Source organism: Puma concolor, chromosome C1 (genome assembly GCF_028749965.1).
Source record: "Puma concolor isolate L17-30 chromosome C1, mPumCon1.1.hap2, whole genome shotgun sequence".
NCBI lineage: Eukaryota > Metazoa > Chordata > Mammalia > Carnivora > Felidae > Puma > Puma concolor.
Genome location: NC_141674.1, coordinates 37114121 through 37392841, shown reverse-complemented (window position 1 = coordinate 37392841; position 278721 = coordinate 37114121). Strand labels below are relative to the sequence as shown.

General features: G+C 43.8%; 9 protein-coding genes across 27 annotated transcripts; 6 read left to right on the top strand and 3 right to left on the bottom strand.

Moving 5' to 3' along the window:
* Positions 1-20256: 20256 nt before the first annotated feature.
* Positions 20257-51624, bottom strand: LOC112872103 (cytochrome P450 4X1-like). The gene is made up of 12 exons (XM_025935248.2): positions 51291-51624; positions 42661-42802; positions 41184-41228; positions 39671-39798; positions 37592-37719; positions 37354-37508; positions 30338-30444; positions 29566-29756; positions 26234-26367; positions 24874-24938; positions 22521-22603; positions 20257-21703 (listed from the first exon to the last, which is right to left on the bottom strand). Exons 1-12 carry the CDS (start codon positions 51465-51467, stop codon positions 21535-21537), a joined length of 1524 nt encoding a protein of 507 aa, XP_025791033.1. The 5' UTR covers positions 51468-51624; the 3' UTR covers positions 20257-21534.
* Positions 51625-75767: 24143 nt separating this feature from the next.
* Positions 75768-86664, top strand: LOC112872102 (cytochrome P450 4A11-like). 2 transcript variants are annotated; one of them, XM_086716873.1, is made up of 12 exons: positions 75771-76064; positions 78643-78784; positions 79616-79660; positions 80414-80541; positions 81693-81817; positions 82174-82328; positions 82765-82871; positions 82958-83148; positions 83245-83378; positions 84676-84740; positions 84889-84965; positions 86368-86664. In XM_086716873.1, the coding sequence occupies exons 1-12, from the start codon at positions 75870-75872 to the stop codon at positions 86534-86536; spliced, it is 1533 nt and encodes a 510-aa protein (XP_086572999.1). In that variant the 5' UTR covers positions 75771-75869; the 3' UTR covers positions 86537-86664. The 2 variants fall into 2 exon arrangements, with proteins under 2 accessions (XP_086573000.1, XP_086572999.1); XM_086716874.1 differs by lacking the exon at positions 84889-84965 and having other exon boundaries at positions 75768-76064; positions 86368-86580.
* A 2087-nt stretch (positions 86665-88751) lies between these two features.
* On the top strand, positions 88752-100271 carry LOC112863581 (cytochrome P450 4A11-like). Of its 4 annotated transcripts, none has more exons than XM_086716875.1 (12): positions 88758-89031; positions 91683-91824; positions 92570-92614; positions 93298-93425; positions 94343-94467; positions 94837-94991; positions 95438-95544; positions 95630-95820; positions 95917-96050; positions 97348-97412; positions 97562-97638; positions 99970-100271. In XM_086716875.1, the coding sequence occupies exons 1-12, from the start codon at positions 88837-88839 to the stop codon at positions 100136-100138; spliced, it is 1533 nt and encodes a 510-aa protein (XP_086573001.1). In that variant the 5' UTR covers positions 88758-88836; the 3' UTR covers positions 100139-100271. The 4 variants fall into 4 exon arrangements, with proteins under 4 accessions (XP_086573004.1, XP_086573001.1, XP_086573002.1 ...); XM_086716877.1 differs by lacking the exon at positions 88758-89031 and adding an exon at positions 89070-89620; XM_086716876.1 differs by lacking the exon at positions 97562-97638 and having other exon boundaries at positions 88759-89031; positions 99970-100187.
* A 5486-nt stretch (positions 100272-105757) lies between these two features.
* On the top strand, positions 105758-113559 carry LOC112872104 (cytochrome P450 4A11-like). The gene is given in 8 exon segments (XM_086716883.1): positions 105758-107481; positions 108346-108556; positions 108643-108832; positions 108922-109056; positions 109920-109984; positions 110134-110210; positions 112574-112736; positions 112738-113559. Coding segments are annotated over 8 exon segments (936 nt in total). The 5' UTR covers positions 105758-107419; the 3' UTR covers positions 112771-113559.
* A 2560-nt stretch (positions 113560-116119) lies between these two features.
* Positions 116120-179312, bottom strand: CYP4B1 (cytochrome P450 family 4 subfamily B member 1). 6 transcript variants are annotated; one of them, XM_086716870.1, is made up of 12 exons: positions 179027-179312; positions 123773-123914; positions 123545-123589; positions 122874-123001; positions 121947-122071; positions 121479-121630; positions 121219-121325; positions 120326-120516; positions 117989-118122; positions 117126-117190; positions 116943-117025; positions 116120-116514 (listed from the first exon to the last, which is right to left on the bottom strand). In XM_086716870.1, the coding sequence occupies exons 1-12, from the start codon at positions 179048-179050 to the stop codon at positions 116331-116333; spliced, it is 1380 nt and encodes a 459-aa protein (XP_086572996.1). In that variant the 5' UTR covers positions 179051-179312; the 3' UTR covers positions 116120-116330. The 6 variants fall into 6 exon arrangements, with proteins under 6 accessions (XP_086572996.1, XP_025787274.2, XP_086572998.1 ...); XM_025931489.2 differs by lacking the exon at positions 179027-179312 and adding an exon at positions 135750-135972; XM_086716872.1 differs by lacking the exon at positions 179027-179312 and adding an exon at positions 135728-135736.
* Positions 179313-179390: 78 nt separating this feature from the next.
* On the top strand, positions 179391-218094 carry EFCAB14 (EF-hand calcium binding domain 14). Of its 3 annotated transcripts, XR_015254677.1 has the most exons (12): positions 179391-180543; positions 181976-182124; positions 187843-187988; positions 197529-197627; positions 201812-201922; positions 203922-204026; positions 204994-205185; positions 206854-206940; positions 209741-209852; positions 210855-210980; positions 213733-214039; positions 214271-214321. XR_015254677.1 is itself a non-coding variant. In XM_025931483.2 (11 exons), the coding sequence occupies exons 1-11, from the start codon at positions 180362-180364 to the stop codon at positions 214785-214787; spliced, it is 1485 nt and encodes a 494-aa protein (XP_025787268.1). In that variant the 5' UTR covers positions 179391-180361; the 3' UTR covers positions 214788-218094. The 3 variants fall into 3 exon arrangements, 2 of the variants coding, with proteins under 2 accessions (XP_025787268.1, XP_086573005.1); XM_025931483.2 differs by lacking the exons at positions 213733-214039; positions 214271-214321 and adding an exon at positions 214612-218094; XM_086716879.1 differs by lacking the exons at positions 204994-205185; positions 213733-214039; positions 214271-214321 and adding an exon at positions 214612-218094.
* Positions 218095-220010: 1916 nt separating this feature from the next.
* On the bottom strand, positions 220011-221500 carry TEX38 (testis expressed 38). Of its 3 annotated transcripts, none has more exons than XM_025912606.2 (2): positions 221390-221500; positions 220011-220758 (listed from the first exon to the last, which is right to left on the bottom strand). In XM_025912606.2, exons 1-2 carry the CDS (start codon positions 221424-221426, stop codon positions 220151-220153), a joined length of 645 nt encoding a protein of 214 aa, XP_025768391.1. In that variant the 5' UTR covers positions 221427-221500; the 3' UTR covers positions 220011-220150. The 3 variants fall into 3 exon arrangements, with proteins under 3 accessions (XP_025768391.1, XP_086573008.1, XP_086573007.1); XM_086716882.1 differs by having other exon boundaries at positions 220011-220679; positions 221390-221471; XM_086716881.1 differs by lacking the exon at positions 221390-221500 and adding an exon at positions 221163-221311.
* Positions 221501-225350: 3850 nt separating this feature from the next.
* On the top strand, positions 225351-253746 carry ATPAF1 (ATP synthase mitochondrial F1 complex assembly factor 1). Of its 2 annotated transcripts, XM_025912821.2 has the most exons (10): positions 225366-225750; positions 228611-228719; positions 232788-232838; positions 233472-233534; positions 236859-236909; positions 238087-238134; positions 242178-242273; positions 244180-244287; positions 250653-252275; positions 252525-253746. In XM_025912821.2, exons 1-9 carry the CDS (start codon positions 225428-225430, stop codon positions 250845-250847), a joined length of 1044 nt encoding a protein of 347 aa, XP_025768606.1. In that variant the 5' UTR covers positions 225366-225427; the 3' UTR covers positions 250848-252275; positions 252525-253746. The 2 variants fall into 2 exon arrangements, with proteins under 2 accessions (XP_086573006.1, XP_025768606.1); XM_086716880.1 differs by lacking the exon at positions 242178-242273 and having other exon boundaries at positions 225351-225750.
* A 15158-nt stretch (positions 253747-268904) lies between these two features.
* Positions 268905-277497, top strand: MOB3C (MOB kinase activator 3C). Of its 5 annotated transcripts, none has more exons than XM_086716866.1 (5): positions 268959-269097; positions 271951-272078; positions 272380-272848; positions 274959-275161; positions 275483-277497. In XM_086716866.1, the coding sequence occupies exons 3-5, from the start codon at positions 272431-272433 to the stop codon at positions 275510-275512; spliced, it is 651 nt and encodes a 216-aa protein (XP_086572992.1). In that variant the 5' UTR covers positions 268959-269097; positions 271951-272078; positions 272380-272430; the 3' UTR covers positions 275513-277497. The 5 variants fall into 5 exon arrangements, with proteins under 5 accessions (XP_086572993.1, XP_086572992.1, XP_086572991.1 ...); XM_086716863.1 differs by lacking the exon at positions 268959-269097 and adding an exon at positions 269204-269343; XM_086716867.1 differs by lacking the exon at positions 271951-272078 and having other exon boundaries at positions 268905-269097.
* Positions 277498-278721: the final 1224 nt, after the last annotated feature.

The following is a 278721-nucleotide window of genomic DNA, read 5'->3' as shown; positions in this document are numbered from 1 at the left end:
GTATTATAAAGCAAAGCAACCCACAAACACTGAAAGGAAATGTTGTGTCCAAATTGTCTACTTCTCACTAACTGCATCATGAGGTTGCCAATATACTATTTGACTTCCAAAAGACAATTAACTTTTTAGTGAACCAACCAGAGCCTCTACAATTCATTTCACACAATGTTCATTTAATAAACACTCAGTAGAAATGCCAAGAAACAGTCTAATTGATCAAAAAGCAAAGGAGAATAACCTCAGACAACAGAAATAGTCCCATGAATGATCCAGATGTTGAGTGGCCAGAGAGAGATATTGAAATAACTATGATTAATGAGTTTTAGAATATAGAAGAAAAAATGGAATCAAATCATTTAATCTATAAAAAAGAGTGAAATGAAAAAAAGAGAGTGAAATGGAAATTCTAGAATTATTTAGCGCACTTTTGTAGTTTGGGTCTATGTTAGAAAAGCAATTCTACTCAACATTACAGTTTATTGCAGTGAAAGGACATGCATTAAAATCAGCAAAGGAAAAGGCAGGTAGAGACTAGAAGTGAGATTCATGCTCTCTTCTTCCAGTGGAATCAATGAACAGAACTTGATTCTCCCAGCAATAACATGTGACAACACGTACAAAGAATGGCCCACCAAAGGAGCTCACCTAAGCCTTGGTGTCCAGGATTTATTTCTTGGGAGTCAGTAATGTAAGAATGGAGAATGTGAATGACCATAGTTACTCAATCTTTCCAGTCTCTCCAGAGGTGGAAATGATACAGCGTGGCCTAAGGTCTCTACCATAAATCTTTTTTTTAAATGTTTATTTATTTTTGAGAGAGAGAGAGAGAGAGAGAGAGAGAACGTGAGTGGGGAAGGGGCAGAGATAGAGGGAGACACAGAATCCAAAGCAGGCTCCAGGCTCTGGGCTGTCAGCACAGAACCCGATGTGGGGCACAAACTCACAACCTGTGAGATCATGACCTGAGCCGAAGCTGGATGCTTAACCAACTGAGCCACCCAGGTGCCCCATCTACCATAAATTACTTTATTAGCAGAAACTCTCTTGTGTGGCCCAAGGCCCCAGGTGTACAAGGACATGTGGTGATGTAGGTTCTACTTACATAAATGGGTTAGAAAAAAGTTTAGGGTGGAAAGCTGTCACCATGGGGCAAAAGCACCTGAGGTTAGTTAGTGAGATATTGTAATGGGATCATGAGAAACTTGTTTTATCACCTGCAAGAAATTACTTTCCATCTGACACCAATATACTATTGTACTTCGATCACAAACTCCACTTGCCCCCCAGATCTTTTGCTTCTGACACACACAAGTTAATGATTACTGTTTGATTGTTTCCTCCAGGACCACGTGTGTAAGATCTTGTTTTCTTCATGTTCACCACGTGGGTAATATTTTGTGAGCTCAATAAATGCAGAGACAAAACCCTTGTTTGGGGCTCTTGTCCCCTCCTGGACATTAGCCTCTCTTGTATTCAATTCTGTACTGCTCTCTTTCTGGACAAGAGAGTACTCCAGACTGATAGTCTTCAACAAAGACACTCATCAGGCAAGAGATTCTAAGAACTTAGAGCCTATTTCCCCAGAGTCTGTCAAAAGCCAGTTTGTTTTCTGGCATGTGTAGGGTTTGAACATCTCAAGCCTGATGAATTAATTCTTTAGCGTGCAACCTTCTATTTTGCAAACTTCCCAACTTAGTTACTAGTTTGGTAGTTTGTTTTTTTTTTTTTATAGATACCCTAGGATTTTTTAATTGACTTTATTTTTAGAGCAGTTTTATAATTATAGAGAAATTGACAAGATAATACAGAATTCCCATATACTACCCCACACCCAGTTTCTCCTATTACTGGCATGTTACATAAATGTGATACATTTGTTACAATTAATGAACCAATATTGATAGATTATTATTAACTATTGTCAATAGTTTATATTCATATTTTCTTGGTTTTTGTCTAATGTCCTTTTTCTGTTCCAAGATCCTATTCAGGATACCGTGTTGAATTTAGTTGTCACATCTCCTTTGGCTTCTCTTGGCTGTGGGAGTTTCATGGACTTTCCTTATTTCTGATGCATTTGATAGTTTGGGTGAGTATGGGTCAGGTATTTTTTAAGATGCCTCATTATTGGAATTTGATATTTCTCTTGTGATAAGACTAGATCACAGGTTATTGAGAAAAAGACTAAAGACATTTTCACCACATCAGAGGTACTATTAAGCCACTCCAACTTATAAAGTACTATTCTAGAGTGAATTTTAAAATACTCACAAGACAGGGTGACTGGGTGGCTCAGTCATTTGAGCATCTGACTCTTGATTTTGTCTTGGGTTATGATCTCACAGTTCATGGGTTCAAGCCCCACATCGGGCTCCATGCTGGCAGCATGGAGTCTGCTTGGGATTCTCTCTGTCTGTCTCTGCTTTTCCCCCAGTCACATGTGCATGTGCTTTCTCTTTCTCTCTCTCTCTCAAAATAAATGAATAAACTTAAAAAAATACTCACAAGCTAATATGGTGATCAAGGATGACTTAAGAGCACTTCTTAGCTTAACCAGAACATAGGGGATCCAGGAAATTCTGGTCATGGAGTCATGCCTAGCAAACCACCAAACCCAAGTCCCCACTGGACAAGTTTTTCCTTTGTAGATTGGAACAATAACACTATTTTATTTTATTTTATTTTATTTTATTATTGATTAATTAATTTACTTATAAAATTTTTATTTATTTTGAGAGAGAGAAATAGAAAGTGTATGGTGGGGGGCAGAGAGAAGGAGACAGAATCCCAAGCAGTCTCCGTGATGTCAGTGCAGAACCCGATACAGGGCTCGAACTGTGAGAGCATGACCTGAGCTGAAATCAAGAGTCGGATGCTTAACCAACTGAGCCACCCATGGGCCTCTACAATAACACCATTAAAAAGAATTTTTTCTTTTGAATGTTTATTTATTTTTGAAGGAGAGAGAGAGAGCACAAGAAAGGGAGGAGCAGAGGAAAAAGGAGACACAGAATCCAAAGTGGGCTCCAGGCTCCAGGTTCTGGGACAGGGCTAAACTCACAAACCATGAGATCATGACCTGAGCTGAAGTCAGATGCTTAACCAACTGAGCCACCCAGGCGCCCATACAATAACACCATTTTAAAAGTGAAACATGATACTTTGAGCCAACAAACTAAAAAATAAAAATAATTCCCTATGAATTAAAATGTTATTCAACTGTGAACACAACTTTGAAGCACAAGTCAAAATATTTAAAGAAAATGAAGTGCTTTGAGCCAATTTATTTCATAGAGAAAAATTGTGATACCTTGATTCAGGAGATGGAAGGCTTCTGTTGGGTCTCACCCAGTAAGTTCATTTGCTTCATAACCAAGTAAGGTTTTGGCTCTGTCATTATCTTTTGGTGAAATAGTTAAGAACAGGCAAGATGAGACAAGATGTTTTTAGTGGGAGGAAGGGATTTCATTCCTTTAAAAGAAGCTTACTCAGCACATAGGAAGTTACCCAAGGCTTGTAAAGCACACCGGAAAATCTTAGAAGGAACAAAGCTGAAGGCTCATAATCTGGGGATATTTTGTGTTTCCATCAGCAAGAGTGAAAAACCTCAGAATTCATAAGCCATCAAGTAATGAAGGCATTTTTGTCACAGTAGTAGGGCAAAATGAGACTTAGACTTAATGCTGCTTTGGAATGACAGAGCATGAAAGCAAGACTTTAAAGGATCAAACTGTCTCTGAGTAATTTAACTGCACTTTAGAATAAAGCCTTAGTGGCCAACAGTGGAATCAGATTATAGATTTGGAAGTAGATCAAATTAGGCATAACCAACATTAACAGAAGATGTAGGCAGAGTTATGCTATATATTCCCAAAGGCACCTGGTCAAAACCAATCAGATCAATGGAGAATCTTTATCAGTGCTTGTGTTAGTACTTGATGATCATGAAGAAGAAACCGTCTTCCTCGTGTTAAGAAGTCATTCTTCATATATCAGCATTCACACAAGAGTGAGCAATGGGAGAGATGTGTGTAGGAACAGAAAAGGCCAACACTAGCAGATGAGAGAATGACCCTGGGATAGGGAAATCTGAAAGGTTGCCAGCTTCAGAGAGATTCCCGGAGGAAGATGCTAGAGCAGCCAAGGGAGACATTGGCAGCATCTCCTTGATCCAGAGTCTTTTGTTTGACCATTTCTTGAGACTTGTATTGAAGGGTAGGAAGCATTAAACAGGTTATGTAAGTATGCTCAGAATTTCTTGATTATGATCACATAAGTGAAGGAGGAGTCATAGCAGAAGGACTTACTTCCTGTTGAAAGACAGATGCCTGAAAAGCCTCAGCTTTGTCTTTTCAGGAACTCCTGACCCTGACTACAACTTTAGTCTGACTCTGTAGGGTCTTGGTTACCTTGGCAGTTAAAGCTGAGAGAAAATGGTAGACAGACAATTTGGTTAGTCTTTGGTTAAACTGAACAATTAGACAAATGAAAACTCAGATTTGAAGTTCTAATCCAGTGTATTTTTCAGGGTTCTCCAGAGAAACGGAACCAACACGATATAGATAATATAGATATAGATATAGATTTGGATATAGATATCTCACTATATATATAATATTCTATAACATTTTTTGTGTGCTTATATATCCATATCTATGTCTATACATAGGAATTAGTTCTTGCGATTATGGAGGCTGAGAAGTCTTTTTTTTTTCAATATATGAAGTTTATTGTCAAATTGGTTTCCATATAACACTCAGTGCTCATCCCAAAAGGTGCCCTCCTCAATACCCATCACCCACCCTCCCCTCCCTCCCACCCCCCATCAACCCTCAGTTTTTAAGAGTCTCTTATGCTTTGGCTCTCTCCCACTCTAACCTTTTTTTTTTTTTTCCCTTCCCCTCCCCCATGGGTTTCTGTTAAGTTTCTCAGGATCCACGTAAGAGTGAAAACATATGGTATCTGTCTTTCTCTGGATGGCTTATTTCACTTAGCATAACACTCTCCAGTTCCATTCATGTTGCTACAAAGGGCCATATTTCATTCTTTCTCATTGCCACGTAGTACTCCGTTGTGTACATAAACCACAATTTCTTTATCCATTCGTCAGTTGATGGACATTTAGGCTCTTTCCATAATTTGGCTATTGTTGAGAGTGCTGCTATAAACATTGAGGTACAAGTGCCCCTATGCATCAGTACTCCTGTATCTCTTGAGTAAATTCCTAGCAGTGCTATTGCTGGGTCATAGGGTAGGTCTATTTTTAATTTTTTGAGGAACCTCCTCACTGTTTTCCAGAGTGGCTGCACCAGTTTGCATTCCCACCAACCGTGCAAGAGGGTTCCCGTTTCTCCACATCCTCTCCAGCATCTATAGTCTCCTGATTTGTTCATTTTGGCCACTCTGACTGGCGTGAGGTGATATCTGAATGTGGTTTTGATTTGTATTTCCCTGATGAGGAGAGATGTTGAGCATCTTTTCATGTGCCTGTTGGCCATCCGGATGTCTTCTTTAGAGAAGTGTCTATTCATGTTTTCTGCCCATTTCTTCACTGGGTTGTTTTTCGGGTGTGGAGTTTGGTGAGTTCTTTATAGATTTTGGATACTAGTCCTTTGTCCGATATGTCATTTGCAAATATCTTTTCCCATTCCGTTGGTTGCCTTTTAGTTTTGTTGGTTGTTTCCTTTGCTGTACAGAAGTTTTTATCTTCATAAGGTCCCAGTAGTTCATTTTTGCTTTTAATTCCCTTGCCTTTGGGGATGTGTCAAGTAAGAAATTGCTACGGCTGAGGTCACAGAGGTCTTTTCCTGCTTTCTCCTCTAGGGTTTTGATGGTTTCCTGTCTCACATTCAGGTCCTTTATCCATTTTGAGTTTATTTTTGTGAATGGTGTGAGAAAGTGGTCTAGTTTCAATCTTCTGCATGTAGCTGCCCAGTTCTCCCAGCACCATTTGTTAAACAGACTGTCTTTTTTCCATTGGATGTTCTTTCCTGCTTTGTCAAAGATTAGTTGGCCATACGTTTGCGGGTCTAGTTCTGGGGTTTCTATTCTATTCCACTGGTCTGTGTGTCTGTTTTTGTGCCAATACCATGATATCTTGATGATGACAGCTTTGTAGTAGAGGCTAAAGTCTGGGATTGTGATGCCTCCTGCTTTGGTCATCTTCTTCAAAATGACTTTGGCTATTCGGGGCCTTTTGTGGTTCCATATGAATTTTAGGATTGCTTGTTCTAGTTTCGAGAAAAATGCTGGTGCAATTTTGATTGGGATTGCATTGAATGTGTAGATAGCTTTGGATAGTATTGACATTTTGACAATATTTATTCTTCCAACCCATGAGCACGCAATGTTTTTCCATTTCTTTATATCTTCTTCAATTTCCTTCATAAGCTTTCTATAGTTTTCAGCATACAGATCTTGTACATCTTTGGTTAGATGTATTCCTAGGTATTTTATGCTTCTTGGTGCAATTGTGAATGGGATCAGTTTCTTTATTTGTCTTTCTGTTGCTTCATTATTAGTGTATAAGAATGCAACTGATTTCTGTACATTGATTTTGTATCCTGAAACTTTGCTAAATTCATATATCAGTTCTAGCAGACTTTTGGTGAAGTCTATCAGATTTTCCATATATAATATCATGTCATCTGCAAAAAGTGAAAGCTTGACTACATCTTTGCCGATTTTGATGCCTGTGATTTCCTTTTGTCTGATTGCTGATGCTAGCACTTCCAACACTATGTTAAACAACAGCGGTGAGAATGGACATCCCTGTCGTGTTCCTGATCTCAGGGGAAAAGCTCTCAGTTTTTCCCCATTGAGGATGATGTTAGCTGTGGGCTTTTCATAAATGGCTTTTTATGATCTTTAAGTATATTCCTTCTATCCCGACTTTCTCAAGGGTTTTTATTAAAGAAGGATGCTGAATTTTGTCAAATGCCTTTTCTGCCTCGATTGACAGGATCATATGGTTCTTTTCTTTTATTAATGTGATGTATCACGTTGATTGATTTGCGAATGTTGAACCAGCCCTGCATCCCAGGAATGAATCCCACTCGATCATGGTGAATAATTCTTTTTATATGCCATTGAATTCGATTTGCTAGTATCTTATTGAGAATTTTTGCATCCATACTCATCAGGGATATTGGCCTGTAGTTCTCTTTTTTTACTGGGTCTCTGTCTGGTTTAGGAATCAAAGTAATACTGGCTTCATAGAATGAGTCTGGAAGTTTTCCTTCCCCTCCTATTTCTTGGAATAGCTTGAGAAGGATAGGTATTATCTCTGCTTTAAACGTCTGGTAGAACTCCCCTGGGAAGCCATCTGGTCCTGGACTCTTATTTATTGGGAGATTTTTGATGACTGATTCAATTTCTTCACTGGTTATGGGTCTGTTCAAGCTTTCTATTTCCTCCCGATTGAGTTTTGGAAGCATGTGGGTGTTTAGGAATTTGTCCATTTCTTCCAGGTTGTCCAGTTTGTTGGCATATAATTTTTCATAGTATTCCCTGATAATTGCTTGTATCTCTGAGGGATTGGTTGTAATAATTCCATTTTCATTCATGATTTTATCTATGTGGGTCATCTCCCTTTTCTTTTTGAGAAGCCTGGCTAGAGGTTTATCAATTTTGTTTATTTTTTCAAAAAACCACCTCTTGGTTTCGTTGATCTGCTCTACAGTTTTTTTAGATTCTATATTGTTTATTTCTGCTCTGATCTTTATTATTTCTTTTCTTCTGCTGGGTTTGGGGTGTCTTTGCTGTTCTGCTTCTATTTCCTTTAGGTGTGCTGTTAGATTTTGTATTTGGGATTTTTCTTGTTTCTGGAGATAGGCCTGGATTGCAATGTATTTTCCTCTCAGGACTGCCTTAGCTGCATCCCAAAGCATTTGGATTGTTGTATTTTCATTTTCGTTTGTTTCCATATATTTTTTAATTTCTTCTCTAATTGCCTGGTTGACCCATTCATTCTTTTTTTTTTTTAATTTTTTTTAACATTTATTTATTTTTGAGACAGAGAGAGACAGAGCATGAATGGGGGAGGGTCAGAGAGAGGGAGACACAGCCTCCGAAACAGGATCCAGGCTCTGAGCTGTCTGCACAGAGCCCGACGCGGGGCTCAAACTCATGGACCGTGAGATCATGACCTGATCTCGACTGAAGTCGGCCACTTAACCGACTGAGCCATCCAGGCGCCCTGACCCATTCATCCTTTAGTAGGGTGTTCTTTAACCTCCATGCTTTTGGAGGTTTTCCAGACTTTTTCCTGTGGTTGATTTCAAGCTTCATAGCATTGTGGTCTGAAAGTATGCATAGTATGATCTCAATTCTTGTATACTTATGAAGGGCTGTTTTGTGACCCAGTATGTGATCTATCTTGGAGAATGTTCCATGTGCACTCGAGAAGAAAGTATATTCTGTTGCTTTGGGATGCAGAGTTCTAAATATATCTGTCAAGTCCATCTGATCCAATGTATCATTCAGGGCCCTTGTTTCTTTATTGACCGTGTGTCATACTCTGGTTTCTCTTCAGATCGTATAAATCTTTCGCCTTTTATTGACCGTGTGTCTAGATGATCTCTCCATTTCTGTAAGTGGAGTGTTAAAGTCCCCTGCAATTACCACATTCTTATCAATAAGATTGCTTATGTTTGTGAGTAATTGTTTTATATATTTGGGGGCTCCTGTATTTGGCGCATAGACTTTTATAATTGTTAGCTCTTCCTGATGGATAGACCCTGTGATTATTATCTAATGCCCTTCTTCATCTCTTGTTACAGCCTTTAATTTAAAGTCTAGTTTGTCTGATATAAGTATGGCTACTCCAGCTTTCTTTTGACTTCCAGTGGCATGGTAAATAGTTCTCCATCCCCTCACTCTCAATCTGAAGGTGTCCTCAGGTCTAAAATGAGTCTCTTGTAGACAGCAAATAGATGGGTCTTTTTTTTTTTTTATCCATTCTGATACCCTATGTCTTTTGGTTGGCGCATTTAGTCCATTTACATTCAGTGTTATTATAGAAAGTTATGGGTTTAGAGTCATTGTGATGTCTGTAGGTTTCATGCTTGTAGCGATGTCTCTGGTACTTGTCTCACAGGATCCCCCTTAGGATCTCTTGTAGGGCTGGTTTAGTGGTGATGAATTCCTTCAGTTTTTGTCTGTTTGGGAAGACATTTATCTCTCCTTCTATTCTAAATGACAGACTTGCTGGATAAAGGATTCTCGGCTGCATATTTTTTTCTGTTCATCACATTGAAGATCTCCTGCCTTTCCTTTCTGGCCTGCCAAGTTTCAGTAGGGAGATTGGTCACGAGTCTTATCGGTCTCCTTTTATATGTTAGAGCACGTTTATCTCTAGCTGCTTTCAGAATTTTCTTTTATCCTTATATTGTGCCATTTTCACTATGATATGTCGTGCAGAAGATCGATTCAAGTTATGTGTGAAGGGAGTTCTCTGTGCCTCTTGGATTTCAATGCCTTTTTCCTTCCCCAGATCAGGGAAGTTCTCAGCTATGATTTCTTCAAGTACACCTTCAGCACCTTTCCCTCTCTCTTCCTCCTCTGGAATACCAATCATGCATAGATTATTTCTCTTTAGTGCATCACTTAGTTCTCTAATTTTCCCCTCATACTCCTGGATTTTTTTTTATCTCTCTTTTTCTCAGCTTCCTCTTTTTCCATAATTTTATCTTCTAGTTCACATATTCTCTCCTCTGCCTCTTCAATCCGAGCCGTGGTTGTCTCCATTTTATTTTGCAGCTCATTGATAGCATTTTTTAGCTCCTCCTGGCTGTTCCTTAGTTTCTTGATCTCTGTAGCAATAGATTCTCTGCTGTCCTTTATACTGTTCTCAAGCCCAGTGATTAATTTTATGACTATTATTCTAAATTCACTTTCTGTTATATTGTTTAAATTGTTTTTGATCAGTTCGTTAGCTGTTGTTATTTCCTGGACTTTCTTTGAGGGGAATTCTTCCGTTTCATCATTTTGGATAGTCCCTGGAGTTGTGTGGAACTGCAGGGCACTTCCCCTGTGATGTCTTGAATAACTTGTGTTGGTGGGCAGGGCCACAGTCAGACCTGATGTTTGCCCCCAGCACACCGCTGGGGCCACAGTCAGACTGGTTTGTGCCTTCTCTTCCCCTCTCCTAGGGGCGGGATTCACTAGGAGGCCACTAGGCGTGGCCCGTCTGGGCTACTTGCACACTGCCAGGCTTGTGGTGCTGGGGATCTGGCGTATTAGGTGGGGTGGATCGGCAAGGTGCACAGGGGTGGGAGGGGCAGGCTCAGCTCCTTTTCCTTCAGAGATCCGCTTCGGGAGGGGCCCTGCGGCACCAGGAGGGAGTCAGACCCGCCAGAGGGATGGATCCGCAGAAGCACAGCATTGGGTGTTTGAGCGGTGCAAGCAAGTTCCCTGGCAGGAACTGGTTCCCTTTGGGATTTTTTTTTAAATTTTTTTTTTTTCAACGTTTATTTATTTTTGGGACAGAGAGAGACAGAGCATGAACGGGGGAGGGGCAGAGAGAGAGGGAGACACAGAATCGGAAACAGGCTCCAGGCTCTGAGCCATCAGCCCAGAGCCTGACGCGGGGCTCGAACTCCCGGACCGCGAGATCGTGACCTGGCTGAAGTCGGACGCTTAACCGACTGCGCCACCCAGGCGCCCCTCCCTTTGGGATTTTGGCTGGGGGATGGGCAAGGGAGATGCCGCTGGCAAGCGCCTTTGTTCCCCACCAAGCTGAGCTCTGTCGTCCGGGGCTCAACAACTCTCCCTCCCATTGTCCTCCAGCCCTCCCATTCTCCGAGCAGAGCTGTTAGCTTATAAACTTCCAGATGTCAAGTCCTGCTTGCTGTCAGAACACACTCCGTCCAGCCCCTCCGCTTTTGCAAGCCAGACTCGGGGGCTCTGCTTGGCCGGTGGGCCGCCCCTCCGCCCAGCTCCCTCCCACCAGCTGTGTAGCGCGCACTGCCTCGCCGCCCTTCCTACCCTCTTCCATGGGCCTCTCGTCTGCGCTTGGCTCTGGAGACTCCGTTCTGCTAGTCTTCTGGTGGTTTTCTGGGTTATTTAGGCAGGTGTGTGTGGAATCTAAGTGATCAGCAGGACGGGCGGTGAGCCCTGTGTCGTCTTACGCCGCCATCTACCCAGGATCTCCGAGGCTGAAAAGTCTTAAGATATGCTGTCAGCAACTTGGAGACCCAGGAGAGGCAAGGTGTAGTTCCAGCTTGAATCTGAAGGCCTGAGAACAAAGGAGCTGATGGTATACTTCTGGTCCAAAAGCCAGCAGGCTTAGGAGTCAAGAAGAACCAATGTTTCAGTCCAAGTGTGAAGGCTGGAAATGACTAATTTCCCAGGCCAGCAGTCAGGCAGGAAGTGCTTGCTCTCATTCAGCTTCTTTGTTCTATTCAGGTTTCCAGCTGATTGAATGAAGCCCACCTACATTGGGGAGGGCAATCTGTTTTAATCAGTCTACTGATTCAGGCATTAAGCTCATTCAGAAGCATCGTCACAAATGCACTCAGAATAATGCCTGGGCAAATGTCTGGGACCCTGAGGCTTAGTTAAGTTGACATATAAAATTAACCATCACATTCAGCAACCAATATGCAATAAACTTGGGGAAAGAATGTGCCAAGAATATGTGACTATAGTCAAAAGTCTGTTGGAGGAAATTATCTTCCTGGTAGTGTGACTTAGTAGAAAAGAATCTTAATTCAGTCTTCAAACAGATAAAACCAACTCTTGAAGGAAAGCAGTTGAAGAGAGAGGGCACAGATGGAAGAAGGAAAGGAGAAGGAAGCCAGATGCAAGGAAGGAGATGGCAGGAAATAGAGAAAAGAAAGCAAAAGCTGTAGAACAATAGAGAGAAAGGCTAACGGACCAAAAGCTACAGGTTTCATTTAATGAGCTTTTGGGGGGATCAAGTAATATATTAATTGTAAATGTTGGGACTTCTAAAATTGTTGCCCTCATGGAAAGTTTCCAGTCATTTACAGTGTTCCTCTACACTCTCCAATATATTAGGAAGGAAAACAATTCTAAAGATTTTTAATGATCTTTGGTTAATGTTTGTGAGCTCCCTGAGGTCTGCACAAGCACTAGAAGTGTCAGCTGAGAAACTAGACGGCATAATCAAAACCCAATTTATGGTACATAGCGGTGGCTGGATACTACAAGAACTTTACAGACAGTACTCAAACTCCATATTAGAATTTTATAGGTCCTTTTCCATTCTATCCCAAGAAGCCTATGGCTGAAAAATTTTCTTGGTCTCTTCCTAGATCATTCTTTTGGTAATTTTGCTTCTGTCCATATTGTGTTCATTATACAACAGCTGTCTTCATTGTCATCTCATTAGTATATTTGAAGGGAGTCGTTTCCATGGTGATGCTAAAACTTATCTTTAGAGATGTTACTAGCACTTAACTACTTAGAGTGTCCCTTAAGGGCATTTGATGGAGGATTGTTCTCTGGCCATTTTGGAGTCAGTGTTAATGGCAATTCTCCCTCTTGCATCCTTTATGTACGAGTTTTTTCAGTAATGTTGGATTAGTTGAGATGATCACTTAGCAACATGAGGTCTCACAGAAAATTATTTCCTTAATTCTAATATTGCTGCTTGACATGTTCATGAAAGAGCCCAGCCTGATAGTATGGGTCTACAAAAATAGGCATCACATCCTTTGAGAAGCATGTACTACTTGACTTACCCTCACCATCACCACATGGCTGATTAGCAACCACTTCCCAATGCTTCCATTGCACCCTGGGCAAATCTGAGGAACAGGGATTTTCACAGTGTATTATAAGCATCGTTTTATTTACCTTTTTCCTCACTATACTGAAAACTCTTCTCTGTCAAAAACCATGCCTAATTATCTTTGATATCTTCAGTTTTCTAGATTCCTAGCCCACAGTAGAGTCAACAAATGAATCAGTGAATGAATGTGTTGATAATAAAAATGGAGAAAAGTGGTTGAATTTGAGAGAAAATTAGGAAGTAGACTTTGTGAATGAGTGTGATGAATGAGGACAGGAGGAAAGTAGATGGCTCTCTGGCTTTAGTAATTGGGTGGTTGTTAGAATCATTAATACAGTTAATGTAAGTTTGTTTTGTTTTGGGGGAGGATAAAGAAGAACATAGAACTATGGTAGTGTTAAAAATAAACTCAAAATGGATGAAAGACCTAAATGTGAGACAGGAAACCACCAAAACCCTAGAGAAGAAAACAGGCAACAACCTTTTTGGCCTCAGTCACATCAATTTCTTGCTTGACACATCCCCAAAGGCAAGGGAATTAAAAGCAAAAATGAACTATTGGGACCTTATCAAGATAAAAAAAACTTCTGCACTGCAAAGGAAATAATCAACAAAACTAAAAGGCAACAGATGGAATGGGAAAAGATATTTGCAAACGACATATTGGATAAAGGGTTAGTATCCAAAATTTATAAAGAACTTACCAAACTCAACACCTGAAAAGCAATAATCCAGTGAAGAAATGGGCAGAAGACATGAATAGACACTTTTCCAAAGAAGACGTCCAGATGGCCAACAGACACATGAAAAGATGCTCAACATCATTCATCATCATGGAAATACAAATCGAAACCACACTGAGATACCACCTCATAGCAGTCAGAGTGGCTAAAATTAACAACTCAGGAAACAACAGATGCTGGTGAGGATGTGGAGTAATGGGAACCCTCTTGCACTGTTGGTGGGAATGCAAACTGGTGCAGCCACTCTGGAAAACAGTGTGGAGGTTCCTCAAAAAATTAAAATTAGACCTACCCTATGACCCAGCAATAGCACTACTAGGAATTTATCCAAAGGATACAGGAGTGCTGATTCATAGGGGCACATAGACCCCATTGTTTATAGCAGTGCTTTCAACAATAGCCAAATTATGGAAAGAGCCTAAATGTCCATCAACTGATGAATGGAGAAAGAAGATGTGGTTTATATATATAATGGAATACTACTTGGCAATGAGAAAGAATGAAATCATGCCATTTGCAGGAACATGGATGAAACTGGAGGGTATTATGCTGAGTGAAATAAGTCAGTCAGAGAAAGACAGATATCATACATTTTCACTCATATGTGGAACCTGAGAAACTTAACAGAAGACCATGGGGAAAGGGAAGGGGAAAAAATAGTTACAGAGAGGGAGGGAGGCAAACCATAAGAGACTTTTAAATACAGAGAACAAACTGAGGGTTGATGAGGGGGTGGAGGAGAGGGGAAAATGGGTGATGGGCATTGAGGAGGGCACTTGTTGGGCTGAGCTCTGGGTGTTGTATGTAAGTGATGAATCACGGGAATCTACCCCCCAAACCAAGAGCACACTGTACACACTGAATGTTAGCCAATTTGACAATAAATTATATTAAAAAAAAGAAATATCATAGTGTTTTATTGTTTTAGTAGTTTGTTAACTCTTTGTAAAGTAAGCTTTACACCAACATGGGACTTGAATTTACAATCCTGAGATCAAGAGTCTACTGATTGAGCCAGCCAGGTGCCCCAGAAGTATGGGAGTGTTTTGTGCTGGTCTCAGCCTATCAATAACCGATGTTGTGGCTGGACCAGCCCTTGTGGTTCTTATGATTGCAAAATAGTCTTCTGCAACAACTATCATGGGACTTTAAAAAAATAAAGGTTTATTACTTACAAGACCTGTAAATTACACAGCATAGCTCAGGCCACATAGCAAGGTTGCAGGTAAAGAGAAAGAGCACTAGTGGGCCTAGTATTCTGCTTTTATTGGGGTTGAGGGTATGTGCCTAGGGTTTCTTAGGCTCACTCTCTTTTTTGTGTGAATTCCACTTTACATAGGAGTCAAATTTAAAGGGTAGAATTTAAAGTATGGGAGCAGAAAAAAACAAGTGGCCCAAACGGTCAGTTATCAAAATCAACCCAAATCCTTCCAACCCTTGGGAAGGGGAGAAGAGATCTAGGGCAAGCAGCTTGGTTTTACAATATGGCATGATGCGAGAGTTGCACACATCAATTTTGCTCATATCCCACTGGCCTAAACTAAGTCACACAACCACACCTAATAGCAAGAACATCCAGGAAATATAGTCTTATTGGGATAGGGTTGGGAGTTGACCGTTTTCCTGTCTCTGCTCCACCATTAAGTAAAGAGAACTTATCTTTTAGTTCATAGACCCCAGGAACACAACAAGTCCCATCCAGGCCTAATGAAGAGAAATGAACATCACTCAGAGATTTTGAATATCCAGCAAGATAGGACTTTTGTTGTCATCCTCACAGAGGGAGTAAATGTACTCTGTATTTGAGAATAAAATAAACCAGATATTTGGTGGCCAAAGGGATAGACTGGAACAGAGAGGGACAATGTTTGTGTTTCTTCTTCCGTAATGTAGAGTTGTCCAATCAGGGGCCACATTTCCAATTCTCTCATCCTTGTGACGTGTCCTCAGTAATACAACATACTCAGAAGTGATGTGTATCACATCTGAGACAAGGCAAGGAAGAAACAGGTGTACTTTCTCCACACTCTGTTTCTCTGTCTGCTGGATGGATACAGAGAACTCCAAAACTCAAGGGGATAGCAGATCCATGGATGAAAAGAGACAGGCCCCCCAAATCTCAGTGTGAAAGCCTGCCAGCCCATGAGGAACACCTATATTGATCCATTATGTAAGTGAAAAATAAACTTCCTTTATTGTGTTGTGGTAAGCCACTTCAGTTTGGGGGTTTGAGGATTTTTACAAACTAGACTAAACCTAACAAATGTATTGATTTATTTATCTATTTTCTAGTTCTCTGTGCCCTCTCTAGAATATAAGTGTCAAGAGTTCAGTCTTTGTCTGTTTATTCATTACAATGTCTCTAGTGGCTAGAACAGCGCCTGGCACACAGGGTGTTCAATAAATATTCATGAGCGAAGAGTAAGGGCAGACTGAAGCATGTGCCTGCAGTGGGAAGGAACCACACAAAGCCACATAGTATCTCTCCAAACTGCGGCTGAGGCTGATGGCATAATTGAATCAGAGCTGCAACATTTATTTTCCCAGAACATAAATAACTTTCGTTGGCTAGCCAGTCAGTATGATGGCCGGGGAGAGAGATCACCTTGTGGTCATAGTTCATTTGTTCATTCATCTATCCATGAATTCATTCATTCGTTAAACAAATACGTCTTGGGTATCTACCATGTAGTAGGGTATCCAGAGTTATGAAGGCTACAGCTGGGGCCAATCCATAGTTAGATTTAGTTAGGCAGCTATAGCTCTGTATTCCATAAACAAATGTCACTAGTCTCAGGTGAGAAAAAGAAAGGGAGTGTGGGTGGTTCAGCACAGCCTGTTTCTAGCCTAGAAAGTGCATCTGAGAGCATTCTTTAGGGATGGAGGCCTTTATGGGTGGCTAGCAAAGTAGTTCATACAACAATGGGTTGTTGTGGGGAGAAGGAAGAGATCAGTGTTCTTGTTGTATATTTTAGAGATTGCCAGGGAAGCTGTACTGATCCATTCAGGGGAGATACTCACATTTTATTCTAAATGGATTTACAGTGGTGAGGCCTCAATTTTTGCAGGCTCTCCAGAGAGCTGTGGACCCTTTTCTTCAGCTTTTACAGTTGTTCTCAAGAAGACTCTGGTTCCTGGAGTGTTGACTAAACATGCATTCTGGTTTCACCAAATATCACTGGTGTCCCCACGTGAGGCAGTCTTGGATGTCAGGAGAAAGAAACTTATAACATCTTGGATTATTTTGTTCATGTACGGGCATCATGCTTTAAGAAGGATGTAGTCAAACTAGTTTGAGTTAAGAAGAGACAAACCAGGAAAGTGTTGGATATGAGGATGATGTTGCGTGAAGAAAAGTAGACAGAGTTAGAGGTCTGAATCCTCATTCATGGGGGGATAAGATGGGCCTGCTTGAAGCACTAGCCAGCACCTAGCTGGGTCATTGAATGGTTAATGAGACCTGAGGGAAAGTGTAGTTCAAGCCTCCTCTTTGAGAAGAAAAGGAGAGTCAGGAGTTGGAGAGATAATCCAAAATGCAAATGTCAAATCAAAATAGCAGAAGTGGAATTGTAAATGAGAGAGAAAACAGAGGATGCCAGAGCCTAAATGGGTGCCAGATTAGAGTAGGTACAGAAGAAAGTTCCAGGATGATTGCCATGAATACTATCAGTTCTATGCATCTTGACTTCATGGCGGTGGATGCTAGTGCAAGCCCACATCTGATTTGCTAAAACTATAGAGCTGAAACACATGAGGGCTTGGAAAGTCATGAGAACTATCTCTAAATACCTAAAGAATTGCCAAGGCTCCAGAGTTCTAGGTCTGCTATTCAGTGACCAAGAGACATTGGGTATGTTACCTGATCTTGCTGGACTTCCTTTTCTTCATTGGGAAAATGAATATGATAATAACACATGTGTACATCACAATGGGGGGGGGGGGATAAAGATCTAATTATGTAATGGTGGTAAAAGGCCTCTGAAAACTACATATTGATAAAGAAATTATGAGCTGTATCAATGGGTGAAAGTTACAAGAAGGAAGGTTTTTGTTCAAAATCCTGAAACAGTAATAGCTGCCTAGGGATGAAGTGACTTGCTTCCTGAACTAATGGGTGCCTCCATTACTAGATACAGCCATCTGATAAGGTTCTTAAGGATGTGAAGATAGAGGAAGGGCTATCAACTGGGTCCAGGCCTGGGCTCAAGGAGTCCACCAATGTCTTGAAATCACAAACTCTGTTGGTGCTTGAAGTACATACATATTTCTGGAGAAGATCCACAATTTTATTTAGATTTGTAAAAAGGCCAATGAGTCACAAAAGGTAAAGAATAAAAACATGATACTTGATATTACTTACAACTCTGTTGAGTGTATTATCCTTTGTAGACTTTAATATAAGTGTTGAAGAAACTGAGCATATGTTTTTGTGTGTGTGCTGTCTTTCAGTTGAGGGGACAAGAAGAGAGAATCCGAGTATTTTTTCCAGGCCTCTGTGACTTCTTCAGGATGCTTGCCCACCCCATCCATTCCTGGCTTGGGACTGAGTGTTTATACATTTACCTGTATGGCCCGCTGAGTGCTGGCTCTTGATAACTAAACCCTAAATGCTATGACACCTTCATGGTCAGCACTATCCTTGATATTGTTCCTATTTTCAAGGATTTGCTCCAGTCCGTGCTTAAATGATAGGCTGTTTGTGGCTTGGTGTTCTTTCTGCATCCTTTCTCCAATCTCACAGAAATAGAAGATTTAGCTGAGTATGTGGTTGCCAGCTAAAGACCACATTTTCCAGTTTCCCTTTCAGCTTTGGGAGGGACTGGGTTTTTGGCAGAGCCGTGAACAGAGTGATAAGTACAACTTCCAGCTAATATCTTTTTTTCTTTTAGGTTTATTTATTTATTTTGACATAGAGAGAGAGAGATAGAGAGAGAGAGACCATGATCAGGGGAGGAACAGAGAGACAGAGAGGGAGAGAGAGAGAGAATCCCAGGCAGGCTCCACACTGTCAGCATGGAGACCAACGCAGGGCTCGAACCCACAAACTGTGAGATCATGACCTGAGCCGAAACCAAGAGCTGGACGCTTAACTGACTGAGCCACCCAGGTGCCCCTCCAGCTAATATCTTAAAGAGGAAAGGTGACTGCCTTCCCATTCCCTTTTACCTCCTCCCACTTGAAGGCAGGTGTGGTGGCAGGAGCTAGCAGCCATCTTAGGTCATTTATTGAAAACCATGTGTTGAAGATGGAGAACAAGATACACAGAGCCTGGATACCTGGTGACCTTGTACAGCGAACTACCCTACTATTTCTGGACCACCTATTTCCTCAATTTCATGTGAGAGAAAAAGGAATTTTTATCTTGTTTAAGCTCCTCTATTTGGGCATACTTCTGTTGTAGTGAGCTGTTATTGGATGTGACCAGTACTTTATTTTCATTTCTTATCCGTCCGGATAGTCAAAGTCAGTTTGCTTTCACTTGGCGAGGACAATATACTTCTACTGTTTGTTTCAGGGCTATTAAAAACATTTTTTTTTTAGTATAGTTGACACACAATGTTACATTAGTTTCAGGTGTACAACATAGTGATCCAACTTCTCTATATGTTTTGCTATGCTATGCTCCCCACAAGTGTAGCTACCACCTGCCACCATACAACAGTATTACAGTATCATTTACTATATTCCCTATACTCTGCCTTTTCTTCCCATGATTTATTCATTTTGTGACTGGAAGTGTTTCAGGGCTAAATTGTCCAGTTCATTGCCCATAATTTTGCTGCTGGGGGACATCTGAGAAAGGGCAGAAGCAGTTTCCACCCCTCTGAGGCCTCAATTTATATGTCCCTTTCTTAAGGAGGGCTTTCTAAACAACCCAATCTAAAGTAAGTGCCCCTTCATTACTGTCTTGCTCGGCTCACTTATTTCCTTCATGGCACTTAGTGAAATTCATAATGATTTGTTACCCAACTTGCACTTTAGGAAACAATCTCCTACCTGGCTCAGTAGGTCGAGTGTCTGATTTCAGCTCAGGTCATAACCTCATGGTTCATGAGTTTGAGTCCCACATTAGGCTCTCTGTTGTGGGCACAAAGCCTGCTTCAGATCCTCTGTCCCCTACGCTCTCTGTCCCTCCCTGCTCATTCTCTCTTTCTCTCTCAAAATAAATTTTAAAAAATTTAAAAAAGGATACAAGTTCCATGAGGGCAGGGATCATAACTGTGCATTCACTGAATGCTTATCATAATATCTGACATGCAGTGGACACATAAACATCAAATGAGCGATGAATCTGGAAATTATTATTATTATGGTTATTATTTGGAAATTATTAAAAATTCCTGCTCAGGTTTCACAAGCATTGTTACCACCAGGGAAATCTGTAGACTATCTTTTAAAAAATTATTAATATTAATTTATTAAAAAATTTTTTTTTAAATATGAAACTTATTGTCAAATTGGTTTCCATACAACACCCAGTGCTCATCCCAAAAGGTGCCCTCCTCAGTGCCCATCACCCACTTTCCCCTCCCTCCTTCCCCCCATCAACCCTCAGTTTGTTCTCAGTTTTTAAGAGTCTCTTATGGTTTGCCTCCCTCCCTAACTTTTTTTTTCCTTTCCCTCCCCCTCCCCCATGGTCTTCTGTTAAGTTTCTCAGGATCTACATTAGAATGAAAACCACATATGGTATCTGTCATTCTCTGTAGACTATCTTGATAATATTCCAAATGAAGGTTTTCTTATCTAAGATTCAAATCCCAGAAACCAAAAAGAAAAGTTTATTTATCTTAATTCATGAAAATTTTGAATTTCTGTATGATAAAAGACACCATAAATGTATTCCTATAAAAATGCAAGAATGGGGAAAGTTATAAAGAAAAGTTACAATCAAGGGCTATTATCCACAATATTAAAGAACTCATACGAATCAGTAAGAAAAAGACAAACAACTCCATTGGAAAATAAGCATAGATGATGTATGAATCACAGACAACAAAACAAAGATAATCACAAATGGCCAATAAGCATGTTTTTAAAACTACAAATAGTGTAAAAATCCAATAATAAGAAAATAGTTCAATAAGTTATAGTATATCCATGTTATAAAATATTATGAATCCATTGATTAGGAATAAGATGTATTTTTTATTAAGTGAAAAAAACAAGAATAATATGGATATGATTCCATCTATAAGAATGCATACTTACATATGTGTGAAATGTATACATACATACATGAAATGTATAGGAAAAACTCTGAAAGAATGCACACCAAACTATTCTGTTTTTAGGAAAACGCGTAGGAGATGTGTCAGGGCGTGGGTCAGGGCAGAGACGTGTAGCGTATGTGAAGTGGGATTTTTACTTTTTACTTTACATGCTTTTCTAGTGTTGGAAATCTTTTACTGTGAACATTTATTCACTTATTACTTGTGCAATTCCAAAAACTATTTCTAAAAAGCAGAAAACATATGGAAGTCACTTAGCAAAATTCTTGGTATACAGCATTAATAGAAGACAGAATCAAACAGTAATGATTGGAAAATCTCCCCAAATCATACCGAAACAGATCTAAGTGACACAGGGTATCACCTGTGCACCTTTGGATAATGTGCAGTTATACAGAGACCCCCATCACACCTACCCCTAACCCTCCCACTGTACCTTGATTCTTTACCATTTTTTGGCCCATTAGCTGTAATTTAACTTTATTTTTTTAAATGTTTATTTATTTTGAGAGAGACAGAGAGAGAGAGAGAGAGGCAGAGAGAGAGAGAGAGAGAGAGAGAGAGAGAGAGAGGAAGAAGCTCCACACTGTTAGCATGGAAGTGGAGCCCGACCCGGGACTCAAACTCATAAATGGTGAGATCAAGCCCTGAGACAAAATCAAGAGTTGGATGCTCAACTGACTGAGCACCCAGGTGGCCCTGTAATTTAACTTCAAAATTATACACACACACACACACATATATATATATATATATATATATATATATATATATATATATAATTGTTGTACCCTAGGCTGTAACATTAGGGGAGTTTCTTCAGGTGCAAGTAGACCCCATTCTTGGGTTTGAGGACAATCTGGGGCAAGAAGACAAGAGGTCTGGTGGGATCTGGAGACACCTTGAAGCGGAGCAGGATCAAGGCAATGGCCACCTTTAACTCAATCATGGCAAACTGCTGCCCGATACAGTTCCTGCAGACACAGAGGGAAAGAGATACTTGAAGAAATGGTAGTTTTTTCTGACTCTTGCATAAGATGCTAGCATAATGAATCTGATAGTCACAGTAAAGCTGCATTTACACACCATATGCCACAGAAACTTTTGAATATCTATTGTTCCCTGTAAGAATGTGAAACGGGAGGCTGCAATGTGATGCCTGCCCTAAACAAGGTGGCACTTGGAATTGCTTATAGAATTGTTTCTCCTGTGAGGATATAAATGTCAAACTGGGTGACTATAGTGGGTAACAGAGTATTGTGTCATTGACATTTGCTAATAAAGCAGAATTTAAATGTCCTCACGTGCGCGTGCGCGTGCACACACACACACACACACACAAAGAGATAAATTTGTGAGATGGAGGATGTGGTAATAACTAGATGGGGAAGAGTCCTTTCATGATCTGTACAGATATCAAATCACCATGATACACATTTTAAATATCTTACAATTTCACATGTCAGCTATACCTCAATAAATTTGAAATTAAGAAAAAAGAAGAATTGTTTCTCCTGTGTCAGGGGTGGGCTGCATGGCTGATGAGCAAGTTTGCATTGTGGGAGAGCTTTCTGAGGCATGGCTGTATAAGATGTGATAGAGAAGGGCTTTGTCTTTTGTGAAACTAACTGGTCTTTTCAGGGGCTCAAATAGGTACCAATATCTACCTCATAATCTGGTGAGAAGATGGGGTTCCATGGAAGAATATATACACCTGAGATACCAAAGGAAGAATGCTGTTTCCAAATAAAACACTTCTGTCCATTTTCAACAACTTCAAATTGTCCTCACCTTGGTCCGGCTGAGAATGGTAAGAAGGAGTGGGGGTGTCTCTGATCAGAATTTTCCTGAGAGAATCGTGAGGGGTCAAAGACCTGAAATGACAAGGCAACCTCACCACCATCCCCAAAACACCATTAGCACATTTTTTAAGCTACTGCTTAGCACTGATCAACAGAAATCTATAATGAGCTACATATGTAATTTCTTTTCTTCTTCTTTTTTTAAGCAGTCTTCACACCCAGCATGGAGCCCAATGCAGGGCTCGAACTCATGACCCTGAGATCAAGACCTGAGCCAAGATCAAGAGTCAGACGCTTAACTGACTGAGCCACCTAGGCACCCCCACATATGTAATTTCAAACATTCTGGTAGTCACTTTTTTAAAAGGTGAAAGTAATTTTAACAATAGAATTTATTTTGCAGAAAATATTATCATTCCAACATGTACTCAATATAAATAATTATTAAGGAAATATTTCACATTTTTGTACTATGTCTTCAAAATCCAGTGATACACACTGGGTACACATTTCCAGCACATCTCATTTCCCATTAGCTACATTTCAAATGCCCAGTAACCACATGTGACTAGTAGCTACCACACTGGACAGTGCAACTCAAGAGGTGCAGCCCTTGTCTGGCCTCTTCATTGACAAATCTGCTACCCAGACACATAAGGAGAAAGCAGAAACACTAGGGTGTAATATTATTTTCATTCTGGAAGTAAGAATGTCCCAACCTAATTTACCCAAAGAAAATGAAAACACTAATTTGAAAAGATATATGCACCTGCTATGTGCAATATGGCAGCATTATTTACAATAGTTAAGATATGGAAGCAGCCTAAGTGTCCATCCACAAATGAATGTATAAAGAGGATGTGGTGGATGGGATGGAATATTACATGGCCATAAAAAGGATGAGATCATGCCATCTGAGACAACATGGATGTACCTAGAGGGCAGTACGCTAAGTAAAATAAGTCAGACTGAGAAAGATAAATACTATATTATTCCATTCGTGGGTGGAATCTAAAAAAAAAAACAACGAAAAACAAGTGCATAAACAAACAAAAAGCAGAATTAGACCAAAAATACAGAGAACAAACTGATGGTTGTGGGGGAAGTTTGGACAAAATGGGTGAAGAGGAGAGGGGAGATACAGGCTTCCAGTTACAAAATGAGTAAGTCACAGGAATAAAAGACATAGCATAAGGAACATGTTCAATAATACTGTAATAGCGATGTAATGGGACAGATGGTAGCTACACTTGTGGGGAACACAGCATAATGTATAAACTTGTCAAGTCACTAAGTTGTGCACCTGAAACTAATGTAACATTGTATGTCAACTACACTCAAATAAAATTGATTGGAACATAAAAAAAAAGAATGCGCCCACTTAGAAGTCAAGCCAAAGTGCTTATGTGATCAATGATTACTGAGACATGTAGTCCACCTCCCATTACACATAAGAGATCTTAAATCCTAGCCACTTATGTGAAAGTATCTGTAGGTGTTGTGAGTGTTGAGAGTTTAAGAATGTTGAATCAAGCGCTCAGGTAAGCTATATGTCTTCTTTTTGCCTCTGCGTGCAGTCTCTCCTCCCTTTCCTGCCCTGCTCTGGGCTCCAAGAAGCTGACCCACATGGTTTCTTTTGAGGTTGGCTGATAAAAGACATTGATTGGCGATCTGGAGGGTGGGCAGAGAGAGCTTTTGGGTTATTTATTCCCTGGGCCCCACCCTACCAGGCTGCCTCTGGCTGGCTGCACACTCCACTGAAGGTCCAACTCCTGCCCAGGACACTTCCCAGCACAGTAATCTCTCTCCAGGCTTTGTAACCCTCTTTCCTGCCTGGCCCAGACGTGGTAAGCACTTCAGCAGTTATTTGCTCCATTCTGTTTTTCTAAAGCCTACCCATACTTTTGTAAATAGTTGCTTTATAAAACTCTCCTCCAAGTGCCCAAGTTGAGTGTGCCATTGGGTTTCTGCCAGAATCCTGATTGTTACATCCAGGCAAAAAGAGTCTGAGTTGCCTGCATGACTGCATGAGTAGTCTATACTCCTGCAGGCATCTAGGTGAGTTCTTGATAGAGCTTGCTAAGTAAACAGCTGTGGTATAGACTGTGGGCAATTTCAAACAGATTGTGTGGCATTATATCCATATGTTCATGCAAAGCGAACATAAAGTAGGAATAGGGGAAGGGGACAGATAGCTTTCCTTTGGGGGAAAGGTTGAACATTTTCGGTCTTTAAGTTTAGTTTGTTTGCCTTGAGTCATTTGCCACTTCCATGCATAGCTAACAAAAAGTGAGCTACACAGCATTAGTTCTTTGAATGATTTATGTGCAAGACAGCCGTACCTTTGGGTTTTCCCAGATGGCAGGGTTATGATGAAGGCCCCAAATACTGAGAACCACGGTTATTCCTGTGAAAAGAAAGAAATAAAAAAGATTGCAGAAGATACAGCAAGTTGTGGGCTACTGTTACACCATTCTTCAATAAGACTTTTCTTCTTGAAGGGAAAGAGCTAGCTCTTGGCAGAGTTCTGTGCACTGTAGCTGATGCCAGCAGTCAAGGACCCATGGGAAGATGAGGCCTGGGTGACACCTTAGATTTCAAAGCAATGACTTATTTAATACATGCTTCTATCTTAAGGAGCTATTGGTATCATGTCAAAATGATATCTGTTAGTGGACTATACAGCACCCACCAGAGACAGTTTGGGTAGAAAAGAACAGAATCACAATTCCATCATGCAGGTCCAGTGACAAGTTTCTGCTAGTTCTGTTCATAAGTGGAAGGGAGGAAATTTTAGCAAATATCCATGTGGTTTGGGGCTTAAAAAAAAACACAGGGGAGAGAGATTTTGAGGATTATTTGATTACCATAAAAATTCTGGTAAATTAATTCTGGATCTGTCCACAAAGTCACAGTAAGTGACAGGCTGTTGGTGTTTGCTACAAGCAGTCTTATCAGCTTGTATCTAAGGGCAAGAATTCACAGAACACTGAAGCAGATAAGTGAAGGGTGTCTCACATGACACCCCTCTGCCTCTCACCTGCCATGCTTGGAAACCTGTGCTCTGAAGAGCACAGGGCTCCAGGCGTTGGGACTCTGTGTGAGTTTTAGTTCTGCTCATCTGCACTTTGGGGTCTCTGGTGGGTTTTTGGCTACACCAAAAGTATTTGAAAGTGCTTTGTAAACTGAGAAGCACCATATAAATGTCTGCTAAGATCATTTCCAAGGGGAAAAATGAGATAATGTGTTTGAAGGCTCTATGTAAACTATTAAGTGCTGTACACTTACAAGAGTGACATTATTATGATGATGAAGCCAAAGACCCACGGGGTCATCTAGATAAAGATGATGATGCTCATTTCCCACGAAGTCTCACCTGGGTCTCAAACTAAGCCAAATAAGGATAATCTTAGGAATGATGTCCTCCAATGAAAGAAACCCTGGGTTGGGATTCTGGTAATCCAGGTTCTGGGCACAGAGCTTTGCTTCAAATGGTTATATACCTTTGAGAAAGTCTGGAAGCCACATTTGATCAAGGAATTTCCCACTGAATTCTTAATAGGCACCCAACCCTAAGGTAGACGTCCTTACGATTGTATTTTGACTCTAACAGTTGAGAAACAAGCCAGTCTTTGTCATTGTCACTTTGTCACCCAGGATCCCATGGTCTCTAAGAACTGCTTAGAAAAAGAATACAAAGACCTGCAGGCAAGGAGCGTCCATCTGGGAAGGTAATGGGCTTGCTGAGCTCTCTGGAAATGGATGGGACTGGAGGGGCCAGTCGGAGTGACTCCTTGATGCACATTGTAGTGTATGACATCTCACCCAGCTGGTCCCTGTGAGGACAAGGAAGGAGGGTAGGGAACTCAGACTCCATATCCAGTTTATAAATATTGATGTTCTTTTCCTCTTTGGTGTTTATTCTTGGTAAATACCATCTCTAGGTCAAAGTTATTTTGCAGTTGGTTTATGTAACAGAATGTTGAGACTCTTTCTGCCTCAGGATCAGCTGAGGTTCCAGAGAAAGAGGGACCAAAAAAGTGCCAGATATCTTCATGATAAAGCAAGATGCTAATCTACCAGTAAAGGATTTGCTAGGGGAGTTTCTGAAACCAGTTTTGCAACACTTAGCTCAAGAATGTGTAAGGAATGACTAAGGACTAAAAAGAAGAGGCTGAAGAGTTTTGATAGGAAAAAAAAAAAAAAAAAACCTTTAAGGAGAATTGTTGGAATGCCAGAGTACTGTGGAGAATGGAGGAGTGCCCCCAAACCATGTTAGGCAAAGAAGCCCTCTGGGGTCACTGAGATGACCTGAAATGTGCTCCCTGGAGTTTGGGAAACAGGGCTGATAGGAAAGGCTGTGACTCAGAACAGGCAAGGGAGTGAGGGGAGGGCAACAGGGACAAGTTAGGAGTGGTCCATTGTGTTCTATGGGCCAATGAACTGGCAAGAGGGAGAGCTCTAGAACCAGCTTGAAAGGAGCTCTGAGGACAAGAATTTCCTTGCCCCATGAATCACCATGGCAAAGCTACAGTGAGGGAATCTCCAAAAAACCCAGAGATGCACCCACTGAGAATAAAAGGAAGCACTGATTAGCTACTAAGCTTAGAGGGCAAGATCACCATATTACCACCCCTTTCTCCTTATCCTCACTTCCTCCTGGGACCAGTTATGGAAAGGCCAGAAGCAGCAGCTACTGGGTAGGGGAGGAACTAGTCAGTAAGAAGTCAACCACAACCCCCTCAGTCACCACTGGCTTCCAGACCCAAAGAAATGCTGATCTGGGATGGAGGGAGATGGTCCCAGTGGATGCAAATTTACACTTTGTATTATTCCACTGGACCAGACAGCTTAATTACTGAATGAGACTGCTCTTGTGAATTAAATGGATGGGAACTCTCTGAGATCCGGGTAAGATTTCACTCTGGAGATGAAAAGAACTTGCCCTATACAAGTATCAGAGGGAGAAGAATAAAGTTTTTTACTTGCATCCTAGATAGTCAGCTAGTCATAAAATGACTGCATATATTCAGTCTATTTGTTTTATTGTATTTCTGTTTGCTTTTCTGATTACTTATTTTCAATGCAGGCTTTGGCCATTCGGTGGTGTGAAATTTTAATTTTTTTGTTAAAAGTTTTTTCAATGTTTACTTATTTTTGAGAGACAGAGAGAGACAGAGTGTGAGTAAGGAAGGGGCAGAGAGAGAGGGGGACACAGAATTCAAAGCAGGCTCCAGGCTCTGAGCTGTCAGCACAGAGCCTGAAGTGGGGCTCGAAGCCACAAAACCATGAGATTATGACCTGGCCCGAAGTCGGATGCCCAACCGACTGAGCCACCCAGGTGCCCCGTGAAATTTTACTTTTGAACTCTTTCCTCCTCAAGCCCAGAATAAAAAGAGTAATTCTGCTTAGTCTGGCACTTTGCATATTTAAGAAACACAATGATATCCATCTTAGCCCTGGTGCAAGAAGAAGAGAGGAATTTTAACCCAATGCAGAAATGGCTGATGAGGAGCCAAATGGAGACATTGAATAACTTCCCAGCTTTTTTGGAAATTGCTCTTTGCAGTGTGGTTTTACTATCTGTCTAAAAGAACTATGAATTTCCAAAATGCTATGGAAAAATTTCACTAAATGTAAGTATAAGGTCATACTATGGAATAAAAACATATCTTATTGTTTATAAAATTATTTTCATTTCTCTCATTAAAATGAAAGTTAACAGATCCTTTGGACTTTTTCTTCTCACCTGGCAAAAATTTCTTTACTGTTTTCACATTTCACATAGGCCAAACAAGAATAAGGAAGGTGAATATTTGGGTTGGATATATATATACATATATATCCACCCTAAACAGGTTATCTGATTAATGTTAATGCATGAGTAAAAAATGATTAATCAATACTATATTTTGTGCTATACAAATTAAACCTTTAATTTATGGTAGGAAATATTATTTCCTTATAAAAAGTAAGACCTCTACTACATCTATATAAATTCAAATTGTCCCTTACAAATGTTCTGAGCTGTCCCTTGCATTTGAAATACGGTGTTTTCCCCGTAGTCATGAGGTCAGGTGGCCCTTAGTATTTCTATCTTTCTGTCCCTTTGACCAGCAAAACAAGGATAAGTGAAATATCTAACTAGGGTAAAGAATGTGGTTTATATTGGAGACATGTGTTTGTTTTTCTATCAGAGATTATGTCTGAGGGGCAAATCCATAACATGGGCATCATTAACAGCAAGATAAGCTCAAAGTCTTGCACAACGGTGTTGAAGTTTTCTACCTGGCTGATTCCTACCCATCCTAAAAGAGGCAGCTAGCATGTCAGATCTCCCAGGAAGTCCTCTGGAGTCCCCTATACCAGGTTAGGTGCCTGTCTTCTAAGTCTCTGTAGTAACCCGCACATCTCTCTCTCTCGCTACCCTTACCAGGTTATATGGCAATTATTTGTATGGAGGTCTGTCTCCTGTACCAGGTGTGAGCCCAATCAAACCTTGGACATTTTTTAAGTACCTCAGTATTTAAAATGTCGTAAGTCCATAATCCGCAGACTCAACTAAAGTGTGTATCATTTGGTACTATGTTCAAAGTCCAAAGCCAGTCCTGAGGAGTGAACAAAGAAATGGGAGACAATGACTACAATGAGGCTGAAATGATATGGATATGCACTCAGGTATCGGAAGAGGAACCCCACTTAAGCCCTACCATTTAAGCTCTAAATGCAAGTCTAGGGATCAAGCCCCATTTTCAGTGCACTGGAACCTAGGTGAAAGAAAGAAATGAGACATTACACACCACTGATTAGAAAAACAACAAAACAGATAAGTTGTGGATGAGTGAACTTCTTTAGCAGAAGATAAAGGGATAATTTTGGTTCCTTTAGAAAAAGAGCAGAATAGTAGCATGCTTATTCTGTTTCTACAGGCACATATCTTAAAGCAACAACAGTCACCAAGATACCACAGGTAAAAATAAAGCAAAACCCAAGGAGGGGAACCAGGATGAAATGTTTAGGAATGCAGATCTTACCAGGTGATAGAAGACCCGTCCCCCAGGATGCCTCTGATCTCCTCCCGACATCTCTCCTGGTGCTCCGGGTTCAGAGCCAGGTGGTAGAGGAGCCAGGAAATGCCCCCTGCCATGGTGTCTTGCCCTGCCAACATGAATGTGTTCACCTCGGACTGTAGGTCAGTATCTGAGAAGTTGTTGTCATTTTCAGCCTGAAAGGTAAAACAGAACTGTTTTTATGCAACGGGTAAAATAGAGAAATTTTTATGCAATGTCAATTTACAGATCTTTGGAGCCCCAATCAAGATAATGGTTTTAGGGAAATAAATTAGAGTTTCAAATGAGAGTTTCAATTTTAATTTAGTTCATCAAATACATAATAGAGGCCATACTTTGACCAGAGCATAAAGGAGAACCAATGTTAGACAAGGAAAGCAGACTTTGCAAAGAGTTCTTCCAATCATCCTACCAGATTTATTCAGACTTCCCAGCACCTCATCATCATCATTTTACCAGCTTACGCTGTGACTCTTTCCCCATGTTTCCCTAAACTATCATGTATCTTTGCAGTAATCACCAAAACCTGTCAAATTAGTAAAAAATTTGGCCTTACCTAATTCCTTCTAGTGACAGAATTATAGATTTCTGTCTTGATCTCAAACTGTATGGAGCCAACCATCAAAAGTGTTGTTAAATTTAGTTGATCAATGTTGCTTTTGTCTATCCTCCTCCTCAATCATCCAGCTACCCACACAATTAACTATATGAGCAGCCTCAGACATTTGAGACTTACCTGGGCAGAAAGGATAATATCCAGAAAATCCTGGTACTTCCGCTTCTGAGTGTTACCATACTTCTTCTCATTCTTGAGCAATTTTTTTCTATCCTGGATTATCTTTTCTGGGATAGAATAACAATTTCTTATTACCAAAGTGATAGCAAATATATATATATACACACACACACACATATATATATATATATACACACACACACATATATAACAACATATATATGTATATATGTGTACATATATATATACATATATATGTATATATATATATACATATATATGTATATATATATATATATATATGTATATATATATATATAAAACAAACTCATGGGCAACATCTAAAAAAAGGTAAAAACAGGTATAATTTATATGCTAAGAGAGGAGAAAAATGGAATCATATAAAATGCTCAATTAAAACCAGAGAAAGCAGAAAAAGAGTGAAAGACAAAAAAAGGCAATGAACAGTAAGAAGTAACAAATATGGTCGCTATTAATCCAAATATATCAATAATCACATTAAGCATCGATGGTATAAATACAACAACTAAAAGACAGAGACTTCTGAATGGATGAAAAAAACCCAAGCTATATGTCATCTACAAGAAACCCACTTTAAATACATAAAGATATGTATAGATTAAAAGCAAAGGAGTAGAGAAAGATATGCCATGCTAACTAACAAAGAGAAAGTTGGAGTAACTATATTAATTTCAGCAGAACAGATTTCCAAGCAAGTAAAATTAGTAGGGAAAAAATTAATAGGGATTAAAATGGTATTATATAATGATAAGGGGGTCAATTCTCCAATAATAAAACAATCTTTTGTGTGAATGCACCTAACAACAGAGTGTCAAAACATATAAGGCAAAAAACAACAGGACTCCAAGGAGAAATAGATGAATCTACTCTTATAGTTGGAGACTTCAACACTTCCCTGTCAGTAATGGACAGATCCAGCAGGCAGAAAACCAGCAAGGATGTAGTTGAACTGAACAATATCATCAATCAACTGGATCTATTTGACCCCTATAGAATACATCATCCAACAACAGCAGAATACACCTCCTTTTCAAGCTCACAGAGAACATTCACTAAAATAGACCACATTTGGGCCATAAAGCACAAACTTTAAAAGAACATAAATCATACAAAGTATGCTCTCAGACCACAATGGAATAGAAATCAATAACAGAAAGATAGTTTGAAAACTCCAAAATAGTTGGAGAGTAAACCACACTTTTCTAAATAACACATGGGCCAAAGAAATCTCAAGGGAAATTTTAAAAATATTTTGAACTAAATGAAAATTAAAAATACAGCTAATAAAATTTGTGGAACACAGTGAAAGCAATACTTAGAGGGAAATTTGTAGCATTGAGTGGATATATTAGAAAAGAAGAAAAATCTAAAATCCTAATCTAATCTTTGACCTCAGGAAACTGTAAAGAGAACCCATTAAATCCATAGTGGAAGAAGTGAAATAATAAAAATTAGAGCAGAAAGCAGTGAAATTGAAAATAAGAAACCAAGGGAAAAAAAAATCAATGAACCCAAAAGTTGATTCTTTGAAAAGATCTGTAAAATTGATAAATCTCTAGCCAGGTTAATTAAGAAAAAAACAGAGAAGATAAAAATTACTAATATCAGGAATAAAAAGGGAACATCACTATTGATTCTATGAGCATTAAAAAGATAATAAAGGAATATTATGAACAAATATATGCCCATAAATCTGATAACCTAGGTGAAATGGACCAAATTCTTGAAAGACATGGCCTATCAACATTCATCCAGAGAAACAGATCATCTGAATAGACCTATATATATTAAATAAATTAAATCAATAATAATGACCTTCCAAAAACAGGTCTAGATGATTTCAGTGGTTTATTCTTTCAAACATTTGAGAAAGAAATCACATCAATTCTTTACAATATATTCCAGAAAATAGCAGAGGGAATATTCCCTAATCTATTTTATGAGGCCAGACATTATCCTAATACCCAAACCAGACAAAGACATTACAAGAAAGGACAACCACAAACCAAATATCTCTCATGAAATCAATGCTAAAATCCTCAATAAAATATTAGCAAAAAGAATCCAACAATGCACAAAAGGAATTATACACCATTACCAAGTAGGATTTATTCCAGATATGCAAATCTGGTTCAACATCAAAAAATCAATTAATGTAATCTATCGCATCAATAAGTTAAAGAAGAAAAATCATATGGCCATATTAAAAGACACAGAAAAAAGATCTAACACAATCTAACACCCATTCACAATTAAGAAAAAAAATCCCTCAGGAAACTAGGAATAGAGGGGGATACATATCATAACACATGTGTCAAAACCCATAGAGTGTACAATATAAATAATGAATCCTAAAGTAAACTATGGACTTTAGTTAATAATGTGTCAATATTGGCTCAATTGTAACAAATGTACCTCACTAAAGCAAGATGTGATGAGGAGAAACTGCGTAAGAAGGTGGAGGTGAGAAAGTATATGGGAACTGTCTACACTTTCTACTTAATTTTTCTGTATACTTAAAACTGTCTAAAAATAGTTTGTTAATTAAAAAAAAATACTACAAAATCTCTTTAAAAGAATCAGTGTGATTCCAGTACATGAATAAATAGACAGATGAATGGAACAGAAAAGAAAGTCCAGAAATAGGTTCAAGTACATATGTCAATTTAGTATATAAAAATGGTTATCTCAATTACTGGAACAGAGGAACTTTTAAATTAAATTAAATTAAATTTTTAATTGAAGTATAATTAACATACAGCATTATATTCGTTTCAGGTGTACAGTGTAATGATTCAACAATTCTATATATTACTCTATGTTCATCATGTTAAGTATACTCTTAATCCTCTTTATTTCACTCATCCCCCTACCCACCTGCCCTCTGCACCACCAATTTGTTTTTGTTTGTTTCTTTTTTCTTTCTTCATTTTGTTTCTTAAATGAAAAAATATGAGTGAGATTGAATGGTATTTGTCTTTCTCTATCTGACTTATTTCACTTAGCATAATATAATACCCTCTAGGTCATTCCATGTTGTTGCAAATGGCAAGATCGCATTCTTTTTTATGGCTGAGTAACATACCATTGCATAGATATACCACCTTTTTAATAAATGGTGATGAGACAACTGGATAACCATTTGGAAAAGTTAGGTCAACACTTTGCACCATGCATAAGAATAAACCCTAAATGAATCAGAGATCTAACTGCAAGAACAAAACCACACAAGCACTAGAAGAAAAACATGGATGAATGTCTCTACAATTTGGGTATAGGGCAGTGGTTCTCAGATGGAGATAATTTTGACCCCAGGGGACATTCATCAATATGTGTAGACATTTTCAGTTGCCACAACTGTCAGAGTCCTACTGGCATTGAGTGGATAGATGTCAGGGATGGAACTAAACATCCTACAATGCACAGGACACCTCCCCACATAACAAAGACTTATCCAAACCAAAATGTCATTAGAGCAAGGGTTGAAATACCCTAGAATAGGGGATGGCTACTGTCTACTACTTAAAATCCAGATGTAATAAAAATAATTGATATATCATCTGCAAATATCTTCTCCTATTCTGTCAGTTGCCTTTTAGTTTTGTTGATTGTTCCCTTTGCTGTGCAGAAGCTTTTTATCTTGACAAGGCACCAATGGTTTATTTTTGCTTTTATTTCCCTTGCCTCTGGAGACATGTTAAGTAAGAAGTTGCTGCGGCCTAGGTCAAAGAGGTCATTACCTGTTTTCTCTCGTAGAATTTTGATGGTTTCCTGTCTCACATTTAGGTCTTTCATTCATTTTGAATATATTTTTGTGTATGATGTAAGGAAGTGGTCCAGGTTCACTCTTCTGCATGTTGCTGTCCAGTTCTCCTAGCACAAATTGCTAAAGAGACTGTCTTTATTCCATTAGATACTCTTTCCTGCTTTGTCAAAGATTAGCTGGCTATATAGTTGTGGGTCCATTTCTAGGTTCTCTATTCTATTCCATTGATCTATGTGTTTTTGCACCAATACCATACTATCTTGATGATTACAGCTTTGTAATACAGGTTAAAGTCTGGGATTGTGATGCCTCCAGCTTTGGGTTTTTTCCAATGGATAAAGCATTAATATCCAAAATCTATAAAGAACTTACCAAACTCAACACCCAAATGACAAATAATCCAGTGGAGAAATGGACAGAAGACATAAACAGACACTTTTCCAAAGAAGACATCCATGTGGGAAACAGACACATCAAAAGATGCTCAACATCACTCAAACACAAATCTAAACCATAATGAAATACCACCTTACACTGGTCAGATGGCTAAAATTAACAACACAGGAAACAACAGATGTTGGTGGGGATGTGGAGAAAGAGGAACCCTTTTGCATTGTTGGTGGGAATGCAAACTGGTACAGCCACTCTGGAAAACAGTATGGAGTTTCCTCAAAAAATTAAAAATAGAATTACTCTACTCTATGACCCAGCAATCGCACTACTAGGAATTTCTGCAAAGGTTACAAAAATGCTGATTTAAAGGGGCACATGCACCCCAATGCTTATAGCAGTGCTATCAACAACAGCCAAATTATGGAAAGAGCTCAAACGTCCATTAACTGATAAATGGATAAAGAAGATGTGGTATATATACAATAGAATATTACTTGGTAATGAAAAAGAAATGAAATCATGCCATTTGCAACAGCATGGATGGAACTGAAGGGTGTTGTGCTAAGCAAAATAAGACAGACGCCATAAGATTTACTCATATGTGGAATTTGAGAAATTCAACAGATGAACATAGAGGAAGGGAAGGAAAAAATAAGATAAAAACGAGGAGGAAGGCAAACCATAAGAGACTCTTAAATACAGAGAACAAACTGAGGATTGCTAGAGGGGGGTGGGGGGGCTGGGTTAAATGGGTGATAGGCATTAAGAAGGGCACTTTTTGGGATGAGCAGTGGGTGTCATATGTAAGAGATGAATCACTGGGTTCTAATCCTGAAGCTAAGACTATACTGTATGTTAACTAACTTGAAAATACATTTTAAAAAATAATAAAAAATAAAAAGGAACAAATAATATTGGTAAATTTGACTAAATAAATATAAAATTTTTGAAAAGGTTTTATTTTGAATAAATTTAGCATTTATTTTTCCCTAATATTTGCATTTTGTTTTCTCATCATAATTATGTAATATAAAGAAATAGTAAAGAGTTCTTTCAATAACCCTTTGTAGACGCCCCAGATTCACTCTAGTGAGCCATACAAATATTAGCATTTTCTGTGTGGGCCATGATGTGAACCGGTTTGGAACTACTGCTATAAATGCCCATCTTTTTTTTTTTCCAATATATGAAATTTATTGTCAAATTGGTTTCCATACAACACCCAGTGCTCATCCCAAAAGGTACCCTCCTCAGTACCCATCACCCACCCTCCCCTCCCTCCAACCCCCCCATCAACCCTCAGTTTGCTCTCAGTTTTTCAGTCTCTTATGCTTTGGCTCTCTCCCACTCTGACCTCTTTTTTTTTTCCTTCCTTTCCCCCATGGGTTTCTGTTAAGTTTCTCAGGATCCACATAAGAGTGAAAACATATGGTATCTGTCTTTCTCTGTATGGCTTATTTCACTTAGCATCACACTCTCCAGTTCCATCCACGTTGCTACAAAGGGCCATATTTCGTTCTTTCTCATTGCCCTGTAGTACTCCATTGTGTATATAAACCACAATTTCTTTATCCATTCATCAGTTGACGGACATTTAGGCTCTTTCCATAATTTGCATAATGCCCATCTGTATCTTAAATCGTTAACCTAACCTGCTTCTGACTGTCCTCCTTATACACTACATTCATGTGTGTTTATGGGTGCCTGACTGCGCCTGTGCCTGTGTGGGTGTGTCTTGCAAATTTCCTTGAGGCAAATATATTTGCTAAAGTAACTGTATTTTATGATTAACATTTATTTAGTACCAGGCACTTGTACCAGGCACTTTCCCAAGCGCTTTTACAGCTGACATTGAGACAAAGCAGTGAGTAACTTGCCTGAAGTCATAGCTGAGGAAGGATTCATTAACTGCTTTATAAATATTCTCTATTCGGGTGTTGATGAAAAGTAATGTTGAATTGCTTAAAGAGCTTAATCTATTTCAACTTTTATGTTTATGTTTTGCCAAAACTATTTTTGAACTGAGCTTCTTTTATTTTTTTATTGTGGTAAGAACACTTAACCGGAGATCTACCCACTTAACAAGTTTTTACATGCCCAGTACAGCACTGTTAACTGTAGGCAGATCTCTAGAACTTGTTCATTTTGTGTAACTGAAACTTTCTACCTACTGAACAACTCCCCGACCCCCCTCCTTTTGAATGCGTGTCTGTGTGCTCTCTGTTCTCATATTCATTCCCATGTTGCATGAATGTTTTTAGTTTGTTGTTATTCCTTCGCAACTACTGCAAACACTGTGTAAAAAGCCATATGCCCTTGTGTGCTTTGAGATATTAAATGACCCTTGTTATATTTGTATTAATAACAATTGGAAATATTTTTTTAATTTATTTTTAGAGACAGAGAGAGACAGAGAACAAGTTGGGGGAGGGGCAGAGAGAGAAGGAGACACAGAATCTGAAGCAGGCTCCAGGTTCTGAGCCATTAGCACAGAGCCCGATGTGGGGCTCGAACTCACAAACCATGAGATCAGGACCTGAGCTGAAGTCGGATGCTTAACCAACTGAGCCACCCAGGCACCCCAACAATTGGAAATAATAATAAACATGATATAATACATAGAAAACTTCTGAAGTAGTAGAGAACTACTACTATGGATCTAGCACACTCTTCTAAAGGAGCACTGTCCATATAAAAGCTCTGTTAAGAACAAGAATTTTTTTTTTTTTTTTTCACACCGAGGCCTATTCTTCTAGACAGGCACAGTACAATGATGACGGTGTATGGACTTAGGCAATCCAAATACAAGCAATACCTGTGTATTGATGTAGAATTTTGACCATTTCCTGTAAGCGGTGGCCCTGAGGGCTGAATTTGAAAATTATGTCAAGGTGATGTAAGAAATTGTATAAGCGGTGAAAGATGATTTTGCTGGCTTCAAATGTCGCTTTAACATAAAGATCATGGGTGCTAGAAGAGAAAGTGGGGACAATATGTCAATGCATGACTTAGATAATGACGAACAAGTGTCTTTTTGCTTTTCTGTCACTGACCTGCTTGTCTGGCAGTTGGTCTCCTGGCTCAAAACACACTTCATAAGTATGTCCAGGGTCATCAAGGTGATATGCTCAAAGACCTCCACAATTGTGTCCTGGGGGCCACAGATCTTCTCCCACTTACCCTGGCACAGGAGGTCAAGACCAACAGCATCATCAAACTGCCTTTACCTGAAAGCTCCTCCCTGACCCTGCCCTTAGGCTGTAAGGTAGACAATCCAGACCTAGGAGGAGCCATAGGTTGTATATGTAAATAAGCCAAGTGCTTACTTGGCATGAGGAAGGGAAAGCCGCACCTAGCTGAGTGAGAAAGAGCACGGAGCAAGCCGGGTATCTTGTAAATGGCTGAGTTAAGTATTTTTGGCCTTTCAGTCACTACCATAACTCTGCTTTACAACAGATCAGAGTTCCAGTAAAACAGACAATCTCTGATACAAGACCTCTAATTACAAGGGGTCTCCCCAGGGCTTCCTCCATCTTCAGCCCCCAAATTGCTAGACACCCTACCCCATCACTACTGCCAACCACCTTAGCCACACTTAAAATAAACTTGGAACATTGTAAGAAGCCTTTTCAATTCAGAAGTGGGGGACAGAGAGAAGCCATGGGTAGGAGCAGCTTCCAGCTGACCCCCTGCCAAGCGCTGTTTGTGCCCAATTTACTTCTCCCCTCCAGGTGACCTGCTCACACTACATGAAATGTTCCCTGTTGAAAATGAATATGTCATGATAAGCATTCTTTGTGTTAAACACAAAGAAATCTAAATGTTTAAAGTCAGATCAACCTATTGAGCACCTAATGCCATAGGTAGGGGCTGGTACACATTTGGAGGCAGATATTTTTTTTAAAGCTTTTATCCCAATGTCCATTGTTTATTCAATTGCTTTCATCTTGAATAATGTAAGTTTTACTGTGTAAAAAAAGTAAATTTAGGAGAAATGGCAGCGAAGGGGAAGCTCAAGCTGGAAGCACTAGGGCACAGTTCAGCAGAGGGGAAAGCTATGAGTGGAGTCTCAGGCTCAGGTGGGGCTGAGAAACGAGGAAGACACAAGTGGTTTACTGAAACAGAGATAAACTCAGTACCACCACTGGCTAATTTGTCATTGTGTACAAAGCAGCATGGCACCAGAATGGAAGGAGACTGCTCCTTCTCTCTCCAGCCTGTACGTGAAGCTTTCTGCCAAGAGTGGGCCATGGGTATTTTCACCTTAACTCAGGTTAAATCCACTTCTGTGAGAACTCAGCCAATTGGTTGGTAACAGTGGTTCTCTCCTGGGCAAAGGGATGGGTTTGCAAATGAAAGTGGAGGGAAACTTTGGCTTCATTGGTGGAGTTTGAAGTGTTTATCATGAAACTTGTATTAATGAATTACTTGTCTCATTTTTAAACAATCACAATTTAAAAATTAAAAATATACCACAAACCAGTGGAGTTTTAGAATGGAACTCATTTATAAATCAAGGACCACCCTTAGGAATATTCCTCTGCCAACATCCTCCTGCCCCTTTGAAAAGGCACAAGTCAGCTCCAAATGATCCACTACTATCTACAAGAGGAAACTCACACCCTGTGGCTTTAACGTAGACATTTATCTTTTGCTAGGTTCTTTGTGACCATCAGGCAAATTCGCTCTAACTTCCATACCTTTGCTTCTGCTAACTCACTCTGCCTAGAATTCACTCATCTGTATTATCCACATAAGCAAGTCCGGCTCATATTTGCTGGTAAAAATGAGTCTCCTCTGAATCTGAAGCTACTATAGTTATTCCTCATTTCCTCACCTGTCAGTTACAGCACTGACCATCTGAATCTCACTACTTGGTACTTGGTTTACTGCCATAGGGTCTCAAAATATACCTGAGTTAGATGACCAGAACTTCATCATTTTTTGTCACCCAAACAAAGAGTGATAGCAAAGGCTTACATGGATACCTATTGCTCAGTTGGTAAATGTACACTGGTTAATTTCTAAGAGCCATCCCCCTTTGAATTTTACTACCCATCACACATGTCTAATTCATTCCCTGTTGGAAATATTCTGCAACACACCAGAGAACTTTTTGTCCCTTCACTTACCAGCATTGTGTTCACTGAATGGGCCATCACCTCAACATATGATTTCAAGATGTTAAAATTGAACCCAGGAGTTAGTAGGTGACGGTGCTGGAACCATTTGGGTCCTTCTAGACTCACTAGTCCTTTTCCTTGAGAAAGAAAGGGGACAAAACCTCATGCCATTTTATTAGATGAGATGAGGAAGGAGAGGTGAGGAACAGAGACATCAGGGAGTGAGCATGACACACATGTAGTCATAATAGAGTGGAAATCAGAGTAGTGTTTATATATTTTGATGGAAGTGAGATTTGTTGCTTAATCTGGGATGGATGTATTTAACATTGTGAGGAAGACCCTAGGGTTTGAAACCTGATGAGAATGCTGATCCTGAAGTCACCAGTCACTACCTATGTCAAAACTGAGTAAGTTACCTAATCTTCCTGAGGCTTGGTTTACTCAATGATAAAGTGTGATAATAAACATCTACCTCACTGTGTTGCTGTGAAGATTAAATGAAAGCACATACATGAAGCACCTAGCCTGGTCTCTAGCTCACAGTAGAAACATAACAAATATTCATCTCCTTTTGACTCCAAACCAATCCATAAACTACACTGCGAACACAAAATTTATAAGGAACTAGACGTAAGTGTCCACTCTGTCCCCAGATATCTCCTCCTTGGGCCTTAGTTGGTGATTCACACTTATAAATGATATGGAGTTCAAACACTCATCAAGATCAGTGCTTTACAGTCTTTGGTTGCAAGAAAGGTCATTAAAGATTTGGCTTTAAAATGACTTTAACATTTATTAATAAGTAACTTCCATCATTCATTGGGTGCTTACAACATGTCAGGCTTGAGATGTATGGTCTGGTGCTGGTACCATGCCAGCCACTACAGTAAGTGCTGAAAATATGTGTTTCATTTAATCCCCACAATGGCCTAGAGATGTAACCCTCATCAGAAGATTTCCCCAGAATCACATGCAACTAGCTAGTGGGAGGCAGTATTCAAATCCAAGTAGCTCTGAACCCCAAATCAACAGTTTTTTCATGTAATTCCTTCTTTGTCTAACATGAATACCAATTACATGACCAGAAGGCCTAATTCATCTGCTCATGGAATACTACCAAACTATACTTCAGAGCAAAACTGTACTGGTTTGCATATGGAAATATATGGACTCCAAAAAGAAAGTGGAAGATCCAAGAAAACAAGAGAAAAGAAAGGACAAAATAAAGAATACAGATGTGTGGCTGCAGTTTTAAAGACAGAGATGGGACAGATTCACACACATGCTGCCTTGAGAATGAGACTTTGGAGAGAGAAATGGATAAGGAGGGTTCTTAGGAAGTTGTGCTGGGTTGATCTTAGCACTCCCTCTTGATTTTTCCCCTAGATAACTTGCAGCATAGATCGTCCATCCTCTTAATTGTTTTGAGCATTCTGACTTGTTTCTTTGGAATGCTTTACTATACCAAGGGGACCTCAAGCGAGAGAGTGAATCACCTGTCTCTCTGGCACATACATACCAAGACATGGAATCAAGAACTTGTACAGGTACTTGGACTTGGGATCTGTAGAGTCAAGCAGAGGAAACAAACAACAGCATTAGAAGAAAATTACCAAAGTCGGTGAAGGTTCTCTTCATTTGCCTGTGCTAACCACAAATAGCAAGAAGGAGCCCAGGCATGGCATGGCAAACCATAAGTTTGGTTAAGGAGCCAGAGAACAATAAACCCCAGGAGGCAGACAGGTACACAAACCCAGATTCTTCCCTTGCTTATACTTTCTCCTATAGAAACAGATTGCCCAAGGGTGACCAAGTTTCCAGAACAGGATTTGGGACAATATATTATATCCTTCTTGGAAAGTAGATTAGTGTTTACAGCAGGAGCTGGCAGACCACAGAGAGTGGGGATCAAATGCCTCTGGGGGTTCTCATGACCTCTAATGTGGAAGTGTTTTACAGCTCTTGTCCTTTAAGAAGTGAGCAGGAAACAAATCAGGGCTAAGGGATTGGGAAAAATGGAGACTTTCAGGGAAAGGCTGTTTTCTTTTATTAGGTTTTACTAAAAGTAATGGAGACAATGGACAGAGAAGAAAGATTAGAATGTAAGATCTTAGTTTTACAAAGATGATGGAGCAAAACCTGGACATTTCTTTTTAAAGTAGGCTTCACGCCCACTGTGGAGACCAGCGTGGGGGCTTCGTCGGACACTTAACCGACTGAGCCACCCATGTGCTCCCAAACTGGACGTTTTAATTTTGTGCGATGAGATAATCTGCCACAGACGTCTTTGAAAAGGCTTGGATGGGGGAGTTAGATGACTCGCGTTCCAAAAGGGAACATAGTTGAGAAATATGAAGAAAACAAAAATATCTGGACTGCAGCCAAGAGGTTATACTGGTAAATTAATGATCTAGCACCCAGGTTCAGGTACAAAACCAGCAGAGGCAGAGCTACTTCTGAATTCCCCTGAAGACTCATGTGCAAGTAAGGGGCTGGGGGATGGGGAGTATTACTGACATCACAAAACCGAGACGTAAAGGAAGCCCTTGGTGATCTGGTGGTGCCAGCGGGGCTTTATGTTACACCCTAAAGGGTTCATGGGAGTCTTAGCCTGACAAGGGACTTGGCGGACATGGGAATCCCTTTCAGCATTGCTCAGAAACTCTCTTGGCTTTCTCCAGGCCAGGCCTCTGTTGCTTTGTTTTAACCCCAGTATAGTTAACATACAGTGTTATATTAGTTTCAGGTGTAAATGTAGTGATTCAACACTTCCATACATCACTCAGTACTTATCACAAGTGCGCTCCTTAATCCCCATCACATATTTCACCCTCCGCCCCCTGCCGCCTGACTCTGGTAACCGTCAGTTTGTCTCCAGGTCTCTTAATAAAGGCCTGATATTAATCTTTGCTTCAGGATTCCTTTAGAATCCTGCCTGTGAGTTGTGCATATCCCTCCTAGGAGGATAGGTTCTCGAGATTCATCCCTTTTCTTACCTGTTCTGCTCAGAAATGCCTTTGCGTAGTCTGGGTCATAGATATAGAAGAATACCTGAAAGGGCCCAACCCAGCAAGGAAAGGCACAAGGGTATTTTCCAACAAGCTCCTCAAGTTTCTCCATTTCACCATCCTGAAGTAGCTGCAGTGAAAAATGAGTGAAGGAAGTTAAAGAAGCCAGCCAATCTGGACTCATCCCCTCCTACAGATGTGATCCGAATCTAGGGCCCGGATAAGGTAGCACAGACATGCTCTCCTCAGCATTTCTTTTTTTTTTTTTTAAATTTTTAAAATTTTTTTTTTCAACGTTTATTTATTTTGGGGACAGAGAGAGACAGAGCATGAACAGGGGAGGGGCAGAGAGAGAGGGAGACACAGAATCGGAAACAGGCTCCAGGCTCCAAGCCATCAGCCCAGAGCCCGACGCGGGGCTCGAACTCACAGACCGTGAGATCGTGACCTGGCTGAAGTCGGACGCTTAACCGACTGCGCCACCCAGGCGCCCCATCTCCTCAGCATTTCTAAGCTTGGAGTATAATTTTCTAACGAATATCAGTGTATTTAACTTCCCCATCTAAATGCATGTTGAATCCCCAGAATAAATCTCTGTCAATTGACATCTACCATGAGCCATTTTCCCAACTGAGAGGGTGAAGCGAGCTGAGTCTGCCTCACCTGCTAAAGTCACACACTTTTTAGGAGTGGACTCTGGAAGCTGAAAGTTTGTTTCCTATGTGGGAAGCTAACTGGTAGTAGATTGAACATGACCCACAATCTAGCTCACCATTCCCTCTTCCTTTTCTCCTCTCTGATTATTACTAATTGAGGAATGATCCTTTTTGGGAATTCATAGTTAAAGCTTCTCCCCAAAAACCTGCCCACTCCATCTACAAAGAAAACCCTGTTCTTTTCCCTTACTACCATCAGAGATGAACTTTTGCCTTGATAAGCAGGTTACTAATGGCTCATTTATTATTATTATTTTCTATTTATTTAAATCCAAGTTAGTTAACATATAGTGTAGTATTGGTTTCAGGGGTAGAATTCAGTGGTTCATCACTTACATGTAACACCCAGAACTCATCCCAACAAGTGTCCTTCTTAATGCCCATCACCCATTTAGCCCACACTCCCCACCTGCCTCCCCTCCAGTAACCCTCAGTTTGTTCTCTATATTTAAGAATCTCTTATGGTTTGCCTCCCTCCTTGTTTTTATGTTATTTTTTCTTCCCTTCCCCTATGTTCATCTGTTGTATTTCTTAAACTCCACATATGAGTAAAGTCATATGATATTTGTCTTTCTCTGACTGACTTAGCATAATACACTCTAGTTCCATCCATGTTGTTGCATATGGCAAGATTTCATTCTTTTTGGTGGCCGAGTAATATTCCATTGTGTATATACACCACATCTCCTTTATCCATTCATCAATCAATGGACATTTGGGCTTTTTCCATAATTTAGCTATTGTTGATAGTGCTGCTATAAACATTGGGGTACATTTTCCCTTTAAATCAGCATCTTTGTATCCTTTGGATAGATTCCTAGTATAGCAATTACTGGGTCATAGGGTAGTTCTATTTTAAATTTTTTGAGGAATCTACATACTGCTTTCCAGAGTGGCTGCACCTATTTGCATCTGCACCAACAGCGCAAAAGGGTTCTTTCTCCACATCCTCACCAACATCTGTTTTTTCCCTGTGCTGTTAATTTTAGCCATTGTGACAGGTGTGAGGTGATATCTTATTGTGGTTTTTATTTGTATTTCCCTAATGATGAGTGGTGTTGAACATCTTTTCATGTGTCTGTTAGTCATCTGGATGTCTACTTTGGAAAATTGTCTGTTCATGTCTTCTACCACTAATGGCTCATTTAAATAGTTCCTCTAAATCACTGACAAGAAGATTCATTAACTTCTTGTATAAAGTGGGAGTGTGGCGGGCACCTGTATATGTGTGTCTGGGGGTGCCCAGTGATACATGATTGTGGGGGTCCTGACTTGCAAGGAAACCAAGGTTGGCAAGTTCTCCCTTATGTGACCAGTCATACAGAATTTGCTATCCTCAGAAAAGTTGGCAAACTTTGGCTCCCAATATCCTCTGTTACAAGCTAGCACCTTTTATCCCATGAAGTGTTCCCTGGAAAGTGTAGGGCCCCTAACAGATTGAGATTCTTGAACTCTACCTCCTGAAATGGTGCAGACTCATTTTTCCTAACACTTCCACAACCAAGTCAGTGACAAGTACCCACTGACAATGCCAATGATGTTCCCTAACAAAACAAATGTTCCTTCCTTCATCCATTTGCAAATAATAAACAAATGAGAATTTATTAAGTGCCTACTATATATTCCAGGCAATAGAGATGCAGAGAAATATAAGACAGACAAAGTCTTTGTCCTCATGGAAATTATAGCCTAGTATGAGGATTATTTTTTTAAGTTAAAAATTGTCATGGACACCTTCAGCCAAAAGCATTTGGTCATACTTTTAGTAACTCCTTTCTGGACAAAAAGGATAGAAAGCCATTGTGACTCCTGTAATATATGAATTTACATTTCTTCATCCATAGCAGTATCTTAATACATTTGAAAATATGTCTTACACATATTTAGGAAACACTGTTCAGAAATAATCAGAAAATGCTTAGTTCTCAAAGAAATAGTAATAGCTAACATTTACAAAGCACTACTATGAGCTAGATGTTGCCAAGTTACTTTCCATGTTTTATATATATTTTTAAACTTTTTTTAAATGTTTATTCATTTTTGAGACACAGAGACAAAACGTGAGTGGGGGAGGGGCAGATGGAGAAGGAGACACAGAATCTGAAGCAGACTCCAGGTTCTGAGCTGTCAGCACAGAGCCCAACATGGGGCTTGAACCACGAGCCATGAGGTCATGACCTGAGCTGAAGACGGATGCTTAAGCAATTGAGCCACCCAAGCTCCCCTCCATGATGTATATTGTTTAATCTCTATACCAAGAACCCTATGAAGCAGATATGATTCGAACCTACATTTTACAGATGAGGAAACTGAGCCTTAGGAAGGTTAAGTATAATAGTTCTAGCTCTTCCTGGTGACTATCTGAGTGATGAATTGTCAAAAGAAACATAAAGGGCAAAAAAAAAAAGGTAAATAGGTAGAGTTGGTAATATTAGCCAGCTTGATATATCAGCCATCTCTCATCTGCAAAACTCTGATAGAGGCCTCTCTAAAACACACAAAAAAATAATTTAGTGGCAGTCAAGAGAGATATGGACTTTAAAACATGATTGCAATAAACAATCTGACTGAAAATAAAACCATCCTTTGACAACAGTATCAGAAAGAATAAAACATTCAGAAACAAATTTAATAGGATAAATGTAAAGGTTACTGAAAACTATAAAACATTGTTGAAAGAAATTTAAAAAGACTTATATAAATGTAAAGACATTTCATGTTCATGGAGCAGAAAACTTCATATTGTTAAAATGGCAGTATTTGCCAAACTGATCTACAGATTCAGTGCAATCCCCATCAGAATCACAGCTGGCTTCTTTGTAGGCATTGATAAGCTGATTCTAAAACTTATATGGAAACCAGAGGTATCCAAAATAGCCCAAGTAATCTTGAAAAAGAACAAAGCAGGAGGACTCATGTTTCCTAATTTCAAAACTTACTACAAAGCAAAAATAATTAAGACAGTGTGGTATCAGCATAAGTATAGACAATAAGAATAATTCTATTCTATAAGAATAGAATTGAGAATCCATAAATAAACTTCATGTTTACAGTCAACTGATAGCAATGTCTTTTGTTCCAATGAGGTGACTCTTGGTGGGCTCTCGGATGGGGGCTGGTCACCAGATAGACCAAGCTATAATTAGAAGTTTGGAATCTTCAGTCTCACTTCTCATTCTCCAGAGAAGGAGATGAACTGGAAATGGAGTTAATGTTCAATCGTATCTACGTGATGAAGCCTCCATAATAATTCCAAAAGTACAGGGTTTGGAGACCTGGTTTGGTGAACACATGGAGGTGCTGGTAGAGTGATGCATCTGGAGAGGGCTCTGTGGAAGCTCTGTGCCCCTTCCCACATACTTGTCCTTTGCATCACTTCCAACTGCATGTTCATCTGTATCCTTTATCATATCCTTTTATAACAAACTGGTAAACAGTAAGTCAACTGTTTCCTGAGTTCTGTGAGCTGTTCTAGCATATTAATCAAACCTGAGGAGAAGGTCATGGGAGCCTCCAACTTATAGCTGATTGGTCAGAAGCACAGTAACAACCTGGACTTGCAATTGGCATCTGAAATGGAGTTGGGGTAATCTTGTGGGGCTGAACCCTTAATCTGTGGGGTCTCCACAGGGAGAGAACTTGGTTTTTCCTACTCAGGTGTCAAAACAATTTAATGGGGGCAAAGTATCGTCTTTTCAACAAATGGTGCTGGGATAACTGGATATTCACAAAAAAATAGGATAAAGTTGGACCCCCACCTTATGCAATATACAAAAATTAACTTAATGGATCAAAGTTCTAAATGAAAGAGCTAAAACTATAAAACTCTTAGAAGAAAAGATAAGGAATTAACCTTAGATTTGGCAAAGCTAGCTATATTTCTACATTAAAATGTAGAAAATCTACATTTTCTACACAAAAACCAGTTTCATTTCTGTACACTAACAATAAACAATCTGAAAAGAAAATGACAAAAACAAACCCATTTACAATAGCATCAAAAAGAATAAAATATTTAGGAGGTGAAATCAAGTATTGGAAAACCAAATATTTCCAACCAACAAGGTGAAAGACTTGTACAGTGAAAACTAAACAACATTGCTGAAGAAACAATATTTATGTATTTAAAAAAACATAAATAAATGGAAACACATCCCATGTTCACGAATTGGAAGACATTATTATTAAGATTCCAGTACTACCCAAAGAGTTTTACAAATTCAATGTAATGCCTAACAAAATCCCGATGATGTTTTCTGTAGAAATAGAAAAGTCTATCCTAAAATTTATATGAAATCTCAGGGGACCTTGAATAGCCAAAAAAATCTTTAATAAGAAGAACAAAGCTGAAGGACTCATTTTCCTGATTTCAAAACTTACTACAAAGCTACAGTAATCAAAACAGCATGGTTCTGGCACAGAGACAGACATATAGGCAAATGGAATAAAATAGAAAGCCTGAAAATAACCCTCAAATATATGGTCAAATGATTTTTGACAAAGGGGATAGAATCATTCCATGGGAAAAGGACATGTAAACAGGGTCTGTATCTTCAGTAAGTTTCTGAACCTTTGGCTGTAATTACCAAGTGCTTGGGACTGGGTGGCTGGAAATGCATATTGAGCTTTTCTGTGTATGTGAAAAACTTTGTCCAAATAAACTAGCTTTGTACCCTGAAGAAAAAAAAAAAAAAAGGGAAAAGGGCAGTTTTTTCAACAAATGTTGTTGGGAAAACCGAATATCCACATGCAACAGAATAAAGTTGGGTCCTTCCTTATCTAACACCATATACAAAAATTAACCAAAAATGGCTCAAAGACCTAAAAGTAACAACTAAAACTATAAAACTCTTAGCAGAAAACACAGGGTAAATTCTTCACAACATTGGATCTGGCAATGATTTCTTGATTATGACACCAAAGGCACAGGAAAAAAGAAAAAAATATATATAAATTGGACTTTACAAAAATTAAAAAAATGTGTATGAAAACACAGTGTAACAGGAAAAGTAAAAAACCCACAGAATTGGAGAAATATTTACAAATAATATATCTGATAAGGGATTAATATCCAAAATACATAGAGAAATATTAAAACTCAACATCAAAAAACAAACAACCTGATCCAAATATGGGTAAAGGACTTAACTGGCCATTCCTCCAAAGAAGATATACAAATGGCATTGAGCACATGAAAAGATGCTCAACATCACTAATCATTAGGGAAATTCAAATCAAAAGTATAAGATACTACCTCACACTCATTAGGATGACTACTATCAGAAAAAAGCAAAAGCCAGAAAACAACAAGTGTTGGTAAGAATGTGGAGAAATTGGAACCCCTGTGCACTTCTGGTGGAAGTGTAAAATGGTGCAGCCATTGCAGAAAACAGTATGGTTGCTCCTCAAAAAATTAAAAATAGAATTACCATATGATATAGTAATTCCACTTCTGGGTATATATCCAGTCGAAAGCTGGGTGTCAAACAGATTTTTACACTCATGTTCACAAGAGCTAAAATGTAGAATACAACCCAAGTGTCCACTGACAGGATGAACAGATAAACAAAATGTGGTACAGATGCACAGTGAAATATTATTCAGTTTTAAAAAGGAAGGGAATTCTGACACATGCTACAATATGGAAGAACCCTAAGGACATTATGCTAAGTGAAATAATCTAGTCACAAAAAGATACTACATGATTCCACTTATAGGAGATATGTAGAGTAGCTAAAACTGTAGAAACAGAAAATAGAATGGTGGTTGCCAGGGGCTGAGGAGAGACAAAAATGGGGAACTGTTGTTGAATGGGTATACAGTTTCAGTTTTACAAGATGCAAAGTGTTATGGAGGTGGATAGTGCTGGTGGTTGCACAGCATTATGAATGTATTTAATGTCACTGAACTGTACACTTTTAAAAATGGTGAAGATGGCAAATTTTATGTTTGGGGCATTTTACCACAGTAAAGATTTTGGGGAAAAAGTCAGAAAGGTATCAGAATTTTCAACAGTTATCCCGAAAGCTAGAAGACAATGGCATGATGTCTTCAAAATTCCGAGAGAAAATTATTTCCAAAGTATAATTCTATACCCAGCCAAATTATCAGTCATGAATTTTAATGAATTAAAATTCATTAATGAATTTTTTTTTAATTTTTTTTTCAACATTTATTTATTTTTGCGACAGAGAGAGACAGAGCATGAACGGGGGAGGGGCAGAGAGAGAGGGAGACACAGAATCGGAAACAGGCTCCAGGCTCTGAGCCATCAGCCCAGAGCCCGACGCGGGGCTCGAACTCCCGGACCGCGAGATCTGACCTGGCTGAAGTCGGACGCTTAACCGACTGCGCCACCCAGGCGCCCCTCATTAATGAATTTTAATAGACATTTTCAGCTATTCAAGAGCTCAAAAAATTCACCTGACATTCCTTTCACTCAATCTCAAGGAGCTACCCATAAAAATGATTAAATAAATCAAGAAAAATAGAAGACATAGTATCCAGGAAATGGAAGATATGACACAGGATGGCACAATATCTATGTATCAGACCTAGAGAAGAACCAACCAGTCCAACTTAGAAGAGGAGGAGAGGTCTTTGGGAGAAATGCCTCCAGAAAAGCATAAAAACTGACAGGTTGTTTGATATGTTTTAATACTTGGAAAGATTCTTGAGATGTGTTTGACAGATCTATCTATTAAAACATTTGGGGGAAAAAAACAGTGACAGATTTTGAAAAACTAAGCATATGAGAAACACTGTGGAAGAAAAAATGTTCCATAAGAAAAGAAACAAAATCAACCATTAGATCAGCGGTAAGTAAACATTTACATAATAAAAATAATATAAATACTAATTTTTCTATTTAACCAAAAAATACAATATAACTATATTGGGACAGCAAAAGATGAGGTATAAGTGGTTACTCATCATAAAGTAGCTAGTAAATGGATATCTAAAATGATTGAATTAAGAAATGCAACATAGTAATATTAATTTAGCAGTAAGGATGAAAATAAACAGGTAAAACAGTTGAGAGTGGTTGCTTTAGGGAAGGACCAGGAGTGGGGGAGCCAAAGAATTCCGCAGTAGCTCTGCCGGAGACACCCTTCCCAACCCACCCACCCTTTAGAATTCTGCCCAGCCTTTCAGAGACTTTCCTTCCTCCCCTAGGTACAGACACCTATTTCCAAGATGCCTTGTTCCTGGGCCTCTATCAAATCACTCACTACTGTATTTGCATTATCTCTTTGTGGTCTAAATATGCATCTGGTTTGGCCCTCTGAGGGCAGGTACGGGGGTCTGCTCTTTGTAATGCTAGCACCCATCACACAATTCCACTCAAAGCTGGCTGAATGAATAAAACAAGGTAATCAGGAGTGAGAGAGGATTTGGAGAACAAGCGAGACCAAAAGGTAAATTCGCCAACCGTTTTTGAGCGATTGGCTGGGGCTGCTCTCTACTTCAAAAGAATCTTGGGAAAAGAAAGTTCATTTTCTCTGGTTGTAACGGACTGAGGGTGGCAATTAATTGTGCTCAATTTTGCATATTTTCTGCAGTTAATTTGCATTATTTAGAATAACATAACTATTTTTTAGCGATCCATGTAGGATTTTTAAAATGCAGTACATAAATGCAAGAGATTGGTGAAGCAATTAGAGCCCGCCCTGAACTACAGCACGTTCTTTTTCTGTACTCAGTCTCTACATGGCCCTCCCAGCCCTCCCGGAGCTTCCACCCTAGTGGCTCCAGGCTCTTTTCCTTTCCCTGCAGTGCTGTGAGCCACAGGGTGGGCCAGCTGTGCAGGACGCAGCGATGGGAGGAAGGGGCGCAAGCAGCCTCCTCTCCGCTCGCCGGGTTCCCTTGGCAGCATCCTTCTCCGCCCCTCCCTTCCATTACCTTCTGGTGCCCGTAGAACCAGTGGGTGGGGGGCGCGGGGAAAGGGCACAGGTCTCGCAGCAGCCGCTGCCTCCGCAGGTAGAGCTTGATGGCCTGCAGCAGCCCCAGGGCCAGGCAGAACACGAAGGCCAGGTACAAGGGCCGCGCCCAGCGCGTCTCCAGCCAGGAGGGCTCCATCGCTGTGCGGGTCGCAGACAAATCTGTGGGGCTCCGGAGGCGGGTGGGCTTTCTCCGCCCCGCGCCTGGAGAGGGTCGCCCAGCCTACCGCGTCTTCGTACACTCTGGCGAGCTCCCGGCTTCCCCGCGGAGGAGGAAGAGCGCTGGGAGCGACAGCTAAGGCTTGGCCAGAGGAGGCAGGCGCGAGTTCTCGGATTTCTAACCTTTCACCAATTGATGCGAACCTTCTTCATTCAGGGAGACTTCTTACCGCCCTTCTGGAGTGTCACACTTCATCTGTGACAGTTTGCAATCATGGGATATCTGAATTTAGGTTTTGAAATAACACCAAGGCTGAGGCCACTGTTTTTCTTCTCTGCCACAAATAAATGGTAAAGTGCTATGTTTAAAACAAAAAACAAAAACAAAAACAAAAAACCCAAAAACCTTCTTTCCTACTTGAAATTCTATCAAAACCCATGGGGGTTGGGGGTGGGCATGTGTAACCATTATACTTATATAGTGTGGCTTGTCTGGTGGTACACATTTTACAATTGGTTCTCACTTGGATTTCCGGCGTTTGCCAATGTCCACCCCGTGCTATCAAGCTGCAGAAGACACTACAGATACAATCAGGTCCCAGATTACTTAAGGAATTTGTGGATCCCAGCGCAATATGAAAATGTGGGGCCCCTCATTAAAAAGTTGTTAACAATTTCAAGATGATGACAGGAAAGCAGTAAACCAAGCTTGCCACCTTCTGAGTACGGGGCCCTGTTCCATGCCCATGGAGCCAGCCCTGGATACTGGAGGCATAAATAATCTGGAGAGCATAGATAAGAGGAAAATGTAGTGAAATAATCAGAAAGTAATGTGTTTTGGTATTTATTACCTATTAGTTGGTAAACTAGGATCCAACAGACCTGGCCGCCCAAGCTGCTGTCCCCCACTCCCAACCTTCTTTATAGGCATTGCCCAAAATTCATTTATTCATTCATTTATTTATGCTAAGAAAGGCACATTTTAGGTGTTGGGTTTACAGCGTTGAACAATAAACTCAATCTCTGCTACAGCTTCCTATTCTTCTCCCTGTCACTGCCTCCACTCCTCAAGCCCTTACCCCAGTCTCCATTGCCAGGTTTTATTTGGTAGGTTAATAGTTAAGACAGAGTCTAGTGGTGATACCTTCATCTGGACCAAGTACCAGCCCCTGGAATGTTCTATTATGTATCACACATTAAATGTTTCAGCTCCTTCTTCTCAAGGCCTTCCCACCTCCTGACTATCTCCATTCCTCATCTAGAAGTTGTTATTTGGCCATGTCTCAGAATCTTCCAGTTTATAAACTTTCCTCTGGGTAACTCATGGTGTTTTAGTTTTCCAGATTCTTCCTCTGTACCTTGATAAGTGTATGGTAGCCTTCATATGAACACATTGTGGTGATCGGGCTGAGGACCTCATTTCCATGCTCTGCCTTCAGGATCCAGGCTAGTCTCAGCTTCATGAGTCTGGTCCTGGGGTCCTCTGGGCTGACTGACAAATTGCCGAGCGTGGTTGGTGAACTTCTAGTTAGTTCTTTTAGCAGGGTCAGGGCCTGGGGACTCCTTAACTGACTCACTCTTACTCATGTTCTTGCTGGAGATGTTAACCCCTTCTGAGACCTGGCCAGTCCTTCAGCTGCATTCCATATCTTTCCTTGGAAAGCAAAGAACTTTGGGACTTTTTGCACTATACCCAGGAGCCTCAGAGAGTCTTGAGGCTGCTAACTCAAACCATTTATCTGCTTCACTGCCATTTTCACTTTGTCTCCTCTCCAAAAGGGAGCAAGGCAAAATCTATCTAAATCCTGACTTTTGGAATTTTAGCCTAGAGGGGAAAAATCAAATGCTCTCCTGACCCCTGGCCTCGCCACCTCTGCTATTATTTTTTTAAATGCTTATTATTCTTTTTACATATATTGTTTATTTATGTTTATTTATGTTTTTTTTTATTCTTTTCTGTTCTGTGTCACTAAAATCATTAGAAAGCATGCTAATTCTTACCCTAGTCTGCCAGGCTGGAAGAGGTGGTTTTTTTCACAACCTTCATTTAATGTAGTAGAAACTTTCCTTATGATGCAGCCTGTGTCCTCTCTACTCCTGATTGAGACTGGAAATCTACAGCCTACTCCAACAGGACATGCTAATGGGAGATAAAGGAAGTTAGAAAATTATTTATTCTGGCCAGATACAACTCAAAATTCCCATTTTGGAGACCAAAAGCACAGCATTTGGTCTTTCTCTTTCTTTTTCCTTCTCTTGGTATTCCTTTGCAAATGTCCACTGAATTGAATTTCCTTGGCTGTAGTATGGGGGATAGGACACTGAAAAAGCTCCAGCAGCATAATGATGCCTGATCAGCCCAGGTAAGGATTTCAGACTTTACAAAAGGCCATGGGAATCCACCCAAGGGATATTTTTTAAATTAAATTAAATTAAAAAAATTTACATCCAAATTAGTTAGCATATAGTGCAACAATGATTTCAGGAGTAGATTCCTTAGTGCCCCTTACCCATTTAGCTCATCCCCCCTCCCACAACCCCTCCAGTAACCCTCTGTTTGTTCTCCATATTTATGAGTTTCTTCTGTTTTGTCCCCCTCTCTAATTTATATTATTTTTGTTTCCCTTCCCTTATGTTCATCTGTTTTGTCTCTTAAAGTCCTCATAGGAGTGAAGTCATATGATTTTTGTCTTTCTCTGACTGACTAATTTCACTTAGCATAATACCTTCCAGTTCCATTCATGTAGTTGCAAATGGCAAGATTTCATTCTTTTTGATTGCCGAGTCATACTCCATTTTATATATATATATATATATATATATATATATATATATATATAATCTTTATCCATTCATCCATTGATGGACATTTGGGCTCTTTCCACACTTTGGCTATTGTTGATAGTGCTGCTATAAACATGGGGGTCCATGTGTCCCTTCGAAACAGCACACCTGTATCCCGTGGATAAATGCCTAATAGTGCAATTGCTGGGTCATAGGATAGTTCTATTTTTAGTTTTTTGAGGAACCTCTATACTGTTTTCCAGAGTGGCTGCACCGGCTTGCATTCACACCAACGATGCAAAAGAGATCCTCTTTCTCCGCATCCTCGTCAACATCTATTGTTGCCTGAGTTGTCAATGTTAGCCATTCTGACAGGTGTGAGGTGGTATCTCATGGTGGTTTTGATTTGTATTTCCATGATGATGAGTGATGTTGAACATTTTTTCATGTGTCAGTTGGCCATCTGGATGTCTTCTTTGGAGAAGTGTCTATTCATGTCTTTTGCCCATTTCTTCACTGGATTATTTGGTTTTTGGGTGTTGAGTTTGATAAGTTCTTTATAGATTTTGGATGCTAACCTTTTATCTGATATGTCATTTGCAAATATCTTCTCCCATTCTGTTGGTTGCCTTTTAGTTTTGCTGATTGTTTCCTTCACTGTGCAGAGGCTTTTTATTTTGATGAGGTCCCAGTAGTTCATTTTTGCTTTTGTTTCCCTTGCCTCCAGAGATGTGTTGAGTAAGAAGTTGCTGCGGCCAAGGTCAAAGAGGTCTTGCCTGCTTTCTCCTTGAGGATTTTGATGGCTTCCTGTCTTACATTTAGGTCTTTCATCCATTTTGAGTTTATTTTTGTGTATGGTGTAAGAAAGTGGTCCAGGTTCATTCTTCTGCATGTTGCTGTCCAATTTTCCCAGCACCACTTGCTGAAGAGACTGTCTTTATTCCATTGGATATTCTTTCCTGCTTTGTCAAAGATTAGTTGGCCATACATTTGTGGGTCCATTTCTGGTTTCTCTATTCTGGTCCATTGATCTGAGTGTCTGTTCTTGTGCCAATACCATACTGTCTTGATTATTATAGCTTTGTAGTATAGCTTGAAGTCTGGGATTGTGATGCCTCCTGCTTTGGTTTTCTTTTTCAAGATCGCTTTGGCTATTCAGGGTCTTTTCTGGTTCCATACAAATTCTAGAATTATGTGTTCTAGCTCTGTGAAGAATGCTGGTGTTACTTTGATAGGGATTGCATTGAATATGCAGATTGCTTTGGGTAATATCGACATTTTAACAATATTTGTTCTTCCTATCCAGGAGCATGGAATCTTTTTCCATTTCTTTGTGTCTTCTTCAATTTATTTCATAAGCTTTCTCTAGTTTTCAGTGTATAGATTTTTCACCTCTTTGGTTAGATTTATTCCCAGGTATTTTATGTTTTTTTTTTTTTTTTTTTTTTTTTTTTGTGCAGCTGTAAATGGGATCAATTCCTTGATTTCTCTTTCTCTTGCTTCATTGTTGGTGTATAGAGATGCAACTGATTTCTGTGTGTTGATTTTATATCCTGCAACTTTGCTGAATTCGTGAATCAATCCTAGCAGTTTTTTGTTGGAACCTTCTGGGTTTTCCATATAGAGTATCATGTCATCTGCAAAGAGTGAAAGTTTGACCTCCTTCTGGCTGATTTGGATGCCTTTTATTTCTTTGTGTTGTCTGATTGCAGAGGTGAAGACTTCCAATACTATGTTGAATAACAGTGGTGAGAGTGGACATCCCTGTCTTGTTCCTGACCTTAGGGGGAAAGCTCTCAGTTTTTCCCCATTGTGGATGATATTAGCATTGGGTCGTTCATATATGGCTTTTATGATCTCGAGGTATGCTCCTTCTATCCCTACTTTATTGAGGGTTTTTATCAAGAAAGGATGCTGTATTTTGTCAAATGCTTTCTCTGCATCTATTGAGAGGATCATATGGTTCTTGTCCTTTCTTTTATTGATGTGATGAATCACCTTAATTGTTTTGTGGATATTGAACCAGCCCTGCATCCCAGGTATAAATCCCACTTGGTCGTGGTGAAAAAAATTTTTAATGTATTGTTGGATCCGGTTGGCTAATATCTTGTTGAGGATTTTTGCATCCATGTTCATCAGGGAAATTGGTCTATAGTTCTCCTTTTTAGTGGGGTCTCTGTCTGGTTTTGGAATCAAGGTAATGCTGGCTTCATAGAAAGACTTTGGAAGTTTTCTTTCCATTTCTATTTTTTTGGAACAGCTTAAAGAGAATAGGTGTTAACTCTTCCTTAAATGTTTGGTAGAATTCCCCTGGAAAGCCATCTGGCCCTGGACTCTTGTTTTTGGCAGATTTTTGATTACTAATTCGACTTCCTTACTGGTTATGGATCTATTCAAATTTTCTATTTCTTCCTGTTTCAGTTTTGGTAGTGTATATGTTTCTAGGAATTTGTCCATTTCTTCCAGATTGCCCACTTTATTGGCATATAATTGTTCATAATATTCTCTTATTATTGTTTTTATTTCTGTTGTGTTGGTTGTGATCTCTCCTCTTTCATTTTTGATTTTATTTATTTGGGTCCTTTCCTTTTTCTTTTTGATCAAATTGGCTAGTGGTTTATTAATTTTGTTAATTCTTTCAAAGAACCAGCTTCTGGTTTCATTGATCTGTTCTATTGTTTTTTTATGGTTTTGATAGCATTAATTTCTGCTCTAATCTTTATTATTTCCTGTCTTCTTCTGGTTTTGGGTTTTATTTGCTGTTCTTTTTCCAGCTCCTTAAGGCATAAAGTTAAGTTGTGTATCTGAGATCTTTCTTCCTTCTTTAGGAAGGCCTGGATTGCTATATACTTTCCTCTTATGACTGCCTTTGCTGTGTCCCAGAGGTTTGGGGTTGTGGTGTTATCATTTTCATTGACTTCCATATACTTTTTAATTTCCTCTTTAACTTCTTGGTTAGCCCATTCATTCTTTAGTAGGATGTTCTTCAGTTTCTAAGTATTTGTTAGCTTTCCAAATTTTTTCTTGTGGTTGATTTCGAGTTTCATAGCGTTGTGGTCTGAAAATATGCACGGTATGATCTCGATCTTTTTGTACTTACTTAGGGCTGATTTGTGTCCCAGTATGTGGTCTATTCTGGAGAACGTTCCATGTGCACTGGAGAAGAATGTATATTCTGCTGCTTTAGGATGAAATGCTCTGATTATATCTGTTAAGTCCATCTGGTCCAATGTGTCATTCAAAGCCATTGTTTCCTTGTTGACTTTTTGATTAGATGATCCGTCCATCGCTGTGAGTGGGGTGTTGAAGTCTCCTACTATTATGGTAATACTATCAATGAGTTTTCTTGTTTGTGATTAATTGATTTATATACTTGGGTGTTCCACATTTGGTGCATAAATATTTACAATTGTTAGGTCTTCTTGGTGGATAGACCCCTTGATTTTTTTTTTTTTTAATTTTTTTTTTCAACGTTTATTTATTTTTGGGACAGAGAGAGACAGAGCATGAACGGGGGAGGGGCAGAGAGAGAGGGAGACACAGAATCGGAAACAGGCTCCAGGCTCTGAGCCATCAGCCCAGAGCCTGACGCGGGGCTCGAACTCACGGACCGCGAGATCGTGACCTGGCTGAAGTCGGACGCTTAACCGACTGCGCCACCCAGGCGCCCCTGGACCCCTTGATTATGATATAATGCCTTTCTGAATCTCTTGATACAGTCTTTATTTTAAAGTCTAGATTGGGGCGCCTGGGTGACTCAGTTGGTTGAGCATCTGACTTCGGCTCAGGTCATGATCTCATGGTCTGTCAGTCTGAGCCCGACATCCGGCTCTGTGCTGACAGCTCAGAGCCTGGAGCCTGCTTTAGATTCTGTGTCTCCCTCTCTCTCTGACCCTCCCCCATTCATTCTCTGTCTCTCTCTGTCTCAAAAATAAATAAACATTAAAAAAAAAAATAAAGTGTAGATTGTCTGATGTAAGTATGGCTACTCCAGCTTTCTTTTGTTGACCATTAGCATGATACATGGTTCTCCATCCCCTTACTTTCAATCTGAAGGTGTCTTTAGGTCTAAAGTGGGTCTCTTGTAAACAGCATATAGATGGATATTGTTTTTTTATCCATTATGTTACCCTATGTCTTTTGATTGGAGCACTGAGTCCATTGACGTTTAGAGTGAGAACTGAAAGATATGAATTTATTGCCATTATGATGCTTGTAGAGTTGGAGTTTCTGGTGGTGTTCTTTGGTCCTTTTTAATCTTTGTTGCTTTTGGTATTTATTTATTTATTTATTTCTCTCTCTTTCTCTCTCTCTCTCTCTCTGTATATATATTTTTTCATCTTTTCTCCCCTCAGAGAGTCCTCCTTAAAATTTCTTGCAGGGCTGGTTTAGTGGTCACAAACTCCTTTAGTTGTTGTTTACCTGGGAAACTTTTTATCTCTTCTTCTATTTTGAATCACAGCCTTGCTGGATAAAGAATTCTTGTTGAAAATTTTTCTGATTGAGCACATTAAATATATCCTGCCACTCCTTTCTGGCCTGCCAAGTTTCTGTGGATAGGTCTGCTGCAAACCTGATCTGTATTCCCTTGTAGGTTAGGGACTTTTTTCCCTTGCTGCTTTCATGATTCTCTCTTTGCCTGAGTATTTTGTGAATTTGACTATGATATGCCTTGTTGATGGTCAGTTTTTGTTGAATCTAATGGGGGTCCTCTGTGCTTCCTGGATTTGGATGTCTGTGTTTTTCCCCAGGTTAGGAACATTTTCTGCTATGATGTGCTCCCATAACACTTCTACCCCTATTTCTCTCTCTTCCTTTTCTGGGACCCTTATGATTCTGATGTTGTTCCTTTTTAATGAGTCACTGATTTCTCTAATTTATTATTTTTTAATGTTTATTTATTTTTGAGACAGAGAGAGACAGAGCATGAATGGGGGAGGGTCAGAGAGAGAGGGAGACACAGAATCTGAAGCAGGCTCCAGGCTCTGAGCTGTCAGCACAGAGCCCGATGTGGGGCTCAAACTCACAGACCGTGAGATCATGACCTGAGCCGAAGTTGGAAGCTCAACCGACAAAACCACCCAGGCACCTCTGATTTCTCTAATTCTTAAGTCGTGCTCTTTTGCCTTAATCTCCCTCTTTTTTTCTGCTTCATTATTCTCTGTAAGTTTGTCCTCTATATTTCTGATGGTTTGTTCTGCCTCATCCATCCTTGCCGCCATGGCATCCATCCGTGATTGCAGCTCAGTTATAGAATTTTAAATTTCATTCTGACTACTTTTTACTTCTTTTATCTTTGCAGAAAGGCATTCAGATCTATTTTCAACTCCAGCTAGTATTCTTATTATATGATTCTAAATTCTGGTTCAGACATCTTGCTTGTATCTGTGTTGGGTAAATCCCTGGCTGTCGTTTTTTCATGCTCTTTCTTTTGAGGTGAATTCCTTCATTTTGTCATTTTGAAGGGAGAAAAGGAATTAATGAAGTAGAAAAATTAAAATTAAAAAAATATTCAAAATTAAAAATACACACACAAAATAATCGAATAAATGATGCTAGATCCTAAGTGTGTTTTGATCTGGGTGTTAAAAGTGGTTTGATAGAAACCCTTTTTTAAAAAAAAAAAAAAGGGAGGAAAAAAAGGAAATCGTTTGAGAATTTGAAAAAATGAATACACTGAAGTAGACTAAAATGAGATGATGGGAGTAAAATAGAATTTGAAAACAATTACACAGAAGTGAAGAATATAGTAGAAAAAATTAAAGAAAAATATTTTCAATAAAAATTAAAAATAAAAATGGATTTTTTCTTTCGCTGTATTCAAGAAAAAGAAAAGAAACAAAAAGAAAACAGGGGGGGAAAAAAGAAGGAAATCATTTGAAAATTTAAAAAAGTGAATACACTGTAGTAGACTAAAATGAAGTGATGGAAGTAAAATAGAATTTGAAAAAAAATTACATAAAAGCAAAAAAATATATAGTAAAAAAATTAAAGAAAAATATTTTTAATAGAAATTTCAAGTAAAAATGAAGTTTTTCTCTTTTTGCATTCAAGAAAAAGAAAAGAAACAAAAAAGAAAAAAGAAAAGGAAATTGTTTGAAAATTTCAAAAAGTTAATACACTGAAGTAGACTAAAATAAGATGATGGAAGTAAAATAGAATTTTAAAAAATGTACACAAAAGTAAAAAATATAGTAAAAAATTTGAAGAAAATATTTTTAATAAAAATTGAAAATAAAAATGAATTTTTTCTCTTTCTGTATTCAAGAAAAAGAAAACAAGTGTAAAAAAAAGAAAGAAAGAAAATTGAATAGATGGACCTGCTAACAGATTGAAATAGGACTGAAATTACTCTGTTTTCCCCTAGAAGTCAGACTATGTAGTGCTTTATAGTCCATAAACTAGGCAGGCAGTGAGACTTGTGTTCTTGAAGAGCGAAGTTGGCCCAGTTGGGTGGGGCTCAGTGTAATGGCTCCGTTCCCCACTAGATGGCACTGCTAGCCCCACTGGGGTGGCTTGTTAGGCGCTCCTAGGTGCATATGCACATGCGTGGGAGTGGTGAAAGGGCATCACCCAGCTACCCAGTCTCCAGTATCGGAACTCTGTTCTCCTGGAATAGCAATCATACATCCATCCTCTGTCTTCAGCTTTCATCCACTCCCCGTTTTTTCACTGCCCGTGACCAGGCCCCAGGCAGTACCTCTCTCCCGAGTTTGATCTTAGATGTGGCTGTTTTCCCCAGCCCCTTACTTCTGAAGGACTGCGGCTTTGACCCATTTTGCCCCTGCGGAGGGTCTCACTGAGCAATGGCCAGGTGCTGGCCGCACCCAGGAACGTTCATGAGACCCTGCTGCTGCTGGTGCCCTGAGACTGCGGCCAGGCACCAGCCCACCCCAGAAAAAGTTCATGAGATAGTGTAGCAGCAGCTTTTCAGGGATTATGGGAAATCACAACACACATCTGGCACCAGGCTTCACCCTTAATGACCTTGTTCCAGCACCAGCGAATGTGGCCATTTTCTGGGGTCTGCTGGGACAAGGTGGCCTCAACAATCTCTACCAAATGTCCTTCCAGCAGTGGAACTGCTTTTCCCCGTGTGGTCCAAGAACCTCTCAGACCCCATTCTGTTCCTGGGGATTTGCCCTTCCCACCAGAGCACCGCCAGGTATTGAGGTGCAGAGTTGCAGACTTTGTGCTCCCCTTGTTTACAGTCTTAATGGAATTTAAACCCTCTCCTTTCTCCTTTCTCCCTTTTTAGTTTAGTCCCTGTGGCTGTTTCCAAATTTTCCACTTTCTCTCCAGCTACTTTTGGGGAGGGGTGCTTTTCCCATATTCTCCCCCCCATCTCTGTTCTCTCTCTGCACACGAAAGCACCTCCCTTCCCATGGCTTCTTGCTCCCCAAGTTCACCTCTCTGCGCTGTATACCTGCTGAATTCTATAGTTCAGGTTGTGCAGATTGTTGTGTTAATCCTCCAATCAGTTTTCTAGGTGTGCAGGATGGTTTAGTGTTGGTCTGGCTGTATTTCATGGATGCGAAACACACAAAAAACTTCCATGCTGTTCTGCCATCTTGGCTCCTCCCCCACCCAAGGGATTTAAAATGGAAAGTGACCTGGTTAGATAGTAGATTACTCTGACAGCTATTTGGGAGATAATAATAGGTAAATGTTTGTTGTGTGCTTCCTAAGTGTCAAGTACTATATTAAAGTGATTTACATATAGTAACTCCTTTAATCTTCATAATAAAAATTTGAGGTAGACATTACCATTTTCCCCATGGTATATATAGACGAACTAATGCAGGTTTCCCAGGACATCAAAGGGTGAGAAGGGGGATCGGGATTTGAATCCAGTCTGCCTCAAGAATCCAGGTCTTAGATTCTTAGATGATGTATATGTGTGTGTATGGGTGGGGGTGGTTGAAAGACTGGCTCTAGAAGACCATTTCTCTTGCCGTTGCAATATTCAGATAAGATGTGATGGTGGCCTGGCAAGGGGGAGTGCCATGGGACAGAGAGGCAGAATGAGTGGGAGAAATATTGGACAATGTTTTTTTTTTTAATTTTATTTTTTTGAAAGAAAGAGAGAGTGCATGTATGCATGCAGAGAAGGGCAGAGAGAGAAAGAGAGAATCCCAACCAGGCTCTGTACTGTCAGTGGGGAGCCCCACATGGGGTTTGAACTCACGAACTGTAAGATCATGACCTGAGCCAAAATCAAGAGTTCGATGCTTACCCTGCAAAGCTACTCAGGTGTTGTGCCCTGTAGAGTGTTTTTGATGGGGTTGATAGCTGACTGGATGTGAACGCAGTAAGGAAGACATATAGGATGATCCCTATGTTTCTCTTCATTGAGAAAAACAGAGCAAGAAGAATCACCTTTCCCCCTTGTCCCCAACATGCCCCATCCCAAGTGTCTTCTGTTCTTCTTGAGCCCACCGTCAAGAATTACCTCCCCTACGAATGCTTCTCTAACCACCCAGCCTGTGAACAATTAAAGTACTCATTTTCATACCTCTCATTTGATACTTCATTTGTTTATGTTTTCATTTATGACTCATTCCATAGTCAGCAGTCCTATGCAGCCTCATTATGTATCTCTTTTTATGTTCAACTTATCTTCCTCATTAGGTCTGGAAACTCCATGGTGATGAAGGATTTATTTTTTTTAATCTTGGATTTTCTTGAGCCCAGCCAGGCTGGGTGCATAGCAGTTGCTTTAGAAATAGTTGTTTACGGGCGCCTGGGTGGCTCAGTCAGTTAAGTCTCTGACTCTTGACTCATGGTTATGAGATCAAGCCCCGCCTCTGGCTCTGAGCTGGGTGTGAAGCCTGCTTAATATTGTCTCTCTCCTGGGACACCTGGGTGGCTCAGTCAGTTAAATGTCTGACTCTTGATTTCAACTCAGGTCATGATCTCACTGTTCCTGAGTTTGAGCCCTCAGGCTCTGCACTGACAATGCGGACCCTGCATGGGATTCTCTCTCTCCCTCTCCTTCTGCCCCTTCCCCGCTTGTGTGCACTGCTCTTGCTCTCTCTCTCTCAAAAAATAGTTATTTAAAGGGCGCCTGGGTGGCGCAGTCGGTTAAGCGTCTGACTTCGGCCAGGTCACGATCTCGCGGTCCGTGAGTTTGAGCCCCGCGTCAGGCTCTGGGCTGATGGCTCAGAGCCTGGAGCCTGTTTCCGATTCTGTGTCTCCCTCTCTCTCTGCCCCTCCCCCGTTCATGCTCTGTCTCTCTCTGTCCCAAAAATAAATAAATGTTGAAAAAAAAATAAAAAAAAAATAGTTATTTAATTGACTTGAACTAGGGAAACATACTGGGGGCTTTTACGAAAGAGCAGGATGAGGAATATAAGATGTAGATGTACGATCTAGAAAGCAAGAGAATAACAAAGGAATGGAGGCATCCCAGGTCAATGGGCTTGTCTACTAAGAGAATAAACTTAAGGTAAGAGGTGGGAAGGGAGGTGAGGAGAGAAAGAATAAAGTAGAGTGACAGCTGTTTTCACAATGGGGAACTTGGTGCTTGTTCTGAAGGGAGACGGTGCTGATAGAAAGGAAGAATGGAAGGTGCTGAGAGATGGGCTATTAGAGAAAAAATAGGGCAGAGATCTCAACCCCTGCTGTTCAAGTAGCCCTCATAGAATAGTGAAGAAAGTCAGTTTGTTCTGCTCTCCTGCATCTTCTTGGAACAAGGGCTGGGATTCAAAAACCCAAGTCTTAAAGGAGCTGTCGTGGTGCAGATCCACTCCCCTCCTCCAGAGTAGAGCCTCTCCACCCTGCTGATGAAAGACCTTTGGCTGGAAGCTACCAGGTCTTTTGTTCTTGGGGAGGCAATAAGCCCTCTTCCCAAAGTATTCCAAGAAGAGGTTTATTCTCTCCCAGTGCACCCTGGAGATGACTACACCATGCTATGCACTCCAGGGCCAGCTCCCTCCTTCCCAGGAGCACTTGCAGAGAAAGTCATGCACTTCCAAATCATGAGAGTTTGAGTTGCAAAAACAAAACAAAACATCAAAAAAAAAAATAACCTAGACTCAGTACTTCTCACTCCAGAGATGTTTTCCTCTTGTGCTAATTTGATGCCACGTTATTGCAACCCCTCTCTCTTTCTTTCCCTTTTGTCTCTCTATGGAAGGGGTTCCCTCCCCCTCTGTAGCATGGCTATTTTTCTCTCTCCCAACTCACATCCATGCACCTGCCAAACTGTTTCCCTCCAAGTGTGGAGATCCTTCTGCCACTCTACAGATTAATTTCCTGGGTATTGTAAGTGATCTGACCCCAATACAGCTATGTTTGAGGGATAAGAAAAGCCTAGTGTCCCCCTACTTCTCCATAATCTTAACTCCTATCTTCAAAAAATTTTTTATTAAAGATAATACTTTTACCTAATCTCTACACCCAACATGGCTGATTCTATCCTATCTTTGCCACATATTTCAAATACCTGCTCTATGCCTCTCTTCATCTGTAAAATGGGGATAATGATGATGATTACAGTCTCATGTTAGTTCTTCTAATCTCTGAATGTTGCCTGGCACAGAGCAAGGAGACAATTATACTCTAATTGATAAAAATTGAAAATAATGTTAATAACTATGAAGGACATGCATGTTGTGGGTAAGCCAACTTGCTGCACTACCTAGGGGTGAAATCCACAAGGAACCATGAAAGGGGAACTTCACTGTGGGAAATACATGACCCAACGGCTCATTATTTCCCCAGGGCCTCCCACCTGTCTCAGGCTGACTGCTAGCCAGCAGAGCCCACAACACCTGACCATTGTCTGTGCTGCCCCTTTAGTTTCTGTCCACCTTCTGTCCTTGTGCCTCCCTTGGGGGACATTTTTTGGTGGTCACAGTTTTAGTAGAGCATGGCCTGCACTGAGTGGCCGCATCCTGAAGGCCAGTGGATGCTGGGTGCTCATGACAGGGTACCTGCCACTGCCACCATGGGTACCATCTCCTCTACGAGAGTCTCACCTGGCCCTGGCCAGACCTGCTCAGGGACAGATGGCAGCTCCTTAGTACTTATCCAGGCAGCTGACAGACCAGTGGCCCTCAGAATGGCCCAGAGAGGGGAATAGCCAGGCATGGCACCATTTGGTTCCTTGGGGTCTCCTAGAGGAGGAGAGCATGTGATCAAAAAGGAGGCATGTCTCTAGGAAGAAACAGGACACAGAGCCCCTGCTGCGCAGGTATGAGGGGATCCTGGAGGACAAAGTAACATAGCTTTGTGGGAAGAGCTCCCACTGGGCAGTCCCTACACTGAATCTAAGGAGAATGGCAACCCAATGATGGCCATGACCTGGGAGCACAGAGCAGGCTCCTTAACTAATTGAAGGATACTTCAGATTCTAAGCCCGATTGTCTTCCCCACCTCCACTCCCACACTAGAACATAAGTTCACTGAATCTGGAATCTGGATCAGAGTCTGGCACATCAGAAACAGTTTGAAACTCCTAATCACTGATGATATCTAGAACTATTGCCCTGTGGCCATTCTACTCTCTACCACCATTCCAAGCAGTGAACCTAAAGAGGAAGGTTTTATTGATTTGTCTATCCCTGTTCCAAAAGGTCCAGGAACTACAAAATCTTCAGAAAATGGCAGAGAACCTGTGTGCCAGTCCTCGCTGGCTATGCGGGAGCCAAGTTACCCTTGCAGTCTATGACCCAGACTACATGAAGGTGATCCTGGGGCAATTAGGTGAGAGCTAACCCACATCTGCTGGTGTGCCTCTTCCTTCTTGGGTACATTCCTTGGGGACTGTGAAATTCCATAAGAGACTGGTGGCTCAGCCTTTAATACCCTCCAGCAACCACCTTCCTAGCCCACAAGCAAGCATAAGGCCAAATATAGATACTTAGATGCTTCAATAGTTGTGAGGCATTACATCTTCCTTCCTTCCTTCCTTCCTTCCTTCCTTCCTTCCTTCCTTCCTTCCTTCCTTCCTATCTTTCTGTCTTTCTATCTTTCCTGTCTTTCTCTCTTTCTTTCCACAACCTAGAGGTGTGGCCAAACCCAAAGGTGTGATGGTCTGGGAAGGAGGGGATGGGATGATCTCTCCAGACAAACCCATTCTCCTGTCCCACCTCTGGGTGTTCTGTCTGGTGGTTGGCTGGAGGAAGGAGGGGCTTGACCACACCTGTCCTGAACCTTGTGCTCCCTCTGCAGGTGTTTGACCCTTCACAGTTTGCACTGGGTTCTGTTCGACACAGTCATGCTTTCTTGCCCTTCTCAGGAGGAGTCAGGTGAGTTACGTGTACCAGGATGGGAGTGGGGGACTGTTTACCTGGAACATATCCAATGTTTGTGACCTCTTATGTTTACATGGGTGTCTACAGATATGCTCTTGCATGTCTGTGTGCTGGGAAAGAGGTGTGTGTCTCTACGTACAAGAGAAAGTTGGTAAGCACAGCACGACAGAGAGACTTAGACCCATTGCTCTTCCCCAATCTCCAGCCACACTTCAGTGTTGGTGGCTGTTCCAAAGCTCAATGCATTCTAGCGTTTGATTCAGTGTATGAGTATGACTTTGCACAATCGATTTTCTCACATGTTAATTTCAAGTGTTGTCAATTTTTGAGTCTGGATGGAATCTGATAGATTTCTTTTGTACACATTTTCAAGCCAGTCTTTTCTACTCAACTCGCCATTCTGTCCCCGCACTGCATCACTTTGCATTGTTTCCATTCTCAGCTGCCTTTTATGTCTCAAATAGTTAAGTCATATACAGAAATAGTTACTGTAGCCTCTTAAGGGGTTCACGAAGTATTCCACTAATCTGTGTCGCCATTATGTTTGCATCTATCCAAAATATTTGTAATGGTAATGTTCACATACACTTGACAGTTTTCCCAGGTGTCAAATCAGTACACATGATCTGGGCTCCACACACTTAAAAAAATTTTTTTTTAATGTTTATTTATTTTGAGAGAGAGAGATAGAGCACAAGTAGGAGAGGGAGAGAGGGAGACACAGAATCTGAAACAGGCTCCAGGCTCTGAGCTGTCAGCACAGAGCCAACGCGGGGCTCAAATCCACAAGCCACAAGATCATTACCTGAGCCAAAGTTGGACACACAACTGAGCGGGCCACTCAGGCACCCTTGTACACACCTTAATATCATACTTAGAATCCAATTGCACCAGTGGGCAAATATATGCAAATGAGGACATTAAACTGTTTTTGAGAGAAAAGCCACTGTTTTATACATGACACATGGTATTTGAAAGTTTCCTGGGGTATAAAACATAAAGCAGACTTGAAGTTGCTGTGGAGCTGGATGACTGTTCTCCAGAGTGGCTGCTGTGAAATCCTCCAGTGCTGCTGAAATTGTCCTCTAAATAGTAACTTCAGGAAATTCCCCAAGAGTTACTAGAAACAAGTTTTTTTTGGAATGCATAAATCTATCAATTCTTCAAATAGTGAATCCACTTTCAAGAATGGGCTTTAAGCCAATTATTCTTGCAGATGCTGGCCTAGGATTTGATTTCACCATGGGATTAAATTCCTCCTCCTAGACATCGGCAGAAGACACGTGGCTGCCAGAAGAGACAGGAGAGGGCTAGACAGCTCTATTCCTAGCTCAGACCTAATGGTTACTCATATTTTATTCCGTTCAGGATTTTGTTTTCAGTGCAATAAACATCATTCAATTCTAAGACTACTTATCAAGCCTGTCTCTGTGTGTCAAATCCTCTGCTAGGAGTTGGTAATGCAGAGGAAAGATATTGATCTTGCATCCAAGAGATCACAGTGAAGAGATAAATGCCACCACTCAAAAGAGACAGTATTCATTCATTCTTCCACTCACTCATTTACTAATTGAATACACTATAGGAAGTTCCATGTACCTCACATTGTCCTGTACATGTAACATGTCCTTTAGTAAAAAAATAACTATAGTGACTTCAGAGTCAAGGTATGATGTACAGGCAACAGAGAGGGGGAGGGTGTCATTGCCCTTAGGCTTGAGCATGTGGCAGGTGGAAGGAAGGTATTCTCAGGAATCACATCAGCAGGAGCTGAGCTGAGGGGTGGAGCTGGACAGGTGACAGGTGAGTGAGGGAACAAGCCAGAGAGGACTTTGATGCCAGCTGAGGCATGTGGACATGACCTAGCTGTGATGGAGGGCCTGGGAGAGTCAGAGCTGGGCAGGGCTTCAGGAGAGGGAGGGGAGGCAGGAGACAGAGAAGCCTGGGTGAGGAGACTGAGGGATGGCAGGCAGGGACATTTCTGCAGTAGAAATGGAGTCTATAGCAGCTGGTTGACTGAAGGGTTGAAGGGAAGCCTGGAGTCTGGACCCAAACTGGGAGGGAGATGGTGCAGCACGTTGAGCATCGTTAAGGCCTTGACCCACCACAATATTTCCCTGTGTTCATTCTGACTTCCTTACACAATTCCACCTTGTCCTTTCTCTGAGGATCTGAGTCCCTTTAGCCCCCCAGACGGTTAGGGCCTGACATGTGACCCAGCCTGCTCCCTATGGTACTTATTCTGGCTTTCCCTATGTGAAACCAGAAATGGCTTATGGAGAGAGCAAACAACCTAAGGATTAACTGTTGTAGTGATCACTTGACTTGGCTGTGTGCCTCAGGAGCTGACTCTCTTGTAAGAGGATTTCAGGCCTGCTGACAGCAGAGGTAGGAGCAGCAGTTAGTCCTGGAAGACTGTGGGTTTTGTCAAGGGTCAGGGGCAGAGTGTGAAGCAAGGCTTGGGTCGAGATGTGTGTGTATCCTATAAGGAAAGGGATGGGGGCTGGCGCATGCAGGAGGGTCCTGAATGTGCTGGTCCCAGTGAGGGGTTCAGGCCACTTCTCATTTCCTTTTCCCTCCCTGACCCAGGAACTGCATCGGGAAGCAGTTTGCCATGAGCGAGATGAAGGTGGCGGTGGCCCTGACCCTGCTCCGCTTTGAGCTGGCACCAGATCCTTCCAGGGTCCCTGTTCCCTGGCCAAGAATTGTGTTGAGGTCCAAGAATGGGATCCACCTGCATCTCAGGAAGCTCCTCTAAAACCTGTGCAGACAAGTGTGAACCCTGAGGCCCTCCTGCCTGCTATCCTGTCTTCCTGTCCGTCTCTCATCTCCTGTTTTCTGCCCCACTCATGCCAGCCTCTGTGATCTCCTCCTCTTGCCCGTCAGACTGTCTGCCTTTCTCTGTCTCATTCTTTTCCAGGATTCCTACTAGTTTTCTGTTACCCTTCTCTTACCCAGCTTTAGTTCTGACTGTGTGTGTAACTCTTGATTCTGCACCTGTCTCCAGCCTGTCTGGCTTCTCCTGTTGTTTTCCATTCCTGTCTGATGTTCTTTCCCTGTACTCTTTTCTCTTACCATTCTACCAAATGACAAAAACTTAGTCCCTTAAAAGAGCACAAATTGATCATCTTGTAGTTCAGGAGACCAGAAATCTGAAAAGGGTCTCACTGGGCCACAACCAAGGTGTTGAAGAAGCTCTAAGGGAGAATCTCTTCTGCATTTTCCACCTTCTTAAAGTCTGCTCTTAAGGCCATTCAATGAGGGTATTGGGCCTCCCTGTGAATCAAGGAACTATCCCTTTCTTAAATTCAATTGACTACAGATCTGAACCATATCTATAAATCTTTCAGTGAAACACCAAGACTTTTATTTAATTGAATAACTGGTACTACATCCAGTCCAAGTCGACCCACAAAACTAGTCTTCACAGTCCAACTGTAGTCCACTTGGCATTCATACATCTCTTTAAACCATACTTGATCTGCCCATTAACTAGAATACAGTCACCCTTCCACCAAGTGTCCTTAATATAATTGAAAGTATGTTGACCCTTGTCCCTAGCCACAAAACAAAGTCATTGGAGCATATTTTTTCTTCTCCCTGAAATCCTATATCTTCAGGACTATAATATATATTTAACATAATTACATCTTACCTTTTATCTGGAGGATGTAAGACAAGGAAGAAAACTCTGACACACAGGTGCACACATATATAACCAAATTCACAACAAATAAAGAAAAGTGCTAGAAACAATATACTCCTTATTTCTACAACCTGTGGCATGACCAAAGCTAGCATTTATAAATACCTTCTCCCACTACCCATTCCATATTTGCTTTACCCTTAGTAAGCACCATACCTGCTGTGGTTTTTGGCCTGGTGGGGTGACCCAAACCTTATTTCTTGAAGTACCTGGGCCATAACCAGTCCTGCCTCAACTGGGCAGTGGCATTTTTCAGTTTACTTTAATGACAGGGCATGGTAATTCTAAGAGATGCCCCATGTACTTCCTCTATTCCAAGCATAATTCTTCTCACCTTCATTGGTAAGGAAACTACTAATTTCCCCTTTGCAATCAGGATAAATCCAGTACAGTAATTGCTTTTGATTCAGACCCATGAGGAGCCCAAAGTGGCCAGGAGATATGTTCACATGCAGTTCAACGTAATCATCCTGTGTGTCCTGGTGGAAGCACTCCTGCCTTTGGAACTAAGATCACTAGGCCAACAGAGCACATGTTACAGGAATAAGCACCAATAATGTGGCTAATTGGGTCACTAGGGGTAACAATGTGTGGTGCCTGTCCCATTTCCATCTCTTGAGTCCTGGATGGGTGAACCCTGACTGTAGAGTAAGAGAACCATATGTTGGACATTGATTTATAGCATATTCAGCCCCTTGAAGAGCCTTCCTTTAACCCTGCAAGTTATTGCCTCCTAGCTAGTGCTGTATACCCTAACTTATCCTGAGGTTATTTCTCTGCCTCTGGAATACATAACTGGAATGGATGTATTCCCCAAATGAAAGAAGACTCAGTAGATTATAGGGGTTTGATGTCTCCAGCTTCATGGGGATATCCCATATGTCCCCATTCCAATTTTCAGGTTCCCATTGCTCAGTGTTCTCACTATAATTTGACACCTACAAGATATGGAATTTAATTTGCTTATAATTGTGACACAGAGAGAATGATGCTCTGGGTTTAGTTCTCCGAAATCTGAGCCCTGGTGAAGGCCTGGGGCTTTAGGGCACAGTGGTGCTGACATAGGGCACAATGCTGACATAGAAGCTTTCAAGTCATTTATTTCTTTTGTGGTCTGAGAATTTGAATGCTTCACATCATTATTTCCCTACTTTTCCAGTACAGCATGGAACAACTAGTCAATCTTATGCTCCTTAGGGTAACTAAAATGCAATATGTCATCAAATACATGGTCACCAAACCTTGCCTATTACAAGTATTTGATTAGCATTATCTAATAGTGATGTTTTGCATTTTGCAACATCAGGCCCTGGGCTAGCAGTGTCCTCTTTACCATTGGCAATAGGGTCATCAGTGTCTTTCCAATGAATCCTAATGGAAAAATCATTCATGAAATCCAGAATGAATTTAAAAAACTCATTAAGATTCTGTTCCTCTAGGGGCGCCTGGGTGGCGCAGTCGGTTAAGCGTCCGACTTCAGCCAGGTCACGATCTCGCGGTCCGTGAGTTCGAGCCCCGCGTCAGGCTCTGGGCTGATGGCTCGGAGCCTGGAGCCTGTTTCCGATTCCGTGTCTCCCTCTCTCTCTGCCCCTCCCCCATTCATGCTCTATCTCTCTCTGTCCCAAAAATAAATAAAAAACGTTGAAAAAAAATTAAAAAAAAAAAAAGATTCTGTTCCTCTAGAAAATTCTTGCTACCAAAATTTGTATTAGTCAGAGTTCCACCGGAGAAACAAAAACCAGCCAAGTAGTTGCCTGTCTAGAAAGAAAACAACAGACCCAGAAGTATAATGTGTCTGAGCCCATTTTTTGGACAGACAGTAGCTTGCTTGTGTTCTCTTCTGTCTTCCTAAGGAGCAGCTTAAGTAAGAAAGGGCACTAGAGGGCCAGGTTGTCCAGTTGGTGGGATGCCTGAGTGAGTGGTGACAGAACAGGAAGGACGCAGAGGGAAGGATCATGGTCTTGGAGGGGAAAGGCAGGGAAGGCAGGTGCCCACTCCTCAATCCAGTGGAAGAAGAAATTAAACACATCTGTGATCATGGGATCTGTAGGAGAAAGATGATCAGGTCAAGCACAGACTGGAAGATTCCTAGATATTTATTTGTGGATAAACAGGACATGTGGATAAATAGGACCCCAGTTCCCTAAAAGTGAGATGCAGGTTCCAGGACTCCTCCCCACCTGGTACCTGAGCCTTTGTTCTCTGGAACCTCACCCTCTCCTGAGAACACTAACCCCCTCAGGTCTACAAACCTTTAGGGAAGTCAGGCTCATAGATGTTCAGGAAGCCAAGGAACTGTTCAAGCCAGGGTGGGCAGGCTGAGGAGAATGGGTGGGCTCAGGTTACAACTTTGTCCAGGTTCTGTCCTTCACTCCTAGCCCCTCCTAGGCAGTCACAGTCTTAATATCTTTGAGCTCACCTGCTCTCCAGTCCCAGAGCCACCACTGTAAGCCCAAGTCACCCTCTCTCTTAATGTTCCTGGGTTAGCTCAACAGCCCCAAACTGGCCATTCTGCTTGCAAATGCTGCCTGTCATCAACCTTCTATCTATACTACTCCCAGAAAGAAATTTAGTTCAGCATTAAAGTTTTTCATAAGAAAGATAAAACCAGCTTGCTGTGCAATGCAGAAGTCAGCTCAGTTCTGTTCCTTATGTCATTTGACACATTTTCGTTGAGGACCTGCTATGTGCAAGGCATTGTCAAGATACTCCATGTGATGGGACGGACATGGTCCTGCCCTTTCATTCTTGGGGAAGACTGATAATATTCAACCAAGCAAGTAAGTAGAATGAATACAGAGAGCAGTCCATCTAAAACAGGAAACAAATACAGTGCTATGAGAGAGACTAACAGGGAGAGTCTACTTAGGGAGATCCAGGATGGCCTCTTGTTGGAGAGGGCATTCAAAGTGAAACTCGAAGGATGACAAGGTGCTGGCAGTGTGAAGGGTAAGAGAGGAGCATTCCGGTAGAACCAACAGCAAGCACACATGCTCTGGGGCAGGAAGAAGTGTGGTGTCTTCCAGAAGCTGCCGCTTGGTAGGACAGTGGTCTGAGATAAGTTTGGAGACATCATCCAGAGGCTGGTATCTGTTCTAAGATAGGGTGTTTTAAAAATGTAGGTAGATAATATATGAAAACATTGGCATCATGTCAACAAATGTAACTATTACACAAAATAAGTGACACTCGGGTATTAGCAAAACTAGAGTTCGACATTTATGGTCATTGTTCTAAGTTTGACACTTACTTGCTTTGTGACTTTGAGACAGTCAACCAGCTCCCTGGGCCTTAGTTTACTTGTCTGTAATTTAGTATTGATAAATTGAGCAGTAGTTGTGATTGTGCTTTGGAAACCACTATGCCAATATTGAGGACATATTTTGGAAGCTTACCCATGCCAGCACCATGCATGGTACTGGGTAAGGAGCGCTCACATTCTCAGAATCACCCTAGATCTCATTCTAGGTAGAAAGGGGTGCTGCATAATGCCCCAGCCAAAAATAAACAAATAAATGATGGCTTCAAGCCTTCTCTTAGATGGGAAAAGCATGCCAATATTTAGGAATATACATCAGCCCCAGAAACAGCAAGTGCTTGGTATTATGAGTAATCACTTGAGTAATGACTTCAAGCTTCCATCTTGGGGAATGACTGCACCCATTCACCTGCCTTTCTGCGGCCTATTCACAGAGCCAGGAAATACTCATTTCGCTTTAAAATGTGGCAACCAACACTAAACCTAGTCTCTTCAAGACAGTGATCTAACTGGTGCAATGTTATCCTGATTTCCAGCTTCATTCGTTCGTCACATCAGTAAGTATTCCCTGGGTATCATCAGCAGGCACAGCCCTCAGTCCCACGCGATAGGAAGCATAAGACATGGGTTGCCCCATTACAACCTTCAAAGAACCCTTGCTTGTGGTGTCTGGATAGCAAATGAACGGGACAGATATTGACTCTTTAATAATGTTGACGATGCCAGCACAACTTAGTAAGACTTAAATTCTCTACAGAGAGCTCTACATTCTTTTGACCAGTTTATCATCAGCTTTAGTCACATCGTGAAAATTGTGAGCATCGTCTTCAACGACGGCTACATCTACGGACATGGTGTGGCCTACACTTGCTCACAAAAACAGCCCTGCATAGTGAGGCTTGCATTTATGCCAAAATGTGGGATTGATACCCGAAACACACTGCTGCCCCCAGGAAACACTGGATCAAACAAAGCAAGCATGAAATGTCCCCTGCAGCGTTTGGCCGTTGCCCCCTGCGGGCTGGAGCCTGGTTTTCAACAAACGGTTCACAGCAAAGTCTCTGGGGCAGGACTTCCTGGACTGAATGCCGGCTCTCCCTCTTACCAGGAGGGTGACTCTGGACAGACAACTAAGCTCTTTATGCCATGGTTTTCTCACTTCGACTTGGGGATTTTTGTTAAAAAGTCTATCCCGTAGGGTTGTTGTGGAGAAAACCTCTAAGGTTTCTTTCTCAGTGCCTAGAACATAGTAAGTGCTCACTAAATGTTAGCTACACCAAGCATCATGTGCTCACCGTATAGAGGAAACCGAGGACTCTGGGAGGTAAAGACAGAGTGACCCCCAGAATTGCACCCAGGCTGTCCTACTTCCAGGCTCTCTCCACAACTGCTCCTGGTATGCTAGGTGCAAAGCTGGTGCTGGGCCAAGTAAGGGAAATTGTCCGGCTCCAAAGTCTCTGACCAGGGGCCACAGAGGGATGGAAGGTAACCATATTAAGTTGAGGGGAATGGATAATGTGATTATGTCCCCTAGGGTTTGGACAGGAGCCCAGGATTTAGGGGAAGCAGGAAAGAACTCTGGTCCAAGGGTTGTGTGATGAATCTTCTGTCATGAAGTCGAGAAAGGAGGACTTTGGAGGAAGGAACTTGGGGGTAATTTGGGAAAGGGACGATTACCCCACCTTCCAGAAGGAGAAACCGAGGTTCAAGTAGTCTACATTGCTGGCTTCCTATGTCATGAGCATGCCCTGGGGCTGGGGATCTGAGTCTAGGGCCAGTGCTCTGTCTGCCAGCACAGTCTGCTCCAGGCACAACTGGTGGGTGGACAGTGACAAGCATGGGGAACATTGCTGAAGCACCTGAGGCAGGTGGTCGGGAGAACCCCTGATTCTAATCCCAGCTGGCACTCTCAATGGCAGTTCTCCTGTGGCCACATCACACTAGCTCCCTGTAAGACTTCTGCTCTCTGATAAGGGAGAATAAGCCAGCCAACCACACATTCTGAACTCGGTAACTGGACTGTGGTCTTCTTGCTGTCAGGGCTCATGTCTGTTTGTAGGCAGCTGTGTTGTGGCATTCAGTACACCTGGCACTTAGGGGTGCTCCTGAAATATTGGATGAATAATAGGGAGAAGGGCAAGTGGGAGTTTGCCAGCCACTGTTGCTGTCTGCTGGGAAAGCTTTCCTCCCACTGGTTCCCAAGGTGGATCCTCTCAGTTAATGAACTCTGGAGGCCCAGTCTAACCTCTGCCCCCTCCTATTTCCCTCCCTCTCTGTGGGCAGGGCAATCTTCCTTGGACTGACAAGGCTGCGGTGCTCAGGGGAGGTCAGCCACAGTCAGGAATAGTCAACGGATCCAGCTGTCCCTGCACCATGAGTGTCTCTGTGCTGAGCTTCACCAGACCCCTGGACGGTGTCTCTGGGCTCCTGCAAGTGGCCTCCCTGCTAGGCTTCACTCTGCTGTTGCTCAAGGCAGCACAGCTCTACCTGCGCAGGCAGTGGTTGCTCAAAGCGGTCCAGCACTTCCCGTCCCCTCCTTCCCACTGGCTCTTTGGGCACATCCAGGAGGTAGGAAGGGGCTGGTTGGGGAATGGGGGGACAGAGTGGGCCTGAATTCTCAGAGTATCCTCCTGGTCAGCAGATGCATCCCACAGGCTTCTTGTGTGACAGCACGTGGGTCTAGCTTACCTCTCAGACCTTGGTGCCCCACGCCAGCCCTGGAGCTCAGCCCCTCCAAGGAAGCCTGTGCTGGTGCCCTCTTTCTTTAGGCAGATCTGCAGGCTGTGGTGCAGCTTTGCTCTTTGAGGACAATGGCTGCTCCTTCCTGAGTCTTCCCCTTCAGGCTGAGCAGCCCTGCCTCTTCTCTCAGAACAGGCTTCCTGATGCTTCCCTGCCCAGCCACTCAACCCCATCCTCTCAGCCTGGCCCTGAGATGCCTGGGACTCAGACATTAGCAGTTTCCCAACCTATGCAGACCATAGACAGGAATCCCAGAAGGTGTCAGATTACAGGAAAATAGGGTCAACCGCTGGACCGGGGATCACGTCAGGTGTAGGGAACAACCAGGTTGGGTGCCTGAGACTGTGGATGTTCCAGACTGGTGGTGTCAGTGCTACAACCCTGAAAAGTCACTGGCACACAGGAGAAGGTTCCCAGGATGGGGCAGGTAAAGAGCATTCACACTGAGCTCCACCATTAACAGAATCTGTTTCCACATCAGCTCTCATTCCCCAAACCCGGCACCATGTAATCCATGGGCTGAGGATGTCACCTCCTTCCAGTACCCCGGTGGCCAGCGCAGAGCTGACCCCAAGGGATGCTTGACTCAGGTTGTGCAGTGACAGAGGAAGGAGCAGCTTGGGGTGACTGGGTGGGAGACAGCACCTACCCAGCCAGTTCTGTCAGCACTGGTCCCCGAGGGAGGGTTACAGGAAGGGGGGCACTTGGAGAGGGGCTCACTAGTGGGGTGTGGATTGAACAAGCCTAGGAGGTGGGGTGTTGCAGAGAGCGGAGACCGGTCTCTTCTCAGAGAAAGAGGCAGAGCGATTTCAACCGAGTGGCTCCAGAGATGGAAACTTCATGTCAGCCACAGGGAGACAGCCAGAGCCCAGTTCCTTCCTGCACATTGTTGCACTAATGACTTCCAGATTATTTGTCCAGTTGGAGAAATTGGGACCTTTTGTTAGATGCAGTTGTCACCTTCCCGAGCTGGGATTTGACATAAGGAACGAAAAAACTTCCTCCAGTGACTTTCCCATTAACTGACTGTATGTAGACTCCGTAAGCAGACAGGTTCTGTTACATAACGAATATTACTCCCGGTGCCCAATCATCATCTCTCATCGGCTGCTGACCTATCAGATATTGTAGCCAAATATTTCTTGTTTTTATAATTCTATCTGAAACCTTCCTTTATTCAATTCCTCTGTTATTGGCTAAGTCAGGAGTTAGAATGCCACCTGAGGTGAGTTAAAGCTAACCTTCAGGCAAGGTGACAAGTCACAATGGGGACAGGGAAGCATGTGGTCTCTGAGCCAAGCTCCGTAGATTTTATCCTAGCTCTGCCACATACTCTATGCCTCTGTTTCCTCCTCTGTAAAGTGGGGATGATGCTGCTGATGATTAAGTCTCAAGCAAGTCATTCTAATCTGCATAATTGATAAAAATTGAAAATAATGTAATGCCTACGAAGGACAAGCATGCTGTGGGTCCACAAACTCGCTGCACTACCTAGGGGTGAAATCCACCAGGAACTATGAAAGGGGAACTGCAGGGTGGGAAAGAGGTGAGTCAACAGCCCCATCTTTCCTCCCCTGTCTCAGCATGACTGCTAGTAGCAGAGCTCACAACACCTGACCATTGTCTGTGCTGTCCCTTTAGTTTCTGTCCTCCTTCTGTCCTTGTGCCTCCTTTGGGGGATATTTTTTGTGGCTGCAGCTTTAGTGGAGCATAGCCTGCATTGAGTGGTCGCAGGCTGAAGGCCAGTGGACATTGGGTATTTACCGACAGAGTAACTGCCACTGCCACCTTAGGCAATGTCTCTTCTACAAGATTGTCACCTGGCCCTGGCCAGACCTGCTCAGGGACAGATCGCAGCCCCACGTGTTTGTCCAGACAGCTGACAGATCAGTGGCCCTCAGAATGGCCCAGAGAGGGGAATAGCTGGGCTATTTGGCTCCTTGGGTCCCCTGGAGGAGGAGAGCATGTGATCAGAATAGAGGCATTACACTGGGCTGAAACAGGACCTAAGGCCCCTGCTGTGCAGGTTGAGGGCATCGTGGTGGACAAAGTAACATAGCTTTGTGGTAAGAGGTTCCCACTGGATGGTCACTGCACTGGATCTAAGGACAAGGGTAACCCATGATGGCCATGACCTGGGAGCACAGAGCAGGCCCCTTAAGTAATTGAAGGACACTTCAGACTCTAAGGCCTGATTCTCTTCCCCGACTCCACTCCCACACTAGAACATAAGTTCACTGAATGTGGAATCTAGGTCAGAACCTGTCTCATCAGAAACAGTTCCAAATTCTTAAGCACTGTGGATAGCTAGAACTATCACCCTGTGGCCATCCTACCTTCCACCACCACTCTAAGCAGTGCACCTAACGAGGAAGGTTTTATTGACTTGTCTTTCCCTCGGTTACAGTTCCAAGATGGCCAAGAGCTACAAAACCTTCAGAAAAGGGCAGAGAAATACCCATGCGCCAGTCCTCGCTGGCTGTGGGGGAGCAAAGTTACCCTCATAGTCTATGACCCGGACTACATGAAGGTGATCCTGGGGCGATCAGGTGAGAACTATCCCACATGTCTTCTGCTATGGCTCTTCCCTCTTGGGTGCATTCTTTGGGGACTATGAAATTCTGGAAGAGAGTCATGGCTCAGCCTTCAGTACCCTCCAGCAACCATCCTTCTAGTGCATAAGCCAGCATAAGGCCAAATATAGATACTTAGATGGAATGCTTAAACAGCTGTGAGGGATTGCATTTTTCATTTTCTTTCTTTCTTTCTTTCTTCCTTTCATTCTTTCTTTGCTTCTTTCTTTCTTTCTTCTTTCTTTTCTTTTCTTTTTTCTTTGTCTCCCTTATTTCTGTTCTTGCCTTCCTTCCCTTCCTTCCCTCTACCTTTCTTTCTTTTCTTTTCTCTTTTCTTTTCCTTCCTTCCTTTTTTTCCTTCCTTCCTTCCTTCCTTCCTTCCTTCCTTCCTTCCTTCCTTCCTTCACCAAACTTATATGATCCCAGATCTTGAAGACAATTTGCTATCCATGATGGCTGGGATTTGGAACCCTATCTGTTGCCCATGCTATGTCATGGAAATCCTGGGTCATCCTTAAAAAATACACACCAGCTACTGTCTTTTCAGTGGCACTGAGGACAGCAGTTATATTTCTTGCTGATTCAAAATCCTCGTTGGGGCTATGCTATAGACACTGAGTCTGTCATCATGAGCCTACAGTGACTATCAGGAAAGAAACAAGATTCATGGTTGGGAGGCAAGTGGGAAGTGGATGGAAACAAACTGCCAGCTTACAGTCCTCAGGAAGGGATGGAGGCCAATGGCCTGGACCACAGCTGCCTCCTCAGTTCCCTCCAGTTTCCTCTAATGCCCCTTGTACTTTTCAGACCCAAAGCGTCATGACTCCTCCAGATTCCTGGCTCCCTGGATAGGTAAGTACATGGAATCAGGACCACAGTCCACCTTCTGGTTAGGCTTGCCAAAAACTATCCATTCGGCCCAGATTAAACAAGAGGTGACCAGAACCACAGTCACACCCTCATCGCTGAATGGAGCTCCATCCTCTCCATTCTCTTCTTTTTATCTTTCTTTTTTAAGGGCTTTTTATTTAATATATTTTTTAATTTAAATCTATGTTTGTTAGCATATAGTGCAACAATGATTTCAGGTAGAATCCTTAATGCCCCTTACCATTTAGCCCATCCCTCCTCCCACAACCCCTCCAGTAACCCTCTGTTTGTTCTCCATATTTAAGAGTCTCTTAGGCTTTTGTCCCCCTCCCTGTTTTTATATTATTTTTGCTTCCCTTCCCTTATGTTCATCTGTTTTGTATCTTAAACTCCTCATATGTCCATTCTCTCCTTTGATGAAACACTTCCTAATGGTGGGGAGAGCCCTCCTGCAGCTCAGCCTCTTCCACAACACTTCACAGTCCTCGGAAATGATGTCAACCTCACTTTTCACCAAAGTCCTTCTAAGACTCGCACCCCACTCAGTTTCCATCTTGATCTCTCAGCTGTCATGACCACTTGCTGTGAACCAGCTCTTGGAAATTTACTTTCCCGACATGCACTGGCCTTCCCTGCCTCACCCAGGATGCCCTTCATCTCACACTCTGGGTTCCTGCCAAATACCCTGGACAACTCTTGGGAGATCCCTTCCAACACAGCCCCATTGTGGCCCAGGGTATGGTTTGCTCCTGTTGAATGGGCAGAGGTGGTTCCGGCACCGGCGGATGCTGACCCCAGCCTTCCACTATGACATCCTGAAGCCCTACATGCGGCTCATGGCCGACTCTGTCCATGTGATGCTGGTAAGTCCGTCCTACGTTCACCTGCACACTCACACCCACAGCATAGTTCACAGAGCCCACTCTCAGGCAGATGTGTCCTGGAGACATCAATCAGGCACCGCCCTAAAAATCATGCACTTATACCTTACTATGAGACCGGGTACCCCAACAAGGGAGGGAAAAGAAAGTACCCAGGCTTGCCTCCACTCTGTGCTCATTGCCCACAGAAGAGACAGTCATGGTGGATCCAGGGTCCCTTCTCCTCCCACTTTATGTCTTCGGCTTGGATAGGAAGAGCAGTCAATCCCTGTGGACAACAGGACAAGTGGCCCTGGCTGGCCTGGGCAGTAGCAGCTTCATTTACAGGTGAACACCCCAGGATGTCACTGAGGTGGGCACTAGCCTTGGGGCAAAAGCTTCTGCATAGATTTTCACCACTTCATGAAGGGAAGTGGAGACCGGATCTCAAAACCCAGGGCTGGATCATGCCCTCGTATCACTTCTGAGCAGGACCCTGTCTCACTAACTGTGATGAGCTGACATTTGCTGAACAGTCCCTGATACCTTTACTTAGGAATCCTGGTACTGGCCCATTACTTTTCTTTTGCCTTGACACTTGCTACCTAATGTGGGACTGCACCTTTTTTTTCTCGTGTCTAGATCAATCACAGGAGAGAGAAGATTCACCCCTTGTCCCCTTGGAAACATTGTTTTCCGGTCTGCTATGGTTATTAGCACCATAAATTGCTCCTAACTTGTAGGAGATAGTGATTATTTATGTAACAAAAGTTTTTGAGAAAAAACTCATCACACTTCGAACACATATTTGCTGTATGTTCCCAAATTGTTAAAACACATCTGGGGTATCTGCGAGGCTCAGTCGGTTAAACGTCTGACTTCAGCTCAGGTCATGATCTCACAGTTTGTGAGATCAAGCCCCATGTCGGGCTTTGTGCTGACAGCTTGGAGCCTGGACCAGCTTCTGACTCTGTCTCCCTCTCTCTCTGCACCTCCACTGTTCACACTCTGTCTCTATCTGTCTCAATAATAAACATTAAAAAAAATGTTAAAACACATCCCCTTTAGAAGGTGAGGACATCTCATCAGAATATTTACAGAGAGCGCATGGGCCTTCTGGAGGAGTAGAGGATTAATGTGTCCCTCCAACACAGGACAAGTGGGAGGACCTCATCAGACAGAACTCATATCTGGAGATTTTTGAGCATGTCTCCTTGATGACCTTGGACACCATTATGAAGTGTGCCTTCAGCTACCAGGGCAGACAGCAAGCAGACAGGTCAGTGAAATCCTCAGTTTCTGGGTCCTATCTCCTATCATGCTGAGAGGTAAGTAGAGCAGTTGGGGTGTTTCCCAGCACAGACAGCCACATTCTGCAGAGCGTCCCAGACCACAGTCAAATTCAGCCCACAGCACACCTTCATTAGGCACAGATCCCAGGTCCCTGCCATATGGAAAAGCCTGGCTGCAATGTCCCTCACAAAGGGCTGAGGGTCTTGAGGGTATTAAGACAGAAAGTGCGAATGCCTCAAGTTGCCTGACCCACTGACTGAGGAACACTCACTCACAGCCCCAAATCCACTTCAGGGCAGAAGTCTCCTTCCATCAAGGCCTTTCTGCATCCTCCCGATTTAGGATCTCCCAGTCCTACATCCAGGCCATTCAAGACCTGAGCAACCTGTTTTTTTCCCGAGTGAGGAATGCTTTCCACCAGAATGACATCATCTACAAGCTGACCCCTGAAGGCCGCTGGAACCACCGGGCCTGCCAGCTAGCCCATCAACACACAGGTTGGACTCTAACCCCTGGGTGGCTCCCTCCTTCACTGGACGCATCTCAAAGGGACAGGCACTGAACACTCAAGCAGAGCCCTATCCCCCCTTGAGCCACTTCAGGGGCTGGGACACACCTACCCTGGGTACCCCCCTGGTGCAGGTGTTAGGATGCCAGTGCTGTGCAGGAGCTGACATGTGTCAGCACATGGGTGAAGGTTGAATGAGACCCCCTGCCAGCAGCATTCAAGCAGAGCCTCCCTGGGCTGTCCTGTTGAGGGGTGAACCAACACACAAGCACATGGTGCCACAGCTCTCACCCTGACATTACCACTTTCCTTCTGATCCAGCTGGCACCCAGGCCAGGATACAGGCAGCAGGTGGGCTAAGGTGGGTGGCTGTGTCTGGGCACCCAGAGCTCTCAGCTCTGCCTGGGAACACTGTTTTGGGACAGACCGAGTGATCAAGCTGAGGAAGGCTCAGCTGCAGGAGGAGGGAGAGCTGGAGAAGGTCAGGAGCAAGAGGCACTTGGACTTCCTGGACATCCTTCTCTTTGCCAGAGTGAGTGTGAGCAGGGGAGGCATGAGGCTTTGCCCACAAGCTTGGAGGAGGGAGACAAATCCTGCTGTGTCACCATGTCTTCCCAGATGGAGGACGGCAGCAGCTTGTGTGACAAGGACCTCCGCGCCGAAGTGGACACGTTCATGTTTGAGGGCCATGACACCACAGCCAGTGGCATCTCCTGGATCCTCTATGCCCTGGCCACACACCCTGAGCATCAGCAAATGTGCCGGCAGGAGATCCAGATCCTGCTGGGGGATGGTGCCTCCATCACCTGGTGAGTGCTCACGAGATAGGAGAGCCCAGTCCACCCAACTGGAGAATTCCCTGCTTGCCAGCATCTCGCCTGTCCTTCAGGAAAGCTTTGTTTCAGGGACCACCTAGACAAGATGCCTTACACCACCATGTGCATTAAAGAGGCACTGCGACTCTACTCACCAGTTCCAGGCATTGGCAGAGAGCTCAACAAGCCCATCACTTTCCCTGATGGACGTTCCTTACCCAAAGGTATGAAGGTCACCACACTCACACAGCAACACTCTGCAGGAACACATGGGACGTCAGTGGTCCACATGTCATGTGGCAGTTCTCAATCACTCTGGTCATCTTTCATCCATAAATGGACACTTACTCTCTGGTTTGGATGAGGAGAGAAAATGCCTGACACAGAGCCAGAGCACTGCCAAAGTGTCATAAAGGTTACTTCCCCTTCCTATCTATGGAGAATATATTCTATTTCGGTTCATTCTCCCAAATAACCTGTAAGGTGCATCTCAATTCTAAGATCTCAAAAGAACAGAATCCTAAGTTTCCAAACTTATCCAACAAAAACATTCTATTACCATGAGATCCCATTGTTTTGTGACGCTACAGCATTCCCACTGAAGGCACTGACATTCTCTGATTTAAAACTGCATACTCCAGTTCCTGACTCCAAGTCTAAACTCATGGACCAATTCTGTCTTCACTGTCGTATCTATTTGAATATGCTGAAGATTTGACATAACATTTGGATAACCCCTTTGTGACAAATGCAAACAGCTATATACATATCAGTTAAAATAAAAACGACTCAATACATTGCATCTTCTCTAAAAGGAGGTGTTGACTTCAGCAAGGGGCTTCAAAATTAGCATAAACTTCTAATATCCAGAGATTTGATGGCTGGAGAGAAAATCCCTCTGGGCCACACAGAGCTGTTTTTCATTCCCTGTGGGGTCGAGTCATTGAAGCAGATCAGGGAATCCACTGTCATTATTTTGACAGTCCAGTCAGTGGGGGGCCCTCAGATTGGTGGCAGAGACTACCTGATGACCAGATCTGAGAATCCAGCCATGGTTGGAGGCCACCGTTGGCTCACCTCTGATCTGAACTCCAGGCCTGCCACATCCTAGCTGTGTGGATATAGGCAAGGAGCTTAGCCTCTCTGAGGCTCTAGGTGCCTGATATGGACAATGGGGACATGAGTGCCTTCACTGGAGGGTTGTTGTGAGGATTGAATGAGTTCATGCATATTACCCAAGGGCCTATGGATGCTACTTGATAGATGTGAATTGAGTTGTCACTTGAGTTGCCCCAAAGAGTAAGTAAGCCTCCAGTTCTTTCCTGCTTCTCAGCCTGAGCAGGGTTATCTAGTATTTTCTGCCTGTATGCTTTGCCTTGTCTGCCCCACCTCTCTTGCAACACGATCATTCCACTCAGTGTTGATGAGACATGGCTCTTATTGTGGTTAGCAAACTGTTTGTGTGTGCACATGGCCCCTCGTGGCATGGGTATGATCAGTCTTCTCTCCTCTGTCCCACAGGATTCCCAGTGTTGCTCTCCATTTATGCCCTTCACCACAACCCGAATGTGTGGCCAAACCCAGAGGTATGATGGCCTTGGGAGGAGGGGCTGGGATGAGCTCTCCAGACCAACCCATCCTCCTGTCCCACCTCTGGGTGGTCCATCTGGTGGCTGGTTGATAGGAAGGAGGGGCTTGACCACACCTGTCCTAGTCCTGGTGCTTCCTCTGCAGGAGTTTGACCCTTCACGGTTTGCACCGGGTTCTGCCCGACACAGCCATGCTTTCTTGCCCTTCTCAGGAGGAGCAAGGTGAGTTACTTGTACCAAGATGGGATTGGGGCTGTTTTCTGGGTATATACCTGATGTTTGTGACTTCCTATGTTAATATGGGTGCCTACAGATATGCCGTTGCGTGTCTCTGTGCTAGGAAAAAGGTGTATCCCTGTCTATTTACAAAAGAAAGTTGGTAAGCACCACATGACCTGGAGACTTTGACCCGTCGCTCATACCTAACCTGTAGCTACAATTCAGTGTCAGTGGCTGATCCAAAGCTCACTGCATTCTGGTATTTGATTCACTGTATGAGTACGACTTTGCGCAATAGATTTTCTCACATGTTAATTTTCAACTGCTGTTGATTTCAAAGTCTGGATGGAATCAATAGACTTCTTTTGTGCACATTCTCAAACCAGCCTTTCCTACTCAACTCGCCATCCTGTCCCCGCACTGAACCACTGACTTCTTTGCATGTGTGTCCATTCTCAGCTGCCTTGCATATCTCAAATATTTAAGTCATACGTGGGGATGGTTACTGTAGCCTCTTAAGGGTTTCATGAAGTATTCGACTAATCTGTGTGGCTGTTATGTTTGCATCTATCCAAAAGAATTCTTGAATACATGGTAATGGTCATGTACTTGACAATTTTCCCAGTTGTCAAATCAGTATATATGGTCTGGGCTCTACACACATTAACATTACACTCAGTCCAACGCTGAGTGGGCAAATGTATGCAAATGAAGACATTAAACTGCTTTTGAGAGAAAAGCCTCTGTTTCATACATGACACATGGTATTTGAAAGTTTCCTGGAGTATAAAACATAAAGCAGACTTGAAGGGGCCGTGGAGCTGGGTGACTGTTCTCCAGAGTGGCTGCTGTGAAATCCTCCGATGCTGCTGAAGTTGTCCTCTAAATAGTAACTTCAGGAAACTTTCCAAGAGTTACTAGAAACAAGTTTTTTTCTGAATACATAAATCTATCAATTCTTCAAATAGTGAATCCACTTTCACAGAACGGGCTTAGAGCCGATTATGTTTGCAGGTATTGGCTCTAGGATTTGGTTTCTCCCTGGGAATGAGTCCTTCCTCTTAGATATTGGTGGAAGATGTGTGGCTGCCAGTGGAGACAGAAGAGGGCCAGACAACACTGCCAGAAATCACATTACTTGCCTGTGCGGCTCAGGGAGGTGACCCTCTTGTAAAAGGATCTTAGGCCTGCTGACAGCAGAGGTAGGAGTAGGAGTTAGTCCTGGAAGACTGTCGGCTTTGTCAAAGGTCAGGGGCAGAGCGTGAAGCAAGGCTTGGGTCGAGATGTGTGTGTGTCCGGGAAGGAAAGGGATGGGGGCCGGACCCATGCAGGAGGGCCCTGCATGTGCTGTTCCCAGCAAGGGGATTGAGGCCACTTCTCATTTCCTTTTCCCTCCCTGACCCAGGAACTGCATCGGGAAGCAGTTTGCCATGAGCGAGATGAAGGTGGCGGTGGCCCTGACCCTGCTCCGCTTTGAGCTGGCGCCAGATCCTTCCAGGGTCCCTGTTCCCTGGCCAAGAATTGTGTTGAGGTCCAAGAATGGGATCCACCTGCATCTCAGGAAGCTCCTCTAAAATCTGTGCAGACAAGCATGAGCCCGAGAACCTCCTGCCTGCCATCCTGTCTTCCTGTCTGTGTCTCCCGTCCCCTGTCTTCTGCCTCCCTCACAACCTCCATGATCTCCCCCTCTTTCCCATCAGACTGTCTTTTCCAAGACTCCTACTAGTTTTCTGTTACCCTCCTCCTACTTGGCTGTAGCCCTGACTGGGCGTGTAACTCTCGATTACGCACCTGTCCTCTAGCCTGTCTGGCCTCTCCTGTCGTTATTCTTCCTGTGCGCTGGTCTGTCCTGTACTGTTTTGTCTTGCTGGTTTCCCAAATGACACAAACTTAGTCCCTTAAGGGACTGGGGCCAGACTGCCTGGCTTTGAACACTGGCTCTCCCTCTTACCAGTATATTGACCCTGGAAAGGCAACTAAGCTCTGGGTGCCTTGGTTTTCTCGTTCAGATTTTGAGATTTATTTGAAAAAATCTGTTTCGGGTTGGAGCACCTGGGTTGCTCAGTTGGTTAAGCATCCGACTTCGGCTCAGGTCATGATCTCATGGTTCATGAGCTGGAAGTCCACATTGGGCTCTCTACTGTCAGAGCAGATCACACTTCCAATTCTGTCTCCCACTCTCTCTGCCTTTCTCCCAATTGGCTTTCTCTCTCTCTCTCTCTCAAAAATAAATAAACATTTAAAAAAAATCTGTGTTAGAATGGTTGTGGATAAAATATATAATATTTTTTGCTCAGTGCCTAGAACATAGTAAGCAGTCAGTAAATGTTAGCTATTTACAAGTATATGCGCCCAACTATATAGAGGAAATCGAGGATTCAGGGAGGAAAAGACAGACTGACACACAGCATTCCACTCCAAGTACCCACTTCCAACCTCCCTCCACAACTGCTCCTGGTATGCTAGGTGCAAAACTGGTGCTGGGCCAAGTAAGGGAAGGAGTAGGGTCCAAATTCAGTGGGCCGGGATCAGAGAGAGATGGGAAGTAAACAGAGAACTGGGGCAAGGTTGAGAGGAATGAGTAAAGTGGTTACGTACCCCTGGGTTTGGACAGAAGCCCCGATTTAGGGGGAGAGGAATTCCAGTGCTGTGGGTTGTGTAATGAATCTCCTAGCATGAAGTTGGGCAAAAGAGAAGGACTTTGGAGTTACAGTGAGATGGGTGAGGAACAGGGCAGAAGGAAAAGGGGACTCATGGAAGGTGCCTTCTAAAGAAATCCTCATGAAGATATTTTGTTTGTATTTTTCCGAATTTTGGGCCTAAAACTGACTTTGGAGAAGAGAAGCAGGAACAAGTAAGAGATTAAATTGTCCTCATCAGAAATGCTTTCTTGCATAGGCTCTCCATGAGCCCTTAGCGCCCATCCTCTTCTCTAGCACTCCACCTGGTGAACTCCTATTCACCCTTGAAGGTCCCATCCTCCTGTTTTGTTTTCTCTTTCCCTGGTAGGGCCCGGCCCACACTTCACTCTTTCAGTACAGGCTTTATTGTGTTTTCCTGTAAGGTTAGTTCTCTGCCTTTGCCTAGCAGATAGTGAGCTCAAGAACATTGGCCAAGTGCATGAGTGACTGCATGAATATGCATTCCTGGGAGGAACTTGGGAAAGGGATGATTACCCAACCTTACAGAAAGAGAAACTGAGGTTCAGGAAGTCAATGTCATTGGCTTCCTAAGTCATGAGTGTGCCCTGGGGCTGGAGATCTGAGTCTCTGGCAGGTGCTCTGTCTGCTGGCCCATTCAGCCCCAGGCAAAACTAGTGAGTGGATAGTGACAAGCATGGGGAACATTGCTGAGGCAGCTGAGGCAGGTGGTCGGGAGAACCCCTGATTCTAATCCCAGCTGGCACTCTCAGTGGCAGTTCTCCTGTGGCCACATCACACAAGCTCCCTGTAAGACTTTTGCTTTCTGAAAAGGGATAATATTCCCAGCAAGCACATGTTCTCAACTTTATAACTGAACGGTGGTCTTCTATCAGTTTGTTTGCAGGGCTCTTGTCTGTTTGCAGCCAGCCATGTTGTGGCACTAAGTACAGCTGGCACTTAGCAGGTGCTCCTGAAATATTGAATGAATAATAGGGAGAAGGCCAAGTGGGAGTTCTCTGACTGCTGTCTGCAGAGAAAGCTTTCCTGCCACTGGTTCCCAAGAGGGATCCTCACAGTTAATGAACACTGGAGGCCCAGTCTAACCTCTGCCCCCTCCGTTTACCCTCCCTCCAGGTGGGCAGGGCAATCCTACTTGGACTGACAAGGCTGGGGTGCTCAGGGGAGGTCAGTCACAGTCAGGGACAGTCAGAGGATTCAGCTGTCCCTGCACCATGAGTGTCTCTGTACTGAGCCTCACCAGACCCTTGGGCAGTGTCTCCGGACTCCTGCAAGTGGCCTCTCTGCTAGGCCTGGCTCTGCTGTTGCTCAAGGCAGCACAGCTCTACCTGCACAGGCAGTGGCTGCTCAAAGCAGTCCAGCACTTCCCGTCCCCTCCTTCCCACTGGCTCTTCGGGGACATCCAGGAGGTAGGAAGCGGCTGGACGGGGGTTGGGAGGACAGAGCAGGCCTGGATTCTCAGAGCATCCGCTTGGTCAGCAGATATATCCCACACAGGCTTCTTGGGTGACAGCACGTGGGTCTAGCTTACCTCTCAGACCTCAGTGCCCCAAGCCAGCCCTGGAGCTCAGCCCCTCCAAGGAAGCCTGTGCTAGTGCCCTCAGGCCAGTCTGACCCTCTTTCCTTAGGCAGATCCGCAGGCTGTTTTGTAGCTTAGCCCTTTGAGGACAATGGCTGCTCCTTCCTGAGTCTTCCCCTTCAGGCTGAGCAACCCTGCCTCTTCTCTCACAACAGGCTTCCTGATGCTTCCCTGCCCAGCCACTCAACCCCATCCTCTCAGCTTGGCCCTGAGATGCCTGGGACTCAGACCATAGACAGGAATCTCAGAAGGTGCAGATTACAGGAAAACAGGGTCAACTGCTGGACTGGGGATCACGTCAGGTGTAGGGAACAACCAGGTTGGGTGCCTGAGACTGTGGATGTTCCAGACTGGTGGTGTCAGTGCTACAACCCTGAAAAGTCACTGGCACACAGGAGAAGGTTCCCAGGATGGGGCAGGTAAAGAGCATTCACACTGAGCTCCACCATTAACAGAATCTGTTTCCACATCAGCTCTCATTCCCCAAACCCGGCACCATGTAATCCATGGGCTGAGGATGTCACCTCCTTCCAGTACCCCGGTGGCCAGCGCAGAGCTGACCCCAAGGGATGCTTGACTCAGGTTGTGCAGTGACAGAGGAAGGAGCAGCTTGGGGTGACTGGGTGGGAGACAGCACCTACCCAGCCAGTTCTGTCAGCACTGGTCCCCGAGGGAGGGTTACAGGAAGGGGGGCACTTGGAGAGGGGCTCACTAGTGGGGTGTGAATTGAACAAGCCTAGGAGGTGGGGTGTTGCAGAGAGCAGAGACCGGTCTCTTCTCAGAGAAAGAGGCAGAGCGATTTCAACCGAGTGGCTCCAGAGATGGAAACTTCATGTCAGCCACAGGGAGACAGCCAGAGCCCAGTTCCTTCCTGCACATTGTTGCACTAATGACTTCCAGATTATTTGTCCAGTTGGAGAAATTGGGACCTTTTGTTAGATGCAGTTGTCACCTTCCCGAGCTGGGATTTGACATAAGGAATGAAAAAACTTCCTCCAGTGACTTTCCCATTAACTGACTGTATGTAGACTCCGTAAGCAGACAGGTTCTGTTACATAACGAATATTACTCCCGGTGCCCAATCATCATCTCTCATCGGCTGCTGACCTATCAGATATTGTAGCCAAATATTTCTTGTTTTTATAATTCTATCTGAAACCTTCATTTATTCAATTCCTCTGTAATTGGCTAAGTCAGGAGTTAGAATGCCACCTGAGGTGAGTTAAAGCTAACCTTCAGGCAAGGTGACAAGTCACAATGGGGACAGGGAAGCATGTGGTCTCTGAGCCAAGCTCCGTAGATTTTATCCTAGCTCTGCCACATACTCTATGCCTCTGTTTCCTCCTCTGTAAAATGGGGAGGCTGCTGCTGATGATTAGAGTGTCAAGCAAGTCATTCTAATCTGCAAATGTTGCCTGGCACAGACCAAAGGTGACAGTAACACTCTAATTGATAAAAATGAAAATGATGTAATGCCTATGAAGGACAAGCATGCTGTTGGTCTGCAAACTCACTGTACTACCTAGGGGTGAAATCCACCAGGAACTATGAAAGGGGAACTGCAGGGTGGGTAATAGGTGAGTCAACAGCCCTATCTTTCCTCTCTCCTGTCTCAGGTGGACTGCTAGCCAGTAGAGCCCACAATACCTGACCATTGTCTGTGCTGCTCTTTTGTTTCTATCCACCTTCTATCCTTGTGTCTCCCTTGCAGGACATTTTTCATGGCTGTAGCATTAGTGGAGCATGGCCTGCAGTGGGTGGCTGCAGCCTGAAGGCTAGTGGAGGCTGGAGGTGTTTGCCAACAGGGTACCCGCCACTGCCACCAGGGGCACCGTCTCCTCCTATGGGCACCTATCTCCACCATGGGCACCTATGAGAGTCTCACCTGGCCTCTGCCAGACCTGCTCAGGGACAGATGGCAGCCCCAAGTGTTTCTCCAGACAACTGAGGGACCAGTGGCCCTCAGAATGGCCCAGAGAGAGGAATAGCCGGGCATGGCACCATGTGGCTCCTTGGGGTCCCCTAGAGGAGGAGAGCATGTGATCAGAAAGGAGGCATGTCACTGGGCAGAAACAGGACCCAGGGCCCCTGCTGTGCAGGTTTGAGGGGATCTTGGAGGACAAAATAACATAGCTTTGTGGTAAGAGGCTCCCACTGGATGGTCACTGCACTGGATCTAAGGACAAGGGTAACCCATGATGGCCATGACCTGGGAGCACAGAGCAGGCCCCTTAAGTAATTGAAGGACACTTCAGACTCTAAGGCCTGATTCTCTTCCCCGACTCCACTCCCACACTAGAACATAAGTTCACTGAATGTGGAATCTAGATCAGAACCTGTCTCATCAGAAACAGTTCCAAACTCCTAAGCACTGTGGATATCTAGAACTATCACCCTGTGGCCATCCTACCTTCCACCACCACTCTAAGCAGTGCACCTAACGAGGAAGGTTTTATTGACTTGTCTTTCCCTCGGTTACAGTTCCAAGATGGCCAAGAGCTACAAAACCTTCAGAAAAGGGCAGAGAAATACCCGTGCGCCAGTCCTCGCTGGCTGTGGGGGAGCAAAGTTACCCTCATAGTCTATGACCCGGACTACATGAAGGTGATCCTGGGGCGATCAGGTGAGAACTATCCCGCATGTCTTCTGCTATGGCTCTTCTCTCTTGGGTATATTCCTTGGGGACTATGAAATTCTGGAAGAGAGTCATGGCTCAGCCTTCAGTACCCTCCAGCAACCATCCTTCTAGCCCACAACCCAGTATAAGGCCAAATATAGATACTTAGATGGAATGCTTAAACAGCTGTGAGGGATTACATTTTCCTTTTTCTTTCTTTTTCTTTCTTTCTTTCTTTCTTTCTTTCTTTCTTTCTTTCTTTCTTTCCTTTCTTTCATCCCGCCTTTCTTTCTTTCTTTCTTTCTTTCTTTCTTTCTTTCTTTCTTCTTTCTTTCATCCCGCCTTTCTTTCTTTCTTTCTTTCTTTCTTCCTTTCTTTCTTTCTTTCTTCTTTCTTTCACCACACTGATATGATCCCAGATCTCAAAGTCAATTTGCTGTCCATGATGGCTGGTATTCAGAATCCCTGTCTGTGGTGGGTCATAGAATGCCTGATTTCTATATTTCTTTGCTGATCACAGTCTCATTGGGGCTGTGCTATGGACCACTGAATCTGCCCTCCTAAGCCCAAGTTACCATCAGGAAAGGAAGTGAGTCAGGGCTTGGAGGCAACTGGGGAGTGGCTTATCACAAACTGCCAGCTTACAATCCTCAGGAAGGAATGAGGGCCACTGGCCTGGACCACAGCACCTCCTGGGGGCAGCCTGCCTTCCATGTTCCCCTCAGTCCTGTAATGCCCTCTTAACTTTCAGACCCAAAGTCTCATGGCCTCTACAGATTCCTGGCTCCCTGGATAGGTAAGTACATTTAACCAGGACTATAGTCCACCTTCCTGTTTGCCAACAACTATCCATTTGGCCCAGATAAAACAAGACTGTAGTGACCGGCACCAAAGTCACACCCTCAACTCTGAAGTGAGCCTCGTTTCTCTTCTTCTGAAAAAACTCTCACCTCTGGATGTCTGGGAGGCTCAGTAGGTTGAGGATGTCTCTTCATTTTGGTTCAGGTCATGATACCAGGGTCATGGAATTGAGCCCCACATGGGCTCCACACCTAGCTTGGAACCTGATTAAGATTCTCTCTTTCTGCCTCTTTCTGCCCCTCTCCCTGGCTCACCATCTCTCCCTCTCCCTTTTCTCCTTCTCTCTCTCAAAAAAATACCTTCACCCCTTCCTAATGGTGGGGAGAGCTCTCCTGCAGCTCAGCTTCTTTCACATCACTTCACAGTCCTCGAGAATGATCTCAGCCTGACTTTTCACTGAAGTCCTTCTATGACCTGCGACCTGCTCGGTTTCAGCCTTGATCTCTCAGCTGTCATGACCACTTGCTGTGACCCAATACTTGCGTGGTCACCTTCCTGACATGCACTGGCCTTCCCAGACTTGCCCAGGATGCCCTTCTTCTCACACCCTGGGTTCCTCCCAAATTCCTAGACGACTCTTGGGAGTACCTCTCCCCACACACCCCCATTGTGGCCCAGGGTATGGTTTGCTCCTGTTGAATGGTCAGATGTGGTTCCAACACCGGCGGATGCTGACCCCAGCCTTCCACTATGGCATCCTGAAACCCTACGTGGGGCTCATGGATGACTCTGTCCGCGTGATGCTGGTAAGTCCGTCCCGCGCTCACCTGCACACTCACACCCATAGCACAGTTCTCAGAGCCCACTCTCAGGCATGTGTGTCCCACAGACATCCATCAGGCACAGCACTTATATCTTACTAGGAGACAGGGCTCCCCAGGGTGGATGGGACAGGAAAGTTCCAGGCACAAGCTTGCCTCCACTCTGTGCTCATTGCCAACAAAAGAGAGAGTCATGGTGGATCCAGGGTCCATTCTCCTCCCCACTTAATGTCTTTGGCTTGGATAGGAAGAGCAGTCAATCCCCCTGGACAACAGGACAAGTGACCCTGGCTGGCCTGGCAGTAGCAGCTTCAGGATGTCACTGACATGGGCTCTGGGCTGGGGCTGAAGGTTTCTGCATGGATTTTAGCCACTCCACGGAGGGAAATGGAGACCAGGTCTCAACCCCCAGGCCTGGGTTGCACCATCATACCACCTCTGGGCAGAACCTTATTTCTCACTAACTGTGCTCAGCTGACATTTGATGAACAAAAGGAAATGTGGTCCCTGATATCCCTTCCTTAGGAATCCTGGTACTGATCCCTTAGCCTTTCTCCTGCCTTGACGCTTGCTCCCTAACGTGGGACTTGACTTGTTTCTTTTGTCTAGATCAAATGGCAGAAAACGTCCACCTTTTGGCCCTCAGAAACATTTTGTGTTCTTCTAAAAGGTGGTTAGTGCCATAACTTGCTCCTAAGTTAAGAGAGATCATGATTAATTACATAGCAAAAGTTTCTGTGAAAATACTCATCACATTACAAACACTTAGTTGCTATATTTCCTAAAATGCTAAAAACACAGCCACTTTAGAAAGAGAGGACATCCCATCAGAAGAGAGAGCCTAGCCTTGTCAGCATGGGCCTTCTGGAGGAGTAGAGGATTAATGTGTCCCTACACCACAGGACAAATGGGAGGACCTCATCAGACAGAACTCATATGTGGAGATCTTTGAGCATGTCTCCTTGATGACCTTAGACACCATTATGAAGTGCGCCTTCAGCTACCAAGGCAGCCACCAAGCAGACAGGTCAGTGAAATTCTCAGGCACCAGGCCCTATTTCCCACCAACTGGCGTGGACTTATCCTGGGAGGTAGGTAAGGTAGCTTGGGTGTTTCCCATCAACAACAGCAACATTGTGCAGAGAGCTCCAGGCCACAGTCAAATTCAGCCCACACCACACCTTCATTAGGCACAGATCCCTGATCCTTGCCACAGGGAAAAACTTGGCTGTCTATGTCCCTTGCAAAGGGCTGAGGGTCTCAAGAGCATAAGAAAGAAATGGTGAATGCTTCGGGTACCTGTCCCACTGACTGAGAAACCCTCACCCACAGCCCCAATCCACTCCAGGGCAGATGCCTGCCACCATTTAGGCCCTTTTGCATCCTTCCCATTCAGGATCTCCCAGTCCTACATCCAGGCCATTCAAGACCTGAGCAACCTGTTTTTTTCCCGAGTGAGGAATGTTTTCCACCAGGATGACATCATTTATAGGCTGACCCCTGAAGGCCGCTGGAACCACCGGGCCTGCCAGATTGCCCATCAACATACAGGTTGGACTCTGGCCCCTAGGCAGCTCGCCTCCTTCTTCAGAGACATCCCAAAGGGATTGGCCCCAAACACTCAGGCAGAGCTCTGTCCCTCCAAGGCCCCTCCAGAGGTTGGGACACACCCACACTGGGTACCCCCCTGGTGCAGGTTTTAGGATGCCAGTGCTGTGCCTGAGCTGATATTTGTCATCACGTGGGGGAAGGTTGAATGAGACTCCCTGCCAATGGCATTCAAACAGTGTCTCTCTGGGATGTGCTGTTGAGTGGCGACCCAACCCGCAAGCACATGGTGCTACAGCTCTCACCCTGACACGTACACCTATTACCACTCTCCTCCTGATCCAAATGGCACCCAGGCTGGGACAGCTGGGGGTAGGTGGGCCAAGGGGGTAGCTGTATCTGGGCACCCAGAGCTCTCAGCTCTGCCTGGGAACACTGTTCTGGGACAGACCAAGTGATCAAGCTGAGGAAGGCTCAGCTGCAGGAGGAGGGAGCTCTGGAGAAGGTCAGGAGCAAGAGGCACTTGGACTTCCTGGACATCCTCCTCTTTGCCAGAGTGAGTGTGAGCAGGGGAGGCATGAGGCTTTGCCCACAAGCTTGGAGGGAGGGGCAAACTCTGACATGTCACCATTTCCTCTCAGACGGAGGACGGCAGCAGATTGACTGACAAGGACCTCCGCGCCGAAGTGGACACGTTCATGTTTGAGGGCCATGACACCACAGCCAGTGGCATCTCCTGGATCCTCTATGCCCTGGCCACACACCCTGAGCATCAGCAGAGGTGCCGGGAGGAGGTCCAGAGTCTCCTGGGGGATGGTACCCACATCACCTGGTGAGTGCTCACGAGATGGGATTGCCCAGCCCACTCAACTGGAGAATTTCCTGCTTGGCAGCATCTCGCCTGTCCTTCAGGAAAGCTTTGTTTCAGGGACCACCTAGACAAGATGCCTTACACCACCATGTGCATTAAAGAGGCACTGCGACTCTACCCACCAGTTCCAGGCATTGGCAGAGAGCTCAACAAGCCCATCACTTTCCCTGATGGACGTTCCTTACCCAAAGGTATGAAGGTCACCACACTCACACAGCAACACTCTGCAGGAACACATGGGACGTCAGTGGTCCACATGTCATGTGGCAGTTCTCAATCACTCTGGTCATCTTTCATCCATAAATGGACACTTACTCTCTGGTTTGGATGAGGAGAGAAAATGCCTGACACAGAGCCAGAGCACTGCCAAAGTGTCATAAAGGTTACTTCCCCTTCCTATCTATGGAGAATATATTCTATTTCGGTTCATTCTCCCAAATAACCTGTAAGGTGCATCTCAATTCTAAGATCTCAAAAGAACAGAATCCTAAGTTTCCAAACTTATCCAACAAAAACATTCTATTACCATGAGATCCCATTGTTTTGTGACGCTACAGCATTCCCACTGAAGGCACTGACATTCTCTGATTTAAAACTGCATACTCCAGTTCCTGACTCCAAGTCTAAACTCATGGACCAATTCTGTCTTCACTGTCGTATCTATTTGAATATGCTGAAGATTTGACATAACATTTGGATAACCCCTTTGTGACAAATGCAAACAGCTATATACATATCAGTTAAAATAAAAACGACTCAATACATTGCATCTTCTCTAAAAGGAGGTGTTGACTTCAGCAAGGGGCTTCAAAATTAGCATAAACTTCTAATATCCAGAGATTTGATGGCTGGAGAGAAAATCCCTCTGGGCCACACAGAGCTGTTTTTCATTCCCTGTGGGGTCGAGTCATTGAAGCAGATCAGGGAATCCACTGTCATTATTTTGACAGTCCAGTCAGTGGGGGGCCCTCAGATTGGTGGCAGAGACTACCTGATGACCAGATCTGAGAATCCAGCCATGGTTGGAGGCCACCGTTGGCTCACCTCTGATCTGAACTCCAGGCCTGCCACATCCTAGCTGTGTGGATATAGGCAAGGAGCTTAGCCTCTCTGAGGCTCTAGGTGCCTGATATGGACAATGGGGACATGAGTGCCTTCACTGGAGGGTTGTTGTGAGGATTGAATGAGTTCATGCATATTACCCAAGGGCCTATGGATGCTACTTGATAGATGTGAATTGAGTTGTCACTTGAGTTGCCCCAAAGAGTAAGTAAGCCTCCAGTTCTTTCCTGCTTCTCAGCCTGAGCAGGGTTATCTAGTATTTTCTGCCTGTATGCTTTGCCTTGTCTGCCCCACCTCTCTTGCAACACGATCATTCCACTCAGTGTTGATGAGACATGGCTCTTATTGTGGTTAGCAAACTGTTTGTGTGTGCACATGGCCCCTCGTGGCATGGGTATGATCAGTCTTCTCTCCTCTGTCCCACAGGATTCCCAGTGTTGCTCTCCATTTATGCCCTTCACCACAACCCGAATGTGTGGCCAAACCCAGAGGTATGATGGCCTTGGGAGGAGGGGCTGGGATGAGCTCTCCAGACCAACCCATTCTCCTGTCCTACCTCTGGGTAGTCTGTCTGGTGGTTGGTTAAATAGGACGGAGGGGCTTGATTATACCTGTCCTGGCCCTGGTGCTCCCTCTGCAGGTGTTTGACCCTTCACGGTTTTCACCGGGTTCTGCCCGACATAGCCATGCTTTCTTGCCCTTCTCAGGAGGAGCAAGGTGAGTTATTTGTAACAGGATGGGAGTGGGTGACTTCTTGCTGGGTACATATCCAATACTTGTGACTTCCTATTGTATACGGGTGTCTGTAGATATGCCTTTGCTTGTCTCTGTGCTGGGAAAGAGGTATGTGCCTTTCTGTACAAAAGAAAGCTGGGAAGCATGGCCCGACCTGGAGACATTGACCCATTTCTCTTTCCCAATCTCCAGCCACACTTCAGTGTTGGTGGCTGCTCCAAAATTCAGTGCATTCTAGTATTTGATTCACTGTATGAGTATGACTTTGCACAAGAGATTTTCTCATATGTTAATTTTCAAGTATTGTCGATTTCAAAATCTGGATGGAATCTGATAGATTCTTTCATACACATTCTCAAACCAGCCATTCTTTCCCCGAACTGCACCACTGAATTCTTTGCATGTGTTTCCATTCTCAGCTGCCTTGCATATCTCAAACATTTATGTCATACATGAGGATGGTTACTGTGGCCTCTTAAGGGATTAATGAAGTATTCAACTAATTTGTGTCACTATTATGTTTGCATCTATCCAAAAGAATTTTTGAGTCCATGGTAATGGTCACATGTACTTGACATTTTTCCCAGTTGTCAAATCAGTCCATATGATCTGGGCTCTATACAAATTAATATTATACTTAGAGTCCAATTGCATAAGTGGGCAAATAGATGCAAGAAAGACATTAAACTGTTTTTGAGAGAAAAGCCACTGTTTTATACATGACACATGGTATTTGAAAGTTTCCTGGAGTATAAAACATAAAGCAGACTTGAAGTGACTGTGGAGCTGGATGACTATTCTCCAGAGTGGCTGCTGTGAAATCCTCCAGTGCTGCTGAAATGGTCCTTTAATTAGTAAATTCCTTAAATCTTTTAAGTAGTTACTAGAAACGAGTTCTTTTCTTCAAACACTAAATCCACTTTCACAGAATAGGCTTTAAGCAAACTATTCTTCCAGATACTGGCTGTAGGATTTGAGCCTTAGACACTGGTGCGTGTCGTGTGGCTGCCAGTGAGGACAGGAGAGGGCCAGAGAGATCCATTTCTAGCTCAGACATAATGGCTACCATATTTCATTCCATTCAGGGTTTTTTTTTTTTAGTTCAATAAACTTCATGCAATTCTAAGACTACTCTTTAAGCCTGTCTCTGTGTGCTACGTCTTATGTTAGGAGGTGGAACGCAGAAGAAAAATACTGCCCTTGCCGCCAAGAGTTCACAGCCATAAATGCTCCCACTCAAAGAGACATCATCATTCATTCATTCATTCACTCCATCATTTACTAATTGAACACACTGTAGGACATTCCACGTTCCTGGCACTGTCCTGTTCTGGAAAGTGATGTGTCCCTGAGTAAAAAATACTAGTGTGACTTCAGGATCCGGGCATGAAGAGGTACAGCCAGCAGAGAGGGTGAGCGTGGGCTGTCATTAGCCTTGAGCACGAGGCAAGCAGAGGTGGAGGGAGCGTATTCTCAGGGATCACATCAGCAGGAGCTCAGTGGGGAGGCAGAGCTGGACAGGTGATAGGTGAGTGAGGGAACAAGCCAAAGAGGGCTTTAATGCCAGCTGAGGCATGTGGACATGCCCCTAGCTGTGATGGAGGGCCTGGGAGAGTCTGAGCTGGGCGGGGCTTCAGGGGAGGAAGGGGAGGCAGGAGACAGAGAAGCCTGGGTGAGGAGATTGAGGGATGGCCAACAGGGACATTTCTGCAGTAGACTTGGAATCTACAGAAACTGGTTGACAGAGGGGTTGAGGGGAGCACAGGAGTCTGGACCCAAACTGGGAAGGAGATGGTGTAGCAGATTGAGCATCGTTACAGCCTTGCCCATTTGGATGTCTCTCTGATTCCATTCTGTTTTCCTTACACAATTCCACCTTGTCCTTTCTCTGAGGATCTGGGTCCTTTTGTCCCCCCATATGGTTAGGGCCTAAAGTGGCCCAGCTGGCCCCTATAGTACCCTGTACTGGCTTCTCATTTTTGAAATCAGTAATGGCTTATAGAGACAGCAAACACCCTGATGATTAACTGTTGTAGTGATCACTTGACTTGGCTGTGTGCCTCTCGAGCTGACCCTCTTATAAGAGGACTTCAGGCCTGCCGACAGAAGAGGTAGAAGGAACTAGCCCTGGAAGATTGTAGGCTTTGTCAAAGGTCAGGGGCAGAGTGTGAAGCAAGGCTTGGGTCGAGATGTGTGTGGGTGTCCTGGAAGGAAAGGGATCGGGGCCGGACCCATGCAGGAAGGCCCTGCATGTGCTGTTCCCAGCAAGGGGATTGAGGCCACTTCTCATTTCCTTTTCCCTCCCTGACCCAGGAACTGCATCGGGAAGCAGTTTGCCATGAGCGAGATGAAGGTGGCGGTGGCCCTGACCCTGCTCCGCTTTGAGCTGGCGCCAGATCCTTCCAGGGTCCCTGTTCCCTGGCCAAGAATTGTGTTGAGGTCCAAGAATGGGATCCACCTGCATCTCAGGAAGCTCCTCTAAAATCTGTGCAGACAAGCATGAGCCCGAGAACCTCCTGCCTGCCATCCTGTCTTCCTGTCTGTATCTCCTGTCCCCTGTCTTCTGCCTCCCTCACAACCTCCATGATCTCCCCCTCTTTCCCATCAGACTGTCTTTTCCAAGACTCCTACTAGTTTTCTGTTACCCTCCTCCTACTTGGCTGTAGCCCTGACTGGGCGTGTAACTCTCGATTACGCACCTGTCCTCTAGCCTGTCTGGCCTCTCCTGTCGTTATTCTTCCTGTGTGCTGGTCTGTCCTGTACTGTTTTGTCTTGCTGGTTTCCCAAATGACACAAACTTAGTCCCTTAAGGGACTGGGGCCAGACTGCCTGGCTTTGAACACTGGCTCTCCCTCTTACCAGTATATTGACGCTGGAAAGGCAACTAAGCTCTGGGTGCCTTGGTTTTCTCGTTCAGATTTTGAGATTTATTTGAAAAAATCTGTTGCGGGTTGGGGCACCTGGCTTGCTCAGCTGGTTAAGCATCCAACTTTGGCTCAGGTCATGATCTCATGTTTCATGAATTTGAAGCCCACATTGGGCTCTCTACTGTCAGAGCGGATCACACTTCCAATCCTGTCTCCCACTCTCTCTGCCTTTCTCCCACTTGGCTCTCTCTCTCTCTCTCTCTCTCTCTCTCTCTCTCTCTCTCTCTGTCTCTGTCTCTCTCTGTCTCTGTCTCTCTCTTTCTCTCTCTCTCTCTCAAAAATAAATAAACATTAAAAAAAAACTGTGTTAGAGTAGTTGTGGGTTAAAATATATAACGTTCTTTGCTCAGTGCCTAGAACATGGTAAGCACTCACTAAATGTTAGCTATTTACAAGTATATGCACCCTACTGTATAGAGGAAATCGAGGATTCGGGGAGGAAAGACAGAGTGATGCCCAGAATTCCACCCCAAGTATCCCACTTCCAACCTCCCTCCACAACTGCTCCTGGTGTGCTAGGTGCAAAGCTGGTGCAGGGCCAAGTAAGGGAAGGAGTAGGGTCCAAATTCAGTGGGCCGGGATCAGAGAGAGATGGGAAGTAAACAGAGAACTGGGGCAAGGTTGAGAGGAATGGGTAAAGTGGTTACCTCTCCCTGGGTTTGGACAGGAGCCCAGATTTAGGGGAGAGAGCTAAGAACTCCGGTGCTGTGGGTTGTGTAATGAATCCCCTGTCACGAGGTTGGGCAAAAGAGAAGGACTTTGGAGTTACAGGTGAGATGGGTGAGGAACAGGGCAGAAGGAAAGGGGGACTCATGGAAGATGCCTTCTAAAGAAATCCTCATGAAGATATTTTGTTTGTATTTTTCTGAATTTTGGGCCTAGAGTTGACTTTGGAGAAGAGAAGCAGGAACAAGTAAGAGATTAAATTGTCCTCATCAGAAATGCTTTCTTGCATAGGCTCTCCATGAGCCCTTAGCGCCCATCCTCTTCTCTAGCACTCCACCTGGTGAACTCCTATTCACCCTTGAAGGTCCCATCCTCCTGTTTTGTTTTCTCTTTCCCTGGTAGGGCCTGGCCCACACTTCACTCTTTCAGTACAGGCTTTATTGTGTTTTCCTATAATGTTAGTTCTCTGCTTTTACCCTTTAGACTGTGAGCTCAAGAACATTGGCTGAGTGCATGAGTGACTGCATGAATGTGCATTCCTGGGAGCAACTTGGGAAAGGGACGATTATGCCACATTACAGAAGGAGAAACTGAAGTTCAGGGAGTCTAAGTCACTGGCTTCCTAGATCGTGAGTGTGCCCTAGGGTTGGGCATCTGAGTCTAAGGCCGGTGCTCTGTCTGCCAGCACAGTCAGCCCCAGGCAAAACTGGTGGGTAGACAGTGACAAGCATGGGGAACATTGCTGAGGCAGATGAGGCAAGTGGTCGGGAGAACCCCTGATTCCAATCTCAGCTGACGCTCTCGAGAGTGGTTCTCCTGTGGCCATCTCACATTAGCCTCCTGTAAGACTTGCTCTCTGAAAAGGGATAATAATCCAACCAAGGCACACATTCTCACTTGGTAACTGGACTGTGTTCTTATTGCCATCAGGGCTCATGTCTGTTTACAAGCAGCTGTGTTGTGGCACTTAGTACACCTGACACTTAGGAGGTGCTCCTGAAATACTGGATGACTAATTGGGAGAAGGGCAAGGGGGAGTTTACCAGCCACTGTCATTGTCTGCTGAGAAAGCTTTCCTCCCACTGTTTCCCAAGGTGGATCCTCACAGTTAATGAACTCTGAAAGCTCTGTCAAAGCTCTGCCCTCTCCCTTTGCCCTCCCTCCAGGTGGGCAGGGCAATCCTCCCTGCAGTGATGGGGCTGGGGTGCTCAGGGGAAGTCAGACATAGTCAGGGACAGACAGGAACAGCCAGCAATCCAGCAGTCCCTGCACCATGAGTGTCTCTATGCTGAGTCTCACCAGACCCCTGGGCAGTGTCTCTGGGCTCCTGCAAGTGGTCTCTCTGCTAGGCCTGGCTCTGCTGTTGCTCAAGGCAGCACAGCTCTACCTGCACAGTCAGTGGCTGCTCAAAGTGGTCCAGTGCTTCCTGTCCCCTCCTTCTCACTGGCTCTTTGGGCACATCCAGGAGGTAGGAAGGGGCTGGACCAGGGATGGGAGGGCAGGCTGGGCCAGCAAGAGCAGCAATACCCACCCAGCACTGACAGCACTAGCTGGTGGTGAAGGGTGCCCAGAGCAAAGGAACGACCCACATGGTGAGGGTCTCAACAAGGTTTTGTGGGTTGTTCAATGGTAGGAGTCGATCAGGATTTGCCTTCTGATGTCTGCCTTTCCTTAGAGAAGGAGTCACCTTCATTCTAGTGGCTTGACCATAAAGTGGAGAACTGGAAACAGCTCCTATGCCATATTGGTGCCCCAACACTGCCCTCTCCCTTCTCCTTTCTAACCTCCTCCTGTACCCTAGTCATTCATTGTCTCCCCCTGCCTGTGCATTCCCCTTCAATGGCGCTGCTGATACTTTCCCTTCTCCCTGGATAAATCTTGTCCCTCATATGGCCATCTACCGAAGTCCATCCCCAAGCCGCCTCCAAGATGTTTTTCTGGGCATCTCAGGAGTGGAGAGGACAACTCTTTTTCCCCTGGACTGTCCTTCTAATAAAGCAGGGCTGACCTGACTCCACTATTTTTGTCTGCAGTGTCAGAGTTGTGAGCTCCTTGTAGGAGAGACCACCTCTAATTCATCTTTGTAACCCAATAGGGTGTTGGTCAATGACTTGATGAATGAGCAAATGCATGAGGAAGGGCTTTCTAATGTCCAATTCTGAGTGCCCAAAGCTTCCCCAGACACTTGGGTTTCCCTTTATCACATTAATAATCTACTGTCATGGCCACTTACTCTGTCTGTCTCCTCAAGTACAGCAGAAGCTTCAAACAGGTAAGATCTATGGCTATATCCTAATTCAGTGTTTAAACCAGTGCCGTACACATAGTAAATGCTCCGGTAACATGTGCTGAGTGAAGGAACCTGCCCTACAGTAGCACAGGTCACCTCAGCACTAGGAAATCCTGATTGTCAGGGGGGAGCAGGCAGAAATTAGATGCCAATGTAGCAGAGAGTTGCTTGAGTTACATAGATGTGGTAGAAATAAGGGGAGTTGCCTACGGGAACACGTCCAGGAACAATTGCCTATGTGAATTCCAGAAGTGGAGAGCAAAGCAGAGTGTTGAGAGCTGAGGAGTGGCAGTTGCTCTGTGGCAAAGTAGAAGGGCCCTCCAGGTAGAGGAAAAAGTGTGTACAAAGGACAGGAAATGTAAGCAGGTGTTGCAGGGCAGGTGTGAGGAGCAACAGTAACAGCATCTTCAGGGAAGGAGCAACAGGGCTGCTGGAATGGTCAGTGTGGCAGGAGGCAAAGTAGAGAAAGCGAAGTCAGAAAGCATTTTGTAATCCCCACTGAGGAGATGAAGGATACTACTGCAGACGGTGGAAGCTCACACAAGTTTCTTTTTATTACAAGGTGAAAATGAGATAAAACCCTCAAATATCAAAACCATAGATCAGTATCATTTTTATCTCTATATATCCAGACTTAACAACTGTGTACATATTCAATATGTAAAACTACATCATGCACACAATTTTGTATTTATTTAGTTTTCACTTAGCTATATACCTCCCAAACACTATGCAATGTTAACAAACATTTACATGTATTTACATGTATGCTTTCAATTACTATTGAAAGTAATATGGCAAACTAAAGTTAATACATAAATTTAATTTTAAAATATAAACCATTTCATGCTCCAAATAATATAATGAGTTGGCAAGCTGCTTACCAAGTAATAGAAGTTGTCTTAAATTTTTTATGCCAATGTTATACCAATGACTTCCAAAAGTTTTGTACACCATGGAGTCAATCCCTGACATGTTTCTGTAGGCAGCTCGTTGTCAGGGCTCCTAACTCTACTCGACAATAGGACAGAACCTGGCCTTAGGGCAATCCTTGGACGGCCACCAGAGTCTGGATCAGAGGCCAGGTCATAAGACACAGTTCTGAACACTTTGTTCTGCTGATAGTTCCAGAACTCTTTCCCTGTGCCCATCCTGCCCTTAACGCCAACACTAACCCTGGAGCCAGAGGAAAGGGTTTACTGATTTACTTTTCCTGTGGTGATAGTTCCAAAAAAGAAGAGGATCTGCAATGCTTACAGAAATGCGTAGAGAAATTCCCATGTGCTTGTCCTCACTGGCTGTGGGGAACAGAGGTGGAGCTTGTGGTCTATGACCCTGACTACATGAAAGTTATCCCGGGACGATCTGGTGAGGGGACACCTTCATAACTGTTGAAGCAGCTCTTGCCCCTTGGGTACATGCCCACAGGTCTGTGAAATTGTAGAAGAGACTAGAGGCTCAGAAATCAATACCTGACCCTCTCTCTAGCATCCTCCCTGCTCACAACCAGCATGAGGCTGAATATTTATTGAAACCGAACTCTGTTTCCTTTCCTTTCCTTCCCTTCCCTTCCCTCCTCTCCTCTCCTCTCCTCTCCTCTCCTCTCCTCTCCTCTCCTCTCCTCTCCTCTCCTCTCCTCTCCTCTCTCCTCCTCTCCTCTCCTTAATCCTCCTTTCTTCCACTCCTTCCTTCCTTCCTTCCTTCCTTCCTTCCTTCTTTCCTTCCTACATTCTACCCTTCCTTCCTTCCTTCCTTCCTTCCTTCCTCCCTGCTCACCTTCTGGCCTTCTTTCTTTCCTTTTTTAATCAAACTGAGATAATTCTAGAGTGAAAGACAATTTTCTACAGAAGATGATCTGACTTTGGCACCTCTAACTGTTCCATATGGTGAGTAATGGGATGGCTGAGCCACTACAACTTACAGAAAAAACAGATTCTGTTTTTTCTTTGGCAATGAAACGGAACTTTTGTTTCTGCCCAATCCACCTACCTGGACTGGTAGGGCAGTACTGTGGACACTGAGTCTACCCTCCTGAGCCCACAGTGATTATCTGGAAAGAAAGGGAGTCAGGGCTGGGAGGCAAGTGGGAGGTGGCTTGACCAGCTGACAATCCTCAGGAAGGGATAGGGACCCATGGCCTGGACCACTGCACCTCCTGGGGGCAGCCTGCCTTCCTTATTCCCCTCAGTTTCCTGCAATGCCCTCTTACTTTTCAGACCCAAAGTCTCATGGCTTCTACAGACTCCTGGCTCCCTGGATAGTTAAGTACATTGAACCAGGACTAAAGTCCACCTTCTGGTTAGGTTTGCCAACAACTATCCATTCAGCCCAGATTAAACAAGAGGTGACTGGCACCATAGTCACACCCCTCAAGTCTGAATGGAGCCCCATTTCTCTCCTGATAAAACCCTCACCCCTTCCTAATGGTGGGGAGAGCCCTCCTGAAGCTCAGCTTCTTCCACATCACTTTGCAGTCCTCGCCAATGATGTTCTGCCTGACTTTTCACCAAAGTCCTTCTATGACAAACACCCTACAACAGACTATAAGAGATCTCAGCTGTCATGACCATTTGTTGTGAAGTCACCCTCCTCATATGCATTGGCCTTCCTGACTTGCCCAGGATGCCCTTCTCATACACTGGTTACTCCCAAATTCTCGGGACATGTCTGGGAATACCCCTCCCCACACACCCCCATTATGACCCAGGGTATGGTTTGCTCCTGTTGAATGGACAGTGCTTCATGGTTGAAGCACTGGAGAAGGCTGACCCCAGCCTTCCACTATGACATCCTGAAGCCCTACATGGGTCTCATGGCTGACTCTGTCCGTGTGATGCTTATAAGTCCATCCCACCCTCACCTGCACACTCATACCCACAGCACAGTTCACAGAATAGACTATCAGGCAGGTGTTTCCCTCAGATATTCATCAGGCATGCCCCCCAAAATCATGCACTTGTACCTTACCATGAGACAGGGCTCCCCAAGAGTCGATGGGACAGGAAAGTACCCAGGCACCAGCTTTTCGCCACTCTGTGCTCATTGCCCACAGAAGAGAGAGTCATGGTGGATAGAGGGTCCTTCTCCTCCCCACTTCATGTCTTTGGCTTGGATAGGAAAAGTAGCCTATCCCCCTGAAAGCTGCTAGGACAAGCTGCCACGGGCTGACCTGGGCAGTAGCAGCTTCAGTGGCAGGGTAAGATCCCAAGGATGTCACTGAAATGGGCTCTTGGCTTGGGCTAAAGGCTTCTACATAGATTTTAGCCACTCCATGGAGGGAAATGGAGACCAGGTCTCTACCCCCGGGGCTTGGTCCTGGAATAATATCATCTCTGAACAGGACCCTTATTTCTCACTGTGCTCGGCTGACTTTTGTTGAACAAAAGGAATTGAGATCCCTGATATCCCTTCCTTAGGAACCCTGGTACCGGCCCTTTAGCCTTTCTCCTACTTTGACACTTGCCCCTTAATGTGGAACTTCACCTTTTTCTCGTGTTAGATCAACTACAGGACAGAAAGATTCCCCCTTTGTGCCCTGGGGAACAATGTTTCCTGGTCTGCTAAAAGATGGTTAGTGCCATAGCTTACTCCTACATCAGACTATAAGAGATCATGATTAATTATGTAACAAATATGTCTGAGAAATAATCATTTTAGAAATACTTACTTGCCATATGGCTCCAAATAGCCCCAAACACATCCACTTTAGAAAGTGAGGACATCTCATCAGAATATTTGCAGAGACAGAAAGAGAGTCTAGCCTTGTCAACATGGGCCTTCTGGAGGAGTAGAGGATTAATATGTCCCACCACCACAGGACAAATGGGAGGACTTCATCAGACAGAACTCATACGTGGAGATCTTTGAGCATGTCTCCTTAATGACCTTGGACACCATTATGAAGTGTGCCTTCAGCTACCAAGGCAGCCACCAAGCAGACAGGTCAGTGTAATCTTCAGCTACCAGGTCCTATTTCCTACCAACTGGCATGGACTTATCCTGAGAGGTAGGTAGGGCAGCTTAGGTGTTTTCTAGAACAAACAGCCACATTATGCAGAGAGCACCAGGCCACAATCAAATTCGGCCCACACCAAAGTTAATTAGGCACAGATCCCTGATCCTTGCCATAGGGAAAAACCTGGCTACCATCACACAAATGGGCTGATGGTTTTGAGTGCATAAGACAGAAAAGGAAAATGCCTCGGGTTGCCTGTCCCACTGATTGAGGAACCCTCCACCCATAGCCCAATCCACTCTAGGGCAGATGTCTCCCTCACACAGGCCCTTCTGCATTCTCCCCATTCAGGATCTCCCAGTCCTACATTCAGGCCATTCAAGACCTGAGCAATCTGTTTTTTTTTCCCTGAGTGTGGAATGCTCTCTACCAGAATGACATCATTTACAGGCTGACCCCTGAAGGCCGCTGGAACCACCAGGCCTGCCAGCTTGCCCATCAACACTCAGGTTGGACTCTGACCCCTGGGCAGCTCCACTCCTTCACTGGACACATCCCAAAGGAACTGGCCCCAAACACTCAGGCAGACCCCTGTCTCCTCTCTGCTACTCCAGGGGCTGGGACAGACCTACACTGGGTACCCCCCTGGTGCAGGTGTTAGGATGCCAGTGCTGTGTAGGAGCTGACACATGTCAGCACATGGGTGAAGGTTGGGTGAGACCCCCTGCCAGCAGCATTCAAGCAGAGTCTCTACAGGCTGTGCTGTTGAGAGGCAACCCAACCCACAAGCACATGGTGCCACAGCTCTCACCCTGACATGCACACCCATTACCACTTTCCTCCTGATCCAGCTGGAACCCAGGCTGGGATACAAGCAGCAAGTGGGCCAAGGGAGGTGGCTGTGTCTGGGAACTTAGAGCTCTCAGCTCTGCCTGGGAACACTGTTCTGGGACAGACGGAGTGATCAAGCTGAAGAAGGCTCAGCTGCAGGAGGAGGGAGAGCTGGAGAAGGTCAGGAGCAAGAGGCACTTGGACTTCCTGGACATCCTCCGATTTGCCAAAGTGAGTGTGAGCAGGGGAGGCATGAGGCTTTGCACACAAGCTTGGAGGAGGGAGGCAAACCCTGCTGTGTCACCATGTCTTCCCAGATGGAGGACGGGAGCAGCATACCTGACAAGGACCTCTGTGCTGAAGTTGACACGTTCATGTTTGAGGGCCATGACACCACAGCCAGTGGCATCTCCTGGATCCTCTATGCCCTGGCCACACACCCTGAGCATCAACAGCAGTGCCGGGAAGAGGTCCAGAGCCTTCTGGGAGATGAGCACACTGGTGAGTGCTCATGAGATGGGAGACCCCTGCTTACTCATTTAGAGAATTCCCTGCTTGCCAGCATCTTGCCTGTCCTTCAGGATAGCTTTGTTTCAGGGACCACCTAGACCAGATGCCCTACACCACCATGTGCATCAAGGAGGCACTGCGACTCTATCCACCAGTTCCAGGCATTGGAAGAGAGCTCAGCAAGCCCATCAGCTTCCCTGATGGACGGTCCTTGCCCAAAGGTATGAGCATCACCACACTCACTAAATAAGAACACATGGGAAGTCAGAAATCTATACACCCCAAGGCAGTTCCTGAAAGTCTTTGAGACTAGTTTCCACCTCAGAATCAATGCTTCCTTTGCAGTTTGGGTGAGGTATATGATGTGCTTTGCACAGAGTTTAAATCCAGCAGAAACTCAACAAACAAATGGCAGCCTCTGAATGTGGCTTTGGGTTTTGCCCTAATATTCTAATTCCCTGAGATGTGAATGCTTGAAAGACAATCAGGTGGAGTAGGGGGAGATGTTATCTTTCCTTTTGGGGTCTAGGTTACTGAGAGACATTAAAAAATTCACTGTCATGGCTCAGATGGTCCAAGATCTGGAGAGCCCTCAGGCTGGTGGCAGAGAGAAGCTGAAGATCATACCTGAGATCCCAGCCATGGTTGGAGGCCAACATTCGGCTCACCACTGATCTGAATCCCAGCCCTGCCACATTCTAACTGTGTGGTCATAAGCAAGTAGCTTAGCTTCTTGAGGCTCAGGTGCCTCATGTGAACAATGGAGATATGAGCACCTTCATTGGACGGTTGTTGTGAGGATGGATAAGTTCATGCATATTCCCCAAAGGCTCATAGATTGTACTTGACAAATGTGAGTTGTCTGTCACTTTAGTTCCTCCAGAACATAAGCCTCCAGTTCTTTCCTGCTTCTCAACCTGTTCTGGTTATCTAGTAATATGTTCACATATGCTTTGCCATGTAAGCCCCACCTCCCTTGCCACACAATCAATCCACTTGGAGTGATGAGAAGTGGCTCTCATTGTACACGCACATGGCTCCTCATGGCATGAGTATGATCAGTCTTTTGTCTTCTGTCCCACAGGATTCTTACTCATGCTCTCTTTTTATTGCCTTCACCACAACCCAAAGGTGTGGCCAAACCCAGAGGTATGATGGCCTGGGTAGGAGGGGATGGGATGATCTCTCCAGACACATCCATCTTCCCCATCCCACCTCTGGGTAGTCTGTGTGGTGGTTGGTTGATAGGAAGGAGAGACTTGACTACACCTGTCCTGTCCCTGGTGTTCCCTCTGCAGGTGTTTGACCCTTCACAGTATGCACCAGGTTCTGCTCGACACAGTCATGCTTTCCTGCCCTTCTCAGGAGGATCAAGGTGAGGTGCTTGAACATGGATGGGGGTGTTCTAGGCATATATTTGATGTTTATGACCTGTTCTGTTCATCTGTGATGTCTGCAGTTACTGGTCTTTTATGATTGTGTGTTGGGAAAAGGTGTGTGTCTCTGTGTTCAAAGGAAAGGTGGCAATCACAACCTGCCATGATGTCTTTGACCCATGTTCTTACCCAATAGCCAACTATAATTCAGTATCATGGTGTTCCAAAGTTTAGTGTATTCCCGTGCTTTCCTCACTTTAGGAGGATGATTTCTCATAATCAGAATATTTCAGATGTTTGATTTTCTCAATTATTACTAATTTCTAAAGATGATTTTCTCTCATCCTATATTGTGAGTCCAGCCCACTGCTTTTTGTACCTAATTCACTGATCTGTCACTCACTGTATCAATGCTATTTGCCTGGGTTTGGATTTCCCATGGATTCCTGTTACAAATGGTCAAGTCATATACATGATTGGTTTGAGTAGTCATTTGAACAACGTCTCACATCAATACCTGTCTTCTCTATTTTTGCAATCTAATCCAACAAAATGTTTACTTTGCATTAATATTCACATAACCATGACAACTTTTCCAGCTAGCAAAATTCCTTATGCGAATGGGATTTATATATCTTAGTCCCAGAATCTATATAGTCAACATTGGCCAAAAGCACAAAAATGAGGACAATCAACTGATTTTGAGAGAAAACCCACTAATTTGTAGATGACACTTTGTATATGGCATTTGCAAAGTTCCTGGTGTGTAAAACATAAAGCAGACTTGAAGTGGCTGTGGAGCTGGATGACTATTCTCCAGAGTGGCTGCTCTGAAATCCTCCAGTGCTATTGAAATGGTCCTCTAAACAGTAACCTCCATAAACCTTGTAAATATTTACTAGAAACAAGTTATTTTCTGAATACATAAATCTGTGAGTTCTTCAAATAGTGAATCCACTTTCACAGAATAGGCTTTAAGCAAACTACTCTTCCAGATACTCGCTGTAGGATTTGAGCCTAGACATTGGTGCAAGTCATATGGCTGCCAGTAGAGACAGGAGAGGGATAGACAGCTCCAGCCTAGCTCACACCTAATAGTTACTCATATTTCATTTCATTCCATTCAGGGTTTTTTTTCAGTTCAATAAACATCATTCAGTTATAAGACTACTAATTAAGCCTATCTATGTATGCCAAGTCCTCTTCTAGGAGTTGGAAACACAGAGAAAGATACTGCCCTTGCCTCTAAGAGTTCACAGTCAATAGATAAATGTCTCCACTCAAAGAGACATCATTCATTCATTCATTATTCTTTCACTCCATCATTTACTAACTGAACACACAGTAGGACATTCCATGTACCTGGAACTGTCCTATTATGGAAGGTGATGTGTCCCTGAGTAAAAAACACTAGTGTGACTTCACGGTCTGTGAATACAGATGTGCTGCCAGCAGCAGAGGTGAGGGTGAACTTTCATTGCCCTTAACCTTGAGCATGTGGCAGGTAGAGGTAGAGGGAGGGTATTCTCAGGGATCTCATCAGCAGGAGCTGAGCTGGAAGGTGGAGCTGGATAGATGACAGGTGAGTGAGGCAACAAGCAGGAGAGGGTTTTCATGCCAGCTGAGGCACAGGGACATGTCTTAGCTGTGATGGAGGGCCTGGGAGGGTCTGAACTGGGCTGAGGCTTCAGGACAGGAAGGGAAGGCAGGAGACAGGAAAGCTTGGGTGAGGAGCCTGAGGGATGGCAGGCTTTATCAAGTACAATTAATATCTACAGCAGCTGGTTGAAGGAGGGGTCAAGGGGATGACAGGAGTCTAGACCCAAACTGGGTGGCAGATGGTGTAGCAGGTTGAGCATCGCTAAGGCCTTGCCCCTCCAGGATGTTTCCCTGTTTCCATTCTGACTTCCTTACACAATTCCACCTTGTCCTTTCTCTGAGGATCTGGGTCCCTATTGCTCCCCAGATGGTTAAGGCCTGAAGTGTGTCCCAGCCTATCCCCTATGGTACCCTATCCTGGCTTTCCCTTTATGAAATCAGAAATGGCTTATGGAGAGGGCAAATAATTTGATTAACTGTTGTAGTGATCACTTGACTTGCCTGGGTGGCTCAGGGGGCTGACCCCCTTGTAAGAGATTTCAGGCCTGTTGACAGCAGAGGTAGGAGAAGGAGCTAGCCCTGGAAGACTGTAGGCTTTGTCAAAGGTCAGAGATAGAGTGTGAAGCAAGGCTTGGGTCAAGATGTGTGTGTATCCTATAAGGAAAGGGATCGGGGCCAGGTCCATGCATGAGGTCCCTGCATGTGCTGTTCCCAGCAAGGGGATTGAGGCCACTTTGCATTCCCTTTTCCCTCCCTGACCCAGGAACTGCATTGGGAAGCAGTTTGCCATGAACGAGATGAAGGTGGCGGTGGCCCTGACCCTGCTCCGCTTTGAGCTGGCGCCAGATCCTTCCAGGGTCCCTGTTCCCTGGCCAAGAATTGTGTTGAGGTCCAAGAATGGGATCCACCTGCATCTCAGGAAGCTGCTCTAACCCCTGTGCAGACAAGGATGAGTCCTGAGGCCCTCCTGCCTGCCATCCTGTCTTCCTGTCCGTCTCCCCTGTCTCCTGTCTTCTGTCCCCCTCCAGCCTCCCTGATAGCCTCCTCTTGCCATCAGAGTGTCTGACCTTCTCTGTCTCACCTTTTGCCAGGTTTCCTATTTACTCATCTTTTACCTTTTTCCTATCTATGTGAATCCCTGCCTGTCCACTTAACCCAATGCCTGCTTGTCCCCCACCTTGCTTTCCTCTGCATGTCTTTCTCCTTTTGTACCTGTTTGGTTGTCCCTATATTATTTTTTTCTGGCTGCCAAAATAATTTACCATAGCCTTAGTGACTTATAATAATATCAATTTGTTCTCTTACAGTTCTGGAGTTGAAATTCTTAAATTGATTTTGCTGGAAAACAGCCAAGAAGTTGGTACAGTCACACTACCTCCAGGCTTTAAGAGAGAATCACCCTCTGCCTGTTCCAGCCTCTAGCTGCATTCCTTGTGATCTTTGGCTTCTGGAGCCTCCTCTATATTCAAATTCAGCAGTATCTTTCAATGTTTTTCTGCTTCTGTATTCATATCACCTTCTCTTCCATAAAGGTTTTTGTGATTGTATAGCCCTGCTCGGATAAAACAGACCTATCTCAGGTTCCAGGACATGGACTTGGGGAACCATCATTCACCCTGCTTAGTTTCTGTGTGATTGCTATTGGTCCATGCTCCCAGCTCTTTCCTGTGTGTTACCTGCATTCTTGTTTGTCATTATTCATATACCCTCTTCTTTTTTCCTCCCTGGAATAAAGTTCTTAATGTTGTATGGAGTGTGTGTCTTCTCTTGGAAGTAGATGAAGAAAAGAGAGAGAAGGGGGAGAAAGACAGAGGAGACAAGGAAGTGGGGTCATATCTGCTCTGTGATGCCAGAACCCCAGGAGGGCCGGATGTGTCCCATTGCATCAGGCCATGGAGTGGTTGGCTATCTAGGCAGTACTGGTAGGAGCCCATGTGGGCCAATGGATTGGCCAGTGGCAAAGGATGTGACACCGACCCAAGCAGCAAATTGAAGGTGGCATCTCTCCCATAGGACAACCCCCTTGGCAGTCCCTTGCATCTCTGGTCTGCCACCCTGAGTGGGAGGGACTTTTTCAACCCTGCCCCATTATGTGACTGCTTGGGGGTTTGTCCTCCTGACCCTGGGTCCTGTTCCCAGGTCCTCCTTTGCCCTCCTCCACCTCTCTCAAACCAGCCCCCATTCTTTCCTTGGTTCTAAACACAGATCTCCCTCCTATTCCACCCCCTGCCATTCCTAGCCAGACCCCTGGATGCCATAGACAGACTTCCTTGCAGGCCTCTGCCTATGGTGTGATGCTACATTCTGCCTCCCTGAAGGGCCTTCTTCCCCAGTTGGTGCTTATAGCTAGGACCTCCCTTTCTGTCCCCTGGCTTCCTAGATCACTGGGCTAGTTCAGCCCTGCTTTGAGAAGGGACAGAGTGGATGCTTGGTGTTTGACTAGGGGTTGGGGAAGTAAGCTGGGAAGGCACTGGACAGGAAGTCTGGAAGGTTCCCTGGCATCAGGTGGTGCAGAAGGGGAGGGGCTGAGGCTCAGAGAGTACAAGATAATGGGAGCTTGGAATTCTGGGTGGCCAGCCATGGACACATGCTCTGACCACAGGAATATACTGATGTTAATGATTGTGACCAAGAAGTAAGCCTGCTGCCTCTAGGCAAAAGAAGAAATCCAGGCTGAGTTCACACTCATATGCACAATCCCCATGCCACATACCTGTATAGCCACACCTGTGTGCACTCCTCACACACTCTATACTCTACCCCATACACGTGCATACAAATGCCAGGGGTCATAGGAAGCCACTGGGTGTTTGGAGTTCATCTTTGGTGCCCGCTGTTCTGCAGCCTCGGTCCTCTCTTGCCACGTGGAGCTTTCCCCTTCTGTCAAGCTTGGAGCTCTCAGCTCTGTTTCCCACAGACATACACTCTCAGAACAAGAGAATCAATACACCTATGGAGTCTTGGTCACGAGGGTCCAAAGTCAGAAGGCCTCATCTCAAGATTTTTTCTGATGGGCATCTTGGCAGTTTCCTTCTCTTAACATTGAAGTAGGATAAGGGCCGCCTCCAGTCCTTCCTCATAGGTTTCCTGACAAACCAAACAGATAAGGGAAGCAGACAAGTCTTAGACTTGGGTGCCACCCATGGGCCAGAGGTGATTATGACCTCTGAGTTCTGCTCTCTGGTGATGGCTACCTCTACTTGCATAGAGAAAGGTCTGTCCACAAGCAGGACAGAGAGGGAAGTTGGTGGCATGGATGACACCCTAGCTGAGGTCTCAGCTCAGGTGGGTAAGGAGGTCTGGGTCTTGACAAGGCTTTGCAGGAGTGAGCAGGTGGCCCATAGCCAAACTTCCAGGGCTGTGGCCTTCTTTTAAGAAGGGGAAGCATCAATAGCAGGAAGGTTGTGTCTCCATATGGTACATCCTCAGGGCAACATGGAGACATCCCCAAGTCCCAGGGCTAGAATTCCCCTCTCTTATCCATCCCCTCCATCTCCAGTGTCCTCCCTTCCACTGTTGTCTAATTCCTGGATTGGAACTCAATAGTGGCCTTAGAACTTGAACCCTGGTGATATATGTGACCCCACCCATCAGGCAGCTGCCGCAGGGAATACTGAAGAATTTCTAATTCATCATGGGGCCCCCCAGTCTGAGGCCCTCCCCTAAAGCCATTCTTTGTACCTTTGTACCTCACCTGCCTCAAGGTTTGATTTAAGCACTGTCTCTTCCAGGAAGCCCCCCTCTTTAATGCCACTCTACCTCTTTCTCCAGCAAAAGCCTGAACACTCAGAGTACTGGGTGACTGTGACACAGATGCTGACAATGGCTGGAGTGCTACAGAAACCTGTCTCAGGAGGGGCAGAAGATACACTTGGGAAACCATGTTCCATATTCCTTGATTTCAGTGGTAGTTGCCTGGGAATTTCCTTTAGAAATTCATTGCCTTGTACAGTTTTTGTTTAGGTAATTTTTCCTTATGTCTGTTATATTACACACACACACACACACACAGATGCACACACACGCACACACACACACACACACACACACACACACAGTTAAGCAGAGAAATACATCTCAGTGAGGGGGAAAGTCCTCAAAGCCATCCTTCTTTCATGTGGAGTAGGTGAGTGCTGGATCAGAATCATGAATCCCAAGACAAAGCTTCCATTGCATTCACTGCATCATCAGGGCTGGCATGTAAGTTTCTGCTACATTCTAGAAAGATTGTCAATTATAGGAGATAAAGGGAGATCCTAGAAGCAAGTATGTGCTCATCATATGTTTGTTGAATGAATGAGGTTTAGAATACACACATAATAAACATTTATTGACACACATGCTTACATGTCACTGCCCTCCAGGTGACTGTTTATGTGGGTGCCTGCTCCCCTTCTAAACTGTAAGCCTCCCAAAGACAGGGAGCCATAGCTATTCTATGATCCAGCTTGGGAGATTCTATGATCCAGCCCAAGGAGAGGCCACAGTCTGGGCTGTCTGGGGCCCTACCCTAGGCAGAGCTACTTCCCAGAGCCCAGGTGCAGAGGCTTCAGGCGGAGGTGGATTCCATTCTTGGAGCGCAGGATTAGCTGGGGCATCTTGATGGGGGGCTGCAAGGGGTCCAGGGCGAACTCAAAGCGGAGCAAGCAGAGGGCCGTGACCACCTTCATCTCATTCATGGCAAACTGCTGCCCGATGCAGTTCCTACCATGAGCAGCACAAGGTGGCATCAGACTATGGTGTGTCAAGAGTGAGAAAGTCCAAAACTCTTAGTGGCCAACAAAAGCCAATAACTATTTGTGGATGGATAACTGGCTGATCAATTGATTGACTTGGACACAGGCAACAGATCTTGGGAGCACAGTGAGGGTCCCAGACCGAGTAGATTCACATTGGGAGTTCTGGTTTGGGGGCTTCTCTTGGAATGACTCAGCCAGCCCACCACCTGCCAGGAACATGAATATGCTAATGGAAAGAAGAAAGTCCCTGGAACTTACTCTGCTTTAGGATCACCCAAAACCCAGTGGCAGCTCCCTTATCACAGAATTCCCCAAAATGATGCTTTACCCACAACATCTTCCATTCTCCCCTCCCCAGTCCTGAGGGCCTGGGGACATTGGTCCTCTCCTTACCTGGGCCCAGCAGAGAAGGGCATGAAAGCAAAGGGGTGGCGTGTGGCCACATTCTCAGGAGTAAAGCGCAGAGGGTCAAAGACCTAAGAGGACAAGCCTTGTTTAAATATCTGCCAGGTGCTGGAGAGGGTGACCTCCATAGCCTCCCACCCCATCTGACCTCCAGGCCCAGGGATGGGGTACCTCAGAGTCAGGCCACACTGAGCTGTTCCTGTGGAGGGCATAGATGTGCAGAGAGATCAGGCTGCCTGTGGGCAGAGCAGAGGCTTGGTAGCTAGATGGTCCTCAGAGAGCCATGCCCACCTCCTCACAGGGCCAGAATCCCCTAGTATTCTTCTAACTGGGCACGAGCCCCCGCCTGAGCACTGCCAGTGATGGAGGGTTCATCACCACGTTCAAGACATAAAAGTGCTTTTGATGATCATATCTACTTCCTCCAGTCCCAGCACTGGACACAAGCACCTGACACAGACATTGTGGAATGGAGAGAGGAAAAAGGAGGACTGAACCCACCTTACCATGAGATAGGACAGGCAAGGACTATTACAACACTTTCTACTTTCAAATAATTGATGCTTGAGGGAAGTTACTATTCATAACCTTATGCTATCAATAATAACACCTACCATTCATCAGGTGCATGTTGTGTGCCGGATACAGAGTTAAACACTCCTTACGAAGCTACTACATACAGCTGCACAGGTTGTGGAATGCACATCATCATTGTCTATGTGAATGGTGCTTCCTGAAGTTGTTCAGGACACAACCTACATAGTGGTACATGACATCCCTGATGAATACTGTCTCTTTAACCTTGACAACAACCTTGTAAGGCAAATACTCTTCTTGCCCCTGCTCTACAGAAGAGGAAACAGAGGCTCGAGGTAGAGATTTATCCATACATTATAGAACCAGGATTTGGACCAAGGCCAAACACAAAGCTTGAGCTCTTCCCCATTGGTGCAAAGATTTGACCAAAGTGACAGAGAGTATCAGAGAAGCATCCACAAGGACTCCAGTTCCATCCTCAATCCATTCCACCTCACCTGCAGGTAGAGAGCGGCCATCCACAAAGTTGACAGGCTTGCTGAGCTGGCGGTACACCTGGGGCACAGGTGGGTAGAGGCGAAGGCTCTCCTTGATGCACATGGTCAAGTAGGTCATCTTCCCCAGATCATCCCTACCAGCAATACAACCAAGCTTTCTGGGGATGGGAAGGAATGGGGTTCCACAGGAAGGCAGCCTCCAGCCCCACCCTTCCACCTTAACCACCATCGCACATCCAACAGGGAGAGGGACATAAATGCTTCAAGTGTCTACACCAGACTGGAATGGGGTAGCCACTTGGACCCAGGAGTTCTGGCTCCACTTTTCCTTTTTTTCTTTTCTTTTTTTTCTGATTCCACTTTTCTCCATCCCTCCCTCATTGCTGCTAGAAAAGGAAGGCACAGAACCCTAGAGTTGTATGTGTATCCAGCCATCAAAGACAGTCACTCCTGTGTCTCTCAAGGCCCCGCAAAAGCCCCATAAAGGACAATTCTTTAGGTTCCACTTGGTTTCCCCTGTGGAGCTGAGGTGGAAGAAAACAAGGGCTGATATACATTGGTTGAATGAAGAAATAAATGCATAAACTATGACAAGCTCAGTTCAAAAACAAAAATTGTATTTCTCTTTTCCTCTTTTCTACCAGGAAGCTCACACATAAATGTGGTCCAACCATGATCACTATGCAGCACTTTATTAGAGAGCCCCAAACCCTAAGGATTTTTTTTTGGCCAGGTCCTCATTTTTTTTAGATATACTTGACTTTGTTAAAACCAGGAACTTGTATTCATCAAGAGATACCTTAGAGGAGATGAAATGGCAGGTTACACACCGGGATAAGATATTTTCAATTAACATTAACAAAGTATTATATACCAGTAATAATTTTTTCATTTGTGTTTTATTACTTGTATTGAATAAGTGTCCTGTAAGTTGCTTCAAGTTCTAACTGAAATGAAGTGAAAATAAAATAAATAAATATTTTAACTCCCTGCCTCCAAGCTGTGTTCATGTTGTTATACCACCTAAATGCCTGTTTCTTTCTTCCTTTGCCTGAGTGTCACCCCTCCTTAGAAAGCCAACTCAAGTGGCATCTGGGTGGCTCAATCAGTTAAGCCTCTGACTCTTGATTTTGGCTCAGGTCATGATCTCACAGTTCATGGGTTTGAGCCCTGCATTGGATTCTCTCTTTCCTTCTCTCTCTGCCCCTCCCCTACTTGTTCTTGTTCTCTCTCTCTCTCTCCCTCTCTCTCTGTCTCTCTCTGTCTCCCTCTCCCTCTCTCTCCCTCTCTCAATAAATAAATTAATTAAAAAAAAAAAGAAAGTCAGTCCAAGCCCCACTCCTTCTGATTCCTCTGCTCTCAACATGGGCCACTCAATCTTACTCCATTCTGTGTTTTCTCTCTAGCTTTTGGTTATTTGGTTCAACTTTCTAAAAACCTCCTAATGGCAACAACTTGGCTCCTTTTCCTTCTCTTCCCAGCCGCACCCCCAGAAGCACCTGGCACATGGCTGGACACCCTGGGAGGTTTCCAACATCTGGCTGGTAAAAGTATATAGTGGAGACATCAAATCTCAGATCCTGAAATATAGGTCAGTCTCCTTCCGGTGAATCTAAAGTCTCTCCCACTGACGGAGCATTTGCTGTGCTATGCTGTGTGCCTAACCCCATGTTGGAGGTAGCCCAGGAGCCAGAGAGAAAGTTAAGGTGGCTGACAGAAGGCCAAGGCCTGAGGGGGAGGAGGGAGGGAGAGAGGGGCCTGTGGGAGAATCCCAGAGATGACCAGCAAAGAGGTCAGCATCTGTCAGTGTCATGTCAACGAGTTCAAATTTGAATCAAGAAACAGAGAACAATTGAAAGATTTTAAGTGGTGGGGTTTGGGAAACAGGCTTTTCTCTTTCACCAGAGGAGTCTAGAGGCTGCACATAACCATCCAAAGGCAGGTGGGAGGGATGTGGTCAGCTCCCCAGGGTTTGGCTGTATCTATCCTCAGTTCCCTCCTATCTCCCGGCATCTGGCCCCCACTGTTCCATCCAGCACCCCAGAAGGGTAGTCAGGTTTTGCCAGCAAAGGCAGTCAGTACCCCAAAAATCGGCCTCCTGGTGGCAACTCAACCTGAAAAAGGCTGCACTATGGGAGAAGGAGCTGAGGGATGCGTCTGCAGAGGTCCCCCCCTGAAAGCCACAGCACTGGAAGGAACAGGACAATGGCCACCACCTTCACCTAGTTTCCAGGATGGCCCCCCTGCATCATCTGAAGATGACACCAGACAGCATAGGCTCAACTTATTGCTGGGACAGGGAAGCAAGACACTGTGCTCAGCCACAGCCTCACTCACCACTGGAAGGAGTCCCGGTCCCCAAGGATCTCGCAGACCTCCTCCCGGCAACGACTCTGGTGCTCCGGGTACAGGGCCATGCAATAGAGAAACCAGGAGATGCCACTGGTGGTGGTGTCATGGCCTTCAAACATGAATGTGTCCACTTCAGCCCGCAGATCTGCATCGGATAACTTGATCCCACTTTCATCCTAGGTTAGGGAAGGCATGATGGGACAGCTCAATGTATTTGAGATAGGTATCAAGAAGACATCATAACAGCTGTCAAATGAAGGTCCAAGGGAGAGAAGGAAAACTCCTTTTCAGACTGGGAGTTGAGACCTTCCCCCAGATTCCTATCCCAGGCATGGTTTGGATGCCTCCTACTCCAGGAAACCTTCCCTGATCCCTCTGCCCAAGTGACCTTACCCAGCCCTGACAGTCAATTCTGCTCAGAATGCCACCTGGCAGAGGAAGAGATCTTTGTCACTGTCCACCTCCTGTCTCCTCCACTAGACTATAAGTGTCTGGATGCAAGGCCAGGTCTTTCTCATCTTCCGCACAAGAACTAACCCAGGGTAGGGGTTAGTGAGTTTGTAGAGTGGATGAATAAAGGAAGGAAGAAAGGAAGGAAAGGAAGGAAGGAAAGACTCTTCAGAGTCTTAGAAGGCTAGAATTGGTCTTTAGGACTTCTAACATATGACCCAGGCTTCCTGCTACTACATCTCTCCCCACTGCCACAGCTTCCCATCTATGAGTTTTTTCTGATGTGTGTCATAAGACAAGGAGCAGGTCATATTTGCTGGGGAAAGAGAAGGAAAGTGCTTACCAGCCCCTGCTGCTGTCCAAGGGAGGGGCTTGACCCCTCTGGTACAAGTTCTCGGGTTGGGGTGGCCCACTGCACACTCACTCACCCGAGCCCCCAGAAGAATATCTAGGAAGTCCAGGTGCCTCCGGTTCTGGATCTTCTCCTGCTCTTTCTCATCCTGCAGGGCTGCCTTTCGTTCCCTGATGACCTGGTCTGGGCCAGGAGCAGAGAGTGTCACTGCCTGGGGACCCATTCTCTGCCTGAAGGGGGGCTGAAATTCTGCAATGGCAGAGGTCCCAGATGGGCCTAGAGGAGCTAGACTGGACCCTTGGCTTCCTGTGGTTGGGCCCTGTGGGAAATGCCCACCTGTGTGGTCGTGGGCTTCCTGGCAGGCCCGTAGGAAGCGTCGGCCGTGTGGGGTGAGCCAGTAGATGAAGTCATTATGGTACTGGAAGGACTCGATGCGCTGCTGCATCAGCAGAGTGAGGTCGCTGACCGCCAGGTAGTAGCTATTGTCCCTACACAGTAGAAGAGTGGGCAGGAGTGCTCAGACTATGACCCACAGAGTTGCCTGGGGCAATTCCATTCCAGAATCCAGCCCCAACCACATGCTTCTCACCCTTCCTCTCCCTGCCATTAAGCCTCTCCACCAAAGGAAGAATCTGTCTTCTAACTTTGGGCAAGGCCCAGTTGCCTCCACCTATGCCCAAGCTGGGGCTTCCTAGGGCAGGACCCTATGTCCTCTCAAACCAGGGCCCTAGAGTCCTGCCAACACTCCCCACTGAGCTGGCCTGGGTAGATAGAGACTGTGGTCAGCCCCAAGTACCCCCGGACCTGTGACTGAGACCGCTGTTTCCTTTGCCAAAGGTGCACTTCATGAGTGAGTCCAGCGCCATGTGGCCCACATCACAGAAGATGTCAAAGCTCTTATCCTCACGAGCCTTTTCTTCCCACTTGTCCTGGAGCCCAGAAATGGAAGGTAATGTCAGGGGGTCAGCTGGGCACCCCCACCCCTGTCCTCCAGGACGCACAGCCTATCCTCTCTCCCATGAACCAAGTCCCTGGCCTGGCCTCCATCCTGCTGGAGTGTAGGGGTGCAGGGCAGGTAGGGGCTTCAGGCTAGGGTAGGACCAGGAGGCAGCACATACAGACACTGAGCCAGAGAGCCTACATAAAGGGAAAAGGAGGGCTGAGAGGTGGGGAGCTCCTCAGCACAGCCTGTGTATAAGTCAGGCCTGCAGTGATGCTAGCGAGGAGTTTCCTACGAGGGGAAAGACTAGCCCGGGTAACTTCTAGGGATTACCCATCCCTGAGAGTCAGAGCCTGATCCCTGATCTTTGGCATCCCTTTCAGAGATGAGTTGCTAATGACATTTTAGATAGTTGTGGTAGGCAGAGAATGAGAAGGAAGCACTTTCCAGATATGAAAGACCTTCCTAATATTCTCAGATATAGGTATCCCTCCAGTCTGCTACAGGAGGATCCCTACTGGGGACTCACAGAAGCCTTTTGTTCTAGGAAGAGGGATGCCTGGATTTCCCAGTGGAGACAGGGCCAGAGCTGCCCAACTACTTGGAGCCTCAGCACTTGATCAGAACCCAGCACACAGCAGGTATCAGGCACAGCAGGGCTTGGCACTGCTATTATAAGCAGTACAGGCCTTTGGGGTCTTAGCAATTCTCCTCATGGCCCTGCCCCAGGGAAGCTTGGGGGTGGGGAGGAGGCAACCATAGCCTCCAGGAGCCTGGCACTGGGACCTCACCAGCATGGCGTGCGTGGAGTTGTTGAACACAGCCACGTAGGGTTTCAGCACATCATAGTGGAAGCCAGGTGTGAGCAGCTTGCGGTGCTCATACCACTTGGGCCCATGGAGGACCAGCAGGCCTTTCCCTGGGTAAAAGATGGCAGAGGGGAAGCTGGTCATCTACAAGATCCTGTCCCACACCTGGCAGCTTGGGGCTCCCACCCCAGTCCTCCTTACCCAGACTCCTGTCCCAACAACTCTGCCTTCTAGCCACCCAGTGTTTGCAGCCTCTGATGAAACCAGCCTGGCCCTACCATCACTCCCTCCTCAGGCTTTTGCCCGGCCAGCACCACCAATAAAATCTCCTAGGATCCCACTCCAGGGCCACCTATTCCAGGAAGCTGTTTCTCAGACTCATGTATTTTCCAAAGCCCTTGCTATGCCTGTCCATGGAAGAGGACATACCCAGCAGGAGAAGATGCCTGAGCCCCACTTCCCCAGCCAGCTAGGAGCTATCCTGCCTCTTCCCCTGTGTCCCCACTGAGCAGCTGAGCTTGGGAGGGGCACTTGGGAGCCAGGTGTTCCCATGGATGAGATAAGACTGAGTGGGCACAGGACAGAGAGGGATGGGACAGGGAAGGATCCTGGTAACCCAGCACTAAGGTCAGAGAAAGCAAGTGCCCACTCACCAATCCACTGGAGGAAGAAATCATACACGTCCGCAGCCTTGGGATCTGAAGGAGAAAGAGAAGATCGGGTCATGCAAAAACTAGGAGATACCCAAAAGAGGCTTATTAATCAATAGGATGTGGACCTCAGCTGCCCAGATGTAAGGTGCATACCCCAGGATTCCTCCCCACTTGGAGCTCTGAGCCTTTTGCTCTCAGGAAACCCCACCCTCTCCTGGGAGGCCTCACCTCCTCGGCTATACACAGCCTTGACATAATCAGGCTCATAGATGTTCAGGAAGCCAAGGAACTGTCCAAGCCAGAGTGGGTGGGCATAAGGGAACTGGTGGGCCCAGGACACCACCTTGTCCAGGCTCCCTGTCTTCTGGATCTGAAATAGTTAAAGAAGAGCAAAACATTCAGGGAACACTATCACCAGCCAGGCCTTAAGTCCCTGGGCAGGAAGAGAGGAGGCTGCCCAGAGAGACCCTTGGGGCATCCTCCCCTCCTCCTGCATTCCTCTGCCAGCCAGTCACAGTCCTATATATCTCTGGGCTCAGTCCCCTCTCCAGTCCCAGAGCCACTGCTGTAAGTCTAAGCACACTCTTACTATACGTGGTTTAGCTTAACAATCCCAAACTAGCCAACCTGCTTCCATCTGGTACCTGTCACCAACACTCTGTCTATACTGCTCACAAAAAGCAAATGCTTTTGAGCATTAAACTTTTTCATAGTTTAGAAAGATAGTTTAGAAAGATAATACCAGCTTGCTGTACAATGCAGAAGTCTGCTCGATTCTGCCCCTGCTATGTCATTCAACACATTTGTACTGAGGTCCTACTATAGGCAGGGCACTGTCTAGACGTCCCAGGGGATGGGACAGACATGGTTCTACCCTTTCATTCTATGGGGAACACTGATAATATTCAAGTAAACAACAAGTAGAATGAATACAGACAGTAGTAAGTGTAACAAGGGAACAAACACAGTCTTATGAGAAAGACTAACAGTGCTATGAGAACAGACTAATCTGCTTAGACAGGTAGATCCAGGATGGCCTCTTGTTGGAGAGGACACTCAAGGTGAAAACCAAAGGATAACAAGGAGCCAGCAGTGCAAAGAGTAAGGAAGGAACACTCCCAGTAGAGCAAACAGCAAGCACAAATGCTCTGGGGCAGGGGAAATGTGGTGTCTTCCAGGAGCTGCCCCTCGGTGGGACAGTGGCCTGAGATGAGGTTGGAGAGGTTATCTAGAGGGTGGTGTGTGCTCTTTGGGGGATTTTCTAGCTACATCTACTCAACCAGATGTGCTTTATATAAATGTACTTTTCTGAAACCTGCCTTTTTCATTTAACATATTTTGTCCTTCTTTTCAAACTCATGCATTTAACTGTCCCTCAATATTTTTAGCTATTTCAATTATATGGTATTCCACTATAGTGATGTACCATTATGTACTTATCCATTTTCCCCTATTCAGAGGCAGTCTTTCAGAGATATGCTTAAAACCCTTCAGTGGCCTGCCCATGGGTCTCAGAATAAAGTTTGAGCCCCAGAGTTTGTGACGAGGTATAGTTATAGCTAATTGGGGAGCTGGGATGTGAACTAAGGAAAGCTGACTTCACAGCCTGCAATCTTTGGAGCTTGGAAGATCTGGGCTTGATATTGATTTCCCCTATTTTTAGATGTGTGAATGTGGGCAACATCTTTAGGCTTTCTGAATCTTACTCTTCTCATCTGTAAAATGGGAATGATAACTTACCTTATAGGATTTTTTTGGTATTAATTAAATCATGCAGGGCATGTGTTATTTGTTGAGGTCATGTGGCATTTAAAGCCCTTAACTGATATATTATATGGAAGGACCCGGCACTGGATCCTGCACAAGGTAAGCCCTTGACTTGTAGTTACCTCCCCTTCAAGCCTATCTTTCCCCAATTTCTTCCTCCTCCCTGCATCTCCTGCCATATCCTACTCCCAAATGCCCCCAAACTACACTAAAGAATTCATTCTGAACATGCCCTACGATACTTCCACCCATGGATAAAGGATTAATCCTTGTCCCGAGTCACATGGGAAGTTGAGCTTGAGTTACACCCTCCATCTCCATTCCCTTGGAAACCTGGTAACTGCCTGTGGCGTTCTCTGTTAGTGTCCACTCTAGTATCTGGGGCCACAGGCTCCCACTGCCCAGGAACATCCTGGGATTGGAAAGTGGGGGCCAGATTCCCCAGACCGGCTCCTCTCTAGGGTGGACATCCTTAGGGGTCCATGGGTGCTCTAGTCTCAGTCCTCCCCCACCCCACCTCTTGGTCACTACCTCTCCCCACAAGACTGGGCAGCACTAAGCATGTGCATAAACCCTAACCAGTATCAAGGACACCAAAACTGTATATTCAAAGCTAAAAGATTAGAAATATCTACCAAGAAGAACTAACAACAATTGAGATGAGGCAGCATCTATGAAATAACCATAAAAAATCAGTTTAAGAAAATGGATTAGATTTACACAAACTCCATGGAGCTAAGCACAGAGTCATCAGGAGATAGGAGGGGTATGTAATGGTCCACGGGGTAGAGAGACAATTTCCCCCCCACCCTAGTGACAAATAGGTGACTTCATTCTCTATCCTCCTTTTCAGAGACAAGCGTACTACCACAAATGTGAATGTGAACACATGTGAATGGCTGTGAACACACAACTCAGAAGAGACCCTTGGCTCAACAGAAGGAGCAGAGGGACTTTGGGTGAGATTCACATGGGTCACCATGACTCTCCCAGCCACCACATATTGGCTAAGAAGTGATGGTGAGCCTTGCCCAAAGTCACACAATCCTCAAGTCCAGGTCTTTCAGTTCCAAAGCCTGTGCTATGCCTCCAATACCTCCCTGTCTTCAGCACCGAGGATGAGCTCCAGCCCCAGGAATGACCAGGTTGGAAGGGGAACACAGGGAAGCATCCAAACACCTAAGAAGACAGGAGGACAGGGGCCCAAGAAGTGCCCAAGTCATGGGGATGCAGACATTGGCCCCCACCCTATACGAGCAGTTTTGCTGCCCCAAATTGGGTCCCCCAGGGATTCATTCACACATTCAACAAGTGGGCATGGAGTACCCACTCTCTCTCTTTTTAAAAAAAATGTTTAATGTTTATTTATTTTCGAGAGACAGAGTGCGAGTGGGGGGGGGGGCAGAGAGAGAGGGAGACACAGAATCTGAAGCAGGCTCCAGGCTCTGAGCTATCAGCACAGAGTCTGACACAGGGCTCAAACCCACGAACTATGAGATCATGACCTGAGTTGAAGTCTGGCACTTAACCGACTAAGCCACCCAGGCACCCCGAGTACCCACTCTCAATGCTAGACAACAGGGCTAGTTCCTGGGGGAACAGTAGTGAGCAAGGCAAAGCTCTGACTTCTCCAAACTCACATGCCAAGTGGGGAGAAAGGAAATAAACAGGAATCAAATGCATTAGCAATATAATTTCAGATAGCAGTAACTCCAGGAAGAAAAATAAAGCAAGCTAAGGAGCAAGGCTCCTACTGTAGACAGCGGCTTAGGATGGTCAGGGAAGTCCTCTCTTAGGGGACATTTGAGCAGAGATCAGCAGAAGCACCTTCTAGAAAGCTCCATAGCATTGGGCCACTATCTACTTCTCAAAAGCTGCTTTCCTCAGTTGTCCCCTTCATCCCTCTGCTCCTTGCTCCCAGAAAATTAGCTTTGCTCTACTTCATAAAGGAAACAGAAGCCATCAGATAAGAGGGCCCTAAAACCACAAGATCTGAAGAACTATCTGCTTTGCACCAGCTTCCCTCCTGTTCCAGTAGAGGAGGTGCCCAGGGCCTCCAACCCTCCCTTTGGGCACCTCACCCATCAATCACCCCCTCACTCTCCCACATCACAGACCCCATCCTCTATTGGCTCCTCCCACCTGCATTTAAAACATGCTCAAGTCTCTCTCACTTACAAAACAAAACAAAACCTCCATGGATTCTGCTTCCTCCTCTAGCTAACACCCCCATTTTCCTTCTCCTTTCATAACTTCTCAAAAGAGTTTTCTGGATGTTTCCACTTCCTCCCTCTTCAGCCCTCATCTCTCCAACACTGCTGTTGCTAATGTGACCAACACCCTTCTTGTGGGTGAGCCCAGTGGATTTCCAGCTGCTGTGACACAGTCGATTCCCTCCTCTTTCTTGAACTCTGTCCTGGATGTCTTCCCACCTCTCCCGATGCACCCTCTTGGTAGCTCCTCATCCATTATTTATCAATCAAAGAGTGAGGCTCCCCCTAGATCCAGTCCTGGGCCTCTTCCCATGCTACACCTTCTCCCTGGAGGCTCTCACCTACTCCCATGACTTCCTTTGCCATCTATCTGAGACTACAAAATTGACAGCTCATCCCAGCTTATCTTTCTCCTAATCTCCAGAAACATGACCAGCCATCCCCTGGAAATGTCATGTCTCTGCATGACACCCCCTAGGCCCTCAGACCCAGCATTTTCAAACATCAACACAATATCTGCCCTCTTCACATACCTAGGAATGGAATCACCATCTGCCCTGATACCAGCCAGAAACATGGAATGAAGTCCTCCCCCCTAATTCATAGTAATACAAAAGGGGATGCCCTATGGAGGTTGCCTTTCTCCCCTGCAGGACCCCCAAGTGATTTTTTTCCCTGGAATCAATAAACCAGAACTAAGAGAGCCAGATATAGCAGTTCCTGGGAAACTCTCCAAATCTGGACCCCAAGGCTCCTGTGCCCAGACACTGGAAGGTGCTGTCAGCCTTAAGCCTTTTTGTCTTGGGTCTCAAATCCCCACATTTTTACACTTAGACACAGAAATTCATTCCTCCTGGTTACAGTCCAGTCTTGTGGCTCAAGGAGACCTTTTCTCTCTTTAGGTGACTTTTCTAAATTCGGTTCTTATCCAGCTGTATTAATGCCACAGTTTAACAAAGCTCCCCTTTTCCTAGTGCATACAGGGGACCTCACTGACACCATTACATCTGGCTGTGGAGGAGGTCTTACTGCCAGCTTCTGCCATGCCCTCAATGCCAGGACAGCCTGCTCTACCTCATACTCCTCCCCATGTCACTAATATGTCATTCCACTAACATCTGCTTGGATGGGAGCCTCAGCCCTGTCCTGCTCTTCCTGCCTCCTTTTTGGTCTCTGCCAATCTAGCCACCATCCCAAAGCCAGTGTTCACACAAATCTGAGCTCATCACTTCCTGACTTGAATCCCTTCAATGGTTCCCCATTGCACTCAGAACAAAGCCTTTTGATGTGGCCTACAAGGTCCTATGTGATCTGCACCTGCCCTCTTCCGGCTTCATCCTCTTCCTTCTGTCCTCCCCCTTCAGAACTCCAGAAGTGAACAGCCATGAACATACTAGATCTAGAGAAAGAAGTATTTGTTGAACAAATTAATTTCCTACACACTCGATGCTCTTTCCAGCCGCTGTGCCCCTACACAGGTAGTGTCTTCCACCCTTCCTTCCTCACTTCCATAGGCTGCTGCATCTAGATCTTTTGGGACTCACTTCAGCATCCCCTGCCCAGGCTGGGCACTGTGTTGTGTTATCTGTCTCTCTTACAGACCAGGTCACTCTAAGGCTGGCTCTAATCTCATTGCTTTATCCTCTGCCCTCAGCAGAGGGCAAGGCCCAGAGTTGTTGATCAGATAACACAAGCTGTTTGAGAAAAGAAGAACCTTATCTGACTCCCAAAGACTGGGTTGATTTTGGAGAAAGGAAGAGGATGAAAGAAACCAATGCCTCAGTGTGTTTTGCAGCAAGAATCTCTCCACAGGGGTTTAACAGCTGACATCTGCCCAGCACTTTGCAAAGTATCTATCTATATTTTATCTTTTCTGATCCTCTACTAACCCAACAATGTAAAAATGCTTATCTCCATATTGTTGACGAGGAAAGGGAAGCACAGACAAGAAGCACAGTGAAGGCCCATCAACTGAATAAAAATGAGCCAGGGCCCCAGACTCCAGCCAGGGCCCTTCACTTCACAATACAAGGTCAGGGGCACTGCCCCAGTAATGAGCAAGGCCAGGGAGGAGGACTATGCAGTCCCAGGGGATCACTGTTCCTGGGCTTGGAGCTGGCATTCTCCCCTCTTCCCCCTCACAACAGTCCAGATTCTCCAGCCCCTCCCAACCTCAGACCAACAACATGACATGGCACCTACTATGTGCAAGATCCTCTCTGGGCCCCAGAGTAGAAGAAGGGGGACCCTGGAAGAATAAGACATGATCCCACTTCAAGGGGACACACTGTGAGAATTGAATAGGATGATAGGCAGATGTGTCCAGGGCCTCTAGACTGTAATCAGAGATAAAAAAGGAAAAATGAAGGGGTGCCTGGGTGGCTCAGTTGGTTGGGCATCCGACTTTGGCTCAGGTCATTATGTCATGGTTTGTGAGTTCAAGCCCCACGTTGGACTCTGTGCTGACAGTTCAGACCCTAGAGCCTGCTTCAGATTCTGTATCTCCCTCTGTCTCTGCCCTACCCCCACTTGTGCTCTGTGTCTCTCAAAAATGAATAAATGTTAAAAAAAAATCTTAGGAGCACGTGGGTGGCTCAGTCAGTTAAGCGTCCAACTTCAGCTCAGGTCATGATTTCACAGCTTATGAGTTTGAGCCACGAATCGTATTTTTTAAAAACTTAAAAAAAAAAACTTAAAAAATAAAATAAAGGGAGAAGTTAATCCTGATGGACAGTTCTGCCCCCACCTCCTGCCCTTCCTTTCCTACTTCCACAATCACTAGGCTAGGAATCAAACTTGCAGTCACTTTGTATGGAAAGATCATGTCCTGCATGAAAAGGCACAAGTCTTGCACCCAGCCTTGTCTCATTTCCTGAGCTACTATATGGACATAGGCAAATACCTCCCCTTTTCTGAACCTCAATTTCCTCATCTTGGTTTGGAAAAACATCCCTACACTTACCCTCCCATCCCTCAGGCTCACATGTGGATCCAACATAGCAGAGGTGCCAAACCCCAGAGGAATGTAGAGGTGTTAGGCCTGCCATGGTTCCCCAGGAAACCTTTGTAGGCCCAAAAGAACCTCCCCTCCAACACTTGTTCTTTCTTCCTGGTGCCAAGGCCCTCCAGATTCTTGTGTAAGAGCCAAGAAGCCAGAGCTAAGCTGTGCTCCAAGCCCTCTATACATCTCAAGGTGGGGGACAGGGGCATTTGGGGGGAGGAGGGCATCCAGCTCTGACATGAGATAGGGGAGCAAGTCCCTGGGCTAGGGAGGCCTACGGGCCTAGGGCAAGCCTAGCTTTGGTGGAGGCAAATAGAAGTGGAAGGAAGTGAGAGGCAAGGGATTGAAGGTCTCCCTAAATGCCTTTCACACCTCCATTAGGGTTGACCTTCCCATGACCTCCTTCTGTACTCAGCAAAGCCTCTCCTTAACCCACTGGTCTCACTACTTGTCTTCTCCATCACTGTCTCCTCTATCAAAACCCTCCCTATTCCCCAACATTCACTGTTTGTTCATTCAGTGATGTCCACTCTGTGCCAGGCTTTGTGATGGATCCTGAGGGTACAGAAATGAATCAGAGTAGGGGCGCCTGGGTGGCGCAGTCGGTTAAGCGTCCGACTTCAGCCAGGTCACGATCTCGCGGTCCGTGAGTTCGAGCCCCGCATCGGGCTCTGGGCTGATGGCTCAGAGCCTGGAGCCTGTTTCTGATTCTGTGTCTCCCTCTCTCTCTGCCCCTCCCCCGTTCATGCTCTGTCTCTCTCTGTCCCAAAAATAAATAAACGTTGAAAAAAATTTTTTTAAAAAATTAAAAAAAAAAAAGAAAAAGAAATGAATCAGAGTAGATCTCCATCTTCCAGCAGTCATGGTCTGGTGGGCAAGATGAACAAGAAAACAGAAAACGACAACCCAATGGGACAATGATATAGAGATACAGAGCAATGATATAGAGATACAGAGCACACGCTGATGCAAAATCCTGTTTAGGCATCCCACTCAACCTGGGGCAAGAAAGGCCCTGGTGTCTGTTTTCCCTCTAGACAGCAGGCTCTTTGAGAGTAGGGCCTGGGTCTGATTCAGCTTCCCAACCTATCCTGTCCTTTCCTGGGTTTCTCCAGGATGTATGTAGGTTACTAAGCCATCCTGAGAGGGTAGTTATTTGTAGGGGAAAGGTTAAGTCTGGACAGTCCTTACCTGGAGGTCAAGCTCATTCCCAGAATCATGGAGGAGAGGCAATCCCTAACACAGTGAAAAGGAAATGGGTATTCAGGAGGCAGGAGCCTTAATCTCTGGCATTTATACCTGAGTTCCCAAACCTGGATGCACAACAACAAACACTTGGAGAGGCTTTTAAATTCAGCCTCTTCTCCTAAATATATAAATTCCTACATATCGACAACAACTACAACAAAACAACCAACCAACAAACAGACTACAATCCAATTTAAAAATGGGCAGAGGACCTGTGCAGACATTTTTCCAAAGAAAACATACAGATGGCCAACAGACACATGAAATGATGTTCAACAACACTCCTCATCAGGGAAATGCAAATCAAAATCACAATGAGAAATCACCTCACACCTCTCAGAATGGCTAATGTCAAAAGAGAGGAAATAGTAACTCTTGGCAAGGATGTAGAGAAAAGGGATCCCTCATGCACTGTTAGTGGGAACGTATGTTGGTACAGTCACTATGGAAAACAGTTTGGAGATTCCTTAAAAAAATAAAAATAGAAGTACTGTACAATTTAGTAATTGCACTTCTGGATATTTACCAAAGGAAAACGAAAACACTAATTCAAAAAGATACATGACCCCAATGTTTATTGCAGCATTATTTACAATGGCCAGGACATAGAAGCAACCCAAGTGTCCATTAATAGATGAATGGATAAAGAAGATATATATATATATATATATATATATATATATATATATATATATATATAATGGAATATTACTCAGCCATAAAAAAGAATGAAATCTTGCCATTCATGACAATATGGATGGACTTAGAAAGTATTATGCTAAGTGAAATGAGTCAGAAAGAGATAAACACATACCATATTATTTCACCATTTGGAATCTAAAAAACAAAACAAACAAATGGCAACAAAAAGAGAAATTAACTCATAACAATAGAGAAAAAAATAATGGTTTCCAAAGGGAAGAGGAGTGAAGGGATGAGCAAAATAGGTGAGGGGCATTAAGAGGTACAAACTTCAGTTATAAAATAAGTAAGTCATGGAATTAAAAGTACAGCATAGGGAATATACTCAATAATACTGTAATAACTTCATATGGTAAAAGATGGGAACTATACTTCTTTTTTTTAAATTTAACTTAATGAAGGAAATTCTGCCATATTCAACAACATGGATAAACCTGGTGAAAAAAAAAGTTTAATTAAGATAAATAAATAGGCATCAAAATTGGCAAAGATGAAGTTAAGCTTTCACTTTTTGCAGATGACATGATATTATACATGGAAAATCCGATAGACTCCACCAAAAGTCTGCTAGAACTGATACATGAATTCAGCAAAGTCGCAGGATACAAAATCAATGTACAGAAATCAGTTGCATTCTTATACACTAACAATGAAGCAACAGAAAGACAAATAAAGAAACTGATCCCATTCACAATTGCACCAAGAAGCATAAAATACCTAGGAATAAATCTAACCAAAGATGTACAGGATCTGTATGCTGAAAACTATAGAAAGCTTATGAAGGAAATTGAAGAAGATATAAAGAAACGGAAAGACATTCCCTGCTCATGGACTGGAAGAATAAATATTGTCAAAATGTCAATACTACCCAAAGCTATCTACACATTCAATGCAATCCCAATCAAAATTGCACCAGCATTTTTCTCGAAGCTAGAACGAGCGATCCTAAAATTCATATGGAACCACAAAAGGCCCCGAATAGCCAAAGTAATTTTGAAAAAGAAGAAGACCAAAGCAGGAGGCATCACAATCCCAGACTTTAGCCTCTACTACAAAGCTGTCATCATCAAGACAGCATGGTATTGGCACAAAAACAGACACATAGACCAATGGAATAGAATAGAAACCCCAGAACTAGACCCACAAACGTATGGCCAACTCATCTTTGACAAAGCAGGAAAGAACATCCAATGGAAAAAAGACAGTCTCTTTAACAAATGGTGCTGGGAGAAGTGGACAGCAACATGCAGAAGGATGAAACTAGACCACTTTCTTACACCATTTACAAAAACAAACTCAAAATGGATAAAGGACCTGAATGTGAGACAGGAAACCATCAAAACCCTAGAGGAGAAAGCAGGAAAAGACCTCTCTGACCTCAGCCACAGCAATTTCTTACTTGACACAACCCCAAAGGCAAGGGAATTAAAAGCAAAAATGAACTATTGGGACCTCATGAAGATAAAAAGCTTCTGCACAGCAAAGGAAACAATCACCCAAACTAAAAGGCAACCAACGGAATGGGAAAAGATATTTGCAAATGGCATATCAGACAAAGGGCTAGTATCCAAAATCTATAAAGAGCTCACCAAACTCCACATCCGAAAAACAAATAATCCAGTGAAGAAATGGGCAGAAAACATGAATAGACACTTCTCTAAAGAAGACATCCAGATGGCCAACAAGCACATGAAAAGATGCTCAACGTCGCTCTTCATCAGGGAAGTACAAATCAAAACCACACTCAGATATCACCTCACGCCAGTATAGATGCTGGAGAGGATGTGGAGAAATGGGAACCCTCCTGCACTGTTCATGGGAATGCAAACTGGTACAGCTGCTCTGGAAAACAGTGTGGAGGTTCCTCAAAAAATTAAAAATAGACCTACCCTATGACCCAGCAATAGCACTGCTAGGAATTTACTCAAGTGCATAGAGGCACTTGTACCCCAATGTTTATAGCAGCACTCTCAACAATAGCCAAATTATGGAAAGAGCCTAAATGTCCATCAACTGACGAGTGGATAAAGAAATTGTGGTTTATATACACAATGGAATACTATGTGCCAATGAGAAAGAATGAAATATGGCCTTTTGTAGCAACGTGGACGGAACTGGAGAGTGTTATGCTAAGTGAAATAAGTCATACAGAGAAAGAGAGATACCATATGTGTTCACTCTTATGTGGATCCTGAGAAACTTAACAGAAGTCCATGGGGGAGGGGAAGGAAAAAAAAAAAAGAGGTTAGAGAGGGAGAGAGCCAAAGCATAAGAGACTCTTAAAAACTGAGAACAAACTGAGGGTAGATGGGGGGTGGGAGGGAGGGGAGAGTGGGTGATGGGTATTGAAGAGGGCACCTTTTGGGATGAGCACTGGGTATTGTATGGAAACCAATTTGACAATAAATTTCATATTAAGAAAATTAAAAATGGAAAAAATAATAAAAAAATAAAATTAAATAAATTCAGACCACCAGTTCAAATATGCTAATTAGGCTCTCCAGAACCTGGGGGCCAAGGAATCTGCTTCTCCCAGTTGATTCCAATGCAGGTGTCCCTTGCCCTATGTTCAGAAAACTCTGGTCTCAATCTGATGAAGGCAGGGAATGTTCCTAACAATAGGTGCTAAGGTGGTCCCCAGCACCCTGAGGTAACTGGGGAGGACAAGCCAGGATTTGGACCCAGGAAGATGCCATGGCTCCAAGTTAGCCCATAGACATGACAGAGAGAACCCCATCTTTGGGTGCACCAATCACTTAGATGCTCCAGGGTAGAGGGGTCTCTCCAGGATTGCTCCAGGAGATGCTCTCTAGAAGCAACAGACTCATCTCTGCTTTCACTTTTAATTTCTTAAAAATGGAAATCTTTACACTGCACAGAACAAAGAGGATGGTGCTTAAGCTCTAAACAAGATAGCCTACTTCTTCTGGACTTTGTAGGTGGTTTTCCCCAATGCTATCACTGAGCCCTTAGCAGAGTTTTACCAGAATCTTGAGCCTGAGAATGATGAGGAGTCTGTGGCCCATTTGGGTTCCAACACTGAAGTGTTCCCACTCCCAAGGCTGGGTCAGAAGGCAGAGGTGACAGGAGGAGTCAGTGGGGAAGCTGAATGGAAACCGTGGCTCCAAGGACATTAACCCCCTGCCCAAGCATAGGGGCTCCCTCCATAGCCGCTGGGGGGTTAGGCTGTATTCTCTGAAGGAAAGGAGGCTGTTTCCTTTTTCCAACCCCACATACCTCGAGGGCACGTACCTCGAGGGCATGCCCCACGTACCTCGAGGGCATGCCCGAAGAGCCAGTGGGTGGGGGGTCCTGGGAAACTATCCATAGCCCTGGCCAGCATCTGCCTCCGCAGCAGCAGACGAATGAGCTTGAGGAAGCCTAAGACCAAGATCAATCCAGATGCCCACAGGCCCAGGTGGGAGAGATTCAAGGAGAGCAAGACGGAAAGCATGGCTACAGCTACAGTCACCAAGGCTCTGGCCTCCTTCCTGCAACCCTGGGGTTCCCTTATACTGCACACATGGCACCCTGCCAGCCCCCACCCCCAGCCACACCCTACAGCCAACAGCAGCACAGGCTGGGCTGAGCTCCAAAGGGCAGAGACAGCAGCCCCAGAAGTCACAGGCAACAGAGAGACAGCCTGGCTGACTCCTCCCAAAACTCAGCTGAAGAGAAACCAGGCAATGTGTATACCTCCTTGGCTTCTTGGAGGAGAAAACAAAAGGCAATTCTGGGTATAATCATCAGCATAATAATGACTTCTTTTCACACAAGCACTTTGTATGTTTTGGGAATTTTCTATACACTATCTCATTTAACCCAAACAAGGAGGTCATAGTTACTCACTCTTTATACGCATTTGCCAGATAATGAAACTAAGGTTCAGCTTGCTTGCTTGTGCTTTCTCACAAGAAAGCTTCACTGTCTTCTTCAGGATGGACCTCTGAGAGGCCTTGCATTCATGCCAGGCTCATAATGCTTTGAGTCTTTTTTTTTTTTTTTTTTTTTTTTTGTGAGGGATCTTCAGGAACAAGGTTCTAGCCCCAGAAGGGAGATCCTAGGTCAGAAAAAGGCCAACTCTACTCCCAAGATCCTAGTACAAACTTGACACTTAAGACCATAGAGTATTACACTTCGAGGGCAATGAGGAAGGTCATGAAATCTAATTACTCCTGGATTGATGGACCAAGTCTCTTAGGACCAGAGAGGGGCAGGGAATTGTGCAAGGTCTCACAGTAAGGCAATGGCAACTCTCAGTTCCCCAGGCCAGGGTTCTGTTGAAGAACAAGCTTGTCCCAGGCCCCAGACTTGCATGTGGAGAGTCTGCTGTTTCTCCCTCCACTCTAGGGTTGGAATACTCAGTATCCCTGTGCAGATGTTTCAGATGAAGAGACTTGCATCAGGCTCCTTTCAGAGGGGTAGGCAATGTTAAGAAATCAAACAAGGTATAAAGTGGCAGCCAGAGACTAGCAACAATGGAAACCTAAAGGCTGGAGAACACCATTCCCAGGTTTTTGGGCTGAACGAAGGGGAAGAAATAGCATACTGGAGCCTCATAGAGGCAGCTATTGAATGGGGCTGAAACAGGAAAATGTGTAGTCAAAGGTGTGTTCTAGGAAGATTTCTCCCTCTGTGTATGTGCAGTGGTTCTGAGCTGGACTGGGGTAGGAGGAGCCTGGAGTCCGGGTTCGCAATCAGGAAGAGGAAGTCAGAGAGAAGAGCAGCAGGATGGATGTTTCCTAGGCTTCAGAGGTCCTATATACCTTGTCCTGCCACAAACATGGGCCAATTTATCACTCTCTACTCCCTGGCTGAAATCTAGCCACCACTCACACTTCTAGAGCCAAAGACAAGCCATCATGTGGCCACCACATGGAGACTGGGCAGTAGTCAACTCCTGACCCTACCAGCTATGCTTCCAGATGCCTTGGCAGTGTGATTCTTGGAAGTCAAAATATGCCTCCCTGGAACTTCCACCCACTGGCCCTCAAGGGCCCAGTAGAAAACTTTAGCTGTAAGGAAAAATGTGGTGAGAACCCTCTATCCAAGCATGCACATGTTAAGGAGACGGAAACAATGAGACTCTGCCTTTATCCAAATGCTCCCCAATAGCCCTTCCTTCCATACCTGTCCTCTACCTCAGAAACACCAGTTAGAGCCAGTCTTCTAAATCTGCCAACTTAGCCTGCAGCTCTTCCCTGATTTCTTCACTTTCTCCTTTGCAGCAGCTGAGGGCTTGGCTTCTCCTGAAATCTTCCCATTCTGCTGCAAGCCTGAAGACCGAGCTTGTCTCTTCCCTCACTTTGCTTGGCTGAGCCGGGACAGACAAGCCATAAGCATTCAGTGAATGCATGATCAGGTGTATAAATGAAAGAATGGACTACCTTGAGGGTTCAGTAGGTGCTGAGTTTTGTGGAAGTTGAGAGAACACTGGCAATGTGCGCTCACTGCACCACCCTGCTACCAGCCACTCCATAAACCTTCAAGGGAGGCTCCTCTCTGCTTCCCCAGCACCAGCACAAAGTGGCACTTAATAAATACTTGTTTGTTGAATGGATGCTGCAAGGATTGGCTGCTATGGTAGGGGATGTGGGGAGGAGAAGGAGAGTAAGGGTTAACTGGCCAGTGCAAAACATATGGGAAATGCCCTACTGGCGCCCTTCTGGATGATGCTGTTGGCACCCCCTGTGGGCAGGTCCCAGCAGCTGCTGTTTGATAGGGGGACCAAAACTCACCACCAACCTCAACCTGACCTCTACCTCAATTTCCCAGGGATGTCAGGCCAACTGAGGGAGTGGCGAGTATAAAACTCCTTGACAGGGGAGAGGTGAGGTCAGATTACATTCAGGAAAAGAGTTGTGTCTAAAACACTCTTTCTCCATCTTGGCTGCACATCGGAATCACCTGGAGAGCTTTAAAAAAGCCCAATGCTCTCGACATATCCCCATCCTCTCTGCTTGCCCACATCTGTCTCTCCTGGTTACACAGCCTTCTACACAGAGTTGGGGTGAGGACGCTGAGAGCCTGGCAATGCTCTGGACCCACTGTGAGTTCAGTGAACAGGTTAGGATATTTTTCATTGCTACAGTCATTTCCCAAAGCGAGTCCAGAGTTGGGGAGGGGAAGCAAGGAAGATGGTTCCCTGTCCTGGCATCTGGGACTTCCTGATTTTTATGATCTGCCTGCCTCCTTCCACCTAGATTTGTATTTGCTCATGAGCAATCCTGACTTGCTTTGGCTGAGTACTGAGCTGAGAATTGGCTGAGTTAAAACGAAAACCACAGGATCATAATGGAGCCACTTAAGTTAGGGTCCCATTTCAGTAAACTAAGATTTAATACCTAACCTAACTGCAGTTTCCAACCCCCTCAGCTGCATTGGGATTTCCTAGAGGCAACCCTCTCAGGGACCCTTTCCCCCTTAGGAGGGCCACCTTGCCTAAACAATGCATTCCTTGCTAACCATTTTTTGTGTGTGTGCCTTCTCTCTGTCTTTAAAAACTTTTCCTTTCCTGCAGCTCATTGGAGTTACCCTCTGCTTGCTGGATGGGATGCTGCCTGATTCATGAATCATTTATCTTAATTTGTTTAAGTTTATTTATTTATTTTGAGAGAGCATGATCTCATGGGCAGGGAATGGGCAGGGAGAAAGGGAGAGAGAGAGAATCCCAACCAGGCTCCACACTGATAGTGTGGGGCCTGAACTCACAAATTGTGAGATCATTCATGGCCTGAGCAGAAATCAAGAGTCAGACACTTAACCAACCGAGCCACCCAGGCTCTCCACATAAATCATTTAATAAAGCAAATTACATCTTCAAATTGACTCAGCTGAATTTTGTTTATTAACAGGATGCTGGTCCTAAAAGCATGGGATGTAGGGGAGGGGAGCGTGGAGGGTATAGATGGAGCAGGGGGCAGGAGGGAAGTTGGTTTCTCTGCAGCCTCTGTCCTGAGCTGAGGCTCTAGAGAGTATAGGGGACTTCTTCCAATGTGCTTCTGATCACAAGAGGAGCTTTGCCATGAGGACTGCTAACTAAGGGCCTTTGTCTCAAAATCCCTGCCCTTTGGGGGACACCAGAGCCCAGCCCTTCCAGCTGGAATGGTGTAGTGCTTTAGGTTGCAGGTAACACTGTGAACTGTGTAACAATCTGATGGAAGTTACTGAGAGATATGTGCCTGGGAAGGACAGGTGCAGTCATGGCAAATGGGAGGAGAAAAGGAGGTGAGGGAACAGAATGTTCAAAACTCAGCAGACCTGAGTTACAGTAAGTGAACAAAGACATGTCAGTGCTCATGAAGATACACATCAAAGCGGAGACTGCTTCTACTTGCGTATAAGAGGGAAGGAGCGCAAGGTGGCACCATGTTTCTATCAGCCATCAAATCACTCATTCATTCATCAACACATATATATTGAGTGCCTACCATAAGCCAGATATTATCTTGGATACCTGAAATAAGGTGATAGACAAAACAGAGAGTTTACATTCTAACACCGTTCTGCCAAAAACAGATTTCTCCCTGTATTCCCAGGAGCTGAGGTCCAGAATTCAGGTGTTCCCCTGCCTGCCAGGTGACCGCCCCTTTCCCTGAGAAGATCACTTCTATATAAGCCCAGTAACATTAAGACATTTGGAGGAGTGAGGAGTCAGGAAATACAGGTTTTGGTTTCAAGTCTTGGGGCTCAGTGGGTGACCTCTGGTGAAACCCTGCTGCTCTCAGTGCCTCAATTTGTCCCATGTCAGTGGATCAGATGGTGTCTGGGGGGTATTGGGGCTGTGGTGAGGATCCTGAGAGCCCTGCAATGCTCTATGCTCTCCAGCATACAAACTATAGTACATTGGCCCTGGCAGAATTTTTGTCCCATTTTACATCCTCTGTTCCCACCTTTTGGCTCTGATCATTTCTGCAGCAGCCAGTTGGCATGCAGGTGTAACCTGTTGGCACCTTACCTCACTTCACGTCTCTTGTTTCTGCCCTAGGACTCCCCTGCTGCTAGTAGGGCCAGAGAACTACCACCTCTGAGGCAAGCTTTGACCAATGAAGTACGGGAGCTAGTGAGTAAATAGTCTCCTCTCCCATGCCCTGGACAATTTTGAGGTGCATTCTATACAGTTCCTCAGAGGCTCCCCTAGCAGGACTGAGCTGGTTACCTCCAGTGGCAACCAGTTCAATAACACAAGTTAGATCAGCTTTGTCTCCTCCCCTGTTTACTTGTCCCAGGCAGGCCCCTCCTATTTTCTGGGATCAGCTACCTGCAAATGAGCCTTTCCTGCAAGTCCTACACTTTGGGGAAACCCAAGCTAAGCCATATGGCTATATGACTCATGGTGATATGACTCTGTGTGGATGGAGGGTGCTGGAGTGACAGCGGTCAGAAGGCAGGGGGTGGGGTTTACATGTGGATGCTACATGTTGTGCTAATGCCATCTTTTTAAAAATTTTTTGTGTTTTATTTATTTTTGAGAGAGAGACAGAGCATGAATGGGGGAGGGTCAGAGAGAGGGGGAGACACAGAATCTGAAGCAAGCTCCAGGCTCTGAGCTGTCAACACAGAGCCCAACACAGGGCTCAAACCCATGGACCGTGAAATTATGACCTGAGTCAAAGTCGGATACTTAATCAACTGAGCCAGCCAGGCGCCCCTGTGCTAACATCAGCTTATTGCACAGATTAGTGCAGTAGACTCTGAGTCTGAAGAATCGTGAAGCTTAGCAACCCCCATGTGAATACCCTGTTTCCCAGGTACCAAGAAAAAATGATACAGGTATTTCTCAATCGCTGCAGAACCCACAGGGAGAAGACGTGTATTTGGCACATCAGGGGAAACTCTATCTGACATTCTTAAAGGACCTTTGTCCTTGCCTCTCTCCTTCCCTTTCTCTTCTTTCTTCTTCTTCCCCTCTCTCTTGCTAAAAGATAAACTGAGGCATATTAAAAATGTTAAAAGAGTTTATTTGAGCAAAAACTGATTTGAATGGGGCAGCAAACCATTTAGCAGATGGAAAGGAGCCCCAAGGAGCTGTACAAAATGGAAGACTTTTATAAGTAGAAGGGGGCAGGACAAGGAAGTTATGAGCAAAGAGCGGGCTGTTTCTGGCAAGGCCACTTTCCTTTAGGAGACAGCAGGGGTCTCTCTGGAAGATTACCTCATTAGTGCTGGCCAGGTGATTCCATAAGATTCCACTCCTGGGAGAGGTTGAAACTGAATTAAATCAGGCATTAAATCTCAGTTTGGTGATGTTGGCTCAGCACAAATGACTCCATTTTGGACCTGTTGTCCCTTTTTTAAAACTCTCTCACCAGAGATGATGACTCAGTACGTTCCCTGATTGGTCCCCCTGGGGGACAGATAGATGAGTTGGCAGTGTAAGCTCAGAGAAACAGGGCTTCTGTTCCCCACTGGAGGAACCCAGGTAAAAGGGTGTATTTCTGCATGGGTGTGGCCTCTGGTATATGGACCCTTACATCCCTCCCCTCATGCCCTGTTCAGCTCTACCCTACTTGGTATTTCCTAGATATAAACTTCCAATAGTTTCTGCCCTCAGGGGCCTGGCTGGGGGAGCCAGGAAAAAGCCAAACCCTTACCCTGGCATTCAGGCCACTCCCCATCTAAGCCTTGCCTGGCTTCCACCACCTCCTCCTCAGATAAACAAGCTGCCTGGGACAGCCAGGAACCTTCTCACCTAGGGTTTCTGAGTGGCCTGAGGCACACATCCAACCCTGAGTAAGTCTCTTAACCTCTTCAGCTCTCTGGTTGCTAATCCTGTAGAACAGAGGTTGTAACAGTATATACCTCATAAGATTGTTCAGAGGATTAAAGGAGATAAAGTGTATAAAACACACAATTCCCACACTGAGTGCTCAGTAAATTTAAGCTTAAAATTCTTCCAATTGTTTTTGGATGGGTATAATCAATGAAAGGAGACTGGGTGAGACAACCTCTAGCTTTGTCTTTGGAACTGCTTGTCCCACTGAGATAGACTTGCTTCAGAGCAATGCCAGCCACCCTGGCTGGTGTTTAGGCCCAAGCATGTACAAGTTGAGGGAGACAGCTCAAGCTATGGAATGTTGGCAGTGTAGGGTAGGATCAGGAGGCCTGGAAGCCGGCTATGTTCCATTCAGGCACTACGCAGCAAGACAAGCCAGGATTCTGCCTCTGGAGTGGCCTGAGGGCCTTTGACTGAGAGTGCAGGATCAGGTCCCTGGAATAATGGATTTGGGGTGTGTTGGACAGTCTACTGGGCTGGGAAGCTGAATTCCAGGTCAATCTCTGCCATGGACTTGCCGTATAATCCTGAGTAAGTATGTTCCTTCTCAAGTCTTCAATCTGCCCATGTGTTCAATGGGAGGGTTGGACAAGGTCCCATCTTGCTCTAAGACATTTTATCTGAAAGAGTCTGACACCCAAAAAAGAGAACATACCTAGTCCCAAATCACGGATGAGTCTGAACGCAGCTGGGAGAATTCTAGAATTAGAAGAAATGGCATGGAAGAGAGACCATTTGAGTAAATAACAAGGAGGAACTTTAAGAACTAATGAAAGACATAATCCTTAGAATCAAGAATTTTAATAAATTCTAAGTGGGATAGATGAAGAAAAAAACCCACATCTCAACACATCACAGTGAGTCTGAAGACGGTATTCTCCATCTTCTGTGCTTTATTGTTGCTATTGAAAAGAAAGTCATTAGTCTAATTTCCTTCCTTTATTGCTAATTACCTTCTGTCTTTGCAGTTCTGCAAAGTGTAAGGGAGAATAACCATCAACCTAGATGTGAATACCCAGAGAAACTATCTTTCAAAAATGAAGAGGAAATAAAGACATTTTCAGATAAAAAAGAGAATATACCTGAAAACTAAGGAAAGTAGATCCCAGATGGAAAGTCTGAGTTGCAGTAGAAAGTAGAGAAAGTGGCAAATCAATGGGTAAATATAAAAAGACACTGACTGTATAAAACAACAGCAATAGTGTCTCATGGAATGTTAAAAAGAGAGAGAGAGAGAGAGAGAGAGAGAGAGAGAGAGATTACCAAATAAACTGATAGTAATAATAAAAGATAGAGGAGGAAGGAGTAAAGTGTCCAAAGGTCCTTGGATTATTCAGAAGAAGATAAAGTATTAATTTTACTTTAACTTTAAACTTTGATATGTAAAGTTTGATATGCTAAAGTTTCTAGGTAGCCACAGATATATTTCAACAACTTTTATGGGGCACCTGGGTGGCTCAGTTGGTTGGGCATCCAACTTCGGTTCAGGTCATGGTCTTGGGGTTCCTGAGTTCGAGCCCCACATTGGGCTGTCTCTCTGCCCCACCCCCATTCTCCCTCCCTTTCTCTCCCTCTCTTTCTGCCCCTCTCCCACTCACACACACACACTCTCTCTCTCTCTCTCTCAAAAAGAAATAAACATTTTAAAAAAAAAGAATATATCTCAACAACTTTTAAACATGGTAGAAAATGGAGTGAGAGAAAATGTTTAGTCAATCCAAAAGAAAGCAAGAAATACAGAAAAAATGCGGAATGCCATCTTCAATAAGAAATAGAAAAAAGAAAGCACAAAACAAAATGGACAGAGGAAGGGGAAGTTTTGCACCCAGCTGAGGCAGGGAGGCTGGGGAAGTCTGCAAATGGTACTGAGGGCACTTTCCTGACTTTGACCCCCAATAACCTACAAGAGGCTCCCACCTAGTGTCCTTCAGAAATACCATTTAAGTAAAAACAAAGCACTTGTTATGTAAATGCAAAAAAGCAGTGCTCCAGATCTTCCCTACTCCTCCTCCAAAACATACCTCCCATTCCAGTTGAGGGTTCCTGTGCAGATTAGATGTTTAATTTGCACATGCAAAGATAGAAGGTGCTCCGGTCAATTTCATGGGCCTTTTATTGGGATTCTCCTGAGCACAGGAAGGACTGACCCAACCATTGGGGCGCATCAAAAATGTAAGAGGCTTAGGGGCACCTGTCTGGCTCAGTTGGTGGAGCATATGACTTCTGCTCTCAACGTTGTGAGTTGGATCCACGTTGGGGGTAGAGATTACTCAAAAATAAAATATTTAAAAAATACTTATAAGAGGCTTGGAATTAGACTCAAATGGGGGTGGGGTGGGATTCCTGGACATGCCTTGCAGCCTGGAGATAGGACAAGGACAGGAGAACAGGAGCTCACAGTTACAGAACACTTCCCATGCCAGGCCCATTATACAATCAGCCTGCCAGGCAGGCACACCTGAGCTTTGAGATGGTAAACTCCCCATCACTCTGAAGTAAGTGAGCAGGGCTAGGGTTACAGTCAGTGAGAGAGAGGAAGAGGGGCTGATTCAATGCCCACAGAAACTCCTTTCTCCCTAGCTCAGAGAACAGGGCTCCACTTGAGCAAAGCAGGCCTTTTGATGGCCCATTCTCTGGGGACAATCGATGGGCTGGGGCAGGTACAGGTCAGGGCAAGTGATCAAGTTACCTGGCTATCCTGTGGGTCCTGCACCTGCCCTGTGACAGCTCAAGCAATTAGGCAGAATTTAGGGTTAGGACAGTGTCCAAAATCTCTGAGAGCTGGCTAAGTACCTTCGTCTCTTTGTGCAGCCTACAGCCCTGCCCTGGGAATGGCTCCCTTTACTGTGATCAGGAAACATTTCCTGGTCCTCAGGCCTGCTGAGAGGGAGCTGAGCAGATTTAGAAAAAGGGCTGGGCTCAGAGAAAAGTCCTGCTGGTTTGAGCAGGAATGGGTAGGGGTGTACTCTGGTGACCTGGGCCAAAGCCATGGCAGAGGAACAACTCTGGGGCCAGAAACAGAACACAGTGGATGGAGGAGTGAGTGGGGAGTAAAGAATGTAGGCAGTGAGGGACACGGATCAACTGAGCAGGGCTCAAAAGAGGAGAGGAGCACCAAAGTGTGCTTTACTTTAAAGGTGGAGAGACTGGAGCATTTTTTTAATGTTGAAGGGAGGATTCTTTTAATGCTGAAGGGAGGATTTTTGTTAGTGCTGGGAGAGAACAAGGTTGAAAATGCAGGGCACGGGGATAAGAGATGGACCCAGGTCCCAAGCAGGCAGGAAGACACGACCACTCCAAATGGAGAAGGTGCAAGAGAGTGGGGTGGGCTGAAGGGATGAAGGTGAGGTTCTCAGGGGATCAAAAAGGATGCTGGATCCTTCTCAGGGCAGAAGCCAGGTTCAGGCAGAAGGGAGGTTACCCTGAGTAGAAGACATGAATAGGAAATGGTGGCCACCCAGAGAAGCTCAGGGACAGTGTCAGAGAAAGGACATAGAACAGAGCGTGAGCTGGGGCACACCATACTGAAGGCAGATAAAGGATGACAGAACCTGCCTGGAGCGGAGGTGCACAGAGTCTATGAGGGCTATGGCAGCCCTGGATAGAGAGCTTAGCCCAGTGTCAGTGATAATGGGCTCTGAGCACCTGCCCACAGTACCCCAACTGGTTCCTCCTCAGGGACTGTTCTTCATCCTTCAAGACCCGGCCCGGGGCCTTCCCCAGTCCCTGCCACCCAGCCAGAGTGAACACCTCCATCCTGAGAGCCCCCGCAGGCCTCTCTTGAGAATCGCAACCCCTGGGGCGCCTGGGTGGCGCAGTCGGTTAAGCGTCCGACTTCAGCCAGGTCACGATCTCGCGTCCGTGAGTTCGAGCCCCGCGTCGGGCTCTGGGCTGATGGCTCGGAGCCTGGAGCCTGTTTCCGATTCTGTGTCTCCCTCTCTCTCTGCCCCTCCCCCGTTCATGCTCTGTCTCTCTCTGTCCCAAAAATAAATAAACGTTGAAAAAAAAATTAAAAAAAAAAAAAAAAAGAGAATCGCAACCCCTGAAATAGTGCCAGGAGCACCCAGATCTTTAGGTATGTTGCTTTTATTTTCCCTTTAACCCTTATAACACACTGTCCATAAGCAGGAATTACCATCCCTATTTTACTGAAGGGAGGACTGAGGTTAAGAGAGAGCAAGACAGGGGCGCCTGGGTGGCGCAGTCGGTTAAGCGTCCGACTTCAGCCAGGTCACGATCTCGCGGTCCGTGAGTTCGAGCCCCGCGTCGGGCTCTGGGCTGATGGCTCAGAGCCTGGAGCCTGTTTCCGATTCTGTGTCTCCCTCTCTCTCTGCCCCTCGCCCGTTCATGCTCTGTCTCTCTCTGTCCCAAAAATAAATAAACGTTGAAAAAAAAAAATTTAAAAAAAAAAAAAAAAAAAAAAAGAGAGAGAGCAAGACAGTTGCCCAAGATGTCTCAGCCAGGACTTGGCCAGGTCAGTCTGACCACAAAGCCCAGCCTCTCCACTTTGCCATGATTTCCCTGCTCTGAACTGTGGGCTCCAGAGGGCAGGAATGGGGGCAGCAGACCCAGCACGGTACTTGGGAATATTTGTTAAGATGACACCAGAGACAGATCATCTAGTGTGACCTTTCAGATGGATAAGGAAATTGAGGCTCAGTAGAGGAAGAGGAACTCATCAGGGTTGCCTGGCAAATTGGTCCCAGTGCTGGCTTAGGGCACAGATCTTCTGACTCTGAAGCCAGAGGCAGGCCTAGAGAACCCAGAATAATGTTTGGCTCCTTTACCTGGCACCACACTCTCACTTGTAGCTAATTATTTGCCTGCTAATCCCATTGTAAACTAGGTCAGAAACAGAGTCTCCTCTGACTCTCTTCCAGAGTCTTCTGGAACTTTGGAAGGCTGCCCACCAATCTCCATGCTTCTTCTAACAGAGGAAGCCATTCCAAGAAACACTGCAGCCATCTTGCCCAAGAAATCTGGACTGGGAGCTGAGTCCACAGGCCAAGGGTTAGGCTGGGTCCTCCTTGGAAACACGAGAGAAGTCACAGATCAGAAACATCTGTGGGAAGGGGCCCAGATGTGATTTGGAGAAGTGGCTACAGAGCCGACGTCTGTGTGAGAGGTAGCCACCCAGAAAGGAGTGTGGGAAGGGCACTTCAGGTGGAGGGAACAGCAAGAACAAAGGTGGTAGAAAAGTGAAAGATGAAAAGGACATCACAAGTTCAGGATGGCTGTAATGAAGGTGCCATGAGACATAGGGTTCAGGAGTAATAGGGGAGGAGATAGTGTACAGGGCTGAGTGAAGCCAGAAATCCTCCCCATACAAGGAAGAGAATGGCACTGGGCACTTCAGGTGAGAACAGAATGAGCAAATACCACAAGAGGGAACAAAGAGAAAACTATTTGAATCATGGCACTACTCAGTCTAGAAGCTACCAATGGGATCACACCTCTCACCCTCAGGATGGAAGTCAAATCCTTTGCCACCCAGGCCCTGGTACAAGCAGATTCCTGCAGGTTACCCGATGTCCCCTCCTCACCTGCTGTTCCCTCCTCATCTCCTGCTCCTTATGCCCAGGACAAGCTGTGCAGTTCTGTTCATGGTGTTGCCTCTGCCTGGAATGCTCTCACAAGCTCAAATGTCACTTCCTCCATGAAGCCCTCCATGGCCTACACTTGCAACTGGATACTCTCTGCTCTCTGCCCCAACATACCCCAGTGCTGGCCTCCACCACAGCTCTGGTTACACACCACAGCTCAGTTTTATAATTATATAACAGGCGCCCAAAATTATATAACAGGGAAGAGAAAAGTGTTATTTTTAAAAGGCATCTGCAATCTGGGCCAATTGGCTTAGGAAGGAAGAAGGTAGATCTGTTCTTAGGGTAAAAAAATGTTCTTCTGGTTGGAGAATGGCCCTAAGAGGGCACTTTTGATGAAATGCCCTGCCCATAGGTTAGATGTGAGCTGAGTGGAGAGAGTTTAAGTTGTTCTGTGAGAAGTTTCCTACCCAGCGTTCTGCTATCTGTGTGCCTCTTTCCCTGCCCCTTCCGGTCCCCACCCAGGCAGCTAGGTAGGCCCAGGCTCTTTGCAATCAGAGTTAAGTTCTTGATTTGGGGATTCAAATGCTGAGACCTTGAATTCCAAAAACCTAGGCTTTGAACTTCAAAAGCCTAAGCCCTGAAGGATTTGGAGCATCAACTCTGTAACGTATAGTAGATCTGGAGAAGTACATGCTCAGTCAGGGCCACATTCCTGCAGGTGAGACCAGAACTGAATTCAAGTGGGGCAGCAGGGAGAGAGGAAAGGCTGGGATGAAGAAGAGATGAGACACTGACAAGTCCCTGAGAAAGGTCTTTGCATTGCATATGTGAGAACTCTGTGGAGATAAGAGACACGTGTAACACCTGGGGCAAGCCCAGGAACACAGCAAAGCTGAGTAGTGGCTTTGGAAAAGTGGCAAAGAAGGGGGTGGCATGGTGCCTCTGGGCTCACAGCTCTTAACCTCACTGCATGGGAGCAAATGAGGTTTCCGTGCACTCAGGTGGGGTGCAGGGGCGACTGGGAGGGAGGTGGACCTGGAGAGGCTGGTGGTTGAAAATGAGGGAAGACATGGCAGCCACCCTCATGAGTTGGCAATAAGGGTGAGACAGCAGCATGTACAGCTCAGGGTATGCCCTCAAGATCAGGCACCCCAAGCACCATACTCCCCACAATTGCAGTGACTACTAGAACTTGACATACACCTGGCAGAAGAAATTAGGAAACCCTGTAGTGACAGAAACATGTTTCTGGTGCCTGTAGGGAGGGTGTCGGAAGAAGAAAAGCTTAAATGTGGAGACAGAACATTTCATTTCTTGCAGCCTTACATTTATGGACTAAGAATCCAACTGTTGGATGGTTCCCCATATGAAAACCAGAATTACTGCAGCTGAAGAGGTACAGGAAGACTGAGGGCAGAAGAAGAAAGAAAGGCCAGAGATGACAGGAGAGAGCTTTGGCTGAAAGGTGGACAGGACCAGCAAGAATCCCCTGTGGTGTGGAGTGCCTGTGAACTTGCACTGAAGTAAGTGTAACACTCAAATTTATGTTCTCATCTGTCTTGGTCTTTCCTGCAGCTCCCCTCTGTGGCCCCAAATTGTCAGTCTCACCTACTACAGACGCTAGCCTTGCATTAGTGATGCTTTGTCAAGATGAAGAAGGAGAGGCAACGGTGTGTATGCAACCAAGCACCAAGAAAGAGCATGGTCTTGCCAGGACATATGGTGGATGTGGCCAGCTGGCGCTGAGGCTGGGGTCTTCTCAAAGTTTCCCTCACTCGCATGTCACCCACAGGTCACCTGGGATGTCAGCTGAGGCTGTTGGCCAGAAACATACACATGGCCTCTCCATGTGGCCTGGGCTCCCTCATGGAACGACAGCTGAGTTCCAAAAGCAAGTGGCCAGAGAGAGAGCTTGACAGAAGCTCTATCACCTTGTATGATTTTGACTCGGGAATCGGGTGGCATCACTTCTGCCTCATTCTGTTTATTAAAAGCAGATCACAGACGTTGGCCCACACTCAAGTGGAGGGGATTAGACTCAACTTCTTTTTTTTTTAAGTTTGTTTGTTTGTTGAGAAAGAGAGAGCGAGCAGAAGGGGCAGAGAGAGAAGGAGAGAGACAGAGTCCCAAGCAGGCTCCGCACTGTCAGTGCAGAGTCTGATGCACAGCTTGAACTCAAGAAACGTGAGATCATGACCTGAACAGAAATCAAGAGCTGGACACTTAATCAACTGAGCCACCAGGGTGCCCCTAGACTCAGCTTCTTGATAGGAAGAGTATTAGAGAATTGGCAGACATGCTTAAAACCACCACAAAGACCAAAAGGTGACCAAGAGAAACACAAGTCCCTGAGAATCTCTGAAAATACTGATTGTGAGGGTCACGCTAGTTTCCCCACCATGGTGGAAATGGGTCTCAGATGATTCTATTTGAGTAGCAAAGAGCAGGATGACCTGAGAGGCTAGAGGACTTTGGGCAACCAGTTTGCCTGACTGCCAGTGTGCCTCAGAAGCACACTCACTGCCCTCTGTCCCTGGGCATTGGACTATGCAGGTGAATGAGTAACCTACTATAATTGGAACCATTCAGGGTTTCAGTTTCCAGGGTGGGCACATGCTTGCTTACACTCTGAAAAGTTTGTAAAATGCATGATGCTCAAAGGAGCATTGCTACAAGAGAGGGTACAACACTTTTCATAAATGGAAATGAGCATCTGGAATGGACTTTGGGACTGACCAGGTCTCCTCTGGACACACCCAGAAGTGGGCAATGGTTCCTCCAGTGATCAAAACTCTCAAACTAAACCAGGCAGCTAAAATCAGTATAGATATATTGAAAAATTAATCCCTCTGCAGCAGTTAGTGTCTAATAATAAAACAATCAGACCTGTGTATTGCAAACATGTCTGTGAGTGGGAGGAGGACAAGACAAGGGCAGAAAATGTGAATCAGTTTCTGCCAAAAGGAAACAAAAAAAAGAAAAAATCCCAGGGCCCCCCAGCTCCCATTGCCTCTGAGGACCCTCCCTTGGGAGAGGCTCAGCTCCTGACAGTAAATCGTTCACCTTCTTCCCTGCAGCAAGTCCAGAAGAGGAGGAACTACTTCTGCTTAGTCATTGTTGCCACTTCCCTGAGAGAATGGAAGTCCCAGAACACACGCATATTACTCAACCTGTCCACTTTCACTCTCTCCCATCTCTAGCTTCACCTTCTCCTTTGCCCTCTCTCCTGATAAGCGACAACAGGGAATGGATAATGTGGAGGCCAGGAGCTACACAGAGACTTTGTAAAGACCATGGGCAGACTTCTGGAGAGGGAAGTGGCTGGGGAGAAGGGAGAAGGGAATGTTCCTCAAAGCACAACTCAAAGATAGGCTCTCCCTCTGGCCATGGTGGGGTGTGGTGGGGGATATGACCTACCTGTGGAAGGGTACCTGGAGGAAGGGGCAACCTGACTAGCAAGGACAATGAAGCCATCTCTTTCTTCATGCCACTTGGTACAGTTTTCCCAAAACCTCAGAGGAGATTGGAGCCGCAGGAACTAAAAGCCACGGACCTGAGCAGTGAAGCCATCTGAGATCATGTTCATACATTCAACAGACACCCATTAAGGTACTACTATGTGCTGGACCCAGTGCTGAGGGCTGGGGACACAGCTATCTCAGACATGGTGCTTGGGGTCAATGGGAGAGACACAGAATTAGGGCAGTCACGTGTTTTTGGTGCTGGAACACGAGGAGGAGAGGAGGAATTTGTTTTAGCTGGGGTGGAAAGAGAGGTCATGGAAGCCTTCCCAGGGAAGGGTCACTAGACCTGAGTCTGGAAAGATAAACAAGCATTCCCTAGCAGAGGAAGTAATGTGGGTAGCCAAGACCACAGAGGTGGGGGATAGCTGGGGCACTAGGTGTGAGGATGGGGTAGACTGAAGGAAGACCCTAGAGAAGCAGGCCAGGCCTAGACCATGCCCAGCATTGCAGAATTTGGAGGAATTGGAGCTTTACCCTATAGAGGCCATGGGAGTGCTGGAAGGCTTGAAGGGAAGCGAGGCATTGGCAGTGAGGCCCACTGTGGCTATGATGTGGGGATCAGTGTGAAGAGGTGGAAAGGTGTGGAGGGTGGGAGATCAGTGGGGAGGGCTGACAAGAGATGGTGGAGGCTTATACTAGGGCAGGAGCTATTCAGGAACACCTGGATGCAGGACTAGCAGCAGCAAGACCAGGATAATTGACAAGGCCAGAGGCCAGTGGTCAGGATCCAGCTGTCCAGTGTCCCAGATACTAACCCCAAGCATCTGGTTCCAATCCCAATCCCAGATTTGAATGGAAAGAAGATGTGGTATTGTAATATATAATAACATATATATATGTTAGAAATATATATGTTATATATAGAAATGTATATATAAATTTATATATAAATATATAAATATATAAAATATATATAAATGTATTTTAGAAATATATGTTATATACAGACATATAAATACGTAAACATACACACACACACACACACACACACGCACATATAAAGATATATATATATATATCTTCCCTTGGTTCCTGGCACAGAGCTCCTAAAACTTTTGTAAAACCTAATAACACTAAGAGCATCTTTTGTTCTAATATTTGTCTTTGACCCTGGTTTTGAACACAGGGCTCCTGAAATCCTTATAATTTCCTGGGCGATGGAAGTGTCTTTCATTCCAACAAGGCAACTCTGGGTGTATCCTGGATAGCTCCTAGATGAGGGCTAATCACCAGAAAAACAAAGCCATAATTAGAAGCTTGGAATTTTCAACCATACTTCCCATTCTCTTAAGAAGGGCAAAGGGCTACAAATGGACTTAATGATTTATCATTAAGATGCCTCACTAAAGATAAACCCTCATTAAAATCCCAAAAGTACAGGGGCGCCTGGGTGGCGCAGTCGGTTAAGCGTCCGACTTCAGCCAGGTCACGATCTCGCGGTCCGTGAGTTCGAGCCCCGCGTCGGGCTCTGGGCTGATGGCTCAGAGCCTGGAGCCTGTTTCCGATTCTGTGTCTCCCTCTCTCTCTGCCCCTCCCCCGTTCATGCTCTGTCTCTCTCTGTCCCAAAAATAAATAAAACGTTGAAAAAAAAAATTTTTTTTTAAAAAAAATCCCAAAAGTACAGAGTTCAGAGAGCTTTCAGGTGGGCAAACACATCCACACCAGGAAAACAAAAACTCCTGTGCTCAGGACCCTATGTATCTTTTCATCTGGATGTTTGTCTGCATCCTTCATCATATCCTTTTATAATGTACCAATAAACCTAATTAAACTGTTTTCCTGAGTCTGTGAGCCACTCTAGCAAACTAATCGAATGCAAGGAGGATTTCACTGGAATTTTTGATCCATATATAGCCAACTGGTCAGAAGCACAGGTGACAAACTGAACTTGTGACCAGTGTCAGGGGAGGTGGGGGCACTTGTAAGACGGAGCCCTTAACCTGTGGGATCAAACACTATATCCAGGAAGATAGTGTTAGAATTGACTACAATTGTAGGGCACCCCACTGGTGTCCAGATGATTGCTTGGTGTGGAGAAAAACCTCCCCACATTTGGTGACTGGAAGTGAAGTGTTCTGTGTGGATAGCAAAGAAGAGTCACTGGCAGGAAACATCCAGTAGGAAAGAACCCAGCTTTTCCTGAAAAGATAAAAAGTTGAAGCTTTCTCCTTTTTAGAAATATTGGGGCCAGCTTCAGAAAGAAAAGAGAGATAGAGAGAGGAAAGCATCATGGGAGACACTGGGCAGTGACAGAATCCAGTGGGGGAGGCAGGGAGCAGGGTGACTTCCTCCTTGAGCTGGGGATCTGCACTCAACCCTGTGTGGTGTTGACTTGGAGCAGTAGGATGGCTGGGAGGGAGGAGGACCCCACCTTGACTTCATTCAACAAGTTCATTCAACAGACATTTGTCCTGGGCCTGCTGAGGGAGAGGCACCAATCTTTTGGAAACAGCAGACCTGGCATGCCATTTACTAACTCCATGGCCTCAGGCAAGTAACTTAATCTCTGGGCCAGTTTTCCCATCTGGAAAATGGAAATGATCATCCCTTCCATATATAGTTGTTTTAGGGATTAGAAACAATAATAGCAGGAGGAGCCAAGATGGAGGAACAGCATGGAAGTTTTTGTTGTGTCTAGCATCCATGAAATACAGCCAGATCAACACTAAACCACACTGCACACCTAGAAAACTGATTTGAGGATTAACACAACAATCTGCACAACCTGAACCACAGAACTCAGCAGGTACATGGTGCGGAGAGATGAACTAGGGGAGAAAGAAGCCGCGGATGGCAGGGAGCTGTTTGCATGTATGGAGAGAGGATGGAGACGGGGGTAGGGAAAATATGGGAAAAGTACACCCCCCAAAAGCAGCTGAAGAGAAAGTGGAAAAGTGGAAACATCCACAGGGACTGAACTAAAAAGGGAGAAAAGGAGAAAGGAGAGGGTTTAAATTCCATTAAGACTCTATAAACAGGGGGAGTGCAGAGTCTGAGGCTCCACAGCTCAATACCTGGTGGTGCTCTGGTGGGAAGGGCAAATCCCCTGAAGTCCGGGGGTCTTCAGGCCACACAGAGAGAGGCAGTTCCCCTGCTGGAAGGACATCTGGTAGAGGCTGTGTGGCCCCCCACAGGCAAAGGTTCCAGTGGACCTGGGAGAACAACCACATTCGCTGGTGCTGGAACAAGGTGGTTGGGGGTGAAGCCTGGTACCAGACACATGTTGTCATTTGCCATAATCTCTGAAACGCTGCTGTGACACAATCGCATGAACTTTTTCTGGGGTGGGCTGGCACCCAGCTGCAGTCTCTGGGCATCAACAGCAGCACTGTCCTGCAAATGTTCCTGGGTGCGGCCGGCACCCAGCCATTACTCAGTGAAACCGTCCCAAAGAGGGGCAGAACAGGTCACAGCCACAGTCCCTCAGAAATAAGGGGTCGGGAAAAACAGCCACATCTGAGATAAAACTCAGGAGGGAGGTGCTGCCTAGGGCTTGGTCACGAACAGTGTAAAAGCAGGGAGTGGACGGAAGCCAAAGACAAAGGATGGGTGCACTATTGCTGATCAGGGAGAACAGAGTTCTGATAATAGAGACTGAGTAGCTAGATGATGCCATTTTCACTGCTCCTGTACATGCACGTGCACACACACACCTACAAGCACTGCAACAATCTACCACAGTAAGCTAAGCAACGCCATCTAGTGGAGAATGGAGCCATTACAGTAAGCCCCACCCAACTGGGTCAACCTGTCTTCAGGAACACAAGTCTCTCTGCCTGCTTAGTTTATGGACTATAAAGTGCTTCATAGTTTAACTTCTAGGGGAAAACGAAGTAATTTCAATCATATTTCAGTCTGTTCACTGGTCCATTTACTCAATTTTATTTTTTTCTCTTTTTCATTTCTTTCTTTTTCTTGAATACAGAAAGAGAAAAAATTATTTTTATTTTCAATTTTTTTAAATAATATTTTTCTTTAATTTTTTTCTACTATATTTTTACTTTTGTGTAAATTTTTTCAAATTCTATTTTACTTCCATCATTTCACTTTATTCTATTTCAGTGTATTCATTTTTTCAAATTTTCAAACAATTTCCTTTTTCTCTCCCCTTTTTTCTCTAATATGTCAAGCCCCTTTCAAGACCCAGACCAAAACACACCTAGGATCTACCTTCATTTATTTGATTACGTGTGTGTGTGTGTGTGTGTGTGTGTGTGTGTGTGTGTGTGTTGTTTGAAATCTTTTAATTTTAATTTTTTATTTTAATTTAATTTATTTTATTTTATTTCACTCATTAATTCCTTTTCTCATTTCAAAATGATGAAATGAAGGAATTCACCCCCAAAAAAAGAGCACAAAGAAATTATGGCCAGGACTTAACCAACACAGACACAAGCAAGATGTCTGAACCAGAATTTAGAATCACAATAACAAGAACTAGCTGGAGTCAAAAATAGATTAGAATCCCTTTCTGCGGAGCTAAGAGAAGTAAAAGCTAGTCAGGATGAAATTAAAAGAATGCTATAACTGAGCTGCAATCTTGAATGGATGCCACGGCAGCAAGGATAGATGAGGCAGAACAGAGAATCAGCAATATAGAGGACACATTTATGGAGAATAATGAAGCAGAAAAAAAGAAGGAGACTAAGGCAAAAGAGCATGATTTAAGAATTAAAGAAATCAGTGACTTATTTAAAAGGAACAACATCAGAATCATAGGGGTCCCAGAAGATGAAGTGAGAAAAAAAGGGGTAGAAGGGTTATGTGAGCAAATCATAGCGGAAAACTTTCCTAACCTGAGGAAAGACACAGACATCAAAATCCAGGAAGCACAGAGGACCCCCATTAGATTCAACAAAAACCGACCATCAACGAGGCATATCATAGTCAAATTCACAAAATACTCAGGCAAGGAGAGAATCATGAAAGCAGCAAGGGAAAAAAAGTCCTTAACCTACAAGGGAAGACAGATCAGGTTTGCAGCAGACCTATCCACAAAAACTTGGCAGGCCAGAAAGGAGTGGCAGGATATATTCAATGTGCTGAATCAGAAAAATATGCAGCCAAGAATTCTTTACCCAGCATAGCTGTCATTCAAAAAAATAGAAGGAGAGATCAAAAGTTTCCCAGACAAACAAAAATTAGAGTTCATGACCACTAAACCAGTCTTCCAAGACATTTTAAGGGGGACTCTCTGACAAGAGAAAAGATGAAAAATACATACATACATACATACATACATACATACATACATACATACATAAATACCAAAAGCAACAAAGACTAGAAAGGACCAGAGAACACCACCAGAAACCCCCTACACCACAAGCAACATAATGGCAATAAATTCATGTCTTTCAGTACTCACTCTAAAAGTCAATGGACTAAATGCTCCAATCAAAAGACACAGGGTAACAGAATGGATAAGAAAACAAGTTCCATCTATATGCTGTTTACAGGAGACCCACTTTAGACCTAAAGACACCTTCAGATTGAAAGTAAGGGGAAGGAAAACCATCTATCATGCTAATGGTCAACAAAAGAAAGCCAGAGTAGCCATACTTATATCAGACTATCTAGAGTTTAAAATAAAGACTGTAACAAGAGATGAAGAAGGACATTATATCATAATCAAGGGGTCTATCCACCAAGAAGACCTAACAATTGTAAACATTTATGCTCCAAATGTGCAAGCACCCAAATATATAAATCACTTTATCACAAAAATAAAGAAACTCATTGATAATAATACCATAATAGTAGGGGGCTTCATCACCCCACTTACAACAATGGACAGATAATTTAATCAGAAAATCAACAAGGAAACAACGGCTTTGAATGACACACTGGACCAGATGGACTTACCAGATATATTTACAACATTTAATCCTAAAGCAGCAGAATATACATTCTCCTCCAGCGCACATGGAATATTCTCCAGAATAGACCACATACTGGGACACAAATCAGCCCTCAACAAGTACAAAAATATCTAGATCATACCGTGCATATTTTCAGACCACAACGCTATGAAACTCGAAATCAACCATAAGAAAAAATTTGGAAAGGTAACAAATACTTGGGAGACTGAAGAACATCCTACTAAAGAATGAATGGGCTAACCAAGAAGTTAGGAGGAAATTAAAAACTATATGGAAGCCAATGAAAATGATAACACCACAACTCCAAACCTCTGGGATGCAGCAAAGACAGTCATTAAGAGGAAAGTATATAGCAATCCAGGCCTTCCTAAAGAAGGAAGAAAGGTCTCAGATACACAACCTAATCCTACACCTTAAAGAGCTGGACAAAGAACAGCAAATAAAACTGAAACCCAGCAGAAGTCAGGAAATAATAAAGATTAGAGCAGAAGTTAATGCTATCGAAACAAACAACAACAACAAAAAACCAGTAGAACAGATCAATGAAACAGAAGCTGGTTCTTTGAAAGAATTAACAAAATTGATAAACCACTAGCCAGTTTAATCAAGAAGAAAAAGGAAAGGACCCACATAAATGAAATCAAGAATGAAAGAGGAGAGATCACAGCCAACACAGCAGAAATAAAAACAATAATAAGAGAATATTATGAGCAATTATACACCAATAAAATGGGCAAGCTTGAAGAAATGGACAAATTCCTAGAAATATATACACTACCAAAACTGAAACAGGAAGAAATAGAAAATTTGAACAGACCCATAACCAGTAAGGAAATCGAATTAGTAATCAAAAATCTGCCAAAAAACAAGAGTCCAGAGCCAGATGGCTTTCCAGGGGAATTCTACCAAACATTTAAGGAAGAGCTAACATCTATTCTCTTAAAGCTGTTCCAAAAAATAGAAATGGAAGGAAAACTTCCAAACTCTTTCCATGAAGCCAGCATTACCTTGATTCCAAAACCAGACAGAGACCCCACTAAAAAAGAGAACTATAGACCAATTTCTCTGATGAACATGGATGCAAAAATCCTCAACAAGATATTAGCCAACCGGATCCAACAATACATTAAAATAATTATTGGGGTGCCTGGGTGGCTTAGTCGGTTAAGCGTCTGAGTTCAGCTCAGGTCATGATCTCTTGGTTTGTGAGTTCAAGCCCCACGTCGGGCTCTGTGCTGACAGCTCAGAGCCTGGAGCCTGCTTCGGATTCTGTGTCTCCCTCTCTCTTTTCTCCTCCCCTGCTCATGCTCTGTCTCTCTGTCTCAAAAATAAATAAAAAACATTTAAAATTTTTTAAAAAAAATTATTCACCACGACCAAGTGGGATTTATACCTGGGATGCAGGGTTGGTTCAATATCCACAAAACAATCAATGTGATTCATCACATCAATAAAAGAAAGGACAAGAACCATATGATCTTCTTGGTAGATGCAAAGGAAACATTTGACAAAATACAGCATCGTTTCTTGATAAAAACCAACAAGAAAGTGGGGATAGAAGGATCATAACTCAGGATCACAAGAGCCATATATGAAAGACCCAATGTTAATATCATCTTCAATGGGAAAAAACTGAGAGGTTTCCCCCTAAGGTCAGGAACAAGACAGGGATGTCCACTCTCACCACTGTTACTCAACATAGTATTGGAAGTCTTAGCCTCTGCAATCAGACAACACAAAGAAATAAACAGCATCCAAATCAGCCAGGAGGAGGTCAAATTTTCACTCTTCGCAGATGACATGATACTCTATATGGAAAACCCTAAAGATTCCACCAAAAAACTTCTAGAACTGATTCATGAATTCAGCAAAGTTGAAGGATATAAAATCAACGCACAGAAATCGGTTGCATTCCTATACACCAACAATGAAGCAACAGAAAGAGAAATCAAGGAATCGATCCCATTTACAGTTGCACAAGAAAAACATAAAATACCTAGGAATACATCTACCCAAAGAGGTGAAAAAATCTATACACTGAAAACTAGAGAAAGCTTATGAAATAAGTTGAAGAAGACACAAAGAAATGGAAAAAGATTCCATGCTCCCGGATAGGAAGAACAAGTACTGTTAAAATGTCAATACTACCCAAAGAAATCTACATATTCAATGCAATCCCTATCAAAGTAACACTAGCATTCTTCACAGAGCTAGAACAAATAATCCTAAAATTTGTATGGAAGCAGAAAAGACCCTGAATACCAAAGCAATCTTGAAAAAGAAAACCAAAGCAGGAGGCATCAGAATCCCGGACTTCAAGGTGTATTACAAAGCTGTAATCATCAAGACAGTATGGTACTGGCACAAGAACAGACACTCAGATCAATGGAGCAGAATAGAGAACCCAGAAATGGACCCACAAACGTATGGCCAACTAATCTTTGATAAAGCAGGAAAGAATATCCAGTGGAATAAAGACAGTCTCTTCAGCAAGTGGTGCTGGGAAAACTGGACAGCGACATGCAGAAGAATGGACCTGGACCGCTTTCTTATACCATACACAAAAATAAACTCAAAATGGATGAAAGACCTAAATGTAAGACAGGAAGCCATCAAAATCCTTGAGGAGAAAGCAGGCAAAAACTTCTTGGATCTTGGCTGCAGCAACTTCTTACTCAACACATCTCCGGAGGCAAGGACAACAAAAGCAAAAATGAACTACTGGGACCTCAACAAAATAAAAAGCTTCTGCACAGCGAAGGAAACAATCAGCAAAACTAAAAGGCAACCGACAGATTGGGAGAAGATATTTGCAAATGACATATCATATAAAGGGTTAGCATCCAAAATCTATAAAGAACTTATCAAACTCAACACCCAAAAAAACAAATGGGCAAAAGACATAAATAGACCATTCTCCAAGGAAGACATCCAGATGGCCATTGAAGAAATGGGCAAAAGACATAAATAGACCATTCTCCAAGGAAGACATCCAGATGGCCAAACGACACATGAAAAAATGCTCAACATCACTCATCATCAGGGAAATACAAATCAAAACCACCATGAGATACCACCTTACACCTGTCAGAATGGCTAACATTAACAACTCAGGCAACAACAGATGTTGGCGAGGATGCGGAGAAAGACGATCTCTTTTGCATTGTTGGTGGCAATGCAAGCTGGTGCAGCCACTCTGGAAAACAGCATGGAGGTTCCTCAAAAAACTCAAAATAGAACTACCCTATGACCCAGCAATTGCACTACTAGGCATTTATCCAAGGGATACAGGTGTGCTGTTTGGAAGGGACACATGCACCCCCATGTTTATAGCAGCACTATCAATAATAGCCAAAGTATGGAAAGAACCCAAATGTCCATCGATGGATGAATGGACAAAGAAAATGTGGCATGTATATATATATATATATATATATATATATATATATATATATATATATATACACAATGGAGTATGACTCGGCAATCAAAAAGAATGAAATCTTGCCATTTGCAACAATGTGGATGGAACTAGAGCATATTATGCTAAGTGAAATAAGTCAGAGAAGGACAAATATCATATGATTTCACTCATATGTGTAATTTAAGGAACAAAACAGATGAATGTAGAGGAAGGGATGCAAAATACGATAAAAACAGAGAGGGAGGAAAACCATAAGAGACTCTTAAATACAGAGAACAAACTGAGAGTTGCTGGAGGGGAGGTGGGTCAGGGGATGGGCTAAGTGGGTCATGGGCATTAAGGAGGGCACTCGTTGGGATGAGCACTGGGTGTTATATGTAGTGATGAATCGCTGGGTTCTACTCCTGCAACCAATACTATACTGTAGGTTAATCACCTTGAATTTAAATAAATAATTTTTTTTGAAGATGGTGGATGTTATCAATGCTTTTATGCAGACATTGTGATAATAATATTGTTTTTCTCCCCTTATTCTATAATAGAGTGAATTGCACTAATTTTCAAATGCTAAATCAACTTTAATTACCAATTTTTTTAATGTTTATTTATTTTTGAGAGAGACAGAGACAGCGCATGAGCGGGGGAGGGGCAGAGGAAAAGGGAGACAGAATCTGGAGCAGGCACCAGGCTCTGAGCAAGCTGTCAGCACAGAGCCTGACATGGGGCCTGAACCCACAAACTGCGAGATAATGACCTGAGCCAAAGTCGGACACTTAACCAACTGAGCCACCCAGGTGCCCCTAAACCAACTTCAATTTCTAAGATGAACTCCTAGTTGTTCATAATATATCCTTTCATGTGTAGCTGGTTATAATTTGCTAGTATTTGTTAGAGATTTTTGCATCTATTTTCATAAAAAAAGTGAGTAATTTTCTTTCTTTGCAACGTCTTTCTCTTTTTTTAAATATCAGGAGAGTTGGGGCGCCTGGGTGGCGCAGTCGGTTAAGCGTCCGACTTCAGCCAGGTCACGATCTCGCGGTCCCTGAGTTCGAGCCCCGCGTCGGGCTCTGGGCTGATGGCTCGGAGCCTGGAGCCTGTTTCCGATTCTGTGTCTCCCTCTCTCTCTGCCCCTCCCCCGTTCATGCTCTGTCTCTCTCTGTCCCAAAAATAAATAAACGTTGAAAAAAAAAAAATTTAAATATCAGGAGAGTATTGATCTCCAAAGGTAAGTTGGAGAAAGCTCCCTTCCTCTGTTGTATTTGGAATGAGTTTGTGTTGGATTAGTATTATTTCTTCCTTTAATGTTTAATAAAATTCACCAGTGAAGAAATTTAGGCCTGGATTTTCTTCTCCTTTATTATTTTTTGGGAAGAGAAGGAAGAGATTTTAATTACAAATTTAATTTCTTTATGATATAGGGCTCTTCAGGACATCCCTCTTTTTCTTGAGTAATCTTTGCAGTTTGTACTTTTCAAGAAATTTGTCCATTTCTTCTAAATTGTCAAATTTACTGGCATGTTTTTCAAAATATTACTTTATTATCCTTTTCACATCCAAAGGACATGTAGTGATGTTTTTTCTTTCATTACTGATCTTGATAGTTTGTGTCTTCTCTCTTTTCTCTTGATCAGTCTAAGTACAGATATATCTCATTTTATTGATATTTTCAAGGAACCAGACTTTAGTTTAACTTTTTCTATTGTTTGTTTTCTATTAAATGATTTCCACTCCTATCTTTCTTATTTCTTTCCTTGTATTTATTTTAAATTTAATTTGCTCTTTTTTCCTGGTATGTTAAGGTATATATTTATATAATTAATTTTCAACTTTTCTTCTTTTTTCTTTTTTTTTTAATTTTTAAACATTTATCTATTTTTTGAGAGACAGAGCATAAGCAAGGGAGGGGCAGAGAGAGAGAGAGAGAGAGAGAGAGAGTCACAGATTCTGAAGGAGGCTCCAGGCTCTGAGCTGTCAGCACAAAGCTTGATACAGAGCTCGAACCCATGAACCATGAGATCACTACCTGAGCTGAAGTCAGATGCTTAACCAACTGAGCCACCCAGGTGCCCCAACTTTTTTTTTTTTCTAACATAAGAATCTGAATTGTAAATTTTCTTCTATGTTATATTAACCACAACCCTCAAATTTTGATATCCTTTGTTCTCTTTTCCTGCCTTTCTTTAGGTAGAGTTTTTGCTTGTTTTTACTATTTCATTATATTTCCACCAGTAGCCTATCAGTGATGCATCTTTTCCCTATGCTTTACAATATTTATCTGTAACTTACCACAATCTACCTTCAGACAATATTATATCAATTAATACATATTGAAAGAGACATAATAATATGCTTCTGTCTCCCTCCTATCCTTTGTTGTCATACATTTTACTTCTATATATGTCATAAACACCACAATACAATGTTGTTGGTTTTTTTTTTCATTAAACAGTTAATTTCAAATTTTTTAACTAAGAAAAAAATTCTGTATTTAACTTTCTTGGTGCTCTTCATTCCTTTGTATAGGTCCAAATTTTCAGCTGGTATTATTTTATTTGAACTTAAAGAATTTCCTTTAGCCTTTTTAAAAGTGAAAACTTGTATAAATTCTCTCAGCTTTTGTTTGTCTGAAAATGTCTTTACTTTCCTTCATTTTTGAAGAGTATTTTCACTGATGTATAATTCTAGATTAACATCTTTTTTTCTCATTCTGTTATTTTTTTATGTTTATTTATTTTTAAGAGAGAGAGAGAGAGAGAGAGAGAGGGCAAGCGGGGGGAGAGGCAGACAGAGGGAGACACAGAATCTGAAGCAGTCTCCAGGCTTCGAACTGTCAGCACAGAGCTGACACGGGGCTCAAACTCACAAACCACGAGATCATGACCTGAGCCAGAGGCTTAAGTGACTGAGCCACCCAGGAGCCCCATCTCGTTCTGCTTTTTAAAGAAATTATTCCTTTGTCTTTTGGCTTCCATTGTTCCTAATGAGAAATCTATGATATTTCTTATCTTTATTCCCCTGTATATAATACATATCTTCTTTTATGTCTGCCTCAAATATTTTCTCTTTATCACTAGGTTTTTAGTAAATTTGTTATGATGCGCTTTGGTATGGTTTTCTATGTGTTTATTCTAGAGTTTGTTGAGTTTCTTGGGTCTGTTGTTTATAGCCTTCTTGTTTCAAAAACATTTTGGCTACTATTTCTTCAAACATTTTTCTGCCTCTACGCTTTCTGGGATCCTGGTTATCCACATGTTATATCACTGCAGTGTTCCATAGGTAATGAAGCTCTATTCACTTTTTTTCAAGTCTTGTTTTTTTCTTTTTCTGCTACAGGTTGGATATTTTTAATTACTATGTCTTCAAGGTAACTGATGTTTTCTTCTTCATTATCTAATCTGGTTTTTAAGTTACACAATGTCATCTTTAGTTCAGATATTGTACTTGTAAACTCTTAAAGTTCCATTTGGTAACTTCCACTTCTTTCCTCATATGTTCATATTTTCATTTAAATCTCAAATCTCTCTCCCTCTCTCTCTCTCTCTCTCTCTCTCTCTCTGTATATACATATATATATAATATACATATATATTAGCTACTTCAAAGTCTATGTCTGCTAACTCCATCATCTGTTTTATTTCTGGGTCTATTTCTATAGATTAATTTTCTCCTGGTTATAGGTCATATTTTCCTGCTTCCTTCCATGTCTAATCATTTTATTGAATGTCAGACATTGTGAATGTTCCATTGTTGAGGGTCTGAATTTTGTTTCCTTCCTTTAAAGAATGTTGAAGTTTGTTTTGTTTGGGCAGGAATTTAGGTTACTTGAGGGTCAGTTTTGTTCTTTTTAACTTTTATTAAGGTAGCTCTAGAGTACCTTAACTCTGAGACTATGTTAGCTATACTACTATGACCCTTTTGAGGTCTCCACTGAATGCCCAGGTGTTCAACAAATTCTCTCCCCAGTAGCCAGCTGGAATTTTAATGTCTCCCAACCTGGTTCAGCTTATACCTACCCAGTAGTTATTATTTCCCCACACTCATTAAGTTTCACCCTGTGCATGCACAACTTAGGATTTAGACAAAGACTCAAGAGAGACCCCTACACAGATTTCTAGAACTTTTTTCTGGATAGGTCCTTCCTCTCAGGTACTCTACTCCTAGAAACTCTTCTTGAGTTTTCTCTCGCTGCTCTGCCAGAAAGTGCCATCAGGCATAAAGCTAGGGTAATCGTTAGGCTCACCTTGTTTGTTTTCCTTCTTTCATGGATCATAGTCCTGTGCTAGCATCGTCCAATGTCTGAACAGTTGTTTCATATACTTGTCCAATTTTCTAGTTGCTTATGCAGGAGGGAAAGCCCAGTACAATTTACTCAGTCATGTTCCATGTTACTTCATTGAAATGTTACTTCAAAAGTTGCAATCACTCCAACAATACTCCCTGTCCTCCTTTCCTGCTTCATTTTTCTCCTTAGTACTCAGCATCCAACACTATCTATTTTTGCATTATTTTGCATTATTTTGAATTATTTCCCTTCATTAAAATCCAGGCAGGCAGAGATTTTTTGTGTATTTTGTTACAGCTGTAACAAGCACAAAGATAAGTTGTAGCTCAGGCACAAAGGTAAGTTTTTACAATACATTAAGGACTCAATAAATATATAATAGATGGATGAATAGATGAAGTTTCAAAAACTTTCCTAAATGACATCCCTAACCTTTCTGCATCTTGTATCATGGTGCTGATACACCTTTATTACTTATGTGTCTGTTTCTCTTCTTCTCTCTCTCTTTCTCTCTCTCACTCTGTGTGTGTGTCTCTGTCTCTTCTTACACACACACACACACACACACACACACACACACACCCAGGAGTTCTTAAATAATAGGAATATGATTTTGTCTATCTGTGTGTTCCCACCTCCCAACACAGGGCTGGTCACAGGAGAGTTACCATTTATAGGAGTGGAAATTGTCCACATCTTAAAGGTGAAGTTTCCTAGAAAACCAGAAGAGGGCAGTACAAGGCCATGCATGTCTTTATTGTGTCCCAGTGCATCTTCTCTAAGTAGGAATTGGTCTCAGATGGAGCTGGACTTTCAGTCTTAGGCTGAGACACACAGAGCTAGTGCTATTCTCTTAGAAAAGGACTCAGGAGGGCCCAGGAAGCCTCCCTTAAGTTGTTCTGTCACACGGCTTTGCTGATTCAGCCTCTCCCACCATTTACTCCTTCATCCATAAACACCCAGCCTTGACTGATGAAGCAGACACACACACACACACACACACACACACACACACACACACACACACAGTTCTTTGCAAAAGAGACTTCCTTTCATGATCCCATCACCTCCTCTCCCAGCCTGTGCTATTTAAGTTTCATGGTTAAAATGGGATTTCTCAAAGGTCTGTTTCCTGGCTTCCCTGTTTACTTAATGCACTTTGCAAATTCCCTTGAAGCTTTTAATACACGCCATTTAAATTTAATCCTTACCACAAGCACTGCCAGGAGGTAAGCTTTGTTAGTTCCAATTTATAGATGAGGAAACAGGCTCAGAGAGGAAAAGGAACTTGCCTAAGGTCACACAGCTAGTGGGTGGAAAGGGTGAGACCTGCACCCAGATGTGCTAGTCCAGGGCTCCTGTGGTCATTTGCAGCCCCTTCTCCAGCTCAAGCTCCAGGGGAAGAGGGCAAGTGGGCTGGAGGCCACAGTGCATGCTCTTTCTTCTCAGGATTATTGTTCTCATCCCAAAATAAGCTCAGTCACTCCAGACTTGCTTCCCCCCCCCCCCCCCAACCTACTTCCAGTATAAACCTCCTCTGTGGTATTTACCCCCAGGGCCATTGCCTGCTTCCTGGAAACTCTTGCAGGGCAGAGCATGGATATTATTGGTGTATTCCAAAGCTTCACACAGCCCCCTGCAAGGGCTCCCTCAGACCAGGGTTGCTGGATGGATAAAGTAACCAAAAAGAAGGACAATGCCTAGAAACTCTTTAGAGTTTCATCTACTTCCCCCATAATTTAATCCAGCAAATAGTCCCTGAGGTCCTCCCAGTACGGGGCCCTGTGCTGGGGGCTAAAGACAGTTGACGGATGGGGAAACTGAGGCTACGACACAGCCGAGGCACAAAAACTTGCAGCAACTGAGAGGAGGCTGGGCCCAGAATAGAAGGAGAATCCCAGTGGGGGCAGCTCTCACCCCTGCCCATAATAATGCTGGGAACCAGTTGCTGTTTCCGGCTGCCTGGGACCCACTGGGAGAGAAACAATTGTTTAGCTTGGAGCCTGGCCCCTTTCCTACCACCCAATCTTTCCCTTTCCCATTGTCCTTAGGCCTCTCATCAGGGTACAGGATACAGCTGCTGGCAAAGCAAGGAAAAGAATGGGAAAAGGGTTGGGGGAAGCAGATGAGGCCATCCCAGGAGAGGACAGACCCTTACTGGTGGTCCCTTCCCAGATGAGCTGCAGACAAAGGCCTCAGGCTGCGGGCTGCGGGCTCCCTGGGTGAACAAGTTGGGCTTCAGAGGCAAACAGATCCAGATTCAGGCCCCAGCATCTGCCCCTGACGTAAGGTGCCTCTTTTTCTGAGCATCGATTTCCTTCTCAGAGCATGGTAAGGTGCTTGCCTAGTGAGGATTGGCTTATTGTGGTGAGGATTAACACCAAAATGCCTGATACCTAAGTATTTCTAAATGTTCGTTTATCTTCCCTCCCCCCACTTTGATTATAGCAAACCACCAAGAAATATGATGATGGCAGAGAGGCTTCTTATAGCAGATGGAAGCAGCACATTCGATTAGGTAAATGACGATGTATTACCAAGTCATCATTAAAATCAAATTTTAGGGGCACCTGAGTGGCTCAGTGGGTTAAGCGTCCAACTTAGGCTCAGGTCATGATCTTACAGTTTGTGGGTTTGAGCCCCACATTGGGGTCTGTACTGACAGCTCAGAGCCTGGAGCCTGTTTCAGATTCTGTGTCTCTGTCTCTCCCGGCCCCTCCCCCGCTCGTTCTCCCTCTCTCTCTCTCTCTCTCTCTCTCTCTCAAGAATAAACAAACATTAAAAAGTTTTTAATCGGGGCGCCTGGGTGGCGCAGTCGGTTAAGCGTCCGGCTTCAGCCAGGTCACGATCTCGCGGTCCGTGAGTTCGAGCCCCGCGTCAGGCTCTGGGCTGATGGCTCAGAGCCTGGAGCCTGTTTCCGATTCTGTGTCTCCCTCTCTCTCTGCCCCTCCCCCATTCGTGCTCTGTCTCTCTCTGTCCCCAAAATAAATAAAAACGTTGAAAAAAAAATTAAAAAAAAAAAGTTTTTAATCAAAATTTAAAATCTGTAGTAAATCACATTTAATAATTAATAATGACATTAATAGAATAGCTGACATTTATTGAGACATTTATTGACATTTCCTATGGGATAGGCACATTACTTGTTCACAGCTACCCTGTAAGCTGGGTATTATCAGGGCCAGCTTCATGGATGTGTGAGTAGTGCAGTTACACAGAGCCCTCCACTCAGAAGGGCACTCCATAACTGGGGTTTAATGCTCTGTGGCTACCATCTTATAATTCTTAATAATTTTAACTTTGAATTTGTGTTTTGTAAGTGAAGTCCAATGAAATAATGGAGCACGCTCTGGGGACTTGGAAACTCAGCTGACACATAGCTCTGCCTCTCATTGTCTCCCTGCCTCACCCTCCCCAGAATGGGTTCTTGGCTGCCTGCTCCCTGGCCTCTGTCCCAGGCAGGGGCTTGGATTCAGGCATAGGGAAAATTGGGTTGAGGATGCCTGCCAAGTCATGAGGCAGGGCCCCATAACCCTGTGAGTATCCCCATGCCCAAAGGACTGCAACTTTAAATAGTGAATAATAAACAGGTTGAGTGCAAAATCACAGACGCAAGAAAAAAGGCTTTTTTTCCTGCTTTTTGAACAAGGAGCCCTGCATTTTCACTTGCACTGGGCCCCCCAAATTATGTAGTTGGTCTTGGGTACTATTACTACCACCATTTCACAAAAGTGGAGGTTCACAGAGGCTCAGTAATTCCCCTGAGATCACACAGCTACCAAGTGGCAGAGTTCAGGCACGGACTTGGATCCCAGAGGAAAGGATTCATCTGAGATCTCAAAGAGTCACAACCCAAGAATTAGAAGCCCTGGATCTGATTTCTGACCATGATGTTGGGCAAGTTTGCCCCCACTCTGTGCCTCAGTTTTCCCAAGTGATAGTGCTCTGTGGAATTTTCCCAAGGTAGCAGAGGGTCTCAAGATTTGGCTTTGCACCTATACAGGTTGAGATTTTGAGCACGGGAATGTCATCTCTGCCCACCTTCCCCACAGAGATGCTAGGAGGATTTAGTAGGCATCACTTGTCCTACATGACACTTCACAGCATATAAAGCACTTTCATGCCACTCCCTCCCCAGAAAGCTGGGCAAGGAATATTCTTATTACCAGTTTACAGACAGGGAAATTGAAGCATCTGACCCACAGAGTGATTTAGTCAAGTTCATACTGCATTTCAGGCAAGTTTTGGAAGGGTTATAAGGGTTCGACAGATATATGTACATCCCCAAATGAAAAGATGGGTCACAACATTGGTGAGTCTGGTGTGGGAGCACACCATGGGCTTCTCAGTGCAGGAACACTTGCTCTGAGAAGGTTGGCTTCACCTCTGGTCTTAACAGTCCCAGGTATGAAGGAGGAGGCCAGAGAGGCACCAAGAGCTCCTGAGAGAAGACACCTGACCAGCAACTTTCAAAGGTCCTGGGAATCCTTTGGGATGTTTACCCAACACAGGAGGGCTGTTATCCACAGATCAACAGACAAACAGACAGACAGAGGGGCTAAATGACAGACTGAGCAGAAGTATCCCCTTAGCTCTCAGCTCCACTCCTCAAGTCTCCCCACCCATGACTAGCCCACTGGCAAGTCCTGGGATAGGGCCCCATCTGCAGAGAGGACAGAGTCTGGCTGACCGGAAGTCATTGCAGCTAGGTCATGCATCCTCGGCCCAGCACCACTCCCCTGGATTTCTCAGTCCCTGGTTCCCTGGGTGACGATGTGGCATCTACAACACAGGAGGGCCATGGGAAGGGCTGTCCTAAGCTAGCCACCTGTCTTGCCTGGGGACTCTCATGACCCCAGAACGTGTTTGTGAAATGCCTCCTGAAGTCAGGACCCTTTCCTACCTGTCCCCAGACCTTCAGGAAGGTGCTAGTGCAGAGTTTTCCAATAAAACTTCCTATAGAGATGGAAATGTTCTATGCTGCCCAATAGCCACTAGCCACATATGGCTATGGGACACAGTGGCCAGTGAGACTAAGAAACTAACTTAAACTTATTTAATTTTAATTAAGTTAAATGTCAACTTTAAATTGCCATGTGTAGCTAGTGGCTACCATACTGAGCAGCGCAGTTCTAGAAAAAAAAGGAGATAATAAAAACAGAATAACTGCACCATAATTGGGGCTTCAAAAGCCCTTTCACAAGCACCTTATCTGGGCTAGACAAATGAGAGGAGAGTAGTATCTTAACTGTCCTGTGAAACAAATGTTAATCCCCATTTTGCAGAGGAGAAAACTAAGGCTCAGAGAATTTTTTTAATGTTTTTATTTATTTATTTTTGACAGAGAGAGTGTGTGTGCAGGAGGAGCACAGAGAGAGGAAGACCGAGAATCCCAAGCAGGCTCCGTGCTGTCAGCACAGACCCCAAGGCGGGGCTTGAAGCCATGAACGGTGAGATCGTGACTGAGCCAAAACCAAGAGCCCAACGCTCAACCAACTGAAAGCTCAGAGAATTTAAATGGCTTCCGTGTTGACAGAGCTAGTACTACAAGCATGACTTCATCCCATATCTCTTGATTCCAAAACTCTATTAGTACCTGTATTCAACCCTGCCCACTTCTGTAAACATTACATATTTATTGGCTCATTATTATTAGATGCCTAGCTCTGGGCTAGACACATACAGACAAATAAGAGACAGGCCTAGGCTTTGGAGGGGGTATCCCAGACAAAGATGAATAATTACCACAATAATATGGGGGTATAAAAATTACTTCAAGTGACTTTTTTCCAATTAGTTCAAAGCACTTTGCTTTAAAAACCACCTACATTTGATAGCTTTCAGATTTATATTTCAGGCCCCAGCCTCTGCCCAGAACTCCAGATGAATACAGACATACTTCATCTTATCGTGTTTTGTTTTATTGCACTTCGCAGATAAGTGCATTTTTTTTTTTTAAATTGAAGGTTTGTGGCAACCGCGGGTCAAGGAAGTCTACTAGCACCATTTTCCCCACAGCATTTGTTTACTTCGTGTCTCTGCATCACACTTAGGTGATCCTCACAATATTTCAAACTTTGTCATTATTATATTTGTTATGGTGATCCATGAGCAGTGAGTATAATCACTGAAACCTCAGATGATGGTTAACATTTTTTAGGCAATAAAGTATTTTTAATCAAAGTATAGATTTTTTTTTAGACATAATGCTATTGCGCACTTAGTAGATGACAGTATAGTGTAAACATAACTTTCATTTATTTATTAATTTTTTTTAAATTTCTTTTTGAGAGAGAGAGAGAGAGATAACACGAGCGGGGAAGGGGCAGAGAGAGGGAGACAGAGAATCTCACGCAGGTTCTGCGCCATCAGAGCACAGCTCAATGTGGGGCTGAAACTCACGAACTGTGAGATCATGACCTGAGCCGAAATCAACAGTCGGCTTAACCGACTGAGCCATCCAGGCACCCTAGCCATAACTTTTATATGCACAGGGAAACCAAAAAATTCATTTGACTCACTTCACTGAGATATTCACTTTATTGTAGTGGTCTAGAACTGAGCCTGCAGTATCTCCAAGGTGGGCCTATATAACAAGCAGTTCATTTGAATGTTGAATTGGCTTCTCAAGTTTGCCCCAAACTGCTTTTCCCGATCTCACCAATCTTTCTTTCCTTTGTTCCACACTAAGATTGTGGAGTCATCTATTATTCCTCTTTTGTTTTCATACCTTTCGTGTAACCCATCAGCAAATATCGTTAGCTCTGTCCTCAAAAAGCCAGAGTGATATTTTCAAAATCTAAGCCAGAACATGACTTTTCTTAGTTTTTTTTTTTCATTTATTTTAACGTTTATTTATTTTTGAAAGACAGAGAGACAGAGCACAAGCAGAGAGAGAAAGAGATACAGAATCCGAAGCAGGCTCCAGGCTCTGAGCTGTCTGCACAGAGACCAACACGGGGCTCAAACCGTGAGATCATGACCTGAGCCAAAGTTGGCTGCTTAACTGACTGAGCCACCCAGACACCCCTCCTCTTAGTTTTTAAAATCAAAAACAAATGGAGACCCGCCTTGAAAATTCCCTGAGCATACAAAACCAGTTTAATTCTACAAACAAAGCTTAATTTAACTTTAAGTTAGCAAGACTAACTTGACCTGAGTTGTTTTTTGCTTTTGCCTCTGGAAATCATAAGCAAAATTCACCTTTTCCCAAGGTTGATATGAGGTAGCCACTGGCCACCTCCCTATCATTTAAGAAAAGTTTAATGTTATAACAAATCCCTGTGAACAGTCTCTGCTTTCTTACTATATAAGCAGCTTTATAACAACATAACCTTGAGCCTCATTCCATATTTTGGTTTGAGTGCTCTTGGTTTGCAAACTGTCTTTTTGGTGTGTGTATAACACACCTATGACCCATTGGTTTTCCTTCCATTATTTTTGAACTTTTGACATTTCATGTCATCAGAAGTGGAGCCCAAAGACCTCTAACAATTTTGAAACCGGTGAGCCAGCAGGTGCTGGTACCCACAGAGCCCACTGAGCTCACTACTTTCTCATCCACCCTGGAGCTTGAGGGTAAGTCTATCTTGGATCCAAACTCCACTCTCTGTGTTTTGAGCCCTGCAACTTTATTGTGCATACTGCATTTGATTTGTTGAAGCTTCTTGGTCAGTCACCCTATTGTGTTCAGAAGTGGGGAGGAGGGGAATACACGATTCCCTCTGTTTTGGAACAAATATTGGAAAATACGGCACCTCATAGTTAGGATGTCTTATGAAATCTAAAGCAAAGATGATTTCCCCCTGATCTATGAGCCACGATCTTGAGCCATTTTGGAAAATGGCTGAACTTTTGGAATCATTGTGAAATCTTTCACTTAGATAAGTCCACCTTAAGGGGATACCCTTAAAAGAGATGATTCCAAACCCCTCAGAGACAGTAAAATGCATTTTTAATTGATATGTAGAAGCTTCTAAATGACAAAGACTCTGAAAACAGCTATAAAAGGATTCTCACAGCATGCAAATAAAAAATCTTTAGTAAAAACTCTTTGGCCATCTGAGCAGATAGCCTTAACTTAGTCCAGCTGCCAGAAACACAATTTCGATCCAACTATTCTTTTGAGTTCTGTACCTGAGACATGGTTAAAATATTTTTTTAAAAGTTGTAAGATCTCTGTGTCTGCCTGTATGTTCATGTATGTCCATGTATGTATGTGATATGTTTCTATCTCCAGGTGACACTGCCAAAATTAATTTGTAAAGAGCTCTATTTAATTGGCTTAAAGAAAATCAAGCATTTATACAAATCAAGTATGCTCTCAGAAATATGGAAAGTAATCCAAACGTTTTTCAAGTTCATGTGATTTGAGATAATCTTTGATAAATGAAAGCCAGTTTACATTTATTGGTTTAATAAAAGCAGGCCTGTCTTCAAAATTTGTCAACAAGAAAAATAACTTAAGGTGATTAGTTGTTTAATGTCTAATCTAAGCATAATCGTTAAAAGCAAGTAATTTAAACAAATATAAAGCTTATACTAAGGTAAACTAAATAATGGATATTCATTGAATATATAAATCATCTCCAAATAAGATAAGCATTCAATGCTAAGTGTAAGTTTATCTACTTTTGGCTTTTTTCTAATTTTTTACAGAAAGACAAAATATATTTGGGTTTATTAACCATGTTTCGTGCCACATTTAAAAAGTACCATGAGGGGGCGCCTGGGTGGCTCAGTTGGTTAAGCATCCATCTCAGGCTCAGGTCATGATGTCACAGTTTGTGAATTCAAGCCCCGCATCAGGCTCTGTGTTGACAGCTCAGAGCTTGGAGCCTCCTTCAGATTCTGTGTCTGCCTCACTCTCTGCCGCTCCCCAGCTTGCACTCTGTCTCTCTCTCTCTCTCTCTCAAAATAAATGAACATTAAAAACAAAAGTTACCATGAGGAAGAATATGCTTCTAGAAATTATGAAATGTGTTTATCAATTTTCTAGTCCAATAATTGCTTACTTCTTAGTTTAAACTAGGAATTAAGGATTCTAAGGGTTAAGAATTTTGATAAATATATGTAATTAAAACTACTAGAAATAATAAGGTTGAAAAAACAACTGTCTATGGAAAGCAGAAAGGTAAGAAAAGTAGAATGTGTTTTTGGATAAGGAAAGGCATGAAGGACGTGGGGTTTGTTTTTTTTTTTTTTTTTTTTTTTTTTTTTGCTTTGGGTTTTGGTTGTTTTGTTTTGTTAAGAGAAAAAAGAAAGTAATTTTGTCCTAGAGTAAAATGATTATTCCTAATTAAGAAAGGAAAAAAATAAGACAAAACCTAAATGGATAGAGAAAATTGTGTAAGTTGTGGACAAGGAATCTTGAGAAGGGAATTTTAGGTGTGGTCAAGCTGATTAAGATTGAAATGGATTTATTTATGTTAAAAAAATGGAGTTTTAATATCAAAAGTACACTGAAGCAGAATTAGAATTTAGTTTTCTCTCTATTAAAAGGACAAAAGTTTCTTAGATTATTGGTCTGCTCTTTTTTTAAAAAAATTTTTTAATGTTTATTTTTGAGAAAGAGACAGAGTGCAAGTGGTGGGGGCAGGGGGGGGGGTGGTGGCAAAGAGATGTGGAGACACAGGATCTGAAGCAGGCTCCAGGCTCTAAGCTGTCTGCACAGAATCCGACGCAGGGCTCGAACTCACAAACTGTGAAATCATGACCTGAACTGAAGTCGGATGCTTAACCAACTAAGCCACCCAGGCGCCCCTGTTCTGCTCTTAATAAAAATTATAAACAAAGATTTTTCTTTACCTTTAATGTAATCTGTCTAGAAAACAAAGATTCTGTGTTTTGTCTTTATAAAGTCTTTGATCATTTAGGAAAGAACCCAGTCTTCTCTATTAAAAGAGCTAGGTTTTTGTTGTTGTTTTACAAGGATGTAACTTCCAGTATTTGCTTTTTAAATTTTTTTTCCAGTATTTGCTTTTTAAATTTTTTTAATGTTTATTTTATTTTTTTTTTTAAATTCTTTTTTTTCAACGTTTATTTATTTTTGGGACAGAGAGAGACAGAGCATGAACGGGGGAGGGGCAGAGAGAGAGGGAGACACAGAATCGGAAACAGGCTCCAGGCTCTGAGCCATCAGCCCAGAGCCTGACGCGGGGCTCGAACTCACGGACCGCAAGATCGTGACCTGGCTGAAGTCGGACGCTTAACCGACTGCGCCACCCAGGCGCCCCAATGTTTATTTTTGAGACAGAGAGCATGAGCGGTGGAGGGCAGAGAGAGAGAAAAACACAGAACCTAAAGCAGGCTCCAGGCTCTGAGCTGTCAGCACACAGCCCCACACTGGACTCGAACTCGTCAACTGTGAGATCATGACCTGAGCCGAGGTCAGGCACTCAACTGACTGAGCCACCCAGGTGCTTTTTAAATCTTGTATCACTTTGGTTTAATGGGTACCTAAATATTGTATCACAGTGATCTATGATTGTATTTTATCAAATAATAATTTGTCTTTTGACATTTGTAACAAACTTCCCCAGATGAAATTCTGAATAAAGTAGTAAGAGAAATGTTAATTTCTTTGGTCATTTGAGATGTTAAGTTACATGGGAAGCATGGTCAAATAAGAACCGATGCTGAACTTTCTTTAGCTTATACTTATATATGTTAAAATAAGTGTTCCAGAGATTGTATGAAATTCCTAAAAATCCGGGGCGCCTGGGTGGCGCAGTCGGTTAAGCGTCCGACTTCAGCCAGGTCACGATCTCGCGGTCCGTGAGTTCGAGCCCCGCGTCGGGCTCTGGGCGGATGGCTCAGAGCCTGGAGCCTGTTTCCGATTCTGTGTCTCCCTCTCTCTCTGCCCCTCCCCTGTTCATGCTCTGTCTCTCTCTGTCCCCCCAAAAATAAATAAACGTTGAAAAAAAAAATTAAAAAAAAAAAAAAAAGAAATTCCTAAAAATCCGATGTGTTCTGGTATAACGTTATCAGCCATGATTTTTAATTTTTTTTTTTCAACGTTTATTTATTTTTCGGACAGAGAGAGACAGAGCATGAACGGGGGAGGGGCAGAGAGAGAGGGAGACACAGAATCGGAAACAGGCTCCAGGCTCTGAGCCATCAGCCCAGAGCCCGACGCGGGGCTCGAACTCACGGACAGCGAGATCGTGACCTGGCTGAAGTCGGACACTTAACCGACTGTGCCACCCAGGCGCCCCAGCCATGATTTTTAAATGTATGTCACAAGAAGAACCAAATTTAGTTGTCAATTTCATCATTGTCTTTGTTTGTGTATGTGAACTCTTACCAGATCTTTTAAACTCTTTTGTAACTTATAGACTGTTATTGTTTCACTTTGATGCTTTTGCAAAAGTATTCCCGCAAAAGTCGCTTCATCTTCAAAGAGATAAATGGAAAAAACCTTGACAAGTATTCTAAAATTCAGGTTTCTGGTATCGTTAAGATCAGAACATCACATAAAGTAAGAATTTCTAAAGCTCCAATGGAAAGCTGATTGATTCATAAAGCTGCTAACTCAAGATGAAGCAAAAGTTAGGGATTAATTGCCTAACACTGAAGGAACTGATGAGATGATTGTAATTTTTATTCCATTTAAAACATTGCTAGTAAAAAAAAAAAAAAAAAAAAAAGACTGGGGGAAAAAAAATTGCTAGTTCTTTAATGCTTTGTTCTCCAGATTTAAAGAACCCCTTTTTCTCCTCTCTTTCATGCTATCTGTAACTTATAGCAATTTGGTAAAATGTCTTTGTGACCAAGGTTAAAACATTTCTTTTTCTCCCTACCTGATCCCTCCTGTATTCAGAAACTCCTATTAAATATTCTTGTTTTTATGATAATATATATATTTGCATAAGTTCAATAAGAATCTGTTCTCCTTGTAACAGGACACAATTGGACAAGTCATTGGCTTGGCTTCCTAGCCTCAAGAAGCTTTGGAAAGTGCAATCTGAGAGAAGTTCTAGCAAAGCAGATTTTAAAGAGCCTATATGGTCAGTCACTATCCTTGCTGTACTTATGCAAATAATCAGGCCCCATTTATTGAAACTACTTAATTTATAAACAAACTAGTCTTACTGTGGTTATCTTTGGCAGAAATGGGGATGATTATACAGAATCATAACCTCAAACTCAGAAGCAGTATTTGTAATTTGCTTGAACTATCAACCTTTGTTTTTATTTTGTTTCCATAGAAATCCCTCTCATTAAACTACCTGATTGCTCACATCAAATAGAAGCCAATTTAGCCAACACTGGCTTCTGACCTACAACCTTCTCAAGTTCAGCCTGTTCTAACTAATCATGCTAATACATGATGTGATGCCTATGTAAATAAATAACTCATAAAAAATTGAAACCCAATTGCACATTATTCAAAAAATATAGATTGACTTAGGTAAAACATGAATCTGATTATAACCCATTTGAGTTATTTAGTTGGTTAAATCTTGGCCCCTGGGAATCTCTGCTCTGGAAAATTTCTCAGTCCTTGGTTATTGTTTTCCTTACAGTCATCACATTAACCTCTCCAGCATGTTGCATACTCTGGAGGGTTTTAAATGCCTCAGCAGCCACTCATATGCCAAATGGTAGCCATCAGGATCAGACAACTGAATGAAATCAGCAATAGCCACGTAAATGATGAAGATGGTAACTAATGGCCCTCCTGCCTGATGACTCAACTACTGGGAACATAGAATGTGTGATTCTTCAGCCTGACTACATCAATGGTAGTAACCAAGAATAATGCTATATTGGTTGGTCATACCCTCAGCGTGCTGAGACAATGACCAAAATGTGGGGAAGGGGGATTATTAAAATCAAAAACAAATGGAGACCAGCCTTGAAAACTCCCTGAGCAGACAAAGCCAGTTTAATCATACAAATAAAGCTTAATTTAGCTTTAAGTTTGCAAGGCTAACTTGACCTGGGTTGCTTGTGCCCCTGGAAATCATAAGCAAAACTTAAATTGCTTCCAAGGTTAATGTGAGGTAACCACTGGCCAATTCCCTATCATTTAAGAAAATTCTAATATTTATAACCAATCACTGTGAAGTCACTGCTTTGTTACTATACAAGCTTCTTTTTTTTTTTTTAATGTTTATTATTTTTGAGAGAGTGAGAGAGGGAGCTGGGGAGGGGCAGAGAGAGAGGGAGACAGGATCCAAAGCGAACTCTGCCCTGAGAACAGTGAGCCCAATGTGGGGGTCGAACTCACAAACTCTGAGGTCCTGACCTGAGCCGAAGTTGGATGCTTAGCCCACTGAGCCAGATGCCCCTATACAAGCTTTTTTATAATGATATACCCTTGAGCCTAATTCCAAGTTTTGGTTTGATTGCTCCCAGTTTGCAAACTGTCTTTAAGTGGTGTATGTACAATACAGTTTTACTAATTACTACTTCTATGACCCATTGATTTAACTTCTGTTATTTCTGAAATTTTGACACAGTTTTAAGCACCAAACTTTTCCCAAAGTCTTCATCATGGTCCATAAAGCCCTACAAGATCTAGCCCCTGACACTGCCTGCCCTCATTTCCCACCAATCTCCTCTTTGTTCTTCAGGTTCAGCCACACCAGATCTTCCAGGTCACTCCTTCCTCAAGGCCATCGCACAACTCCCCACCTGTCTTCCTCCCAGTATCTAACCAAATGCCCCCTCCCTTATCATGAGCCACTCCCTATCCCCTTATCACATTTCAGTTTTCCTCATAACATTTGTCACCTCCTGACATTTAATATACTTGCCCGTTGTTACTCTCCTCCCACTAGAATATAAGCTGCAGAAATAGAGTTGGCAGATAAAATACAGGACATCCAGTTAAATTTGAATTTCAGAGTTAAAAAAAGATTGACTTTCCAGTATGAAGACGTCTCAGACATTGCATGGGATATACTTATACACTGAAAAAAATTCGTTGTTCATCTGAAATTCAAGTTTTCCTGATGTGCTGTTTTTGTTTAATCTGGCAACCCTACGCAGAAAAGCAGGTGGTTATTTAGCTCATCGCTGTGTCCCCAGCGCTAGAGCTGCTCCTGACAAGTAGTAAGCTCTCAGAAAATATTTATACAATGAAAGAATGTGTTCAACCGGGTCACTAACCTGTAACACGCCTAAACTTTTCATAAACAGCAACTGAGTCAGGGGGGCGGAGTCTCTAGACTGTGTTAGCCCAGATCACAACCGGGGGTCAGGTGGCTAATGCATTTTACAAGCAGGTCGAGCAGCTGGGTATTTTGCCGGCCTTCACCCCAGCACCTGGCGAAAGAAAACTCCGCCCCGGACAAGTGAACCGGCTGGTCCCAAGTGGCCCTCCTGGGGGCGGGGCCTCCCCAAACTGCCGGCGGGACCCAGCCCTCGCCGAAGCCAGGGCCCCTTTAACGCCCCGCTTCCCACCACTGCTCGCGTCCTCGTGTGACGTCACCCGGCTGACGGCCAATGGAAGCGCGGCTTACTGGCAGGCGGTGCCGGCTGCTGTGCCAAAGGGGAAGTGAGCTGGGGCTGGAGCGATGGCCCGGGTTTGGAGCCCGCGGCCGCCGCCGCCGCCGCCGCCGCCACCGCCAGCACGTTTGGAGCAGCTGCGGCTGCAACCGGAGCGGGGGCCGGAGTCGCGGCTGGAGTGGAAGCGGCGCATGTGAGTTGCCGAGAGTCGCCCTTGCCGAACACCTCAAACTCTGGGCGGGAGCGCTTCAGGTGGGCTGAGCCGCCGTCGCCCTTCTGCACCGCGCCACGCCGCTGGCCCAGACAGGAGGGTTGGGGTCTCCCAGGTGAAGGACTGGCGCTTGACAGGCTTAGCCCTCCGAGCCGGGTTCTAGGCCTTCCTCAGTCTCGGGCTCCTTTCAAACTCAGGGCGGAGGCCGAAGGACCGTGATCACCCCGACCCGGGCATTTTCTTGGCGCCTAGGCTGTGTCGGGGCTGCGAGCCCCTTATTGCTGCCACCTCTCCAGCTAGAGAGCGACTAGCGCATTCCCACTGTCTAGCTCTGCACCTCCCCCTCTCCTCTCATTCAAGAACAAGTTTCTTTTCGCTCTCAGTTGGAAGTCCTGCCCTGGAAGGCCAAAACACCCATCTGTGTGCCCTTCCCCAGTTCCTGGAGCACACTTAGAAATATCTACTTACTGGGAGATAGAGGTTGCTCCCCTATCCACCCTCTTATCTAATTGAAACTCCATGCCCAGAGCCTTACCCATTTTGATCACCAGCTCCCTGGCCATCTCTATGTGACTTCCCCCACCCATCTGAGTTCCACTTTCCTCTGGGCTCCAATCTCTAGCCCCCAGCGGATCTGGTCAGTCCCACCCCTGGGTGGGAGTGACCCAGGGCTCTGGCCCAGATTCCCCACCCTGGAAGGCAGCTCCAAGGCAGCGAGAGAATTGGGCGTCGGGTACGAACCTGGCAGCTCAGGAGTGGGTGCTCCACTCACCCCACACAAGAAGATGAAGAAGCGCAAAGAGCTCAATGCATTGATTGGTTTGGCTGGGGACAGTCGGAGAAAGAAGCCCAAGAAAGGCTCAGGCCACCGCCTTCTTCGCACTGAGCCTCCCGACTCAGACTCTGAATCCAGCTCTGAGGAGGAAGAAGAATTCGGTTTAGTTGGAAATCGCTCTCGTTTCGTCAAGTGAGTGATGCAGTGGTGAGGGGTGGGGTGGGGAAAAGGCATTTCCTTATATTACCAAAGGGGAAAATTGAAAGGAAGGAGAAGGGTGTTCTTACAAAGCAAAAAGGGTGTAGACCTTGGACAGCAAACAGGAAGAAAAGATGTTAGGGAGAAGATGAGCTCAGGTTCTGAATGAAGAAGTTAGAGATCTGTCTGTAAGTGTATAAAGAATTCAGAATCCAGGGTGGAAGTATGGACTTGGGGAATGTGCCAAGAGCCCAGAGAGAGCAAGTTGGGAGTGGCAGAAAAGCTAAGAATAGGTACATGGGAGCAAAGAAGCTTTGGGGAGTAGACCTTTTTTTAAAAGTGTAGTAAAGACAGGAACTTTAAGGCTGAAGATTATTTTTCACACTCTTGATGAGTCTGAATCTTGATGGTGGGAGGATATGGTGAGGAACATACAAAGTGTGACACTTGAGAGTATGTGGAGAGTGGGAGACGAAAAGATGAGGCAACTTTTTTCCAAATCACTTTGAGATGGTGCAGCCACTAGGCAACTCCAAATGAGCTTTGAGAACATTGGGAATTGGGCCCAGGATGGAAAAAGGCTAAAGGGAACCTCAAAGGTGCCCTGGGACCCTCCCAAGAGAGCACACTCAAAGAATATTCTGCCGAGGATGTGGAAGCTAGAGCTAGGCAGAAGGTTGGAGTGCTAAAAGAGATAAATCCTTTGAGGTTTTTTTGTTTGTTTAGAGTGTCTTTGTCCTTTTATTTTGTTAAAGGAAGAGTTTGGTTTCTAATGAGCTTTGTCAAATCAAGCAGTTAAAAGCAGTCTCAGATTTGGGATGTGAAAAGATGATGAATAGTTCTACTGGAATAGTTGCCCTGATGAGTTACTTTAGACCTTGAGTGCTGGTTGAAGTTTGGTGTGAAATCTAACCCTTTTCCATGTTTCCTGCCTTCTGAGCCGATAAGCTAGAGTGCTCCAGGTGTCCACTTAAACCTACGGGCTCCTATTTCTTCTGTTTGCACTAAAACTTGCTCAAAAGTCTATGAAGTTTCAATAATAGGAAATAGGGTCCCCTGGAGGGAATATATGTTGGAGAGCCAGAAATAGGGAAATTGTAGTGCTGTAATGGAATTGCAGACATCTGGTCTTTACACTTTCCTAACACGAGTGTATCTCCAAAGACCTTAATCCATGATGATGGCTGTGGGCTGCCGTGCCCACAGGATCTCTTTCTGTGTCATGTGAAGTTTGAAACCTTTGTATCCAAAAGATGAACTCTTCATAAGGTCTTAATTAGTCACCTTCAACCCGCTGTTCAGACTTATGTGTGTTACCCAATGTTCCCTGGTAAACAACTATATGGCAACACATGTATGCTATTTCTAATACAGCTGTACTCATAATCATTTTTGTACTCCTGGTTGAATCTGTTCTTATGATCAGGGGAGACTACTTACGATGCTGCAAGATCTGTTATCCCCTCTGTGCTTTTGTCATCCTTGCCGCCTGTGTTGTGGCCTGCGTTGGGTTGGTGTGGATGCAAGTTGCCCTGAAGGAGGATCTGGATGCCCTCAAGGAAAAATTTAGAACAAGTAAGTGGTCGCCTTTTTCAGAGTATTATCTTATTTCCAGGTCTAGGTCCACAGAGTGGAATTAAGAGTTTGCCCAATTATATATTCCTTCCAGCCTTCTTATACTTTTTCTTAGCTGTCAGCTTGAATGTGAGAATAGCTGTTTGTATTTTTGAAACCCACAAACAAAAAGTTATGCTTATGTACCATCATGAAAAATAGCATCTGAAATCATGGCATTGCAGTCAACACTTAAGGTGCAGAAAGGAAGTGCTAAAGTCCAGGAGTCTAGAACCTTGGTGAACCTCAGCCTGTTGCCACTTATATTTCCCCAAAGATGAAGTGGCAGTAGCCACACTGGGCTATTTCCTTCCTCCTCACAGGGCCATTTGAGAAAGAATGTGGGAATGTCTGTCCGTTTCCTCCTTAAGAAACACCATATGGAAACGGGAATGGGCAATAATAATAGCATTTATTGAGTGCCTACTGTGTACCAAGTCACAAATAAATATTTGTCTCATGAATGAGACAGCCGTTTAAGAAGCTTTTTTTTTAAGTTCAAGAGTTTTATATATTTTAAATTATAAATTTATATTTTGCCATGTCCGAGGTACTTTATTTGAAAGGTGTATTTGCATAGTAGCTTCCACCAGATTTAACCTAAGTATCTTCCTTCAGCAACACTGAGATCTTTAGTTCTAGGATTCAGGAGTTAATTTTCTAAGCTAAAGAACCAGTTTCAAGTTAATCCCAAATGCCTTAACCCTAGCAGTATTAGCACATGGGGTAACTGACCACTAGGCTTTCTCAAGGTTTTAACAAAATCTGGCTCCAGAACTGGAATTAGAGCTGTGTCCCTTCTTCCCATCTCCATCCTTCGGAGATCACAACCTCCAGGCTTTCCTTCACCCCACCCTCTGTTTGCTGCCTGCAGTTATTCAAGTTCCGAACCTGACCTAGAGGCAGCTAATCCTTAGTTACTGTGATAGTAAAGTTCTTAGTGATGTTGCTTGAAAAAAATGTTGAAATACTAATTTTGCTTTTCTTCTGATTCAGGGAATGGAACTGGGTAAACCACAGTTCTCTGCCAGAATCATCTTGACCTATATGTTTAATCAACTGGTGGAATCAGAGTACAGTATAAGAAAAAATGAGATTTGTATTCTAATTAATTTCCTTCCTTAATGGCTGTCCATACCAGTATTACAAAGTGTTTTTAAGGCCAGTGTTGTCTTTGTAAGCCAGTAATCATAACTTGGAAATGAGGTTCTCAGAAACAATGTTTAACTATATATAACCACTAAAGACACCTGCCTGTGCCCTCATCTCTATATAATTAATTGGGCCACCTAGGTTTGTGCTATAGTTTGTTTTGATCATGTATAGCAATTATTTATTTATACGTTTCAAAACATTGCTCACTTCTACCCTCCAGGAGTTCCTTTCTCTGACTGCTCTGTGCTTGTGTTTACAGGACACCCATGTAATTTATACCTTAGCTGAGCTTTTCAGGGAATTTCTTTTTTAGAAATGTATATTTGAAGTGTATACACATAATTGACCTGGCAATCAATCAGTCAACAAATATTTGTTGAACACTTGTTAATATCAATCCCTGGAAATACTACATTCAGGAGATGCCAGGAATTGTACCCTGAACTATGAGACCTGCTTTCTACCATTGAGCAACAGTCCCCTGGGACCCTGACTACATTTGTCAGCCAGCTGAGTGAAGCAGATTTGGAATGGTCAGTCCAGCTGCTTTGTTGTCTTTGGTTTTCTGCAATAGAAATGCCAGCTCTGTAGGGGTGTCTGGGTGGCTCAGTCGGTTAAGTGTCCGACTTCGGCTTAGGTCATGATCTCATGATTCATGGGTTCAAGCCCTGTGTTGGGCTCTGTGCTGACAGCCCAGAGCCTGGAGCCTCCTTTGGATTCTGTGTCTCCCTCTCTCTCTGCCCCTCCCATGCTCATGCTCTGTCTCTCTCTCTTTCTCAATAATAAATAACATTTTAAAAAATTAAAAATTAAAAAAAAGAAATGTCAGCCCTGTAATGTCTGAAGCAGGACTTCTAGGGGGTAGATCACGGGGCATAGTCAGTAGGCTGAACCATCGTGGACCACTGGCCTCAGAGGTGTTTTTTTTTTTTAAACCATTATCTTGAGTAAATGAGGTCAGTCATGTTAAGCTTAAATAGTCTTTCTTTGAATTACATTTCTACTTTAAATATATTTCAAGAAATTTATTTCTTGTTTTTCAAGAGGACCCTGGAAACCACTGATTTAATTAAGACCACCTGCTGGTCTGGCTTTACTAGCTTTTTGGGAAATTCAGAGCCCTTGTTCTTTATTTCAATAACTTCTCAAAGACATTTGTCAGGAAAGGAGGCAGGATTGCTGAAATATCTGAAATAGAAAGCAAATCCGATAGACTTGGTATTTTTCCTTGTGGTCCAAAAGTAACTTGATACTGAAGCTAAAGGTACTAACTGGCCTTGAAACTCAGCTCAGTATTCTTTCCAGACCCAGGTACTTCAGAAGACCTCCACAGTTATTCTAAGGAAGGTTCCGTTCTCAACCATCCCTCCCTGTCATTCAACAATGAAACACTAGAGTAGAGAAAAAGAATTTGGAAAAGAAGGAAAATATTAATAAATTAGGCCATCTCTTCAGTCACACAGGCAGAGTAGCAGTTTGGTCATTTAGTACAGAACTTAAAAGTGTTCTTGTGGTGATGAAGGCTTTAGGAGGTAAGTGTCTGACAGCTGGAGTATTCTAGAGAGAGTACTGGCCCTAAGAGCAGATTTGACTGATGAATCCTGGGTTGCTCATTGCTAGCTGTAAAACTTAGATAAGTCGCTTATTCTTTCTGAGCCATGATTTTCTCATCCATAGAACACAAAGACCTATTTATGCTACCAAAGCACTTTGGGCATCTCTCTGTCGTAACATCTGTCACATTGCATAGTAACTCTGTGACAACACCTTGCTCCCCCGTAGGCTGAAAGCTTCAGGGTCTTCTGTATGCACTAGTGCTGCATGCAAGACTGGGTACATGGTAGAGACTCCATAACAAGTTTGAATGATTACACAAAAGTTTATTGCAAACTAAAGTGTTAAATATAAAATATTGCTGTCGATATTGTATGTATTCTGACCAGAGTGTATGCAGAAATCTCTATTTCATTATCTTAGAGATCAGAAAAAGAGCTATGTAAAGTCCTTTGAGTATTAATATACCAAATTTTAAATGAGTTGCTTTCCATGTTGAAAGAACATAAATTAGTAATTGTAAGTTGTTTGCTACCCTTCCTCCCGTTTATGTAGTCAAAATACCTTGACTGAGCTGGTCTCTCCTAAAAAGCCCCAAATCAGATAATGAAAATGATCATCTCTTGGCTCATACCATCTTAAGTATCCAGGGTGTTTTCAGGGCTTATCAGCTTTATTTGTTTGTTAGTTGATAACTGTGACCCAAGTTACTGATGTATTTGTCTTATTTCTTCTTCCACTCCTGCCTTCTACTTCTTTCATATAAACTATAGGAAAGATTCCGGCTCCCGTCCCACCCCCCACTTGGGACATTTGACCACCTGAGAATGACAGGCATATGTGGGATAAGTTTTACTTTACAACCTCACTGAAAACGTAAAAGAAATTCAGTGAAATGCTAAGTGCTGTATTAATTTAGACTGGTAAAATGTTCTTACTGTTGGATGGATGTTTTCCTGCAAACTGTGTGAGTCAAATATTACATTAAAAGCCCTGAGGGGGGAAAAAAATAAAAGCACTAAGGGAAATCTTTCATTTGTAAAGAAACCATTTCACACATATTTTTGAAAAATTAATAAAAATATCTAATTTTTTAAATCTGAATTTTGAGGTAGTGGGCTTGTTTGCAGTAGGGATACCACCACCACCCCATCCCCAGTTTTGTTGGGGACTTTTTGTTGTTGAGTTTGTTTGATTGCATTTTCTTTGTTTTACTTAATAGGATAACATTAGTTCCATTTCATACCCTACAGTTATTTCCCTGGACAAGCATTTGGGTGCTTCTGTGTACCTGGCACTGTGCTGTGTGCTGGAAATACATGACAAATAAAACCTGGTCCCTGTCCTTAAGCAGCTCTCTCTTGGTCTGATAGAGGAGGACAGATGTGTTAAATGTATGTAATGAGCACAGTGTGTTAAGTGCATTGCAGAGTTTGGAATGGTAAAGTGGTGGTGGTCCAAGCCGGGAGCCCAGCTATTTGTGCTGAATCTTGAAAGGAATTAACTAGGCTAAAGTAACAAATGGAGAAGGAGCAAGCCAAGGGCATTTAGGAAGAAAGAATAGTGTGCGCAGGGTCACCGAGGCTTAAAGAGGTTCATGTCTGGGAAATCCATTTGGCTGGGAGATAGTTTGAAGAGTTATGTAAAGTGATGAGAAATGTGGTTGGGAGGTAAGCACAGACCAGATTTATTTGATCAGTGATACTTACTGAGTGCCTAAGATGTGTCAGGTATATTCCAAAGCTGGCTTCACAGGGAGGAACCAAAAAAAGTCATGGTGCTTAAATTTTAGTAAATTGTTATATATCTGTCCTGTATGCCAGGGGTTTTTTTGTTTTGTTTGTTTTGTTTTTTTGGTTTTAAAGGAAATGTACAATAGCTTATCAGGCAGAAGAGGAAGGACTCTTTCAGGCCTCTGCATTCAGGCTGGCAAATCTCTAAACCAGTCAGAAGTTACAGTTTCCCAAAGGAAAGTTCAAATATCACCCTGTGCTTCACCTAACGTGTTCCTTTATCTTCTATTTCACTTTGAGCTTTTGGGTTGATTTAAGATTTGAGGAAACACTTTGCTGTTTATGAAAAAGATTTAGAATTGTAATCCTCATAACAGCACTTGAAAGGTGATTAAGAACCTATCTTGCATTTGACCAGTTTGAGATATAAAAAAAGTAGATCTAAGCACTTCGAGATATACTTTTGATGTCACCTTGAGCATTAATGGAGTAAGGTTTATAAATCTTCACTGACTAATCACAAATCTCCTTAATTGCTCTGGTTAATACTTAATATTTATTTATCACTTATTGTATGCCTGACCAGCCCTGTTTAGTACTTACTTTACAGCCATTCTTTCACTTAATTCCAAAAATCCTCGGGGCGCCTGGGTGGCTCAGTTGGTTAAGTGTCCGACTTGGGCTCAGGTCATGATCTCACACTCTGTGAGTTCGAGCCCCGCATCGAGCTCTGTGCTGACAGCTCAGAGCCTGGAGCCAGCTTCAGATTCTGTGTCTCCCTCTTTCTGCCCCTCCTCTACTCATGCTGTCTCTCTCAAAGAATAAACAAACATTTAAAAAAACTAAAAATAAATAAAAATAAAAGCCCTATAAAGTATATTTTATCCCTGATGAGGAAACTGAGCTCAAAGAATTTGAGTAATTTACTCAAGATCACAGTAAGTTACACAGTTAAGATCCAAGTCCAACTCTTTTTGCTGATACTTTATCATTTTTAGCCATCTGACTTTTAAAAGTTGCCTGTAGTGAAATAGCCCCAGTTAAAATGGAGCTTTAGTATTAAAGATATATGTTTGCATAAATAAAAGAACAGTATAGCTGATCAGATACAAATTCAGTCATCCTATCAGGATTAACTTTTACTAATCTGTCTTCTTTCCTAACGTATGATCATTTTTTCATCTTGGAGTCATGAGGAACTTTGGCTATTTATGATTATTCTTGTTTTTGCTTTTAGTGGAATCTAATCAGAAAAGCTCATTCCAAGAAATTCCCAAACTTAACGAAGAACTGCTCAGCAAACAAAAACAACTCGAGAAGATTGAATCTGGGGAGCTGGGATTGAACAGAGTCTGGATAAACATCACAGAAATGAATAAGCAGGTAGCAAATGTGTGATTTTATTTCTGTGTAGTCTGTGAATATTTAGTTTGTCTAGTATGAATTTGTAGGTATAGAGCACTCACTTCCAGTTGTCTTACTTTTTGAAATGATGTCTTGCATGCTATAATCCGAACACATTACAGTCAGGCAGAATGGGTAATAGTTTTGCATTTGCCAAATATTTAAGATGTTAGCCTTTTCTGTAAAGCAACAGTTTTACCAAATAGAGTAGTTTGGAGGGAGTTAGAAGTTCTTGAGTCAACATTTCCTAAGGAGCATTGTAGGTGTCAGATAAAGAAAGAGTGTCATTCTGACCTCTAAGAAAAATGGGTAGTCGATTTGTATTAGATAATGAGAGCTTATTTTGTTTAATTAGAGTTCACAGACTTACAGTTGCAGCCTTGAGTTTAGTGCTATACACTGTTGTTAGAAAAAAAAAACTCTGTAAACCATCAATAGCTAATAATAGTTATTCTAGAGTAGCATAGGAAGAGGTAGCAGAGTTGGTAGCAAGCCTAGAGGAAAAGCCCCTAAATTGGCCAGTTCTCAGTAGGCATTGATTCCAGAAGAGGGGTTCTGCCACAGGAAAAGGGCTAATGCAAAGGATGTTGGTCAAGAATCTCCTATGTATAAGGTACTATAGTTGCCACTAGGTACTCAGCCTCTGTCCCCAGTTTTTGCAGTTTAGTTACAAAAGCTATGCATTGGCAACACAACTCAAGTACCAAATGAATGGTATACCTGCAAAGTATTTAAAAATAAATATACCATCTTCATTGGAGCTAAGAAGATATTCTCTTCTTCAGAATGGAGTCACAATGTTCAGAATCAGCCACTGGCAGGGAGCTCTGTGCTAGAATAAAGTGCTTACACACATTTCCAAAGCTATTCTCATCTTTCAGCAGCAGTGTGAGAGGGGCAGTTCAGCTCTTGAGACCAGGGGTCAGTGGCCTGTGTCAGTGGTTTTCAGACTTTGGCCTCGAACCCATAAAAATAAATGTTTTATGTCATTACCCAGTAAACATTGATCTCCATACATATATGGGTAACCTAAATAAAAGTTTCTGAAAACAGTAACTTACCCTTAATATGCTTTATGTTTACTGGTTTCTATTCAGTTCTATTTCACTTTCTTAAATCACTCATGAAATAATTGATGGGTTGTAGCACCTAGTATTTACTCGTTATCATTTGTCTTTGGATTCTCAGTAATAAAGGAAAAGCAAGTATTCACTCCCTTTTTGTAAAAAGAATAGGATAAATTGTAGCCTTGCTTATATTGACAGCAAATTAGCAGTTTGACCAGAGATTATATCAGGTGAAAATAGACCACAGCAAAGCACTGAGAAATAATTAATTAGCATCCCTCACTGGGGCAAGCCATGGATTCCATTGATATAGTTAGTCATGAAGAGGCAAGAATGAAATCTTTCAAGATGAAGAGTCAATGTCAGCTCTTTCCCATCTCCTTCACGTAAATCGGCATTGTGGGAAGAGTCAAAGAGGAAATTGGTACTTGGTGTGAGAGGTCACACAGATTTTCAAATGTTTGCTACATATTTTGGCTTCTGAACTCTCTTTAACCAGGAATCTAGCAACAAAAGAATCATTTTGTTCTTGGCCTGGCTGTTATTTTTAACGCAAGAAGTACCTGGGAAGGCAAGCATACAGACAAGTTTACTTCAATCCTAGGGTTTCATGTACAAAACTGGGAGAGATTGAACTGAAGCCCTTTCCATTTTAGTCTCCATAGATCTTCAGAGATGAGGGGACTGATGAGACCAGCCTGATGCAGAGGAATTCTCTTCTGGCAACGGCATAGGAGGATGCGTGGTAGTGAAGTGAGCTTTGTGTTGGTCCAAGGGGAGCCCTTCACTCTCTGAGTGATGTTCTGAAATTAATGATACACATATCTGATGGTGTACTCAAGTAAAAGGCATTTGTCCTAAATCAAAATAGGTCTAAAAATAAAATTAGTATTTAACCATGTTTCCATATCTAAGGGTAACTGTCAGTTAAGATGCTTTTATTGGCAAATTATTTTTTAAAGAACAACTCAGAGTGGCTTAAACAATAAGAAAATGGATTTACCACTTAACAAGAACTGTCCTTATCACAGTGTGAGTTGAAAAAAGAAAGCCATTAATTTGAAATAAGTTAAAATCAAATTTTGCATTGCAAACCTTTAAACTAATAGTTAAAATCTCATTTACTTTTCTGTTTTATTCATGAGAAATCTCTAATTTCATACCCATAGCCATTCTCAACCATTATAGGGAGTCTCCTCCCCCTTCTTTGAAGGCCAGTAATTCAACAAATGTTTAATGAGCTGCTCTTTTAGAATTAGGCCTTGGATTCAAAACCAAAAATGATGTGACTTCTGCCTCAAGGCTCTTACAGTCAAATGGAGGAGATAAGAGTGAACAATTGTTATACAGCCTCTTGAGCAATAAGAAACAGGTCCACATGAGTGCTGTGAGGGTATTTTTAAGTATGTATTAAGGAGCATGCTGGGGCCAGACGAGGCTTCTCACGTATCTTGAGCTGAGTCCTGAAGGGCACATAGGAGTTGGCCAGGTGAAGTTTGCAGAAAGAAGAGTGTCATAGGTAAAACATTACTAAAGTTTATCCTTATTTGGAGATTCTATATTTGTGAATTCACCTACTTGCTAAAATTTGTTTTTAACCCCCAAATCCTTACTTGTCGTGCTTTCATAGTCATTCACTGATGGGCATAGAGTGGCAAAATATTTGAGTCACCCAACACAAACGTTTCCAGGTGATGTCAAACAAAGTGACACTCTGTTGTTTCAGCTCTCATACTGTAAACAGATTTCCTTTTCGAACTATAGTTAGTGGAATGTTTTCACACTTCTGTGGAATTTTTGGTGATTTCACTGTTTGAAATGTCCCCCTAACATAGTGCTGAAGTACTAGCTAATATTCCTAAGTGCAGAAAGGCTGTGATATGCCTTACAGAGAAAATACGTGTGTTAGATAAGTTTCAGGCATGAGTTCGGCAATATACGTTTAGTAAGATGTCTTTAAACAGAAACACACGTAAAACAAGGGTTACGTATAATATTGACCAGTAGCCAAAAATGTGACCAGAGAGCTCTCAGGAACCTAACCCTCTGCTTCCCTTAGGAGCAATGGTTCAGTAGCCACTAATCCAGTTTTTGCTGCAACTTTCTAGAACGTAACTATTACAAATAATGAGAATATACTCTATGTCCAAAAGAATAGACAAATGAAAACCACGGTGTGTTTAGAGAATTTTAGTAGTTCATTATAGCTATAGTTTGGCAGAAAGAGGCCAGAAGTAAGGATATGTCAGCAAGAGCCAGAGGACCTTGAGTGCCTTTTTATAGTATGCTCTGTATCCCTTTTGGCACTCAGTCCCAATAACCTTATGTTATAATTATTTGTATATGCATCTAATTACAGTACAAGGTCATATACTGTAGTGCGAACTTTAAGCATGATGATGGTGATGATGATGATGATGGCAGTTAAGATGACAACTGCCATTCATGAAATGTTTTCTTTGTGTAGTCCACTGTTAAATGCATGACATAACATGGTCTCCTTTTTTGGTTCTATAGCCCTTTGAAGTAGGAGGTAGTATCTCCATTTTACAGATATGAAAACGGAGGCCCAAAGAGGTTAAGTAGTTTGCTCAAGGTTACATAGATGCGTAGCATTGCTAACATTAAAATATTCAAGGCATGGGAGCCCGTTTTCTTTCCAGTTTTCCATTCTGCCTTACATCTTTATATCCTCTATAGGATGCAGCAAGTGCTCAGTAGATCAAGTTGAAAGGTTGTGATGTCAGGTTTCTACTAAGACTCATCATTCAACACTGATGATTATCTGTTTTAGTAACTTTTTTACTTACTGTTTAAAGAATCCTTAATTTTAGCCCCAGAGCAAAAAAAGCAGCATTTCAGACTTTATAGTAGGAGATGGTCTGATAAGCAAATGGTCTACAGTAGTTATTTTTAATTCTGCTAATGAAAAGTCATGTAATATGCATAAAAGTCATGAATAATCTTTTGGCTGGAATGTGGAATTTTTTCTTAATTCAACTTTTGAGACTCTTTGAACTACAGCGTGTGACTTTTAGAGATAAATTCTGTCATACTTGAATCCTATCTGACATTCTAGAATGTCTATTAGAAACCAGAGGAGTCCCAGAGATAGTAAAAGGAGAGTGCCCCTTGTCTGTCCACTCTAGTTCCACATGTAGCTTTGCTGTAATTTTCCACAGATACTAACATTACTCCACTCTTGAGAGAGGAGTGCTGACAGATGGAGTCCAGCTTTGCAGTTACGGGGATGTAGTTGAGTCCTAGTGACCAGTGTGGGGCTCAAGACTTATAAATAAGAGGTCCTAAGTGATGTTTGGTAATTAGAGAGTTAATGGTCAGCGCATCCTCTTTCAGGGAGGCAGCTGATACCCTAGGCCTGGCTTTCACCTGCTCCTCTGGTTTTGGGTGAAGTGGTGGCTGCCCCCAACCACACTGGCCATTTGTGGGGTTTTTTTGTTTTTTGGGTTTTTTTATTCCAGGTGCCCCCTCCCCTGCCTCCATCCTACACTGGCCATTTAAATGGGAGGCAGTTGCCATTCTTGAGATACTTCTGATTAGCATCAGACTCTACCATAGCCTCAGGATATTGCAGTACCCGGGAGAATAGTGTCTACCTGGATCACTCCACCCAGAACACAGCTTGTGTCTTTTAGGACCTGGCCTATTGTCAGTGGAAGGAATTTGTTCCCTTAGGTGGCCAAAAGGTAACTGCAAAATTGATGGGGCATTTAGAATAACCATATTCTCACCATCAGATTGGTATTGAGTTGATTGTGTACATACTTTGGAGTACTGAGTAAAACATACCTACCTGGAGGATGGCCTCCTTCCTAGCTTTTATGTTTGAGCTAAGCATGTTCAGATAGCCTTGGAAGGCCCAGTGAAGGGCATGGAAGAAAGGGCCAGCCAAGGAAATCTATTAAACCCTTCCAGAGTTGTGATGTCTTTTTCCTATGTGTATTTCGTTCCCATCTTTTGTGTTTAAAATTTTATGAGTAGTATGTGAATGTATTCTTATGTAAGGTTTAAACAGTAAGACACGTAAGGAACTCTTATGAAAATTCCCTTTCAACCCTCATCTCTGTATGTTCCCCCGTCACATACACATTTCTTGTCCCCATGGGTGTCCACTGCCATTGGTCTGGACTGCATTCTTCTAGTCCCCTTTCTAACAAAATCATAATAGCTTTTAATATGAATTAGCTTATGGGTTAGCGTGTGTGTATGAGACCAAATGGATGGAGTCATTCAGTATATATTGTACAACTTGTTTTGTTCCCTGAATACATCTCTTTATCCTTAGCAATAGATAAAATGGTTTCTAGTGTCTTGCTATTACAAATAAGGAAGGAGTAAATATTCTCGTGCGTACATCTTTGTGTACATGAGCAAGTTATGTGTAGATAGATTTCTAGAAATGAAATTGCTAAATTAAAGGATATAAGCACTCAAATTTTGACAGATACTCCTAGATAACGTTCTTACAGGTCTTCTCCAGTTTACATTCCCATTAAGAATGCCTTTTTCCTTATGTCCTTTTCAAACCCCAGTATTATTCATATCTTTTTAAAGGCGTGGATTAAAGCAACCTCTGTGATGTAATTGCTACTCTTAAGAGGTTATAGTTTGCTGAGAATATCTCTATGTGGGCTGAGGTTTCTCAACCACATTGATTTCAAGTGCATAGAGTTGGAACGTTGAAGAGTATTCTGAATATTTTGGAGCATTTATGGAGAATTACATGTTCAAGTGCTTATTAAATTTCACTATTAAAGAGCTAACACGGGGCGCCTGGGTGGCTCAGTCGGCTAAGCCGCCGACTTTGGCTCAGGTCATGATCTCGCGGTCCATGAGTTCGAGCCCCGCGTTAGGCTCTGTGCTGACAGCTCAGAGCCTGGAGCCTGTTTCAGATTCTGTGTCTCCCTCTCTCTGACCTTCCCCCATTCATGCTCTGTCTCTCTGTCTCAAAAATAAATAAACGTTAAAAAAAAAATTTTTTTTTTTTAATAAAAAAATAAAGAGCTAACACTTATCAGGTATTTTGTTTGTACTAAGAACTATGCTACGAACTTTAGTTATATATCTCATTTAATCCTCGTGGCCTGTATTAGTCATCTTTCACTGTGTTACTTTTGTCTCAAAACTTAATGACTTAAAACAGCAAACATTTGTGATCTCACAGTGTCTGGGGGTAAGGAATTTGGGAGCATCTTAGTTGAGTGGTTGTGGCTAGGATCTCTGTAAAGTTGCATTTAAGATGTAGGCCAAGGGGCGCCTGGGTGGCGCAGTCGGTTAAGCGTCCGACTTCAGCCAGGTCACGATCTCACGGTCCGTGAGTTCAAGCCCCGCGTCAGGCGCTGGGCTGATGGCTCAGAGCCTGGAGCCTGTTTCCGATTCTGTGTCTCCCTCTCTCTCTGCCCCCTCCCCCATTCATGCTCTGTCTCTCTCTGTCCCAAAAATAAATAAACGTTGAAAAAAAAAAAATTTTAAGATGTAGGCCAAGGTTGCATCATGTGAAGGCTTCCCTGGGACTAGAGGATCTTCACTCGTATGGCTGTTGGCAGCAGGTCTCAGTTCCTCTCAATGTGGGCTTCTCCACAGGGCTGCTTGAGTGTTCTCATAGCAGGGCAGCTGAGCGAGTGATCCAAAGAGGAAGCCCTGGTGCTTTTAAAGACCTAGTGTCCAAAGTTGTTGTCACTTCCACTGTCTAGTGTAGGCTGAAAGGAAGTCACTAGGGACAGGCCACACTCAAGGGAAAAGGATGATGTCCCACTTCTTGAAGGGAAGACTCTCAGACACTTTGTAGACCTATTTTAAAACATTCAGATGTCCCTATGAGATGATTGTTGTTAAACAGTTTTTATTGTTTTAGGCATTTTACTGGGGAGAAAAATGAGTCGACTACTTATTTAGGCTTATCTCCTCCTTCCTGGCCTCTACCCTCTACTCTGCTTGGACTAGTCTTCTCAGCGTCCATCCTAGACACAGAGTGTTCTTTCTCAGCCATACATACATTGCTTTCAGTAAATACTTAACCAATCCTTGTCTATGTGCCAGGCATATTATGGAAAATGTGAAAATACACATGGTCCTTGATGTCATGGAGCTTACAGTCTAGTGGGAGAGGTATCCTTAATCAAGTATTCACATAAATAAATAAATTATTGTCACTGAGAAATGCCATGAAGAAAAGGTATTCCTGGACCCGTTCATGCTGTTGCTCCCTATTTCCTAATGCCACACTCACCTATTTAACCTAGGAAGAATAGCTGCTTTATTTTTATATATAAAATCCTTCTCCATCAGAGTCTAATTTGAGCCCTCCTTCAGTGAAGCCTGTCCCTTTCAGGCTACACAAATATTCTTTTCACTGAACTTTATTCAGTATACCATCTAGTACTTAATTATTTCTTTAATGTTACCTACCTACCTCTACCCCTCCACCTCCCTCCTTCCCTTCCTCCCTCAGTTTCTCCCTTCCTCAGTCTCTCCCTGTTTCTCCTTCCTCCTCCCCCTTTCTCACTCACATTACAGTTCCTTCCACTGAGCCTTCTTTCTGTTCTTTAGAATGCCAAGCTCTTCCCTGCACAGAGGCATTTGTCCTAGCAAGTCCCTCCGCCCTGCAATGTACTTCATTCAGTCTTTGACTAATTCCTTATTATTAAGATCTCAGTTCAATTTTCATCCCTCATCGAAGCCTCAGCTAATCTAATCTATTTGCTACCATCTAATCTAAGGTAGCAACCCGGTCACTCATCAAGTCAACTTATTTTAAATTTTCTTCTAATGCACCTCACTAACCAGTGTTTTTTTTTTTTTCTTTAAAAAAAAATTTTTTTTTAATGTTTATTTATTTTTGAGAGACATTGAAAGAGCGCATGTGGGGAAGGGGCAGAGAGAGGGAGACAGAATCCAAAGCAGGCTCCAGGCTCGAGCTGTTGGCACAGAGCCCAATGCAGGGCTCCAACTCAACAGTGAGACCATGACCTGAACCGAAGTTGGACGCTTAACCAACTGAGCCACCCAGCCACCGCACTAGTGTTTTTCTTGTATAAAATTGTCTGTCTGCTTGCACTAAAATGTAAATACCACAAGATCACTCACCACTGGTATGGAATAGGTCTCATTTGTTGCAGTAATGAATGAGTGAAAATGGACCCGAAGTCCCTGAACATACCCCTCCTAAAAGGAAACAGGTAAAGAGAACTCAGTTCCTAAGTTACTGGGCTCCTTACTAGGCTTCTTGTTCAGAACACACTGTCAGTTGCTCCAGGAATCTGTTGAAATTCTTCCTAGTACTTAATCTGGTGCTTTTCTTCTTTGTTTTTCTTTCACCTTCTACTAGGCTGTAAGTTCCTCGAGAGCAAGCCTCATGGTCTTGTTTGCCACTGTCTCCATAGTGTCTGCAGCAGTGCTTAGCACAGAGATGCCTGGCATTTATTGAAGGAAAAAATGAAGGATCAGGTTTACTTTGTCTGCTAGCTCTCTGGTGCCTACCACAGAGTTAGGCACATAACAGGTGCCCAGAAACTTGAGTGGTTACTGTGTGAGGCCATTCTGAATATAATTGCTATTGGTAGATCTGTGTTCTGATCCTAGAATTGGGGACAGGAAAGCAGTTTGGAACTAAAAATCTTTCAAGAATGTTTTGAGCCACACTATAAAGGTGTTTAGAATGTGATTTCTACAGCCTGAAATTATGTATTATACAGATTTCCCCAGTCCTCATTCAAGAGAGAAATCCAGCTATTTAGAATTCTACCCCTAAATAGCAGATGGGAAGACACATTTTATTTTTATTCTGTTCCAATTTTAATACATGTACTGAATCAGTCAGCGAGTCAGTGGGTATTTATTGAGCCCCTTCAGGTACAGAGTACTACTTTGATTGAGCTATTGAGTGTGAAATGTTAATCACATTGTTAAACCAAAACTGAATCCCCAAGTAGTTTCAAGTGTTGTACAAGTTCCTGTAGACTGTATTTTGTGATGATGGGCTTTTACTTTATAATGTATGTTCCCACTTGGTCAGCAACCAAAGTTCAGTAAATACCCAACGTGTTATTTTTTTTACCAAAATGAAATCTTTCAGGGGTCCTTGATCATTAGCCTCCTCCTTGTCCAATTGTTGAGGGATTATGTTACGATTACTGCATCTTTTCGTTTATTTAAGATTTTGGATCTTGTAGCTGCCAAGAGTAGGGTAAGCAATAATACTTACCCTTCCCTCTTTGGCACTAGTGTTTAAATTGAGCAGACAAAAAAGAGATATTACTACTGCCTTCCAGATCTCAGTTCTTTCCAAAGTGCTGTAGTTCCCTTTCTTCTTGTGAGCTGACAGGGTATGATGTCTGGAGTGCCTTCATACCATCAGCAGCCATAGAGTCTGTGAAGGAAGCATTCATTCTCCAGATTCCGTTGTCATTTTTTGTTACTCTCTTCCTTTCAGATTTCTCTGTTGACTTCTGCAGTAAACCACCTCAAAGCCAATGTTAAGTCTGCTGCGGACTTAATTAGCTTGCCTGCCACTGTAGAGGGACTTCAGAAGGTAAGTGCTGCATTTGGGCACTGAGATTAACCTGTTGCTGTAATTTTAGCTTCTTACAAGTTTTCTTTGAAAGCATGGCATTTGAAATCCTCTGGCCCAGGAGGGCAGTAATAGAGTATATCACTGTGTTCTGAACAGTTCAGAACATCTCTGTTTTAGTTTGGTTAGTTGGGCCTTTAATTTGCAACAGGTGAGTTTAGTTGTGGTTTGTACGGATTCACACCTTTTTATTTGCCTCCCTGAATCCCAGGATTTCTCTTCGGGGACTCTTAGGTTAACAAACGTGGGTTTGCTTCTCATCACTTGCCTTTTCAATTCATCATCCACAATGTCTTCATGAAAGCAGACCACTTGTACAGGAGAGTTGCTCTAAATTGCTATTTTTTTTCTTGGTTAAGAGGTTGTTTAAAAACAATACTAATTTGAGGGAAATGCAAGAATTAAAAGTTTAGGATATGATAGGTATTGGCAAGGATGTGGAGCAAAGAAAACTTTCAAAGACTCCTGCTGGGAGTATAAATTGGTAAAAAGCATTTTGGAAAACATTATATATTTTTTTATAAAGGTAAAGGTGCACATACTCTAAGCAATTCACTCCTAGGTATATATCCTAAACTCTAGGGCCTAGGCAAAAAATAATTTGGAATTTTTGTTTACTTGATCCCTAGGATTCAGGCCCAGAGCAGGTGGCAGTGACAAACCAGGTGAATAATATAAAGTGATCTGTAGAGCTGAATAGGGAGAGTGGCCACGGGTAGGAAGGAGAAAAAGGTGCCTAATTGAGACACAAGCAACATCAGCCCCTGCAGCAGGAAACGAAAGGGATTCTGGAGCAAGGGAGCCTTAAAAAAATGGGTGCCAAATCTAGGATCTTTGACTTTTAAAAATTAGTGTGTGATAAGTTTTATTATATGCCAGGCTCTATAAACATATAAATCATTTCCACAAAGGAGTGAAACACTACTATGTCACATGCAGAAACAGAACTTTGTATTTTATAGCCATACCACCCATGTGTGCTCAGTCTCCGTACTTTCCTGTTTATCCAAGATGGTCATCTGCTTACAATTTAAAGTGGGGGAGGGAGAAGGCAGGGAGACAACCATAATAAAGTAAGTTCTTCTTGTCATCATTCCCAAGGGTCCAATGGAAAAAAGGTAGGCTTCTGTAATCTTTAGCACAGAAACAACTCTGGCAGTCTTGCGTTAGAAAACGCCATTGAGGGGTGCCTGGGTGGCTCAGGCAGTTAAGCGTCTGGCTTCAGCTCAAGTCATTGTCTTGAAGTTCATGAGTTCAAGCCCTCCATTAGGCTCTCTGCTGTCAGTGCGGAGTCCTCTTCGGATTCTCTCTCCTCCTCTCTCTTCCCCTCCCCCACTTGCTCGCGCTCTCTGTCTCTCAAAAATAAATATTAAAAAAATTGGTTTATTGCACTTATTAATTCAATAAACATTTAGGGAGCTTCCTCCAGTTTGTGCCAGGCATTTTGCAAGTCGTAAGAATACTAGCTTCAGGGTTTTGCTCTGGAATTCACATGGCTCTGTCAGCTGCTTCCTTAAAAAAAAATCTTAAACAAGAGCTTACTGTCTTGCATCCTAATGGGCTCGTACATCCAACAAGAGAGGATTCTCTAACAGTAGATGTCTTTGAACACCCATCACTTCTGTTAACAACAGTTTGCATAGATAACATCCCAACTTAGAGACTTGTACCAGTGTGTTTTCTCTTTGCAAATCTGTGTGTTTATAATGTCAGATAACTACTTTTAATACAAGTGGCTCAGTTTTGAAGTGGTAGGTCATCTCAGATACCTGACTTCAGTGTATCTTGTTGATTTTTTTAAATGTTGAAAATGTCGTCTCTTGGTCTTTTGGATTCTTGGCTGTCAGTGTAATAAAAACAATCTTGGTTAGAAATACTAACATATTTAGTATAAAACCAATAAAACTGTCAGTATATCTTAATAAAAGGCGAACATCCACCAAACAGTAACACTCTTTTGGATGTTCCCTTAGGACAGGTCTTTTTAAAGTGATGGTTTCAGGGGCGCCTGGGTGGCGCAGTCGGTAAAGCGTCCGACTTCAGCCAGGTCACGATCTCGCGGTCCGTGAGTTCGAGCCCCGCGTCGGGCTCTGGGCTGATGGCTCGGAGCCTGGAGCCTGTTTCCGATTCTGTGTCTCCCTCTCTCTCTGCCCCTCCCCCGTTCATGCTCTGTCTCTCTCTGTCCCAAAAATAAATAAACGTTGAAAAAAAAAAAAATTTTAAAGTGATGGTTTCAGAATCATGTTTCCCAAGTCCCCAGTCCACTTGGGCTCCTTAAACCTAATGAAGACAAAGTAAGCCACTACTCACGGCTCATTCCACTCAGCAGATGCTGATGGGATTCTAAAGCAAAGGAGGAACAAACGCTGCCAAATGGAATTTTTCCTTCATCTCTGCAACACTGGGTTTCCCAAAGCCAATAATGCTTCCACCCATTTTCATTTAAAAGCCCTCATTTGCTCCTGACACAGTGGCAATCTGCAGTGTTAGCTGTGGCCTTCTGCCTGTCTGCTCTACCACAGGGCTTAGTAAGGGCCATTGGTAAGAGAACCTTATCTGTGGGTTCCAGATTTATGAACTAGAATTTTTTTTTTTAAGACAAAGACTTAGTTTTTCTCTAGGAAAAGTCCTTTAAATTGGGAAAATTATTTGTTTTACATATATAATTTTATATATACAGGTGATCTTTGAACAACGTAGGTTTGAGCTGTGCAGTCCACTTGTACATCAATTTTTTTTTCAGTAAATACAGTACAGTCCTGTAAATGAATTTTTTTAATGATTTTCTTTTTTTTTTTCTTTTTTGTTATTTATTTTGAGAGAGCAAGCACGTGCACACGGGAGAAGGACAGAGAGAGAGGGAGAGAGAATCCCAAGCAGGCACCACTGTGTCAGCATAGAGCCCAGTGCAGGGCTCGAACCCACAGACTGTGAGATCATGACCTGAGCTGAGACCAAGAGTCGGGCACTTAACTGACTGAGCCATCCACCCGCCCCTGTCTTTTGATTTTCTTAACAACAGTATCTTTATTGTAAAAATAAAGTGTATAATACATATAATATACAAAATATGTGTTAAGTGCTTATGCTATTGGTAGGCTTCTGGTCAACAACAGGCTATTTTAGTTAAGTTTTTGGGGAGTTAGAAGTTATATGTAGATTTTCAATTGCATAAGGGGTCCGCACCCTAACCCCTGCATTATTGAAGAGTCAACTGTATATAAACATAAACGTGTAGATTCCTGTTAATTGTCTCTGCATACGCTACATGAAATTCAATTTGAAGAGGCTTGAAATAATTAAAAGTACCGGTCAGTGCTTACCCTAAAATTACAGGGATAGTCCACTGCACTCCCAAAAGAATGGCGACAATTGAAAAGACTGAAGGTAGCAGTGTTGATGAGAATATGAGGGAACTGGAATTCTCCTACATTGCCAATAGGAATGTAAAATGGTATAATCATTCTAGAACAGATCTTGGCAGCTTTTTAAATTAAGTAAAGCATATATCTACCATATGATTAGCCATTCACCTCCTAGGTATGATGGTGATAAGAAAGCATATGATGAAGGGAAATGAAAACATATGCCCACATAAAGACTTGTACATGAATTCTGAAGGCAGCTTTATTTATACTAGTCAGATAGAGAAAACAACCCATAAATGTCCATCAACAGATGAGTAGTTAAATTGTGTTGTATCCGTATGATGGAATGCTTCTCAGCAACAAGCTAAGTGGCTACGGCATGGGTTAATCTTAAACTAATGAAGCTAAGTGAAAGAAGCCATACCAATAAAACAAAAAATGAAACCAAAAAAAAAAAAAAAAAAAACCCCACATGCTCACTCACTGGTCCCCTTTATACAAAATTCTAGAAAGTGCAAACTGATATATAGTGGATCAGTGGTTGCTGGAGGGCAGGAGAAGAAGAATTACAAAGGGGCTTGAGGAAACTTGGGAGTGATGAATGTTTATTATATCGATTGTGCTAATGGTTTCCCAGGTGTGTATATATATGTCAAAACTTACCAACTTACACATTTTGAATATGTGAAGTTTATTGTATATCAGTCATATCTTTAAAAAACTGTTAAAGTTTTTAAAAAGGAAAACACACTGACCTTACAACATGTTTCTGTTCAGAGCGTAGCTACCATTGGCAATACGTTAAACAGTGTCCATCTCGCTGTGGAGGCAGTACAGAAAACCATGGATGAACACAAGAAAACCATGGACTTACTGCAGAGTGATATGGTAAGGAAATCTACAAATGCTGCAGGAAGTCAGCATTCTGCTCACCCTCTCCTGTGTAATTGGAGTGATGCCAGTTATCCATTTGTCTAAACAGACCCTACTAAGCACCTTGTTAAAAGATGTAATCTGTAAATTAAGCAGTTAAGCTGGATAAAATTAAAAGCTGAGTCTTCTACAAACATAGTGGAAAAAATAGTAAGATACAGTTCGTGGGTGGAATGGGTAGGAAAGAAAATGGGGAAGAAGGAAAGGGAAGTGTCACAAGTATTGATTGCTACATAACAGATCACCCTAAACTTTGTGGCTTAAAACAACATGTTATTATTTCTCACTATTTTGTGGGTCAGGAATTTGGGCAGAATGCAGCCATATGTGTGACTTCGGCCTGCACCACATGAAACAGAATACCCCCATCCCACTGAGCCCAGTCAACCCACAGAACCATGGGAAATAATAAATTGTTGTTTTAAGCCACAGAGCTTGGGGATGATATGTTATGCAGCAGCAGATAACTGAGACAGAAGCAAACCCCTGCAGTGCTCAAGAATTGTTTCCAGATGTCTCTTAGTGTTGTGCGGGTATAAGCTATCTGCAATCATTCAGAGGCCTTAATTCATCACCTAGTGGGTACTCTGCTCCATGAAAGATTTATGAAGGGTGAAAAAGATGGCACAACCTTTGCTGTCTTGCTGGGGAGATGAGTTATATGTACATGAGATTAGGACTATTCAAGAAACACAAAGATTCCCTAGATTCTCCACTAATTTCTAGGTCTATCGCACATGCTCTTCTCAAGCTTTGGAGTTTCGAGTTTAAACCAGGAAGTTTGTACCAAGGAGACCTGGGCTATCTTAGAGCTCTAGAAAGGGGGGTTTTTCATTTCTTCAAAACAAGAACTCCTCACTGTTATTTAATGGGGCTGACCCAGAGGAAAAAGCATTGACCTGGTGTTCAGACACTCTGGATTCTAGTTCCAACTCTGCTGCTGAGTGGGAGATTCATAATAATAAAGATCCCTAATTTAGCAATTCTTTTATTACTGTTATTTTAATATCTGGAACATTTTCTTAAAGTAATTAAATATGTTCCAAAATAACTTTTTTCCTAACTCAAAAATTCATGCTTTAGAGAACCATGGAGTTTTTTTCTCCCACCTCTCTTACTTTTTCTTTATTGTGCCTTTTATTTCTTATAAAAGGGTTGATAAATATCTAGGATTTCAGGGAAAACAATTTATTTCCCCCAGTTGCATTCTATTATAATTAAATCTGCCTCTTTTAAACTTCCATAGTTGCCTGTGGTAATCCCTCCATTGGCACATTATATACTGAATTAAGTCATAGGTACAGACTCTGAGAGATTAAGGCATGCAAAGTTTTTCCACTAGAGGGGAAAAGTGTATATAAACGTGTTACACTTCACCCTCTTCAGAGAGAGACCTGAGCAGTGGGAAGGGGATGGGAAAGGAAGGGTAACCTTCAGACATAAATCTTGGCATGTGCTGTTAAAACTGAAAAACTAACTGTGGTGCGTGATTGGTTGTTGTATTCAATGCCCAAGGCCAGTGGTACACAACTGGCTGCTCTTTGAATGTACAAACCTCTTTAGTCCTGGGGAAATGATGACACTAGCCAAGTTCGGACTGAGTTCTCAGGCCCCTGGGACGTTACAGTGATTCTACAGTTTCTCTGAGAGTACGGGTAATAGAGGCAAGAAGGACTGGTGTCTGGGGAGTTCATTCCATTCAGAGATGGAGAAACACTGGGAGGGTCTCAGTTCCCTGAGGTGTCTGGGTGCTGCTGATCCAGTCCACCCTTCAGGCTGGCATCCCCAAAAGTACCTGGTGCCCTCAGGGCCTAACACAAGACTGGTCACACTATAGGCTCCTGGGAACTAATTGTTGATTAATCATGGATACCTCCTTTGGGAAGCTAGAAGGTTTTGGGACCATCCTAGATGGTAATTACTTGCCTATACGAACCTATATTCCTATAAACAGAATCAGCACTTCTTGAAAGAGACCAGTGGAAGCAACCAGAGCAGTCCATCACCTTCAGCTACATCAGAAGTTAACAATAAAACCCACAGTGAGAATCTGAAACAGGTACTTTTTTGTCTCTGGCTTAACTCCCTGTGCCCACAGTGAACTCTGAGGGCCGCTTGAGTAGTTGGGCTCCATGTTGTGGCGCCTCATCCCATGCATATATTTGCCTGCCTGAGAGCTGAGCAGAAAGCAATGTGTGTCGCTGTCTTAGGAGTCTAAGATGTCATCCTGACTCTTCTTTGGCACTCTGCTTTTTTTCCCTGCATGTCCGTCAGTAGAGTAAATTCCTTTTCACATCTTAAAAGGCATAGAAGAGCCAGATTATCCTGAAACTGTTTATGAAAAATAGTGATCTGAGCAAGTTAACATTTCTAAACTGTTAGAAAGCATTTTAGATGCTTTCTGAGACTAAAGACAAGAAGAGAAAAAAGGTTATTGAGTTCAGAATCACATGAAAGAGAATAAAGGAAATCTTCACTAAGAATTCCTGTCCTGAGTTTAATGCCCTCTAAAACCTATAGTCATCATTCCTTTTTAAGTAGCAATCAGTACTAGAGAATGTCAATAAAAATAATTGAATCTTGTACTAAATAATGCACTACTTGTTATGGTTTTGCTACATGAGCCAATTCAGTAATTGGTATTGTTCCTAAGGTAGTTTTGTTCTGACAAATTAGGTTAATGGGCGTTTCAGTTAATAACCCAGCAAGCTTTCCCGCCAGCAGGTGAGGTAAACATTGGGCAATCAATTCCCAAGCTCTCAGCTTTCTGGGACCAGAGAGTGAATCATGTAGTTAGTCCCCTTTCCTCCTCCTGTCTAGCTGAGGTCAAACAACTCCAGAGGGAGTAAACTCAGAGCAATTGAGAGTGGAAGGACAAAGCCAAGACAGACAATCGATGGTCTAAACCAGGAAAAGGAGTTTACTTCGGTCACGTGACATGGTAATGGTTGTTTAGTGCTGCTGGCCTGCTTGTCTAGTGTATGTCTTTTAGTTGGATTCCACAGTTTGATTTATTTCCACTCCAGGATATCCTGTACCTTCACAACTCTTTAGAGGAGGTAAACAGTGCCCTAGTGGGGTACCACAGACAGAACGATCTTAAACTCAAGAGAATGAATGAGACAGTCAGGAACCTTACCCAGAGAGTCAACTGGATAGAAACAGATCTGGTTGCTATGAGCAAGGTAGAAAAGCAAGCGAACCTGTCCCTCAGCATGGTAAGCCATTTCGGGTCTTTTGTGATATGTTCTGTGTTGCCGTGTGTTTTGTCTGCACGTGGATGACACTCCACAGACCTTTCAGACGCAGTCTCCTGGCATATTTGAGAGGCTACACCTGTGTGCTGTGCTTCATCCTGCCTCCTTTAATCTCCACACTAGCTCTGTGATGTGAATGGCACAGGCATAGTTAGCCCTGATCTGGAAAGAGAGATGTAGAGGGGGTTCAGTTGCTTGCCACGGCTTCACCACAAGCTGATGGCAGAAATGACAAGCCGCCTATTGTGTTACCAGTGACCCATCTGGTAGAGAAGCTCTGGCACATGTTTCCAAGGGAGATCTCCTTGCTCTTTTTTAAGTTGTTAGGGGTGGGAACAATGACAGTGACAATAAGTGAAGAATCTTTTGCCATTTCTTCAAGCCTGAACTTGGCTTTTCAGATTTATCCTGCTTTGTCTGCATGTTAGGGGGATCCTTTGCCATATAATGTGAGAAAGCCATTTAAAACAGACCAGGTCAGACCAGCTCCTCAACTTGAGAGATCATTGAGTCCATCCTCCCATTTTACATGAGGAAATAGTGACCTGAGTCATTGGTGCTGGCAGACCATGTGGTTTACTGGTTTTCATGGTATTGTTAATAAAATGTGTTTTTTTCTATATTGTCCTGGGATCCATGTGAATTGCTTTTTAATAGCTGCAGGCCCCACCCTTAAAGATTTCATACAACAAAGACACAGGCATATGTAAAGAAATGGAAACCTAAAACAGGGAATTGTAGCATAAATTCAAGTCAGCAGCAAAGCTAGAAGCAAGCCCACAAGTAAAGTTGAACTCCAGCACCCGGCAGGCAGGGTTTGAACTGACTCTGCCGCAGTGGAGCCTTGGTGGCTTGCCTGGCATGGCTTCGAGCGTGGAGTCAGAAGACCTGTCCCCACTCCTGCTTTACAAGGGCATGGATTTACTACAAAGCCGTGAGGATTAAAGGAGCCTTGTTTTATTTTACTTATTTATTTTTTAATGTTTTTATTTTTGAGAGGGAGAGGCAGAGAGAGAGAGAGAGAGAGAGAAAGAGAATCCCAACCAGGCTGTATGTGTCAGTGCATAGCCTGACACGGGGCTCAACTCATGAACTGTGAGATCATGACTTGAGCCGAAATCAAGAGTCGGACATTTAAAACTGACTTAGCCACCCAGGCGCCCTAAAGGAGCCTTATTTTAAAAAGCCCCTTTGAACTCAACTAAACTAAGTAGGGGCTAGGAATTTGGGGTGGTTTGATGAGTGTTGGGCCTTGAAGGTTTTCAAGGCTAATTGTGAGAATTTGCTGCCCCAGACTCCCCGTACAGTCCCTCCCCCTCCACTTTATTTTTCTCCAGAAGAAGAAATCGTTAATAGCACCGTCTGTCCTGCTGTTTTCTTCCAACAGCGTCATGCCTAGCCTGGCTCTGGGTATATAAGTCCCCTCACCTTCTGTACTTTAGAAGTATGAAAGTTTGTGAAGCGACGGTTTCAGCTTTGTGTCTCAGCTGCCTTTCTCCCCCTCTCCTTCTCCTATTGGTATTTCTGTTGAAAGTGTCCTGAGAACCTTTCAGTTTGACTACTTTGTTTCAAAAGTGCTAGATGTTTAAGTTTTAATGTTTGCCTTTAATCTTGTTTTTACCTTTTAAGATGGATGATAGAGCCGCCACTCTAAAAAGAGAGTCCTTGCATCAAATGACCAACAGAACGGATACATTAAAAACCCAGAGCATAAAGGTAAATTACAGGGGGCTTCTTTTGAAGTAAGAATAATGCATCAGCATCTTTGTCCTTTTGAGGGGTGTCTGGCTGGTTCAGTCGGTACAATGTACAATTCTTGATCTCAGGGTGGTGAGTTCGAGCCCTGTGTTGGGGGTAGAGATTACTTAAAAAGAAAAAACACAACAGCATCTTTGTGCATTTGAGCAACTGTTTCTTTCTTTAAAGGAGCACATTGGTCTCGTTTGCTGAGACTTCAAGACAGAGTAATTAATAAATTAGCATATGAGTGAATAGGTGAATACTTTATCAGGCACCTACCCTGTGCCAAGCCCTTTTTGAGGAGCTGGGGTGACCGCAGTGAGCAGGATAGACATGTGACCCTTATTCTGATGGAACTCAAAGTCCATCAGTCAGAAAATCACTACTACATAATTGAACAGATAATAACTGTGAGTATGATACCTGCTACAAAGGAAAATTACAGGGTATGATGAGGGTGTTAACAGAGGTCAGGAAAGCTCCCTAAGGAAATTACTTTTAAGCTATGACAGTAGGTTATCTGTACTAACAACAGAGAACAGAGGCATAGATCATCTAAAACTCTTGTCTAACCTAAACATTATTTTTAGATTGCAGTCTCAGTACTTACATAGTCCATTTAAACTTCAGCCAGTTCCTTTCACCTTGTACCTTCCTGTTTTGTTTTGTTTTGTTTTTAAGTTCTTCCCTGACATATTGTCAAGATAAGACAATCTGTGATATGCTTTGATATCCCAGGAAATAAAGTTTATTTGTTAACATTCTCTGTGATTAGAGTATTGTTTAATACTATAAGATCTGGGCTATAAAGTAAAAGCCAGGAAGATTGTGGCTAAGTGGCTAAAATACCACCTCAGATGCATATTGTGTGTGAGAAGCTCAAGGATATGAGGTTCAGAGGAAATGAACTTGGAAATGAACCATAGGACAGGCAGTTTTCAATGTAATACTTTGTATCTATATTTGTTCTTCCTTAACTATTGCCCAGATATATTAAGATTTTAATACTTCGTGATCTTGGCTTTTGTTGCATTTTCTAACTACTTCTATAAAAAATAAATAAATAAAAATACCTCACCTGGGGAATGACAAGAAAAATTGAAGATCCAGATACAAATGTTGAACACAAAAAGTAACAGGTGGTTACTGATGGAAACTAGTGATTTTACCAGCAGTTCATATTTTAACAGTAAACGTCAGAATCAAATAAACATCAGAATCATGCACATTTTTTGTCTAAATTTCCTGGTTTTGCTTTCAGACCCTTTATGTTTTTAACTGTCATCCCAGTGTATTGGTCCCTCTGTCCTACTTAATTTACACATCCTAACCAGATATAATTTCTCTTTAATTTCTTCATAAATTCCTCAAGTATTTAGTACCTAGTTTTAGTCATCTGTGTCCATATATTAGCCCCTTAATAAGCCCGAGTGATCTTCTATATGATAACTATTAGAGTAGAAATGAAGGTCAGAGAAATAATTGAATTAAAAAAAAAAAACAAAACACGTAATGAGTTGGTGTTCTGACTGAACACATGATCAGGACCTTTCACACTAGCCTAAGCAGTTAGAAAAGCCTAATAAGCCTTTGGCGCCTGGGTGGTTCAGTCAGTTGAGCATCCGACTCTTGATTTTCGCTCAGATCACAATCCCAAGGTCATGGGATCAAGCCTTGTGTCAGTCTCCATGCTGTGCAATGAAGCCTGTTTAAGATTCTCTCGCTCTCTCTCTTTTCCTCTCCCTCTCCTCTTCTCCCCTCTCCCCTGCTATGCTTTTTCTCTCTCTTTTAAATTAAAAAAAAAAAAAATTTAAAAAGCCTAAGCCTCATAGAAACCAGACTTCTCTCTTTTTATAATTAAATATATTTTTTGTATGCCACTCTGGATCATCCTGGAAATGAGGGAAGGGTGTAGGGAAAAACTTTTTTAATTTTTTTTTAACATTTATTTATTTTTGAGACAGAGACAGAGCATGAATGGGGGAGGGTCAGAGAGAGAGGGAGACACAGAATCTGAAACAGGCTCCAGGCTCTGAGCCGTCAGCACAGAGCCCAACGCCGGGCTCGAACTCATGGACCGCGAGATCATGACCTGAGCCGAAGTTGGGTGCTTAACCGACTGAGCCACCCAGGCGCCCCTGGAAAATCTTTTTTAAAAGATGTAAGTAAGTCAAACTTGGAATTAGAAATTTTACAGCTCTCCTACAGCTCCTCCTGCTCTTACAGCTCCTGCCACCACTTGAACCCTCAGGGGTGGGGGAGAGGGGGACAAAGAAAAGCCAGGGTTTGTTGACTTTTTTTCTTTTTTTTTTTTTTTTTTTTTTTAAGGTGATAAGAGCATAAAACTCTACCTAAAGTTATCTGGTCACAAGGTGAAGTAAGATATTCAGGAAAAGTATTTAGTGTGAAATAGCTCCTAGAAAATAATATCTACTCATTTAGGAAATGGGTGTTACATGGGCACCTGAGCAAGGGTACATTTCCTTTACTGCTGACACACGCCTGCCTTCCGCCATCAGCCAAACATTCACAGTGGATCTCACATTGCCTGTCGCATAATGTCCCCTAATGGTCTAGTCTCAAATCCAGCTAGGCCCTCATCAACTCTGAGTACCAAAGGTATCTCTAGTATTTGTTGATTCATTCCTTCATTACCTTTAATAGGGAACCTACTGGAAGTCAAGCATTTCCTGCTAAATAGGCTCTGGGAACATAACGAAGAATCAGGTAAGGTCTTCTCTCCACCCTAAGCCTCTGTGGTCTTTATTTTGGACAGAAAGAAGATAGTTCAGATTCTCAAGTATCCAAGCTCAGAGAGAGACTGCAGCTGATCAGTGCTCTCACAAACAAGCCTGAGAGCAACAGGCCACCAGACACCACCGACAAAGGTGAGATACTCAGGGCTGGCTTCTGCATGTCTCATGTAGGCTTGGGCAGCTCGCCTCCCACACAGGGAGTGGGGACAGGTGTTCCAGCAGGACTGATCAGACCGAGGGAATGATGCCTGAGTGCACCGAGATGAAGATGATACACTTTGGTTTCATTTAGGAAAAACCATTTTGTACATGATTTGTATTCCAGTCTATTAAGGAAAGAATGGGTAATGTTTAGCTTGAAATAGACTTCTCCATGCTGTCTGCATCCAATTATGGGCAAAAATGTAACTGTCATAGTATATATTAAACCAGCCCTATATGTTGTTTACGGAAGTCTTTTCATTACTCTAAGTGCATAAAATGTACTTAAAAATAAATATTAGTCCTTCTGAAAAACCATTAGCAAATAATGATGGGATCATTGAGTTGGAAAGGCCCTTGGCTTTAGGGAGGGACATACCTAATCAATATTAGCAGATGCCTCAAGGACATAACTAAAGCACTGGACTGGATTGGCTTTGGCCCCTACCCCCCACAAATATTTTTCATTTTGGGGAAAACATTACATCCTCTCTTACTCTCTTTTGGGTAGGGGAACAGTCTACAATGGGAGGCCTTGTCCTAACATCATGCTACATAATTGTGTGACAGCCCTCTTTCAGCACCAGCTGATCTGGTGGCACATACCCCACATCAGACTTACGGTATGGCTCCTAGGGTATCAGACATCCAATGCTATTCTCACTTGCAGCTTAAACTCTTAGCATCTAAACCTATGTAAAGCTAACTTGTACTAGAAGAGCTTCCCATGGGACCACAGCTTAAACCTTAATGTTATAGGATACTGTATGATCTTCACTTACCCACACAACGTATCTCAATCCATGCCTTTAACTTCACACAGTCACTGTGCTACTTGGTATGTATGTAATTACCCTAAAAGGTGACCTTTAGTACTGGTTTATTTTGGTGTCAGGTTTGATAATACTATAAAACAATATATGTTTGTTACAGAGCAAGTACAGAGTTTCACATCAAAGCCATCAGCATTGCCAAAATCTCCACCGTCTTATGGAGATCACATTGAGAAAACTGCCCAGCTAAGACCTATTGCCCTACCAGGAATTTCTAGCATCAAAGGTAAATGCTTAGGGGCGCCTGGGTGGCCCAGTCGGTTGAGCTTCCGACTTCAGCTCAGGTCATGATCTCACAGCTCATGAGTTCAAGCCCCGTGTAGGGCTCTGTGCTGACAGCTTGGAGCCTGGAGCCTGCTTCCAATTCTGTCTCCCTCTCTCTCTGCCCCTAACCCAGTCGCATTCTGTCTCTGTCTCTCTCCAAAATAAGCATTAAAAAAAATTTTTTTTAAAAGGTAAATGTTTATACCATGGAATAATAGGGGAAATGTTCAAAGCTATAAATTTTTAATTTTTTTAACTTATAAGAAAAATAATTATAATTCTTTTATATATAATTATATAATTATAATTAACATTGAGTACTTTCTGTGAGCCAGATACTTGGTATGATATGCATTATATTATATATTATTATTATATAATATATATATTATATTATATAATACTCTGAACGATCCTGGGAACATAAATATTCATGTATTCTACCCATTTTATTGGTAGGGAAACTGCCTAAGTCCACACAGCAAGTATCAGGCTAAAGCAAAATTCACACCAAGACAGCCTGACACCCAAGTTTGCACTCTCAACCAATGCACTGTAGAGTCTTCATTCATTCAGTGAGTGCCTAATTAGACCCAGTGCTAAGCAGTAAAAATACAGTGTAAGACACGATCTCACTTTCCTCAAGGATGTGACAGTCTAGTGGAGAAGGCAAACAAGCAACCATAATACCCTGAGATAGCAAATACTGTTTGCTAAGGCCCTCTAAAAAAAGAGGGGTCCTCTGGCTGAAAACCAGCAAGATAAACAGTAGGAAGGATATGATTCACAGAAAAACCATGTTTGCCTTGCTTCCAGCAGTGTGTGCTATCCTTCGTGGTGATGTTTAGAGTCTCCTGATTTTGCATTCGCTAACTGCTTGGAAAATCACCCATTCCTGTCCACCTACATTTGTCTGGCTCTCCATCTTAACTTAGATACCATTCCACCAGAAAACATTTTCTTACCTCCCAGGACTGGATTAGGTTCTTCCTGTGTATGCTCTTTTATAATATCTTATGTTTGCCCCTGTGTAACACATGTCACTGTGTTGTAATTTCCTGGGGAGATAGAAAATTGGCTTTACTCCCAGCCCCTAGCATAATGCCTGGTACACGTGAATATTTGTTACGTGAATGAGTTATCTACAGCCTACAATTAATGTGTAAAGCATAGAAGACTTAAATTTCTATTGCCATATAAATGCATTACTTTTTCATCTTATCTCCAAGTTTTTTTCTTTCTGTTTTCTGGGGAGACAGAAGAATGCTAAATTGTGTTTACTGGCAACACAAGTGCCTTCTCCCACTTTGCATTTATTACATCAAGAATTGATGAGAATGCATGGAGGAAAGACTGATAGAGCAGATTGAGAAATAGCCATCTTAACATTTATACTTCAATCCTTAACATTGGCCTCGGATACTTTGGATGACTACACTTTTGAAATGACCCAAAGCAGCAATAGGATTTTTATTTGAATACTGCTACCAAGTGCATAGCACATTTTATAAACTCACGCCCTATATAGAGACACACACAAAACACATTTTCCAGCTAGCCACTTGGTGGCAGCCATTGAGAACAAGTGTCCCACCTGCTTTTCTGGCTTTCAGAGCTTTTGAGACTCTTGAGCTGCTTTGCTGGGGCTGTCTCAGGAGTGAAAGCAGGGCCTTCTTCAGAAGCTTGTCTGCAAAACTCCTTGATGGACTGCACCTTGCACTGCTTCCCCCGCTTCAGGCCGTTTCTGTTCTTCCTGAGTACCAAACAGCAAGAGGCCTACAGAATCTACAGGTGGAGCTGGCTACGTGAAGAGAGGAAAGAGATTTAGGAAGACTTTTAAGGAAACCTAAGCCTCATGACTGTCTCTTGATATTAGAGACTAAATCTACTAAGTCATTCTGTGGGGACACAATCAAGTCCTTTTAAAATATTATGTGAATAACCGGCCCTCCTACGTGTTCATTATGGGGCCCTTGAGAAAATACCAGAAGAGACCATTGATGGAAACTCTCCAATCCTATTGGCTCAAATAATATCTTAGAACTAAAAAAGAAGCTACAGATCAACTGGTGATAGTGCTGTCTCTTAGCTGGGAGAGAGAGAGAGCACATGTGCCTGATGCTTTATACCATATATACCACTTTGAAGAGATCTGTAGCCCTCTGGTTCTTTTTTTTTTTTAATTGACATATAAGTCATAGTATCATAGTATTCACCCTTTTAAAATGTATAATCCACATTGTACAACCATCACCATTATCTAATTCCCCAGAAGAAATCCTGTACCCATTAAACACTCACTCTCTATTCCCCCACTCCAAGCCCCTGGCAACCACTAATCTTTCAACCAAAATCTTTGGATTTGCCTGTGCTGGTGTTTCATATAAATGGAATCATAGGATCCATGGCCTTGTATATGCTTCTTTCACTTAGCCTGTTTTCAGGGTTCATCATATTGTAGCATGTAGCAGTATTTCATTCCTTTATATGGCTGAATAATATTCCATTATATGGATAATACTACATTTTATCCATTCATCAGCTAATGGACATTTGGATTGTTTCTGCCTTCTGGCTATTAGGAATAATGCAGCTGTGAATATTCACGTACGAGTTTTTGTATGGGCATATGTTTTCATTTCTTTTGAGTATATACCTGGGAATGGAATTGTTGGATCATACGGTAATTCTGTTTAACTAACAATATGCTATAGTCTGTTTTACAGGCTCAGCTCCTACCATTAGCTCTTGAGGCTTCTGCAGTCCTTTTTACCCGTCCAACATAAGAATAAAATCTGGAAAATCTAAAAGGAAGGCCTTGGGGAGAAAGCCCAGCCCACTCATTTCTCCTGTGATTATCTGTCACTGCTTCTGTTTTGGAAGGATAGTGTCATTCAGTAATTCTTCTCATTCGTAAAGGATCAAGAATCATCTTTCTGATTTAGTGAGATACTGAACTTTATCTTTTGGAAACAGAGTCTGCAAAATAGCTTTTCTTTTAGTGCTTTGCATTCAGTTGAGGCTGCTTTTTAAATTTTTTTTTTTTCAACGTTTATTTATTTTTGGGACAGAGAGAGACAGAGCATGAACGGGGGAGGGGCAGAGAGAGAGGGAGACACAGAATCAGAAACAGGCTCCAGGCTCTGAGCCATCAGCCCAGAGCCCGACGCGGGGCTCAAACTCGCGGACCGCGAGATCGTGACCTGGCTGAAGTCGGACGCTTAACCGACTGCGCCACCCAGGCGCCCCGAGGCTGCTTTTTAAACTGTTAAGTAAATTTGGGGCACTTGGGTAGCCCAGTCAGTTAAGTGTCTGACTCTTGATTTCGGCTCAGGTCATGTTCTCACAGTTCATGGGTCCAAGTCCCTCAGGCTCTGTGCTGACAGTGAAGGGCCTGTTTGGGATCCTCTCTCTCCCCCCTCGCTTTCTGACCCTCTCCTACACACACACATACACACCTGCACGCACATACGCTTTCTCTCAAAAATAAGTAAACTTTAAAATAAACTAATTAATTAAAATAAATAAATAAACTGTTAAGTAAATTTAGCTATATGTGTAGACATACACATTCTGTAATTCCTTTTTAACAGATCTTCAGGATTTATTCCACAAGACTGGCCAAGACATGGATGGAAAGCTGACCTACCAGGAAATCTGGAACTCCTTAGGTTCTGCCGTGCCAGGACTAGAGACTTTGAAAGAGTTTGATTCTGATGGCGATGGAAGATATTCATTCCTGGAGCTAAGGGTAGCTTTAGGTGTCTAGTCTCATCAGGCATATTTTAGAAATGCTATACACCAGGACTACCTAATATCTACTCACCTAACAAGAACAACTGTTTTACTTACCAATCAATCCTCCAGTCCTCCAAACTACTGTAGCAGACACATTGTCACCTTTTAACTTGTTTGAAAAAGCTATAAAATTATTTTTTTAAAAAAAGGCCATTTTACTTATGTGATATTCAGAAATCTCTGATTTCCTAAAACCAGTAAGATCTTAATTTAAAAATTGCCAGAAAAAAGTCAAGCTCTCTTTTTTCCCTCTTTCCTTTTTTTTTTTTTTTTTTTTTTTTAGGGAAGGAAACCTTATCTTTTAAAACTGGAAAATGTGTATATAGAGAGAATAAGCCACCTTTTATATTTCACATAAATTTGCCTTAAATTAGCTGCACTTTATACAGACTCAGAAAATGTCTTTCCTTTAAAAGGTAGACCTTTTCTGTTTGTAAATATTTAAAATGAAAGAAAGAATTGTGCACATTTTGTGGGAAGTAGGAAGAATGGTTTGAAACAGGATGTGAACAAATGACTTGTTATTAAAAATCGCTGATCTGGTAACTGCGGAAAGTATGTCCATGTCTCCTTTAGGTGCTGCCACGGGGTTTGGCATGGAAGCTGGAGGAATAGATTTGGGGAGGTGAGGTGACACTGTAGCACAGTGTGCTGCCCCCAGGCTCAGGAAAATAAGATTCTGGCTTTTTGTTCCTGTCCCCTCAGCTAATCCCAACCTCTGAACCAGAGAAGTCTCGTTGGGGGTTTTTTCTCACTTTTAATCCTATTTCAGTGTTGATGAGCATAAAAAGTTATCCCGTGGGGAGCTACGTGTTCCCCACTGAGTGAGCTAGATTATCTTCACCCACCCACCGAAGTCCATCCTCAAGCCAGAGCTGACCGCCACCTCTGATGCGGTCTCCGTTCTGAGGGGCAGGGCAGCACTTTCACTCACTATCACAGCCTGGCTACCCAGGAGGAGCCTTAGAGGATAGCTTTGCCCCTCCTTTTGACCCAGGAAACTCCTTGAGGTTTTACCTGAAGGTTTTTGCCAAGAAGAACCTCCTACGTTCCTCTGTGGCCTGAAACCAGAGAAGTTGTGAAATGCAGCACATGAAATCCTGTTAGGTTCCCTACCAGTTGTCAGCTCAGAAGTGGCTACAGGGGTTCTGTCCAGAGGATGCCAAACCACGTGGAGCTGGCCTGGACCAGGCGCTTCACTTGATGGCAGCAAGTTTCTTCAGATCTCATAACAAGCAAGTGCAATACTTCTCCCTTTAAATATTTCTGTAGGCCCCCAGAAAAGTAGGAAAGGTCCCCAGACCGGAAGGAATTACATCTGTGTGTGTGCTGTGCTGTTCGTAGAAGCAGGCTTTGGGCAACACAAAAGGAAAAACTTCACGAAACTTAACTGGTGCCGTAGGCCACGTCAGGGAGAAACTACAGGTTTCATGGCATAGACTTCTTTAGTAGGGCTCATTTCTGTTTTAACTTTATCCAAGTTGCCCTGTTACCTGTGGATGCAGTCGCACACTCTTAAACATTTTAGGGCTGGGTTTTTTCTTTATATGATGTTCAGTTTAGTGTTGGCTAACCTTGATTTTTTTTTTTCTGAAAGTATTAAAGTTTAGTTTAAGCAAGATGAAGTCTTTTCCCATGAATGTGTCTGCTTACCTCATAATGGCTTGTGCTTCTTTCTGTCTTTTGAAAAAAACAAAAAAACTCCCTTGCCCATCTGAGCTATTTCACTTTCTTGGAAAGGTTAAAATATAGTATAAAATTAGCCTGGCACTTTAGGTACCTTGAAGATAACTCTTTTTCTTCTGGCTGCCTTCCATGCCCACCCCCTTTTTAAATATATATACCCTTACAGATTTTGTAACAACCAAATAAAATTCTAGCAATAAATTGAATTATACTGCTATATTTGTATATACTGTACCATAAATAGTATGTCTGTACCTGGAAGGTATTTTTTTGAGAACTGATTTATATGAAATATACTTGAGGGTAATGTAGCTTGTCCTTTTTGGTTTCAAATTCTTATTCATAGGCAGATACTTTGAGGACACCTTAACTCTTTGTTGCCTGTACTTTTCTTTTGTACCAGATAGCTGTACCTGGAGAAGTCAGTTTTGTTTTCCAGTTGATCACCTGTCCGTCCCACCTCCAGCTTATCTGGCTAGCTAGCATTGTCCCAGGGCTAGCTGTATGTACCTCTTCCCTACCAAACTGGTGGAGGTGTTTCTGCTTCACTCGCAGCTGAATCCCTTTGCCATAACTGCTGCCCTGTCTCCCAGACTGAAGCAGGGCATGTTGAACTCTTTTGTTCCAGGTTGAGCAGATTCATTGGCTTAAGAGTTTTATAAGCCACTCACTCAGTGTTAATTTGGGAGTTTTATTTGTAAGTGGTCTTAACTTCTCCAACCTGGGACTTCTGAGCTGTAGTCAAGCCTTTCCTGCCTCATCTCAGGGGAAGATTGGGTTTTGGTTTTTGTTTCAAATACTTTTACCTTTTCACTCTGGCAGCGCCTACTGCTGCTGCTTTCCTAAGTTACCCAAAGCACTGCTTCTTGGCCCCTTTTTTTTCTTTTGCCTTACTATCTGGGATCATGTTTACTTAGAGAGCCTCCCTATAAATCAGAGGACCAAAAAGGTATTCCAGGAAGAGAAGAATCAAAGGAATAGAGAACCTGGCTTAGGGGTGACTGTAGTGTCATTTTACGGGCAGAGAGGGACCTGGCATTTAGGAATGTGTCTGATACAGCAAAGCTGAAGAGGACACCCTTCATCTGCCACCAACAACTTTTCCTTCCATTGGTGTTTCCTCACTTTATGTTGCTTTGCTGGACGTAACCCTGTTGCCCCCTACTCCTACTGCGCCAGTCTTGCTCGTCACAGTTGAAGACTTTGACGGTGATGGGCTCATACTCATAATGGCCTGCTGTTGAGTTGTTTTTAGTGGCAGCTTTTGTTTGCTACACACCTCATTGGCTTATGGACACCAGCTAGATGTGGTTCCTTCTTTCATATCCAAACCAGAACACATTTGGGTATTCCTGAGACTTATTACAGAGTGTGTATTGTTTGTTATACGAACCTAACCTACCTTGTTGTTTTCTCATATTAAGAAATGTAAATCTACTTTGCTTTAGTGGAGCTATTTTGGTACTGTATAAGCAATTTCGGTTCTATTTAGGGAGTGAATTCAAGGTCTCTATGACTTAAGCTTTGCTTATTTCATATAGGTAATACAGCTATTTTAATTTATCTAAATAAAACATTTCCTTTTTCTCCCACTGTGTCTGTGACTAAAGGTCCCCCTCTCCTCCGACCTTCAATTACTAAGGAAAAAACCTTTGATCCTTATATAGACTCCCTCCTTCCAAAAACAAAAACTAACAGATGGTAAAGAGTCTGCTTTAAGAACTGCAGAATCTGCCCTAAAAGTGAAGGCTGCTGCTTAGGCATCTGCAGTGTTGAAGAGGGTGGGGCAAGGGAAGAGTGAGTCCCTTCCCCTCTCTGTATCAACCAAGCTCCACTTAGGTCTCCATTGGTGTTTTGTGTTTGGGGTTTTTTTGGTTCTTGGGAGTTGCTTTTGTAAGATTCAGTGGAAGAGCATGTTTACAAGGAATGTTCCACTGCCTTCTAAAGGGGTAGGGGATGGTGGGAGAAATCCATTCCAAGAGAGTGGTCATATAGAGGCTGGGGCTTTTTCACACACTGAGAAAAATTAGCTCTGCGTGTTTGCTAGGGTTCTGGGATTTCACACACAGAAGCAAACATACACAATCGGTGGCCTTTCCCTTCAGGAAGACTACAGAAAGCTTACCTCATTTACAATTATGGTGAGATGATGTCTTCATGCCTAAAGTGAAGGGGAAATTTTATATCCTGGGGGAGAGCTGGGGTTTCTTATCTTTAAAGTGGGACCAGGGCACCTGGGTGGCTCAGTCAGTTAAGCATCCAACTTCAGCTCAGGTGATGATCTCACGGTCTGTGAGTTCGAGCCCCATGTCAGGCTCTGTGACGACAGCTCAGAGACTGGAGCCTGCTACTGATTCTGTGTCTCCCTCTCTCTCTGCCCCTCCCCCACTCACACTCTTTCTCTCTCAAAAAAAAAAACCAAACATTAAAAAAAAATAAAAAGTAAATAAAGTCAGACCTCATAGCCAGTATTCTCTTTGTCTCTTCTTTTAGGATTGTTTCCAAAATGTACAAAAATATCCCCATGTAGTGGATATTTACTTTTGGAGGGTCCATGGATGCGTTTGAGAAACATTTTAAAAAGAAGAAAAAAAGGAGGGGTGCCTGGGTGGCTCAGTCGGTTGAGCATCCAACTTCAGCTCAGGTCATGATCTCATGGTTCATGAGTTGGAGCCCTGCATTGCACATGCTGCATTGCACAGAGCCCGCTTCGGATCATCTGTCCACCCCCCACTCACACTCTCTCAAAAATAAACATTAAAAAAACTTTTTTAAGATTAAAAAAAAAGTACATTTTGTGTGTAATTTTAGGGGGTTCAATGACCAGACCTCCTAAGCCAATCCATGGACCAAGTTAATTACACCCTCCAGACACACACACAATCATTTGCCAAGTGTTTTCTAACAAGACTTATCATAGGGAAGGGACACTATGGGGAATGCTGAGAAGACCAAGAACTTTGATGCCAGGAAGATGGAAATTTGAGACCTGGCTCTGCAGCATAAAAACGATATGGCAGACGCCCTTGGAACCTGTCTCTTCCTTTGTAAGAGGAGGATTGTGGTGTCCATTTGGCAGTTTTCTTGTATCAGACATAATGCAGAGACACCCATAACTCAGTGCATCATCAATGTTAACAAAGAATGCAGTTCAGCCAGCAATGCAGTGTGGCTCATGGATCTCATGATGACTTGTCTGTGATGTGACCATGACCACTGTGAATCGCCATAGCTCATGCACCCTCAGCAGCTATCACTCTTGGGGCAGCTGTGCTTAATGTCACACAGAACAGCAGTGCCTTTGGATACCTAGCCCAGGGCCTGGCATGCATTTTTGGTCTCAAATACTGAATAGAAGGATGTTGAGTTCCATTGTGTCTCCCCACAGCCAACCCTCCTGTTCCCATTTATGAAGGTCCCGTTGGTGACCTTAAGCTAGGTTTGCAAAGTGCCCCCATCAGACAGGGGAAGGACACTGCCCTCCTAAAGACAAATAAGACACGAGGGAGCCTTGGACTTTTTTTAGTCTTTCATAATGTGACATCCAGATGAGTTCTGGTCTGTGTGTCAATACCACCTCCCCGAGGTTCGGTCCATTTTCCTGCTCTGCCCATAATACTTCCAGCTCCCACCCTCAGTGAGAGGTGGCTATAATTCTGAGGCAAAAGCCTTGGCACTGAAGCAGTGGTCTTCATGGACCATCGTGGGGAGGGAATGGAAGTGGACATTCCTTTCAGGACAGGTGTCCAAAGGGTAAGAGACCGAGTGGTTCAGCATTGGGGGCAGGTTGCACAGGGAAGGGGCAAAGGGCACCTCCTGAAAGATGGGCACCAGGAGTGGGGAGCTGGTCCGGGACTGCAGCACTGGGGAAGGTAAAGCCTGCCTGGGGACCAGCTGCAGTGCAGGTTGCGGGGGGACAGGGGCCTCCACCTTGGGGCTGCTGTCTTGGGCAACAGAGCTCCTGCTCCCAGGGACGTCCAGTTCCCACAGAGGATCTGAATTCTGGACCTCAGTCTTGGTCTTGGTGACAGCAGGGGGAGGGCCCGTGTTGACAGTTGTGTTCATGCCATAATGCCGACGCTTGTTAATCCAGTACAACAGGGGGCTGTAGGTGAACGTGGCGGCTCTCATCACTTTCACCCACTCCTGGGCACGCTCTTCTCGTCGCAAGTTCTTCCTCCAGTGCAGAAAGAGAATGCAGCCACCGGTTACCACAGAACACAGCCCCAGGAATCCAAAGTACAATGAGACCCATACTAAGGCAATAAGAAAGAAAAAGAGGCAAGCTGGCTGATAGCTCTAATTGGGGCCTGAGCTGTTTCTCATTCTTTCCCTTAACCCTTTCATCAATTATCCCATCCACTTAACCACTCTCCGTTCCTCCCTTCCCTCATTGACTTGTCCCATCATTCTCTTATTTAGTCAATGCTAGATTTCCAGGGAGGTTAAGAGGCCATCTTTAGTCCTTTACAGATAAGGAAAGTTAGGTCTAGAGGGGGCATGACCTGCCCAGGCTTGGTCAAGCCTCTGATTCACCATCCTGGCCCCATCCAATCCATCAGATTGAGAAGCCTTACCAAAGGCAAGGCCCATCAAGGAAGTTAAAGTTTATCAGTTGACAAGGACATAGGTATCCCATCCCATTCCACCATATCCTTACCCATTCAGCTGTGATAGCCCTAGGGTATTCATAGAACCCCCCTCTGGTTCCGCAGAGAAACATGATCTCTGCCCTCAATCCTTAGTTTTCTAGAGGAAACTATATCTTAACTGCTTAGCACACCTCCAGGCAGGCAGCCACCACCCCATCCATGTAAAACGTTTACCCTGGGTGCCTGCTCTGAGCTAAGGCACAAAGCAAGGGGCAGGAACTGAAGGGGCATTTACCACCAGGGAGGCTCAGGTCCTCCCGCTGGGAATCCATAATTTCGAGCCCTGGTACCCAGCTGATGGCTCTGGGGAGAGGGAGCTCACCTACCCATCTGCCAAGCCAATAGGAGTCCCTGTAATGCTCAGCCCCATTGTTCCCTAAAGGTGAGGTCACTGAGTTCTGAGCATTAAACATTCTAGGGGCAGGGCTTGTGAAGCCTTGGGTAAACGAAGGAAAGGACTCTATCCAATGGTGTCCTTATAGGCATAGTGTGTCTCTACTTCCAGGGACTGATCCACCCACTGAACTGTCTGTCCCCCACCCCTTACGGTGAAGACAGGACCCCAGGAAAGGGACCCAAGTCTCTCAAGGGTCTATCCATGTTGCTGGGCTTTAAGAAACAGTTGATGGATACCTGTCAACCTGTTCAAGGGAACTAAGTGATCAACACCTCAGTCCTTGACTCTTACAATCTCTCTTTTGTTTAGTTACCTTCCTTCAACAAGTGTTAGCCAATCTTTCCTGAGCATCAGGCCCTATAGGAGCTCCCCACCATCTGGCCCTACATCTTTTTCCAGCCTCACCTTCCTCCCTATCCTTTACATACCTTCCCCTCTGACCAGGCCAGACTCTTGAACAGACCCTGCCTATTCACATCTCTGGACTTTTGCTCATAATGCTCCTCCACCTAGGAGTGCCCTCCCCACTTCCCCCCAACTGAACACCCACTTACATTTCAAGGCTCAGCTTAGCCCCCCAACTCTGTGACAGTTGTTTCTGTTGGCTTCCCAGAATCCCATCATCTCCAGTTTGAAGGGACTTTGACAGCTGCTACTCCAACTCCTGTCAGATGCTTGAGGCCTGGAGGTAGACCTCTTCTACCCAGCAGCCAATGCTTCAGGACTCACCTGAATCAGGGACTTGCCACACCTCCTGTGGCAGCTCAGTCAGAAAGCCCTTCCCTAAATGAAGCCCAAGTCAGCCTCCCTGCAGGCACAACCCTGGGCCTAGCTCAGCTTCTTGGCACCATTCAATTCCTTCTTTCTAGTCCCCTAGCCTGTGACTATTCAGCACAGATTTCCCTCCAGGTTCCACTTGCCCTTGGCTCTCCTATCTCACTCACTCCTGCTTTTCATTGTCTTTGCTGATTTCTTCTCTTTTCCCTGATCTCTCAATGTCAATGTGCCCCAGGGCTCGGTCTTCAGCCTTCTATGTATATTCATTCCCTCTGTGATCTCATCCAGACTGTGGTTTTAAATATTATACATGCACTGACTGACAACTCACACTTTATTTATATCCAGCCCAAACTGCTCCCCAGGACTTTGAACTCATTCACCTAATAGCCTGGTTGACATGCCTACCATTACGGGGATTAAGTCTATTACGTTATCTCAAACTAACATGCCCCCCAAACTTCTGATCATCCAGCCTCCAAAACCTACCCCAGACTTCCTCCTCTCCATAAATGGCAACTCTGTCCTTCCAGTTGTTCAGACCAAGAGACTGTAAGTCACCCTGGACTCCTTTTATTCTCTTGTGGCCACATTTGCTCCATGAGCACAATCATTAGGCCTTGCCTTCAACACACATCCAGAATGTAACCACTGTCCCATCACTATCACTTCTTTCTAAGCACTGCCCTCCCCCACTTTGAGTACTGGTCTCCCTGTAGGGTGACCAGCCATCCCCATTTGCCCTGGACTGAGGACGTTTCCAGAACAGCAGATTTTTGACACTAAAAACAGGAAAGTCTCAGGCAAACTAGGACAAATTGGTCACCCTTGGGAGAACTTCCATCCTTGCTGCAGCACCCCCACCCCACCGCCACCCACCACAACATGCCCTGTATTTCACCAGCAACCGGAAAGAGGCTTTTAAAAAGTAGATTAAAAAAAAAAAAAGTAGAGCATGTTACTTCTCTGCTCAAAACCTACATTGACTCTCCATCATACTCAGAATAAACAAAGTCCTCAACCAAGGTCTACAGAGCCCTAAGTGATCTAACTACCCCTTCCCATACCTCTTCACATAAGAACCTCCTTGGTGTTCCAAAAGTAGGGCAGGTATGCTCCTGCATCGAGGCCTTTGCACTTACTGTTCCCTCTATCTGGAAGGTTCTTCTCCCAGATATCCAGATAGATGATTCCCTCATTTCCATCAACTCTCCGCACAAAGTCCCCTTATCTCTATCTCTCTTACCCTGTTTTGTTTTTCTTCATAGAATGTATCATCACCTAACATTACAGTTGACCCTTGAACAATATGGGGGTTAGGGACAACAATCCCCTGCACAGTTGAAAGTCCATGTGCAACTTTTGACTCCCCCCAAACTTTACTAATAGCCTACTGTTGACCAGAAGCCCTACCAATAACATCAATAGATTAACACATATTTTGTGTATACAGTATATGCCATATTCTTACACATAAAGTAAGCTAAAGAAAATGTTAAGGAAATCATAAAAGAAAACACATTTACAGTGTTGTAAAAAATCCACGTGTAAGTGCATCTGCACAATTCAAACCTGTGTCATTCAAGGGTGAACCGTTTATTTTTTGTCTCTTACCCCACTAGAATGTAAGCTCCGTGAATAAGTGTAAACAAGGAAATAACTACCTAAGAATTTCAGATAGAATTGCTATGAAGAGAATAAAATAAGGTAGTGGGATAAAGAATATAAAGGGATAGGGGGCATCAAGAAAAGTCCCTTTGAGGTGCTGACTTGTAAACTGAGCCATAAATGATGAGGAGGGAGCCTCATGCAGATCCAAGCAGAGGGATCAGCCAGTTCAAGGATCCTGAGGCAGGTATAGGTCAGCACACTTGAAGGACTTACTAATCTCAGAGTCTACCACACTACTTCCAGCACAGGTCAGGGCCCAGGGCCAATCTCCACAAGTATAGGTTAGCCTGAGAAGAGTTGAAGATCCTGTCCCTGCCCCAGAGGAATCCACCATTCAGGAAGTGTTTCTACCAGGTAAGACCCAGACAGGAAGTCCATGAAGACTTGAAGTCATGAAGTCTGTCTGTCCATGAAGACAAATTGATCAGTGCCATCGTAGGCTTGTTCCAGGGCCCTGTGCTGGGAGTGGGACACAGAGATGTTGATGTCACTGTCTATATCTCAGGAGCTCCCACTTGGTTCAAGGGGATGAAGAAGACTGTGGTGGAGTACCTGGGTGGCTCAATCGGTTAAGTGTCCCACTCTTGATCTCAAGTCAGGATCTCATGGTTTGTGAGATGGAGTCCAGCATTGGGCTCTTCACTGACAGTGGGAAGCCTGCTTGGAATTCTCTCTCTCCTTCTCTCTCTGTCCCCCCACCCTTGTTCATACACACACTCTCTCAAAATAAATAAATAAACTTAAAAAAAGATGGTATTGGGTCAAGAGAGAGGAAAGAAAGAACATTCCAAGCATCAAAAGCAGCCAAAATAAAGACTTGTCAGGGACAGACCCAGATGTCTCTTTAGGGAGGAGGGTAGTTCAGTTTGGCTGGCGCTCAAAGTGGATGTCAGGAAGCAGAGGGAGACAAGGCTTCGGAGGCAGCCGGCATCTTGCAAAGAGTTCAGTCCTTGGGTAGAACTTAGACAAGTTCTCTTAATGACCCTCAGCCTCAGTTTCTTCATTGGTAAAATGAGGAAAAAGCCTGCCTCACAGGGTATGAAGCAGTTAGTGTCCTGCACACAGAAACACCCAGTAAAGAGAAGCTGTTACTGTGATTCTAGTTGATGAAAGGGCCTTGGATGCTGAAGGACAACTACTGCGGCGAGTGCCAACAGAATCTGAGAGGGAGCAATCTCCGTGACGACCAGCAGCAGGTCCGAGCGGCTTTAAGAAGAGACTTGGAGCGCACAGACTGTTGGACCCGAGCGGGAGGGCGTGGAGGCCAGCGGGCTCGAGGGAGGAGGCGGGCCGTGGCGCTCCGAGCGGCGGGCAGAGCGGCGAGCTCCCTCCTCCCCGCTGCGCCTCACCTCGCCCTCTCTGGGGCCCGGAACCTTGCGCGCGCGGAACCTCGGTGCCGGAGCCGGGGCACGGCAGACCCGGAGCGCGATGGAGCCGGCGCGCGGGCCGCGGGCTGAGGCCGACGCGCACGAGGAGGAGGAGGCGGAGGCGGCAATGGCTGCCGTGGTGGCGGCGGCCGGTGGCACGGGCCCCGCCGTGCTGCAGGTGGCCGGTCTGTACCGGGGCCTGTGCGCGGTGCGTAGCCGCGCTCTAGGACTGGGGCTCGTGTCCCCCGCGCAGCTGCGTGTGTTCCCGGTGCGCTGCGGCTCAGGCCGGCCCGCGGGGGGTGCCGACGGCAGCGGGGCCGGGGCCGAGCTCGAGGCCAACCCCTTCTACGACCGCTACCGGGACAAGATCCAGCAGCTGCGCAGGTGCGGGCGCCGGCCGGCCGGCGGCGGGCTGGGAGGGGCGGCGCGCGGCCCGCGTTTCTGGTGGATCCGACATCCTCGGTGCTTAGAACAGCCCTGCGATGCGGGCCCGGTTGCTGTCACTACTCTATAGATGATGCGTCTGGGCTCAGAGAAGCAAGGTCACTTGCTAACATCGCACAGCTAGGGTCAGAGCTGAGAGTCTCTGCAAAGTCCTCGCTCTTCCCCCAGTTGTCTGTCTCTGTGCTCTAGTTCTCAAAATGCAGAGGTGGAATCCTGTGTCAGATCTTATGAAGTAGGCAGTTCCAAGAGACCTGCCCTCATTATAGAAATGGGAACGTGGAGCCTTTCATAGAAAGGACTTGACTTGCTCAAGGTCACATATTGATTCACTGGGGCCTGGCCTAGAACTGGGGTTCCCAGGTTTCTAGCTACAGCCCTGACTACAAGGAAAGGAGGTTGGGGGAGGGAGCAGGGCGTCAAAGACTAATGGTGTGGCAGTTGGATCAACCACCGAATCCTCTCATTAAGATGAGGAAACTGAGAATCAGCATCAGAGATCTGGCAGAGGTCACACAGCTGGTTGGGATTCATCTGTCTTGGAATCCAGGATTCCTAACACTTCTTCTCAGCTTCCAGATAAAAGGACTTGGAGATCAAGAGGCTTAAGGTGGGTGTAAGGGGACCAAGGGAGGGTCTGAAGAGTTTAAGTGGGAAGAACTGAAGGAGATCAAAGATGAAAATTAAAGGGGCTTGGGAGAGAATTTGGCAGGGTGGGCAGGCAGTTGGTTTGGGAAACCAAAGACTGAGTACTATTAACTTCTTTGAGTTCTGTCTCACCTCTACTTCCATGGCCTTAATTTACTCCTCCGTCATCTCCTGGACTCTTGCAGTCATCCACCAGCTAGTCTTCACCACTTCCACCCCAGTCCAGCTCACTGCTGCTATTGTGATCTGTCTTCGCTTTTTGAAAAAAATGACAGAATAAAGGAATGAGAATTTTTGCTCTCTTTTCAGCAACGTTCATATATACTCAAGAATTTCTCATCTTTAAAACCTTTCCTTGACCTACATTCCCCTCCAGTCTTTTCTCATTGATCCCTTTCACAGGCAGGCAGGCATCTTAGCAGAGTTGTCTACTCATACCCTGAATATTTCACAGCTCCCATTCATTCTTACTCATGAACCAATGAATGGCAGGTTTTATTCTTCTTCCCCACTAGATCATTCCCATCAATATTTACACATACTGACATCTCCTAAAGAGTGAGCTTTCTAAAGCACCCACAATGACTCTGGATAATGTCCATATTCTGTAGTGTTCCACACAAGGTTCTCACGCTGTAGTATCTGTCAGTCTCTCTATACTCACGATAACCTGGGCTCTTGTAGCACCAGCCCCAGGTTTGGTTTGAGCCAATAGCAGGACAAGGCTATGTGCCCTGCTGACCCCTTCCAGCCTAGTATCTGGATTTTGCATCATACTCTGCTTTGGTGAATTGGGAGGATATGATCTAGCTCCAGACCCACTGTATCTAGAGTGTGGACAAATTCCAGAGAGCAGGTTGATAGTGAGGAAGTATTCACAAATTACTATATAAAGAAGGACCAAAAGAACTAAGGCAGGTTTAACCTAGAGAAAAATTTAGAGGGTGACATAATAGTGATTTTCAAGTACTCAGATAAAAAGAATTAGACATTTTTTTTTTCTTGTTCCTAAGAGTGAAAGATACAGATAGATTTAGGCTCAGATGTTTTAATAATAAAAGATGTCCAAGGTGGGAGTGCACAGACTCCAATGTCTGGGCTGCTCCTCACTCACTCTACCCACTCACCGTAGCAGACCCAGGCACAGCTGTGGATGCTTGCAGCACTTACCCTGGTCCTGGCATTTGCAGTCCCAGCTGGGTGGGTGCCACATCCCACAGGACAGGACCGCTAGACTGACTGTGTACTAAGTTGCTGCTCTGCTGTGGAGGGGAGGAAGACGATCTGCCCATGTAATGGCAATGAAGGGAGTGGTGTTCCTCTGGAATGGAGGAATGGAATGTTATGGAAGAGGAGTCCCATACAATGCCTTGACCGGGAAGGACTTCACCAGAGTGGTGATCACGATGCCCTTTGGATCCTGCAGACCTCACCTATGACAGGTCTTATGGCCCAGGAGCTGGAATCCCTATATGAGGTCTTCACCAAAGTGTACAGTGGCAAATATCACCTTGTTGCCTACACAGCCTGGAGATTTCTTAACAAGGATGTCAGCCCCAACATAACCTGAAGACTAGCTTCATTTTGACACAAAGGACAAGTTCTGCTGTTCCATCTGCAGGAGCAAGGTCTTGGGAGAGAATCAGGGAGATACTCAGATACTAAATCTCCTGCAAAATAGGCTGCCTAAAGCCTCTGAATCATCTGCATCTGAATAAACAAGTATTTAACCTGGGAGTGGGGGAAAGAGGATGTCCAAGAACTAAATGTGTTCAAGTAACAGTGTTCAAGTAAAAACATCTACTAGGAGTGCTATTAGACTCCTGCCTGAGTAGGACAACCAAGCAAGATGACTTCAAAGTCCCCTTCCCATCTTGAGGACTGAATTCCAAGGATGTAGAGTATAAGTACCTGAGGGACCAAGCTCTGCATCACCCTAGGAAATATCCTGCAGGAGAAGAATTGTACACAGGCCCCTTGAGGATTAACAGTTGTTAAATAACTGGATATCTTTGTCCACTTTCTTGATTTGTAGGCAAATCCTTCAACCTCTGAATGCCTGTGTCCTCTCTCTCTGGAAGTGGAACATGATGCTTTGTTATTTCCAAATCCAAAAAGTCTCAAGTAGTTTAACTTTTGGTTTACCTTTAATCAGATCTGACCCAGCTGCTTTTGAATCCCGACTAGAGAAGCGCAGTGAGTTTCGGAAGCAGCCAGTGGGGCACTCCAGGCAAGGTGACTTCATCAAATGTGTGGAACAGAAGGTAAGACCTGCCCCCTTTGTGTTTTTGGCTCACCAGTGCTCCACCCCCCTGAATGTAGCCTCATTATATTCATCTCAGGCTCCATGCATAAAGGGTATCCTGCTCTTTCTGGCAAGGTGCTGTGGTCGTGGTAGAGAAACAGAGGGATGAAAAAGGCATGCTTCTGGAGGGATGCAGTAGAGTGGTCAAAGCAAGGCACACATGGCAGTGGGCTGTAGGGATCAGGGGACAAAAAAGTGCTTCATAGCTATTATTATCCTTAAACAAGAATCAAAGCTGGGGGAAAGCATGTTGAAATCTAATGCAGTGCTTTTCAAACTTTTTGATCATGAGCCACAGTAAGAAATATATTTTACATTGCAGTTCAGTACACACATGTGTATGATTATAACTGAAGCAAAGTTTTTACAAAACAATGCTTACTTTTAGTACATGCAATGCATCTTATTTTCTTTTAAAAACCTTTGGTCACAATCTAGTAAATTGATTTCACAACCTATAATTTGAAAAATACTAACCTAGGGGCACCTGGGTCACTCAGTCAGTTAAGCTTCAGACTCTTGATTTTGGCTCAGCTCATGATCTCATCGTGAGATCAAGTCCCACATTGGGCTCCCATGCTGAGTGTGGAACCTACTTGTGATTCTCTCTCTCTCTCCCTCTCTCTCTGCCCCTTCCCTGCTCACGTGTGTGTGTGTGCGTGCACGCACACACACATACGTGTACTCTCTCAAAAATAAACATTAAAAAAAAATACTAATCTAGAGTGGTACATAGAACAACTTGGGGGAAAAAAAAGAAAAAGAACAAATTGGAGTGGGAGAGGCTAACACCAGGAAGGATATGCAGTAATCCAGGTGTAGACTTGAGATAACATACAGTAGAAAATTGGGATTCTGCATTGTGTTTTAGCATGAGAGATTTTTATTTAATTTGGAGAATAACTTTTTTTGCCTTAGGTGTTTTAAATTTTAAGAGAATCCGCTCAGTTTTTTAATAACTGAGTGAGTTCATTAGAACAAAAGCAATAGGTACTGGGTTAATCATTGCAAGGTTGGGGAGCAAATTCAACTTCCTATGACAAATATAGTTTACAACTTTATGTGAACAAACAGGTCTCTACTACAATATTTTAACAAATATAATTTCCTATAATAAACATTTATAGTGCCAAGATTACAAGTCAGTAGCTCTTGGAAATATTACTATACTATAAACTTTTAATGTGACATGGGAAAGCTCTTTGTCCCCTTTTGTAAACAGAGTTAGAAATTCATCTTTATGATGACAAGATAAAATGTAAGTAAAATGTAATTTAATTTTTTTTTTATGTTTATTTCTTTTTGAGACAGAGAGACAGCACAAGTGAGGGAGGAACAGAGAGAGAGGGAGACACAGAATCTGAAACAAGCTCCAGGCTCTGAACTGTCAGCACAGAGCCTGACGTGGGACTCGAACTCACAAACCGTGAGATCATGACCTGAGCCAAAGCCGGATGCTTAACCGACTGAGCCACCCAGGCGCCCCTAAAATGTAATTTAAATTATGGCAACTCCTGGGTAAATAATGACTTTCTGTCTTTACTATCTAGGTAGATAGAAGAGGGCTAATGACTCCATTCCCAAAGCCTTTTCTTAACTCTGAGTCATTGGTTCCCTACCACATGAGACCCAACATCCCCTTTTTAAAAAAAAAGTTTTTTTAATTCTCCATTTTCTATACTGAAATGGTATGTAGACAATGTAACCCACTGGTGCACATAATTTCAGGGGGAAAAAATCAATATAATGCCCTAGCTGTAATATAAAGGAAAGAACTTTTTAATAAAATACTTATTTAGTAGATGATATGAATGATATTTTTCTATAATGAATGAATGATACAAATGAAATTTTTATAAGTGAAATTTAGTATCTAAGTTCTTGAGCACAACTATGCTGTGAAACCTAATGCAGTCATCAGAGGTTTTCGCCTCCATGTGAAATCCCCATGAAGACGTAAGCAGCAAATATTGACTGGTATGGGGTGTTACATTATTACTTTAAAAAAACTCCCAAATCATAAGCGATGTTGTTTTCAGTGATCCTCATGAGATTCCATAATGTACAACCTTCTTTTAAGTTACATAATAATTGCATTTCTGAAAATTTCAGTGTTTGTTAAAGCCATGTTAAAAAGAGAGAGAGAGTGAGAGAGAGAGAGAGAGAGAAAGAGAGAAAGAGAGAAAGAAAGAAAGAAAGAAAGAAAGAAAGAAAGAAAGAAAGAGAGAATTAGATTCTAGATGCAAGTAATTGTAAAAAGGTTTTTCACTTACAAGGATATTTGGCTAGACCCTGAAAAGTTGTGCAGGATGAGGGAAAATTCATTATGTGGAACTCATCAGCAAGATCACAGCTCCTGGCACCCCTTCCCTTCCCATAAATACAAATGTCTTCATCCAGTCAACTATTGTAATAATAGAAAAGTTGTCCACACAGATTTCCAAAGCATCTGTAGGGGAGTATTAATGTACCCATTTTAATGTTTTATTAAGTGCTCTTGACACTTTGGGCACATACTTTCAACTATAATTTTAATTACCTTATTTCATTATTTCCAAAGCCTACTTTTTTTTTATTTTTACATTTTAACATTTCCAAAATTGTCTTAAAATTGATGTGATCTGAAAGTATGCTATCTTATTTAGTTAGCGTCATTTTCTGATGCATCAAATAATGGTGCTTCTTAAGAGGTGTCTTAGGGTTAGATAAAACACACTAAGCTTATACTTAGAGCTTAAATTTGTTATTTCTATAAGTGCAAATGGAAATAAAGAATGGATTGGAGGGACATTGTGGGAAAAGAATACATCAGGCTTAGTGAGTAAGAGTAGAAGGCGCTGTGCAGGTGGAGGGCTTCATTTGTTTTGTTTTCACGACGCATATGAAGGTGAGTGGTATGAAAATGAAATCCATTCTCTCTTTTCTGGAAAGTTTACATATGAAGGACAGACTGCATTAGGATGCTGCCACAGGATAGGGGTATGACCAAAAAGACCAGGGTGTATCCAATAGATTTTTCTACACCAGACTTTTGTCTAATTTATGGGTACCAGTCTGTGGGCATCATTTATGAAAGGTTTGAATTTGTGAAGGCACAGAATAACAAAAGACAGGGTTTTGTGCAGAAAGTGCTTTTTAGCCTCAGAATCCCAGGTATAGATTATACTCCTTCTGAAAGGCATGGACTTGAACTAAGAAATTTAGAGGAAGACTCAGAAGAAACCATCCATGCTATCAGAAATCTCAAAATAGGATTTCCTGGATGTGGCCTTTCTCAGAAATAGTGGGCAGGAGAAGAAATAATCACTAATTTGATGGAGGGAATATTAAGAGTATGTGCTGGAGGGACGTCTGAGTGGCTCAGTCGGTTAAGCGTCTGACTTCTGCTCGGGTCATGATCTCACGGTTCATGGTTCAAGCCCTGCGTCAGGCTCTGTGCTGACAGCTCAAAGCCTGGAGCCTGCTTCAGATTCTGTGTCTCCCCCTCTCTGCTCCTCCCCTACTCGTGTTCTCTCTCTCTCTCAAAAATAAGATTAAAAAAAAAAATTAAAAAGAGTGTGTGCTGGAAAACACTCTAGTCTGATGAGGATGGCTGCCATCAGAAGTGCTGTCACAGATAAGAAGTAGCCTTGGAAAATACATTTTTTCATTTTTTGCCTTCTTTGTGGCTCACTATGGTGCAGATCAGAGAGAGCAGAGCGCAGGAAACCCAAGCAGCTCTCATTCTGGGAAGGAGTCCCTCATGTCCATAGTGGCAGGTATGGAATGGACTCTCAGTACCATTAGATGGTAGTTACTAACAAAGAATCTTTTTTCATCTCTGTATCTCAAAAGCTTAGTCATAGAAAAGTTATATCACAAACAATAACTCTTCGAACAGTGTGTACAGTTACTATATAGAATAGAGAAAAGTGAGTTCTGTAGTGTCAAATTACTAAAATGAGATATTGGGCCCTTCACCTAGCTTAGTGGTCTTTTTCTTATGAGTAAAGCACAGATAAATATCCTGTCTCAACATGTATTTCAGACAGACCCCTTGGGGAAACAGCCTGTGAGCAGAGGATTCACTAAGGACAAGGTAGGTTTCTAATTAAAGATCCAAGTCTGGAGTCATGTGGAACATCTATAACAAGAGGCTGCAAATTTGAACATATTTACCGTGGTTCAGCAATTTGACGATTTTTTTTTTTCCAACTGTGGAGATGAGAAATATTTCTAAAAATGTTTATGTCCTTGATATAACCTCTAGCATAGTCTGGGTCCCGGGGGTGCTATGGGAAATATGAAGTAAATACAGTAATATAGAAATAAAGATACCCTTTCTTTCTATAGGAAGTATTTTTTTGAAAGATCAAAGCATGTTTACACTCATTTAATTTGCAAATAAGGAGCCACCTCTGGTAGAATAGCAGTTAAGGTAACAACCAGATTTTCTTCTCTTACCAGCTACAAGGTGCTGTAGTGCTCGTTAGTGAGGATGAAGCATTCAGAAAGTACTTATAGATACTCTCCAGGAGTAGTACTGTGAAAATCTGCCTGGGCTTAGGGGTTCACTTCTCTGGGCATGCAGATTTTCTTATACATGTTTTCTACTTACCGAAGATCTGCTCCACTGTCCTGATATGTTGCATCTGACAAGGCTTATAGATAGAGCTAAGCTATTTTATTTTTTAAATTGTGGATGTTAATTGCCTTTTATTTTGTCATCCAGACTCTCAGTTCAATCTTTAACATTGAGATGGTGAAAGACAAAACTGCAGAAGAAATAAGACAGGTAATGAATGAAAATGGATTGGCATACTTTATGAAAATGTGTGCTCTGTAAACCAAATCTGGAAGTAGAAAGCAGCATACATTTCTTGATACCTTTTTCTAGCCAAAATGAAAGGTGGTCATAGAAAGGAAAAGTTATGAATTACATGAAAAAGAGTGGCATAAGAAAGCTTGTCCTTATTGGTTTTACTCCTATATGTCTCACCAACTCACATTTCGCCTTTCTGTTTCATTCCTGTTGCCCACATCTTATTTAAAATCATCCATACTGGGGTGCCTGAGTGGCTTAGTCCGTTAAGCATCCAACTCTTGATTTCTGCTCAGGTCATGATCTCATGATCTCACCAGGCTCTGCACTGGTGTGGAGCCTGCTTAAGATTCTCTCTCTTCCTCTCTCTGCCCCTCCTCTGCTCATGTGCACTCCCTTCTCTCTCTCAAAAAATAAAATAATCAGTACCGTTTCCTGGCTTGCTGTACTACCTGTCTGAATAGGTTTCCCTGCTCTTGTTTCTCGCTGCTTTTCCACCTCTCATAACCTTACCAGTTTCATTATGGAGAAGCATAGTATATTGGTTAAGAACACAGACTTTAGGCCAACCTGCCAGTTTTAAGTCCTGGCTCTGCCACTCTACATGAATGACTTTGATAAGTTAGTTGATCTCTCTGGGTCTTAGTTTCCCTATCTGTAAAGTGAAGATAATAACAGTACTTATCTCTTAGAGGTATTTGAGGAATTAAATGAGTTAATATTTATAAAGCATATAGAACAGTGCCTGGCACAGAGTGAGTGCTACATTTGTATTTTTAAGTAAATGAATAAAAATAAGTATTTTGTTAGTAACCCGCTTGCAAATGTTCGGTGACTTCCCATATTCATTTGCTTAGCATTCAGAGTCCTCTGTTATAGGCTCTCCTTCAGGAAACTTTCTGGACACTTCAAAGCACTTACCATCTATCCTGCCTGTTTGGTCATTCCACATGCCTTGATTTGCATTGCTATTTACATTTTCATGTCTGTGATTCTTTTCTCTCTAATTAGACTATAATCGATCTATTGGTATTCTTTGTAATTCCATTAATTATTTTAGGTATATTGAGAAAATCAAAATCATAATAAAAGCAGTAGACTGTGTGTCAGGTCCTGTACTTAATGCTTCATATGCACTATTGCATTAAATTCTCCTAACTGCCTTGTAAAGTAGGTGCTATTACTTCCAATTTACAACTGAGGAAACTGTAAGATTAAGTAACTTAGTCAGTGGTAGAGCTGGGACTCAGACCCCTGTCTGTTTGACTCTGCTTCATATTCCCTTTCCGGAAGTTGTGCCAGTTGCCACGAGTTTTCTTCGGGTGCTATATCATTTGTTTCAGCAGAAGCATTTATTGAATACCTATTAAATGTCAGACTGTATGTCAGACCCATAAATTAAATGAGAGAATCCCTTACTCTCAAGGAGTTTTAGCCTAGTAGAAGGACAGACACAAAAACAGATAAGAACAGCACAGGTTCTAACTTCTGTTAATAGAGGCTTATGCAAAGTCTGTAGGAGACCTCAAACTGTCTTTGGGAAGAAGTGCCAATAGAAAGTGGACACCAAGCATGTCCTTTAGGAGAGAGAAAAGCCAGGCCCAAGCAGCTTGATCATGTGGTGAATATCATTCAGACTTACAATTTTAGACATAAGTTTGTGTTTGTTAAAAGAATTTTGAGTAACCAAGATCAACTGTGTTAGTAAACATCTGTCCATTCTATAAATTTCAGTGTTGGTTCATGACCTATCTACTAATATAGATTAAATAAAAATAGCTGGATGTGCTGTCCTTAAAATGAAAAGACAGTGTCTGACATGCAAAAAAAAAAAAAAAAAAAAGGCAAAGCAACTTTAGGCTGCATTGACAGAGTGATTTGCCCAGGTCCTAGAAGGTAATAGTCCTCTATACTCTGTGTTGGTTAGATCATACTTTGATTAGTGTCTTCAGTTAGGGCTCACCCATCTTTTTTTTTTTTTTTAATTTTTTTTTTTTTATTAATTTCTTTTTTATTTTTTTTAAATTTACATCCAAATTAGTTAGCATATACTGCAACAATGATTTCAGGAGTAGATTCCTTAGTGCCCCTTACCTATTTAGCCCATCCCCCCTCCTACAACCCCTCCAGTAACCCTCAGTTTGTTCTCCATATTTATGAGTCTTCTCTGTTTTTTCCCCCCTCCCTGTTTTTATATTATTTTTGTTTCCCTTCCCTTATGTTCATCTTATGTTCCCTTATGTTCATCCCTTATGTTTTGTCTCTTAAAGTCCTCATATGAGTGAAGTCATATGATTTTTGTCTTTCTCTGACTAATTTCACTTAGCATGATACCCTCCAGTTCCCTCCATGTAGTTGCAAATGGCAAGATTTCATTCTTTTTGACTGTAGGTCTCACCCATCTTAATGAAAATGTTGACAAAGCAGAGAATCTCTAAAGGAAGGTGGCCTGTTCTTCAAAAGCTCACTCAGGTGTCACCTTGGCTGCGATGCCTTCCCCAACTTCTGTGCCTTTGCTGATGCTGTCATTCTCTGCTTAGAATATGTCTCTTCTATGGTGTTTGTCTTCCCAGCCTCCTTGTTCACCCAGCTAACCCCTGTTCATTCTTCAGGATGCAGCAAAAGTATCCCTTCCTCTGGCACTCATTCCCTAACTTGGGTTAAGTGCCTCTTTGTTGCCCTCAGAGCACCTTGTCTCTGGTTTGCATTATAATTCTGTTGTGCTAAGCACAAACCTACTTTATTTCAGCTAGTCTTCACAACAATCCTGTTAGGTTGGTTTTATTGCTATTTTACTGATGATTATATTGATGTTATATAGTGATTTCTAATAATTTGCCCAAAGTAGCATGGCCAGCAAATGATTGGAGCTGGGATTTGCATCCAGGTCTGCCTGACTCCAGACACTGAGTTCTGAATGACTGATGTCCTGGCTGTCTGACAAGGCCCACAGTTGGCTGGGGAATATGAGTTTGGGGAAGGGAAAAAGAAGATAAAAGAGCATGTCTGTTACATACAGGCACATCACATCTTGAGAGAAATGATTAACAAGATCATGGAATCCATTTGTCCATTCCTAGCAGGAATTTGTTACAGAGTTACAGTTTAATCATCTAGAAGAGTAGATGGTATTAAATCTTTTTTGTAATCATGTACTAGTAATAAAAGCATCACGTTGGGTTTTCTTCCCTGTTGTCAAATAGCATATTACTCTGAGCAATGAAAGCTGTCACCATTTCTTGGCGCAGGTTGAAAAGATTACCCACATGTCACAGACACCCTCTCTTTTTTGTACAGATTTGGCAGCAGTATTTTGCAGCAAAGGATACAGTCTACGCAGTTATTCCTGTAAGTAGTTTGGAGGGGAAAATGAAAGTGTTATAACATGAAGGTCAGGTCTCTACCCTTAGCAGGCAGTTGCCTTTACTTTCCAATGTTTATTGCCTCTTGAGAACTTACATTTATAGCTCTGAGGGTTTTTATTATGCCCTAAACACCAAAGATTGGAAGCTCCATATGGTATATTTATGGCTCTTGTTTTCCCTCTTTCTGGTTTAGAAATGCCTCTTAGACTCAAGTCTCTGGCAAGGGAGCATGGTATAAGTTCATGTTGCTGAGCAATTTCCAAATGTATTTTACTTCTTTTTGGTGTTTCCCAGCCACGCTGTTGGAATTTCAGGCAGGGCCTCTAGCATAGCTTTTCTTCCCCTTTTGTCTATAAGTGACCTATTACTGAGCTGACTTAGAGCCTCCTCCTAGGCTTTTTCTGGCATTTCCCCTTAGCAAGTGGTGTTTTCTTTATTTTTTCCCTGCTTGAAATTGCTGTCTTGGAGATAGTCACTGGCCACTGCTTGACCATTGAGGTTTGTGTCTGGGAAGGGGTGCTGCTGGCTTCTTCTGGTTCGGTGCCCTTACAATGACTTCTGCCATAAGGAAGTATTTGATGTACTGGATTATCAGTTAGTTCTTCCACTATTCTTCTTTCCTAAAGAGGAAGCCATTGAAGTTAAGTTATATCAAGCACACAAATAGATACTGAATTTACATGTATGAGTTTAAGATTAAGGAGGTAAACTTAGAGATGGAAAAATAAAGCCAGGCCTTTTGGTTGCTCTGAGAGTATTGCTATCATTTTTTCCCCACCTCTTACATGTATATACCCTTGCCCTTCATGAGCTCAACAACCAAAAGGATCTATATTTTTTGTGATATTTTAGATCTCTAATACCGACTCATTGTTTGAACAGGCATTCTTGGCTCTCCCTCAGACAGCCTCAGTGGCACTTGGCAGAGTCCCTTGCAGAGTTTGGAACATTTGAAATATCCACTCTTGACGTGTAGTTCTGACAACGAGCAGCAAAACATAACATCACATTTTTCTCTCTGTCATAAGAGGGATTTGTAAATAATAGAACTTAAGAGATATTTTTAGTAATATTGAATAGAGTTCAGTATTGGTGAATTTAAGTGTGGTTGAGGCCTTACGTCTTCTTGTTTTTGAATTTTCTTCTTTTCTGACCTGTAGGAAGAGAAGTTTGACTTGATCTGGACCCGAGCTCAGTCCTGTCCAACAGTAAGTTTGTAGTGGTCGTATGAGGATTGCTTATCAATTCTACCAAATAAGGATATTTTCTAGCCAATCTCTTCATACTCCGTACTATCTCACATGTTATAGTGTTCTGTTTATTTAAGAAAGATGCTCACATGCTGACTCTACTGATAAGTGAGATTTTCAGCCTTAAGAAATCATGGGAATTATTTGTCCCAATAAGTGTCTCTGGCTTTTTAGCCCTGTGACACAGTGTAGCCCTTTCTGATTTGGATCTCTTTCAGTATAAGCGAATGTGGGAGGCAACACCTGAGACCTTAATAATTTCACCTTCCTTTAATGTTCTGTTTTATTGGCAGTTTCTTTTTGATTTTGGCCATGCTATCCTGATTGTATGTGCCTAAGGAATTATGAGATTGTTGCTGGAGTAATGAGCTGCCAGAAGACCTTAGGAAAAGGGAATTGGTGAGGTGGACCAGCTGATTTGGTGTCTGTAATAATTTCTAAGATTCTCAAATAGATTTTCCAAACATTACTGAGAGAAAATAAAAACATCTAAGTAAATGGAGAGATGTATACTATGGTCATGAATTGAATGACTCACTATCGGTGTCCTTTCCCCCCAAATTGATCTCTAGAGTAAATATCTCAGTCAAAATCCCAGTAGGCTTTTTTTTCTTTAAAGAAATTGACAGAGTGATTTTAAAAAATTATCTGGATGTCCAGAGGACCTAGAATAACAAAATGATTTTGAAAAAAAGAACAGTTAGAGGACTTACATTTCATGATTTCAAGAATTAATATAAAGCTACAATAATGAAGACAATGTGTTATTGGCATAAAGATAGACATATAGATCAACAGAACCGAAGAGAGAATCCAGAAATAGACCAACATGTGCGGTCAGTTATTTTTTAGCAAAGGTGCCAAGGTAATTAAATGGGGAAAGGATAATCTCTTCAACAAATGGTACAAAACAATTTGGCTTTCCATATGCAAAAAAATGAATCTCTACTCTTGCCTCATACTGTATCCAAAAATTAACTCAAAATAGATAATAGATGTAAATGTAACTTCTTAAAAAAGCAATCTTAGGTTGAATGTTAGTGATCTTGAGTTTGGCAGAGATTTCTTAAGTATATCACAAAAGGCCCAAACTATAAAAGAAAAAACAAATCAGTAAATCAGATTTCATCAAAATTAAAATTTTCTACCTGTATTCTCATGTTTATAGCAGCATTAGTCCCAATAGCTCAAATATGGAAGCAATCCAAATGTCCACTGATGGATGAATAAACAAAATGTGGTATATACACCCAATAGAAAATTATTTAGCCTTAAAAAGGAAGGAAATTCTGACACATGCTACAACGTGAATGAACCTTGAAGACATTATACTCAGTGAAATAAACCAGTTACAAAAGGACAAATACTGTACGATTCCACTTATAGATCTAGAATAGGTGTAGGTACCTAGAATAGTCAAATTCATGGACAGAAAGTAGAATGATGGTTGCCAGGGGATGGGGGAAAAGGGGATGAGGAGTTCCCGTTTAATGGGTATGGGGTTTTAGTCTGGAAAAATTTAAAAAAGTGGAGATGGATGGTGGTGATGGTTGTACAACAGTGCGAATGTACTTGATGCCACTAAATTGTAAACTTAAGAATAGTTAAAATGTGGGGCTTCTGGGTGGCTTAGTCAGTTGAGCATCCAACTTCAGCTTAGGTCATGATCTCACAGTTCAGGAGTTCAAGCCCACATCAGGCTCTGTGCTGATAGCTCAGAACCTAGAGCCTGCTTCAGATTCTCTGTCTCCCTCTCTCTGCTCCTCCCCCACTCACACTCTCTCTCTCAAAAATAAGTAATAAAATAAGCATTAAAAAAATTAAGAATAATTAAAATGATAACTTTTATGTTACATATACTTTACCACAATAAATAAAAAATAAAACTCTACTTTTCAAAAGACATTGTTATGAAATTTGAAAAGACAAGCCACAGACTGGGAGAAAATATTTGCAAGACATGTATCGACAAGTGACTTGTACCTAGGAATATATTAAAAACTCATACAACTTGGGGAGCCTGGGTGGTGCAGTCGGTTAAGCGTCCGACTTCAGCCAGGTCACGATCTCGCGGTCCGTGAGTTCGAGCCCCACGTCAGGCTCTGGGCTGATGGCTCAGAGCCTGGAGCCTGTTTCCGATTCTGTGTCTCCCTCTCTCTCTGCCCCTCCCCCGTTCATGCTCTGTCTCTCTCTGTCCCAAAAATAAATAAATGTTGAAAAAAAAAAATTAAAAAAAAAAAAACTCATACAACTTAAGAAGACAGGCAACCCAATTAAAAAATGGGCAAAAGATTCAAACAATTCACCAGTGAAGTGGAATGGCAGATAAGCACCTGAAAAGATGCTCAATATTATTATTCATAATGGGAACTGCAAATTAAAACCACAGTGAGATACCACTAAAATGACCAGAATTAAAAAGACTGACTATACCAAGTGTTGGTGAGGAAGTGGAATAACTGGAACTCTCATATACTGCTGATATAATTGTGTAAAACGGTAAAAACACTTTAGAAAACAGACTGACAGATTCTTTAAAAGTTAAACATATACCTGACATACCACCCCGTTATTCTACTCCCTAGATATTTTCCCAAGAATTGAAAGCATATGTTCATATAACACAAATGTTCATAGCAGCTTTATTTGTAATAACCAAATATTAAAAGATACCCAAATCTATCACAGGTACATAAAGAAATTGGAGGTGGGGGTGCTATGTGTATATATACATATACAGTGGGATAATATTCAGCAATAAGAACAAATGAACTATTGGGCAGCTCAGTTGGTTAAGTATCTGACCTCAGCTCAAGTCATTTTCTCACAGTTCATGCATTTGAGCCCTGCATCGAGCTGTGTGCTGACAGCTTAGAACCTAGAGCCTATTTCAGATTCTGTGTCTCCCTCTCTCTCTCTGCCCCTCCCCCACTCGCTCATGCTCTCTCTCTCTCTCTCTCTCTCTCTTTCAAAAAATAAATAAACATTAAAAAAAGGAAGAATGAACTATTGATACATGCAAAAACATGGATAGATCACAGAACAATTACACAGAATGAAAGAAATCATACAAAAGAAGTATAGATTATTTGGTTCCATTTTTACAAAATTCTAGAAAATGTACCCTGACCAGGAGTGACAGAAATCAAATCAGTTGCCTGTTAGCTAGGCACTGAGTTTATGTCATCTAATAAAAATAAAATAGAGCCTGAGTGGTTGGTCGTAAGGGGACAGTTCATGACTAACATGCATTGGACTGTTTTTACTTTGTTTTTTTCTGGCACCATTCTCTTTACCACTCATCCCCAATTCTAAACATCTTAAACCTAAAACTAATCATTTCTTTGTGTTTAGAACCATGCTCCAGTATCAGCCTCAAATGATAGAATAGAAAGCAATTGTAATAATTGGAACAAAAGTTAATTCAGCATTAGAAAGTTTACAAATTGAAAAACTCGTATTATCAGTAGAAGAACAGATAAATTGTGATAAACTTCTAGAGTAGAATTTCATACAACAGTGAAAATTAATGAGTTAGAGTTTTATTTATCAACATAGACAAATCTCAGAAGTATAGTGTGAAGTGAAAAAAGCAAGTTGCCAAGTGTACGTATAGTTTGGTAAGATTTAAATTTTTAAACATGCAACAGGTTTTTAAACATGTAATACATATTTCTTGTTTATGGATATGTGCATGCACTTTAAAGTATAAAAACCTCAAAGAGAATGACAGACACCAAATGCAGGATAAATGTTACTCTGGAATGGGATTAGAATGGGTGACAGAGAAAGAAACCTTCAATTGGATCTCTAATGCTTTCATTCTTAGGTGGATTGGGAAGTATATGACTATTTGTTAGATTATCATTTATAAATTTCATAATTTAAAAAGTGTTTAAAGACCAAACAGTGAAGAAATGAAGCAAATGATATAAGTGGTTGGATGTAGAACAAATGATTTTATTTATTCATCTATATCCTTGTGTATTTATTTCCCATAGTTTCTATGTGCACTACCAAGAAGGGAAGGTTATGAGTTCTTTGTAGGACAATGGACAGGTACTGAACTCCACTTCACTGCACTTATAAATATTCAGGTAGGTGGCCTGTACTCATCCCCTAGAAGAGGAGTCTTCCTTTGTGGGACTATGAGCCCTTGCTGAGGTTTGAGGACACAGTATCTACTAACTCCCAGCAGTATTTGCTTTGGTATTGATGAATTGTCATACTTTGTGTATCGGGCTAGCTGTCTAGACCCTAGTCAATACCTAGAAATTGGAAAAGACCCCAAAATGTATTTTCTGACTGCATCTGGTCTCTTGTGTCTCTTCCCCAGACCTCTATACCATTTGCTGCATGTGCCTCACTTAACAAACATGGGTGAACTATGATGGTTATCTTTTTAACCCTAAGGTAGATTCCACGTCTTGCTTGTGTTTTATTAACCAAGTCAGCACTTTCCAAGATGCTAGATGCATAGTTTCCATTCCATAGGTGTCATTTTGTTTGCTTCCTTCCATCCTTTCTCTTTCTTTGTTTTATTCCCAAATATTAAATTAAGAAATTCAATCTAAAGCATTTGAAACTTTTAAAAAAGAAGTCAGTAGTTTAAATCAGATCATAACTAGGATTTATATTATATATTTGGAGGCCAAATCTGGCCCCCAAATCCACAAGCTTGTGTTATAATGGCTTTGAACACAGGGGAAAAAGAAGTACAAGATAGAATAAGAGTTTCTTCATTTCTGTATCCCATGTGATTATATGCTAAAATTGTATCATGTTTGGTAACAAAAACAAAGGCAGGGTGTGGGTGGGAGAGAAAAAGCAGAATGAGGGGGCAGACTTTACTTTTTATTTGTGGATGAATTAAAAATAACATTTATTGGGCACATACTGTAATAGCCAACCCTTGATGTACTTACTATATGCCAGGTGTTTTATATACATCATGTTTTTTAATCTTCACAAATGTCCCACGAGATAGTTACTGTCATTATTTCTCTAGAGAGAAGAACATGAGCCCATGCTAGGAAGTTAGGAAGCTAATATAGATGAGTGTGGTAATAGGTGCCAGGGCTAGATTTGATTGACTCAAAACTCTGTGAACTGAACCATTATGCCACTGTGTTAGGGATGATGTTCGGACTTGGAGACCTGTGAGACAAGGTCCTTGCCCTCCTGAAGCTCTTAGACAAGTATAAGAAAAAAATCCAGAAACATAATTATGATCAAAATGAGCAATATATTTGAAGTATATTGGGGGGGGGGTACTAAGAGGCTGAACCCTAGCAATAGTTAGGTATTGATAGTTAGAAAGACTCTTGCTGAAATTTAGAGATGAAACCCAGAGATCTTTTTTAAATGTATAGTTGTTTCCTCCTGTACTATATGAAGGCTTTAACTTTGAACCCAGCCTCTGTTCCTAGTCTGGACTGAGGTCTGATAACCACTACCCTCTCCACTCTTCATGAAATTATGATGTTCCTATTCTTCTTTTCCCCCCTATCTCCCACTCAGATTATATTTTAAAACTGCACATTACAAATCTGGCCCATGTGCAAACTCTCCAGCTGTTTGCTGCAGCTTAAAAGAGCTCAGTCTTCAGAGCCAGCCAAGGGGAGTAGATTTCAACTGTGAAATGCACTAGTCCATAAAAGTGGCAATTACGCAGGCATATTGCTTTCTTTAGAACTTGATTTGGTAGCTGCTTGTGCCGTTTTGTTTTTAAATATATGGCCATGATGAAGGATTCACTGCCTACTGTAAACATTTTCTGGGAAAAAAGCCAAACCCTTTTCAATTGAAGACACAAATAACACTGTGCAAACTGTCAGTTTCACGGTGCCTTGGCAAGCCTGACCAGGTGGCCAGGCCTCTGACTCACTGGCCACCCAAGGGGCTGTTAAGAGCCCAAATTTCCTCCAGACTCTCTATTGCTCTGAAATTGCAGTTTTGTGTGGTGGTACCTTATTGAGCCTTGATAAGTGTTTGTCCTTACAGACCCGAGGGGATGCTGCAGCCAGCCAGTTGGTTTTATATCACTACCCTGAACTTAAGGAGGAAAAGGGCATAGTGCTGATGACAGCAGAAATGGATACCACATTTCTGGTAAGAATTAACTTTCATCTCTTTGGATTTACTTGGTGGCCCTGAAGGTACTATCCTTCTGCCAAAGATCATGAGAGGTAAAATTCCAGAGACCTACTACATGTACTTGTTTCTTACTTAAAGTTGGTCATAATTTTGTCTCGCAAGAGCTCCTCCAAGTTGAAGTTAGTGCAGTCACTAACTCAATCACTTATTCACAATTTTGAAGTCCATAAGCTCTGAAAACAAGGTTTCCTCATAATTCATTTGGTCACAAAACCTTACCTGACTAGAACTTACTTGGTAGCTAAATCTTCATTTAAACTGATGTAAGGCCACTTATAGTCCTTATTAATCCCACTTGATGTAGAATAGTCATACATTTTACTAAGGAAATATTAATGTGTTTGATTATGGGGTGTTACCTAATGTACCTATCGCCTTTATAGAATACAATAATTCTGACTCCAAAACACATCTGGCCCGAAGGGTTTCAAGTAAGAGAGTGTGGACAAGCAATTGGCTTCTTAAGTATAAGGAAGAGTTCAAAGTCTAGAATAGTTCTCAATCTCTTATCTTCCTGCACACTGTTCATGTGTACTACCTTCATCATACATAGTGATTTCTCTTCCTCCTTTTCCTGTAGAGCATCAACCATATGTCCATAGGTAATGATGTCCATTGTGTTTGTTCTTTCTGTATATCCAGGGCCAGGAGCAGTTTTATGGTTCTTGTACAGCTGGTTTGTCTAGTCCTTGCTCATCTCTGTCTCTCTTATTTGGCAGGATTTAAGTTCAGGATGTCCTCAAGACAGTGGACACTTTAGTGCCTCTTCCCCCCAAGATTCATTACAGCACCCATTTATTTTTCCTCTCTCTCTTTACCAGCCACTTACAGAGAAGGAAAAAGTGAGGACACTCAGCTGGTATCTCATAGTAGCAGTAAGCCCCAAGTCTGGAACCAGAACTGGAACTCTTCTTCCCTATTATCCCTAAAACTGTTCAGTCCTATTTCTCCCATTCTTCTTTCCACCATCACACTCAACTGGCAGTCACCCAAAATCCTATCCAAGAGAATGGAGTTGCCATTAACTTAGATAGATAAGATTTCAGGAAGAACAGATTTGAGAGGAAGATCTGGAGCTCAATTTTGGATATATTAAATCTGAGATAACTTTTAGATATCCAAGCAGTAGGCAGTAGAACTCCAGTGAGCCTGGAGTTCAGGGGGGAGGTCCAGGCTGGAGATATAAATATGGGAGTTGTCAGCAGGCAGATTATTATTTAAAACCATGAGACTGGGGGCACCTGGATGGCTCAGGCAGTTGCACATCCACCTCTTGATTTCGGCTCAGGTCATGATCTCATGGTCTGTGGGTTTGTGAGATTGAGCTGTGTGTGGAATTGTCTCCTCTCTCACAGTAAATAAATAAACATTAAAAACAAAAACAAAACCATGAGACTGAATGCAATCACCAAGGAAGTAAATGAAGATAAAAAGAAAAGAGGTCTAAGAACTGAGCCTGGAGACATGAGGAAGCTTCAGCAAAGATTTAAAAGGAATAGTCAGTGAGATAGGAAAACTAAGATGGTAAAATGCCCTGAAAGCTAAGATGTAATGTCTCAAGGAATAGGGAATGCTCAACTGGCCAAGTCTCACTTGCTGGTAGTGCAAATGAGATGAAGACTGAGAATTTACTAGATGTCACAACATGGAAGTCATTAGCGAGCTTTTTAAGGACAGTTTCAGAGGAGTGGTAGGACAAAAGCAACATTGGAGTACATTTAAGAGAGAATGGGAAGAAAAATTACAAAGAGTAAGCATAAACAAGTCTTTTCAAGGATGGTTCTGTGAAGGGAAGGAGAGAATGAGACACCAGCTGGAGTGGGAGATGTGGGGACAACAATGTTTTTGTTTTAAATATGAGAGAAATAACATTATATTTATATGCAGGTGGAAAGATTCAGTAGAGAGGGAAATACTGATAATTCAGGAGAAAGAGGAGAGAATTGTTGAAGTATTTTTGAGTGGGCAAGTCTGGAAATGAGGGATTGATCTTTGCCAGAAATATCATAATAGGAGAGAAGCCAGAATATATACAGACACAAATACAGTTAAGTGGATAAAGGTGTGGGTGGTATCTTGAAGAAGTTCTCTCTAGATTGCTTAGAAAGAAAGGTCACCAGCTGAGAGGGAAGATGGAAGAATAGGTGTTGGACAATTGAGTGGAAAAGAGAAAGTGAAATGGTTTTCCAGGACAGAGTTGGCAACCACGGCCTGTGGGCCAAATCCAATGCATTATCTGCTTTTAGAAGGGCCGTGAGTTAAAAATGTTTTCTATATCTTTACATGGTTGGAGGGGGAAGGAGCAGAACTAAAGAAGAGTAATATTTCATGGCCTATGAAAAGTGTTTGAAATTCAAATTTCAGTGCCTATAAATAAAGTTTTATTGGAACACAGCCATACTTATTATTTACATATTATCTATGGCTGCTTTAGGTCCACATCAGAGTTAAGTAGTTGCAACAGAGACTGTAGGGCCAGGAGAACCTCAGATACTAGCCATGTGTCCTTTTACAGAAAGTGTTTGTCAACATGTGGTCTAGGAGAATGAAAGAGAGACTGGCTGTGTGGGTACAGGCACAGAGAGAGGGCTGAGATTTGGATTTATCTGGGGTTATAGTTCAGCCAAGTGGTCTAATGAAGTATAAGAGACTGGGAAGTTAAAGGTGAGTGCAAAAGAATGATTATAATTACTGACTGTGGAATGCAAGATGGCTAAAGAGGGAAATGAAAACATAAGGAAGGTTTAGAGACCATAAGAATTGTGAGTTCTGGTGGCGTTAAAAGATTTTTGAAGGTGGGAGTGAGCTTAAAAGATAGGAAAATATAGACCAACTGTGGATGTTTCAAATTGAGATTTGGAGGGGATATAGTTACTGCTAACGACAAGGTTTAAGATTTGACCACAGGAAGGAGGGAGTAACACAGAGACTTTCTTTTCTGGACTTTAGCAAAGCCCAGCATCTAACCATATTGAGAGTGTGGACTCTAGAGGTCACAGGAGGCCCTTCTGCTCTGGCATTTTTACCACCTCACTCTGGTGGTCTCAAACTGCAGCACAGGCCTCATCAAGATTAAAATTTGCTTCCTGGCCTTATAATATTGGACAGCATGCCAAACAATATACATTTGCCTCATAGAAATCAATGTGACTGTGAGTTTCTTACTCGCAGTACAGAACTAGACATGTTAGAGTTTATTGTAGAGCCTGTGACTCCGAGATGGGAAATCTAGAGATGTAATATGAATATATGATCCCTTGCTGCTCTTTCATGAATTTGCACTTTGGCATAGTACTTCCAAAAACAGTAAGGCAAATGAAGAGAAACATACAGAATTGAGAACTGATAACTTTGATGCCGAAATTTAGTAGAATATTTGAAAACCTTATTTGGTTCCACCTCTGTGTCAATAGATGATTTCATTGGAATGCAGTCAGTGCTTAGGGTAGAGTACTGGGATGCTTATGCAGGGGGTGTTTGTTACCTGGCCCAGGAGGAGGAAGGAGATCCTAGATCCCTGGGCTGAATCTCAAAGATGAGCAGGAATTTAGCCAGATAAAAAGGGAGGTGAGGGAGAATGTTCCAGACAAAGAGAATAGCAAAAGTACATGATGCTCGGAGGCATAAAATGACTGGAGGTATTACAGTTTGGTATTTTATTTATATATATATATATATATATATATATATATATATATATATATATATGATATATATATATCTATGTATATGATATTTTTTATACATATATATGATTTTTGATATAACATATATTAAAAGGAACATTTGGTGGGTTGTGTGTAGAGGTTTGGCTTTATCCTGAGAACATGAAAGTGTCATTAAAGGTTTTTGAACAGGGAGTGACCCATAAAGAGTTGGACTTCAAGGCCATTTACCTTAATTATTTGCTTCCTAAATATATTTTAGTTCTAGCCTAGTCAGTATGATCATTTAGAAGACAGTTGCAATAGTGTTAGCAAGAGATAGGGAAGACCTGAAGTGGAGTAGTAAGGGTGATGGAGAGAGAGGGGCCCTAAAAGTAGATAGTAAAATGGACAGGATTTGGTAAGTTGATAGTATCTATGAAGATTGAAAGAAAGGGAGGAATCAGTCTATTTAATATACCTCCTTATTGAGCAACATAGGAATGAATATATTTATCTTTTTGGGTCCTAGAAAGGGAGACTATTGCTTCATATTGAGACCTAAGGCAGGGGGAGGGGGCTTTCCATAACCCTCTGTGAGAGACAAATACACATGTCTCCCATACTAGTGGTTAGAACCCTTTATCCAAACAAAATCTTATTATGTAAAACCTCTGATATAACAGCTGACACAGGTAAAGGGACCTGAGCCACCTCCACAGAGCCCCTAGCACTCTGCAGTGTGGACAGCACTGTTCTAAAATGAATACAGCTAAAACTACCTTTACCTCCACTATTCTGAGCCTTGAATTAAAGTTGATAATTGGAGGTCCCTATAGTTCATAGGACCAGAAAGTAGTGGTATCTGCCTCCAATTATGGCAGTGCACTTGCTTTAGAAATGGTTTACTCTTGAGGCATGTTTGAGTAGAGGAAAGGTAAAATTGATGAAGTAGTTATCAGTTTTGACCAGTCTTCATTATCTTGCCCCACCAGAAACAGTATCAGGATGAAGTAGAGGGAGTACCAGTCTAGGAGTCCAGAGGACTGGTCCTGGCTCTGCCATTTGCTAGTCATATGACCTTGGACCCATCCCTGAACCTCATCTTCTTTTACTTCCTGGCCTATTAAATGAAGACTGGGTGATCTCTGAGGCTCCTTCCAGCTCTAAAATTCTATTAATTTGAAATACCCAGAGTTTTGGAAGAAGGCTTTTGATTGAAAATCCAGTCTCAGAGATTAGTCCCTGCCTGTGAGAAATGACCTGAAAGCCCCATGGGAGGAAATGGAGGTAAAGCAGCCTATGGTATTCATAAATCCATTTTCATCATTCTGTAGCTAGACATAGCACACTTTTGGCAGTTAGTTTTAGTGGGAATTTCCCACTATCTTTTGCAGTTGGGTTTTGGCCATATGAACACAGTGATGATGAGTAAGTGCCTCTGACCAGGTAGAACTAGAGGATTGCATAGGAAGCAAAAGTAATAGTTGTTTGAGGTAGTTCTTTTGTAAGGTTTTGAGAGTGTAGCTTGTGTCCTGACCCTATCTCTGTTACATGGAGTGAGTGTACCATTTCCCCACAGCTGAGCTTTAGACAAGGTGGACCCTTCTCTTCCGTGGAGCTTTGCTGGTAGATTTGCATAGCAAATTATTCCAAAATTTAGTGGCTTAAAACAAAAAAATTTATTACCTCACAGTTTCTGTGGGTCAGGAATTCAGGAGCAGTACAATTGGATGGCTCTGGGCATAGAGTCTCTCATGAAGTTGCCAGGATGTTCGCTCAGGCTGTAGTCATCTGAAAAGAAGGTTGATTGGGCTCAACGACCCACTTCTAACCCCGTGGCATGGCTGTTGGCAAGAAGCCTCATTTCCTTGCCACATCGGCTTCTTCATAGGGCTACTTAAATGTCCTAATGACTTTGGCAACTGACTTTCCCCAGAGCAATTCAAGAGGGATAGCAAGACACAAGCTGCAGTGTCTTCTGTGACTTAGTAGAAGTCATTCTTCATTTCACCGTGGTCCATTTGGAAGAAGCAAGTCAGTACGTACAGCCTACACTCAAGGAAAGGGAAACTAGGCTCCCTCAAAGAAAAAAGTGTCTTAGAATTTGTGGACAAACTGTAGAACCACGCAGCTGACTTTGGCATTAGTTTTCTGACTGAGGTGGTTTCAGGAACAGTGTTTATTCAAGAGTATGTCTGGTTAGTCAAGAACTTAGTACTGACTCACAAACTGGTTCTTGGAGGTGGGTAACTATTGCTCTTTTTCCCTCCCTTGAGATATACCTAACAGTTACTGAGGAACTGAATGAAAAGGAAAATTTTTGACATATTTGTTACTTTATTTAGCAAACATTGACCAGATATGACCATGTGCAGGAATGTAGAGCAAGCACATACTTTGAGGAATTCATACTAGGGAAGACACAAAAAAAGCAAAAGAGGGAAAAAAAGGACATACAATTTAATATGATACATACTATGGTAGAGGTCAGCATGGTGTAATTTGGGTGCACAGACAAGGGGCACCTAACAAAGACTTGGATGTCAAGGAGTCAGAGAAGCTTTCTGGAAGCAGTGACTCCTGGGTAAGGCCCCTCCACCTGTCACAGGACTCAGAGATAGAGCTTTATGGCCCTGTGCAGGGAAGGACCTCATTACTCTTTCTACCTTACAGAATGTTGCTGAGGCACAGTGCATTGCCAACCAAGTTCAGCTCTTCTATGCCACTGACCGGAAGGAGACCTACGAGTTAGTGGAGACCTTTAACTTCAGACCAAATGAATTCAAATATATGTCTGTCATCGCTGAATTGGAGCAAAGTGGACTTGGAGCAGAGCTGAAATGTGCCCAGAACCAGGATAAGACTTAGAGCTGTAAGGATTGGCTTACAGCATCTGCTCAGCCCTGGATAGTTTTTTTAAAGCCCACCTGCCCCCTTGAACTTTTGGAGCTTAACAGATATAAGGAGCAGTCTCTAATGAGTTGACCTGTGTGCTTATTGCAAGTAGTAGTCATGGAGGTGAGCCCTTTTACTTGATATTCAGGAATGAAGGTAGCAGACATTCTGAGAATTCTCTGCCAGCGTATTTAAGCTTTCCTTTTTAAGTGTTTGAGGTCACAACCAGAGAGAGCTAAGGATCCACAGGATGGTTGATTTGACTTTACACAGTGTAATAGTGCTATGCACCGTACAGCTCCCAAATGATTAGTTCCTCATATGTATAAACTTGTGACAGGGTAATAAGCTTGACGACCTGCTGTAGTTAGACGTGGGCTTTGCATACTCTTCCTGTGTGCCCCTTGGCTGACCAAAGGCATAGCCCAAATATCCTGTTTAGAATCTAGAACAACCAGATATTGCTATCAGGATTAAGACTTAATGTAGATGTCCCCAGAGTTGCCTTTAGTGTAGCTGGTTTGGAGGGTCTTGTAGATTTCAAGTGTAGTTAAATACACCAGTATGGTGCCTGCGTACTGTTAAACCATAGTTTGTGGTACCTCCTCCTCTAGAAGCTGTGTATTTGGAGGGGGGGAGTCAGTACAGTGTCAACAAATCAACACTTCTGTAAGGAAAGGATTGGTCCAGATTTGCATGTTTTGCTTTGTTTGTTTTAAACAACTCTAAACCATGCCAGTATTAAATGAAAAAGTAGGTGGAAGCAAATGTTCCCAGATTGGGTGTGGGGAAAATGTAGCAATAAAATAAAGTCTGGCTTACAGTCTTTTTACACTAAACAGTGAAATCTAACCTCTGTGCTGTCCTTGGTGTCAGTGTGAATCAGTGGACTGATCAAAACCTATCTTTGGACTCAGCAGTTGCTTGAAACGCCAAATACAAGAAAGGAGCTCTCCAGCACTGAAAACTCACATTTGGTTTGTAGTGTCATTGTTGTGGCTCCCAGCTCAGTGATAGAAGAGGGTGGTGGTTACACACCAGCCTTCTGAATCTGAGGTACCAGAGCCCCCCCAGTATTGTCATCGACCCCCTTTATTATGCCTTTCCTTTTCCTGATCTGATGTGCTCCAACTTTGCCGCTCCTGCCTGCGGTTTGCCTGTGTGACACTGAATTGGTAAGTGAGAATGTAACCAGGAGTTTTAGACTGTGTGTGTATATGTTCTTTATTATGGAAGATTGTTTATAGGTTGGGCCTGTCTCTAAGCTCTAGAGATGGGATTGGTCTTTCCATTGTTTTCTGAGCTGTGTCTGTTTTGTTGTACTTCTGAGTCTGTGTGTAGAAAGAGATCGTGTGTATTTAAAGCTGAAAAAGCTGCTAGCCTTTCACAGTTTCTCTAAAGGTTGAGCTCTTGGGGCGCCTGGGTGGCACAGTCGGTTAAGCGTCCGACTTCAGCCAGGTCACGATCTCGCGGTCCGTGAGTTCGAGCCCCGCGTCAGGCTCTGGGCTGATGGCTCGGAGCCTGGAGACTGTTTCCGATTCTGTGTCTCCCTCTCTCTCTGCCCCTCCCCGTTCATGCTCTGTCTCTCTCTGTCCCAAAAATAAATAAAAAACGTTGAAAAAAAAATTAAAAAAAAAAAAAAAAAAAAAGGTTGAGCTCTTTCCTAATGCAAATTCTGGATCTGCCTCTGTTCTGACAGTTCATTTTTTGAGAAACTTGAGTCTGGATGTTTCGAGTCCCAGGAATTTTTGACATAAGGTTGGAGTTGCTTTCATGGGTATCCAGCGATGTGTGCTTTTCCCTCTGGATGGACCCACTTCTTGGCCATAGTACATTTTTATAACACCTCCACCAGAGTGTGAGAAGAAATAAGATGATGGGAGAAGAAATAAGAATTAATTGGCTGCTCGTTCCTCCCAGCTTTGCTCTATATCCCCACTTGCCAGCAAAGAATGTATACATGGACAGTTATATTGGACATGGTCAGAATGCCATCTGGCTGCTCTTTATAACTTACCTGGCAAGATCTGGCAAAGAACCAAAAGAAAATTGTGACAGTCAGTAAATTTGTACCCTGGTGCGACATGGTGTTACGGGAAGTGGACGAGTTTTAGAGTTAAGTGAATCTGGGCTCAGATGTCGTGTTGGGATTCATTAGCTCTGTAATGTTGAACGAATTATCTAAAGCCTTTGATTCTATTTCTCCATCTGTAAAATGTGGACCATAATAATATCTACCTCGTAGGATTACTGTGAGAATTTAAACAGACTTACACATAGACTACAGTAGAGCTTCATAAATGTCAATACCACTCTTTTCTACTCCCCCTCCTGTCATTAAAGACCAAATCAGTGTTTCAGATGCGGAAATCGTTCTTCATTCTGGTGTAAAGAGCAAACCTTATCTCACAAGTTCTCAAACTTTAAGTTGCAGTAGAATTACTTAGAGCACTTTAAAATGCAGATTCTCAGGTCCCCCACCCTGCTGAATCATAATCTTTTCAGAAGGTGCTGGGAATCTGCGTTTAAGATGTGCTCCAGATGATTGGGATGTAGGTAATTCACCAGTCACACTTTGAGAACCTTTGCCTTATCTGTTCTTCACAAAAAAAACCCTCCCGTTAGCCAGATCTTTCTTTCCTACGGACATTAACCTTAGGATTGGTTCCTTTGCTCTTGCCTCCCATAGTGGTCTCCCTTTATGTACTTTAAAGTATAATTATTTATGTATGTATCTTTTTTTCCCCACTAGACTGTGAGCTCCTTGAGGGCCAGAGTTTATCTCCATTCCCAGTGCCAAGGACATGGCCTGGAACATAGATGATACTGAGTTGTTTGTTGAATAAATAAATAACATGGATTTTAGCCAAAACATGATCTTGTATGTGTACCTATATTTAAATACTCTGAATTTAAGTGAATCTCTCCACATCCACAGATTGGAACTTACTGAGTAGTAATATCTGCAAAACCAAGGCCAGCTTCTACACAGTGTCTGTATCTCACCAGTCCGCTGGCATTACCACAGTGGGCTGTCTGCCCAGGACAATTCAGCAGGCACTCACAGAGCGCTTACTCCAACCGCCATGTAGGAAGATGAGTAGGATGGTCCCTGCCCTCAAGCTGTGTTCTGGCCGCAGCCTGAGTCTCTTTTCCCTCTGCCATCGTGCTTCATATCTGGCACCTGGTCTTAGTTCTTCTGCTTCTTTCTTCAACCAGTTTGGAAGCAGGAACCACATGTTCTGTTTTTTGTAGTCTCTACAACCCTGACCTTATTCAGTCTTGGAGGAGAGGTATAAATGCCCACCCCCAGTCATTTGATTTAGCATTGATTCAGCATCCGTTAATATTTTTTGAGCACCTATTGTATGCCAAGCACAGTTCTAGGAAAACTGGGGAATACGACAGACAAGATAAATAAGGCCCCTGTTTTCATGGAGCTTATCTCCTTGTGGAGAAGACAAATGAATAAACCAGTAAGATTATTTCAAATACTGGTAGTGCTATGAAAATTAAAAAAAAATAGTGTGCTAGAATGTGGAGTGGAGGCAGTAACTTAGTGGTCAGGAGAGCCCACTCAGCAGAGGTGGTAGTTGATACATGAGTTGAGGATAAGCCCCAGGTAGAGAGAACAGCAAGTGCTGAGGACTTGAAGCAGGGTCAAGCTAAACATGAGTGTTTCCGGGTGCAGTATATAGGTTCATTCCCTTGAGGAGCTCACAGTTCAGCAAGTGAGACCCTGACATGAACTACTATAAGGCCAGTGCCATCTCAGAAGAGGGGCAAGGAAGGCTAAAGAACACTGCTGGGTACTGTGGGGATGCACATCTTGCCAGATCATGGCACCCACCATGAAGCACTTAGGCTTGTAATAGAGAATAAGAGGTAGACGATATCAAGGTCTCAAAGAATATGTGCTCCATACAGAAAGGCCCGATGAGTTCAGAGCTGACCTCACAATATATACACGTTAGCAGTAACCACTAGCATAGATGACTGGAGGCTCACCACGTGTCAGGCGCTGTGTAAGCCCTTTGCATGGATTATCTCAATCCTCACAACCCTGTGAGGACAGCAGGAACCTGCTAGTTGGTGAGATGCTCTGCTGCCCTCTACACCAACCCTGTCCTCCCCTACTTCCAGCTCAGATAAGATGGCAGCCTCCCAGTTACCCCTAACCCCAGCTCCAGCAGCCAGCTCAGGCCCTGGGAAGTCATGGGTGGCTCTTGAATCAGCCCTTGCTCTGAGACACAGGTATGCCAATCTTCCTGCTGTCAACTAAAGAACAAAATGCATGCGTTAAACATTTCTGATTTCTCCAAACTTTATTTCAAAAGGCTTCGTGTTCTAAGGAGAACTTGCTTTGTGCTGCATGGAACACTCTGGTCTTGGCAATTCTAATGTGGCACGGTGGTGGCAGCATTTTTGTCCCTGTTCTGCTGAAGGAGAGGCTCAGGGCACAGAAAGAGAAGAGGTGGCTTAAAGGTCATTGTCTGCATCAGGAGCCAAGCCAAGCCACATATTCTTTGAGACCTTGATATCGTCTACCTCTTATTCTCTATGACAAGCCTAAGTGCTTCATGGTGGGTGCCATGATCTGGCAAGATGTGCATCCCCACAGTACCCAGCAGTGTTCTTTAGAAAGTGACTGTCCAGGCCCCAGACTTAATGGTGTCGTTGGTAACGTCCACTGAGCAGGCTCATATCCCTCACATTCACAGGGCTACCTCTGAACTCTCTGGACCTCAGGAACTAGAAGGGCTGCAAGAAACATTGGTTTGAAGCATTATGAATCCTCCCGGGCTCCCTAGAGCTTTCAGAACCAAGGCCCTTTGGATCAGCTCACAGGACACAGGAGCTTCAGGATCTGGTCAACTTCTCCAGGCTCATCTTGTGCTAGACCCCCACCCACTGCCTTAGCTCCAGACATTCTGGATGACCAGCAGTTCCTTGAATACACTGTGCTCTTCTTACCACTGTTCTGGTCTTTTTAGATACTTTTGCCTGCCTCAACTGCCCATTTCCCCTTCATCAAGTTAATTCGTCTATGTCTTTCAAAACTCCACTTAAGCATCCAGAGCCTTCCCTGACATCTGCCCCACTCCCTGCTGCCCATCATGTGCTCCTCTGTGACTCCCCGGCATTTTGTGCTCCACATTTACAAGGCTGTCTCTCCCATAGACTGGATGCTTTTCGGAGACAGGGATCACGTCTTATTGGACATTATCTTCCCATGAAGCCTAGCACAGAGAGAGAAAATACCCAGCGAATGTTGAATAAATTCCTCTTGGATGACTGCTCAGCCCAGACCACCTGTGTCTATAAACATCCCTTGCACAATGAGATCTAGCCCTGGCAAACACACTGTGATTATGTCCCAGCCCCAGGCAGCGGGCATTTTGCTTGCTCTTATTATGGAGGCTGCACATAGAAAACAAAACCATGGGGCCATCAGAGGAGGCAACCAGCTTCAGGGTATGTAAGCAGGAAGAACTGAGAGACAATGTCCAAACTTTTGGAGCAAGACAATTATTTTAAGGTACCAGCACAGCATGTTCAAGCTCCAGTCTTGGCTTACCAAATTTTATTTATTTATTTTTAATGTTTTTATTTATTTTTGAGACAGAGAGAAACAGAGCATGAGCAGGGGAGGGGCAGAGAGAGGGGGAGACACAGAATCTGAAGCAGGCTCCAGGCTCTGAGTTGTCAGCACAGAGCCCAATGCGGGGCTTGAACTCACAGAGTGTGAGATCATGACCTGAGCTGAAGTCGGATGCTTAACCGACTGAGCCACCCAGGCGCCCCAAGGCTTACCAAATTTTAACATTAGAAACAATCTTAGGGGCGCCTGGGTGGCTTGGTCGGTTAAACGTCTGACTTCGGCTCAGGTCATGATCTCGCGGTCCGTGAGTTCGAGCCCCGCGTTGGGCTCTGTGCTGACAGCTCAGAGCCTGGAGCCCGTTTCAGATTCTGTGTCTCCCTCTCTCTCTGCCCCTCCCCTGTTCATGCTCTGTCTCTCTCTGTCTCAAAAATAAATAAACGTTAAAAAAAATTTTTTTTTTTAATAAAAAATAAAAAAATAAAATAAAAACAATCTTAGCCGGGGTACCTTGGTGGCTCAGTCAGTTAAGCTCCCAACATTTGGTTTCCACTCAGGTCATGATCTTAGGTTTGTGGGATTGAGTCCCACGTCGGGCTCTATGCTGACAGCACAGAGCCTGCTTGGGATTCCCTCTCCCCTCTCTCTCTGCCCCTCCCCTGCTCACTCTCTCTCTCTCAAAATAAACATAAAAATAAATAAATAAAAGGATCTTAGGGGTGCCAGGATGGCTCATTCAGTTGAGCATGTGACTTTTGATATTGGCTCAGGTCATGATTTCAAGGTTTGTGGGATCAAGCCCCACATCAGGCTCTGGACTGAGAGCATGGAGTCTGCTTGGGATTCTGCCTCTCCCTCTCTCAAAATAAACAAAGAAATTAATTAAAAGGATCTTAGAGGGGCACCTTGGTGACTCAGTTGGCTAAGCATCTGCCTCATGCTCTCAGATCAGGTCTTGATCTCAGGGTTGTGAGTTCAAGCCCTGCATTGGCCTTCGGGCTGGGCATGGAGCCTAAGATAGATAGATAATTGGTAGACAGATGAGAGAGAGTGAGAGAGAGAGAGAGGATCTTAGAGACTGTCCAGTTGCTAGTTTTCAACTGTGCTTCAGGAAATGCCAACAGTTCCTTAGAGGTGGGAATCCTGGGAGCTTGGTCCTTACCCCAAATTCAACCTGAGAAGCAGTGTTGTATTTACTGGACTTCGCCTAAGCTGTCATTTGAAGAAACAGTTCCCAAGAAAGGCTGAAAAACCGTGGTCTAGTTTAACCTCCTGCCATGACGGCAACTCTCTACAGCATCTCCTAGCCACAGGGCAACTGTTTGAAAACTTCCAGGGTCTGGGAGCTGTCCACCCTGCTAGCTGACGTGAGCCCTGCTGAAACAGCTCTGAGTGATGGTAAGTTCTTCCCCAACCAGCACTGAGACCTAGCCACCCCTCACTCCTGTCATCTTGCTGGACTTCTTTCTGCCCACCATAGCGGAGCCTCCCAGCAAACTCTGTTCACTTTTCTACCTCACAGCCTCTCCTGCTGGGGTATGACAACAGCTCTCAAGTTGCCTGGCAGCCTCTGCTGCAGATTAAGCTGCCTTCTGTCTTTCCTGAGATGACTGAAAACCCTAACCCCTGCTTATGGAAAGACTGCCTCACCACTGGGGCCTGGAGCTGAGCCTAAGGTCACCTACTGGGATGACCAGAGTGGATTTAGGGTGACGGTCCTTCAGGAGTTGTCATGGCCCACCTGGCAGTCATCTCCTCACACTGCCACTCAGTGAGGTCACCTTAGTAACCCCTCCACCTTGCCCTTTTCTCACTCACGTCCCCACTCCCACCCTCGACTATCTCCCCACAATCAGCTGTCAAACATGGCTCTTCCTACCTGGAACTCTTGACTTCAAGGCTTCTACACGTATCCTGATTTCATGTCACCTGGCTGGTTTCCATCACAGTGTTCCCATCACATCTTGACTTGAACCTTGACTCTTGCCCAGAAGCTGTCTCCCTCTCAACAGATGTGATACTCACTTTTCATCAGTCTTCTACATCTGCCATGGCAGTTATCAGAGATAAGTGGTACCCCCTCAAGCATTTCATTTAACCACTGCCCCCCCCCAAAAAAAAAAACCCTTGCCTTGGTTTGAAACATCACTGCTGCATCATTTGGACTCTTGGGATCCACTGTGATCCCCAGATTACTTTTGCCTAGTATTGTTATTATGCCTACATTTATGATTTGGCATGAATCCCCGCCTTACATTCTTATTTCTTCAACCCACATTTATTCTCCCAATTTGGCCTTCCTCTGTTCTGGTAGAAGTAGCTGACAGATCTAATATTTTTCAGGGAAAGGAAGGGAGCAGAGAGGTGTTTTGCTGAACCTCTCTTGGTACATGTCTCCCAGGAGACTCTGAGATGTTTGCTTCCATTACTTAAGTTTCTTCCATTTGATCTCTTTCAACAATACCATGAAGACAATGTTACTCCCATTTTACAAATGAGGATACTGGGGAGACAGCATCATAGATGTTAAGAATTAGGTGTAAATTAGAATCCCAGGTCTTCCTTTGGACAAGTTACCCAACTTCTCTGAGTCTTTGTATTCTCATCTGTAAATTAAAAAAAAAAAAAAAAGTCTTATCTCAAAAGAAAAGGATTAAATGAGATAGCATATGTAGAGTGTTTAGCTCTATGCTTCACACATAATAAAAGTGCAGCAGAATCATAGCTGCTAGATTAAATACTTCATTTTTTCAAGGCAGACATCTCCACATGGAGGAGGTGGGATCTTCCACTTTTAGAACACAGATCTACTTCTAGAATATGGACCTACTTCTAAACACAAGTTTCTATTGTGCTATTTTTCCTGCACTATGTTTTCATTTCAAGAAATTCTTTTCTATGAATATAAAGAGACTTGAGCAATAGTTATCAGGTCAGAGAGCATGGCAGTAGGAATTTGGGGCTCTCAAGGCTGGATTCACAAACTGGCTGATAGGAGCCAGGAGGGGAAGGCTGGGTTAAGCCCAGACCAGAGTATACAGGTTGGAATGAGCACTATTTATCTGTCCTGATGATCAGTGCCCATACCTAGGACAGGGGAGAGAGTGGTAGGGGGAGGCAAATAAATCCAGCACCTAGGAGCTGACATCTGGGTCAGGAGCCAGTTGACACTTGGAGTTTCAGGCCAAGGTGTGGGGCCTGCCTGATTATTTGTAGATGGCTTATCGGAGACCAAATTCTTCCAGATTATAGAACTCTGCTTACTTAGCTCATTAGATTGAACAGTTTGACAGCTTTAAGAGGCCTAAAGCGTATAACTTTCCCACCTGGTTGGGCATCAAAAACACCTAAAGAACTTGTCAAAGATGTTGATTCTTGGGCCCCACCACTAAAATATGGATTCTTTTGGTCTGAGGTGAGGCCTGGGAAACTATTTAAAAAATAAATCTCCAGGTAAGTTTACAGTTCAGCCTGGTTTGGGAACCCCTGCAATAAAGTAGTGATTATACACCTGAAGGAAAGGGCCCCAGACCAGGCAACATGACTTTCCCAATGTCACACAGGGTGTTGGTAGCAACATTCCTTCTATCTCTTTGTAGCAAATTTTCTCTGCACCTTGGTGCCAGGCAACCCAACTGTAACTATCTGAAAAACAATGGTTGGGCTTATTGTCTGCTTCTAGGAAAGATTTCTGTTCCTTATGTTACTCTCTCCTTGGAAGAGAGTTTCTGTTCCTTATGTTACTCTCTCCTTGGAAGAGTCTCACCTGGGGTGAGACTGGCTATTCCTAGCAAGTCCCAGGTAAGGACTTTGAAGGACAACAGAGGAAAGCAGAGGCCTTCCCAGACTCTTGGAGTCCAGATGGCTTCCTTGCATGATTTTGAGAGCTGAGATTTCCCCAGCTTGTGACCCCTGGAGCCAAATACTGGATTATCTGTTGCACTGGATTATCTGTGCCTGGACCCTGCAGCTGTACAGAGAATTGTGTGTTGCCCGTGTAGGCTGAAGCTCTCTATCCATCCTGTGCATATTTGCTCTTGCCTGTGGTGAGGGAGCAGAGGGGGATGATGTATGGTAGCTGGGCAGGCATGGGGGATGGATGAGAACTCAGCTACAGAGCTTGCTGGGAGACTCACACCCCATTGGAGCTGGGATTGATTGGCTGGAACTTTCTCGCCCTTCTCAGTTTGTCTCAGAGCCAGCAGCCTGCCCTGTGTCCTCTGGGCACCCCTGTGGAGAGGGAATTGCTTTCAAGGTCACGGAAGCTCTGGGTATCTCAGTGGTGGTCTACCATATACCTGCTTCCCAGAGGCAGAGACCCTCCACTCAAGTGACCCTCAGATAGCCTTCTTTTCCTGAACCCCTTCTCTCTGTATCTTGTCTCCTTTTTGTGTCTTTCTCTTTTTTCCCCTTCTACCTGCAGCTCACCTTAATGACTTTCTCTCCTGGGTGCTGTATCTGTAGAATGTGCGGAATATGACCTGTGCCGACAGATTTTGCAAGGGTCTCAAAAGAGAGAGTGAGTGGGGCGCCTGGGTGGCTCAGTTGGTTGAGCGTTCAACTTCGGCTCGGGTCGTGATCTCACAGCTCATGAGTTCCAGCCCCGCGTTGGGCTCTGTGCTGACAGCTCAGAGCCTGGAGCCTGTTTCAGATTCTGTGTCTCCCTCTCTCTCTCTCTCTCTGCCCCTCCCCCATTCACACTCTGTCTCTCTCAAAAATAAATAAACATTAAAAAAAAAAAGTGAGTGAGAAATCTAAGGTGGTGTCAAGGTTACTGAGGATGGTGGGCGAACTTAATGCTGTTAATACTCTAACATGGATCCAGGCACAATTGTCTGTGCTATCATCTACTTTCCCAGGAGACCGTTTTTAGAAAAGTGTCTAGCTCCCTTCCAAGCCAATTTGTTCTCTTCCTGATTTACCAGTGGGTCATATGAGGTAGCTCTTAAACAGTACATGTGCTAAACACTCATGTGTGGGACAGGGGGTAGACCCATGACTGGAGTTAGGAGGCTGGGTCCCAGCTCCACCATTTTCAGGCTGTGGCTCTTGGCCAAGTCATTTCGAAAACCTTTTGGAGCCATTGCTTGCCTCCCAGGTTTGTCACAGGACTCAAAAATGACCAGAGAGGTGAAAGCACTTTGTAAACCAAAAAGTTCCTTACAACTGTCAGTTGTTGCTACAGGGTTCCAAGGAGAGAGTAACGTAAGGAACAGCCCACTTTTCAGGGTTTACTGTCCAAAGGGGAAGACAATCTCCTGGGCTTCACCAGGAAGTCCTGAGAACTTTCTGCAAAGCACTAAGAACTTTCTGTGCCGAGGGCTCCCCCGTGAGGAGGATTGGTTCCAGGCAGCTGGTGTGATGAAAGAAGACTCCCCGGAAGAGGAGAGCGAACTCTTATCTCCCTTAGCCTGGGGCAAAGCTGCACTCCTTAAGCTGTTTCTTGAAAAAAACCCTAAATGCAGCCCCGTGGGGAGCTGGGTAACAACTGTGGAAGTCACGGGCTGTACTTGCTGTGGAATTCAGACTCCACAGGATGCAGTGTGAGTCCTAGAAGCAGGGCCCCACCCACTGCCTGAACTGCTGCTTTCTGGCTGGGAGGAGCAGTTTTCCCACCTCCAGGAAATGAAGCTAAGATGGGACCTAGTGGTCCTCCCAGAGAGAGCTGTAGGGCAGAGCGTGGGGTGTCATCCTAACGTGCCCACTGCCTTCTTCCCCCTGAGCATAACCTCTTTCTCTCTTGCCCACTCCTTCTTCTCTCCCTCTGGAGGGAAGGACAATTCACAGCCCTAGAAAGACAAACCTCTCTCCCTCCCAGGGTTGATGAGAGGAAGAAATGAGAAAATGCATCTCAAGCACAGGTATATAAAAAGCTCACTGAATGGCTTTTTTGTCATTATTTATCTTTGGGCCCATCCCCTTCACTCCCTGTGCCTCATGTTTCCCATTTACTCTGAGGAAGTTAGACCAAGTGATGATAGTCAAGGACTTTCCCCTTTAAGAGCAGATCTCTTTCGGTTGCATGTAATGATCTTCTGTAGCCTCAGGTTTTTGTTTTCCTTTTTGTTTTAAGTAAGCTCCGTGCCCAGAGTAAGGCTTGAACTCACACACCGGAAATCAAGAGTCCCATGCACTACTGACTGAACCAGCCAGGCACCTTAGTGTAGCCTCAGTTTTATGAGCTGTGAAATGGGACACCTGGACCGGGTAGAAAATCCTCACAAGACTGAGGCTTTTGTCAGCACCCACAAAGCAAGGGCAAATATAGCGTGTCTGCCAAATGCAGTGCCTGACATCCGATGAGTCCTCAGTAAATACTATGGAATGAATGAATAAATGAACAAATGAATGCAGTGGGTATACTGTTTTCACTCCACCATGCTGTCTCTGTAAGATGTTTACACTAATTTACTACTATCATTACTAGAAGACAGCACCCCGGCCCTCTGGGAGGGCCTCCAGCTTGACTCTGCCCCACAAGTAAAACAGGGAACAGGAAGCGGTTGTCTTAGTCTGTCCAGGTTGCTGTAACAGAATGGCATAGACTGGTTGGCTTAAAAACAACAGAAAGTTATTTTTCACAGTTCTGGAGGCTGGGAAGCCCAAAGTCAAGGCATTCACAGCTTCAGAGTCTTGTGAGGACCTGCTTCCTGGATCACAGATGGCTATCTTTTTGCTGTGTTCTCACATGGGAGAAGAGGCAAGGGTATTCTCTGGGGTCTCTTTTGCAAGGACACTAATCTCATTCCTGAGGGACTCTACCCTCATATCGTCCTCACCTCCCAAAGGCCCCACCTCCAAATACCATCACACTGGTGATTAGGTTTCAACATATGAATTTGATGGGGTGATATAAGCATTCAATCTGTAGCACAGGTTCTCAAACCTTAGTCTTCTGAATAAATATCCCTGGGTAGCTTGCTAAATAGCAGATTCCTGGACCCACCCCAGAGATACTGAAACAGAATCTCTATGAGAGAGGCCTAGAAATCTGCCCTTGTGTGGTTCCTTTTTAAAACTTATTGTTAGGGGCGCCTGGGTGGCGCAGTCGGTTAAGCGTCCGACTTCAGCCAGGTCACGATCTCGCGGTCCGTGAGTTCGAGCCCCGTGTCGGGCTCTGGGCTGATGGCTCAGAGCCTGGAGCCTGTTTCCGATTCTGTGTCTCCCTCTCTCTCTGCCCCTCCCCCGTTCATGCTCTGTCTCTCTCTCTGTCCCAAAAATAAATAAACGTTGAAAAAAAAAATTAAAAAAAAAAACTTATTGTTAATAAGTTTACTCAATTATTGTTAATAAGTAAATACTTATTATTTAAATAAGTAATAATTATTGTGTAATTTAATTGTTAATAAGTTTACCTATTACTGCTTATAAGTTTCGGGGTGCCTGGCTGGCTCATTCAGTTGAGTAGTTGAGCGTCTGACTATGTTGGCTCAGGTCATGATCCCAAGGTTGTGGGATGGAGCCCAGCATCAGGCTGCATGCTGGGCATAGAGCCTGCTTAAGAGTCTCTCTCTCTCCCTCTGCTCCTATCCCCTGACTCATGCACTCTCTTTCTCTCTCTAAAATAAAAAAAAAAAAATTTAAATATATTGCCATTAATAATTTTCAACTTACTGTTGAAATATTAAAATGTATACAAAAATAGAGCCAATAGTATAACAAACCCCAAGTCCCTATGACTCAGCATAAAAAATTTTTAACACATGACAATCTGGTTTCATATCTACCCTCACCTACTTTCTCTCCAAATCCTAGACATCAGATTGTTTCATCCTTACATTCTTTTGTTTATATTTCTAAAAGACAAGTACTTACCAAAAAAATCCTAAAATAACAATAATTCCTTAATATTATCAAAAGTACAGTCATTCAAATTTCCTAATTATTTCATAAATATTTTTACAGTTGATTTGTTCAAATCAGGATCCAAAGATCCACAACTTGCAACTGATATGTCTTTTAGTCAGTGTTTAAAAAAATATATTTTTAATAATCTTGGACTCACATGGAAGTTGCAAAAATGACACAGAGCTCCTGTGTACCCTTTCCCCAGCTTCCCTCAGTGCATATAGTAATGATCACAACCAGGAAACTGACATTTAAAACTACAAACTTTATTTGGATTTCACCAAATATACTCATTTTTCTTTTCTTTCTTTTTTCTTTTTTTTTTTTTTTTCTTTTTTTGAGAGAGAGGAGGGGCAGAGGGAAAGACAGAATCTTAAGCAGAGGCATAAGAGCATAGAGCCCATGCAGAGCCGGATGCAGGGCTCAAACTCATGAACTGTGAGGTCATAACCTGAAGCCAATATCAAGAGTCAGACACTTAACTGACTGAGACACCCAGACATCCCCAAATGCACTCATTTTTCATTTTTTTCTTTTGTATATAGTTCTGTGAAATTTTATAACATGTATAGGTTTGTGGAACCACAATCAAGACACAGACCTGTGACCCAGAGAAAGTCCCATATGCTATGTCTTTATAGTTACACTCTCCTCCCCACCTCTAACTCCTGGCAACCACTGATCTATCATGAGGAGAGTGGGACAGAACTTCCTATGCAGGCTTTGTAGTAAGTTCTATGGAAGGCTGAGCCTGGGACACTGGTGAACCTGCCCCTGCCCCGGCCCAACACACACACACACACACACACACACACACACACATATATACATATATATACACACACACACACACACATATATATATGTGTGTATATATGTGTGTGTGTGTGTGTGTGTGTGTGTGTGTGTGTATACTATCACCTCCCCTGGGAACTAACTGGGAACTAACCCAAGTGGTTGGAGGGTATGCACCTAGGGGAGGGGGCAATGCCCACCAGGGCCAAGTTGGGGGTCAGGTCAGAGGGCTGTGAAATTGTCCTAAGGCCCATATGCACACAACTATACCTCTCACTCCAAGGGTGGGTGGGGAGCCTGGAGGGAGGAGCACCTTGGAGCACAACCAGGCTGTGTGACTGGACAGTTCTGGGTGTTTCATACTGCCTGGGTCTCTGCCCCTGCATTCCAGGACCACAAGGACAAGCGCAAACCCTCTTCTACACAAAAGCCTGCCAGATGCTTGAAGGCAGCACCCCCCGCCCCAAAAGACTGGCTTTCTGCAGTTTACAAAGATTACTGCATCTGACCCTCGCAGCTCTTGTTTTGTTGTTTCTATTTTACAGAAGGGGAAATCGACTCAGAAAGAATAAATGCATTGTCCAAAGTCACACAGAATTTTAATGTAAATCCTTTTCTACCTTGTCTTCCCCTGTCACATTCCCTTGAACCTTGTCTTCCTCAAGCTAAAGGAAATCTAAGCTCAATTCCTCTTAACTGCCATGACAGTATCCTTCACTTTTTTCTCCAAGTGCCAGGATGGACGACTCAGGATGACAGAGCCTGCCTTCTGGGCAGGGAGGGGCAGAAGCTGAAATAGAAATTTTTCCTTTGGAGAATGAGGGGAAGGTGGGCCCCATCTGGCTATAGGCCAGATACCTGGTGGGGAGAGCTGGAGAGTACCATCACCCATTCTGGGGGGAGTGTCGAAATGAGGGGGTGCTTTCTATAGGAGGGGCTGTGGAGTCCCCAGGGAAAGGTCACTCTGTATCAGCAGAGTCACTGGGTACAGGCCTACAGGCCTATGGGGAGGGGGGGCAGGCAGGAGCAGGAAGTTGGTCCTGATAAGGGATTTAAAATGGTGTGGGTGGCACAAACGGGGGCACAAATGGGGAAGTAGACTTTTCCAGACACACACACAAAGGAGCAGAGACCTCCACAGATACACAGCAGGTACCCAGGTCTGGACACAACATGGCTGCCACTTGGAGCTCTCATAGAGGAGTCGTGTGCCCAGGCTGTGCAGTAGAAGAAGGTACATCCTCAACTAGGTCCTTGATGGCTCCCACCAAGCTTCAGAGACAGGGCCTTATTTGAGCCACAAACACTCAGGACACAGTGGGATGGACCAGTGTCTGTCCCATAGGGTTACAACATGCCATCAGAGAGGGTAGGAGCAACCCAAGGTCACACAGCTAATGTGTGTAAAGCCTCGACCTTGTTCTCCAAGGTCTGGGTCTGGAAGAACACAGTCTCTCTAGCCCAGACTGAGAGCCATAAGAAGGAGATACAGGTGTTTGAGGAACCTAGGTTATCTCTGGCTTCTCCCAACCCTTCCACCTGCCAGCCTGTCAGCTTGTATTGAGGTAGATGCCAGGGAGCCCTGTGGATGAGCTGGGAACTTTTGAAGTTCCTTCAGAATGGATCATTTCTATTTCCCACAACATAAGATTCTATGCTTTTCACTCTTTACCAGGCAAACTCCTGCCCATCCTATAAAACTCAGCTCAGAGGTACAACAAATAACCATGTAGAAAACCACAGAGGGAGTCACATCACATTCCAAAGAATCTTACAGACCATGATCTCCAACCACAATGCAATATAATTAGAAGTCAACAAGAAAAATATAAACCTCCCATAGGCTGAGAAACTAAAATCGTACTTCTAAATCATCCATGAGTTAAAGAGGAAATGACAATGAAATTTCAAAATATTTAGAACTGAATGATAAGGAAAGCACAAGCGGTTTCTATTTCCTTTGTGGAGTCACAGTCCCTGGGCCCATGTGCCAAGCATTTAACTTCTATTGCCTCTCCAGCCACACTCTGCATCCTCCTCCCTCCAGCTTTAGGCCCTGGAAGGCCCACCTCAATGGGCTGTATAGAGGTTCCCTTGTCCAGGCTTTGGGTAGGATTTTCCCCCAGACCTTTGCACTATGACTGCTCTGAGCTGGGTATGTCCATCGAGCTTAGGCCACAGCTCCAGTCAGTAGCCCCCTCCTCATAGTTCCCACTTTTACCACTCCCTCCTAGCACCCCTGCAGCTTGGGGGTGACAGCTTCAGCCTAGGGTAGATAGCAAAGGGCTGCTCTTGCTAGCCCTTCAGTGATATGCCATCCCTGTGGTTTCCCTACACATTAACTACACCTCTAAATAGTGCCTCCTTTAAACTCTCCTTAAAGTGCCCAATTTGAGTGTTCCATGTGCTTCCTGCAGATAACCCCGCTCTTACAAAGGGCTTGCCATCAGTCCATAACTGTGTTCTCACTTCTGGATGACTGAGCTCTGGCCTTGTATTAGCTCTGAGTGTTGGACCTACTGCTGACTTGTAAGCACCTGAGGTCAGCCACTGGGTCAGCTTCCTCACCTGATCCCAGGCTCTCAGTGCACAGTCATGCTCAATAAAGGTATTGACTAGGATATCAAACAAATGAAGGACTAGATTAGAATTCCTTCTGCATACGCTAGAGCATGTGATTGTTTGCTTATAGGGGATTTGGGGAAGAGTGAAGACTCAGACATCATAAAAAAAAAAAAAAAAGAACTTTAGACTGGGCAAAAATAAGTGCTTAACAAAAGAATGAATCCTCAGTTCTAGGAGCTGGGATTCTTAAGGATCCAGTCTGTTCTCATGCCATCAAGCAAGCAGAAGATCCAGACACAAGAGGAACCCAGTGATCTGTGCAATGGTAAATGCCTACCTCCTGCTGCCAGCTCCCCCTACCCCACACCTGCTCATCTTCTGCACCCCTCCAGAGTGACTTCTGTAGCCCGTATCCCTGCCTTGGCCCTCCCACCCTAGAAGGCCTCCAACCTTCCCTTCCATCCCAGGAGAGTCAGCCAACTGGTCTCTGGGCCTGGGGACCACGGCCCAAGTCCGCCCAAGTCGTGGTATGGGATATCTGTCTGCCCTCAGGGGAGGAACCTAAGCTGAAAAGTAGAGAGAGCAGATCAGGTCTCAAAGGTTTGGATTTGGTTGGAAGAAAGGAGGTAAAGAAGATATTTCAAACTGGGAAGAGCTGGAACAAAGGTCTTGTGGGGGAAATGGGGTGACTTTGAGGAGTGAGGAGAATCTGCCCAGCCTGAGCAAAGCTCCCAGGCATGGTCGCGGGGGGGGGGGGGGGGGGGGGGTAAGCCTGTCATCTGAGCATTGTCCTTTCAGTGCTGGGTGAGGGACTCAGCTTGTGTTTACCAAAGCATTTATTCACTCAGCAAATGGGCATTAATTAAGTGCCAGCTATGTGCCAGGCACCATGCCAGAAACCGAGGGTATGAGAGCGGATAGGGCAGACCCGATCCTGATTGAGCTCAGGGACAAGTGGAACACAGACAGGAAACCACCATTACCTAGCAGCCCCTTGTTTCTGCTCCACACAGAAGCTGGGCCTGTCCCCATTTTACAGTTGAGGAAGCGGAGGCTGCCTCTGTGGCAGAAGTCCAAGGGGACTCGGCCAGGGCCAGCTGCTCAGCCCGTCCTTTGCCCAGCGGGAAGCTGGGAGCACGATTCGGACTTCCCGGAAAGGCGGGCGTGCGTCTGTGCACTGGGAGGGGGTCCCCTTTCCCCGCCCCTTCCCCGCCCGGCGGCCGCGGCGCTTCGGGCCGGGAGGGCGGGGGCGGAGCTGGCGTCGCCGCGGGGGCGGAGGGCGACCGCGGCCCGGCGGGGCGGGCGGGCCGGTGGACAGGCGAGAGAACCGGCCCAGCCGGAGAACGGGAGGAGGACGCGACCCAGCGTGTTGGGGATGTGACCCTGCGGCCAGAGAGGAGGACCGAGGCGGTCCCCGTGAGTGAGCGCCCGCGCCCCCGCCGCGCGCACGGCCCAGCCTCGCTGCCACTTTCATTTCTTCGGCTGTCCCGGCGTGGCCTCGACCGGAGGCGACGTCCGCCCCAAGGCAGGCTGGCCGCAGGCGCTCGGTCCGGGGTCCGAGGCTCAGAGCTGTGAAAGTCGGGGTTGGGGGTGGCGGTGTTTGAGGGGGGCGTGTCTTCGGGAGCGGAAACGTCAGGCCTGCGCCTCTGGGTCCTAAGACAGGTCTGTCCCGGCAGCTGGGCGAGGGGGTCAGGGGGGTTCAGGGGGAGGGCAAGGGGTGGGCGAGGGTGACCGGGCGCGGTGGGAAGAGCGTGGAGTCCCGCCCCTACCTTTCTCTTGGATCTCTGCCCTCAGGGCGCCCCCGCACACCCATCCTACAGCTGTAGGCTGCATTCTGGGTTCAAAGTGGGTCCAGCCCCTGTCCAAGATCCTGGGCCAGATCAGAGTAGTGGCAGGTGTGGCTCTGGCAGGGGGGTGGTAAATGTCAGGAACAGACAGGGCCATTCTGTGGTCTTTTGGGAAGCCCACCCAGATGCCCACCCAGGGAGTGAGTCATCACTGGGTACTTTAGGAGTAAAAGGACACCGAGAATTAGCAGCAGGGACTGAGAGGCAGAAATGGCCATGATTCAGGGAAGGGACAGAGGTTCTGTGAGGGATGGAAACTCAGCAAGGGCATGGGAGTGGGAAGTGAAGAGACAAGGGGTGTGTATAGATTCCCTCCCTCCCCTTCCTGAAGCTTACTTACATTTTCTTGGGGGAAAGACCCAGGTCTTGACATTCTACAGCCAGAAGATGGGAGTCTAGCTCACTGTCAGGTCACTTAAGGTGTTGTGGGGGCAAGAGGGAGGTTCAGCATGTTGGGGGAACAGGAATTAGGTTCATCTAATTGGTGGGAATATGCTTCTCCTCTCCCCCCACTCCCCTCCTTTCTCTCCCTCCACTCCCCTCATTTCCCCTTACCTCCACCAGACCAGTGACCAGCCAGTACAAGAAAATGGTCCTTTACTCATTGTCATGGGCTGCGCCCCACCTTATCCTGGTTCCCAATTCAATCATTAGAGATCCCCTACCAGAAACTTGCTCTGTGAATGGTGGCTCCTCAGAAAGAGGACCTCCGTTTCCCCATCTGTGCAAGAAGTGGGTTGGTCGGTTGATTTTTCAGGGCTCTTTCAACTCTATAGTTCTTGATTGTAAGGTTTCCTTAAAGCCTGAGCATCAGCTATGTGCCCTGACTTAGGCTGGGGTAGGGGTGGGGCAACAATGGCCAAAGGGCAGCTTCCACCTGAGGAGAAAGGCTTCTGGGTTTAGTAGAGAGGGCTGTGGGAGGAGGTAGCATTCAACCTGGTCATGTGTAGTCAGAAAGACCAGTGAAAGAAAAACATGGGGGCAGGAGGGTCGGGGATCAGGAAACAGCCCTGGGTGGCTGGTGGAGGGAAGTGGGCAGGAAAGGTGGGGTGAGATGAATGCTCAGGTGGTAGTCTATTGGTAACTGTCAGTAAAGGGGGCTGTGCAAAGGAGGAGAACCAGGAACCCCACCTAATTGCAGTAGGAATGATTTTTGGAAGCACCTGCCGCAAGCAGAGTTTAGAATGCAGGTGGCATGTGAAGGGTGGAAATCTCCTCTGGGATCAGGAAGTTCAGGAGCCACACTGGGGACTTCTTTGGGTAGAAGTCAAGGATCAGGGAATGGGTGAGATGACTTTCCACATCTCCAAGGGGTTTTTTCAAGAGGACAAGATCCTGCTGGGAGATCTGCCCCTCCTGTCCATACCACCTGTCATTTTCTTGACCATCCCCATCCTGGCCTGCCTGTTATGGGTCCAAGAAAGAATCCTTGTTCCAAACTTCTCCACTAGCCTGACTTGTTGCCTAACCTGATACCTCCCCCAATTGTCACCTTGTTCCTGTCCTCATTCCTCCATTCTTTCCAGCATTATTAGAGACGTGAGAAAGGAAGGTGCTTCATATCAGCTCTGAGGTTAAGGCGAGGCTTTTTTTGTGGCTGTATTCAGCCTCAGTCTAGGGCTAGAGTCAGGACTCAAATTGACAAGGGTCAGGGCCAGGTCAGAGGTCAGCCCGGAGCCACAGCTCAGTGCTTAGCCTACACTCAGGCTTAGCCCTCAGTCTATGGCTAAATTCCATTCTCAGCAGGTACCTGGGTCTGATTTTCCCAAGAGCTCACACATGCACAGCGTAGGTGAGGTGACTACCACACCAGTCCCAGAAACCTAGTCTGTATCTGAGTGACCCAGGATGTTGCATGGGTGAGACTCATGCCTGCTACGGGGGTCACCCAGCCATGGAAAAGCTGAGACTAGAACCCAGGACCCCTGCCTGCCTCCAAGCCTGCTGTTCCAAACTCTGTTCTGAGTCTGGGATGCCTCCATTTAAGAGGCAAAACAAATTTGTCTGAATTCTAGATAGGCCCAGCTGGGTAGATCTGACTATATTCCCCTACTTTCCAGTGCCAGGCACATAGTAGGTGCTCACCGAGCTTGTACTGTCAGGTGCAGGGGGAGCCGGCAGCTTGTTCAGTTTTGGGTCTGGAGGAGGCTGGCTTGGTAGGGAGGGATCTCTAGCCACTGTTGGAGGAAGTGGTACCCATCTGGACCTGCCACCTCCCCTCTCCTCTAGTGCCTGCAGCCACACTCAGAGGCCACCAGCTGGCCACATGAGGTCCCTTTCCTCTTTCGGGGGTAATAAAAGGAAAGTACATTTTTGGTAGAAAAGTCCCTCCCGCTCCCTGGGAATCCCCGGTGGCCGGATGGACTCGGGATATCCCAGAGGAAGCTGAAGGCGGGGCCTTGCTCCCTACCCCAACCCCCAGCACAATACAGCCAGCCTCTCCCACGCTGCACCACCTGGTCCACAGGGCACCCCTGAGGTCATCTTATCCAGGCCCCTGCCTCCTGGAGGGCCTGCAGGAAGCCTCTGCCACCTCTCTAATAGTCAACAGTAAGTCTGATGAGCACCTGTTTGGAGCCCAGGCCCAGACCTCTGTGAGATGCAGTGAAAGGGGAGAGGTAGCAAAATGAGATGGGGGGGGGGGGGCTGTGGGCGCTTGGCAGGGGGAGCAAGGGTAGCTTGGAAATAGGGCAGGGGCCCTGGACCAAGGGATGAGGAGGACTTAGACTCCAGGCAAAGGCTGAGGTGGGCCAAAAGCTGAGAGTGAGAGTAAAATGATGTATTGGGAAGTCAAAGCCCTTTTGGCGAAGACCTCACCACCATGCTCTCCCCGTGCCCTTGGCCCTGGCAGGGCAGCCACAGGTCCTGCCCCCGGACACCTTGCCCTCAGCCCCGCCTGGCCATGGCACTGTGCCTGAAGCAGGTGTTCGCCAAGGACAAGACATTCCGGCCTCGGAAGCGCTTCGAACCAGGCACACAGCGCTTCGAGCTGTACAAGAAGGCACAGGCATCACTCAAGTCAGGCCTGGACCTGCGCACTGTGGTGAGGCTGCCACCAGGAGAGAACATCGACGACTGGATCGCCGTGCACGTGGTGGACTTCTTCAATCGCATCAACCTCATCTATGGCACCATGGCTGAGCGCTGCAGTGAGACTAGCTGCCCGGTCATGGCCGGAGGGCCCCGCTATGAGTACCGCTGGCAGGACGAGCGCCAGTATAGGCGGCCTGCCAAGCTCTCAGCGCCGCGCTACATGGCCTTGCTTATGGACTGGATTGAGGGCCTCATCAATGACGAGGACGTCTTTCCCACTCGTGTTGGTGAGTGCCACCTGGCAGGCAAATCAGGCCTGGCCAGGGAGGTAAGGAGCCACGAGAGGCCATTCTACAGATGAGGCATTTAGTTTGACACAGCAATTCCGTAAGGGGTGGCGGGGGGGGGAATGATTTCCATCCCTATTTTGTAGAAGAGGAAACAGCCTCAGAGAGGTTAAGTGTCTGTTCAAAATTAGGCATCTTGACCTAGGACTACGAGGTTCTGTTTGGGGCCCTTGTCTGAGGCTTAAGTGTCCTTCCAGGAACCACCCTGGCAAGACCACTATGATTCTCAGAACCTTCTAGAACAGATGTCTCTAGGTGCTCCTAACCAGTCACCTTGCCTTGGCTGACTGACTTGCAACCTCCTGGAAGCTCCCTCTGACTCCCTGCTCCAGGAAAGGGAAAGGGGTGGGGATTGGGAAGGCCAGATTGTATCTCCACCTCAGGGGGCTCAGAGGGCAGAATTTTCCCTTGTCAGGCCCAAGCCAAGGGGCCTTTTCTTATCTCAGCTGGGCAGCCTGGGCCCGTGAGGGTGGGGAGAGGAGATGAGTGAAGTCACACTGGCCCTGCTTCCCCACCCAAGGGCAGCAAGAGCGGGTGTCAGCCCAGGAGCTGAGCAGGCATGACACCCTATTCATCACAGCAGCCCCACCTCCACCTGGCCTCCCGTTCCTCCACATCAAGGCTGTAGGAATCAGAGATGGGTTGGGCAGGGTGGTCAAGCCCAGAGGGGAGATGTCTGAATACTGAGAGAGGCTGGGCACTGAGTCATGATTCAGTGCTCACAGCCCCTCCCCAGCTGGGGGCCTGCCATTTCCTGCACCATCATGCCCAACAGTGGGCATCTGCATTTCACATAGGAGGAACTGAGGCCAACAGAGGCAGTGCACTGAATCAGGAGGGATTCAGAAGTGCAGCTCAGGTCTCTTAAGAGCCAGGGCCCCAAGTCTAGATGGGCAGGACAAGTCTGAGGAATATGGGCTGGGCCTAGTAGGGCTCACAGGGAGGCAGGGCTTAACCCCACCTGAGAGCAGAGAGGACCAGTATGGAGCAGGGTGGACCAGTGTGGGCCTGTGTCTGGGCTCTTATTCTCTTGTAGCCTCTTCTAACTCAGGACTGTGAGCCCCAGGTGTCTGTACCTTAACCCTGGGGATGACTCTGCCACAGCAGAGAAGATGGCATTGCCACCAAGATCTCTACCCTGAGTGTGAGGGGCTGTGCAGAAATTGTGTCTTTTTCACAGGTACCGGGCTTCCCTCAGGCAGGGGCTGTGGCATTTATCTCTGCGGATCACAGCAGTGCAGTGCCAACAGCATTTTAATCCTGCCTTCAGTCTGTCTAATCAAGAAGCATGGCCTTGGGCAAGTGGCTTCACTGTCGTGTGTCACCGTCACACACTTCTACTTTATCCTATCTATAAGGCTATGGTACCCATACCATATGAAGCAAAAGGTGAGGAGGGCCCAGCACAGAACTTGGCTCAAAGATGGAAGGTTCTTCGTAAGTGTTATTGAATAGTTGAAGGAATGAGAGATATCTGAACTAGTTCTTGAGGATTTTGTAGTTCTCGGGATTGGGGATCTGGGACCTGCTGTGTGAATGTTATGAAAAGGAAGGGTTGGGGTGGGGCTGGAGAAGGAGGTCAGGATCAGATCATGAAAGTCCTTGAGCAGGCACCATGCTGTGCAGTCAGAACTTAATCCCAAAGACCAATGTTTTTAAAAATGGACCCTAGATGTTGATAAACTCGCCTTGGAACTGTAACCCAGGTGTCACAGGACAGCACCTGCAGACACACATATTCCTGTGGAGAATTTGAACATAACTTTCATCATAGCCAAAGAAGGGTTGGTCAGTGACCCAAGCACAGTTGCAGAGTCCTGCTCAGGGTGATGGGAAAATGTGGGAGATGATTTGTATTTCAGCAAGGGAGGGGCACAGTGAGATTTGTGCTTTGTTCAAAAGGGAAGTGGGGAGAAAGTGGACCATGGTCTCTCTCTGTCCCTGGCAGGGAAGTGGCCATCCTAGGCCTGGAATGGGGAGGGCAGGGTTGGGCAGTGTTTCATCACCAGGATGCTGATCCCCACCACTTCTGCCCATCCCCACCCCCTAGGAGTTCCCTTCCCCAAGAACTTCCAGCAGGTCTGCACCAAGATCCTGACCCGCCTCTTCCGTGTCTTTGTCCACGTCTACATTCACCACTTTGACAGCATCCTCAGCATGGGGGCTGAGGCACATGTCAACACCTGCTATAAACACTTCTACTATTTCATCCGCGAGTTCAGCCTTGTGGACCAGCGGGAGCTAGAGCCACTGGTAAGGCCCCTGTTGCCCTCTCCAACCAAGGCTAGCCTCAGAATTTTCAGATCCAAAGGCTATCTACTTCAAGAAAATCCAATACCCAAGTGGATAGATTAGAAGAAGGCAATTCATTTAGCAGTGGATTCTGTTCTTTAATAGAGAATTCATTCAAGTCTACATTCAAGTTTACAGACTTAAGTCTATAGTCTGGAGTTGGGAGTGGGGGCAGGAAGGGGCCAGGTTCAGGCAGAAGAACAGCCAGGCTCTATAGTTTGGGAAGGGGCTGCCTGGTAGGTTGAGCTCTGACCCATCCCTTTCCACCTTATGTCTCTGCAGAGGGAGATGACAGAGCGGATCTGTCACTGAACCCAGGTCTGGAGTTGTTGACTGTCAGATGGACCATGTGAACACAGAGTGGCTGGAGAGAGAACCCTCAGTAGTCTGGTAGCAGAGAAATCTGAAGTGCCTGGGACTCTTCCACACACACAAAGCCCCTGAACTTGTGGTTCTCAGGAGTCTGCCCACATGCCCCTTGACTGCTTATGAATGGAGAAGGGGAGAGCTTAAAAGTGGTCAAACAGAAGGAAAAAAGGAGCTACATCTCCACATGAAGTCTAGGGGTGGGATTGGCTAGGTTTCTGCTCCAATACTTGACCCTTCCATGGTGGTTCCCTTGCCTATTTGGGGAATGTGGATGTGGTTGAGTGATAGCAAGAAAGGTACTAGAGAGTGAGCAATCTGTGTGAGTGAATACAGATGACTCTGAGTGTGTGTGAGTGTATGTGTGTGTGTATGTGGTTTTCACCGTGGGGTGTGTCTATAAGAACTAGCTGCTTTAGATCCTCCCTGGCACATAGTAGGCCCTCCATAAATGTTAGGTAAATGGATGAATGGAAGGAAGGAGGGAAGGAAGAAGGAAGTTAATAAGGATTGGGACCACCAGACCACGACCACTGTAGGAGTGATGACAGGTCGTCCCCACTCTGACCATGTGTAAAAGTGCACAAAATGTGATTGTAGATGTAGCTCTATATTTTAACATTTAGGCTACTGTCTTCCATAAGCATGAGTTCTGGGGAGCTATAGGGAGGTAAGGAGGGGGTCTTGCCCTGGATACCTACACCCCTGGCCCACCACGGACACACGTTCTGATTTGCTCAGCCAAAGATACCCAGGAACTATCATTTCACTCATCCCTCTGCCTCCAAGAAAGCCTGATTATAGACAGCCTCTTGAGGGCTGGGGTTGATCCCTTATATCCACAAAGGTCCTCTGGTCCCTAAACTGGAAATCATATACTCCAATCTAGCTCCCAGAATCTGTAGACTTGGCTCTCAGGATCTGAAGCCCAGCACAAAATAATCCTCCAGCCCAAGGAGCCAGTGGAACTTGAATTGGGGAACTCCAGAGTCTTTTCTCCCATCCCAGGATACTGAAGATATGTTACTAGTGAATGGACCCTTCTAGGCTTGGAAAGCCCCCATTCTGCAAGGACCTGCCTCCTTCCCAACCATCCCCGAGACAGTCCAGCTGGTTGGATAGCTATCCACAGAGAAACTGTTGATTTGACACTCCATTACTCAGCACCGCCATGCCCAGCCCTGTGCCCAGATCCACAGGTGGGGAAACTGAAGCAGAAGCGGGGCCCTCCCCTCCAAGAGCCTCTACACTGGGAGGCGAGGATGGACAGCCACGAAGGGCCTGAGGATTATCCAGTCTCACAGAATCACTGTGTACCTAGGAGGAAACAGAAGCCCTGAAGAAAGGAGGGAGAAACTGTCCAAGTCCTCATAGCAAGGCTTTTATGGAGTTGGAGTAGAAACCAGGGGTCCTGACTCCCACCTCAGGGCCTGTGGATTGCTACATAGGGAGGTGAGATGCATGTGGAAAGATGGTCTGACAGCCCCTCTCTAGGGCACAACTGTTCCTGCTTTGAGCAAAGACTTCTAGTGAATGCCAGAGTGCCCCACTGCCTCTCAGGTTGGCTGGGGCTGTCTGCTGAGCCAAGTCTCCAAAGTCATGCCCCTCTCAGTGGCCCAGAAGCTGCCTGATCTCTGGGGAAGTGTATGAGGCTCCCGAGGCCAGCCAGCTGGACCTGAGACAGCTGTCTCTGGAGAAGTTCCCAGGGGAAACACTGACCCAGCAGCTTTGCTGGAGGCTCTGGGTTCGGGTGGGGTCCAGGGATCAGAGATTTCCTCAGGGAGGACTGAGGACTGGAAGATGGGTTCTAGGCTGTGGCCAGTGCTGACTACAGAGGGGTTGGGGAGACGGGAAATCTATTTTTGTGAAACAGAGGGAAGACTTTATTATTGTTATTTTTGGTAAAATAAAGGAGGCAAACTAAAGCGGCACTGGTGGGAAGCTGTGGTCTGGATGCCACATGGCTCCTGGGTAGGCTGTGGAGGGAGCCGGGCCAGAATGGGGAAGGGAAGGCTCTTTGTCCTGAGATCCCAGGCCATGGGGAGGGCTGGCTGGTGTGGTCACGTCTGGCCTAGCTCTACAGGGTGGAGACACTAAGGGTTTCCCAGGGTTCTGGGAATTCTGGACCCAGAACTTCTGGCCTAGTCTAGGACTCTCAGAGTAGGGAGGGTTGGCTCTTGACTTTGGGGAATTCAGTCTCTTGGGAGTCTTTCCTTGTTTCAGCTCAGGTTCCCTGGCATGGCTATTCTCACCCCACCCCTTAATCTGTGTGGCTTATTGGAGCTAGTAGGTTAAGGGACAGGGCAGAAATATAGTGCTACAGTCCCCAATCACAGCAGAGGAAGCCCTTTTCGAGAAAAGGCTGTTTGTTGGGTGCTGGTCAGAGCTCAAAGTTGGGGTGGCAAGACATGGGGCTGACTCCTGAGCTTATTCCCAAGGAGACAATTTGTTTTGGTCTTGCTGCCATTCCACTGTCCCTTACCCACCAGCTGCCCACACAAGAGCAGAAAACAGCTTGTTCTTAGGAGTTAGCAAAGGGCTACCTAGAGCTCTTTCCTCTCCCTAAGAAGGAGACAGCCTGGCTTTGTGCAGTGACTCTCCTGGGAGGCAGAGACCTGGGGTCCAGGCCCAGCCCAGCCCCTGAGGTACAGTGGTGGGCCTCTTTTCCCCTCTAGACCTCAATTTCCCAGTGTTTCATGACCAGGTGTGGGAGTGAGTGACTGACTTATCTCTGAGCTCCTTCATTACTCACAGTCTGTGGATCATTCACAATCAACAATAACAGCTAATACTCACTCTGTGTCAGGTACAATTCTAAATGTGTAACATACAATAGCTTACCAAATCAGGTTTGTCTTTGGCTATCTGCCTGGCTTGGCTCCCTTCCTGGTGCCCAGTATCCCTGCTTTCACTGCTCTAGGAGCTGGAGGCCCAGCCCAGCATTCTAAAAGGTAGCTCTGTTTGCACACTTCCTGTGACAGGTACCCACTACCTCCTCAATGACTGGATAGCTCAGACTCTTAGAAAGTTCAGGCTCCGGGCTCGTAGTTATTTTGAAATCCACTATGGCAGGGAAGGCAAATTTATCTCAGAACTGTGTGGCTAAGGCCTGCACTTTACATGAGAATGTCTGAATACATCAGGAAGACATCACA

What these genes read in the sequence shown, in the direction of transcription:
- MOB3C (XM_086716867.1), top strand. Translation starts at nt 272,431, where the DNA reads ATGGCACTGTGCCTGAAGCAGGTGTTCGCCAAGGACAAGACATTCCGG. An exon ending in CGTCTTTCCCACTCGTGTTG is followed by an intron (nt 272,849 to 274,958) that starts GTGAGTGCCACC and finishes CCCACCCCCTAG; the next exon opens with GAGTTCCCTTCCCCAAGAAC. An exon ending in AGCGGGAGCTAGAGCCACTG is followed by an intron (nt 275,162 to 275,482) that starts GTAAGGCCCCTG and finishes ATGTCTCTGCAG; the next exon opens with AGGGAGATGACAGAGCGGAT.
- ATPAF1 (XM_025912821.2), top strand. Translation starts at nt 225,428, where the DNA reads ATGGAGCCGGCGCGCGGGCCGCGGGCTGAGGCCGACGCGCACGAGGAG. An exon ending in TCAAATGTGTGGAACAGAAG is followed by an intron (nt 228,720 to 232,787) that starts GTAAGACCTGCC and finishes CATGTATTTCAG; the next exon opens with ACAGACCCCTTGGGGAAACA. An exon ending in GAGGATTCACTAAGGACAAG is followed by an intron (nt 232,839 to 233,471) that starts GTAGGTTTCTAA and finishes TTTGTCATCCAG; the next exon opens with ACTCTCAGTTCAATCTTTAA.
- LOC112863581 (XM_086716875.1), top strand. Translation starts at nt 88,837, where the DNA reads ATGAGTGTCTCTGTACTGAGCCTCACCAGACCCTTGGGCAGTGTCTCC. An exon ending in TCTTCGGGGACATCCAGGAG is followed by an intron (nt 89,032 to 91,682) that starts GTAGGAAGCGGC and finishes CCTCGGTTACAG; the next exon opens with TTCCAAGATGGCCAAGAGCT. An exon ending in ACATCCTCCTCTTTGCCAGA is followed by an intron (nt 95,545 to 95,629) that starts GTGAGTGTGAGC and finishes ATTTCCTCTCAG; the next exon opens with ACGGAGGACGGCAGCAGATT.
- LOC112872102 (XM_086716873.1), top strand. Translation starts at nt 75,870, where the DNA reads ATGAGTGTCTCTGTGCTGAGCTTCACCAGACCCCTGGACGGTGTCTCT. An exon ending in ATTCCTGGCTCCCTGGATAG is followed by an intron (nt 79,661 to 80,413) that starts GTAAGTACATGG and finishes ATTGTGGCCCAG; the next exon opens with GGTATGGTTTGCTCCTGTTG. An exon ending in ACATCCTTCTCTTTGCCAGA is followed by an intron (nt 82,872 to 82,957) that starts GTGAGTGTGAGC and finishes ATGTCTTCCCAG; the next exon opens with ATGGAGGACGGCAGCAGCTT.
- LOC112872103 (XM_025935248.2), bottom strand. Translation starts at nt 51,467, where the DNA reads ATGGAGCCCTCCTGGCTGGAGACGCGCTGGGCGCGGCCCTTGTACCTG. An exon ending in GGTTCTACGGGCACCAGAAG is followed by an intron (nt 42,803 to 51,290) that starts GTAATGGAAGGG and finishes TTTTCACTGCAG; the next exon opens with CTACTTCAGGATGGTGAAAT. An exon ending in CCATCTGGGAAAACCCAAAG is followed by an intron (nt 22,604 to 24,873) that starts GTACGGCTGTCT and finishes TTGTCATTTCAG; the next exon opens with GTCTTTGACCCCTCACGATT.
- CYP4B1 (XM_025931489.2), bottom strand. Translation starts at nt 135,929, where the DNA reads ATGCTTTCCGTCTTGCTCTCCTTGAATCTCTCCCACCTGGGCCTGTGG. An exon ending in GGCTGTGTATAGCCGAGGAG is followed by an intron (nt 123,590 to 123,772) that starts GTGAGGCCTCCC and finishes TTTCTCCTTCAG; the next exon opens with ATCCCAAGGCTGCGGACGTG. An exon ending in TTTCTTCCTCCAGTGGATTG is followed by an intron (nt 123,002 to 123,544) that starts GTGAGTGGGCAC and finishes TCTTTTACCCAG; the next exon opens with GGAAAGGCCTGCTGGTCCTC.
- TEX38 (XM_025912606.2), bottom strand. Translation starts at nt 221,426, where the DNA reads ATGGATTCCCAGCGGGAGGACCTGAGCCTCCCTGGTG. An exon ending in GGACCTGAGCCTCCCTGGTG is followed by an intron (nt 220,759 to 221,389) that starts GTAAATGCCCCT and finishes TTATTGCCTTAG; the next exon opens with TATGGGTCTCATTGTACTTT.
- EFCAB14 (XM_025931483.2), top strand. Translation starts at nt 180,362, where the DNA reads ATGAAGAAGCGCAAAGAGCTCAATGCATTGATTGGTTTGGCTGGGGAC. An exon ending in ACTTACTGCAGAGTGATATG is followed by an intron (nt 201,923 to 203,921) that starts GTAAGGAAATCT and finishes TCCTATAAACAG; the next exon opens with AATCAGCACTTCTTGAAAGA. An exon ending in TAAAAACCCAGAGCATAAAG is followed by an intron (nt 206,941 to 209,740) that starts GTAAATTACAGG and finishes TATTTTGGACAG; the next exon opens with AAAGAAGATAGTTCAGATTC.